Source organism: Lontra canadensis, unplaced genomic scaffold (genome assembly GCF_010015895.1).
Source record: "Lontra canadensis isolate GAN:19392208 unplaced genomic scaffold, GSC_riverotter_1.0 scaffold169, whole genome shotgun sequence".
NCBI classification, from domain to species: domain Eukaryota; kingdom Metazoa; phylum Chordata; class Mammalia; order Carnivora; family Mustelidae; genus Lontra; species Lontra canadensis.
The window spans coordinates 899,264-1,187,621 of record NW_022631163.1 but is presented as its reverse complement, the minus strand read 5'-3'; the positions used below and the strand labels follow the sequence as shown (position 1 = coordinate 1,187,621).

At 46.5% G+C, this 288,358-nt stretch overlaps 2 protein-coding genes and 1 long non-coding RNA gene across 3 annotated transcripts; 2 read left to right on the top strand and 1 right to left on the bottom strand.

The window, feature by feature from the left end:
* Positions 1-39,936: 39,936 nt before the first annotated feature.
* LOC116860030 lies at positions 39,937-43,551 on the bottom strand. The gene is made up of 3 exons (XR_004381253.1): positions 43,492-43,551; positions 42,521-42,664; positions 39,937-40,040 (listed from the first exon to the last, which is right to left on the bottom strand). It is a non-coding gene; the product is annotated as an uncharacterized LOC116860030 (long non-coding RNA).
* A 21,199-nt stretch (positions 43,552-64,750) lies between these two features.
* Positions 64,751-222,953, top strand: CTNNBL1 (catenin beta like 1). The gene is made up of 16 exons (XM_032845811.1): positions 64,751-64,868; positions 97,766-97,954; positions 101,743-101,849; positions 111,403-111,542; positions 121,043-121,140; positions 128,415-128,508; positions 131,155-131,246; positions 139,234-139,306; positions 139,543-139,601; positions 141,062-141,210; positions 162,801-162,982; positions 194,253-194,350; positions 196,436-196,516; positions 212,276-212,413; positions 212,659-212,731; positions 222,762-222,953. Exons 1-16 carry the CDS (start codon positions 64,839-64,841, stop codon positions 222,848-222,850), a joined length of 1,692 nt encoding a protein of 563 aa, XP_032701702.1. The 5' UTR covers positions 64,751-64,838; the 3' UTR covers positions 222,851-222,953.
* Positions 222,954-246,369: 23,416 nt separating this feature from the next.
* On the top strand, positions 246,370-280,435 carry VSTM2L (V-set and transmembrane domain containing 2 like). The gene is made up of 4 exons (XM_032845805.1): positions 246,370-246,703; positions 270,148-270,317; positions 271,908-271,958; positions 279,019-280,435. The coding sequence occupies exons 1-4, from the start codon at positions 246,583-246,585 to the stop codon at positions 279,289-279,291; spliced, it is 615 nt and encodes a 204-aa protein (XP_032701696.1). The 5' UTR covers positions 246,370-246,582; the 3' UTR covers positions 279,292-280,435.
* Positions 280,436-288,358: the final 7,923 nt, after the last annotated feature.

Sequence of the window (288,358 nt, the reverse complement as noted above, 5' to 3'; positions counted from 1 at the left end):
TGCTCTTTCCATCTGGAACATGATAACTCCAGGAGGAAACCAGAGCCAGGCTCTCGACACAGGCCCCGGCCGGGAGATAACTCATCCTGGGACCATCCTGGTTTTATTTATTTATTTATTTATTTTTAAGATTTTATTTATTCATTTGACAGACAAGTAGGCAGAGACAGAGAGAGGAGGAAGCAGGCTCCCCACTGAGCAGAGAGCCCAACGCAGGGCTTGATCCCAGGACCCTGGGATCATGACCTGAGCCGAAGGCAGAGGCTTTAACCCAGGCGCCCCCATCCTGGTTTTAAAACTGAAAGTCTCACCACTCAGGAACCTGTGGGATCCAGGCAAACTGGATAGTCAGTCACCCTATCAGGCAGCACCCACAACTGCAGCAGGGAGAGAAGTATCCTCGGCAGACCCCATAAATCAGGCCCAAACTAACGGGATCTCCCAGGGAGATGGAGCTGTCTCAAGGGGACCCTACTGGGAAGCATTTTCTGGGTCTCCAGGCCCTTTACATACAGTTCAGAGCAATTTGCACAGAAATGGGGCCTGAGATGCTGAAGCAGCCTCTCCAGCCTATTCCTACCACAGTTTCCTAGACTTTCAGGGGCTGTCACAAACTCTGACTTTAAGAACATGTAGCTGGAGGAGACTCTGACTCCCGTTCCATCTCACTGAGCAGGCTCCCATTGGACAGATGGGATCCAAGATCCAGAGAGAGAAAAACAGCTGGCCCAAGTCTCATGGCGGGCTCTCTCCAGCCAGGCTGACTTTGCTGATGGGCTCACGGATACTTTCAGTGAGGACACCCTGTGTACACCTGTGCTGGGGCGGGGAGCTGGGCGCGACCGCTGAGTGACATCAGGGTGGCGGTGGAGAATGAGCCCAGCTCTCCAAGCCAAGCACTTGCTGAGGAACCCCTCTGGGCCTTTAGGATCCACCTGTGAAACGGAGGTAGTAACCTCGGCGGGTATGTTCTGGGGCTGCGGTTAGGAGAGCACTGGGGAGCATGGGGCCACATGAGTCCTCCTGTGGCTGGCAGGACAGAAAAAGCCCCCAAAGTCTGCGCTCATGTTTCCGAAATCTTAAGCAATCCCAGATCACCCTTTAGGTACCATCTGTACTATCAGTTACTTGATAGTTTTCTTTAAAATAACGTGCTTGTAAAAAAGTTAAAATTATTTTAAAGGAATTACGCCACATCCCTTGTCTGATGTACTTGTTATATATTTTTCTGACACTCTTTACATCCAAAACTACACAAAGAGGGGCGCCTGGGTGGCTAGATGGTTTAGTGGCTGCCTTCAGCTCAGGTCATGATCTCCAGGTCCTGGGATCGATCCCCATGTAGGGCTCCTGGCTCAGCGGGGAGTCTGTTTCTCCCTTTCCCTCTGCCCCCTGCCTTTTCCTGCTTGTACTCTCTCTGTTTTTCTCTCTCTCAATGAATAAATGTTAAAAAAAAAATCTTAAAAAAATAAACAAAAACAAAAACTACACAAATAAAAAGGTCTGATCCTCAAACACACAAAACCTGGCATACCCCCCCCAGCAATATGCACGTAGTCCTTTGTTAAACTCTGCTCTCAGCCCATCTCTGCCTCCCACCCCACCCTCAGGTTCCATAGTGAACTGAGGTCCAGAGAGGACCAAGGACAGAGCCAAAGTCACATAGAGAGAGTTGCTGCAGCACCAGTGCTGGATTCCAAAGTCCAAACACTCTCCCCTTTCCCACTACTAGGGTGCAGGAGCCTCTGCCCAAAACAGCCAGGGCCCTCCCTGCTTCTAGCTGTTTGGATAGACGGTGTTCTCACCTGGAAAGCCTCTTCCCTTTGACCTTCCCAGGCCAACTCCTGTTCATCTTTCGAGATTCAAACAAAGAGTCACTTTTCTGGAGGGTCTGAGGCAGCAGAGTGAGATGATGAGACTCCCTGATATGATGCCCCAGCCCGGATTGCAGTGACCTATTTGGGGAGCTCTTTCTCTGCAGACAGTGATGCCCTGGAAGGCAGGGCCCTGTCTGATTCATCTCTGCTGGGAATGGACACCCTGGGGCTGGACACCTGGGAGGCCCTAGCAGTGCTGGTTAATTAGGGCAGGCTGAGGACAGGGGGGCCCTGGTCCCAGGTCCATCTTGTCTGGGCCCCCAGAGGGACAGGGCCGCACCAGGCTGGCAGCTTGTCCCAGGTGATGAAATAGTTCAGCCAGGGCCCCCATCACTCCACCAGATACATTTCAGCAGCTAAGAAAGAAGTTCAAGGGCTCACCTGGGTCCGTTGCTTAGCAACAGGAGGCTGTAAATGACATCGTTCCGACACTTTAACTAACCCCTCCACGGCAGGCAGAGGATAATGAAGGCAAAGGCAGACAGTGAGACGGAATTAAAAACCAGACCCAGGAATGAGAGGCAGGTGCGGGAGAAAGGGGGAGCCTGCGGCAGGTACACATAAGAGAGGTCTTGGAGACACTTGGGGGCTGCTTGGCTCTGGCTCTCGGGAGTCTTGTCCAGGAGTTCTGGGCGGGTTTGCTAGCTTTAAGAGGGGATTTACTGGGCTTGTTTCCAAGAACAGGTTAGAGCTTCCGGGGCGCTGTGCCTGTACTTCTCACAACTGCCACTAAGGCGGCAGCAACTCCAAGGGTAGCGACTCCCCATAGACCAACTCTGGATAGACCTCTTAGAGAATCTGAGTCAGCGGGGAACCTGGATGAGGGGGAGAGGGCACTTATTAAGAATTCCTTTGCTTTTGTTAAGCCATGTGATCCTCATACTAGCTCTATGATTTAGGGAGGCATTTCCATTTGATGGATGAAGAAATTGAAAGCCATCTAGTCCACAGATACTTACTGAGCTCTTCCTGTGGGCCAGGCACTGTTCTAGGCTCTGTGCATACAACAGTGAGTAAGGCAGACAGAAGCCCCTGCCCTTAGGGAGCTGACGTTAATAAACAGGAGAAATATATAAAGTGTATTAGATGATAAGGTCTCTGGAGGAAATGAGCGTGTGTGTGCCTCTGTGTATACATGCATGTGTGTGTCCGTGTGTGTATCTGCTGCTGAGGTTGAATAGACCCAGAAAAGACAGCAACGAAGGTCTGGCCCGCCTCTGAATCTGCAGACTCAAACTGGAGGACGTGTCAGCCTGTTTCTAACCATCCTGCCTCTCTAGTCTCTCTAGTCTCTCTGGCTACACCCCAAAACCGACCTGACTGCTGGGAAGGCAGATCCCTGGAATACTGGCTGACCTCTTGGGGCAGAACCCCACTGTGGGCCTTGGGGGTTGCCCGTTCTCCAACGCAAATGGAGCAGCTGGCTTTTATCTGCCTTTTATGTTTAGCTTCCACAAAACACTTCTTTTGAAGAAAGGCTCACCCTTTGCTTAGAGCCTAGAACAACCTAAGTGTCCATCAGTAATGGAGAATAGATAAATAAACCGTTGACTATTCATACAGGGGAATGATACACAGCAGTGAAAATGGATAGAGCCACTGGGATGAAGCTCACAGCCTAATACTGAATGAAAAAAAAAAATAGGTTGCAGAAAGGTACCCAGAGGATGACACTGTTTATATAAAGTCTATAAATGTAAAACAATACTGTTTGCTGGGTGATGGGCAGGAGGGGCTGTCAGGGGAAACAGAGCAGAGGACTTCCCTGGGTGGGGATGATAGCCTCCCCCAGGCACCCGATGGTGGAGCCCACGGGAAAAGTCAGTGGAGAGCCTGGCTGGGCGTGCTGAAGTCCCAGACACAAGCTGGAGGGAGGGGGCTTTGACAAGGCCAGTGTGGTCCCTGGCCCGTGTCTTGTGCTCATGAAAGCTGGAGACCTCTTTTGGGAATGGCTGAGGGACACACAGGATGCCAAGAGTGACCCGTCCTGGGACTGCCTTGGGTGCTCTGGAGTGTGGAGCTGTACCTCTTTGTCTGGCCATCTGGGGAGTCCCCCCCGAAAAGCCCCATCCTGGGCACTGAGTCTCCAGAGTGTGCAACAAGGGGCATTCCTCCCCCTGCTATCCAAGGAGATATTGCTGATGTCCTCGCCTCCAATGGCCTCCAAAGTCTCGGGGGCACTGTCTCCTCTCACCATTCCAACTTCTTTGGAATTCTCACTCTTTGCACACATCTCTCTCCCCACCACCCCCCGTTTCTATCAACACTTAAAGGCTTTTCCAAGTGGGTTCCTGACCCCTTCCCTTCCCTGCAGCCCCACCTCTGGTCTGTTTTGTGCCATTTGCCTCCCTTTTTTTTTTTTTTTTTTTTTTTGCAGAACCTGTCACTGTTTTTGTCAAGTTTTTAAAATCAGCAAAGTCAGTGGCCTTCAAGAAAACAAAAATAAAAACCCAAAAACACTATTTGAGCGTACACACCAGAGTCAAAATATGAAAACGTGCACACAAATGCTCAACAGCCAATTTTGGATGGTGGTCACCTCTGGGGAGGCAGGGAAGGAGAGTTGGGGTCTAGGAGGAAAACTCAGGGGACCTCAAAGATCTCCATATAATGTTCTATTTTTTAAGCTACGCACTTGACACAAGGGGCATTCGCTACCTAATTGACTACGTAATTTGTATGGGCAAGATCGTTTTTGGTCACCAGTCTAGAGGAAAGATTTGGGGTGTGTTAGGCCTGGGTGTCTGTCAGTCTCTTAGTGGTGTGGTTGTGGGCTGCAGACAAGGGCTTTCACTTACTGGATCATTCTTTAGATCTGTAAAATGGGCACAAAGAACTTTTAACCTCATGGTGTATTTCTTTCCTCTCTCGCTCCCTCCTTTCTTCTTCCTGTCAACTAATAGTCATTGAATATCTGTTCTGTGGAAGGTCCTGTACAGGTGCTAGAGACAGGATCCTTTGTGGAGCTTACAGTCTTAAGAGAGAGCAAGATGTGGATCAAAACCAATAAATTAATACACGATTGCAAACAATGAATAGAACTGTAAAGAAAATAAACAAGCTTCAGTGACAGATTACAATCAGAGACTCAGACAGGGGAGTCTGAGGGAAGGTATTTCAGGGGAGATCCAAAGGCGTCAGCTTTGGAGGGGGCAGCATGGGCAAGGGTCCTACAGTGGGAAGGCACAGAGAGAGCTTGGCACATTGGAGTAGCAGCAAAGCTAGAGGTCATCAAGCAGGGGACGAGAGCCAGGGGAGGGTGGCGTGCATAATGCAACACAGGCTTGGAGAGCACGAACACGGCACTTGGCGTGTGCGTTCAGGAAATGCAGCAGCCTTCCCCACACCTGTTCTTGGGGCTACGGCTGGGTTGACAAAACGGATATCTGAGGCCAGGAAGGGGACCTGGAGCTCCACATGGCCTCCAAAAGCAACTGTGATAGAATAGATTATGGTTCTAACTCTCTATTACCCTCCCGAGTATGAGCCTAGTTAGATGTCCATATCCTTGGCCACTTTGCAGTGCCCTCCCACTGTGACTCTCAGCTGTCTGACTCGCTCTGGCCAGTGGGATGCCAGCCGTGGGGTAGCAAGCAGAGGCTTAACAAGTGCTTCTGTGGGCAGGCTCACCTGCTGTCCACCTGCCATTGCCCCAGGAGCATGCCCAGCTTGGCCTGCCTGTCCCAGGAGGAGGAGGGAGTGGACCAAAGCCACCCCAGCTGACCCATAGATTTGCAAGCTAGTTAAATGTCCCTTTTGTTTACCGCTGAGATTTTTCGAGCTGTTTGCTATGCAACACCCAGTTCCTTGCTCTAAAGTTGTCCCTGGATACTGGGCCTTTCTGGCCTTTACCCAGCCCAGGAGTATGGGAAGAGAAATGATTGAGCTAACGTCCAGGATTCTGACCTTGGATCCACTGAGGCCTCCCTCTAGGAACTGAGCAAACCCTTCCCCATGTGGGGCCTTGGTTTTCCCATCCATATAATGAGACATCTCACCCTGATTGCTAAAGCCCTCATAGCCATATAGGCAATGGCCACAGGGACTAAGAGCTCAGTTTATCCATATAGAACCATGTCCTCTCCCTGCTTAACCCTCAGTGGCTCCCTGTGGCCTTTGGGAAGAAGTCAGAGCTCTCTAGACTGGCATTGAAGGCCCTGCATTTCTACCCTTGTCTACATGGACAGCTCACCTCCTGCCACTCATTCTTTGTTCTAGTCATGCCTTGTTGTTCCAGTCGCTTTACCACACTGTGCCTATTCACGCCCCGGGCCTTTGCACTTATGGTTCCATCTGTTTTCTAAGGCTGTCGCTGCATTTCTTTGTTTTGTGAATGCTAAGCTCTTCATAAGTATGTTTCAATTTCATCTTCCCAGCAATACCACAGAGAAAGCATTATCATCTCCATTTTAATTATAAATAAACAGAGGCTCAAAGAAGTAAACCAATTGGTCTAAGTTATAGAGCCAGTAAGTGGTAAAGCCAGAATGCAAATCCAGGCATTTTGATTCCCAGCCAATAGATGAACAGACAGTAAGTTTGGACACAGGTCTGATTCCAGAACCCACACTCTTAGTCACCTCTCCAAGCTTCCTCTGCTTGCAGAATTCCTTCACAAATGCACGAACCCTATTCAATCGACCGACAAACATTTATTGAGCACCTGCTGAATGCCAGGCACTGTGCCAGGCCCTTCATGGGCAGTCACTTCCTTAATCCTCACACTAGCACTAGGAGGTCAGCATTCTTACTGACCCCATTTTGCAAACAAGGACAACTGAGGCCCAGAGGCCCAGGCAGTCAGAAACCCAGGCCCAAACTTGACCTCTGGGTTACAGTGACTTTCAATTTGCCCAAAACTTCAAGATCCAGTTCAAAAATCCCCTCCAGGATGCTGGATGGCTGAATCCCAGGGCATGCATAGATCTGGCCTGTCCCCTAGTCCCCATGCCCAGGGGCTTCCAAGCTAAAAATGCAGGACGCGGTATAGTTTGGACAGAAGTCAGGTGCCTGACAACACTGTGGGCACTGCCCTCCGGTTTTCAGCCTGAGGCACCTACCCCAACCCCCCGCCCACCCCCCCCCCCGCCACCTCATCCCCACCCCTTGGGCCTCAGGTTCTGAATCCAAACAAACACAAGCCAAATGACTTTCACTCTGTCCCTTCCAACTCAATGATTTTGGAGGAGAATAAATACTGCAGCCACTGGCATGAATAGAAATTAATATAGAACTGTGTTAACTGCACAGGGATGTTTTTTAAAGAGAAGAAATTCTCAATTTAAAATCTCAACACAAATAGACCCTTATAAGGTCAAATGAAAGATAAATGCCTCTGGAAAGCAAAGAAGTCATCACTAGGGCTGAATTCTCTCTTTCTCTCATTTCCTCTGCCTCTGCCTCTAATTCTGTCCCTCCTCACATTTCTCTCTACTCCCTCATCTTCGCCTCTCTTCTGATCTGTCACTTGCTCCCCTTGTCTGGATGTTACCATGTGTCAATCCCTCATTTTCACTTCACTGGGAGAATCTGAACCTCAGGAGAGTAGTATGACCTTGGTCAAGTCATTTTTCAGCATCGTGTTTCGGTTTTCCAATCTTCATAATAGAAGTATAATTGCTCCTTGCAGAGGGACGCTGCAAGCGTAGCAAGACAACCCCTCGTAATGGAAAAATGATGCTTTCCACCAGTGATGGGTAGCCTCACCCGCCCTCTGGGTTCAGACCTGGAGGGTGGGCAAAGATTAAGAGTGGGCACCATCTGGTCACCAAGTGATGCCAGTAAAGCGACCATGGTGAATGGTCTTCTGACCTTGGCCTCTTTTTTTTTTTTTTTTCCCTGACCTTGGCCTTTTTCAGTCTGATTCAGCCTAGAGATATCCTGAGCTGGTTTTAAAAAAAGGAGTAGCTGAGAGATCTGTAGGGCCTGGTGGGGAGTTGGCTCTTTAACAGTGAGATAAGAGCCACACTGGATGGGAAAATAACCATATGATAAGTTGAAGTCGAAGTCAGAGGGATTGTGGTTAGCAGAAGGAAGGGTCCTTAACACCTAAGAGGAAAAAGTCTGTGGGAAAACCCTACTCATGGGAGGCACTAGGCTATGATCTCTTTAGGCCAGGGATCACATCTTTCTTTCTATTTTTTAAAATTTACTTATTTGTTTATTCATTCATTCATTCATTCAAAGTGGGCTCTACCCCCAACATGGGGTTCGAACTCACGACTCGGAGGACAAGAGTCACACGCCCCACTGACTGAGCCAGCCAGGCGCCCCAAGGGATCACATCATTTTTGTTCACCATATCTCCTCAGGGCCCCACAGAGGGCTTGGCTCCTTAAATATTGGTTGAACAGCTAACTTCATGAATGAGTGTATCTATTCCTAGGGCCCCTAAGAACGACTAGGCATCATTTTCCCCAGAGCACAGAGCCTTATGCACAGCATGTGCTCATCCCCCATTGGCTGAACGTAGACTATGTGGGTTTTCTGGCTGTAGATTTTGCTGCAACTGTTCAGGTATCTCTTGAGGCCCAAGCAGATATGAAAGGCGGAAGTGGATATCTCCGGGGTGGAACACAAAAAGGAGGAGCCCCTCCCCCCGCCGGGACACTTTGCCAAGGAGCCCAGGCATCTCTGCCCAGGTCACTTTGAATTATTCTGATGCCCGGAGGCAGAGGGTTGAACTGAAAACATGACAACAGCCCATGTATCATCTTCTTCCAACAGCCACCAAGCTAGTGGACTGAGAGAGAAGAGGACAGGGGCGATGCAAAGACTGGAACTAACAGCTTTTTGGTCCAGTAGAGCACTAAACGGGGAGCTAGGGGTCCCGGCTTCTAAATTCAAATCACAGCAAGAACTTCAGGAAAACACTGAGACCCTTCTAACCAAAGGATCCGATCTAGTCATAGAGTGTAGATAGACACAGACAGACCCAGAGAGATCACAGAACCCTCAGACGGGGTTCCCCGGGGGTGGGTGGAGGGGAGACAGCCTCCGAAATGGAAATCAGCCTGCAGGGGGCTTGCTGGGAAGCTGTGAGGGTCAGCAATTGCCTATGGAACTGGGGCTGGGTGGAAGGAAGATCCAGCTGTCATACGGCCTCCATAGAGGCCCCAGCCAGCTCTCTGCAAGCTTCTGAAGCAGGGGTGAGATTTCAGAGTGGCCCAGAGCTGGGGGCCGCCGTATGAATCAAATATTGGATGCGGGCTGCCCACCTTGAGTGAAGTAGCTCTCTTTAGCTGTGGCTGGGACTGACAGCTCCAGCTTGCTGCCAACGCCCAACACTTGGGATTAACCCCTTCATTTCTGAAGGGGGGTGTGGGTGTGCTGCCTCCATGAACACGGGTCCTTACCGCAGTCCTGCATGCTGGACCTCATTAGTCAGTTTCACAGATGAGAAAACTGAATTTCAGAGTCTCTCACTTACCCCCAGTCACACAACCAGGAACCACCCATTGTGGAGCTGATTCAAACCCACGTCCTTTGCGGTGTTAAGGCCTTATGTTCTCACTACACCTCACCGTCTTCGATTCGTTTGCCCTGCCCCAAATGCTATCTATTCATTCCGAAGACATTGACAAACAGCCTCCCCTCCTCCACTTGTAAAAGGAGGAGGTTCAACTATATGAGATTCTTAAGCAGGGAGTCCGGGAACCCCATGAAATAATAGGCTAATTTGGGTAGGTATTAGCAAGATTTGGGGTTTGTGTATTTTTCTGGGTTGAGGGTCCTAAAAGTTTTTGAGTCCCCAAAGAGGTTGAGACATACCAGCCCAGATGGTCTGTGGCTCTCTTCAGCACTCACGTGCTAGGATTCTGCACCCTTGGGAGCTGAAGGACCCTGGACAGAGCCAAGACCTGAGGCCTTTGGGGACAAAATCCCACAGCTTTTATACTGACCCAAGGAATGGAGGATGGAAGACCTTGGAGCACCTAGAATCAGTGGGATAAGAAGTCAGAGTGTGCGATAGACACAAATGGCTTTCCTCCCCCGCCCCAACTTATTTTGTGAAAGAGTCCCAAATGTTGCAATTGTCCTCACAGTGACATTTCCCCCATCCCAGGGGCCTCCCGGTCCTCTCCCCACCAACAGCGACCAAAAGGGTATCGAGCCGGGCAATGGAGTACCCCAGTGACGGATTAGCACTGCCAACCACCGACACAAAACCATTTGGTGTGGGGAAATGATAGATGCTAACACTCATTTTAAACACAGGCAACTGAATTCCTGCAGACAGGCGCCGCGGCTGGAATTTAGGGCACAGCTGCGAGGTTCAGATAAGGTGCAGAATCAGCCCAGCATACCGCGATGTTACTTAATAATGAAAATGTGGTGATTGATGCTGCTGTCTCCAGGATATAACCTCCCCATTTGGAGGTTTTCAGCTCCCAAATCATCCATTCCCCCGGGTTTTTTTTTTTTTTTTTCCCTTTCTTTTTTTGGAAAGGAGACGTGGGAGAGGGGGGGAGAAAGGATGGGGGCGGGGTGGGCAGAGTGGGGGTGGCACCCGGCAGCAGGAAACTATGATCCTAAGGAATTTGAAGTCCAAAGGGCTGCATTTGGAAGACTTCAACTCCGGCCTGCTCACCTGGAACGGTAAAGTTCAACACCAAAGACTGGGTTAGACCCCTCGCCCTCGCTGTTTTTAGGATCAAGATTTTCTTCTGCTCCCCGCCACGTCCATGTCTCAGACATCACAAAGTGCATCAGAGTTTTTGAAACTAACTTCATCTCCCATCCCTGTCCTGAATGGAGAGAGGAACCACATATCCACTGCCTCCTAAACAGTCCCCCTGGGGGACCCTTTAGTTGGGCAGGTCCCAAACTGAACTCCTCATTCTCCTCCCCAACCCGCCTGAATTTGCTCACTTCAGCGAATGGCCCCACCCAAGACAGACATCTGAGCATCCTTACCTTGGATCCCTCCTTCTTCCTGACCTCCCATGTCCAGCCCCCGCAAAACCTGCTATCTCCTTTATCACTCTCTCGAATGTACCTACTTCTCTTTATATGCCCATAGCCCTAAAATACAATGCTCCTAGACATGAGTGATTTTCTTAAACAGAAAGACACCTGCTTAAAAGCCAACAGGGGCATCCAGCTTCTTATAGGAGCAAGTCCAGATTCCTTACCCGAGCAGTCAAAACCTCTTCCGATCTGATCCCAGCCTACGCCCACAGCACATCCCTGCATGTACCGCGCACTCGGCTGGAACCACAAGGAAGACATGCTTCTTTCTGCGTCCTTGCTTTTGCACACGCTCTTCCCTCTGTCTCATGTGCCCTCCCTCTACTTCACCCACCTGAAGAGCATTCGGACTCAGATGAAGGGGGGAAGCTGTCCAGGGGGCATCAACCCTACAGGAGCAGGGGGAGGGGTGCGCCCGCCTGGGGGAAGAGGTCTGGGTGGGGTGCCAACAGGACCTACCATAGTGTCATAAGAGAATTAATGCTTTCAGGAGGCTGAATGGTGGTTCTTCATGGAATGATGGCAGAGTCCAGACTTTATAGCTGCCTCAGCTTTCGTTTTTGGTAATTCATGCAGTCATTCAAAAGGTATTGATTAAGTATCTCATAGGAGATGTTCTCATGGCTTTACTAAAGCTGTAGAGATGTACTGGAGAGCAAAAGGTGCCCTTAGGGTTCTTGTAGTCTAGTGCAGGTGACAATGTCCATCAAAAAGTCACACCAAAAGACAGAGGTCCCTGAAGAGAAGAACTCAGTTTTGAGGGTGTATGAGAGAGAGACCAGGGTCTACCTGTGGGGTTAAAGAAGACTTTCTGGAGGAAAGACTTTTGAGGTTAAGAGGTTACCAGTGAAAGACAAGTTCATAATTAGGTGGAGTAGGGGAGATGTGTGGCTCTATTCCTACTTCTTTCTTATAGTTCTGCTACAGTGTAAGAGAGAGTCACTGCCTTAGAGCCCTTGTCAGTCATTTACACTTGAGTATGAAGGATTTTAAATTCTTTTCTGAGAAGAGAGTTTGTTGAAGGGGAATGAAAAGAAACTCTTGGACCGACTGAACTTTGGAGAAAAGTTACTTTAAAAAAGCAGAAAAGGGGAGCCTGGTAGAAAAGTAATGTAAGGGTTTTGAGAAAAATATGCTGATTCTGCACCTTGCAGCAGCTGCCTGCCTTCTCTCGTGGCCTCTCTTCCTCTTTCTCACAGGCCTCGGAAGGTGGTGGGAAGAAGCTTGGTTTGGAGCTGCCCGTGCCCAGGGTCTGCCTTTCTGGAAATCAGAAGTGGCAGCAGTCTATGCAACATGATATGGAAGCCTCCTCTCCGCACTGTCCTGCTGCCAACATGCTACTGCCCCAGATTTCTCCCATTAGCATCTCAAAGCCTAGGCTGGGACTCCCAGGAGGTCATTCTGGCTCTCTTCTTCTGACCTTGGGTGCGTCCCTGTCCCTTCCTTTCTTGCACACAGGAGGGGGCTGGACTTGACTCTTCTGAGTTCCCTGCAGTCCTTGATAAGTGTTCCTTCCTCACTCCCTATTGCCCTCCTAGAGTCACAAACTCGAGCTGGTGACCCGGGGACCCCTCAGAAGGCCTGGGGGTCCCTGAACACCTGGAGCCCACTGGAAAAGGCCTCCAGCCCCTGTGACCCTTTCAATGCCGCCAAAAGGACTCCTGCTCCTTATATTGCTGTCTGAGGCTGTCAGACACGCGTCAAGGTCAGGGGTGTGCATCTGCCCTAGACACAGCAATAATGGCTTCTAATGGACTGTAAACAGGTGAAGTTTGCCGCAAAGATGCTGCCACTGCTGCTGGAACAATAAAAACTCCTTTTTTTTTTTTTTTTTAACCCTCTCCTGGATTTCAAGCGTGCCATAACCACCCTGATTCTAGACAGCGCCTGATTCCAGACGTTCCTGCCTGGCATCTCGTCCACCCTTAGCCACAGATCAAGAGGAAGGATCTGATCATGGCCCCTTAGCAGATGGGGGAAGGACCAGCTAAGGAAAGAGATCTGTCTGCGGTGTCAGGGTCATGCTGTGGCAGTCAGGACCGGGACTTCAGGCTCGTGTGGTCTCACGGCCCACACTGCTACGAGACCCCACTGTACCCAGTGGGCAGCCTGCTCGTGATTTGCACTGGCCTTTGCAGGAGCTGCCAGAGAGGGAAAAAGGCACCTTGGAACCCAGAGTTCTAGAGGGAAAAGTGAAGGTCTTTGAATCAGACCAACCTGAGTTCAAATCCTGATCTGCCTTTTACTTGCTGTGTGACTTTGGGCCCATTAACTAACCTCTCTGAGTCTCAGTTTCCTCATCTGTAAAATAAAGCAATAGGATGATTGTGGGGATTGAAGGCAATTATGTGCATGGCAATTATGGGCCTGGCACAGAGGTCTCCCTACAGCTCAGGCCCCTCTGCAGCCCCCCAACTTGAGTAAAACTGAGATGTCTGAGGCTTCCTCTTGGAAATGACCTCAGTTATGAGCACTTGGCCTGACAGATGCTGCCCCTGCTCAGGACAGTGTCCCCAAGGTCACCAGCCACCAGGCAGGTCTGAGCAGCCCTGCTCTCCCTTCCTCAGGGCCTGGGCTTTAGGGCAGGAGCGAAGGCAATGAGGACCATAAATAAGGCCAACGAGGAAGTAGTAATCCGGCAGCCGTTTCCGTCACGCTGCTACTTTTAGTGCTGCCACCAGCGTCACAGCCCAGGCTGCGGGGGGACGTGAGATGGCCCCTTCCGTGGGCTGTTTGTTCTGAGCCTGTTAGATGCCAGGCAGGGAGGTGAAGGGAGCTAGGGCAGGAGTGGGGGTGGGGAGGGGAGTGGGCCCATGCACCCTCCCTCCCAGCTTCTCTCCACGGCCCCCACTCCTTCACGCTGTTACCCCCGAAATGAGATCTGTCTCCTCTCACATCCACTTCTCCCGCAGACCCCAGGAGGGGGGCCTTCATCCTCTGCTGTGGACAAGCCCATGTTCATGCTGTCATCCTCCTCCTTACCCCTTTGGCCAACTGACAGGCTCTAGCCCTTAGTCTCTTATGTTCGGTGGGCCTGTTTCTCTCCAGCACAGTGTCCGCCACCCTCCCCTCCATCTCCAGACACCCAAGCAGGGAGAGCTTTGTGTTTTGCTTACAGCTCTATTCTTAGCACCTGGAACAGTACCTGGCACATAGTAGGTGCTCAGGAAAGTGCAAGATGCATTTACTTGGCCACTCTTTATCTCATATTCCATTCAGAGCACCCTGATGCTAATAAATATACCTACCACTCCTGGGCCCAGGGTTATTAAGTCCTGGTGGAATCTCAATGAACCACATAGTCCTCTTCCCTCACCCCCCGAAGCTGGGGCACTCCGAGCAAATGGGCACGACAGAGGAGTTAGGATTGACTCACTCTGGACTCAGAATGCCTGACCTTCACTTGGCCTGCCTTGGGAGAATTTCCTATATGGCTGAGCCTCGGTTTCTTCATCTGTAAAATGGGGGTGGTCAAAGGTGTATGGCACCAATGAGGGATGTATTCAAACGTGCTTTAACATCGCACCAGCTGCCAGGATGGCTAAGTGAACGATGGAAAGTGACATATGATGACTCCTACATGTGCCCTGACGCTGGAAGAAACCATGTGCCCAGGGGCTTTCAGGAAGCAGCAAGTGATCCTGATGGGGAAGGTCAAGGGTGTCGTCCCTGAGGAAGCAGCGTGTGAGCAGGGTGTCCAGGGGCTCTGTGTTCCTGTGTTCTCTGTGGAGGAAACAGCAGGAGCGGAGGCACAGAGAGGTGTGAGAGGAGCTGTGGGCTACCAGCGTATATGTGTGTTGGTAGGGGCAGATGAGGAGGGGGAGGAGGCAGGGGAGGGGGGCTGACATCAAGGGACTCTTGAATGCTGAGAGAAAGAGTGCGGCCCCTGTCCGGGTGTGTGGGAGCCACTGAAGGGGTTTGAACGGGGCTGGGGCATGGCAGACTCTGGAATCTGAGGTTGGGGGTGTGGGACAAATGGCAGGAAGGGCTGCTAAAAGAAGGCTGATATTCCAGAGGGGAGAACCTAAAGCTTTTTCGAATGCTGGGGGCGGGGTGAGGTGTGGGGGGGTGGGGTGGGCACAGCCGAAGTCTGGCAGCAGCGCTCAGACCCAGATTCCCTGCTGATGAGCACAGACCACCCGGGATGTCACCCGCCCCCGCCCCTATTCTGCAAGAGGAGACCAGGGAAGAGAAGGGGAAAGAAAACCTGGAGCCTTTGTCCCGCCCCCGCCCCGTCAGTCAATAAGGCCTCTCAGGCTTGGGTCCATGTTCCCCTATCCAACCTCAGCTCTGGTCACTTTTGAGTAAGTTCTGGAATCAGACCCAGACCCACATGGTGCACCCAATGAATGCATCTTGCGAGGCTGACTCTGTTGCCCACCCCCACCCCATCCCCTCTCGCTCAGGGCTGAGGCTGGACTCTGCCTTTGCCTCCTCTTCTAACCAGTTGCCTCAGTCTCCTGTGGGGGAAGACCAGCTTTCAGCATGGCTTCCATCAGGCTGAGCGGCAGCAGCCGACCCCGGGCTCCAGCCTAACTGGAGGGAGGCTCTGAGTCTTTCTGTCATTTTCGAGTTTGGACAAAGCACAGGTGCAGGGCTTGGGGTCCATTTCTCCAGGGGCTTCTCGGAGCTGCCAAGTAACGGCAGCCCTGGAGCAAAGTGGGAGTCCTGACGTCAGGAGAGAGGGGGAGCCACGAACTCACGGACCCTTCCAAAGGTTGGAGGCTGCGTGTGGCTTGTGCAAGTGCCACCCACGTGACCCAGCGCCCCACTGTGCTGGAGGGGGCTGCCCAGCCCTCAGCTCTCATGAAAGCTGCTGAGGTGGGTGGGGCTGTTAGGTGTTCCCCCAGCCACCTTGGGCAGGCTCTGAGCCTCATACCCTCATGGGGCCAACAGCCTGCAAGAGGAGAGGTCAGCTTTGGGCTGGTCTATGGGGGATCAACTGGAGGTGGGAAGAAACCAGGAGAGGGTTTCTGGGATGCTCGCTGTCAGCCAGCAGCAGTCAAGTCTGGTCTCCAAGGCACTCGGCTGCACAGGGCTTGGACCTCCGAAGGGAAGCCCAGCTGAGGCTAGGGCCCAGGGGAAAAGGAAAGCACCCGGTTAACAAGGTTTGGCTTGCTTCCGGGAACAGTGTATGAGAACCCTTGCTTGGCAGAAATGATGCTCAGTATCCTCAGATACTAGAATGTACCATCTTACACGGCAAAGAGAGCTGGTACATTTGATCACATCGTTAGAACTGCACGCCTGCCCCAGGCCTCTTACACACACACACACACACACACACACACGCACACACACGAATACAAGCAAAACTGGAGAAATCTGAATAAGGTCAGTGGATTGTATGTCAATATCCTCATCGGGATATTGTGCTATAATTGTGCAAGATGTTCTCATTGGGGAAAACTGGATACAGGGTGCATGTTATCTCTCTGTATTATTTCTTACAATTGCGTTTGAATGTACAAGTATCTCAAAAGAAAAGGTTTAATTAAAAACAGAGAAAGAGAGAATGAGAGAGACTGGACCCTAGAGTCCTGAGCTCAAATCCCAGCTCTGCTGCCCCTTTCTCATGCTGTGGCCTTGGGCAGGTCCCTTCACCCCTGCAACTCCCAGTTTCTTCATTTGTAAAATGGAGATAAAATACGGCCATTTACAACTGAAAGGTAATAAGAGCATGTCCTACTCCAACTGGTGGCAGGCAGACAAGATAATGTTCAGAGGAAAATGTTTAGCCTTTAATGCATTCGTTAGAAAACAAGACTGAAAAAAATTAATTAAAATGTCAATTTAAGATACTAGAGATATAATGAAATAAATCCAAGGAAAGAAGGAATTTAGAAGGGTAAAAGCAGCGATGGACGGATCAACAAATTTTTCGGAGCTGGTAATCCCTACAATGCCGTGTGCCAAGTGCCAACGAGAATTAAAGAAGTCGGGGGCGCCTGGGTGGCTCAGTGGGTTAAGCCTCTGCCTTCAGCTCAGGTCATGATCCCAGCGTCATGGAATCGAGACCCATATCGGGCTCCCTGCTGGGTGGGAAGCCTGCTTCTCCCTCTCCCACTCCCCCTGCTTGTATTCCCTCTCTCGCTGTGTCTCTCTCTGTCAAATAAATAAATAAAATCTTTAAAAAAGAAAAAAAAGAAGTAAATCCATGCATTCAGTCAAGAAACCAAATTGCCCTCGCTACCCCTCCCTATCTGTGTAGCTCAGTGTGCTAAGAATAGTGGATAAAGGGGAGCAGAACCCCATCCCTGCCCTCCGGGGGTTTTCAGTCCGGCGAGAGAGGCGAACACAGTCCATGGTTCAGTGAAATCAGGGAGGAAGCAAAGAAGAAGGGACATCTGGAGGAGGGCCCAGGATGGGGGAACACCACATCTAAGGTCAATGTGAAGGACCAAAGGGGTTGTTCGCAGAGTGCTCCTGCCAGTGTAGACAGCATATGCCAGCATCTGACCCCGGGGAGGGGTCCCCCAGGTGGGGCAATGCAAGGCTCCGGAGGCTGCCACAACCTTCCGTTGATAGTTGAAGAATTGAGGCTCAGAGAGGGTCCTTCACTTGCCCCACGTCCTTCAGCAAGAAGAGAGGAAGTTGCGGTTGAATCAGAAAGCAGAAGCAAGGCTTACCTACTTTCTGGGGGTGCAGTTCTGGGGCCACAAGAATGAAGGGGACAGGGAAGTGAGCTGGGGAGGAGGGTAATACAAGGTGACGTGTTTCTGGGCTGGGCAGATGTGAGCCACGCGGCAGGGCGCTGGGTCACGTGGGTGGCACTTGGCACAAGTCACACGCCGTCTCCATCCTTTGGAAGGGTCCATGAGTTCATGGCTCCCCCTCTCTCCTGATGTCAGGACCCCCTCTTTGCTCCAGGGCTGCCGTTACTTGGCAGCTCCGAGAAGCTCCTGGAGAAATGGACCCCGAGCCCTGCACCTGTGCTTTGTCCGAACTCGGAAATGACAGACCAGAGCCTCCCTCTGATTAGGCTGGAGCCCGGGGTCGGCTGCTGCAGCTCAGCCTGATGGAGGGCATGCTGAAGGCTGGTTTTCCCCCAGGGAAGACCAAGGCAGCTGGGTTAGAAGAGGAGGCAAAGGCAGAGTCCAGGCTCCGCCCTGAGGGAGAGAGGACGGCTGGGGGGGGGACGGAGTCAGTCTGAGAAGACGCATACATTGGGTCTGGTGCACCATGTGGGTCTGATTCCAGAGCTTACTCACAAGTGGATGAGGTTGGATAGGAGGCGTGGACCCAAGCCCAGAGAGGCCTTATTGACTGGCTGGAGAGGGGGCACTTGATCTGCGGGGCAATGGGGAGCCATGGGAGATTCTTAACGCCTGGCAAGATGGCCTGCACCAACAGCAATTGGGACAAGCTGGATTCCACTGGCAGAAGTGGGCCCAGTGACCTCTGATTGGCAGAGTTGGGGGCTGCCCGACCGGCCCCAGCCAGTGCTCCCTCCCCCAAGTCCAGCCATGAGGACGGCAGCGCACATCCTTCAGCATGACATTGGAACATCGCTGGGGGAGTGGAGGGTGACGGAACGCTATCCAGGACGGTAATGGCTCCAGCGCCAGGAGGAAAATGACATAAATAATATCCCATTAGAGGCGCCGCGCTGCTCTGCTGAGTGCCTTGTTTTGCTGGCAACATTATGGGCTTCATAAACAGACTCATCCATTTCCCAGTCCCTGCTCTGCTGAGGTGGGGCGGTGGGGCTGGGTGCTGGGGAAGGTGACGGGGAGCGAGGGCTGACGCGCTGAAGGGCAGTGTCTAGTCCTTGCCCAGCAGCTGATGCCCAGCACGGTCCGTCCCTCCAAGCCTCCACCCACACACCTCCCTCTGGATCACCCGGCCTGCCCAGCCCGTTCCACATCCGGACTTTGCCCATTCTCCCCGTCTCCACCTGGAACTCTTTCCCCAGCTCAGCCTTGAGAACAGCCCAACTCAGGGGCTCCTCCTCCATGCAGCCTTCTTTGATTCCCCATTCACAGGTGACCTCAAGGCTCCCTTAGCTCTTGGTGTGGTAGCCAGGCCCACCAGGAGAAGCCCTGGTGACAGACAGATCTGGTTTCCAGGTTTGGAAACCTGCCCCTGCCCCTGCCTCCTAGAAGCTTGCTGACCCTGGGCAAGTCCTCTGACCTCTCTGAGCCTCAGTGTCCCCTGTGGAAGGTGGTGATAAGAATGTACACTTGTGGGGAGAAATCTTTTAGACTTCTCTGCATACAGTATATTTTTTCATAGGTAATTGTTCTAGTTCCCTTTGTTTTGTACATAGAAAGGTAGGTTTACCTCTCCCCAAAGGGACAGTGTATTTTCCTGTCTCTGACCCTCTTGTCTTGTTCTCTGTGCACAGCAGGCCTTCACGGCAGCTTTGAGAATGTAGCAAGAGGACCTCGAGACTGGGACTGTGGGTGCTGGGTCTTGTTTTGATTTCTTTCCAAGTGTGATAGGGAGCCACAGGCGGTTTTAAACAGGGCAGTCATTTGACCTGCTTTTGTAACAAATCTCCCTCTGGCTACTGGGTGGAGAATGGAAAGCAGGGGCCAGAAAGGAGGCAGGGAGCCCTAGTTAGAGAGGATGGTAGCCTGATCCAGGATGCTTGCAGTGGTTGATGCTGAGAAACGGATAGGACTGGGAGGCAGAGCCAACAGAGCCTAGTTATCGGATGTGCAAATGAGGAAAAGGAGAAGAAAGATGACCTTCAGTTTTCTGATAAAGTCAAATCTTGTTTTACAGCCCAGAGAAGTTAAGTAGCAATACCATAGTCACACAGCACATCCATGGTGCTTCCAGAAATAGAAGCCAGGCCTCGTGCCCAGAATTCAGTGCACCCCTCTGGGTTCACCCTGAGCCTGGGATGCTACTGTCATGGGATTCTTGGTCCTCTCTGTGTCTCTCCAGCCCTACCCATCTCGTCACCTCTCCTCTCTCCTCCTGGGATGCTAGAGGCTCTGGCTGATGCGGGCCCAGCGGGTGTGCCTTGCCAAGCTGTCGACATGATGAACAGCCTCCCTTGGCCAAGCAGATAACGGTACACACACAGGTCAGGGGGGGCCCGTGTAGCCCATCCATCAGGCCCGGGAATGGGCGGTGGGCCGGCACACCCTCATGCCTGTTACCTGCCACAATGTGTTTTTCCCCCAAGGTTAACAGGAAGAGTGACGGCCAGGCACCTGACATCAGCAGGGCTCATGCTCAAAGGAGCCAGCCAGGCCCCCTCTTCCCGCCTCCCTCAGCCCCTGAAGGCTCCTTCCAGCCTTCCCCAGAGGGAAAACCTAGCCTCCTGAGTGTGGAGACACTGAGAACCCCAGAGCTGCAGAGTCTCCAAGCCTTGAGCCTCCATCGTGCAATGGTTAAAAGCATAGACTCCAGGATCTGCCTAGCCCTTTGGGGTTCAAATCCAAGTCCCGCCACTTATTAGCTGTGTGACCTAAGGCCAATTACTTATCATCTCTGTGCGTCAGTATGAGGATAAGAGCATCTACAACACGGGTGGTTGTCATGATTAAAGGAGATACTCTTTGTGAAGTGCTCAGAACGTCGCCTGGCACAAAGTGTACTGGTCACGTGCGTAGAGATTAAAGAATTCTTAAAGACACAGAGTCTTAAATTCTAAGTCTCAGCAACACAGAACCTTAAAATTTTGAATCTTCTCAGGGGCATGAATTTTTCAGAATCTCACTATTTTAGACTATGATAGTCACACCTGTAGGGGGTGTGCTGACGGGTGGCTTAGTGGGACCTGAACTCTCCATAATTTCAATCACCGCCTCTTCCGTTCTTTCATGGGGACACTGGATCGTATCCTGATCTTATGTAAGGTGTTCTCAAATATAGTGTCAAGTCTCCTTTCTAACCAGTTTATCGTACCCATGTGGAAATTCTTGAGCTTCCACTGCACGAGACTCCAATCTCTACATGTCCTTCCATCCATCCACTCATTCATCCATCGATCCATCCATCCATTTGCCCCTCCCTTGTCCCTCCCATCCATCTATTCCATCCTTCCTTTTTCTTCTTTCTTTCCTTCCTTACTTTCATTTTCCTAACCATTCATCCATTAACCCAGCACTATTTGAACATCTGTTACATATAAAGCACTGGGTTGGGTTATAAAGGGGTATGGATTGGTTTCAGTTTTCACATTCTCTGAGCTTCTAGTCCAGCAGGCCAGATAAGATACAAACACGAGCCAGCCAACACAAGATTGGCCGTATTCAGCAGGAGGGATCAAAAGAACCAATACAAAGTGACAGAAAGAGAACTCTCCTTTCTGCGGGGGCATCAGGAGTAACTTCCTCAAGGAGGTGGTATATGACCTGGGTCTTGAAGGTCCCTGTCTTGATGACATCACAGGTAGGCTTCATGTATCAAGGGTCTGGGGAAAGCAGAACACTCAGAGGCCTAAAACACCATTTAGTCCAACTGGATGACTGGTGCTAAGAGCTCCCCTCTTCAAATACTACTCGAAGTGTTGCTGCAAACCCCGCTTGGATACCTCCAGGCCAGAAAGGCTCACTACCAGGCAAGGAAGAAGGCTTCTAGAACTCCACTGTACTCCAGGAGCTAAATGGCACTTCTAGACTTGATTCTAGACTTTTTCTCACAAAGTATCTTGCAAGACAACATCTTGAGGAAACATACTCTGTGAAATGATGTTTTGCACTCTGCATACTTTAAGGATACACCCAATCTTCTTTAATTCGTCCCCCCAGATCTTAGTACATGGAGATGGGCAGGAAAGAGTGAGGGAGAAGCTGTTTTTGTCTGCTCTCAACTTTTCTGAGCAGCTTCAGAAGCCGCAGGGCCTCCGTGGGTCCAAGCCCTGCAAAGAGAGCCCCTCCTTCTGTGTTTTCAGCTCCCTCAGGTGGGCCCAGCCTGAAGAGAGGCTGCCTATCTGGGACCATCTGGGAAGTCTTCCAGGAGGAGGTGGTACTGAATCTGAAGTTGAATAGAATAAAATGTAGAGTGGGATATGAAAAGGTGAATAGAAATTACCAAAAGAGGGGGCCCTTGTAGGCATGGGTATTCCAAAAACCAGCCTGGCCTTGGCCTTGACTCCTTGGGATAAGAGTCCACCTTAAGCTCAGGAAGAGGGCAGAATTAAACTGAAATGCTCTGGTCCCTACTTTTGTTAGGGGGTTGGGATCTACGGGTGGCACTCTGGGCTGGGAGTCAGATAATCCTGGAAGAAAGTCCCCCACCACCAGCAGGTGACCTTGAGTAACTCAGTTCCCCTCTCTGAACCTCAGCTCCCTCAGTGGTAAACTGGGGGTAACACAGCTTGCTTCATTGGACTGATGGGAAGAGCAAGGGAGGCGGATGGATGAAGAAGTGCTTCATAAACTGTTAAGTGCTTATAAACTGTAGAGTGCTGTGCATACTATAAAGCTATAAATATATGCAGCGTGTTAGTTACACACCTTAGCACAGGATGCAGCTCACAATAGAATCGCAGAACCAAATTATTCTGCCACCTTTTGAGCTCTGTTCCCCTGGCTCTTGAAATAGTTTGGGTCTTCCCGGAGCCTCTCATTAATATGCCATCACCCCGAGAGCTGTTAATCCTTATTGGCTAATACCTTAGTTGGTGCTAGCACTTTAATTAGCACTTAACACCTTTAGTTAGTATCTAACTCCTTAATAGGAATCGCATGGCTTTCAGCGGAGAGAAGAACCTTCAGGAAGGGGGCCAGCAGGGACTTCTCATGGTCTTGAGGCATGAAGGGGAAAAAAGGAGGCTCTGAGAGGAGAAAGATTGTCCAGGAGAGAACTCCCTTGCCATCCGTTGCTGTCCGTTGCCAGTTGGCAACTCCATTACCTCTCCCTTGGCCTGAACCCTCCCCCACCCCAAGTTAGCCATCCCTGAATCACCTCTGCCATTTTCCTTAGCAAGAAGCCTTGGGCAAACTCCTTAACCCCTGCAAGCCTCAGTCTCCTCCTCTGCTAAATGGGCTATTCTACTGTCTTTTGGGGGCACTGTGATGAATACCATGTTTTTCAAATGTGCTATGTATTTGTAGATGATACACAGACATTTTCCGTGTTGATATGGGTGCATTTGTATCAGTCAGCTTAAAGTAATGCTGCGCTAACGAATGACCCTCTCCCAAATCTCAGTGACTTTCAACAATAAGGTTTTAGTTTCTGCTCACACTGCATATGTCACAGGTCTGCTTTGATTCTACTCCATCCTCATTCTGAGAACCAAACTCAAAGGCCAGCCCCAGCCTAGGATGCAGAGGGAAAAGAACCAAGGCAAAACTACCAGATGGCATTTCTCTCTCCCTTTCTCCCTCCCTCCCTTCCTTCCTTCCTTCCTTCCTTCCTTCCCTCCTTTCTCTCTTTCTTTTTTTTAAGTTTTTGTTTAAAAAAAAAAATCTTATTTTTAAGTAATTTCTACAGCCCACGTGGGGCTCAAACTCATGACTCCGAAATCAAGAGTCCCACGTGCCACCAACTAAGCCATCATGGTGTCCCATGGCGATGGCTCTTAAAGCTTCCATTCAGAGGTGGCATACCACTGTTCTACCCACATTTCATTGGCCAAAGCAAGTCATGTGGCCTAACCCAAAGTACAGTCCTTTGCCGGGAGGCACCTGGTAAGGAGGGCAATGGGCTTTTTTTTTTCTTAATTTTATTTATTTATTTGACAGAAAGAGAGCACAAGCAGATGGAGTAGCAGGCAAAGGAAGAGGGAGAAGCAGGCTCCCCGCTGAACAAGGAGCCTGACATAAGGCTCAATCCCAGGATCCCGGGACCATGACCCTAGCCAAAGGCATTTGCTTAACCAACTGAGCCATCCAGGTGCCCCGCAATAAGTATTTTTAAGATTTTTTAAAAATTTGACACAAAGAGAGAGCACAAGCCAGGAGACGGGCAGGCAGAGGGAGTAGCAGGCTCCCCGCTGAGCAAGGAACCCAATGCGGACTCCATCCCAGGACCCCAGGATCATGACCCAAGCTGAAGACAGACTTTTAACTGACTGAGACACCCAAGGGAACAGCAACAAATATATTTTTTTAAGATTTTATTTATTTATTTGACAGACAGAGATTACAAGTAGGCAGAGAGGCAGGCAGAGAGAGAGGAGGAAGCAGACTCCCTGCTGAGCAGAGAGCCCGATGTGGGGCTCAATCCCAGGACTCTGAGATCATGACCTGAGCTGAAGGCAGAGGCTTTAACCCACTGAGCCACCCAGGCGCCCCAGCAACAAATATTTTTAAATGTAATACAGTCTACTACAGTATTTACTTGAAGATTAATTGAGAAATACACAGCTGTGCATACCTAAGTTTATATATATATATAGAGAGAGAGAGAGAGAAAGATGGAACAAATGGATCAAATTGTAAATAACTGGTGAATCTGGTAAAGGGGGTGTATGGATGTTCTTTGCAACTTTCCTGAAAACTTTGAGATCATATTAAAATTAATGGTTCCGTATACACAGCATATTGTTATATAGGATTTATAGTCACATAGGTGTGCATATGATAGATCAGACCTGATACATATGTATCAGATCGAACCATGATGTCGGGATGCCTTGGTTGCTTAAGGCCAGACAAACGCAGAGAGAATAAAGACTAAGGGAGTCAATATAAAGAACATCGAATAATAGTTTCTAGTGTGACCTTTGTACACACAGGACGTGAAGGGTAGATGTTTGAGAAACCCTTGGTTAAGGTGTATGATGCTCCTCACACCTTGTCAGGGGGTCCTCTGGCCGGCGGCTCCCCGTCTCCTCCACCCATTGCGGGTACCTTTGAACACCTGCTGTGTGCCAAGCCCTTGCAGGGCACAGAGGACGCAGGGGAGGGTGACATGAGACAGCCACGGACTCTCCTTGGAGCAGCTCACAGCCTCACAGGGGTGTCAGATAGAAAGACACCTGGTGGCGAGTGGCCCTGGGAGCCCAGCTGCTGGCTAGAGCTGTTGTCTGAGGGACTGGCTGTTTAGTGGCTCACTGAAGGCAGTCGCCTTTGGGGGAACCACCTTGCGTCCTCTGGTTCTGGGTGTCCTTGGTTCTACATGACAGTGTGCGTGTCATTGTGGGGATGGGGAGCAGATAGGCAGAGTGACAGTGTAAATACTGCACGCTTTCCTTTACTGCTTCTTTGATGCCAATATCTGTTGTCGTGGGGGTCGGAAAACCTATTATTTTTATATTAAAAACACTAGAAAGACTTGAAAGGGGCACAAAAGAACTTTTTTTTTAAAAAGATTTTGTTTATTTCTTGCCAGAGAAAGAGACAGAGAGAGGGGGAACACAAGCAGGGAGAGTGGGAGAGGGAGAAGCAGGAGCCTGATGTGGGGCTCGATCCCAGGTCCCTGGGGATCATGATCTGATCATGACCGAAGGCAGAGGCTTATTCTACAGAGCCACCCAGGCGCCAAAGAGAACTTTCTAAGATATAAAAAAATGTTCATTTTCTTAATCATGGTAATGGTTACGTGGGTATATACATTTGTCAAAACTCATCGAAATGTACGTAGAAAATGGATACATTTTATCATTCATAAGTTACACCTCAATAAATTTGATTTATAAAACAAAATAAAAGGAAGCACTAGAAGCAGAGCAGTGTGAAAATTATGCATTTATTTTGGAGATGTTCAGAGAAGTTAAGTAACTTACCCAAGATCATACAGCTACCGAGGGAAAGAGTAGGAAAGAGACCCAGGCATACGTGATTCCAGAACTGGCTCTGTGAACTACGATTAATACCTGCCCTTGAGTTACACATAAACCAAAGTATCTTCCATTTTGAAAGGCAGCATTCACAAATAGCACAAGTTATCCCTGAAATAAAGATTTCAGAATTAGGAAGAAATTAAGTGGTCCCAGAGTTCTCCTTACTTCCTCCTCTGCCTTCTGACACACACAGATGCCCTTGTCCTTGACCCAGGATGATCTCTGGGCCCTGGAGGGTATCCTGGAAATCCTCCATCTACTCCTGGGCCAGCCAAACCTCCCTTATCGTGAGCCTCTCTCCTGCTTTCTCTCTTGTCATACCCCAGCTACATGTCCTCATGTTGTCCTTGTTTTTACTCTTCCATAGTCTGGGAGGCTGGGAGGGGGTCTTGTGATTTGGGTGGGAGGCAGGGACCAAATTAGAGGGTTTACCATTGACCCTTTTTATGGATGAACTGAGAAGGCTCTGAGAGGTACGGAAGCTGCCTAAGGTCACACACTTTGCTTGGGTTAGAGTCTGAACCCACCAATTTCTGTCTGATTCCAGATCCTGGACCCCTTCCTGGGAAGGCAGGAGGAGGCTGACTCCCATGGCGGTGGGTGTGGAGAGGAGACGGAGGGGATGGGAAATGCCCTCCTGACCACACCCCTCCCAACTCTAGAACCAGCTCTGCTCTGTCAACGGCTGAGAAACCTCCCAGTCCCTAAAGGGACAGGGATGCTGGGGCCTTTTGCTGCGTGGCTGCAGACCACATTTTTCTTAATCTAAATTGAAAACCGCTCAAGTAGAAAAATCATTTCACTGCTCCATCTCAGAAAGGAAAAGAAGAAGGGAGAAGGGAAGGGCGGGGTGGGGGAAGAAAGGCTGATGGTTGTAGAGGCTGAGTCCCCACCTGCCCTGAGCCCTGCCACTGGCTTAACCCCAGCCCTGCCCTATCTGGCCGCCCACAGCCCTAGGGCTCGATACAGTCCGTCAACAGATACCAAGAGCCCTGCTATGCACAGGACACTTGGGCATTGTCAGGGACATTGTCAGGACACAAGACATTGTCAGGGACAGCTCCTATTCTTATGGGGGCTTCTGGTTCCTCCTCTCCCTGCCTTCCTCCTTTCATTTATTCCTTCCTTCAACACATATGTATTGAAGACCTACCATGTGTCTGGCAAGGTTCCAGATACTCGGGATATAAAAATGGTCCTTGCTTCCTGAAATATCCTGTCTAGGGGAGAAGACGAATGATCAGATAACTAGAGAGCGACAGACTGAATTCAACTTTGCAGGAACGTGAAGAGAGGGATGAGTGGGTACTCCTCAGACAAGGTTGGGAATTGTGATTTAGGCTGGGCAATCGGGGAGGGTCTCCTGGAAGAAGTTGTATTTCAGCAGAGACATGAAGGGTGAGTGGGAGTTATCCAGGCAAAGGCAGGGGACTAGTCAGCAGTGGGAGTGGGGAAACACCTTCAGGATAGAAGGAAGTACTATGTAGAGTAGATTTTTAAGTCAGGCTGTTTGGGTTTGAATCCCAGCTCTGCCACTGACTAGCTGTGTGATCTTGGACAAGCTGACTAACCTATTTGTACCTCAGCTTTTCCTCTTGTAAACATAGAGTTATTGTAAGAATCAAGTAAGTGGACATATGTACTATGCTTAGAATGATGCCTGGCATGTGATTTTTAGCTAAAAATCAATCCAAAAGCCTCAGTATGTGCAAAGGCCCTGAGGCAGGGAACTTCAAAGTGAGAAGTGGGAGAAAGGTCTTGAAACAAACTTTATCCCAGGACAAACACAAACTACATACATGCCATGGAAATCCACAGACTGCCCCAGAAAGGGCATAAGGTCAACTCCTTCATCTTCCAGGTAATCTCAGCAAGTGTGTGCCCGCACTTGATACTCTCTTCCCTCGATATCATTCCCACAACTTGCGGGAGTAGCCACGGTCACTCTACTCAATAGCTGAGCAAACTGAGGCCCAGAGAGGCCAAGTGACTAATCCAAAGTCACAGAGCACTGGGTTTGAGCCCAGTTCGGCTAACTCCAGAGCTGAAGTTTCTCAGCCCTGGGCTCCACTGCCTCTTTTCTGAGACGTGACACAATAGCGTTTGTGTCTAGGTTTGACTGTCGTGTGTGGGATCTTGGACTAGTCGTATCCCCCCAGGGACCACCTGATAAGAAGCAACCAAGGTAGGGAAGCTATACAACACTTTGTCTCAGTGGGGTCTCAGGGGACAGCAGAAGGGGTGCTATTCAGAGTTGTACCAGGATAGCATGTATAAACTGGGACCGAGGGTCACCCCAAGCATGGAGAAGGGTGATCAAAAGCATGGGGCAGATAGATCTGGCCAGCTCAGTGTCCTTGGGCAAGTCATTTAACTTCTCTGAACCTCAAAGTTTCCCCATATGGGGGGTAATGTTGCCTCCCTCGTGGAGCTGTGAGGATTGAGTGAGATGCTAACATGAGTTCCTTTCAGTCTGTCTCTTTGCTCATCTCCCTGTTTCTCAGATTTTCTCCTCCATTCACCTGCTTCTTTTAGGACTCGGGTCTTGTTGGATGCACTGTGTGTCCTAAGGCAAATCCTTTCCAGTCTCTGAGTCCGCTCTCCGTCTCAGACCAGAATGTGTTGACAAGGCTGCTGGGGTCCCACGCCTCTTCCCGTCCTCCCTCAGCTGGCCTTCCTGCCCTGCTATCCATCCCCAGACTCATTTTACAGGTCAGTTCCCTTTAATTAGCCAGGCTCCGAGCCTTTTCCCTGGCAAAATGGAAACTCTGCAGGTTCATCAAAATCTCATTAACCTCCATCCCCCAGCGGCCGTGAGGGGGTCAGGCCCGCCTCAGGCTGGGGGAAGCCACCTCCCAGCTAGTCAGGGGCCCCGGTCTGTCCGTCTGTCCGGGGCAGGGGGTAGTAGCTCTGGTGTGCTGGTCCCCAGAAGTATTCTGGCCCCAGCCCCCAGCCCTGTCAGCCCTCGCTGCCTGGGGGTCAAGGGAGAGAGATGGGTCCTCAGCTCTTTAATCTGAAAACTAGCCAGGGGACCAAGGGACATCAGGAGCAGAAGGAAATGACTGGCTTCAAATGAATTAATACTTGGCTTGTAGCTGACAATTTTCTCCGATTTCATGTCACTTGGCTCTTCTTTCTTATTTTTTCACGTGGAGGGTAATGCAGCCCACCGCTGTCTTCTCTGCCACGGTCCTAATACTTAGTTCAGGATGTGTCTCTGCCTGGCTCTGGGCAAAGAGCGCTCACTCGTGGCCTTGCTCTTGGGAGTGGCCCTTCTGGGGCAGTTTGAGAGGGGAGGTGCACCTGTGGGAGCTCTGGGGACCCACCACTGTCACCTACTCACTGTGGGGTCTCGGGCAAGTTGCTTAGCTTCTCTGAGCCTCCTTTTCCTCACCTACCCTGAAAATAAAATGAGATTATGTTATCTAGTCTCTGGAAACCACTTTGAAAAACACCATGACGGTTTCTTACAATGTTAAACGTGTACCTTTATATCACAGGAATCCTAATACTAAAAATATGTATTTAAGACAAATGAGAACTGATGTCCACCAAAGCTATGTATACAAATGTTTGTACCAGTTCTACTCATAATCACCCGGACCCGGAAACAACCCAAAAGTTCATCAACTGGCAAATGGTTACATAAATTGTGAAATACTACTGGGGGAAAAAAAAGGAAAGAAAGAATTATTGATATCCACAACAGCATAGATGAATCTCGAAAGCTTTCTGTCCCATGAAAGAAGGACTGTCTTCTTAATCTCAAAGATTAAACACTAAATGAGTCCTTTTAATGACAGTCGCGAAAAGATCAAGCTCTAAGCACAAAAATCAGACCAGGCGAGGCCAGAAACCTAGTTTTGGAGAAGGGGATCCACTGCTAAGGGACCCAGCACAAGTGTTTGGGGTGATGGAAATGTTTTCTGTCTAGATCACGGTGGTGGTTGTCCTTGTCTGTCAAAAGTCACCAGCTGCACACAAAGGAGATTTAAAACAATAAAGTTTCCATGCAATTTTGCATGGAAATGATACCTGAATAAACCTTTTAAAAATAATGTTAGCCGATAAAAATGCTAATTTAAAATTTTCTTTTGCTTATTGAGAGGTGGCACACAAATAATTAGCATGCCTTAAAGTGAACCAGTCTTACCTGGGTATCTTGATGACCTTTGACATTTTTTGTACAATTCCATCCAGAGCAAGATACCGAATATCTCCAGCCCTTCAGCTCCAGGACTGCAACCCTCAAAGTTAATCACTATTTTGACTTCCATTATTCCAGGTTACTTTTGTAAGATTTTTGGATTTCATAGAAACAGAATCATCTGGATTGTCATCTTTTGTGTTTGGCTCCTAACTAGTTGGGGAAATCATCCCTTTTTTTTTTTTTTTAAAGGATTTTACATTTTAAAGATTTTGTTTGTTTATTTAACACACAGTGAGAAAGAGAGAGAGAGAGAGAGAGAGAGAGATATCACAAGTAGGCAGAGAGGCAGGCAGAGAGAAAGGGAGAAGCAGGCTCTCCGCTGAGCGGAGAGCCCAAAGCAGGGCTTGATCCCAGGACCCTGAGATCATGACCTGGACAGAAGGCAGAGGCTTAACCCACTGAGGCACCCAGGTGCTCCAGGAAATCATCTCTTGAAAACGCAAATCACATCATGTCATTCCTTGATTCTATGCTCTTATCGGAGTTTATAATCCAGTTGTCTTTCCAATAAGCTTTAGATTAAACCCCAAACCTTGACCCCTGCCCACCAGGCTGTGCAGGCTTTGCCCCCACTGGACACCCCGCTCCCCACTTCCCCCCTCCAGCCATGCAAGCCTCCTTTCAGTTCTGTGAGTCCACATGGCTCTTTCCAGCTGTCTGGTCTCTGCCCTTGGGGACTCCTCTGTCGGGAATGTCTTTCTGCAGGACCGGCTCCTTCCTGTCCTTCAAGTCTCTGCTTCTATGTCATCTCCCCTGAGAGGCCATGCCACAATGCCAGCTCTAAAGACCTCTTGGCGTCTCTATAACCCTCATCGTGCTTTGTAATGGTTTGTTTGGGGGTCGGTCTTTTATCCCTGCTTAGTCTGAGACTTCCTGCCAGGGAAGGGATTGGGTACTAATCTGTGTGCACATCGTAGGGGCTCAGTCCAGTGCTTGGCACCTGTGGGGTTAATACATGTTGGCTGAGTCGGTTCCGGGACATCAGTTTCTAGCTTAGAAGCTGGGTTCTCACACACTCCCTCCTGCACACCTCATCGTAATGTGGCAAGGACAGTTGGCACCAGCTGCACCCCTCCAGCTGAAGAACTTGGAGAAGTGGTTGGGGTTGCCTAGATCACATAGTCATTCTCAACAGAGATGAGACCGGTCACCACCCGTTTGTACCCTTTCCCACCTGCTCCTGGCTCTCATCCGTCGTCTTCTTGTTGTTGCTGTAATGCATAACTTACACACCATAACACCCAAGTGCACAGTTGGATGAACTCTTAGTTTTGTATACATTCGCAGAAACCACCCCTAGACTTAGATCTAGGACACTTGCAGCATTTTAAAAGCCCCCCCCATCAACGCCACCCCCCCTCCCCCCCCACCGCAAAGGTATCCTAATAGTTACCTTCTCATTCCCAGGACCATATTTGACCTGTTTTTGAACTTCACGTACACGGACTCAGCAGAATGTCCTCCCGTGTCTGACTTCTCTCACTGCAGACAATAGCAGGAGATTTCGTCCCTGTTGTTGCCTGTACCAGCAGCCTGTTCTTTTTATTGCCAGATAGCTTTTCATTGTAGGAGTGTATTGCGATTTGTTTCTCCATTCTGTTGATGAGCATTTGTGCTGCTTCTAGCTTTTGGCGCTTGTGAATAACGCTCCTAGGAACATAGCTCTGATAGACGTAAACACTTACTTCGTTGGGTATGTACCTGGACAGGGAATAGCTAGGTTGCTGAGTAGGCATGGGAATGGCTTTCCTAGGTGTTAGCAAATAGTTTCTAGAATGGTGGTTTTTCGCACATTTTAGGAATGCAGCAGTTCCCAGCCTTCCCGAGATTGGATAAATTACAAAGGGACTCCTCTGCTGGGCACTGGGACCCTGAGCCGCCCCACTCCATTAGCAGTCACAGCAGAGAGAGGGGGTCAAGCTGAGTGGCTGTGCAGAGCTGGGAGGCTGGCTGACTCGCTGAGCCCAGCAAAGGTTAGGCCGCCTTGCATTTTCCCCTCCAGTGATCTCAACTCTTAGGGGCAATTAGCCGTCAGTGGAGCAGGGAGCTCAGAATACTAACCAGACTTGGCATATTCTGGGGAGCGGGTTTGGCCACCCACCCAGGCCGAGGCCCCACGTTGCAGATGGGGTGCCTGAGTGGAGGTCCAGGGAAGGGAACCTTCATTCCTACTGACTCTGTGCTTTTTTTTTAGTGTTCTCGGTCACCAGAAACCCATTGCTGGGGAAATGGGAGCCACATCTGATACCATTCTGTTGTTGCATGCTTCCAGGGACAGAAGGCTCATCACCATTCCTGGCTGCTGCTTGCTTCTCCAGGCAGCTCTGCCCACAACACAGTACTTCTTGGTTCATTGCAGTGCTTTTGTAACTAACAGCCTTAAGTGAATATAAGTCAAAAGTTCATTGGAAGGGACCGACTAAGTAAATTATGTTACATCCAATTAATTCTATAATGGATACCCTGAGGCCATTGTGTACAGGGGTAAGACAGACTGGCATCACGTACTACGATAAGATGCCCTGAGAAGGGGCAAAACGCCACCTCTTCATTATTCTTGCCAAAAATTCATACCCTTGATCTAATCATGATGAGGTGTCAGACAAACTCAAATTGATGGACGCTCTACAAATGAACTGACCAGTAATTTTCAAGTGTCAAGGACATGAACGACAAGGTAAGACTAAGAAATTATCACAGATTGAAGGAGACCAAGGAGACCTAACGAATCGATGCAATGTAGGATCCTAGAATAGGAAAAGGACATCACAGAGTGGGAAAACAGGCAAAATTTGAATCTGACCTGAAGATTATCATTGACCCTTGAACAACATGGGTTTGAACTGTGTGGTCCACGTATATGGGCAGATTTTTTTTTTTTTTCAGTAAATGCAGTACAATATTGTAAATGATTTTTTTTAATTTTATTTTTTATAAACATATAACATGTAAATGATTTTTTAAAAAGATTTTATTTATTTATTTGACAGAGATCACAAGTAGGCAGAGAGGCAGGCAGAGAGAGAGAGGGGGAAGCAGGCTCCCTGCTGAGCAGAGAGCCAGATACAGGCCTCGTTCCCAGGACCCTGAGATCATGACCTGAGCCCAAGGCTGAGGCTTAACCCACTGAGCCACCCAGGTGCCATTGTGTAAGGATTTTTGACTGTGCTTGGGGCGGAGTTGGTGTCCTTAACCATCCCCACCGCTTACTCAAGGGTCAGCTGTACTTAATAACATTGTATCAGTGTTCATTTCTGGCCTTCAATAATTATTCTATGATATTGTAACATGGTGACATTAGGGGAAACTGAGGATACATGTATTATTTTTACAACTTTTCTATACCTTTATGGTTATTTCAGAATAAAAACTAGGAGAAAAAGATGATAGTGGAGATCCAAACTTTCTAACCTCTATGGTGCTATGGACTTTTTGGGTGAGATTTACGGACCCTTTCTCTTGATAATGGTTTTATTTTTTAATTTCTTAAAAAGATTTTATTTATTTATTTATTTATTTGATAGAGATCACAAGTAGGCAGAGAGGCAGGCAGAGAAAGAGGGAGAAGCAGGTTCCCTGCTGAGCAGAGAGCCCGATGCAGGACTCAATCATGACCTGAGATCATGACCTGAGCCGAAGGCAGAGGCTTTAACCTACTGAGCCACCCGGGTGCCCTGAATAATGGTTTTAACCATAAAATAAAATGTTTAAGCTTTCCAAGAAGATCATATTAAAATACAGTTATCAAAATATTTAAATAGTAAATGTTTAATTTTTAGTAATTAAAGAATTAAATATTAAATATTTCAGATACAGTCCTATACATACCTCTTGATTAACATATTCAGTAACAAGATCTAGAGGCGGGTATGATAACCATTATCATTGCAGAGTCGTGATGAACGGAAACAGTGTTTTAAACTGTCTGCAACAATATTCATGTGATGTGAAAATATCTATCCGTGCTCACTGCTGGTGATGAAGTCAAAGACTCTGCTGGTACTACCATGACTTGTTGCTTATATTTATGTCAAAGAAAATTCGAAATTTCAGTTAGAGGTTAGGGCAAATAAAGAGAGAATTTTTCCCTATTCAAATCCACAGACCCCCCTGAATTCTATTTGCCGCCTGGCAAAATATCTATTACATCTCTAATGTAAATGTAGATTTATTGAACTGGAAAGAAGCTCATAACATATCGGTAATGAGGGAAAAGAAAGTTATAAAGCAATATGTACAGTACGATCCCATTTTTGTGAATTAAAGATATGTGCGTGCATTATGCATTCACTCAACAAGAATTCCATGGTCATCTACCTGGAGCTAAACTCTGGGAATATAACAATGAAAAAGACGGTTTCACCTTCCCAGAGCAGGGAAACTTAGGAGCACTAGTAATGTGCAATAGTATGTTAAGTGTTTGTTTTTCCTTCTTGCTTATCTGTATTTTCTCATTTTTCTAAGAAAACACATATTATGGGTGAAATAAAATGTTTCTGAAAACAAAGAAGAAGAAATTCACCCCAAGCTGAACACTGTCCATAGGTAATACAATCCATTGTCCCTGGATCTGCCTTACAGAACGAAAACCCACCTCAGCGCCCCACAACAGACTCCAGGGACAGGCAAATGGGAATCTTCAGGCTTTTCTCCTTCCAGCTGACCTTCCCCAAGTCCCCTGATGGGTCCTCATCCAAAATCATCTCAGACCTTTTCACCATCACAGAGAACCTTTCTTTGGACCCACTTTAGTTTTTCTACACTCCCCATATGGTGCGGCATTGAGACCTGAGTCCCAGATTTAGGGTGCAAGGAGACTATCACCTCCCTCCTTCTAGAAACCATACTTCTATTTACACAGCCTAAGACAATAACAATTTTTAAAAATATTTTTATTGAGCTCTAACTTGCACACCACATGTATTAGTTTTTTATGGCTGTTGCAACAAATTACCACAAATTGAGTGACTTAAAAGAACACAAATATATCCTTATCTTACACTTGTGGAGATCAGAAGTCTGACATGGATCTCACTGGGCTAAGGTCAAGATGTCAGGAGGGCTGGGTTCTTTTCTGAAGGCTCCAGGGGAGAATCTGTTTCCTCACCCTTTCCAGCTTCTGGAGCCTTCCTGCATTCCTTGGCTTACGGCTCTGTTCTTGCATTTTCAAAGTGAGCAACACTGGGACCAGTCCTTGCAATATCGTCTCCTCTGTTCTCTCCTCAGATTCCCTCTTCCAATTTTTCAGGTCCTTGGTGGTTATTTGGGCCCAATGGGAAATCCAGGGTGACCTCCCTATTTTAAAGTCAGCTGATCGAGGGTCATAATTTTACCTGCCAACTTAACTCTTTGCAGTGTAACCTAACATATACACAGGTTCTGGAATTAAGAAGCCACATCTTTGGGAGCCATACACACCATACAATTCATTATTTAAAGCCCACAACTCAATGGTTTTGAATTGATTCACAGAGTTTATTCACAGAGTTGTAAAACCGTCACCACAATTTTATTTTTTTTTAAAGATCTTATTTATTTATTTGAGAGAGACCATGAGAAAGACAGACAGAGAGAGAGAGAGAGAGGATGAGCAGAGTGGAAAGGAGAGGGGGAGGGAGAAGCAGACTCCCTGATGAGCAGGGAGCCTGATGCAGAGCGGGATCCCAGGACCCCAGGATTATGACCTGAGCCAAAGGCAGACACTTGCATGACTGAGCCCCCCTGGGTGCACCATCACAATAAATTTTAGAACATTTTCATCACCCCCCAAATAAATACTGTCCCTTTCCTCCCAACACCACACAAGGCCTCTCCCTTCCCTCACCGAGGCAACTACGAGTCTACTTTCTGCAACTCTAGATTTACTGTTCTGAACACTTCATATAAACGGGATCATATACTATGCCGTCCTTTGTGACTGGTTTCTTTCACTTAGCATAATACTGTAGCATATATAAATATTTCTTCCTTTTTATTGCCAATTAATATTCCATTATCTACCTATACCACATTTAACTTAGGCATTTACATGGGTTGTTTACACTTTTTGACTATTATAAATAATTCTTGTATAAAATTCGTGAGCAAGTTTTTGTGCGAACATGTGTTTTCATTCCTCTTAGGTATAACACATAGGACTGGAATTGCTGCGTCCCATGGTAACTGCACGTTTAACATTTTGAAGAACCACCAGATTGTTTTCCAAAACAGCTGCACCATTTTATGTTCCCACCAGCAATGTATGAGGTTTCCAATTTTGCCCAATCCTCACTATCACTTGCTATTAAATTAGAGCTATCTTAGTAAGTACAAAGGGGTATCTCCTGATTTTTATTTGCATGTCCCTAATGGCTGATGATGTAGATCACCTTTTCATGTGCTTTTAAGCCATTTATGTATCTTCTTTTGAGACATGTGTATTCAGATACTTTTCCCATTTTAAAAATTGAGTTATTTTGTTGTTGAATCGTAGAAGTTCTTACAGATTCTAGGTCCAACTGCTTTATCAGATAAGTGATTTGCAAGTATTTCCCCCCAGTCTATGGATTGTCTTTTTGCTTTCTTGGTGGTATCATTTACAGTAAAATGTTTTTAGTTTTGATAAAGTTAAATTTATCTATTTTTTTCTCTTGTTATTTGTGTTTTGGTATTTAGTTAAAGAGACTAAACTCAAGGTGATGAAGATTTGTTCTCATAATTTGTTCTCGTAATCTAGGAGTTTTATAGTTTATGATCTTATTCTTAGGGCTATGATCCGTTTTGAGTCAATTTTTGTATGGTGTGAGGTAAGGGTCCAACGTCATCGCTTTGGGTGTGCACACCCAGTTGTTCTGGCACCATGTGTTGAAAAGACAGTTTTCCCCATTGGCATCTTTGTTGAACACCAATTTACTGTAAATGAAAGGGTTTATTCCTATGTCTATCAGGTACCACACTGTCTTGATAAATGCAACTTTCTAGTAATTTTGCTTGCTTGTTTGTTTAAAGTAGGCTCCATGCCCAGAACTCACAACTCTGAGAGCAAGGCTCAGATGCTTAACTGGTTGAGCCACCCTCGTGCCCCTTTAGTAAGTCTTGAAATCAAGAATTGTGATTCTTCTGAATTTGTTCTTCTTTTTCAAGATTGTTTTGGCTATCTGAGGCACCTTGCCTTTTTTTTTTTTTTTTTTTTTTTTTTTAGAATCAGCTTGTCATTTTCTGGAAGAAAAAAAAAAAGTCCTAGGCAGAATTCTGATAGGAATTGTATTAAATTAGTATTTCAGTTTGGGAGAATTGCTATCTTAACAAGATTAAGTCTACCTTAACAAGACCCATAAACATGGAATGTCTTTCCATTTTTGCAGGTCTTTTTAAATGTCTTTCAACAATATCCTGTAGTTTTTAGACTACCAGCTTTACCTGCTTTTGTTAAAGTGATTCCTAAGGATTTTATTCTTTTTGCTGCTATTGTAAATAGAATTATTTTCTTAGTGTTATTTTTGGATTGTTCATTGCTAGTAGATAGAAATAAAATGAGTTCTTTAAAAGATTTATTTACTTTTATTAAGATTTTATTTACTTATTTTAGAGAGAGATAGAGCACGCAAGCTGGGGCAGAGGGAGAGACAGAGAGAAAATCTCAAGCAGACTCTCATGACCCTGAGACCATGACATGAAATCAAGAGCTGGATGCTTAACTGATTGAGTCACTCAGGCACCCCAAAAATACAATGAATTTTTTTTAACTTGATCTTGGATCCTGTGACTTTGATGGATTTATTAATTCTAATAGTTTTTTTTAATATGAATTCTTTGGAATTTACTATATACAAGATCATGTCATTTTAAGTAGAGATAGTTTGACTTCTTCTTTTCCAGTCTCATTGTCTTTTATTTCTTTTTCTTGCCTAATTTCCATGGCTAGGACCTCCAATATAATCTTAAATAGAAGTGGTGAGAGAAGGCATCCTTGTTTTGTTCCTGATCTCAGGGGGAAAATACATTTGGTTGTGTTAGTGTGTTAGGTATCATTTTTTTCCCCCATAGGTGGCCTTTAGCAGAATTTGAGGAAATTGTTTTCTAGTCTGCGTTTGCTGAATGTTTTTATCATGAAAGGGTGTTGTATTGTATTTAATGTTTTTCTGCATCTACTGAGATGATCATGTGGTTTTGTCTTTTATTCTATTGATATGTATTATATTGTTTTCACGTATTAAATCAACCTTGTATTTCTAGGACAATCCCACTTGATCACAGTGTATAATCCTTTTTGCATGTAGCTTAATTTGTTTTTTTAAAGGTTATTTACTTATTTTTTAAGTAATCTCTATGCCCAATGTGGAGCTTGAACTCACACCTCTGAGATCAAGAGTTCCACATTCTACAAATGAGCCAGCCAGGGTTCTCTCAATTTGCCCTGCTACTATTTTGTTGCGGACTTCTATATCTGTGTTCATAAAAGATATTGGTCTATAATTTTCTTTCCTTGTGATACTTTAACAATCCCTTTTTACAAAGCCACATCACAGTGTTGACTGCAATTCTATCGTCAGAAATTCCCTCTTGTGCCAGCCGAGGTGTTGGAAGAATGGACTGGTCTCCGTGTTGACACAATCACACTACAGTCTTGAACTTAACCCTCTCTGGACCTCAATCTCCTGCTGTGTAGTTACAAGGTCGTAAACTCTTTCAGAGTCATAGTCTCATGACTGGAATGTACTCCCAGTCCAGTGCTCTTCCCCTGGGAGCACATCTGAAAAGGTCTTCACTCTTTCCTCCTCTGATAAATAAGATAGGTCAGTGCCTTAAAAACAAAGCATTTACAAACATGTATATGAATCACCAGGGAATCTCATTAAAACGCAGATGCCGATTCTGTAGGTCTCAGGAGGGTCTTCTTACAAGCTCTCTGAAGACGCTGATCTATGGACTCCACTTTGAGTAGTAAGAAACCAGAATATCGTTTCCCAAACTTCAGTCACATAAGTACCAATTTCATATTTTTTTGCCATATCCTTCTTCCATCTATACAATTAAAATTTTTCTTTTAATTGACTAGCAATTAAATAGCTTCTCTGGACAAAATTTAGACTCATTCTAGGTAATAATACACATCAAATCACAGATTTTATGGACTAGTTATATTTTTTTCTAACACCCATTGAACATACCTATTCAACTAAAAAAAAAGTCCATCTGTATATATCCAGAAATTATCTTATGTACCACTGATCCACACAGCCCCACGAGAGGGACCACATTAGAAATTCCAAGGGACTGAGAATGTGGTTCTTGCCCTTTAAACATCATCACACTTTAATTGGACACTTTTGACTTGCGTTTCATGATTTTGCCCCATTTTTCTCTGCTGCAATTTGGCCAGTGATTCCTGTCTTTCCCTCTATTATCCACTCTGATTAACTCGGCTGCACCTGCCAGCCTTTATTCCTGCAAGTGCGTGGAGCGAGGCGTTCTGAAGATGTTGTTAAAAGGCATGAGTTTGATCATATTCACTCTTTCCTGTCCTGAGCATAGGGGGCTGAGTCCTCGGGCCCCACATCTGGGCGGCGTTTCTCAGGCCTGGGTTTCACGGTCCTGGGTGAAGACACCTATGGGAACCAGCCAGACCAACCTGCAGGCTTCTCCTGGTGGACATTTTTGGGGGCATGGTTTGGCTGGGTCTCTGAGAGCCTGTGAGTTTCCCCTGAAGTGTCTGCAGGAAGTAGGGACCAGGATGTGTGGGACATTTGCCTGGGTTCTCCGGGAGCGGCGTTTATGAGCTAGACCAAAGCTGGCTTAGGGAATTTTGATTCCTCCTACTTCTGCTTCTGTTTTCTTTCCATACTTGTAGGACAAATCACTTAGCCTCATTGAGCCCCCTTGTCTTCATCTGTAGAATGGGGATAATGACTTCCACATGACATTGGGAGGTGCGGTAGTTGAAAATTCCGGTTTTGATGGCTAGTAGGCTGGTTCTCTCATTTGTGATGTGTGTGATGTCTGTTTCCACCTCTGTGAAATGGCGATAACAATGTGCCCTCACAGGGACAACAGGAGGACGAAGTGGTGTTCAGCCAGAGGCTGGCATAGAGTGACACTCTCAACAGACAGCAGCAATGACTACAATCATCACTGTCATCATCATCATTATTGTATAACATTTTTTAGTAAATCTCGAGTATTCTGATACTTAATATTAGGTTCATCTTTCTTCCTCTCTTCTTCCCTTCTTTCCTGTGCTCTTGCCTTCCTTTCTTCTCTGCTTCTCACCGTTATAGATGCATCTGACTGCAGCTGCAAGGGGCAGTGGGAGCTGAAATTGGGAAAAATGGATTGTGGTCAGATACTGGAGGGACTCAAATGTCAGAAGGAGCTTGATCGGCAGTCTAAGGGCAATAGGGAGTCACTGAACGTTGTGGAGCAGAAACAGGGCATAGTGAAAGTGGGGGAGAGGAACCTGGCGGCACAGATTGGGAAAGAAGCTGGAGCCACAGAGATGAGACAGCCAGAGGGTCGGAAAGGAGGGGCTGCCTCACTGCCTAAAGCCTGTGGGAGACGCAGCCCTTTTCCCCACTCTCATCTTGCCTACAGAACCCAGGTGGAGTGCCTTACTTTGCTGTGTGACCTCAGACAGTGCCTAACCTCTCTGAACCAGCAGTAAGGATGATCCTAGGCCTTGATGACACCTCCAGGCCTCCGCCATCTTCCAGGCATTTCCCTGTGCAGAGATTAATTTGTTTACTCCCTTGCCTGGAGATGAACCGAAAGAACTAATCGTCCATCAGCCGCGGCTCCCCCAACCCTGCGCTGCCCCGCCCCAAATGTCCATTTCCTGGCAAAATATGTCCTTGCTGCCGCCAAGGCTGCTTGGAAAATGCTAATTTTATCCTCAAATTAAAATTTGTTCCCTTACCCTCGTTTTCATCAAAATGTAGCATCCAGAAACATTGCCACGGCGCGGAAGAGAAAGATCTGACATAATTTTTTAAATGCCTTCAATCACGCCGCCTTCTGAACACTGCGTCCTCTCACCCTGACCCCCTCCCCATTTCCCCACCCCCTGAGGCAGCATTTACATTTCTTAATAACCCCTCATTAATATTCATGAGAAGGGGCGGGTAATAATGGCTGAGCACACCGCACTAATTCAATTTCCACCGCCTCGGCGTGTTTACTTAATCACCAAGGGACCCGGGTTACTCAGTACAATTATTTATTCGGAATTAGATCTGGAGGCATCTGGACTGGAAACAGGGAACCAGGAGCAAAATGGAAATCGAATTCTCTTTGTCTTTCCCTCCCAGCCACCTCCTCCTGACTGTCTGCCAAGGCTCCAGGCGGCCAGCAGGGCTTGGAGGACAAGCCTGAGCGCAAGCCAGTCTGTTCCTAAAGGCCTTGGCTTGTGCCGGGTTGGGGAGGGGGGTGTTGTTGAATGCATTCCAGGTGCCCATCAGTGGTGGTCTAGGAGGTATTGCCAGGCCCAGTGGTCGGGGTTGGGGGGGCAGCGCGCAGGGCATTGTCCCAGCCTGGAGGGTGTCCATGGGTGGCTAGCCAGAAGTGGGGTCTTCCTGGGGGTGGGGGTGGGTCTTGGGGGTTGGCCCCCAGGACCTGGTAGAGGTGAAGGTCTGTGACACTAAACAATGTCTGCTCTCATCTTTCGCCCTCAGCTTAACCATTACCTCGGCTAGGATGCTTTTCCTAGCCCCCAAGACTAGGTCACATCCTATTACACCCGGGATGTAATTGTTCCAACAATGGTTTCCGGTTAGTTTTTCAGGGTGTTTCTCCTACTAGACTGCCGGCTCCATGGAGGCAGGTCCCCTGACTCTCCTGGTCATCCTTGTGCAAGGCCCAGCACAGAGGACATGCCTGACAAATAATTGACTTGTTGACTGATTCTTGGGCCTCTGTTCCTTATTTACAGAGTGCAGATAAGAATATCCACCTTGTGAGGCTGCTGGGAGGATTCAGTGACTTCGGTGTACAGAGATTCAGAGGGTTTCTGTGTAACGAGTGCAAAGTGTTGAGCCCCGTATGGGACACATGACAAATGCTCAGTTAGCATGCGATGCTGTTATTCATATTATTGTCATTTCCGATTGTGGTGGAGCACAGAAGGGTTAATTGTGCTCCGTGTTGCCGGGGGCTGATTCCTTCAGGCTGTGTTTTCCAGGCTTCTGGGATGACTGGTTTCCAGCTGGGGTTGGCCCATGGGAGGCCTTACTGGGAGACTGGAGGCTGGGAGGAATGGAGAAACCTTGGTATTTCTCCCTCTCGGCCTTGGGTGGCAAATCTGAAAGTGGCTTATCTCATCCATGCCGTAGCTCCTTCCTGGTTCCATATCCCAAGTGACCGTCTTCCTGGGCAGGCGACACCCCCTCTGCCTCTGTCTCTTAGGTCTCAGAGCGGGGGCAGTCTCCTGCTGTTACTAGACTTGGAGCCGCATCACTGTCCTCAGCTTCTCAGTTCTTCCACTGTCTTCCATCTCTTAAAGTTCTTATTTTGTAAATATTCCAGTATTTCCCGGATAGACACTGAGCAATACGCTTCCCTATTCGGCTGTCATCTCCTGGTACAAAGGGCTCCATCATGTACCCCCATGGCCTGGACACCGAGACGCTCCCAAAAGGTGAATGAATGAGTGAGTGAATGAAAACATACTGATGATGCGACCTTTCTAGCCAGGCTTTACTCTGGCTTGGTAAAAGAGAGGGTTTAAAGAGAAATAATTTCTCCCAGAGACCAACAAATGTTTGGACTGAAACAACATCAATAATAATGCTAATGAATTACTTTGTGAATGGAAAGGGCTTTATAAATACTTCGGAGCCAGTATATTTCTTTGCAAACTGTACAGTTCTGTACCCGCATAGGGCTTTCCTTACAGTTTCAGTCCAGCTCAGCATTTCTGCTACCGTGACTTGCGGGCTGGGGAGGCTGGGAGGAGGGAACATAATGGATTGGAGGCAACATTTCAGCCAAAGAACAAAAGGTAGGGAGGCACACAGGCCACACTGGATGATTTCATTGGTATAGATTCATTCAGGGAAGTCTCTTCCCTTCTTTGCTGCCTCCAAAGCACCTGGACCCCTAGGTGCCCAACCAAAGCCCTTCATTAGAATTTCTCAGAACTAGGGGTGGGTTGGAAAAAGGTCAAGATCTACCAGTCTGCCTGCCTGGTGAGGGGAGCGGGGGCATTTCTTTAGAAGTCACCTGGAAATAGCAGGGCGGATGACATTTGGGATTCAGATGGGAGAAGGAGTGAAAGGGGATTTCAGAGATATTAGGGAGTGACCCAGCCTGTCTTAGATTGGGTTCCCCTAAAGCAGAGCCCCAGACAAGGACGTAGGTACAAGTCATTTATTTGGGAGGTAATCCCGGGAAGCAGGAACGAGGGAGGCAGGGAAGTAGCCGGTTGCTGCTATGGACAACTGAGGTTCCATCCAGCGATCCCTTTGCTTACCATGTAAACTCATTCAACCAGAGGATGGACGGCTGGGGCACTTATCCACCAACCCCCATTCCCCCGGGGGTTGAGCTTTGCCCCAGGGGGCATTCATTCCCTCACATCTCTGCGCTATGCCTGTGGGTAGGCTGAGCAAGAGATGGGGGGGCCTCCAAAAAAGCCTTGAGGTAGACAAATTAAGAGGCTGGCCAGGCACTTGAGGGAGGACACTGTCAGTGCGCATGGGCTCTGTGCACCACAGCTACGGCCAAGAAGAGGGAGATGGGATGTGGCACAGGGCACCCACAGCATCTCCCACCCTCCGCTGTCCCTGATGTTCTCCAGCCTAGGTGCCCAAACTCCATGGCCCTTCCTTTTTCTTCCTCCCTTCCTTCCTTAGGGAGAGAAAAGCTCAAATGAAGAGCCTGCCTGGCTCCTTCCAGACGGAAGATGCTGGGAGATCCTTTAAGCCAGATTCCCTTATTCTAAGATTCTAGGAGTTGTCTGCAGTTTTGTGACAGTGGCCCTAGAATGCAGACTCTGCCCTTCCAAGGTTCTAGAACTTTCAAGATTCCACAAAATGGGGAGGAGGTTTCTGCTTTCGGACTTGTGTGGTCTCTGCCACCAGGCCTCGGGACCCCAGATAGGCCGCTGGGAGCAGACACCAGCTTAGAGGAAAGCCCCACGTGCCCCTGTCTTCAGGCCTGCTAGGACAGGTGAGGCCTCATTCATAATGGATCCCGTTGCTTGGCAAGCAGGGGGCTGCAGATGAGCAGGGGTGGAGAGGGCACCCTGGAGAGACACTTCTGTTCCCTCTGAGGAAGGAGCTGCCTCTGCCAGCCTGCAGGCCCCAACACCTGGCAACCCCCACACCCGAACCAGCCTCCCTCACCACACACCCCCCTCCCCTGCCCAGTTTCCTCTTCTCCTTCTCCTGAGCAAGGAGCCAATTTTCGCTCAGTGATCCTTTACCAACTGCCTAGGAAGTGCCAAGTGCTAGGTTAAGCATTTGAAACCTCTAACACGGATCGGGACCTCCATAAGCAAGATTATGGGGCGTGAGATATTTATTAGGGACCCACACGTGTGAAAGGGAAGGGAGGAAGCAGGATGGGACCAGTGAAATCAACCGATCGGAGCTCCACAAAGCCTCCGAGCACTGCCTGGCAGGATCGTTCTGCATCTGCCCAAACGGCCAAACCTTCAAACCCCTCGGCTTAGTCACCATGTGCGAGCTGCCAGGGGAAGGGTGCAACCTCGGGCCACAGGCTCTCTCTGTAGCAGAGGCGGACCTGGAAGAGCCAGGGGAGGCAGGCTGTCTGCCAGCCGCAGTCCCCACGCCGGGCAGCAAGCCCTTCACTGAAGGGGTGTCTGGACAGCGGCTCATTTTGTCCACCACAACAGAGGTGATCCCACGGGGCACAACCCATCCGGGCAGGAATTAACAAACTTGTTTTACAGATGACTTCACAGAGGTTGAATCCAGAGGGAGCAGCTTGCCCACAGTAGCTTTCAAAAAGGAAGTGAGAGTTGGAAGCCAGGTCCGTCCATGGTCCAAATCTTATGGTCTCCTCGCCACAGGATAGCTGTCCTTTGCTCGTGGGATGCATTTTTACCCATTTCCTGTAGGTGCAAGTGGTAGCTCAATGGGGAGCACCAAGGATATCTTCCCCGACCTTCACCCCCACAAAGTGTCCTCAGCCTCCTTTTCCGCTCATCTTTTCCCTTTCCCCTCTTCCACCTCTAGCACCCACCTCCTCTCCTACTCTCAGTCCACCTGGTCTGTGTGGGTCTCCACCTCCTGCTCCAGGACGAAGCCTGAGACCAGGCTTGGCCAATCAGTGCATCACGTTCCCTTAGCTGGGTAATTGGTCCATAATTATCCCATGGCCGGAGGAGGACCCAATCAGAGTGAGCCCCAGGACTGTTGCAGTAACTGCCAAAAAAATCTTGCCCCTTCTAGCTGCACTTGAACCTGCAACAGTGTAGAACTGTTGCTGTTAGTTTTATTCATCCCTGTGTCACAAGCCACCCCCAAACTTAGTGCTTAAAGCAACAAGGACTTATTATTTCTTATGATTCTGTAGGTTGACAGTCGTTCCATACCTGTTGGCTGGGGTCACTCATGTGGCTGCATTCGGCTATGGCTGGACTGGGGGGCGGGGGATAGGGGTTAGGGAGGTAGGAGTGGGTATCCAAATGCGGGTAATAAAAAGGAGCATTTTTTGCTGAATTTAAAATGATGACACTGACTATGAGTCAATCTGCTTTTTATCATCACTGTGTGCTGCTGATCCTAAACTATGTTAGTGCTAAATACCCCACCCCCCCCCTAAAACCACCCCCATTCCCCGCCCCCCTGCCCCCCCCCTACCCCCCCCCCCCCCCCCCGCCAGTACAAAGGCCTCTCTCAGAGCCTGGAATCTTTGCTATGATTGTTAGCTGGGGCACCTCAGTTCTCCTCTGTGTAGCCTTTATTCCCATGTGCCATTGTCATCTTCTCCAAACTCTTCATGAGGTCTTTCTCTTCTGCATGAGGTCTTTCTTTTCTGCAAGTTAGCCTGGACTTCCTCACAGCATGGTAGCAGGAGCCCGAGAAGGAGCATGCCAGCTATATAAGAGCTCATAAAGCCTCTCCTTCATCACGTATGCTCATCTTTCATTGGCCAAAGCAAGTCACATGGTCAAACCCTGCATTACATGTAGAAGGGGACTTCCAAGGGCATGACTTCTGGGAAGCATGGTTCATTATGAGCCACCAATGCAGCAGTCTACCCCATGGGGGTTGTCTACAATCTGGAAAAGGAGGGTCAAACAGAGCCATGAGTTGCAGGGTGGATCAGGCAGGGTCCCTAAGGAGACAGAGGCAGTTACACTGTAATTTCAGGACACTATAGTAAAGGGGCTATTTGCAAAGGTGTCAGGAGTTTTTAGGGAATTCACAAAGGATGGTTCCTTTGGGCTAGTGGTAGAGGAGATCCTTTAACTCCCCTTGATCTGAAGGTCAAGAACAGGATGTGGTTCCTAGAATCCAGAGAGAGGAGCTGTGCTCTAAGGGAGAGCTACCTGATAGGAGCTGGGGCCTTAGGTAGAGGGAGATGGCAGGGAGGAACCTGGGAGGGAGAAATAGCCTACTTTCACCTTCCTCCCTCTAATTGCCTGCCATTGCTTCCCATTGGCCAAACCCTATGGAAGCCAGAGGGCAGGGGAACTTGCTGACACACTCCATGCAGGTCAGCCTCCAAGCCCCAGAGCGGAGAGGACCAGGGTGGAGGGCAGCTCTAAGGAAGATATAGGTCCAGTGCTAAGCACCCCTCTTGGGAAACCGGAAAATGAAGTGGCACAGGTCCGAGATGCTAGGTGGAAAGACAAGATCCTGAATATATCATCTGGGCTCCTGAATCCAGCAGAGGTGGAAGTAGCTCTATTCCTGGGCTTTTTACCTATGTAAGTTACTAAACGCTTTTTTCCCCCCACAGGCCAGTCTACGTTGGTTTCTGTCTCGTGCAACCTCAAGGTCTCTGACTGATATATTCCCACTGAGGAGCCGGCCCTTTAATGGAATTAGAGTGGAATTTACATTACACTCTGACAAGAGTCCTAAGAAGGCCAGAGAGCAATGAACATTGGAGGTGAGCAAACTGAGGCTGGGAGAGGTTGAAGGATTGGGTCCAGGCCATCTGGCTCATTAGCTGTAGAGATGGGATCTAATCCCCACCCCCATGTCAATGTTCCAGCCACATTTAGCCACTCTGTTTCCTGAATATGCCATACTTTCTTGCCTCTGGATCCTTACTGGGTTGAATAGTGTCCTCCTCCCTAAAAAAGCCAAGTCTTAACCCTAAGAACCTGCACATGTGTGCTTATTTGGAAATGGGATTGAAAATGGAATCAATAGAGGATCTTGAGAGCATCCTGGATTTAGGGTGGGCTCTAAATTACAATGACAGGCGCCCTTAGAAAGGAGAAGGATATTTGTGTCAGAGATACAGAGGGGTGAAGACGGAGAGCAGTGGTAGATACTGGGATGCTGCATCTATAAGACAAAGAATGCCAAGGCTTGCCTACCACCACGAAAAGCTAGGGAAGACACATAACACAGATTCTTTCTCAGAGCTCCAGAAATTACCAGCCTTGCTGATGTCTTGAATTTGGACTTCTGGCCTCCAGAACTGTGAGAGAAGAAATTTCTGTGATTTTGGATTACTGAGTTTGTAGTAATTTGTAATGGCAGCCCTAGGAAACTAATACAGGACCTTTGCACATGCCATTCCATTGGCCTGTATTATAATCCTCTTCTCTTTCCCAGGCCTGCACTCCACTCTGCCCTTTGGGGTTTACAGGCAAACAAACCTGCATGGAAGAAAGGGAACCTTTCAAAGAATCACTCACACTGCCCCTTCACATGTCTTTCCTTGCCCTAGAGATCTCAGTTCAAATGCCACCTCCTCCAGGAAGACGTCCCTGATGTTCCTACCCTTCTCTGTGATTCCACAGTCCCCCTGACTGCCTCTGCCACAGTTGTGCTGGCATTATCTGTTGACATGGCATGTTTTTCAGTCCCCCATTGGACTGGACACCTGCTCAAAGGCAGGGACTATACATGATTCCTCTTTGTGGCTGCAGCTGTGCCTAACACAGGTCCAGCCACAGCAGGGATGTTCACTAATGTTTGCTGCATGGATAAATGAGTGCATGCTCAGTTCCCCTCCAGTTCTGCTCTAACTGTGGACCCCTGCCCGTCGGGGAAGTAACCCTTTCTGGGAGCATGTGTGAAATAGCTCATGCTCACCAGTGGTGGGTGGGGGCAGGACACCCACCCTTGGATTCAGCCATAGCTTAGCTCAGCCCTCCTACCCGTGATGCCAAGGCCCTGTCAGAGGCATGACAAACAGCTTGGCTGATGGCTTATAATGTCAGCGATGATGGAAACAGGGAGGCGATGGCTGAAAGAATGGGTTGGGGACGCTTGTCATAACTTTATTTGTGGGAGGTGAGTTCCTGTCGGCCTGGTGATGGATGGTGCCCAGGCAGGCACAGTGCAGACCCTGCCACGGCATCTCCCCTTTCTCTCTAAGCCAAATGACTTTGGGGATGAAAAATGACTTTCTTAGGAGAATCAGGGAGGGGGGACCTTTAGGAGAAGGGGACCATGTGGTCAGACTTGGGAACGACTTTTGCTTTCCTGCCTAGTCCAGCCTGATAGTGTCCTTTCTCCCCCACTTTCTTCTGAGGAGTTATTGTTAATAATCCCAGATACCTTACCTGCCTTAATCTTCAAAACTGCCTAAAAAGGAATGTGTATCTTTGCAGATGAGGAAGCTGAGGCTTGAAAAGAGGAAGGGTCATACCCAAAGTTGCCTGGGAAGGAAGTGGCAGACCTGGGATTTGAACCTGGATCCAATTTCTCCAAACCCTGGCCTAAGTGTGTAATGATGTAACAGAGACCATGTATGTAGTGTGTGCTAAGTTCTTTGGAAGCACAGTGAAGAGAGTAATTAATTGGATGGGAAGAAAGTCAGGGAAGACTGCCTAGAAGAGAAGATATTTGAGTTGATTCTAGCACGGTGAATAAAATGAGAGCTGGTAGAGAAAGAAGGTATTAAGGATTGGGGAGGGAAAGGAAAGGAGTAGCATACACTTTTGTTTGCCTGCCCCAGAGCAGTCACTGCCCTCTTTCTCCCCCCTAACAGAGCCATAAGCATTATTAAACCATTTGTGAAATTTCCATTTGCCTTGTGAGTGACTGGTTTGGAAACAGGAATGGGAACAATTCTGGCCAATGAGATATAAAGAATGTTTCCTCAAGGACTTCTGGGAAGTCTGAGAAAGGTTTTCTTATTCTCAAAGAGCCTCTTTTGCCGGATGTGGTCACGTCTGTGCTAGATGCCTGGAGGTGTGGCAGCCATATTGTGACCAGGTGAGGAAACTGACAAACTAATGAAGGCTCAGTGGGAAGATGGGAGGGGCTTCACTGAGCAGCTGGATCAATGGCTCCTCCAGCCTCCAAGCCTTAGAACTTAATCTTTGAGTTGATACACAGTTTCTCACTGTTAATCAGTTAAGTTGGTGGTTTTGGTTTTGCAGCCTACAGCGCTCTGACAGATTTAGGCCCTAAGAAGGATACCAAGCCTAGGGCGCCTGGGTGGCTCAGTGGGTTAAGCCTTTGCCTTCCGCTCAGGTCATGATTCCAGAGTCTTGGGATCGAACCCTGCATTGGGCTCTCTGCTCAGCCGGGAGCCTGCTTCCCTTCCTCTCTCTGCCTGCCTCTCTGCCTCCGTGTGATCTCTGTCTGTCAAATAAATAAATAAAATCTTAAAAAAAAAAAAAAAGAAGAAGAAGAAGAAGAAGAAGTATACCAAGCCACACTGTTGATTGCAGAGCTCAGGCTTGGATAAGAGACAAAGCCAAGGGTTAAAGGTATAGGCTTTGCAGTTACACAGAGCTGGCTTCAAGTCCCAGCTTGGCCACTTCCTAGTTGGGTGACTTTAGGCAAGTCACTTAATGTCTGTGGAATTCAATTCCTGGGAATGAGAATGATACTCACATCACAGGGCTCTGATCATAAAATAAGGTAATGCAGAAAAAGGGCTGCTTAGGACAGGGCAGGGTGCATAGTAAGTACTCATTATGTCACCTTGGTAATGGCCGTTACTATCATTATTGAATTTTTTGGCTTCCGTGGAAGACTTTATACTCCCTCATATACTCAGCATAACACACACACTCACCCTAACACTAACACTCGCCCTAGCAGTTGGCTGATGCCCAGTAGCTCAAGTCCAGTTCCCACTGTACTGTGATTGTGTAGGTTTTGAGTTCTTGGAGCTGCATTCCGAGCTGGAGGAGGAGAACGGAAGTGCTGGAGTCACGTTTTGGCAGGAGTTCTCATGGGAAGGGTTGAGGTTCTGTGGCCAAAAGTCAGCCCCAGACGGGCTTACATAAGAGACTTTCCCCTTGGTCAAGGCTGTCTGGACCTTTCACATCCTCAAGCAACTAACTTATTCTGCATCCTAAGGTCACCGATATCCGTGAGAAGTAGGCGTCACCAAAGGAGAAGTATATACCAGGCAGAAGGATCAGCAAGCAGGTCTCCCCATCAACCCAGGCCTTACCAACAGATACTCTTGTCGCCAACAGACAGTAAAGTGAAACCCTAGGCCCACCTCACACTCTTTGAGCCTCTTTGGCTTGGGTCAAGCCTCTGCTCTCCCGCAGAGAGGGAGACTCTCTCTTTGGTTCCCCACCATTGCTGGTGGTGGTGGTTTTCATTTCTGTACAGGCATCCCTTGGACTTAATTCTGAAGTCAGTATTTCCAAGTGTTGAGGATGTCCTTGGTAGTCTGGGCCTACTTTCATCCTGCTGTACCTGCCTCTACCCGAATGGCTCCCAAAGAAGCAGACATGTTTTTCCTTGGCTCCACGCCTCTGATCATAATTAATTGAGCCAGAGGTGGGCACCTGACTGGAGCTAAGCCAGTCCAAAAACTTCCATTGGATTTTCATTTTTTAATTTAATTTTATTTTTTGAAGATTTACTTATTTATTTGAGAGAGAGAGAGAAAACATGCAAAGGGAGGGGCGGAAGGAGAGGGAGAGAATCTCAAGCAGACTCCCTGCTGAGCGCCGAGCCCAAGTGGGGGCTCAGTTTCATGAGCCTGAGATCATGACCTGAGCCAAAACCAAGAGTCTCACACTTAACCAACTGTACCACCCAGGCAGGCCTCCATGGGATTTTTAGACCTAGAGAGAGAACCAATAACTTTCTTTGTTTTCTTAAAAAAAAAAAAAAATATTTATTTATTTGTTTTAGAAAGACAGAGAGAGAATGTTTGTGCATGAGCAGGGGGAGTGGCAGAGGGGGAGGTAGAGAGGAAGCAGACTCCTTGCTGAGCATGGAGCCCCATGAGGAGCTCGCTGTCACAACCCTGAGATCCTGACCTGAGCCAAAATCAGGAGTTAGACGCTTAACTAACTGAGCTACCTGGGTGGCCCTAGCCAATCTCTTTCTAAGGTAGAAGACGTGGGATTTCAATCTGGAGGCTACAGGCAGTCATGCTTCCCAGCACGTGGAAGGAGTCAGAATGCAATGTGAGAGCATTAGGAAAGCAGAGACAGATGCTGAACGGATGGGCCTGGCACCCTCTGAGCCCATGGTGCCTGGTTTCCTGAGGCCCAAAGGGGACCACTGCCTGGACGCAGCCAGGAGTAGTCAATCTTTCTTCAGTAGCAGGAGCCAATACGTTCTCGTTGGACTTCTGTCCCAATGACAAGAACTTTGACTGACACCCTCCAACACCCTTATACTGCCCAGGGCCTCCTAGCCCCTTCCAACATTTCAGGGTCTCCTTATGACCACCTCCCTCTTTCTATTTCCAACCCGGGCCAGGGGTCCTAACCAGCTCCTGAGGCCCTGGCATGGTTTCTGCACTTGTTGTCCCAGTCGCTCCCCCTGGGTGACCTCATTCACCTCCAGGGCTCAGCCTCAACAACCTGGGCATACCTGTAGCTTCTCAGCTTCTCAACTTCTTTGCTCCATTCTGGACGCCATCTGAGCTCCAGGCTTTTCAAATGTGGTGGAGCTATATTGATCACCTTAGCAGCGGGCATCAGAATTCTTCCTGAAAACAACTATTTGGGTTGAATGGATACCTTGATGAGCCTCCTTGGGGCCAGGTAAAACCCCTTAGGGCACTTAGGGCAAACACTAAGATGTCAGGTGAGGTGGCCAGAAGGTGATGAGGTGGGAAGCTGCTCCCTAAGGGCCAGGGGGGAGGAATTTGTCATTTGGGATGCTGAAGGGTTAGGGGAAAGAAGTGAAGAGATCAGTGGCAGGGGTGAGAAACCAGGGGGAGGGAGATCAAGGTATGAGGCTGGATGCCGTGTTAAGGAACGGCCAAGAGAGAGAGAAACACCCACTCCCCACTCCAGCAGCCTCGGGATCCCCCAACATATTGAAAATGGGGGATTTCCTATCTGAAGGAATTTCTTATATAGTAGTTGACAGAGCACGTGCAAGGTTTACACTGCTTTATCTGAAATCTGCCTAGATATGGCTGTGTGACCCTGGGCTAGTTACCTAACTCCTCTGAGCCTTGGGTCATCATCTGTACAATGGGAATAGAGTAGTTTTTAGGATTAAGTAAGTGCTTGGCATGTGTTGGACCTTGGAACAACAACATTCACAACAAATAATTGAAATTCAGAGTGTCTAAGGACTCATCCGAGGTCACTGGGTCAACCAGTAGTGGGGGAGGCAGGCTGCAGACCCAAGAATGCCTGATCTCAGAGGATCTCAGAATCCCTCCCCGAAGGTAGCTTCACGGAGACAGGACGAAAGCCAGGGCCTACAAGCTCAGGGTTGGGTTTCTGGCAGCTGAATCCTTGCCCCCAGGTGCTGGCTCAGCCCACTGTGGCTGAGAGTTGACTTTGCCCCCCCCAACCCCCCCACATCCCCCACTTTTGCTCCTCCTTGCTCTCCTGGACAGTATTTCCCTGGGGCTCCTGTTACCAATTTGCAGAGCGAAGCCACGCACAGGCAGTTCAAGGGTGGTGTGAGCTCAGTGGCTCTGGTATTGCTTTTAATTCAATATTTTGTCCCTGTGCGCCAGACTCCTTTATTGGATGAGAACACTGTTATTGAATCCTGCCCTGCAGGAGAAAACGCAGGCTTCCCCGAATGATGGCAGCTAGGTTGTTCTAGAGTCTGATGAGTCAAGGCAGGGCGAGAAGACAGCAGAGAGTTCCAGAAAATCTGGTGGTTACAAGCTGTTCTGTGACATGCACAAAAATATTAACATATGTATTCTTGACCTTTTCCCTTGCCCTCCCTTCCAGGGAGGACAAAGCCCAGGAGGCAGCCTTCGCATTGCCCTCTTCCTTTTTCCTGCACATCCGCTGTATATTTGGATCCTGCGGAGTTTCCCTCTTCTATTCCCTGTGCCCAGTGCCACTAAGTTCAAACCCTGATCATCTCCTGTACTGACAACTGGTCTACACCATCCTCCCCTGCTGCCCTCAAACCCATTGTCCTTATGATAGATGATCTTATTTGGGATCTCCTAAAAGATAAGGATTCAGATGTACAGAGTTTTATTTGGGAAGTGATCCCAGGAAGCACTGGCATGCAAGTGAAAGAAGGACAGGGAAGGGAAGGCAAAGGGTTACACTGTGGGCACTTGGGGTTGGCCTCACTGGGCACTTCCGGGAGCCAGTGAACAATACATAGCTCAGGGGTATCCCACCTGAGGAGTGAGGGAGGTGGGCATTTATCTACTAAGTTCATCAGGTGGAGCACTGTTCTGAAGATGGGGAAGGGTATTCATTCTCTGGCATCTCTAACCTCTTCCACAGGCAGGCAAAGCAGGTTCCAGTGGTCAGGGAAAGTCCTTGGGTAAAAAACACAGGTGCTGGCATTTGGAACTGAAAGTCTGCCCAATGCACACTGAGATGTAAGGAAGGGCAAGGGTGTAAGGATGGGAAGCACTGACAAGACACATCCTTTGACTTAAAGCCCCCTGATGGATTCTCTATGCTCTTTGGGTTAAAGACCCAAATACTTTGCTATGTTCTACAAGGTCTCAGTGGGCTGGGTCCCTGCCCACCTCTGCTGCTTTCCCTCACCCTCCCTCCCTCCCTCCCTCCCTCTCTCTCTCTCTCTCTCTGGGCTTCAGCCTTCCTGGCCTTTTCTCTATTCCTTAAATGTGCTTTGTCCCACCACAGGACATTTGCACACGCTGATCCCACTGCCTGGTCCTTCCACATTGCCTAGATAATCCTCCATATCCTTTAGGTCTCTAGGTCACACAATTCCATCTCCCACGCTGGTTATGTTCCCTCAGTTCTCCATTGAGACAACTGGATTCCTTCTCTTCTGGGTCTATATTTGTGTGATTATGCAGTAGTATCTCTCTTTCTTACCAGACTCTGAATTCCAGAGCCCAGGAGACTGCCTGGTGTATAGCAAGAATTTGATAAATATCTTGTTGACTGAATGAATGGATGAATGAAGGTTCTATGGAGCCCTTTCTTGTGCCAATTGGAATACTGGGTATAGAGATGAATTCAAAAGGAACTAAGAGGAGGTTGTCTGGGTGGCTCAGTTGGTTGAGCATCTGCCTTCGGCTCAGGTCATGATCCCAGAGTCCTGGGATTGAGTCCAGCCTGCGTCTCCCTCTCCCTTTGCTCCTTCCCCCAACTCATGCATTCTCTCTCTCACTCTCAAAACTAAATAAATAAAATCTTAAAAAAAAAGAAACTAAGAGTCTAAGATCATAACAGGAGGGCCATAGTTGGGGGGAGGACGCAGGGGAGAGGCAGACAAGATTCCACAGGGAAGGATAAGAAAAGAGAGATTGGTTGGTGGTATGTAGATTATACAGTGGGGCTAGAAATGGGTGAGGAGAATAGTTAGCACATTTTCATGTTTGCTACTCAATAATGACCCTTTGCAGTTTCACCGGGAACTTTTCAAGGTTTGTTTGGTTTCTGTGTGTATGGTTTCCTTTTGTATGTCACCTTTTATGAAGACTGGCCCAAGGCAGCTCTCTTCCGGTGGTCCATACCTGCGTATTCTATGCGTTCCATCAGTATCACAATTTGGTGAAAAGATCACTTTCGAGTCACACTAACTTGGGTTTGAATCCTGGCTCAACTCTTTCTCGCTGTGTGGCCTTGGGCAGATCGCTTAACCTCTCTGAGTGTTGGTTTTCTCCTCTGTAAGGAAAGGGTAATCTTCTGGCTTTGTGTGGTTGTTGGGAGGCTCAGGGACCCAACAGAGGCCAGTGCCTGATACATGGTTTGGATGTTTGATAAATAATGCTATTATTACCCAAACATAGCTCATGACCTAATACACCAACATTAACTGAGCACCTACTCTATGCCAGGCATATTCATTCTTTTTTTTTTTTTTAAAGATTTTATTTATTTGCTTGACAGACAGAAATCACAAGCAGGCAGAGAGGCAGGCAGAGAGAGAGGGGGAAGCAGGCTCCCCGCTGAGCAGAGAGCCCGATGCGGGACTCGATCCCAGGACTCTGAGATCATGACCTGAGCCGAAGGCAGCGGCTTAACCCACTGAGCCACGCAGGCGCCCCCAGGCATATTCATTCTTATCAAATCCTCAGCAACACTGTGAGGTAAGTGTTTGAGGAAGACAGCTCAGAGTTCACTGAATCTTACCCCTTCTCCTTCTTGAGCCCACAGAGAGACCACATTTCTTAATTTTCTTGTACATCGTGGTATCCATGTGACTACTTTCTGGACAGTGGATGAGGGCAGATGTGAAATGCCCCACTTCCAAGCTAGGCTCCTGTATATTACATCTCTCCTGGGTCTCCATGCTCTCTCATTTCACCCACTAGCTGGGGACGATGTTCCTCAAGACCCCAGGGGATGGAAAGCCACAGAGTGGAAAGAAACTGGATGACTGCATTAATGTATAAGAGGCCATGTGCCAAACATCCTCTTCTGACTACTTTATGAGTGAGAAATAAACATCCATTTTGTTGTTTATTACAGAAATTAGAGAGCTTTGATTATTCCACTATTTTTACCCACATTTGAAAGATGATGGAAAAGAGTCTCTAGAAGGTGAAGTGACTTGCCCAGGGTTGTACAGGCAGGAGCTGCAAAGCCAGGATTTGGACTCCAGAACTTACCAGAATGTAACTGATGTTGCTTTCCTCTTAGTTGGCTTTCAGTAAATATTTGTTGAATGGATACAATTAAGAGTCTTGATTCCCTAGCCTTAATGTTAAGAACCTAGGGGGAAAGTAGCATAAAGATAAATGCACAGTGGCAAAAAAAAAAAAAAAAAGGAAGAAAGGAAAAGAAAAATCAAGATGTGTGGATCTCCTTTACTATATTGTAAGTTTCCGGAAGGCATATACTTTATTGTACTCATTTTTAAAAAGATTTAAATTAATTAAAAGAGAGTAGGAGTGGAGAAGGGACAAAGGGAGAAGGAGAGAGAATCTGAAGGAGACTCCATGCTGAGTATGGAGCCTGATGGGGGTCTTGATCTCAAGACCCTGAGATCACGACAGGAGCTGAAATCAAGAATTGGATGGTTATTCGATGGAGCTACCTAGGCGCCCCTTTATTGTGCTCTTTTTAAAATTTTTCCCAGCACCTGTCACAGTGCTTGATACATTGTGGGTGCTCAAACACGGTCCCTCAGCTGAACTGTCACAAATAGCACAACCTGGGTGTTCCCCCAACATTTTCAGATGGTGGAGAAATACCTTGAAATCATGGTCCTTCTTGCAGAATACCATGAAATAGTGACAAACTAATTTTAAAATGAGTGAATATATAATGTGCAAAAATCACATACCATCTTGCACTCTACCATAAAAAATAGAAGCAGGTACTAAAGCTAGGGGGAAATGCATTGGGGAATAATTTAAAATAAAGGCAATTCTTCCCATTAACCCTGCTCTCCATGAACTGGCCTACAACTACCCCTCTTCCATGGTTGAATTTTAGAACAGGTGGGTCCAGTTCGTAGAAGTGTTCCATGGGAGCATGATTTGAAAACCACTGGATGAGTTGGTTGGAATAAGAGGGGCAAATTTATTAATGGACAAACTTCCTGCTTTCATACTTGCTAGTTAGCTGCTTAATACCCACTGGTGGCCTCCTTAGAGCAAGACAACAGGACTGTGTGACCCACTCAGGAGGTCATGGCACCTTCTGGGTCCTGCAGCTTCTGGAGTGCCAGAGAGCAATGCCCTGGACAGGGCAGCAGGGGCAGCAGTGAGGTGACATTGGGGAGGGGGTGGGGGTGGGCCGATGCCAATGAAGAGGCTGGAGCAGAGGATCCCTTGAGAGGATCATCCAGGAGTACACCTGGGCTTATGTGCACCCAGAAAAACTAAGTCATTTATGAGAGCTCGGCTGATGGGCTTACACCGGTGGACAGAGGAGCTCTGAGTCAGAGATGTTACTTAATGGCAATGGGACATCATTTATATGCTCAGGATGTCAACCTTGGGGAAATTTAGGCCTTTGGAATATATAAATGGATATATACAGATTTTTTTTCGAAGCCAAAATTCGAAACTGAAGAGATGGATCAGTTGTTTTCTTGATGTATGTTTCTCATAGCACCATTTCCATAGGATGCTAATAGGCGTTATGTGAAAAATGGTCTCTGTGTTCAAAGGGGTTGGAAAACCTGTGGAACAAGGTGGAACAGGTTTCCCCCTGCAAGACTGCTCAGAGCTTTCGATATACTAAGGTGCCTTGTGATCCTCTGTGAGAAGGTATAAACTCAGCAGCTTCCCCTCTAGCCGATCTGGGGTACATGGGCATTCTCTGCCTTCACTGATATCTGCTGGCAATGGTTCAGAGTCTAATGGGTACTAATCGAATGCTCAGTTTATCAATAAATCACAGGGGCTGCCAGTGATGGGAATGTCACTCTTTGGTACCTAAGCTGCTTTGATTTTGTTTATCTATTGTTGCATGACAAAATACCTAAAAACTTGGGTTAAAACACCAAAGCATTTATTATCTCACTGTTTCTGTGGATGAGGAAGTTAGGAGCAGCCTAGATAGGTGATTCTGGCTCCCATGTTTCATGGGGTGGCTGTGAAGATATCATCCTGGGTTGAGTCATCCGAAAGCTTAACTGGAATCAGAGGCTCCACTTCCAGGATGGACCCAGTGAATCTCACTTCCTGACATTCATGCCCTGTATAGTCCCTTCCCACGATGAAAGGTCCGGCCTGTGTCACCTATGGAATATTGCAGAAATGATGGGCTGCGAATTCTGAGACTAGGTCACAAAAGACATTGCAGTTTCCACCTGGTGTTGGTCTTTCTCGGATGACTTGTTCTTGGGGAAACCAGTCACCATGTTACAAGAACACTCGGGCAGCCAGAGAGAGAGATCCATGTGGCAAGGTCTCTGGCCAAGAATCAGTGTCAACCTTTGGGTAAGCCATCTTGGAAGTGACTGACATCTTGACTACAATCTCAGGAGTGACCTTTATCCAGAAATAGCCTGCTAAGTGGCTTCCAAATTCCTGATCCACAAAAATTGTGTGATATAATAAATGTCCACTGTTCTTTTAAGCCATTATATTTTGGGATAACTTGTTACACAGCAATTGATAACTAATATACATTCTTAGTGCTAAGGCTCAGTAATAAACAGATGCTTCAGCTCACTGGTTAAGGAGACTGCTTGCTTCCCAAGCTAGAAGTGATCTTGACCAATATTCTTTCACTGACCCCCAAATAGTAATTGAGTAAATAGTTCTCTCCATCTCTTATCATGAAAGTATCTCTGGAAAGTCTGACTCATGAGGACCATTGGTCCGTGGCATTGATGAGGGAAGCCCCTCAGAATTAGGGGTTTATGAAAGTCATTACACTGTTTTTGGGTTTTGTTTTGTTTTGTTTTGTTTGTTTTTAGAGAAAGAGCAAGAGAGAGCAAGCAAGGTGGTGGGGCAGAGGGAGAGAGAGAGAGAGAATCCTAAGCAAGCTCCATGGTGTGTGGAGCCTGCTGAGGGCCTCTATCCCACAACCCCAAGATCATGACCTGAACTGAAATCAATAGTTGGACACCTAACCAACTGAGCCACCCAGGTATCCTGAAAGTCATTACATTCTTATGAGCCATTGTGAGTGCTGGTTTTCATAGCTTTTCCAGTCATACATATCTGACTGCAGAATCCTTTATGCAATGGACATAGTTGGTCCATACCTGCATCCTTGCTTCCTTCATACCTAATTCCTAAGAAAAAGGCTCAGAAAAGGATGATCTCTCTTATTCTTCTTGATGTTGTACCTGGAACTGCTGCTGCCATCCTGTTGGCAGCAGAATAATAAAATGAACTCCAACCTATCCTTCATCCAGCTTCTACATTATCAACTCACCAATCACTCTCTCATCTCTACTTCTGTCCACACCTACACCAGCCCCCACCTTGGATTTTTTTGAAGCAAATTCTAGTTTTCATATTATTTCATATATAGATTTTAGTATGTATCTTTGAAAGATTAGGACTCTTCCAACAACCTAATCCAATTCTATCATCACATGTCAACAAAACTCGAAATAATTCCTTTTCTTTGCATATCCATGACCATTGAGTTCTTACTTGGCTCACAGTATATGTAAGAATATAAATTCTTGTATCTAATTAAGACCAAGGTTTTCTGGGAGAGAGAATTACTCTTTAGCATTCAACAGTCATCTGTGCCTGGATCATAAGTATTGGTACCATTTGAAAGGTTAATTGAACCTAGATTCCTGCTGTGAAATGCATAGTCAGACAGGCTTGGTTTGGGGTATTGCCAGTTACTAACTCTATGACTGTGGGTAAGTAACTAACTCTCTACATTTCAGTTTTTACAACTATTTAAAAATATTGGAGTGGAGAGGATCCAGGGATCTGGATTTGGGTGATGGGAGGCAGAGAGAATAGGGACTCCTCTTGAACCCCAGGAATTGCATTCTGCTCCCCAGAAAACATATCCCCCTTTCCACTGCTTACCCTGTAACTCTTCCCCACTCATTCAGTGCCTAAATAGAGGAGTCAGGCACTGTTACATGTTTCCAATTAACCCACAATTGCAGGGTAGGAACTCAATATTGGTGATAAATATACTTTATGAGTGTTTTTTGAGGATATTTTCTTAAAGGCTGTTCCAATAAATAATTTACTGAGGCAATGAAAGATGGAGGAAGCTACTCTGATTACATCTTGGAGCACCTAAAGCTTGAAGTATAAGGAAGCTAGGCAACCCACAGCTATTTAAAAACTTTCTGGAAGGGATAATTCTTCCAAGTTACATTTTTAAAAAAGATTACATCTCAGCGGTTGGTCTCTTGGGTGGTGCCCTTCTCCTGTCTCTGGATTCCACTCTGAAATCATCATCATCATCATCACCATGTTTTTGGACTGCTTGGTGCATAGTTCATAGCCGCCCCCTTCCCCCACCCTTGTTAGTTTTTTTGAGGTATAATTGACATAACATCATATTAGTTTCAGGTATATTATGTAATGATTTGATATTTACATATATTGCTGAATGATCACCATGATAAGTACAGTTGACATCCATCATTTTACGTAGTTACAAAAAAACTTTTTTTTGTAATGAAAAATTTAAAGATTCACTCTCCTAGTTATTTGCAAATAGGCAGTACCTTTTAACTACAGTCACCAAGCTATTCATTTCATCCCCGTGACATTCATTTTATAACCAAACATTTGTAACTTTGACCCCCTTCACCCATTTCTCTGACCCCCCCAACCCCCACCTCAGGCAGCCACCAATCTGTTCTCTATATCAACAAGCTATTTTGTTTTTTAGATTCCACATATAAGTGAGATCATATGGCACTTATCTCCTTCTGTTTGACTTATTTCACTTAGCATACACTGTAGCTCTTCTGAACTTCCATTTCACATCTTTAAAATTGGAATAACATAGCAGTAGGATTTGGGGTAGGGATTTGAAGGTGTTAGTATTATTGGTGGGAATGAGTCACTCAATCTGTAGATTGATTGGCTCATCCATTAAACCAGCCACTAGTTAATGAGTGCCAATTAAATGCTAGGTATTGTGTTATATTCTGGGGTTATTATGGTGAACAATCCAGCAATCTCTGGCTTTTTGGAGCTGAGAATATGGAAGGGAAAACAGACTTCAAATGAAAAGCAAATAAATATAGAAACACCAATCACAAATGTTCTGAAGATAATAGTTAGGAATGCTGATAGAGAATCTTGAGGGAAGCAGAGGGACTGGCTTAGATCTTGTAAGTCAGAGGAGACCCCTCTGATACAGTGACATTAGCTGAGACCTGAAGGATGGGTCTCTCAAGACTTATCCTCTGGAGATTCCCAAGAAAGTACTAATGAACCCTCTCATCAAGACAAAATTGAAGTGCCCTAGTATGATATTCAAGATCCTCCATGATTAGGACTGTCATAAGATACAGGATGCCCAGTTAAATTTGAATTTCAGATGAGCAAAAAAAAAGTTTTAATATGTTACTAAATATTGCATGGAACATATTCATACTAAAAAATTTCATTGTTTAACTGAAATTCAAATTTAACTGAATATCTTAAATTTTTATGCATTAAATTTGGCAACCTTATTCAAGATCTTCCCCAGACATCCTCTCCTGCCTTACTTACCATTTTTTCCTCTGTATATCCTATGCCTCGTCTACAAGAAGTGTTCCAACTTCTATGTCTTTGCTTACGCTTCTTCCTCTGCCTGGGTCACCAGTTTACCACTATATCTTTTTGGCAAACTCTTCTCATCCTTTAAACCCTGGTCCAAATGGCATCTTCTCTGGGAGACCTTCCTTGGCAGAGTACTTTAGCCACGCTGCAGGGTGCTCACCGAATCTGATTTTCATGGGGTTTGCCTTATGATTCTGTGTTTTAACACCTGGTCTTTAAAGACACACAGACAAGATTGAATGCAAAAGAAAGGGTATAGGAATGATCTAATTTTTCCTGCTTCTCTGCCCGTTCAAGTCCCACTTAACTCCCTGTAACATTAAGACCAAACAGTTTTGGAGTACTTTTCTGCACCTGCTAAGTGCTTTGCATGCAGCATCTTGTGTAAATTCCCTGTAATCTTATGAGGTCAGTGCAATTGAATATCCACTTTGAGGGCAAGGGGATGAGGCATGTAGAGGTGAAGCTGGCTGACAATGTTTCCACAGCTGTAAAATGGGGATCATAACACTATGTTCCTCATTAGGCTTTTTCCAACTAGAATGTGGGTTCCAAGAGGGCAGAAACTCGTTTTCATACAAACTTCTGCATCTTCAGAGCCTACAGTAGTGTTGATCATCGAGGAGGCACTCAGCAAATGCTTGTTGAACGAATGAATGAGTCTCCTTATAGATGATGAGACCACAATTTAGAGAGAGAAAGTAACTTGCCAGAGAGCAGACAAGTAGATGCGCGGAACTTTGAGGAGAATCAGAGTCAGTGGTGTATTGGTAAATGTGTAACAACCAGCTCTCTGAAACACCAGTAACCCTGTAGCATTTGTAACACTCATTTTGATTTCCATGGTGTAAATACTCCCACCGTGGCCAATTTCAAGCAACCAACCTGAGGTCAACCTGAAAATTTCCTGAAAATTTAATCACAGGCTCTTGCTAGCTTATTTATACAAGCTGGCTCCAGAACACCAAGTACTGGGACATAATTCTAAAGGTTACACAGTTCCAAAAGGTTCATTGCCACCTTTATTCATCCTGTCTCCTTGAATTAGGCACAGTCCATATAGCCAAGGGAGGTAGGAGGGGGAGGACACTCAAATAATTCAGTTCAAAGCAGATTGCGTAGGTGATTCTTTAAGAACATAAACCCAATTGCAAAACTTTCTTGCTTAAAAATTTTCAATTTATTTCTGGGGTGCCTGGGAGGCTCAGTGGGTTAAAACCTCTGCCTTTGGCTCAGGTGGATCTCAGGGTCCTGGGATCAAGCCCCAAGTTGGGCTCCCTGCTCAGCAGGGAGCCTGCCTCCCCCCCGCCCCCGCCTGCCTCTCTGCCTACTTGTGATCTCTCTGTAAAATAAAGAAAATCAAAATTTGGGGTGCCTGGGTGGCTCAGTCGGTTAAAGCCTCTACTTTCAGCTCAGGTCATGATCTCAGGGTCCTGGGATCGAGCTCCGCATGGGGCTCTCTGCTCAGCGGGTTGCCTGCTTCCTCCTCTTTCTCTCTGCCTGCCTCTCTGCCTACTTGTGATCTCTGTCAAATAAATAAATAAAATATTAAAAAAAAAGAAAATCAAAACATTTTTTAAATTTATTCCTAATGCTCTTAGCATAAACCCAGTCTCCTTACCATGGCCCATAAAGGCCATCATGAAACCTCCTCCTGTGCCAAGCACAGTACTAGGCTTTTTATACCAGGATATAATGGTGGACATGACAGACACAGCTCCTGCTCTCATGGAGACTGTGTCCAGTAAATAAGGCTGCCAATAAACAAGTGATCAACCATTAAGTAGAAAATTACACATGGAGATCTGTGTGCCACAGAGGAGATACTGGGAAAGAGAATTATGAGGAATGAGAAGGAGTTGCTTACTTGGACTGAAGATGGGTTGAGGAAGGCTACTCTAAGAAAGTGACCTTTGAGACATGAAGGATGAGAAGGAGTTAGATGAAGTATGGGGCTGGTGGCCAGGAAGAAGAGGAGAAGATTTGACTCTTTGAAAAGTTCTATAGGAATAACTTCTGTATAATTGGAGATAAGTAGAGCTGAGATAGGGAGGGTGCTGTGGTTGGAATGTTTGTATCCCACCAAAATCCGTAAATGGAAATCCTAACCTTCAAGGTGATGGTGTTAGGAACTTGTGTTCCTAGGTGTTAGGGGCTTTCAGGAGGTGATTAGGTCATAAGGGTGGAGTCCTCATGAATGGGATCAGTGCTTTTCTAATAGGATGTAGAAATATCCCTTAGCCCTTTATCTGTGAGGACATAGTGAGAAAGTCTGTGAACCACAATGCAACCTCACCAGACAACAAATCTGTTGGTGTCTTGGTCTTGGACTTTCCAGCCTCAGAACTGTATGAAATAAATTTCTGTTGCTTGCAAGCCACCCAGTGTGTGATATTTTTCTCATAACAGTCTGGATGGATTAAGACAAATGTCATGGATGTGAAGGACAGGGGGCTAAATGGCTAAGACGACTAAGGGAGAGGTTTAACACTCATTTAAATCTCAGGAGCTCAGATGCACCCTTTGAATGATTCTCTTCTAATCATGGCCAACTTCCTCCTACAGAAAACCTTTTTATATCTCTGGGGTAGAAACAAGATCACCCAGTTCCCATCGGGACTTGCAAAGATGAGTAAGTAGAAGCCCAGAGAGGGAGATGTGATCGCCAACAGTTTCTCAGTCAGTAATAGTTGTAGGCGTTGGATAATATACTTTCTGAATCAGTATCATTAAAGAAAAAAACAACAAAACAAAACCACGAAGGGAGCCATAAAGAGAGCCACATAGGTAATTTGCACTGTCTACTAGCCACATTTAAAAACTAAAGAGAAACGGGGGAATTAATTTTGTATTTTATTTGACCTGATATGTTCAAAATATAATTTCAACATGTAATCAATAGAACGCGTAGAAATCCGGTGTGCATTTTATTTACATGTATGGCACTTTTCCATTCAGACTAGCTATATTTCAAGCCCTCAGTAGCCGCATGTGGTTAGTGGTTACAGAACCGGACAGTGCAGTTCTATGCCTCAATTTCCTTATTTGTGAAATGAGGATAAAATTGACTAGGTCATGGAAGGATTAGGAGAGCACAAGTGAAACGTTCAGCGCTCCGCCCTGCACATAGGGGGCACCCAATAAATCTTGGCTCCTTTGGGTTTTTTCTCTCACCATACCGCCCTCCTTCAAGTCTCCGCCCCCTTTCTCCACCCCCTTCATGCTCCGGGCGGAAGCAGCACCGTCGTAAATGCAGCGCGCTTTACGGTGGCGGTGCCTTTTACCGCAGTGTGGCCGGATTTCGTGTTACTCATACTTTTACCTCATTGGCTCTGCGACCCGCTCACAGCGCTTTCCGGCAGTGTGGCTGGAGCTGCCGTGGAGAGGGTCGCGGTTTGGGCGTGAGCGGGGGGAACCCGAATAGCAGGTGTTGTCTGGCCCTGGAGCCATGGATGTGGGTGAACTTCTCAGCTACCAGGTATGAGAGACGACGAGGGTCGGGCTACCGTCCCCTCACCCGGGCAAGGGTCTCCGGGCGCGGGACCAGAGTCCCTTCATCTCACCTCCTCTCACCTCTGTCCCCGGCCCGCGTCCCCTCACTTCTCATGTCCGAGCTTCTCATTTCACTTCACTCCCCTGAGACTCTCCTGGGCCCTTTCAGCTCATTCCTTCTCAGAGCCCAGGCCCCTTCCTCTCAACTGCAGTCTGGGCCTCTTCTTAGCCTACCCTGGGACTGGGGCCTGGTTCCCTTCAACTCTTCTGAAGGCCCCCGATCATCTTCACAATCATCTCCCTTCAATTCTTTTGCCCCCCGGTCGCTGAGTTGTTGTTGTTGTCGCTGAGTTGTTGTTGTTGTTGGTGGTGGTGGTGGTGGTGGTGGTGGTGGTGGTGGGAGGGCACTGGTCTTTCCTGCAACTGAGGCCCGGCTTCCCCACTGACTGGCCATGTGGGTTTTGGACAAGTCATTTTGCCCTCTTTGAGCTTCAGTTTTTGAACATAGAAGAGGAGACAATAATAACTACCCAGTAGGGTTGTTTGAGGACTCTATTAACTACTGGATGTGAAAGCCAATCTTAAAGTGCAAAATCTGTTCCCATTTTAACTGCCATTGTTGGGAAATATTTGGAATTCTAGCATGGGATGGGACCTTAGGAAACTTGTCTTCCCTGCTCAGGCAACTTGGTGGGAATTGGTGGTGCAGAGGGCAGAAAGGACTTATCCAAAATAACAAGTAGGAGCTGGATTAGAGACGAGGTGTCCTGGCTCCCACTTCAAAGTTTCCCCATCTTTGACTTCCTGCCGTGGCTCCTTGTGAGAGGCAGTAGAACCCTGATGTCCAGTATGGTAGCTGTCCATGTGTCCAGTTGAAGTGGAGCTAGTATGAGTTGAAAAGTACTTTTAAGTGTAAAATCATGATGAATTTTGAAGATTGAATATGAAAAATAAAGTTTTTATGCTGATTTTATTATATTGATCAGCTACCTTGATTATTGATCATGTTGATTAATCATATTATGGGTAATGGGTGAAATAAAATTTAAAATAAATTTCACCTGTTTCTGTTGACTTTTTAATGTAGCTACTAGCATTTTAGTGTGGCTATTAAAAATTACATATATAAATGGTCTTATATTTCCATTGGACAGCTTTGCAGTAGAGAATAGGTGATTAAGAGCTATGTGTCGGGGCTGCATGTTCCTTGGAATCTCTATTTTGCTATTAACTGGCTGCTGTAATCTTGAACAAAATACTTAACCTCTCTATGCATTGGTGTCATATGTAAATAGGGGCAAAGATGGCACCTACCACAGAAGTCTATTGTGAAGCTGTTGTGAAATGTAAAATGCTTAGACCAATGCTTGTCAAAGAGTTAAAGTTCAGTGCATGTTAGCAACTATACTCATGCTACTCCCTCAGCCAACATACAAAGAACAGACCTTGGAGACTCTATAGACATTGTAGAAAAGAACTTTGAAGCAATGGTTGATATATAGTCAAGAGAGTTCTCTTTTTAAGACAGTTATTGAACATGAAAGAAGACAGGAAATAGGAGAGTTGTTGAATGAGTGGTCTGTGTCTTTTTGGGAGTTGCAGAATGGCTAGCCCATTGACTCAGAATATTAAAGCTAAAAGAGGTTCATTCATTTGCTCAAAAACTTATTGAGCGACTACTGTGCAAGGCACCAAGTCCTCTGAGTATAGGACACTGAACAAAATAGGCAGGGTTCTTGCTTTTGAAGAGCTTGGTGGGAAAGTAACAAGATAATAAGTGTGTAAACAAAGAAGAAATTCAGATTGTGATAGGTACTTCGAAGGATAAGCAGGGTATACTATAGAACTGGGCTGTTTGGTGTGGTAGCCACTGGGTACCTGTGACTCCTGAACACTTGAAATGTGGCTAGTTGGAATTGAGAGTGATAGGTGTAAAATACACATTGGATTTCCAGGACTTAGTATGAAAAAAATTAATGTAACATATATAAATAATCTTTATATTGATTCCATGTTGGAATGACGGTATGTGGGATATATTGGCTTAAAGAAAATATTTTATTAAAATTAATGTTACCTTCTTTAAAACTTTTTAAATATGACTGCTAGAAAATTTAAAATTACATATGTGGCTCATCTATGGCTTTCAGTATGTTTTTATTAGACAGTGCTACAAAAGAAAATAACCCCTGGCAGTAGGAGATAGGACCTATTACTTTCGGTAATACCGTCTGGGAAGGACTCCAAGGAATGGACGTTAAAGGACTGAAGTTTGAGAAGGAGCCAATCATGTAAAAGGGCAGAGGATCAAGGCGAGGGAAGAGCAAGTATGTAGGCTATGAGGTAGAAGCTGGTGTGGCCTGTTAGAGAAGATCAGGAAGAGGATTGATGGAACTGGAACATGGTGAGTGAGTAGGAGAATGGTAGTTGATGAATAGGAAATGTAGGCAGATGACAGACTACGTGGGCCTTCCTGTAGGCCATAATAAGGAGTTTGAATTTTATTTGGAGAGATGTTATAGATAACCTCACGCAGACCACTTATTTGCCAATGAAAAGTGAACCCCATTCTGGTAAAGCAGTTCCCCAAGGTTGTGGGCTAAGGTAGTAGCACAGTTGAAACCAGAATCCCCATCTCCTTATTTTCAGTCCTGTTCATTCCCCACATGCACTATTCATGCAGTTTCCTTTCTGCGGGACTGATGTCTACCCCTTCTGTTCCTAAAAGATGGTACAGTCTGGAATCTAGTCCATAATCAATGAAGTAGCACCCATCCTCTCGTGGAAATGGATGAAGGTCATTTGAATTAATTGATGCAAAAACTCTTCAAAGACAGCAACATTTTATAGATATGAAAGATGCATTATTTATCTGCACCATCTCTTAAAATCTTTATAACAACCCTATGAAGAAGGTACTATCTTTAATCCCTGTTGTACAGATGAGGGGACTAAGGTGCAGAAAAGTACCTGCCTCATAGCTGAAGCTTCTAATAACCATGCTGTATTGCCTGCCTACTCTGGGCCAGATGCTGAACTAAAGTGCTTTCTGATGCGTTCTTACAGTAATTCTCAACATGCCCTTTGAGGTGGGTGGCCTATTTTACAGAGAAGGAAGCTTGAGCTAGAGAAGTGCGTTACCTGCCCAAGGACAAACAGCCAGTAAGGAGCAGAGCCAGAACTGGAACCAAATGAATACTCAAATCTGGGTTTCCATTTTGTTTTCAGTTTTTTAGAAACTTAAAAAACTGAAGTATGGTACATGTATAGAAGAATGCATATATTTTAGTGCTGTTGATTATAGTTGTGATTTACAAAGTGGACTCAGCATGACCACTGAAGTTCATTTCCTCAGGGACTTGTTGTCTGATTTGAACATCTCCACCCCCAGACTTTGATTCATTAAGTCTCCTGTGGGACCTTAGAATTTGTGTTTCTAACAAGATCCCAGGTGTTGCTGAAGCTCTGGTCCAGGGACTACATTTTGAAAGTGTACCTGGTCTAGAATGATCTAAATTCCTTTTAAAATTTTACCCAGCTGAGATTGTCCTCCCTTTTCATAGCTGTTAGTTTTAGTTTTTTTGAGCTTAAGTCATATTTTTTCCCTGCTATCCACGATATTGAGAGCAAATCACTTAATCTTTCTGGGCCTCAGTTTCCTCATATGCCTAATGAGGGGATTAAGTAAGTCTCTCTGAGGTCTCTTCTAACTTTAAATTCAATGATACTAATTATTTAGGCCAAGAGAGCTCTAGAGGTTTCAAGGGATAAAAAAGCTTGATGTAGGAGAGTGAATTGGGGCTGAAAATCTGGGAGATTTGAGTTTTAATCCTCCCTTTATCATTACTTATGTGGGTGACTCAGGACAAGTCACTTCCCCCCTCTGTATATCTTTTTACCACCTATAAAATGAGGGGATAGAGCTCTAAGAGTTGTTAGTTTCCTTTCCTGGAATTCAGAGATTAAGGTATGCAAGAAAAATATGTAATGTCAAGAAGTGTTTATTTAAAGTATTTAATATTTTTGGGGTGCTTCCTAAATTTCATTTTTGGTACAGCGTGGTGGGAAGATTCCAATTTTCTGCTGAGATTGGTTCTTCTAGTAATAGAGTTAGGCAGTAAGTGCCTCAGTATATGCCTTATATCCTTGACATATGTTAACTATTCATTTGAGAAGACAGGAGAATTACAATGTGGACAGGAGGTGGTAGAAAAAGTCTTAAAGAGGAAGCCAGTTATGTTCCCAATATGGAAATGTACTTTTTTGATGCCTTCAGGCTTAGACATCTCATCAAGAAGTGTGCCCAGCAGTTCCCTGGCTGAGAAGTTTCTGCTGCCCAGGCACGCATATGAACTTCAGGGCATTCTCATTAATACTAATTCCACAGATGTCTGGAAAAAGTTCTTACCTTCGAAGTTTTGCAATAAAGAATTCACATTTAGTGCAGCTTGGCTCAGTGGAAATGACTTGCTTTGTGACATGAGAAGTATTCTCTTTGAGGCAGATTGGGGTCATGGACCCTTGGTTTTAGCAAGACTGCAGACACTCACTCCTTTTGTGACCTATCAGTAGTACCATAGCATTTCCTTGGATTGCAGGGGCCTGTAGGAATTTATAATCTTGCTCCTTTCCCCTTATTTCTTTCTTTTGAAATAAAGAATTTTTAATGACAATAAACTGACAGGAATAGTGTTAAAAGAAAGTATTTGAGAAAAGGAAAAGGACCCTAGTCTAACAAGTATTTTTATAGACCCACAGTTACTGTATATTGCATAGCAATAACCATTGTGTTTATACTGTTTTGTGTTCTACACTTTTAATTTAACACTGCTTGTTTTTCCTGTGTTTCTGCATGATCCTCATGTTATTTTTAATGTTTTCATACTTTTTGTTCAGGTGATAGACCAACCATTTTTCCCTAAATTGTTCCTCTATAATTATTTAGAGGAATTATTTATGATTATTTAATGGTCTTCAGGAGTTTGTTTTTGGAGATACTATTGCAGTAAACTTCTTTTTGCTTGGCATTTTCCCCCTCCCACCTCCCCCTTCATTTGTTTGGCATTTTCCCCCTCCACCTGCTGTTACAAATTACCATCTCCTGTGCCATCTCCTGTGCTTAGTATTACATGTACAAAAATTATTAAGACATCGTCCTGGACCTTAAAGAATTCGTAACTTGAGGAATGAGACAGACATTTCCTTCAACAAGGAACTGTGTGAGTAAAGTATTATGGGAGCACAATGGAAGGAACGATTGGATATGCCTGGAGAAGGGATGTATTAATGGATGTGCTCATTGAAGAAAAAGGATAGGATGTTGGAATCTCAGCCATGATGAATGAATAGGAATTCTGTGGGTAATGAAGGAGGCCGAGGAAAAGTCATTCTTGACTAGGCATTAGTGATAGCAGAAGCATGGGAGTGAAATGTCAGAGCATTGAGTAAACGGAGGGGAGTGGCAGATGATGGGGTCATCTCAGCTGCAGCTATGTTAAGGAACACACCGTGCTCATATGGAATTCATCTTTTATCCGTTTATGGTGCTAACAGCAGTGGGTGTTCCAGTTTTACCATAATCTTGATACTACCAGTTGTCACAATTTAATTTTCTCATTAATCTAGTAGGCATGTAAAGTGTTGGTTCAAGTTTGCTGTAATAGGCATTTTACCCCTGTGCGTGTTATCGTTTGTATTTCTTATCATCTGCCTCTTCCTCCGGAAGGTACTGCTGTAGTTTGTAATTGAGCTCTTCTCTTGTGTGTGTTTTGTTGTAGTTGTTGTTGTTGTTGATGGGGTGTATGTAAGAAACGTTTTAGAAGACTGAACACACGTGCTCATTCTGTAGTGGCCCCATTCCACCTATAACCCTGAGAATATTCTCCTCACGATGTTTTATAGCATCGTGATATAGACACTTTTTGCATGACAGTTTAGACTAGTGCTTTTCAAAGTTACTTCTTGTTAATGGTGGGACTATAACAGATGAAGAGCTATTTTCATTGATATTTCCATTTCAGGGTGTTTTCTCTTTCATTTCCTGAGTGATTTCTTTCTTAATTTCATTTCCTCTCTTTGCAGTTTTCTCATCCTCTTTCTTCCTGGCACATTCTCTTCATACTCACAAAACACATATTTATGTGCCTCCTCACACACTACATGGTTAACTCAGAGGCAGGGACCAGCATGTAGCAAAGTGTCTAACCCTAACTGATGGCTCATAAATGGTTGTTTAATGATTGAGTGAACCAGTATATACCTTCAAATATGCTCTGGCTATTTCCCCCTTTGAAAAGTTTTTGTTCTGATATCTTGTTGCTTGCTGACTTGTATGTCTTTGTTTTCATGTTAGACATCAAGAATGTTTGATTCATATATGTTACTTCAGTTTCTGAATTGTCTTCCTCATTCATATCATCTCTTGCTACTCTTGCTGTAAAACCTACATTTTTTTGAACTTTTATTTTGAATTAATGTTGAATTTACAGGACTTTGCAAAAACAGTAGAGTTTCTGAGTTTCCATATACTCCTCATCCAACTTCCCCTAAAGTTAACATCTTCTATAGCCGTAGTACAATGATCAAAACCAGGAATTCATAATTCTGGTAACTGAACCACAGACTTAATTCAGATGTCACTAGTTTTTCCACTTGTATCCTTTTCCTGTTTGAGGATCCTATTCACAGTCCCGTATTGCAGTTACTTTTCATTGTGATTTTCGTTGTTTTTTATGGTCTTGACCTTTTTGAAGAGTACTTATCAGTTGTTTTGTATGATGTCCAAAACCTGCATTCTTAGAGGTTGCCAGTACACTCCGCAAGATTTTCTTGAGCCTCATCACCCTTGACTCTTCTTAGAATTTGATTTTATAATCCTGTCCCTCATCATAGATGAACTCATCCATTCTTATGTCTTTCAGCACCTTGATATAGACAACTGTTAGCTCCACAGCCATGATCTAGGTTTCATCTGTCTATTCTGGCCAGATATTCTGGGATCACATAATTCCCTGTATCTCTCCGTCTGCTCCACCACCTATCCCCAGTTCTGCATTTTAGTCAGGGGTGTCTCTGTTCAGCAGACTTTAAAGAAGCATTGGAGCTATTTCTCAAAGTTGAAGGACAAGGTTCTTTTCCTCATGGATCATAAGATCCTGTGAACAAAGAGGTCTACCTCCTTTCTCAGGGGTCAAGACAGTGTCAGGATATAAAAATGTTTAAGCCACAGTTTTGCTCTCATGGAGCTTGCAGTCTAAGGGTGGCATTCCACAGATTTGAAAACTGATACTCTAGTACACAGTGTCATTGTGGTTACAGAAGAATGAACAAAATTTGGTGGCAGAAGCAGGAGCAGCTCTTCCACCAGGAAAGCTTTGCAGAGAAAGTGTTGCTTCTTCAGTCTTCTCTTTATTCCTTCCATCATAGTATAGACTCTTGGGGCTTTGTCAAATAAGTAGCTTTCTGGTTGGTCTTACTTTTTATTTTTGTGGATCATATATTGGCATGTTGAACATGGGTTTATTTCTTCTATAGGCCAACAGAACAGTTTTCACTGGTCATAGACTTCAGTCCTACCTATTTCAGCTTCCTTGGAGGTAGGTTTTATTGAGATGGCCTAATTTTGGAGGTGAACTTGAGGAAGACAGCCATACCTTTCTGTAGTCCTTCACTAGGTGTTGTTTAACCCAGGGGTTAGAGGGATGCCTGGCTAACTCAGTCAGTGGAGCATGCGACTCTGGATTTCAGGGTCATGAGTTCAAGCCCTACATTGGGTGTAGATCTTACTAAAAAAAATAAATAAATAAATTGGGGGAATGAATTTATAAAATTTACACCAATAGAGAAGTTTTCAGATGTAAAAATAACTACATTTGAGAATGTGGATGGCTCAGAAAAGCCTGTCAGCTCTATTGGAGAGAATAATTCAAGGCATGTGCCCTCTGAGTGTGTCCATTAGGTGTCTTTTCATGTTAGTGTAGTGAATGAACACTACCTTGGGGTCAGACTGCCTGTGTTTGAATCCCACCTCTGCTGTTTGCTAGCTGTTTATCTTTGGGTGGTTAATTAACCTCTTTAAGCCTCAGGTCTTCATCTTTAAAATGGAGATTTTATAACAGTTTATCTCTGCCCACCATTTAAAAAAAATCTCCATTTTGTCATCTTTTTAAAAATACAGGATTAAATAAGACAGGGTGGGTAGTGCTAAGTAGTATAGTGTCTGACACATTATAAGTGCCCAGTAAATGTTAGCTGTTAAGTTTTAATTATTGATATAATTACAATCAACACACATGCTTTAACAAAAGAAAAAAATGTTTTTTTTCAATTCTACAAAGCTGCCTCAGTATTCCCAAGGTCATTGGTCCCTCAGAGATTAAGGTTTAGAATGCTATAAAAGGAAATGAGAACAGTTTGTCACCCACACATGCCACAGTATAGAACTGTTTTCAATAGATTAAAGCACAACCCTATTCTACCACAGTTAGCAGTCATTGATATCAAGAATTATGTCATCAACACAATAATTCTTTTCCCCAGGTCTCTTTAATATTGCTGAGATAACTCAGTGTTCCCCTTTCCTGGAGCCAGAAATCTCATTTACAAATTACTCCTTTCTTTTTGTTTCTTTCTTTTTTTCCCCGCTAAGGTTCCTGAAGGAAGTGGTTGGTTTTGGTTTGAGTCTTGTATGGCTATAAGATACAGCAGAAATTCTCTTACTTTTTCCAGAGTCAGACATTTGATTCTAGTATTTCAGCTGAATAGTTCAAAGCCGTTTTCTTTTCTGCAGTGTTCTAGGAGTGACTGATCTGAGAGTGTGTTGGCCTAAATTTTAAAACCCCATTGCGGGTTGGTAGATAGAAACTAGATTATCTTTGTCCCGAGCTCAGTGAACAATCTAGTGAGACAAACACAGTGCATTTTCATCTGTTAACTCATTTTAGATCATCAGTTGCCTTTGAGCAGATTATCTGCTTGGGCTCCTTAGATTTCCCTTCAACTACCCAGCAGTGTCCAAAGCCATTGACCGAACTGAGAAGGATTTGACCTCAAGCACAGATTATTATGATGCTTCCCTCTGAGTGTGTCTGACTGTATTCCAAAGGCAGGTATACTTTATTGAACAGATTGTTTGGTGTTCTTTTTTTTCCTTTTTTTTTTTTTTTTAAGTTTAAATTCAGTTAATTAGACATACAATGTATTACTGGTTTGGGGGGTACAGGTCTGTGATTCATCAGTCTTATATAATACCCGGTGCTCGTTAAACATATACCCTCCCCTATGTCCAGCACCCATATGTGATATACACACACACACACACACACACACACACACATACACATACATACACGCACACACATACCACATCTTTATCCATTCATCTGTTGATGGACACCTGGGCTCTTTCCATAGTTTGGCTATTTTGGACATTGCTGCTATAAACACTGGGGTGCACATGCCCCTTTGGATCATTACATTTGTATCTTTGGGGTAAATAATCAGTAGCGCATGCAGTTGCTGGGTCATAGGGTAGCTCTGTTTTCAACAATTTGAGGAACCTCTGTACTGTTTTCCAGAGTGGCTGCACCAGCTTGCATTCCCATTCCCATTCCCACCAGTGTAGGAGGGTTCCCCTTTCTCTGTATCATTGCCAACATCAGTTGTTTCCTGACCTGTTAATTTTAGTTTTTGGCATTATTTATGTTTGTTTCGTTAATACATAAAATTGAGGATTAATTTTTTATTTGACCTCCCCCAAGTTAAGAGCAATTGAGTTTAAAATTACTTTTGGAGGGGCACTGGGGTGGCTCAGTCATTAAAGGTCTGCCTTCAGCTCAGATCATGATCCCAGGGTCCCGGCATCAAGCCCTGCATCGGGCTCCCTGCTCAGCAGGAAGCCTGCTTCTCCCTCTCCCACTACCCCTGCTTGTATTCCCTCTCTCGCTGTCTCTCTCTCTCTGTGTCAAATAAATAAATAAAATCTTTTTTAAAAATTACTTTTGGAATTTTTAATAAATTTAAGCATTAACAGTATATCAATCTTCTGCTGGTGTTTCATGTTAGAATGCAATTTTCTTCGCAGCTTTGGATAAAATAAAAGAATTGTGGCTAGAATTTGTCTTATCTTTTATGGGCCTCTTCAAACATTAATACTTCCATGGGAACAACTAATAGCTTCTCATATTAATGATAAGGGAAATTTGAGCATTTCAGGGGTACATAATTACTGACAGAGAAGCTGAAACATGGAGTGGGGGCTCTGGCCAGGAGCAGCTGTTGGGCAGAGGAAGGTAAAGATGCCAAAGAACCATCAGAATGTAAAAATGCACAAAACTAGGAGCTGGTTCTTTGAAAGAGTTAATAAGGTGGATAAACCCCTGGCCAGACTTGCCAAAAAGAAAAGAGAAAGGATCCAAATAAATAAAATCATGAATAAAAGAACAGAGATCACAACCAACACCAAAGAAATACAATTATAAGAACATATTATGGGCAACTATACAACAGCAAATTTGACAATCTGGAAGAAATTGATACATTCCTAAGAATGTATAAACTACTGGAACTGAACCAGGAAGAAATAGAAAACCTGAACAGACCCATAACCAGAAAGGAGATTGAAGCAGTCATCAAAAATCTCCCAACAAACAAGAGCTTCCCAGGCTCTTGAAGGCCAGATGGCTTCCCAGGGGAATTCTACCAAACATTTAAAGAAGAATTAATATCTGTTCTCCTGAAACTGTTCCAAAAAATAGAAATGGAAGGAAAACTTCCAAACTTATTTTATGAGGCCAGCATTACCTTGATCCCAAAACCAGACAAAGACCTCATCAAAAAGAATTACAGACCAATTTCCTTGATGAACACAGATGCAAAAAATTCTCACCAAAACACTAGCCAGTAGGATCCAACAGTACATTAAAAGGATTATTCAGCATGACCAAGTGGGATTTATTCCTGGGCTGCAAGGTTGGTTCAACATCTGCAAATCAATCAATGTGATACAATACATTAATAAAAGAAAGAACAAGAACCATATGATACTCTCAGTAGATGCTGAAAAAGCATTTGACAAAGTACAGAATCCTTTCTTGATCAAAACTCTTCAAAGTGTAGGGATAGAGGGTACATACCTCAATATTATCAAAGCCATCTATGAAAAACCCTCCACAAATATCATTCTCAATGTGGGAAAACTGAGAGCTTTCCCCCTAACATCAGGAACACGGCAAGGATGTCCACTATCACCACTGCTATTCAACATAGTACTAGAAGTCCTAGCCTCAGCAATCAGACAACAAAAAGAAATCAAAGGCATAAGAGGAGGCAAAGGCAAAGAAGAAGTCAAACTCTCACTCTTTGCGGATGATATGATACTTTATGTGGAAAACCCAAAAGACTCCACTTCAAAACTGCTAGAACTCATACAGGAATTCAGTAGTGTCAGGATATAAAATCAATGCACAGAAATCAGTTGCATTTCTATGCACCAACAACAAGACAGAAGAAAGAGAAATTAAGGAGTTGATCCCATTTACCGTTGTACCCCAAACCATAAGATACCTAGGAATAAACCTAACCAAAGAGGCAAAGAATCTGTACTCAGAAAACTATAAAGTACTCATGAAAGAAGTTGAGGAAGACGCAAAGAAATGGAAACGCATTCCATGCTCATGGATTAGATGAACAAATATTGTGAAAATGTCTATGTTACCTAAAGCAATCTACACATTTAATGCAATCCCTATCAAAATACCATCCATTTTTTTAAAGAAGTGGAACAAATCATCCTAAAATTTATATGGAACCAGAAAAGACCCTGAGTAGCCAGAGGAATGTTGAAAAAGAAAGCCAAAGTTGGTGGCATCACAATTCCAGACTTCAAGCTGTATTACAAAGCTGTCATCATCAAGACAGTATCGTACTGGCACAAAAACAGACACATAGATCAATGGAACAGAATAGAGAGCCCAGAAATAGACCCTCAACTCTGTGGTCAACTAATCTTCGACAAAGCAGGAAAGAATGTCAATGGAAAAAAGACAGTCTCTTCAACAAATGGTGTTGGGAGAATTGGACAACCACATGCAGAAGAATGAAACGACCATTTCCTTACACCACACACAAAAACAGACTCAAAATAGATGAAAGACTTCCATGTAAGACAGGAATCCATCAAAATCCTTGAGGAGAACATAGGCAGCAACCTCTTCCAACCTCAGCCGCAGCAACTTCTTCCTAGAAACACAGCCAAAGGCAAGGGAAGCAAGGGCAAAAATGAACTATTGGGACTTCATCAAGATCAAAAGCTTTTGCACAGCAAATGAAACAGTCAGCAAAACCAAAAGACAATTGACAGAATGGGAGAAGATATTCGCAAAAGATCAAAAGCTTTTGCACAGCAAAGGAAACAGTCAACAAAACCAAAAGACAACTGACAGAATGGGAGAAGATATTTGCAAATGACATATCAGATAAAGGGCTAGTATCCAAAATCTGTAAAGAACTTATCAAACTCAAGACCCAAAGAACAAATAGTCCAATCAAGAAATGGGCAGAGGACATGAACAGACATTTCTGCAAAGAAGACATCCAGATGGCCAACAGACACATGAAAAAGTGCTCCACATCACTCGGCATCAGGGAAATACAAATCAAAACCACAATGAGATACCACCTCACACCAGTCAGAATGGCTAAAATTAACAAGTCAGGAAACAACAGATGTTGGAGAGGATGCGGAGAAAGGGGAACCCTCCTACTCCGTTGGTGGGAATGCAAGCTGGTGCAGCCACTCTGGGAAAACAGCATGGAGGTTCCTCAAAAAGTTGAAAATAGAGCTACCCTGCGACCCAGCAATCGCACTCCTGGTTATTTACCCTAAAGGTACAAATGTAGTGATCCTAAGGGGCATGTGCACCTGAATGTTTATAGCAGCAATGTCCACAATAGCCAAACTATGGAAAGAACCTAGATGTCCATCAACAGATGAACGGATAAAGAAGATGTGATAGATATACACAATGGAATACTATGCAGCCATCAAAAGAAATGAAATCTTGCCATATGCAACAATATGGATGGAATTAGAGGGTATTATGCTGAGTGAAATAAGTCAATCAGAGAAAGACAATTATCATATGCTCTCCCTGATATGAGGAATTTGAGGGGCGGGGGGTAGCTTGGGGGGTAGGAAGGAAAAAATGAAACAAGATGGGATCGGGAGGGAGACAGATCATAAGAGACTCTGATCAAAACACACTGAGCGTTGCTGGGGGAAGGGGGGTATGGAGAAGGTGGTCGGGTTATGGAAGTTGGGGAGGGTATGTGAATGGTGAGTGCTGTGAAGTGTGTAAGTCTGACAATTCACAAACCTGTACCCCTGGGGGCAAATAATACATTATATGTTAATAAAAATGATTATTAGAAAAAGAATGTTAAAATGCAGCAATAAAGAAATAAGAAAAAGACATTATCATCGATGAATTGGGGGTTGTCATGAAAAGAAACCCCCAATGAGGTTCCCTATTTATTACTATTATTTTTAAAGATTTTATTTGACAAAGGGAGAGAGAGAGTGTGAGTGCATGTGCAGGGGGAGTGGGAGAGGGAGAAACAGGCTCCCTGCTGAGCAGTGAGCCCCATGTGGGGCTTAATCCCAGGACCCCAGGATCATGACCTGAGATGAAGGCAGATGCTTAACCAGCTGAGCCACCCAAGTGCCCCTGAGGTTCCTTTTTTAAAAAGGTGAGGGTTGTATTGAATTGCACTAACGCCTCTTTTATTTGGTGTCTTTGGCAAATGGGGTACTTTTCCTGAACAGATTTTCCACATAGCAGCAACTGAGAAGAGCAGCAAGAGTGCCAGCACAAGAACTTCCTCCTTTTACTAATGGGGAAGGCCTGGCACAGGGACAGAGAGTGACTTGCCTCAGGTCATAAAATGGGGCTTAGAACAGAACCATGCTTTTTTCCATATTCAAAACTTGAAATTTTCATCATTTTGTTTGGAGTTTCTTTCTAAAACAAACATTTTTGCCTTTCTCAATAGGTCAGACTGTTGTCTTAGGGCCATTATTATGAACACATGTTAATTGTGCCCAGATTTCTCTCTTGATCTTTTGAAGTGTGGAAAGTTTTTACTCCTGCATTAAAACATTGGGAGTATTACAGAGAAATTTTGAGTTCTTATGCCTGTTGTTTACAGTTTTTCTTGCTTTTCTTTGATGTCACCTGTCACTTCTTAGTGGTGGTGTTTGTTTAATAGGATACAATAGGGTAAAATCTAACCTCTGAGGCCCTTTTTGCTTTTTTTTCCACGGTTTCTGAAAAGTTGTGGCTATTGGTTGGATGAAGTATAGTATTTTTGGTCATCTTTGGATGAACTATAAAACTTGAGGGCTCTTCTATTAATTACTGAAGCCTGTAAGATACTAGAGATCAAATTAGTGTCACCTGTCTTCATTTTTCATCCAGCATTTCTTCTAGATCTCTTTGTCCACCACTACCATCTTGGGGACTGAAGAATATCTGAGCAGTTACTAGTGCTCACTAATCATGAGTCTTTCAGGAGAAACTAGCACTCACAAACAGAAGTTTAACCTGCCTTCTGTGGAGTGCCCCTTTCCTTCATGGCTGCTTGTATATCTGGAGGGGAGCCATTTACCTGTCTGATGGCCTTGACACTATATCTTTAAGCTATTCTTATATCCAACTTCACACACCCACCAGCCCATGAAATCTAGATTGTAGCAATCACCTGAGACCCCATGTGCTTGTTCCTGACCTTTTCTTTTTTCTTTTTTTTTTTTTAAGATTTTATTTATTTATTAGACAGATCACAAGTAGTCAGAGAGGCAGGCAGAGAAAGAGGAGGAAGCAGGCCCCCTGCTGAGTAGAGAGCCTGATGCGGGGCTCGATTCCAGGACCCTGGGATCATGACCTGAGCCGAAGGCAGAGGCTTTAACCCACTGAGCCACCCAGGCACCCCTGTTCCTGACCTTTTCATGCCTCTGCCCCATTCCTGTCTTGTGCTTCGCTCTTGGCTCTGTCGCTCATTTTCTCTCTCTTTTCCCTCTCCCAAGTATGTACATCTGTTCTCTGGCTCCCAACTGATGCCTCATCCAGAAGGACTCTGTCTGACTGGGCTGGGGCTGCCTCATATGGTTTACCCTGCCTTTGCTGGATCTTTAAGACCCAAACTTTGGGTCTTGGCCCTAGCCATTGGTAATGACTGTTGCTAGCCCATCTGATCCTCCTGTGAAAGGACAATTTGGGCAAGACTCCACCCAAGAGGCTTGCAGATTTTCCAAACTCTGCAACTTTGAGAGTCTACAGGTTCTCCTTGGTCTTGTCTTTGCCATTGTTTCCTCATCATTCAGTGTCTCATTTCAGTGTGTTCTAGGGCATTGTGAAACATGCTGACAGCCTGTGAGCCAGTCTAGGTGTTTGAGGGTTAGGAAATTGCATTTAGATTAGTGATACATATTGAACCTTCCCTTTAATTATTCAACAGATACTTATTAAATGCCTACTAAATGCAAGTTGTTATACTAGACACTGAGAGTAGATTCGCACAAGACATTTGCAGTGCCTTGTCTTTATGCAACTTATATCCAAGGGGGGCAAGACAGACAATAAACAAGTAAAACAAATACAAATAAATAAGAATGCATACACAAGCAAACAAATACCATATACACAAAACCAAGATAATTTCAAATAGGGATATGAAGGGGAAAGTATGGGCTGATGTAATAGAGTGATGGTGGAGCATCAGAATGTTCTAAAAGGCCTTTCTGAGGGGGTAACATTCGAATTAAGAACTGAATGATGAGAAAGATCGAGCTCTCTCAAGAGCTGTGGGAATAGCAGCATAGGCCTAGGAAAAATCCAGTACAAAAGCCCTAAGGTGGGAACAAGCTTGTCATGTTTGAAGCAAATGGCTAGAGCATGGTGAATGAGAAGGAGACAATTAAGGACAGAGGTCAGCTGTGGGGAGGGGAGGTAACCTTAAAATGTTTAGATTTTGTTGTCAGTACAGTGGGAAGCCATTAGGGGTTTGAAGCTGTGGAGTGCCACAATTTGGTTTATGTTTGAAAAGAGCACTGCATCTGCAGAATGTAGAATAGATTGTAAGGGAGCAGCCTGGCCAGCTTAGGTGTTCAAAGTGGGTAGAATTCACCTTTGTGTTGCAGGGGGCCGCAGCCGAAGCTCTGCTCTCCCTAGGATAATTGCTTTCCCACCTAGGTTGTTTTCAGAATCTCCCAGTTCTAAACATTTAATCTACGTTCTGGCTTAATCAAGAAGCAACACTCTCCTCCTGCCAGGCTTGGCTCAGAAAACATGGGCATAGTGCCTTTTGTTGAACACCCTGGCCTGGAGAGAATGAAGAAAGCAACCCCAGTGGACAAGAGGACAGTGCAGCTGACCTTCACACCTGGTAACTTGTAGGGAGCTTTGGAATCCATAAACTTTATGTGCTTCTGCAAAACAGTTGCAGATGGTCTGGACTGATGATTAAATATCACTGCTGTCTTGCCCAGATCTGCCGTGGCCATCCTCTCTGTGTCTGGTTTTACATTACAGTGGGTAATTACAGGGGCACAGCTCTTTCTGGTTGGCTTAGGGGGAAATTTCAGTTTCTGCCAGTTGTGTAAGTGACTGCAGTGAGCAGTAGCTGTGAATGGCTACTTTTTGTTTTCAAAATTTAAAAAAAAAACACCACCACAAAAACCAAACTTAAAAAGAACTCTCTCTAATGAAAGGGAATAATTGCCTGCCTTTGCTGTCTCGGCTGATTCTCCAGTGGGAGTTCTGCCATCAGACTTGTCAGACTTGGTTGGCAGGGACTTTTTCTCCTGAGTTAGCACGGAGATCTGAATGGGCAGAGATAACACAAATTAGCAGTGGTACAAGCATATCTGCAGAGAAACAGATTTCCTTCTGACCAAAGGTGCTCTTGGTGGGCACCACCCTAATTCTCAATGCATCTCGTACCACTGATGACAGGACTTTTCAGCAAATAAAAAGAATTGCTTAACCACCACCTGAGTTGGGCAGTTTTTACAAGACTTGTGAGTTTCAAAGGCCCTTGGGCTGCTCAATCTGCCAGTGTAAAGTCACTAAAGATGATCTCCCTGGCTTCTTACTGGGGATCCTTATACCTCATTCTGCATAATGAACTTGGGGAGACAAATTATGATTCTTCTACTTTTTTTCCCCCCAAAGATTTCTTTCATTCCCACAGCATTTACAAGGACACAGAAAACTCAGTGGGGGAAGAAGAGATGATACCGGCCTTCTGGCTGACACGACTTTTGCCAGTGGTCACACGCAGGTTCCATAATGAGGATTGCAAATCACTCTCCATCTTCTTGGAGCCTGTCCCATAATTAGAAGATTAAACATTTTGTTTAAATTAGTAATTTTTCCCCTATCTCCTCTGTGTGCTTACCATTAGAGTAAGATGGAGACTGGTTGTCTGATACTGGTCTCCACATCCAGTTGTGATTGTCAGCAAGAGGTTCAGGAAGTCTTATTTTAATTAAAAAAGCAATTTTGGCCATGGTTCACCTCGTGTGAGGCAGAGGCACTTCTGACCATGTGAACTTTTCGATTGCTGTGTACAGTGAATAGAGCTTTTTTCGGGAGCGTGACACTTAGAGCCTAAAAGGATCATATCAGGAGGCGGTGTGCGGCTGGGCTTGAAGTCTTGCCTCTGCATTAATGGCAGATTTGCCTTCAATTGACAGATTGTGTTTGTGGCAAAAAAGGGTTACTTACAGGGAAAGTATGGTCCTGATTTGAAGTGAATGAAAAGCAGCTCATAGAGGAGCTGGGAGAAATTTCAGTGTGGTAAAAAAGAGTGTGTTTTCTGCCCCCTGCGCCACAGTAGAACGGAACAGACGGCTGGGGACTACCAGCTCAGCGAGAGCCACATACTGTGTTGTTCAGTTTATAGGTGGTACTGCGTTTCATCCTAAAAGCAACCCTGGGAAAGTCAGTATTCTTATTCCCATTTTGTAGACGAGGAAAGGAAGTTCACAGAGGTTTAGTAAACTTGCCCAAAGACACAAGAAAGTAGATGGCAAAATATTTTCCTGATAGAGGGCTCTGGTGGATGAAGGGAGCTTAAAAACAGAAGTGTCTTAGGAAATAGAATGCAGCAGAATGCTACCATCGCCCCAGTCTTGTGCCTGCCTCGAGTCTACCATGTGTATTGTTCTTGTCCATCAGAACACCGTGCACTGGTTATCAAACCCAGGGGAGCAGAACACTCCCGTCCGTTACCAGTCCTGGGAGAGGACTCCAAACACTTCTGCCCATTGCATCTTGGTGCTGGAGTTGCCAGTGAAAACCCCACACAGTCAGGTACTGGACGGAATAATGCTTTACTCACACAGAGAAGAGACAAAGCAAGACCAGCTACTGGGATGTACATCAGTCCCTTGTGGCTTGCGGGGCCCTCCTCCTTCCTTTGAAGTTGGTGCAGGGCAGTGGCCTACATGTATCCATCTCTCTTGCAGCAGGACCCCAACCTGAAAGCTGGTGGTGTGCCCAAGGGGCACTGATGTACATGCTGAAGCAGAGCAAGGGAACACTCGTTGAGCAAAAACAGACCAGTATTGTCACACAAGGTGTTAAGCCTGGCACCAGCCGTATGGGCTCCTTACTACCCGTTCCAGGCCTGAGGCCCATTCCTGTACAGCCGAGTGGGGGTTGGAAATACCGCATGCGTGGACTGCCTTTCCCAGCAGTTCTGTATTGAATTTACTTGGTTATGTGTCTGTCTTCCCATTAGACTTTGAGTTCCTCAAGGACAGTGACCAGATCAGTGCATGCTATGTAGTACAAGCTCACTAAATGTCTCTTGACTGAAGAAAGGAAAAGAAGAAGGGAAATAAGGAAGAAGGAATAAAGAAATGAATGAAGCAGTGAATCAATGATGAGCGGCTGAATTTGGTTTTCTTCTAAAGGCATCTTTAGCCTTTAGGTGCCTTTAGCACCTTCACAGTTGCCTTCTCCTTGCCTCTTCTTTCTCAATGGAGAGTAGAGTAAGCCGTTGTGACAGTGACTCAGTCATTGCCATAAAAAAACAATAGATGATCTTCATAAAAGCTCGATTCTAATACTGTCATAACCTGAGAGTGATGACTTTTTTTTTTTTTTTTTGGACTGGAGTTGTCTCTGACTCCAAAGCAACAGATTGATTGATCCATTTATTTGCCCAGGATTTGCTGCAGGTCTGCTGTGGGCCGTAATTGCTGTTTTCTCTTTACCCAACCTTAGAGACAAAAAGTAAGAGATAATACAAACAACAAGATTAGTTTTTACTTCATGTTGTTGTATCCGGCATACTCATTTCCATTTGATTTTTTTTTCCTTATATAACATGTATTAAGTACTTTACTGGGTTAGATGCTTCCTCACTGGACAGCATTTTTTCCGGGGATGCGATGGTGATTTACACAGGGTCACACTCTAGTAACAGACTTGGATGTCTGACTGCTGAAGTCCATTTTCTTCTCAATGCACCAGTCTCCCCTTTTCATAGGACTCGTTTAGCATCAGTTTCTTAGGTGCTTAGGCAGTTCGCTAAGCAAGCCACCTGAGCCTTGGTTTCTTTACTTGCAAAAACAGGGAACGGGTGTCTCCTACCTAGCAGGGCTGTGTGGGGAGGAAGAAGATAATGAACATAATCACACAGTTAATGGTAACTATTACACAGCTTGGATAATCACTTGTGAGGAAGCGGTGGAGGAACTCTTTATGGTTTCTTTAAACCCTAAGATTCTCTGACCTCAGTGCCTCCTAAGAAGCCCTTTGCGAGATTTATATCTGACTTTGCCTGTCAAGGCCCCGCCTGGCTTCCTTATGCAGTTTTGTTTGAAAGAGATGGCCAAATTCCCTTGTGTGCAGGGTTTTTCAGCCAGCATCTCTCTGTTTTTTGGTATGTTTGCCGGGATTCTCAAGTTTCTAAGTAATTGCAGTCTGAGGCGAGTTGGATTGATGGCAGACTGCCTTAACACAGGTGTTATAAATAAGATTAAGAGGTTGTTGAGAGGTATCAGTGGAGCTCTGGGACTGGCTTTCTGGAGTCATTCTAAATTGACAGCTAATGGGTAGTTTGCCTTGATGGCTCTCTCTGAGTTGGTTATAACTGACTAGCGATTCACCCACAGAGGAAGCTTGCTTATGAAAATTCACTTTCCTTTCCTTTCTCAGAAAGTAAAGCTACCATAACGTGTAATAATGTCTCTGCATTGTGCAAAAAAAAACAGTTGCCGTTTGCGCTGTTTTCAGGTACCTTTTTCTAAAGCAGCCAATTCTTTTTTTTTTTTTTAAGTTTATTATTTGACAGACAGAGATCATAAGTAGGCAGTGAGGCAGGCAGAGAGAGAGGAGGAAGCAGGCTCCCCGCCAAGCAGAGAGCCCGATGCAGGGCTCGATCCCAGGACCCTGAGATCACGACCTGAGCCAAAGGCAGAGGCTTGAACCCACTGAACCACCCAGGTGCCCGAGGCAGCCAATTCTTATGGTTTTTTTTTTTGTTTTGTTTTGCTTTTTGTTTTGGTACTGAAGCCTGCCAAACTTCAAAGAAAACTTTAAAAAGGGGAGAGATGGTTCACATTATTTTATTCTTTTATTTATGTTTCTCTATAAGACAGTTATTTAATTATCTTAATCCTTGGTAGAGTCCCTTCGTGCCCAGCAAAATAGGCGTTTTTGCCTTCTCTGGTCTACTAGATGCTACTGCTAGGAAATTGAGTGTCCTAAAATGTTCCTGAAATGAAGAGTTACTAGTTTAAAATCACTTTAAAGTCAGTTTTATAACCTTCTTGCAAGAGAGTTGTAGTGGCGGGGATAGAGCTCGCAGGAGGAGTTTGTAGGTGGCAAGAGGCATTCACCCGGGCTCCCAGACAGTTCCTTTTGATCATCTGCCATGTGGCCACGTGGTCAGTGTTCGTTCTGTGTTCTAGGTGGAGGAAATATTTCTGACTATAAGAAGAACTCATTTCCCATACTTGTCTTTATTGGGAATGGAGGTGTTTTGCAAACTTGAGCAGTTTGTAAAGCTTCTAGAAATAGTAAAGCCTTTGAGTTGAGGAAAATAAAGTGCATCTTAGACAAAAGTAGACATGAAAGCATCTCTTCTCATTGTTTTTGATGGGCTCATCAACAAGCATGTATTGAGGCCGTAACACCATATACTTTGTTCAAGCTGAAAGAGGTAAATGGGCACTAGACAGAAAGTATATTATATAATCACGCTATGTTTTCAGACTTTAAAGTATTACCCATAATGTTGAAAAATACCCTCTTTAACAGGATACTCAGGGTAAAGTTTGATGTGAGTTCTGTCTTCCTTGAAATAAATGTGGCAGCTATCGTGTAACAGGCTTATGTGGGTAAGTTTTAGCTTTGAAAGCAAGTAATGGTGGTAGCTAATGTCCTAGGTTCCTGAGATCAAAACCGGATCAGAACCGTTAAGGAATTAATGAGCAGCTGCGAAAGATCTTGATTATGTAAATGAATGAAATTATTTATTTCTTACTTACGATTTGGTTCTCACTAATTCAGTCCCAGCTTATTCATCCCCCCCTCCTTCCCATTTTTTCAGAACGTCTTCAGTTTTTTCTTTCCTATCTGTCTCCCTGCGAGTGTACATCCTTTCTCCCCAACCACTCTTTCTGTTTGAAAGAGGAATGAAGTTTTAAGTCTTGGCAGTGACCTCAGAGGCAACTTATAGAAAAGGTAATTAAAGATTTCCTTGCCCCACTTTAGCCTTAATGAAATTGTCCATTGCTAGGAGCAATGTTCCTCTGGCTGGAATCTTCTCTGTCAGCGTAATTACATGTAACAGGTGTGCCATATTACGTGCAGAACCACTCTGTGGGGCTGCTGCTTGCTGAACCGGTACTCCACCTCTCCCCGGCCTCTGTGACAAGCACTTATAAAGTATCTAACCTTTGTGTCACCCGAAAGAATAAAGTGAATTCATTGTATCTGAGCTTTGGTTTAACTATAAATAATTTAAAATAACATTGCCATATTAATTTTTTATTTAATATTTAAAGATTCAGAGTGGACTGGGTGTGTTCCCTAAATGGTCTGGGAGAGGGAGTTCTTAGCGCAATTTCCGTACAGAGAAAAAACTATGCTTTTACAAATGAGCAAGGAGCAGTGACAGAGAAGAGCTTTCCTGGTTAAAGCCATAGATAGAAAAGTAGCGGAAGAAATTTTAAAGTTCGTTGAAAGATGATGGCAGCAGGGAGAGATGACGAAGATTAGGCCTTTCAGATGATAGTTTCTAGGGTTGTGACTAAGGAAAGGGATCTGGAGGTTGTGTGTACTGCTCCCGCAAAAGTGAGAGGTTTCAGACCTCGTTCTGTCTATACTTCAGGCTCAAGTCCTGTCACTTCCTTGAGTCTTGGTCTATTCATTGGTAAATTATGAGGTTGAACTGATATTCTTTGTCTGAATCTGAGTTTTACTGTTCTTATTCTTTATATCGCTTGATGCCACCATTAGAGAATTAACAAAGCGATACATAAAAATACAACCCAGGATGGCGTAAAATGATCAGATATGTAGGTGCAAATGAATCCTGCCCAGCTGCAGTCAAGCTAAAGACCCAAGGACCCCTGAGAATATGTGTACCTTATATACATTTGCTAATAGTTAAGTTATGATTCCTGGGTAGTTCATTGGTTTAGCTGCCCTCCCCCGTCTGTCGCTCACTGATTTAGCAACGTGGGTTGAGTTCCTCTTCTGATGTTGGGCACCGTTAGATGCTGAGGTGTTAGCCGAAAGGGTTGGATCCCATGGTTCCTGCTCTTGAGGACCCAGTTTATGAATTGGTAGAGGAGATGGAGATTTATCAATGCATGTGTTATGTGCTGAAAAAGAGATGATCAGATACACGGCTGAGGAAGCTCCAAGGTCTTACTGGAGTTTTGGGAAGACCCTTAGAGAAGGTGACCTTAGAGCTGGAGCTTAAGGCTGAGTAGGATTTCTCTAGAATGAAAGAGGAAAGGAAAGTGATCTGCTATTCATGGTAGCACACAGTACGGATTTACCCCATTCCAGGGCATTGTTTAAATAACCCAAGGTGACTCCTGGGTCCTTCCCTAAATCTTTGCTGATGTCCTTGTTGGTTTTCCCTATAGCAGGGTTTCCAGACCCTGTACTGTCCTGCTCATACATTATCTAGATTTAATGCCTCTTTTTCATGTGTGGTGTTTAATTCAATGCTGCGAGACTGTAGCCAGATTGGGTGTTACACTTCTGATAGTGTGACCTTAATATGCATTAGCTTTAAGGATATTTAAAGTTGGTCATCCTGTTGATTCATTGAATTGGAAATTTACTGAAGCCATCAGCTCTTTTCTGACTGAATTGTTTTTAAGTCACATTTTTCCTGACAGGGACTTTATGTATTTGCTATTTTGAGTTTAAACAAAAGGACTCCACAGTGCTTATACTCTTTTGGTTTGACCAATTATGGTTCTACCTATCTGTGCTGCCATTCATCCACATTTCTCTTTCTGCCTGCTTGAGTAACTTTGTGAAAGATCGTGTTGAGATAAAGTTACCCAATATGTGTTGTAAACCCTTAACCTTAATGAGCCACAACAACATCAAGGAACTGCAACCAGTGGGGCATGACTTGTTCTGCATGACTCCCTGCTAGCTTCTAGTCATCCCCCTTTTCTCCCTGTAGCTGTGTGCGTAACCATACCATTTTGCCAAATTTACTTAAGATCTTTAAGAAATAAAATTTTATAAATACAATTGAAGTCTCCTAATATACTCTTCCCTAATCCCATTTTATTGTGTGCCCCCTCCTTAATCCAATTTATTGTTCTCTTTAGAAGCAATCACTATCTTGAATTTGGTGATTATTATTCCCACACATTTTATTATTATTATGTGTACAGCCAGTTGATGGTTGAAATTTTCTTTTTTCTTATTACAGATATGTTCCAATGAACATTATTTAAGTATTTCCTTGTGCATATGTCTGACAATTTCTGTGTATATACCTGGGAGAAGAATTGCTGGGGTAGTCAGAATATATGCATTTTCAGTGTTATTAGGTATCACCAGTTAGTCCTATACTCATTTATACTCCTATCAGTAAGTTGTTTTTTTTTTTAAGATTTTATTTATTTATTTGACAGACAGAGATCACAAGTAGGTGGAGAGGCAGGCAGAGAGAGAGGAGGAAGCAGGCTCCCTGGGATCATGGCCTGAGCTGAAGGCAGAGGCTTTAACCCACTGAGCCACCCAGGCACCCCCTATCAGCAAGTTTTAACAGTTCCTGTTTCTCCACATCTTTAACACATGGCTAGATTTTAAATTTTTAATTTTTTGCCAATCTGATATCTTATGGTTTTTATGTGCATTTTCCTGATTACTAGTGACATTGGGTTCCTTTCTAGATACCTGTGGGGTGCTCAGTGTTTTTTTTTTTTCTTTTGTGATCATAATTGTGATGATATTCCTTGTCAAAAGCTGATTTTAAGTAAATCTAAAAGTGTTGTATATATAGAACTTTGCATTAGCAATCATTAAGAGAAATTAAATCATAGTTTCTGTTTTCTTTTCAAAGTACTATGTCTTTATCTTATTTAATCTTACACTCCCTTATCTTACTAAGATAGTCCTGTGATGTAGAGCAAGGGCAGAGCGTTTTTTTTAGAAATGCTGCACTGATAAGTCAAATGACTTATCTAAGGTCATGTGACTCTTAAGTGATTCACAAACACCTACATTTTCTTTCTGATTATTGGTTTGTTGCTTTTTGCATTGTACTATGCTGCTGCTTTTAGATCAGTGCAATTCTGTTGTTATTGTTATTGGATTGATGTCTGATATTCCCTCTAGCACCCAACAGAATGATGTTCAGGTTCTGTTAGCTTAGTAAACACTTCCTGAGTGAATGAATGAATAATGATGGTTCAGGTGTAACTGACAAAACATTCATAATAAGTCTGCTAAAATGGGGGTAGTTTACCTTCCAACAATTTTACAAGTATCTGCCTCTGTTAGCCTTGATAAATAAAGAAACTGAATCAACATTCAGCTTTCTGATTCAGCTGCAGAATTAATCAGAGAAGATGTCAAAGTAAATCATGGATGCTAAAGTATAGTTTGTACTTTTAAAAAAGGAAATCTACACACCCTTTGGAGGTGAGATGAAGATATTTCAGGCTTTAAAAAGAAGTAAGAATTTTTTGGTAGGAAAAATGGATTAAGTAGAGTCTTAATGACTAGTGATTTAAATCCTAAATCACATCCATGTTACTTGCCAGCCAATCAGATTATAGATCTTAAGTGAGAGTCTTGGTGCTTTTAATTTTTGTTACATTGATTCCCCCCCACTCCTTGTGGGCAGTTAAAACCCATGTTCTCCAGTAATTATTGTGTTCTCAGTACCTGTTTTTCTTTTTTTTAATTGGGAATCAAATAAATGAGAATTTTGTTTTATATTTGCAATAATTTTGCTTTGAGATTTTGAGTTTCTGGTACTTGGTTTTCTTCCAGGAAAAAAAAAAGGTAGTAAATTGTCATGATTCATTGATTTTTGTTTTCCCTAAGCTTTAAGTCTTATAAAGACGTAACATGTAATTGTATATGAATACCCGGAATATTTCTTGGATATTTCTTAAAAATATCTATGATAATCCTTTGTTGATATAGCATTTGATAGTTTACATAGGGCCCCTCTGTAAGGAGTTTTAGTCATCACAATAACCTTTTGAGTTGAGGTAGGTAGAATTTTCTGTCTCTGATGGCTTTGATCCCTGATTATGAACTTTGGCTGATGGTAGTTGCAGCATTAAAGACTGTGAGCTTTTTCAGTTCTGGTGCCTTAAGCAAATTTGCAAGGGAGCCCTGATGTTAACTTTGGCAGGTTTCATGCCTGCAAATATTGATTGAGCCAGAAGTCCTAGCTGTAAAATGTCACCAGTGAATGTGCAGCCAGCAAAGGCAGGGGAAAACTCATTACTGCAGCTCATCTGTAACTTCTGGGTCAGGCCACTCACTACCATCTGGTAAAAATGAATGTTTGAAAATTCCCTTTTATTCTGACAAAATGTAATCAGGTGAGGTTAACAGCAGATGATTTCTGAGCATTTCAAGTTGGTTATACCAATCCATCCACAGCCTGGGTTCGTGACATTCCATATGTCTAATTACCTTTAGAGGTATCAGAAAGCTTTAAAATTACGAAACCTAATGGCAGGAAGGAATTTAATTATCTGTATACCTACCTTTGTCCCCTGCATTGTGTGCATCCCGCCATATTGGAAGTGTTTATTCTGAAAAAGAAAAGGCAATGATAGAGGAAGAAAGAAATAGGATTACTGTCTTGAAATAATCTGAATATTTTTTTAAAATGAGAGAGTGGGACTAATCTTGTTTATATTGCTTTAAAGAGAAAGATTAAGGACCAAGGAAGAAAGTTGTAAGTTGGAAGGTTTCTCTTCAATTTAACACTCTGTGAGTGATCCAAAGATTGCGGGGGGAGGGGGCACGGTTTAGGGAGGGGTTAAGTTTCTGGTCATTGGAAGTGTTAGGAAAGCCCCAGTCTATACCCAGTGATCGTGTTTTAAAGGGGATTCAAACCTCAAATAGATGATTGGGTTAAATTCAAGACTTCCTAGAGTCTGGGTTTCTCTAGTGGTTCAGAATTACTGTAAGAGGTTGTGAATTGAGACAAATGTATACAGGCATTTTCTGTAGAATGAATCTCAGTCTCTCAAAGTCTCTCTCAAAATTAATCTATCTCTCTGTCTCTGTGTCTCTCTCGTATATACAGGAGTTAAAAACACAAATGCAATTAAAGTATTGCAAAATAGTAATATATTTGTGTTCTTTCTCAGTCATTGGATATTAAAAGGTGCAGTAGCAGGTGGGGCCTGTCATATTTTGACATAAAAATAAAAAAAAGGATTTTCCCTTTAAAACCTATTAATGGTTAACACCCTTTCCAACGTTGGGGTTCTTTGATTTTTGAATCAGGTGTGTCCGAGAGGTGGAGGCTACATGTACTATCTTCTATGAGCCAAACTCTGCTGGGCACTCTAGAAACATTGGCCTTTTTGTGCTTACATACATATATACACATATATACATAAATGTATGAAAGTGTTATTGTTTCTAGCTTAATAGATTGAGAAAACTCAAGCTTAGAGGGGCTAAATTACTTTCCAGGACTGCTAACTAAGTAGAGGGACTAAGATTTGAATTTAGACAAATTTGACTCCTAAACTCATTCTCCATGTAGGGTATCACCAATTGCAAATAGGTTAGCAATGACTAGTTAGTATTGCAAAGTAGGAAAAGCACTATATTGCGAATTAGAAGCTTTGTATTATTGCCCATCACAGACAAATTGCTTAAAGCCACTGGGCTCTGATTTCCTTATTTCTATAAAGAGAGGGATAAACTAGATTATCCACTTGAGCTCAAATTTCTAAGTCTTTCCCATTGTTTGATATTGAGGAAATCATACTTCATGCCCCTAGTCAGAAGGCCCTTTTCTGAAGTTCGGAAGTTTCTTGGTGCTAGGTGAAAAATTCCTGGCTTATTATGAGGTTACAGAAGATTTCCTTTGACTTTTTCCATTTTTTAAAATAGAATTGAACCTATTTTTTTTCCATTAACATGAAAGTACATTTTATGAAAATCACCCCCTCCTAACCCATGTAACTTGGAATATTGAACTTACTTAGATGCTGCCCCCTCCCCCACATCTCCACTGTTATATCCTGGTATAGATGTGCTCTTCACATTAATAATTGTGCTGTGTGTTTTCATAATTTATCATAATGATGCCATTATTGCTTATTATAGAAGGCCCCTTTCTCCCACTCCCACCCCAAGTCTAATTGAGGTCGAGACAAGACCATAAATGCGATAATATAGATTGCATGCTCAGAGGAAATGGAGTTGGTTTCATAGTGGAGTTTTAATTTAGGATTCGTTCTGGTGATGTAGCCTCTTCCTATGGTACATTACTTTGAGCCCAATATAACTGCATTTTCCCACAGCTCCTCATTATAGCTACAGCTTCTCACTGCTTTTTAATTAAAAAAAAAAAAGAGAGAGAGGGAGAGAGGGAAAAATGAAACCTACAGCTTAGGTTGGATATTGTCTGGGTACGCAGGGAGTATCCTAGGCAGATTACTTATTTAATTCTTTAACTCTTTCCAAGCTTTTGTGGAGATGTCTTGATTTCTGTTTCCAGGGGGATGGATATATATATCATCCATCATGCACACACACACACATAATAGGCTTCAAGATTTTTGGAAAGTAATAGCATCTTATGTATATAATCTTGACGCTTACTATAAGCTTTGAACAAGTGGAAGTCCTTTATGTAACCTAGAAAGGCTACCAGCTGTGCGGTTGGATGGTGGCAAATGCTTAGAGAGCATTTATACCACTCACCACCTATTGGGAGTAAGGCAGGGAATGTAGAAGATTTTTTAAATCCTTAAAGGCTGATGTTCTGGTACATCAGAAGTTAAGAGTTAATCATTTTTTCTCTAGTCTTGTGGGCAGCAGAAACAAAGAAATGACTTTATGAGTAACAGTTTCTTTTGTCATTCCTTCATCTTGAGGGATTCCAAACACCTTTCAGATACCAAAACAAATTAATCTCTAAAGGTGACTGGTAAGAATGGCTTAATCCTTTTGGGATTGGTTTTGTAAGACACAAGGAGAGCTCATGCCTGAGCTGTGACCTCTCTGACAGGCTTCGAGTGTTCTATTCCCTTCCTGAATCCAGAGCCCTTTGGCTCTTCTGTAGTGGGATCCATCTGACAGCTCTGAGATTCTTCCCCACTTACGTATTCTTGCTTTGTTTTGTGTAACTGATCACTCTCTCCTTCTCTCCGTAGCAAATATTGGCAAATATAATGTAGACGTTTATTTCCAGGTCAGGGTCTTGTTAGCTTTATAATTTTTTGTGGGGACCTTTCACAAATAGGACTTCAGCTTTCTATGAGTCTGTATTTTATGCAGGGCTGCTGGAAAGACGGTTCCATTTTGTCTTTATCAGGGAACAGGAAGCCCGTGGATGAAAATCTTCTAGACCTGTGGAGACCTGTGGTGGCCAGTATGGTAGCTGCTAGCTGTATATGGCTGTTGGGCATGTAAAATGGGTTGAGATACACTCTGAATGTAATAGTATACCAAATTCCAGAGACTTGTTTAGCATGAAAAAAAAGTTAAAATATCACATTAGTGATTTTTAAAATATTGATTACATGTTAAAATAATATTTAAACATATTGGATTAAAAACATTAAAATTAATTTCATCTCCTTCTTTTTACTTTTTAAAATGTGGCCCCTAAAAAATTTTAAATTACATCTATGGTTTGCATTTCATTTTAATTGGGCAGCTATGTCCTAGGCTGTTAAGACCCATGATAGCAAAGCAATGCTTATCTTACATTTATGTCCCAGTGGCCAGCAGAGGCCTTATACATAGTTGGCATTTAATAAATATTTGTTAAAGAAATGAATCCTAAACTTTATTCTTCAGAGTGGTCAAATTTCAGAAATGAGTAGAAACTTCTCTTTTGGAGGGTTAGTATCTGAAAAAGAGACAACGCTTGTTGAGAAGAACAAAAGTTTGTAAAATTTTGTCCTGGGAGAAAAAAAATGGCTGAAATAAAATATCTCTGGGCCTTTGAACGCCTTACCTGTCCCCTGGAGGTGGGAGCAGATAATGTTGGTCAAGGAATCATGGCAGAGCACCCTGAGGGGTTCTGCTTTGCTCCACTGGAGCGTTGTCATGAGAGGAGCTCAAGCTGGATGTCCCGTGTGACAGAGCAGGGAGTTGCAGAAAGAGTTAGCGAACCTGAAATTTGCCCTCTTAGGGATGTTATGCTTAGACTATTCCTAAAGATTAACAGAGCTATTCTTGTCTCAAGAATCCATCCCGGCCCTGTCTGTCCTCGTTTCCCCATTTAGATGTGACCCAGATGGAAGCCTGGGACTGCCACTGGGCTGCCTTATTACTTGAAGACCTTCAAGTCCTGCTGTTTTTTAATACATCGTTTGTTGAATGCATGGTTTAACAAATATCATTTTAATTTGACCAAGTCATATATTCTTGACTGAAGGTCCCTCGGACCTGTCTCAGTTAGGGTCCTGGAATCATGATAGATTAGCAAACTTCCCAGAGATCAGGTTCAACTTTGAGAAGGGACCAGGTTGTCTTTGCAAGAGTTTATTAAAGGATCTCAGGCATCCTGTCTCCCCTCTTAGAAAATAGAACTGTTAACCTACTTCTCTTGCCCAGAGATGCGGTGAAGATTAAGAGAGGTGCTTTAAGTTCTGTTGGAGGAAAGTGCTATTTCAGGAACAATTATTAGAGGTACAAGTGAAACTCCTCCCCTACCTTTGAAATGTTTGTTTTAAAAAAGTAGATTGGAAGATGTATTCCAAAGAGAGACTGCCAGTATTCTTTAGGTTTGCATTTCTTAACTGTGGCGGTATTTGGCTTTCTCCTTTTAATTGTGGTCCACTGCCTTTTCTCTCTGCCCTCAGAGATAAACAATCCAGAAATCTCCTTTCCGTGGAGAACTATGGAGCTCATGCTTTGATTTGACTGCTGCAGCAGCCTCACGCTAATCAGAATCGCAGCAGGCCTCGTTTTATGAGCCTGAAAGAATTAGTGCTCCCAGGGGGCTGAAGTTCCTTACCTGCTGGGGAGCTACAGATTTCTGGTTTGAAGTCTGCCCTCCTTCAGGATCAAGCTACCTTTCCTTCCTTTCTCACATGAAAACCACCACCTGCTTTTGCTTGTGGTCCATGGTGACTGGCATGTTGATTTCTTTCTTTTTTCTCCTCTTTTTCTGAGTGCCGACCAGTGATGATGACAATAGATTCTTATAATTTTTGTATTTATGGAATAGAGTGTTATCATATGAAATTATAATCTATCTCATGGAGGCTAGGAACAGAGTGAAAAATAGCAGGTGGTAACCTACAAACCAAATTGTCTAACGTGAGTTTTCTAAGCAATGTCATATGCTTAGACTTACTGGCACACCTGGTATGTGGAACCAGCAGGGTATGTGACTATAGAGGGAAATGACTTTGCACCACTGGGATAGTGGAGTTCAGTAGCAGTGTGGGTTATAAGCCACAAGGTGAGATGTGTAATGTGTATAGTAGAAATTTGTCTCTTATCACCACCACACAACTTAGCAGGTTGGCAGGAAATGTGGCATTCTTTTCTGTTGATCCTAATAAATCATGTTGCACCTAGCACACTATTAGTGTGTAGTTATCACACACTATGTGTAGTTATCATAACATATAAAGAAAAGCTCATTGAGCCTAACACAGATGTCTTGTATTGAGGAAGACAGAATCATGTGAATTACCTTATAGTAATAATCTTTTGTATTTGTTTAGTACTATTGTCGTTTGCGTTTTTTTTTTTTTTTTTAAGGACTTTATTTGAGAGAGAGAGAGCATGCATGAGCCCGGGGGGAGGGTGAGGGTAGTAGAAGGAGAGGGAGAAACAGACTCCTCACTGATCAGGGACCCAGTGCAGGGCTCCATCCCAGGACTCTGGGATCATGACCTGAGCTGAAGGCAGACGCTCAACGGACTGAGCCACCCATATGTCCCTTGTTTACCAAGCATTCTTTCACTGAAGTTTGAACCTTATAGTACAAACTACCAGTTTTGAATAAGTTCTAGGAACCCAATGGATAGCAGAGTGACTATAGCTATACTATATAGTATACTTGAAAGTTGCTAAGAGAGTAGATCTTAAATGTTCTCACTACCAAAAAAAAAAAAAAGGGTAATTTTACTAGGTGATGGAGGTGTTAGCTAACTAACAAATGTAATCATTTTGCAATATATACATGAGTCAATATCACATTATATGCAATGGTATATGTCAATTATATCTCAGTGAAGCTGGGGAAAGAATGGTAAAAATACACACACATAGAAGCATCCTTTGAAGTTCACAGAGAAAAGGGCTATAATTTCCATTTGCCATTTGAAGATGAGGAAGCAAAGGTATAGGGAGGTTAATGACGTGCCCAGAGCTGCACCAGTAGTAACCTGAGCTGCTTGGAGACGTTGGGCTCTTTGATTCCTGGTGCAGTGCTGTCTCTCCTCAGCTCTGAAGCCCATTTCAGTAGTGTTTCATTTTATTCCAATTTAATGGAAGGCCGCTGTTAAGAACTCCTCCATGGACTGCAGTGTCAAAGGCAAAACAAGGACCTAACAGTGTGGCAGCCAGAGCCCTGGACCAGAAGTCGGGAAGTGCTCATTGTGTTTTCAGTGCTGCTGCTGGCTTTGTGACTTTGGGTAATACTCCTCTGGCCCTTACTCTACCTGGCTCTTCCGTAAAGTAGGACTTCGGAGTGCAAAAGACCCTTGGATGTTACATACGTAATCTTCTCTGTACGGGGTACTTGTGAGTGACTGTACTCTTTCTTAGACGTGAATTAAAACCTTGCAAAGGGTTTGGTGTTGGGGATTGTATCATAACTAGTAAATTGAGCCTAACCCATCTCAGAGTGTCTGCGTTCCCTGTGATTTCTGTATACACAGCAACTTTTGTGAAGTGATAAAACTTTGCATATTAAAAAAATTCTGTAAAAAAAAAAAAAAAGCCAGCTCCCTTGTGGGAGACTTCAGTCATATATTTATAGAATCACTATGGGTCTGAAGAAATGACCACTTGGAGCTTCATTTTGTGGGAGAAATCATACTGTGGAGCTTTTCATTGGTGAATCCTTGAAAGCTTTTAGAATGTCTGCTCTGTGTGCCCTTCTAGGTCTTTTCTAGCTCTGGAATCCCATGTTTCTTTTTTTCTTTCTCAGCCCAACAGGGGCACAAAACGTCCCCGGGATGATGAAGAGGAAGAGCTGAAAATGCGTCGGAGGCAAGCTGCTCCCCGAGACCGCGGCCGCTATCGGGAAGAGGAAATGACGGTAGTAGAAGAAGCAGACGATGACAAAAAGAGACTGCTGCAGATTATTGACAGAGAGGGCGAGGAGGAAGAGGAGGAGGTAAGGTGGCAGGCTAGGCCGGCCCGGACTCAGTGGCTATAGACTGTCATTTTAGGTCAAATCCTTAATTTCTCTGAGCTTTGCAGCTTCACCTGTAGAATAGGGTTAAGAATACTTACTGCACAGTGTTGACCTGAAGGGGAAGTGTGATAATGGAGTTGGAAAGCATTTTCAAATTGTGAAGATCATTACAGATAGAGTTTTTAAAGTATTCTGGGTTAGGTGTCCTAATCGAGGCCCGAGCACTGAACTGTGGGGCTGTTGCTGTTGACTGGGGAGGGTTAGGGAGGCCTCCCAGACTGGACACATTGAAGGCATTTCCATTTTTTAATGTAGTCAGTAGTCTTTGAAAGAGGAGCAGAATTTTATCAGACTGGTGAAAGAAGGCTTTTCAGTTGAGATGGCATTAGCAAAGCAACAGAGGTGGAGAAGTTCAAGGTGGAGGTAAGAGATTGGGTATTTAGGTATAACTGAAAAAATACAGTTTTGGAAAAGAGGTGCTATTTGCTCGTCCTCAGGATGCCTTAATGCGTACTCATTCCTACCTCTGGACCTTTTTACTTCTGTGCCCTTTGGGGAATGCTCTTCCCCTAAGGCTTTGCATGGTGGGATTCTTTCTTCTCATTCGGGTCTCAGTTCAGATGTTTCCTCCTCAAAGAAACTTTTCCGCTCTCTGAGATAGACATGTAAGTCATTCTCCTACACTTTGGTCGGTATATTGTCTTCATGGCGCTTACCGTGATCTGAAATCCTGGTTTGTTTATTTTCCTCATTTGCTATCCTCTCCTTTACCTTTTAGGCAAGAGGGATTGGCTCTGTTTGTTCACAGCTGTATCTCTAGCACTCAGTGCAGTGCCTAGCTCTTGGTAGGCCCTTAATAAATATTTATTGAGTGAATAAATGAAGCTAAAAAGAGTAGAGGTAAAATACCAGTGATTAAAAATAAAATGACCTTACCTAAGTGTCTTTTTATATCCTTAAGTGTTAACTTGTATGTTATTTCACTCTGGCATTTTGTTCAATATGAATTATGGAAATAGATTCTTAAGAGCCAGCTGTTTTTTGGTTCCCTGAAAGACATGATGCTAAGTTTGGATTTAAAAAATGAAGCTGGAGTGTGAATCTGAGAAAGAAAAAAAAAAATGGATTCATATTCCAAAAAGGTCTTTACTGTGTTGTGACAATAACTCTCTCCTCATTAGGATTTGTACCAGTGCTAATTTGGGGTCTGCCCCTAAAAGATGGTGACACTTTGGAAATCTGTGGTGGGAGACAGTTCTGAATTTCCTCTCTTGAGGGCAGTAACCTTGCTGGCTTAGACAAACAGTGTGTGTAGCTCATCCTCCCTTCTTCCTTTCCTCTCCGCTCTACTTTCCTCCCTTTCTCCCTCCCGCCCTCCTCACTAGCTTCTGCTCAATCTGTTAGCCCTGCAGCAGCAGTTAATTGGCAGGTATAATTCCCATGTAGGGCAAGGCTGGTACTGGAGGATTAGGATAGTAGCTGTCATGGGTAAGTGGTTTCTAGCCTGGGAGACAGAAATGTAGTATGGGACCAGGCCTTCTGTTAAGGGACAAGGGAAAAAGAGATCACTTTGTAAAAATGACACATGGAAGACTGCAAGTCCAGGAGTTATTTTCTCACTGCCACCAAAGTCCCATTTAATGAAAAACAAGTGATGTTTGCCCCTGTAAAGTCACGTGGACTTGTAAAATATTATTGTCCTTTTTGTGCTACATCACCAGCATTCATCTTTCTGAAATCTCCTTCTGGTTTCTGACATTGAGCTATTGGAGATACTGCTGTGGTCGATGACTAAGACGGATAATTCAGTTTTCCCCCAGCGTTGGAGGGAAATTAAAGGAGGGAAGGCCAAACCCTGGAGAGGCTAAGATTTGGGGGATCCTGTGAGAGCTGTACTATTACCATTTTTTTCTACAGAGTGGGCAAGATGTTAGCTAGGGGAAAGAAAAGAAGCGGAGATTGAAGTTGTTTGAAAGTGACTTAATCCTTCCCAAAAATTTAGATTACGTCATGAAATCCATGTGGCACATTGGATACATCATGCCTGTTGCTAGTAGAACAATAAGAGTTTACGTTAATGTAGTGTCCTTTCGTTTGTACAACTGTTTTATGCCCATCTCTATAGGTCATCTCCATGACCTTGAAAGAGACAGGTAGTATTTTCCCCCTCCATCTCTCCCTGCCTGCTTGCCTTCCTTCAGCACATCTTCCCTGGGAGCTTGCTGTGTGCCAGGCACTGTGGTGGGCACTGGGAGTCAGCAGTGAACAAGTAGACATGGGCCACCAAAAGGGGTGTTTACTCTGGTTGGGAGTTGGAGAGATTGTCTGGGCTAGATCCTGCCAGACCTTCTTTACATGGGTCATGTGAAGGATTTAGAATTTTATTCTGAATGCCGAGTGGTTGAATTCAAGAAGGACTTGTGAGGTAGAGTCAATTGGACTTGGTGAGGGTTTGAGGATTATATTTAGCAAAGTAATATTGCCATGTGGCTAGTGAGTAGTGAAGCTCGACTCTGAGTCCTGACTGAGCCGGGGCACTGAGTTCAGTTTCTGAAATTTCTATTTAAGCTACAGATAACTGGGCATGGGGTGGGAGTCCAACAGAGGCCCTCGGGGGCCAGGAGTCATTGATAAAATCTAAGAAATCTGTCATGCCCAAAACGAATTTATAAATAACACCTACATAAAACCCGGTATATGTTGGCTAACTGAACATAAAAGAAAAGAAAACAAAAAAACTCCAACATATGAACACTGAAATTTAATAAAATAATATCTAACACTTTTGAGTACTTACATAATTATGAGATGATTCATTGCTTTCCAAAAGGATCTGTTTCTGGTTCTCTTAATAGCAGTCTTTGTATTGCTTTTAGTTGAAAGCTGTGGTCAGTGGCCACAAAAGCTGTGAAGCCAGGAGTTGGGTGTAAGAGAGGCAAAGTCATCGCAGCATGTGACTGTAACCTTGAAAAGACGTGGAGGAGAAAACATTCCTGAAATTTTAGTGTAGATTTTCTGGGGGGAAATGATTCTGTTTACAAAAATTTATTTTATTTACCTTTGTGGTTATTATTCTAGTGTTGAAATAAGAACACTGTATGGTCTGCTAGTTTTTTATGTCTCCCCTGAGTGAGTTTCCTAAATTCTTGATGCTGTATTGGGCCTCTCTGATTTCCTTCTCAGCAGCTAGTAAGGACCCAAAACAGTGATGTGTAAGAAATGCAAAGCTGTGACTGTTGCTATTTAACAAGCATTCTTATGGTACGGGCTGTCCAGAAATAGGCTGTGAGTTGGATTTGGCCTGTGGACTGGAGTTTGCTGACCCCTGACTGGGGCCAAGATTGACTGAGGAAAGATTGAGGTCCACTGTCACTGACTCAGGGTTTGACCTTGAACACGTTCTTTTAAACCTGAGAGTTATCTTACCTGTACAACAAGGAGAAGGATGGGTAAGTATTAAATAATACTATCTAATATTGTTGCTTATTCCATGCCATACAGTATGCTCAAGAAATATTTGTTGAATGAGCCGTCTTTCAAGCCTTAAACTGAGCTTCCTGAGCTAGTTGTGAGACAGTGATACAAAGTAGCATGTGATCTAGACCCTTAACCTTCTTTCCAATGGGGGAGATAAGTAGGTACTGTATATTTAACCCAGAAAGGTGAGTGGCAGAATACCATTTAAGAGCTGGGGAAGACAAGTAGTGATCAGTGAATAAGAAATCCCTTTGGACTGAAATTGTTGCTGTTTGTTCCTTTTATACCAGGAGGAACCACTGGATGAGAGCTCCGTGAAGAAAATGATCCTTACATTTGAGAAAAGATCATACAAAAACCAAGAGTTACGGATCAAGTTTCCAGACAATCCAGAGAAGTAAATCTCTGTTTTGCTGAAACCTTCTTTCCTCCTATGTGTTGTGCTTATTGTTTTTGTTTTGTTTTTTGTTTGGTTTGCCTGCTTTGGATTTGTGATTTGTGTCAGGAGTTCCAGGACAACCCACCTGTTTGGGAAATCACTGCAAACACTCAAGGCTCTGAGCCAGTGGTATTTGAGGGCACACAGCAGGATCAGCAAGAGGGAAAGACAGATCAGTCAGACTCTGGAGAAGTTCATGCGTAGGCTTCTTGTCTTTTTTCTTCCTGGGATACATGCAGACATGTTCCTTTCTCCAACAGTGAAATACATCAACATATGTTGTGTTTCTGTCCCGGGAAGCTCATTTGAGTGAGACTAAAGAGTCCAGGATATTTATTGAGGACAAGTTATATAGGCCTTCTCTGTCAGCAATGATTATCAAAATTCCACTCTCCCAGAAGGAAAGCAGAAGTTAAATGCTCCAGGTGAGCACTTAGGTAACCTTTCAAAAGCCAAGTTCCCAGATGTCAGCCTAGGACTAGAGTCTTCTAAAGATCTGGTCTACTAAGTTAGCTCTTTTCTGTATTGTTCTTCTCAAGGTGCAAAGAAAATGGACCATGCCTGTCATCAGTGATAGCTTTACTGGTGAGAAAAATGTCCAAGGCTTTACAGTTAGACAGATATGGGTGTGATTCCTATGTGACCTTGAATAAGTCGCTTCTCCTTTCTGAGCCTCAGGTGTCTCATCTGCATAAAGAATACCTCCTTCACAGGGTTGTTGTGAAGACTGAGTGAGAATGATGGCAGGTGTTTAGCTCAGTGCCTGGCACACAGTAGGTGCTCACGAAATGACAGTTCATGTGATTTTACCACACCTGCGCCTCCATGTGCTGTGAGGTGCTGTCATGAGGAATCTGGTATCTTCTAGTCCATCCTGATGAGTACGAACATTGAAAGAGCACCTGTATGTGACCAAAAAAATCAAGGAGTGGAATATATACAGTCTGATTTAGGTAGAGAAAAAAATGAATTCTAACTAAAGGAATTTTCATATTTATACAGATTTTAATGTTCCAATTCTCTCTTCCTTCCCTGTCTTTCTGCCTCTTAGGACGTACACTTTTAATGAATCTTAATAGACCTAAGGCCTCTAGGCAATTAAGAGTTGAATCGTACAGTCTTTGTACTCCAGTTTATGGGGTGCTAGGGAGACTGACTATAAATGCAGGGTAGAAGGAAATATACTTTAAAAGAGATACAAGCAGAGGGCTGTGGGAGCATAGGGAAAGAAACCATGAATACCAAGTTGGGAGCAAGTTGAGGGCTTCACAGAAGAGGTGGTATTTGAGCTGGGCCTTGAAGAATGATTTTTATTTTAATAGGCAGAAAAGAACCTAGAAAGGTCTCCCAGGCAGTGTGATTAGCATGAACAAAGGCACAGAGTCCTCCTGGCAACCTAGTGAGGCTCATGTAATTCAGTAGGTCCTCTCTGTGCTGTAGGTGAGGAGGTGTAGGGAGAGGAGAGCCTTGTTACCAGACCCAGGCCACAACCCTCTTCAACAGGAGGAGTAGCTTGATCAGAGCTCAGCCCTCCCAACATGAGAGGCCTGTCAGTTTTGTGCTGACCTCTACCATGTAGTAGCACTTTTAAGACTGCACTGTGTCTGTGTGTCTGTATATGTGCGTTTGATAACACAAGTAACACACGAGCAGGCTGTCATTATAAAAAACACCAACCGTGCATAGGTTAAGTAAAAAATGAAAATTCTCCTTCATTGTACAGACCCCCTTTCCATTTTGCTCTCCAAAGATCGTCTCTGTGAGTTTTCTTTTAGATTGTTTTCTGTACATACATTTACATATGTAAGCCTTTCCCCTACCTAAATCATACTGTACATATTCTGAACCTTGATGGTTTTACCTGCATAACAGGAGATCTTTCCATGCATGTTTACCTTATGTTTTGTGACTGGTGTGGAGTGTTTCATGGTGTGGAGATACCGCAATTTATTTACAATTTTTTCTTTGGATGGATATTTGGTTATTTTAAATACTGACTTTTGTGAACGATGCTGCAGTGAACCTCCATTTACATGTGTCTTAGTGCACATTATTTCTGTGGGATAGATACCTAAGTGTTCAATTCCCAGTTGAAGAGAATATATTTTAAACTTTGATAACTCCTGCCAGATTTCACACCCTGGCCTTTTATTCTCCCACCAGGAGGTCTCTTTCCCTAAATTCTTGCCCGCGGTGAATGTGATCAGTCTTTAACATCTTTGTCGTTTGGTCTATTATTATTTCTTTACTCAGTGGTTTTCCTGCATTAGACTCCATGTGCCTTTCAGGAGGTAGACTGTGTCTTGTTTGTTTCTGTTTGTAGTACCTAGCACAGTACCTGCCATACTGTAGGTGCTCAGTAAATATGAGTGATCTTACACAGTTGAGGTCATCCTTACTACATTCCCATTGCTTGGAACCTGAAGAGACATTATGAGGAAGCTGCGCTGTAGGCTGATAACACTAGAAATTTAAGAACCACAGTACTTCTTAGAATGCTAATATTGCCGGGGCACCTGAGTGGCTCAGTGGGTTAAGCCTCTGCCTTCGGCTCAGGTCGTGATCCCAGCGTCCTGGGATCGAGCCCCACATTGGGCTCTCTGCTCAGTGGGGACCCTGCTTCCCCCTCCTCTCTCTGCCTGCCTCTCTGCCTACTTGTGATCTCTGTCAAATAAATAAATAAAATCTTTAAAAAAAAAAAAAGAATGCTAATATTGCCTTTGTTGGCTTGTAGGTATACTTCTGTCAGTGTAGAGCACTGGATTTCTGTGGGTTATATTCACCTTCTACATCTTAGGTACCACAGATGTTCCAGTGTTACCATTTATAAAGTGTTTCTAAGAAAACATTTTGTTTAAAAAACAAAAAACAAAAAAACAGCAACAATCGTGTTTTCCATCCAGACAAATTGATACACTATTTTAGTTTTTAAGTCACAACATTTGAAAATTGAAATTATGCATAAAGAACATTTTTTTTTCATATCCAAAAGCAGTTAGGAAACTACATTGTGTTTTAACCTTGAGTTCTTGAATTCTTACTGGTGCAGGGTCTTTTATAATTCTCTAGACCAGCAAGGTGCAATTAAGATGAAAATTGCTGGAGCATATTTGAATGAAGCTTTCCGGTTGAGATCAGAAACGTTCAGATTTATTTTCCCATATATGCAATTGTCATTTTGATTGCATACCCAAAAATGCCTCTCGTCATCTGGCTGCATTTCAGATTCAATTGACAATTCTCCTTACACAGCGTCTGTTTTGCACTGTGCGATCATTCTCCCAAACATCACACCGAGTAGAGTGTGCCCCTTCTCTCGTCCTCTTCATTTTTGTAGGGCTGGAATTCCTTAGGTTAGTGGCTCAGGACCCCTTTGTACTCTTAAATTTTTGAGTACCCCAAAGTGCTTATCTTAGGAAATTTTAGAATATACAAGCACACATTTTATTGCCCTCGGGGCAATGATAGCACCATGTGTTGTGCAGCCCTCTGGAAAATTCCACCGTACACTCCTGAGAGAATGAGAGTGAAAAAGGCAAATAATGTTTTGGATTTACCCTAAAAATAGTTTTAGCCTTATAGACTCCTGAAGGATCTCTGGCTACCTCCTATACCACCATGGGGTCCCAGGACCACACTTTGAGAACTGCTGATTCATTTGGGTTCAAGAAACCTCATACTTCCTATGCATCGATAGCTGGCTTTATGATTGCGGGAGATCTCATTGGTTTCTCTTGCTTTTCTGGTATTTTTTTACTTCACTGGTCATTTGCTAACATTCACTCTTATGGTTGAAGGAGAACATCCTGCTGGTCTGAAGCAAATGTACGTGGGCAGACGGGCGGAATATTCTCTGTCATACCAGACGGAACTGATGACCCCGCCTGAGCCTGGGTTACTGTTTTAATATGTTGCTCTATTGCTTTCCCATTGACCTCTAACTTGATCTTTCTTCCAGCTATGCATCAGCTGTTTCTAAAGGTGTGTCTAATCCCTAGACGGTCAGTCCTCTACAAATAGTGTAGTGTGTGCTTTAAATGAGTAGGCTTATTCTTGGTCAGCCGAAAGAGAAGAACATTTTTTTAGAGCAGAGCAGACTTGAAGTTATCTAGATTTATTGAGCACCTGCTATGTGCCTGCTGTTGTTAGGCACATTACATTTATTATCTCTTTTAATCCTCACTATAATTCAGCTAGGAAGTTTAAGGAAGTTGAAGTTTAGAAATAGATTAGTTAATATTCTCTGTCTGCATTGTTCAGACTGGGGCCCTGTGCTCTGTGTTCCCGTAACAGTTCTCTTGGGCAACACCGGACATCATTACAATTAATTGCATTGAATAAATTGTTTAGATTTGTGCCTTGCTAGAAGCTCCATGAGGACAGTAGCTGGGATTGTTTTGTTATTTGGTATTTCCTCAGTGCCCAGCACAGTGACTGGCGCCTAGTATATGTCCAATGAATGCTTGTTGACACACTACTCTTGGTTACACAGCCTATAAATGTGGCTTGGGGTATGACCCCGGTGAGTCTCATTCCCAAGCCCAGGCGTTTCCTACTGTAACTCATTATTAATGTAACACTGGACCCAGTGGTATTTTTGTGATGTTTCCCTCCTCATAGTTGAATTTTTGCTTATTTTGTTGGTTTTGTTTTAATAATTTTATGACTTTCTAAACTTAAAAACATTGGGTTAAAACTGCATAGTTGGAAGAAGAATTTCCAAGTTGGAAGGGACTGAAAGGTGCAGTCCATTCTTCTTCTCCTTGATCTTTTTTTTTTTTTTCATGTCGCCCAATATTAATTACCCCCAGTGACAAGGATCTAACCTTACAAAGAAACCTGTTTCATCTTTGGCAGCTCTAACTCATAAGATTTCAACTTGGAATGAAAAAGAATTTCAACACATTTTTATGAGAGGATGTCTAGATTCCTTATAATCTTAGTTGCTTCCCCGAATTGTTTCCTTAGGTTTCTACATAAAGTATGGTTCCTATAACAGATGTCCTAGACCTTAAGGGCCATCTGATCTGCATGCTAACTCTTAAGTTATCTTCTAAGCAGGCTAAAACCACAGCAGCTTTTGTGGCAGCTACTTTCCTCTCTGCTCCTTGCTTTGGCAGGTATCTGCCAAATTTCTGTGGTGGACCAGGGAGTGGTGCCCGGTGCTGGGCGTCCAGAGATGAAGGAGAATTAGTCTCTGTCCTGGCAGAACTGTCTCAGGTCTGATTTGCATTGCAGTTAAAATTGACTAAAACCATCAAGTCCTTTCTGCACTAAACTGTATCTTTCTCACTCGTGCATTTGTACCTGACTGTGGTTCAGTGCAATACTCGGTGTGAATCCTAGGTAATTTTCATCCTGTTGGATTTGGCCCATCATTATTGCTTGTCAGGAACTTTTTGAATTGATTCTTTCAGCTGCTGTGTTCACTGTCTTTATAAGCTTTGTGTCATATGACATTTGTTAAGTTTGCCGTTTATATATCTTCATCCAAGTTGTTCATCAAAAACAGGCTTAATAGGCGCTTGGCTGACTCAGATGGAAGAGCATGTGACTCTTGATCTTGGGGTTGTGAGTTTGAGCTCCACATTGGGTGTAGAGATTACTTAAAAATAAAATCTTTAAAAATTTAAAATTTAAAAATTTAAAAGATTTTGCAGGATGCCACCAAGAGGCTTCTCTCCAGGGTGACATTCATTCATTGATTATACCCCAAGGTCCCAAACCTTTTCCTCTCACTCAACATGACTTTGCTTAGACTGTTAATGCCCTTGCCAGTTTTTCCCAGTGAACTGTAAAAGTCTTTTGTCAAGTTACTCCCTAGGACTCACGTAAGGCAAATAAGCCTTAGAGATTTACTGAGCCTTTCAGGTTCAAGGATTATACAGATCTACTGTCCTAGTACCTGAATTGTATACCAGCCCTCCCAAGTCATGATTCTGATTTGGCTTCCATGCCTTAGGTGATAAGGACCCTAGTGATCTGAAAGGATAATCTGTTTGTAAGCATAGATGAAGAAGCCTTAAAAAAAACTGGTGTGGAGGAGAATCTTGAGAAAAATAATTTTGAAATGAGAATAATAAGCAGGTGAGAATAGATAAGGAAGCATTGGAAAAGAAGAACAAAGGAGTGTTTTGTAATAACAGAGGTAAAATATGCCATGATAATGTAGAAATGTGGTTGGTCCTGGCTCAGGAATTTGCAAACAAATCCATGAAATGGAGTGAAAAGCCCATAAAAAGATTAGAGTACACATTAAAATTTAGTGTATGATAGAGGTGATATTTCTTCAGATCTGTGGGAAAAGGATAGATTATGGTTTTGGGACAACTGGCCAAACATTGCAGAAAATAAAGCTAGATCTTTGCCCTATTTCATATGCTAAAATATATCTCAGAATTACTTACTCCTAAACATTTAAATATGTATAAACACAGAAGTAGTATATCGTAAAATATATTTGATCTTAGCGTAGGAAAAAATCTTACTCAAGGCACATGTAGCATAGAGTTCATAAAGGCTAAAATATAACTACTCAGACTTTTAAAAACTTTTATGTTAAAAAGCACAGTGTAAAAATTAAAGGGCAAATATTTTTCACTGGTTTATTTTTTTTTTTTACAACATATGGCAGAGATTAGTTTCCTTAATATATAGAGTGCTTATAAATCAGTAAATAAGTTGAGCACCCTTATATAAAAATGGTCAAAAAGAAACACAAATAATAGTAAACATTAATAGAATTTTAACATATTATCAAAAATGCAAAATAAAAAATGTTATATTTCTTATCTCAAATTAGAGGAGATTTTAAATAGATAATACTAGTTTTGAGGAAGGTCGGGAGGAAATAGGCACTCCTGACACTGCTGGGACCTTTCTGGCAGGCTATAGCAAAATCTCCTAAGTTATGCATTCTTTCTGCCTGGGCACCTTCCTGGTAATTTATCCTAACACGGTACTGATGAATACATACATCTTAGTGTCATTTGTTATAAGGGAAAAGATTGGAAACCAGTTGAATGTCTGACAAAGGGGGGACTGGTGAAATAAATTATGATAGATCCACATAAGGAAATACCATGTAGCTTTTTAAAATGTGTTATTTAGAATAGAAATTTCAGATGGGCTTAATCTCCTACACCCACTGTGGGACTGATGAGTGGTTTCTTCTTGGAACACCGTGTTGAGAAGGATTCTGAAGTCATGTCTGGGCTAACCATGGAAGGGCGCTGGGTTCAATGAGGGATTTTTGCCTTGGGAGAAGGAGTGACAGCTGCATCCGACACTGGCTTTTCCTATTGTAGAAGAATGCTTAATGATAAGAGAAATTGTTCAGCCTATGTTAACAACAATGGCAAAAATTGAATATAGAACTGTATACTGTGTAGGCTACTTTTTTTTTTTTTTTTTTTTGGCAGGTCGGGGAGGTTAGGAGTTTAGAAAAACTACTTAAATCTGCCAGAGTATTACCAGTGGTTATTTCTGGTCACTGAGATAACGGATGATTTCTGTGTTCTTTTTGTTTTGTTTTGTGTTTTTGTTTTTGTTTTGAGAGAGAGCAAGAGAACATAAGCAGGCAGAACAGCAGAGGGAGAAGGAGAAGCAAGATCCCCACTGAGCAGGGAGCCCGGTGTGGGGCTCGATCCCAGGACCTTGGGATCATGACCCGAGCCAAAGGCAGTTGCTCAACCAACTGAGCCACCCAGGCGCCCCTGTTTATTTTTTTGAAGTTTTGTCTTTTCCCAGTTTTCTATAAAAAGTAGTATTTTATGATTATAAAAAATATATAAATGTTACGATTAAAAATAATAAGGGGGAAAAAAACAATGGTAAGGATATTGTCTGCGTGTTTTAAAGAATAGTCTAAATAGTCTAGATTATTTTCCTTGCAGAATCCAGATTTCTGGAGAGGTGGTCTTTGCCCAGGCCCTCAGCATCTGAATGAGGCATATATAACTTCAAGAGTCCCTGCTTATGTTTCTTTTCCTTTTTTAAATTAAAGCACCCTGATATAAAATTAAATTGAGGCCATTTGATTAAGCAGGCAGCTGTGGATATATAGAGACAAAAGATACATTTCTGTCCTTAAGAAGCTTACATTCTAGAAACAAAGAGAGACAAAATAATAACGGTAGCGGCAGGAGAAGAAGAAATGAGAGCAAACACATAGCTTTTTATAGGCCAGGCCTTTTTCTTAATATTTATATATTTTATATATATTCATTTATTGACTCTTTACAGTAGCTCTGGGAGGTAACTTTATGGTGTTATTTACAGATGAGAAACTGAGGCATAGAGAAATGAAGTAAGTGGCTAAGGTCAGGTTCAAACCCAGGCAGTCTGACTCTGAGTCTGTTAAACCACCCACCCCTGGGGTGCCTGGGTGGCTCAGTTGGTTAAGTGTGTGACTCTTGGTCTCAGCGCTGGTCTTTTTTTTTTTTTTTCTTTCTTTTTTTTTAAAGATCTTATTTATTTATGTATTATAGAGCGAGTAAGCATGTGATCAGGGGGAGGGGCAGGGAGAGAGGGAGAGGGAAAGAATATCAGGGAAACCACGCTGAATGCAGAGCCTGACACGGGGCTTGATCTCAGGGTCATGAGTTCAAGCCCTGCTTTGGGCTTCATGCTGGGCATGGAGCCTATTTCAGCAACAACCACCACCACTACCACCACAACAACCACCACAACAACATCACCACTGCTTCCCTTCAGTTACTGTCAGTCGGGTATTGTTCAGTTGCTTTACATGGATTGGCTCACTTCTTCCTCAGAGCAAACCCTCCTGTCTTGTTCATCAAAGGCTTAGTGGGCATTTCTGATATGTCAAACACCAGGGGAGGACTGGGAGAGGTGAATGCACAACAGTTTTGTTCTTAGCGCCTGGGCACAGGTTTTTTGAAGGGTTCGGGTGTGGAACTATGAGTGGAGTATCTGCCTTGCCACATAAGGTGTGGTGGTGATTGCAGGGTGAGGGAGACTAGCGCTGCTTTACTGTGGAATCTGCCCCCGAATCAGCTCACTGAAGAGAGAGGGTTTGGTGGAAGGCAGGGTAGTTTTGGATGGTAGGAGAATCTCAGTATCTTCCTTTGGGTAAGGGGGATAACTGGCCGTTGATCGGAAGTGGCAGGTAAGAGAAACCCTTTTTGGATTAGTGGGAGAACTATGTCAGGGCAACACTGTGGTCATGGTAGCTAATCCACAGGACTGGTGGGCAGATGATTTAATGCTACAAAATGTTTCAGGAGCCTCTAAAAGGCAACTTGTGACTGCAAGAGTAAGGGGAACCCTGTAATGAGATCTGAATCCAAGATTGATTTTTGTAATGAGGAAATCGATTTCTCAAGGAAATTGTGTGACAGTATGATGTTTGGATGAGTGTACTTCCTGGTTGGTCTGTTGCATATACTTTGACAGATTGTTTCCCTGTCTGGATTATGTTGCTGTTTGCTCCTCAGTGCTGATGGTACCCCTTTCCTTTCACTGATGCTGTCTTGTTTTCCCCTCCTAGGTTTATGGAATCTGAGCTGGACCTAAATGACATCATTCAGGAGATGCACGTGGTGGCCACCATGCCAGACCTGTACCACCTTCTGGTGGAGTTGAATGCTGTGCAGTCTCTCCTTGGGTTACTTGGACACGATAATACAGATATCCTTGCAGATCTGTTCTCAGTAGGAAGGCTGACAGGGTGAGGGAATACTGTTTACTCTCTTCTCCTGTCTGTCTCTGCTGATGTCTGCTGTCACGTCTGGTGTTCTATTTTCATTCTAATTATCTCCCATCTTGAAACACACGCTGCTCTTTACTCATTTGAAAATCTGTTTTTATCTATGAATAAATCTGGGGCAATCCTTAATTGTCCTATTTTCTCTTATTAGTGCTGGAATTCATTGTGATGTATCTGTTCATACCTTAATAACGTTAATTTCTCAGGGTCTTGATTTTCCAGGTCCGTTATAGCGGCATGGCCAGATAGGATTTGAATCTGTTGATCTAGACATTCTGCTAACAGATGGCCCAGTGGAGTTGAGACAAGAGGAGGCAGTGAACCGTGGTAGAAAGCACACTGGAATGTCCAGGAAGATGGGGATTTTAATTTCTTTTGTCCAGCGCTACATTCCCTATTCCTTAAAAAAGCCTCAGTGCACAGAAACACGTAATATTTGTCGAATGAGCATTAGACCTAAACAGATGATCTAGCTTACTTACTGATCCCAGCTTACTTTATTGTGTGAAATTTGATGACCCTCCAGCCCTCAGTATTGTCCTCTGCAGAAGTGGAGTCAATAACTTTTGCCTTTCATTGCTATGGAATATTAAAGGAGACCATGTGAGGGCCAAGCGGTTTCTGATACATAGTAGGCACTTAGTAGATGTTACTTTTAGCTGAATCTGAACCATGACTTCCAAAACCATTTTATACTTTGTCTTTGCTCTCAGATGTGCAGCAGCTTCCTACAAACGGGTTTTGATATGCCCGTGGTCGGAGATATGTTCATTAAAACGAATTCTCTTCCAATGGTTCTGTTTGAATCCAGATTTCCGAAGGTAGGAGACAAATGTAGTTAGTCTGCCTGAGTGATATTCACGGGGAATCTGCTGCTGCTTCATGTTATTTTCATCTTCCTGCTAATCTTTCTCCTGAGAGCATGTCTGACTAGGTTCTTTCCTGCCTGATAATTCTCATAGAAATAAATCAGTGAATAATTTTAATGCAGGCTTCTTGAAGGGTGATCTTAAGCCATTTCTGAGACTTGTAAGGTTAGGTAGCATTACGAATCACTCTGTCTGTCCCCAGGTTGCTGTGTTTCTCAGGGTTTACTGCTGGGTTCTGGGTTGTATAAGAACCCTGGTGGATCAGCTTGTTTCTGGATCAGCTTAGTATAGGGTCTCATGAACTCATGCGGTAGACATGCTTTGAGTGCTTATTATGTACCAGGCACTGTACTAGACCCCGAAGAACCATGGACTAGACTGGATGTTCAAGCAGCATCAGTTAGTAAATATATATTTGAATATCTACCATATGATCAGCCCTATTCAAGGTACTGACTAGTCCTCACAGAGTTAGTAAGGTAGAAAGAGTTCTTAGTTGTGACTTCACCTTTTAATTCACCTACAGAACGGTAGATTTTCAGAATCTAAGCAGACCTGACACATGATTTAGCCCATTGCCTTAGTTATTTATTTAGTGACAAAACAGAGGTCCAAATAATGGACAGCTAACTGTTGAGGTTGAGTCTGGCCCTCTGGGCCCCCGATTTCCAGGCTGGCCTTGTTTCGAATGCGTCTTGAACCCTCCCCCTGCAGGACTTATTACATCCCTGACAGAGTTGCACAGTGTCATCTGCTACCTGTGTATTCACACAGGAATCACCAAGTTTGTTTCTGGAAACACAGCTCTCGTTCTTTTTTTGTTCCTGCTAACTCAAAGTAATAGTGGCAGCTTCCCGACGATCCTGACATTTTGCTGATTCACCAGCCTGGTTCCTGCTGGGGAGGAGACTGACACGAGAAGTGCTGCTCGACATCGGCATACTTGGGAAAGGCAAGGGCACAGATGTTCCAAGTTGTTAAGTTCTGGTCTTTAAAAAGGAAAAAAACAAGTCCCCCTATAATAACTTTGACAGACTGCCATTTCCCTCCTGTTTTCTGAGAGCTAAACTACGTTTTGTTTTTATTCCCCCCCTCTAGTATGCCAACCTTCACCTTACTGCCCTAATGGTATTTTTTAAAATCTGATTTTTAATTATGCCCTACATCAAATTTAAAGTGCATTTGAAATTTTTTTAATTACCTAATTTTAATTAGCTGCAGCAATTAGGGTAAATGTCATCCTCCTCAAAGTACAGTTTTTCTTGAAAGTGGTTTCAGGATAGGGTAGGCCCTCTTGACTTGCATCTGACACATCCTCTCCCATTCCGGGATGTTGATCTCCCAGTAGCAATGTACTCTGTGTCTTGTCTTATCTGTGATCTATAATGGAGATTTTTCTTCGGGAGATGCTTGTTAACAATTTACTGTTGTACAGCTGTAACTGCCCAAAACACCTTACCATGAGTAAATAATTTCATGGCAGTCATGACTTAAATTTTTCATCTTTTTTAACTCTTCATTTATCAACCAACACCTTATGTGGCTGGTTGTGCTCCCGACAAGCCCAGGTCATCTTTGCTTTGTCCTTCTCTGAGAAAACATCAACTGTAGGGATTTTAATTGGATCAGAGTCTGGTTCGTTGTAACCTTAAGAGGCAGAGGATGCGAGAAAACAGCTTGTGCCTTGTCCTTTCAACCGTGAGAAGCAGCTTCAGAGTTTATTCCGGCGCTCTGCATCACTGCTGCTCGTGAGGGCCTGTCAGCGCTTCTGTGCCTTGTCTCCCCCCTTGAGAGGCTGGAGCCCAGCCATCGGCTGGCTGCAGAGTGGAATTCTGGTCTGTGAAGAGCACCTCTGGGGGTGAGGGACAGAGAGGGAGGGGCATACCCCTCACACAGTATTGAAGAGTCACTCCGAATGTGCTAGAAGAGAACACACGGTAGGATCCAACAGCTGCTGCCTTTTAGAAATACTGCTTTTTAAAACTATTTTTCCTTTGAAGTAGTCATTTAAATGTGTTTAGAGCCCTTTTTTGTGAACCTTTTGGAGTGTTTTTACAGAAACATAAAATCAAAGGTACATTTAAAGATATTTTCTTAAGGTACTGCTAAACAAACAGTTTTTGTGGCCCATTTTAAGCCATATTTACTCATTTTGCCTAAAGGAACAAGGAGGAATAAAACAAGGGGAGGATAAAACCCCAGATGGTGGCTCATCACCCCTTTTACCACCAACCAAAAAATAAATCACCACAGCATCAAATCCAAAAACATCCTATCTTTGTATGTCTTTAGCTACACTCTCAATTTGAGTGAATGGAATCCTTTCTAAAGTCTTTGTGGTAGATCATGACATTTATGGGCTTCCTCCTTTTTGTGATAAGCCCTGTTGGGCCCTATTGGGGAAACAAGAAATGATAACTCAGTTAGAGTAAAAACACTCACTCACTTACAAGTTACTTACTGTGTGTGGTAAGTGCCCTTAGAGTATTACACTCAAGAAATGCCATTGGAGTTCTGAGGTGTGAGTCATTTCTGGCTTGGGGGTGATAAGGGAATTGGGCATTGGAGATGGGTAAGCTTTTGACAGATGTGGAGATTAGAGTGTGTTTCTAGTTTATTTTCATGGTCTGTACCTTGGGAGTGGAATTGCCATTCCTTACATGCGAGAAGCTGATGTGCTCATGTAGTCACTACAAACTAACCAGGATATCAGGATATTTAAAACAAAACAAAACAAAACACCAAGACTACTGCTTTCCAGCTAAGTGCTCTATTTAAAAAAAAAAAAAGAAGAAGAAGAAAGAAAGAAAGAAATTGGGGTTTATTGAGTATCCCAGTTTGTTCAAAGACTGCTTTGTCTCTACCTGTTTGTGACCCAGAAAAATGAGGTCTCATCGTAATGTTGACCTAAGGCATTATTACAGTGGGTTGCTTACTAATATGTGGGAAGGGAGAAATTTGTTAGTTATATAGGAGATCATTGGTGCTGATGGGACAGCTCTTTTTTTTTTTTTTTTTTGGTCTGGGATAATTTCAGGGAATGGTTGTTAGCTCTGTTCTTTTCTATACTACTGCCTAGTTTTCTTTGACTCTGGAAAGCCAGGAGGACCTGCAAAGTTGTGCTTTTGGATTTTGTGAAGAATTACTGTGGGGGTTGGAAAATAAAGAGCAGGCAGACTTTTTCTTAGACCAGCAGGGATCAGTTGAATTTGAGCAGTTTGGGTCTGAGAAAGCTGAAGGGAAACAAACTGACTGCAACACACCATATTGTCCCAGAGGGTGTGTACAATAGTCAGGGGTGCCGTGTATTATAGCCCCAGTGTTAATGAGCAGAAATAGGGCTGGGAAGGGTTTGAGCCTCTTAAGGGCTTTCTTCTAATTGGACTGGGAGGGAGTTGGCTATTGCTCCAGTGCTTTCCTGCAAACACTGTCTAACAAGACTTGTGAATCTTGAGCTATTGCTTTGCTGGGAGCTGTTCTCATCTTGACATTTCCTCAAAACTACATTGAGGAGAAGGTACTTCTTTTTCTCATCAGTAGTCTGACATGTCTGATAATCTGTGCAGATAAGTCACCCATTTTTCTGGAGCCTTTTAGATACGCTCTGGAGAAAGTCAGATCACGTAAAAAGAGCCAAATGGCAATCTAGGAAAAGCACCTCTTAATGTAGCTTTTGTTCTTGTTTATGAATTTTAGGTGAATGCCATGCCCCTAGAAGGTTAGGGTGGTTATAGTGTGCTTTGGACATCTCCCCTGTGGCATAATAGTGCCCATTAGCATTTAGTAGGTACTTAAGGAATCTTGAATGAGTGCATTTTCTCCCTCATCTTAGTTTGATCTAGGAGTGGGAGAAAATTAAGAGTCCAGGTTTATTCTAGGGAGCTCTGTGCCAACTGTTTTAAAAGGAGGAAAAGACCATTGTGTCTGTGTTTTGAAATTGATCTATATTAACCGAGCCTTTTCTAATCATTGTCCTAATCTAGGAGTAAAAGAAAAAAGTTGGTTTGTTTGTTTGTTTTTAAACCGACATTTGTTCCATTAAATCAGTTGTAGTCCCTGAATCTAGACTGGTTTATTTTTCTTAAGGAATCCTTTTTGAGATGACTTATTTATTTATTTATTTATTTATATTTTTTATTTTTTTAAAGATTTTATTTATTTACTTAACAGACAGAGATCACAAGTAGGCAGAGAGGCAGGCAGAGAGAGAGGGGGAAGCAGGCTCCCTGCTGAGCAGAGAGCCTGATGCGGGCCTGATCCCAGAACCCTGGGATCATGACCTGAGGAGAAGGCAGAGGCTTAACCCACTGAGCCACCCAGGCGCCCCCAAAATGACTTTTTCAAAAAAGCCATCTGCTTACTACATCTTATTTTTTTTTTTTTTTAAGTAACTTTGTTCCTTACGGACACATCTAATTGGAGATTAATGAGATCAACATTCAGTTTCTGTACCAAAACTACATGGATCATACCCAAAAGCAAATATATAAACCAAAAAGTGGAAGTAAATACTCCCTCTTTTTCCAAAAGCCTTTGTATTATGGACTATTTTGTGCCCAGCTGGTCTTTTCTACTTCACCTCTTATTACACTAGCTTATTGCCCCAGTAGTGGACAGGTACAGAGGGAGTGTGCGGGGTGGCCTTTCTACTCGACATGACAAAATAGGCTATCAAAAACTGTGTTTTAGTAATTCACAGAGAGACAGGCTCTCTGTTTTCCTATTATACTTGGATGGGAGAGCCTTTTACCTTGTGAAATGAAATTGTAACTACAGTGGAAAAACCTATCACCCATGCCCAGAGTCTGCTTGTGAAGAAATGTTGGATGGGCGGCAGTCCATGCTGAATTTTCTCATCAAGATAGAGAGTCCCTCTGTCTATGAGTTTGGGTTCTCATTCCTCTTTCCGGTCTTCAAATGACCTCTGTCTTCTAAGTAATATTATATTACCCAGGAGTTGCTGATTACAATGTGGACTCATTACTGCCTTGCTGAAATGTTATTTGGTGAAAGTTGGGAATTTATGTAAACTCAGCTAGCAGTAGAATTGATGAGATGTTTACCAGACCCAATAGCTGATATCTCCTTTCATGTTTGACTTCTCAACTGAGGCAGGAGGGTAGGCAAGGAGATAACCACTGGAACATTTCTAAAAATGACTTTCCTTGGTAAAAGTTAGACATTTATCCTGTCCTACATAAAACCACCACCATTGTCAATTATTTTCCTTTTTAAAAAAAGTTCCTAGGTTTAATGTGACACATCTGTGAGCATGGTATAAGACTAATGAAAGAAATATAGGATACCCGGCCCATAGACCTTAGAGGCTGGAAAGGGACTTGATCAATCTGAATGTCTGTAGCATAGCTGAAAAATAAAATTAGATCTTCTAACCCATTGTGACCCAGAAAAGGAGACCATGCTGTTGTTAGCTTACATTTTAGATTTTAGAGGCTTCAGGAAAAAGTGAAGGCAACAGTGAGGGTCTTGGCCATTCTGTGGGAAGACTTGACTAACAATCTTTATTATAAAATGTTTTCATATTTTCTTAGTACTTTGATTTGCTTGGCATATGTGACCTTATTTATTCCTTTTAGCTACTCAGCGAGATGGGCTGGGCAGAGACTATTGCCACCATTTTACAGGCGAGGAAACTAAGCTATAAGGAGATAAAGGGGCTTGGACAGGATTACATGGCTAGTGATAATTTGGGGATAGGTCAGTTCACTAAAGATAGGAAGCAGAGATGAATACGACATGACTCCTGTCCTCAGGTTTGCTCTGACTCTTCATCTGTTGTTCTTTCAAATATACCCCATCTGTGTTTTGAGGCTGTGTGTGTGTGTGTGTGTGTGTGTGTGTGTGTTTAAATTTTATTTATTTATTTGACACACAGAGCGAGCGAGCAAGACCGAGAACAAGCACAGCAGGGGGAATGGCAGGCAAGGGAGAGGCAGGCTCCCCGCTGAGCAAGGAGCCTGTTGTGGGGCTTGATCCCAGGACACTGGGATCATGACCTGAGCCGAAGGCAGATGCTTAACCAACTGTGCCACCCAGGCACCCTTTGAGGCTGTTGTTTAATGAACATATGAGTTAATAAATACTTTGTTCTGTGTGGCATTGTACAAGGGAGATAATGATAGTGCTTATTATATGCCTGATTCATATTCTTGTCCTGTAGACATCTGACTGCACAGTGGGTCAATGGATGGATGGATGGATGGATACATAGATGAAATGTTATATAAACGTTAAATAAGCATGTGAATCGGTAAGATTTTTACGATATACATGTAAGAACTTTTCAAGAGAATATATTTGAGAGTGTCTTAGATGAGGAGGATGTTTGTTCCTGAAACTTAATAAGTTTTGGTGGAAATATGTGACAGATCTTTGTAGTTACAGTGGGCTCATTAGCTAGAACTTATCAGAACCTAACCCTGTTTAAAGCTGGTTTGTATTTCCCTGTGCATTAATATGGAGTGTAGTGGCAAAATTATCATTTTTGGAATCAGATGGACCAAACATTCCCCCTTACTATTGCAGTGCCTTTAGGTGAGTTACTTAACTTCTTTGAGCTTTTAGCTTTCTGACCTGTAAAATCTTATAATGCCCTTGTGAGAATTTGGTAGCTCAGCACTTGGTGTAATGATTATTACAATGGTGACCACTGCAGTCTTTAATTCCTACTAGTCAGGGGTAGCTCTGGAGTTTCTAGGGGTTAATTTGGTAGCCGGTTTTTTAAAACTAATTCAAACAACTGTGTTTTGGTTTACTGTATGTCAAGTATGTTACGTGGTCTTTTGTGTCAACCACTTTCTGGTTAATGAAGACAAGACACGGCACATAAAGGAGTTTTGTCCAAAGACCTTTCAGCTCTTTTACATATTAAGTTTTATAGCACTCCAGTGTTTTGGGTACATAACACTTTAAAGAGTGAAAGAAGATGACACTGATAGCTTAGTTACTTGTGCATGATGGTCAGCTGGTCAGTTACAAATGAATAAAACCAACCCTCCAATAGTTTTTCTTTCGGCAAAAGATGTTCATAAAATACCTGGAACATTAGCTGGTTGTTAGCAAGCCCTGTCATTCCTGTTATTATGTCCTTTATCTTTCCTTTTACTTTTTTTCTTCCAGTTCTAGGGAAACTGCCCTGATTCTGCCCTTGTCTCACTCTGGACTCTTGTATGTGGTATCTTTTCCTCCAGACCTGGCTTCCCACCCAGCCCACCCCGTTCAACTAGCTGCTCATTCTGCCTCCCATGTGTCCAGGCCTGCCCCGGTACTCTGTGCTTGAGTGCAAGTCTGTACACAGCTGTTAGGTTATTCTTTCAAAATATTATTTTCCTCATGGAGCTCTAATTGTCATTTTCTCCCTGTTCTCCCCTTTCTTCTGTCCTTCCCTCCCTTCCCTGATCCTCTGTGTCCTCTTCATGTGCCTTTGTGCCTTCCAGTCTCCTTCCTCTTCTTCCCATGGCTTGGCTTTCTCACCATTCTGCCCTCATCCTTTTTAGTTGCCTGTTTTCTGACCAGTTTTTCTCTGGCAGATCATTGCTGATTTCTGAGTTCAGTTTGATTGCCCCCTTTACAGGACATCTGTATTCCTCATTTGTTACATGTTGGCAGTTGCCTATGGTGCATAATTTTTAAAATGTCTCTGATTATTGAATGTCCTCGTTTTGTAGATGAGGAAACGGAGGCCCAGAATGAATAGTGGATTTGCTTTTGTCACCATCACAGTGCTTTCTTCATCGTAGACATTCAGAAATGCAGGTTGGCAGAGCATGGTGTGTGTGTGTGTGTGTATGTATGTGTGAAACAGTGAGTGAGAGAAAAAAGAGAATGTGTTTCCAAGGTGAGGAGGGAAAGCAGTTTAGTTCTGCCTTCTAGTTTCCAAACATAACTCCTTTTTTCTCTCTTGTTTTCTTTCTTTCATATATATCTTCCTCTTTCTATTTTTGTCTAGTGTTTATCTCGTTGTTCTTCCTTTTATGTCCATAGTAGCTCAGTGTTTGAGGGGAGGGAGCTGTGGGTAGGGGGAGGTCTAGCACAGTCCAGTATAAAGCCTTCCCTCTACATCTGAAACTGATTTCGTCCTGCCCTGCTCTCTGCCGACCTCTAGGTGAACACCAGCCATCTCATCTCAGAAATCATTACTGCCTTCGAAGGTGAACTGTACAGGGTAGTTCAGATTATACTGAGTTCCAAGAATTTAAATCGTGAGATAGGGTTAAGGGTGTTGGCCTACTTCTCACTGGAAAAGCAACCTCCTGAGCAATTTATTTGAAATTTTGAAATTTATGAAAATGTAGTGAACCTATGGAGTAAGTGACCAGGAAGGCAGCATATGGAAAAAGACTGAGTCGGTTAACAACATTTACTGAACACCCACTGTGAGTAGAACCTTGTTGAAGAGATGTTAATAAAACCACAGTGTATTAAAGGTGAATGGTAATAAAATGTTTGATAGAGAAACAGAAGGGAACCAAAGATTTAATAAAATGTCAGTAAGGTTTCAGTATGTATGTGATGCCCTTAACACTTTTCACATGTGTCCATAGCTGTGGTTGATTTGCTTCAGGAATTAACAGATATAGACACCCTCCACGAGAGTGAAGAGGGAGCGGAAGTACTCATCGATGCTCTGGTAAGTTGCACATCCAGCCGGGGTTTTGTGGATGTGTGTAGGTGTTAACATCATCACCGTTTTCTCTGAGTGTACCAGGTGGGTGTGAGCTCCGTGGCAAGGCTACATTGAGTGAGGAGAGTAGAAGGTAGAAATGCAACTTGTGGGGTTGTGGGGTCCATGATACTCTGGAACTGTGTTAAGGAGGGGTTCTAGAGGCCTAGCATTTATTAAATATCTGCTGTAAACAGACCTTTTCTCATTTTTTTTCCACTTTATGTGATCTTCACCATATCCTCTTAGATGGGTATTACTGCTACTATTCCCATTTCCAGCTGTGACACTGAGGTTTAGAGAGGCAAAATAGCTTGCCTGTGGTCACGCAGCTGGGATTTGAACCTGTGTTCTTTTTGACTCCATGTTCCTGTTCTTCTGCCTCCAACTGTGGTGCTGCTGGTCTTTTCACAAATGTTTCTTCTCTCCTCTGCGAACACCAGTGAGGACAGATACCATTATTATTTTACAGATAGGGAATCAGAGAATGTTAAAAGCAAGAACAAACCTTCTAACTCATCCAGCCAGAGTTGCAGCCCCTCCTTGTAGAGACAGGACCAGTGGATTTCTGTGTGTCTCTTTTGTGGATCCTGGGTAAGGCTTTACAGTCTTCTAGGCAGCAGCCAGTCGAAAGTCTATACGTGGGTTAAACCAGTCTGTTCTCCTCGCCTCCCTTTACATGTGAGGAAACCCAGATACAGAAGGGCAGCCATCCAGTGCGTCACTCAGCCAGGCCCTATAGAGCAGAAATGAGAGCCCACGTGTTCAGATCCCTGCCACACCAGCTTCCCTCTTTCACCAGTGATCATAGAGGCCTCTAAGACTGGAAAGGCACCACAGCCGGCAAGTGGAGGAGGGAGTCTAGTCCAGCCTCTTACCCTGACACCTCCTGTGGGGCTCTGTCCACCCATCAAGCTGTCTCCCTCCTCTAGGACGGAGTTAATTTTCCTTCCTCTCTGTTTTCTGTTGTCTGGTCTTTTCTTTCTGCTAAGAATGTTAGTAAATACTGGTTTTGATGCAGTTTACAGTTTATCAGAAAAGGCCGTAGTCCCTTGTATTAGAAGCACCGGGGTGTTTGTTAGGCTATATTCTGGCCCCATCCCAAACCCACTGAATCAGAAATGGTTGGGACTGGAGCCGCAAATGGTTCTGACACCCCATCGGTGCTCCACATACCCTCTCCTCACTCTGTCTCTCTCAAGGTCCTTGACACTGGAAATTTCCCATGTGCCATGCTTGCTGCTGGCATTCGGTGTGAATGGAAAGGCTGTGAACCCACTGGATATGAAGGACCGTCTGCTACAGAGCGTGAGGCTGGAGTCCAGCAGGGCTATTTGTGACTGAGTTTGATGAAAATTTCTATTGCCATTTTTCTTCCAGGCTCCGTCCTAGAGCGAACTGCCACTTTTGTAGAATTCAGGACCTTTATTTTTCCTTGGAACCACTGTGTGGAAGGAAAAGGGTGATGTTGGGTTGTCTTTTTGTTTTGAGGAGCATCTGAAGGAAGGCTGTGGCACTTGCTCCTGCTCGGTGTCCCCACAGTGTCATTTGTGCAGTCTTACCTTCCAGAGGTTAATTACAGTGGCCCTGAGTGAGCCTTCCTGCCTGGTCCCTGGGCTGATTTTAATTACCATCCTTTGCCCGTGTGAATAGGGGAGACGAGAGAGGAGCAGCTAGCCTGGCTGCTGCTGTAAAATGCACCCAGAAACAGCAGTTCACACAAAAGCCCCCTTTGTGTTTTCTGTGTCGCTAAGCCCACCAACCAAAGCTGGATTGTGCAGATTTTATTGTTTCTTTGGAATGGAACAGTTCATCCTCAGTCTGGGGAGCCATTAGGTAGCTGCTATACAGGGTTTTCTGTTTGTTTAGGTTTTTTTAATTATCATTTTAAGATTTTGACTCTTACAGCTTTATACTGGTGGGGCTGGTGTGAATCACAGTTGAACATTCGTAGACTCCTATATATGATTTGCTTGTCTGCAGCCAGGAAGAAGCCATCAGTAAATAACAGAGCAGAGCTGGTGGGTGGTCTTTCATTTATTTTTTTACCCTTGTGCTGCACTCAGGAAGAAGTTTGATAAGTATTCTCATATTACAAGGGTTGAGTTGTCTTTGTAGTTTTAATTTGGGGCCAATATCAGAGGCCCGGAATAGCATGAGCAGAGGCTAGAGGGCACGGAGCAGAATTTATTGTGGTGTGCAGTTTGCAGTTATTGCCTCGGTCTTTTTCCCAATTGGAAGTTCTAAGCAATGGACTAGCACATTTCTGGGGAGAGAGTGCTGTCCTGGCATTCTTGGGGGATCTTTGGGGCTTAAAATTTGGTTCACTTCCACTGCTATTACTTATGCAGAAGGTGAATATTTGTGTTTTGTAACAAATTGATTTGGTAGCCTGAAAAATAGTGTCTTTTCTAAGAGTAGTAGATGCAAGGGTATGTTGCTTTAATGGCACTTCTCTGAAGTCTTAGGACTTTTTGAGAGTTGTGATTAGATGACAGCCATTTCCTATTTTCTAGTCCCCAAATCTGCCAGGTGCTTGGCAGCCCCATGCCTTTGCTCCCATCTGCCTTCAGCTTGGCAAGCCTTGCTTTTCCTGGGCTACCTGGAATACTCCCGCTCATCCTTTAAAGCCTGACTTAAAGCTCTTCTGAGGTTTTTGTTTTATTTTTGTTTTTTATTGTTTTTTTTAGGCTCATCCTCCTAGCCCCCAACAGAATTTGTGTATTTGTGTTCTTTTAGCACTTTGTATATCCTGGCACTTGTCACATTGGCTTATAAACATCTGTTTATAAGTTTGTCTTTCCTGAGATGTGATTTGCATCAAGAGAGTGGCTCGAGTGGTAGCCGTATCATTTACCAACTGTGTGTCCTTGGGAAAGTTACCTAATCTCCATGTACTCAAGTTTCTCCTTCTGTAGAATGGGGATAACAGTAGTGCCTGTTGCATAACATTGAAGTGAAGAATAAATGAGTTATTTAATCTTCAGGACAGTGTCCAACACAGAGTAAACACCCAGTAAATGTTGGCCGTTATCTTCATAAAGGTACTATGCCTGGAACATACTAAGTTCTTAGTAAATGTCAAGTTAAAATGATATGTATCGTCGGCCATGCGAGAGCAAACATTTTTCTCATTTTGACAGATGTTCAAAAAACATTTTGAATGACTACTCAAAAAAATTTTATGAAGGGAATGGACCAAAGTAAGGCATGAGAGAATAGCTGTGTAGCTTAAAAAAAACAAGGATGAAATAAGTAGTGATGATAATGCAAGGCAGAATATTAAGAACAGTTACGAGAGATGTAAGCTTCTGTGGAAGTGGGGAGGAGGGAGCAACCAGTTGTGAGGGGAAGACTCAGGAGGGACTGCAGAGCTGCAGGTACTTTCTGTGGCCTCAAAGGGAAGCTTAATGGGAGGATGTGTGCAGGTGTCCCAGCAGAAGAGGTAGGAATGTGGCTGGGCCACGACATTGGCCATAGTGGCTAGGAGCCACCAATTGTCATAAAGAGTTTCACAAAAGTCCCATTGATGTGGAGACTCAGGGGACTGCCCTCCATACCCATTCTCTTGCACTCACTTAACCCTACGGTAAACATTCAGCTTTGAAGTTCTGTAGTGCTGTGGCTTGGGCTGCTTGGCAGTGCGTTTGTGCTGCTCAAGTGAGGCTGAGGTTGGCAGGTTTTCAGTTGCTCTAAAGGTATTTATGTAAATTTCTGGATCCTATCGTTTGTATCCCTTCTCATTTCTGTTAATGTCCACCTTCATTTGTATTTGTTCCCAAGCAAAATTCATTTGTTCATTCATTCACTGAATGTTTATTGAGTGCTTTGTGAGTTCTAGATTGTAGGAATGGGGTATATAGCAGTGAGCCAGAATGACAGAGTCTGCTTTTGTGGAGCTCAAATTCTAGTGTGGGGAGAAGCAGTAATCAAACGAGAAAGCAGATAGTGATCCTCTGTTACATAAAGAATTAAAATAGGGAGATGTGACGTACGGTGACTGGGAAGTCACGTTAGATTAGCTAGTCAGGGAAGGCCTGAATTTGGCATGACACGAAGAAACCAGCCATTCAGAATGACCGAGGGCAAGATGGGACAAGTGCAAAGGATGACCTAAGGCTGGAATGAGCTTGACGGATTCGAGGGACAGAAAAACTGTTTGAGCACAGCTGGAGGAAGGGGAGAGAACGTGGTCGGGGCAGATTGCTCAGGGTTTTACAGGCCATGGTAGGAAGCTGAGGTGGAATTGCCGGTGTGAAGGGGAGTAACTGGAGTATCTTAGGCAAGGGAGTGTAGCATAGTCTGACCTAACAGTTTAGGAAGACCGCCCTTGGCGGCTGGATAATGAACTGCAGGAGCAAGAGGAGAAACTAAAGTACTACTAGGTAGGTGGCAACAGGCATAAGTTTTGCATTCTGACCATACTACCATTTGTACTTTCATAACTTTCTGCTTGATCAAGATTCAGTGGATGTAGGAGGTTTTTTCTTCGTTTTTTAATTATGAAATTTCCAGAACTCGTAGCAGGTAGAAAATTTAACTCCACACTCTTAAGAAAGTTTATTGGCAGATTGTACAAGATAGAAAAAGAATCCTTCAAACCGTCTCATCTGTCCTTTTTAAAAATGTTGTCTTTCTGTCTTGTATCTGTCTTCCCTGGGCAAGTGGGAAAGGATATCTTAACATGCCCTTGACCTTTGTCTTAGTAGGACCTGCCGGAGTATTGTTTAGGAGACCCGCTAACGGGGAGAAGTACCTGGTGGACTTACCAGAAAACATCAGGCTTAAGACAGTCATGATTTCCAAGGCCAGGGTTGCTCTGGCTGACACTTTGGTCCCTGACCAGGATTCATTTTTGGTTTCAGGTTTAGTCACAGGTCCAAGAAATTGGCATGAAGGTGGTAGACCCAAGTGGCTAGAGGGAGTGAGACAGAATGCTAATTTGTGCTTCGTACTAGGTGATATTCAGAGCTATGCATAATACAGATATTTTTCCAAGGGTTTTCTGAGCTAAATGTATTTTGACTGCTTTGACCCTCCTACAATCAGATAAAATTGCATTTAACCCAGCTAAACATAAACTTTCATACTTTGCAAGCTTGAAAAGGCTGTCTCTTAGAAGTTAGATTTCTGTGGCAAGAAAAAATTTCTTCCAGCCAGATATCCATTCAGTTCTGAGATTTGAATGCATTGCATACTGCCACTGTCCCCCGTACCATTTTCCAGATAGCAGAGATGGGAAACATAACTAAGAATCAAGGAAAGGGGGAAAAGTAGTGCAGATAAAGCAGCAATAAGCAATTGAAACGGGTGAAGCAGTTTGCAGAACCGACAAGCAGTGTGATACCCAGTGGATTTGCAGTGTCTGCTGCTTTAGGATTCAGGGAGATTATAAGTCAATCAGGGTGATTTAGGGAAAAACAAACTGTGACATGGTTCATATTTTCCCCCCAGATGTTTTTCTGTTTCCTCTCACATACTCAGATTGTCCAATTAATTAAGGAAAACATGATGGTGAAGCTTTTGCTGGCTGTGAGATTTGAGAGTGAGATTGTATATCTCCTTGGGATAAGAGGGGAAAACAGCTCATTCTTGTATTTATGGGCACCCTCCCTTCTGGCATCAGTATCCCCTCAGATCTGCAGCTAGTGTCTTGCATTGTTCTTCACAGTAGAAAGGGCAGAGCCTAGAAAATTCTACCTTATTTATGATTCAGGTTCACAAATCAGTCAATAATTTCAGCTTTTCCCCCATGCCAGCTGCTTCCTTTAAGTGTCACCAGGAGTGGAGGCCTTATTTCAAGATCTGTCTCTCTTGCCATTGTTCCATCCTCCGGCTCAGTTTGAACTGTGTCGTAGGGTATCTTATACACAGGTGCTCAGGCAGTATCAGCTGAGTGAGCTGATACCTTTCCGTATCTCTCCTTTCTTTCCCCTCCCCAAAGTGACAGGGTATGATTGGAAAAAATAGATGCTTAGAGTCGGTCACTTCTGCCCCAACCTTTGTGGCATTGGCCAGGCTAGTTAGCCTCTCTGGACCTTTGTTTGCTCGCCTATAAGAGCTGTGAGGATGCGTGATAGTAAATGGAACAGTTTCTATGAAAGACCTGATTGCAGCGCACAAAGTAAGTGTTTTCTCAGTTTATTTGAATTTAGCAAAATGACTGAGTATCTGTCATGTACCATAGCATTGCACTACCCTTGGAAGAGTATGTTGGGGTGGGAAATCCTCCCATTTGCTAAGGGAGGCAGTCAGAGAGGATATACCACAGACACACGGCAGGTTTTATTTTCCTGTGCAGGTTACTGACTGGCTACTGATGAGAAAGTTATTACCAGGTGGGTAATCACTTCTTGATTCTGTGTTTCCTTAGTTACGTTCCTGGGTTTGCATAAGGGTTACCCCAAGGGCAGTCTCCCTAAGAATACAGATTGTGTGCAGAGGGAAGCATGAGGTAGTAGAAGTGTTATTTCACCAAAGAAGGAAGGTTGGTTTTTGCTTTTTTTCTACTGCCCAGTAGCCATTTGGTCTTGGCTAAGCTGTTAATCTCTGAATATCAGCTCTGTGACATGGCTACTGAAAGTTTTCTATAAGGTTGTATGAATTAAATTAGAGAAATTTAATTGCTATTCTATGTGTTAAGTGTAATACAAATGTCAGGCATTTTATTACGTTAATACTCTTCTCAAAAAGGAATTAGAAGTTCATCAGAAGTAATAGTTTCATGAAAGCTTAGCACAGAACATTAGTTTAACCCTAAATTTTGAGGTCAGTGTAAAGTATGGCAACTAAACTTCCCAACTAAACTTCTCTTGGTGCTGTGGTCTAGAAACATACTTTTGACTTGAACAAACTATTGACCTGATTTAAGATGGCCCTTTTGCAAGGTGTTTGTTTCAATTGCACAGGGAAGTAGAAAGAGCAGTGAACTTGATTTCAGAAGGCCTGGGTTCAAGTGTTAGCGCTGATACTCACCAGCTTTGTAACCTTGAACTTTACTTTGTCTCCTTAAGCTTAGATTTACTCATCTTAAGTTAGGGGTAAGGAAGCCTGCCCTTTCTTTGCCTTGGGGTCACTTTAAGACCCAAAGAGGTAATGGGATGGAAGAGCACACTGTAAACCATGGATGGTTAATTTGTTCTTTTGTTGGTGCAGGTGAGAAGAAAGTATGGGAATGGGAACATTTGGGGACTGTTCTGTGACATGTATCCCTCTCTCCTCTTGCTCCCCTGTTGCTGAAGGTGGATGGGCAGGTGGTGGCCCTGCTAGTGCAGAATCTGGAGCGCCTGGATGAGTCCGTGAAAGAAGAGGCGGATGGGGTCCACAACACTCTAGGTGAGGGGCAGGGCAACCAGTGATCTGAGACCTTCGTGTTTGTTTGGGGGTTCGGTGCTCATTTCCTTCTTCCTTCGTAATAGAGTCAACAGCAGTGGTGTTTTCTTTCCTTCTAGTCCCAGACTGCTTTTCCAGAAATGAAGACCCTTGTGTAAATTTCATATAACGGCAGCTTTGCTTTGGCTTGCAAGTAATAAAAGCAGAAATCCACTAAGTCGGGTAACTTCCTGGACAAAAACTGGCCCTTTTAGGCAGACTTCTGCCTCCAAATGTTAGGGTCATGTCTGTGCAGGGTGAATTTTTTTAATTTTTAAAATTTTTTTAGCTTTAGAAAGTGTATATTTTACTCTTTTTAATCTCTCTATATTGGTTTTTCTTCCTACTCCCTTCAGTGGGACTACAGACTTTGGAACAGTGGAATACCTTTATAAGACAGTTTATTTGGAAAACAGTTAAGTGTGTCTTTGTCTTCTTATGTGTAGTTTGCCATGTGAGCCGAATTGAAATATTGCTGTTAACTTGGATGAACTTTCATCATATGTTAACTTAAGTGGGTGTCTTTGCTGTATTTCCCTTCCTCCTCCTCAAATCTCCCAGATCTTTCTCCCTGCAAAGTTGCTGAACCATTATCCTATTTAAAATTGTGCTTTTGAGTAGTCCTCTTAATCACTGGTCATTGTCTTATTTAAAAAAAAATAAAGGTGACATATCTTAAGCAGAGCTTGAAAAACGAATGAAGTCCAGCTGAAGCAGAAGTTTTGATGAGATTAGATTTTTCTCTCAGCTCTTTTTGTCTACCACAGATTTCTCTTGTAATTTTATACTCTCTTCTGTGAGCATTATCATAAAGAGGGAAGACATAGCACCGAGGGAGTAAGAGAAGAGAGAACACAACAATCTAACTTTGGGGTTGGCTTTAGTCTAGAGCTAGAATTTGGCATTACCATCTGTTAGCCTAATACTGGATTTTGCTGAATAGAAAGCTTATCAAAAGTCTTAACTGAATGTTAATAAAAAGGGCCCGGTGTAATGAAAAAAGCCCCAGGCTTGCTCTCTGTAGAGATCTGTCTGGTTTCAGCACGGTCACCTACCAGCAGCTCAGGAGGTCCATCCTGCTCTCATTTATTGAGCACCTGCTGTTTGTGAGGCACTGGGCTAGGCACTGGAGTAGACTAAAGATGAATTGGGCAAGGTCTTAACTCTGGGAGAGTCTTGATCGGAAAGGAAAGATAATACAGGGTGACAAATGGGATAATAGTCAGTGGAGAACCGTGTGGAAGTGAGGAAGGGCCTCCAAAGGCAGCTGAATGGGGCTGAGTATGAAGACAGGTGTGTTTTGACAGAGAAATGTGAGAAGGACCCTTGGGTGGGAGAGAGTCACAGTTGCAAAGCCAGGAGTGGGCGTGGACTGGGAAAAGAGTAGAGATGTACTGTGGCAGTGGGAGGTAGCAGTAGTGGAAGATGGGACCGGAGGCGTGAGTTTGCCCAGACGGTGGAAGACCTTGTAAACCGAGGCAGAATGATTGGATTTGACTCTAGTGAGCAACAGGAAGCCATCTAAAGTGTAAGCAGAGGGCATTGGAGATTAAAATGAATGAGTTGATTTTCCCAGGAAATGTGAAATAGTAACTTGGGGTATTGTGGTGATCCTTGCCTCTCTGGGGTCTCTTACTACTCTGCTAACCTGGCTTTGCATTCCGTGCCCTGAGGTGGCTGCCCACTGGGTCTTTTAACTTGCCACTGGCTGACAAGGGCAGAGGAGTGAGGATGAACGGAAGAGGCATGGTGATTTCTTTATCCCTTTCTCCTTCAAAACTCAGATCTGATGTCTGGGCATTGGGCTTAGAGAACGTGGAACTAACTCTGTCTCCTTTATAATGTAACATATCCTAGGATACGGAGCAGAAGGGGCCCTGAAAGCAATGAAAACATTGGATGTGTTAGAATGGAACTGTAGGGGACTTTTTAAAATATCCCCCTTTTTAGTATCATGGTCACGTAATAATTTTTTTCTTTTGGCATCCTAAGTTTTAATTTTCTATTAAGCAGCAATTTGACCATTGTAGGAGATAGCAAGACCAATTATATTTGCTTCGAGTACCTGACAGTTACCTCTGCCGGCATGGCCTTTCCCCTCTGTGCACTTTATTTTGTGCAATTAAGAGGATCATGCTTTCCTCCCTTGCTGTATCCAGAGAAGGAGAACTGAAAGTGAATGAATCAGAAAGGGAAGAGAATGAATTCACCATCCTGGTTTTTTCCTAGGCTTCCTGCCTAGTCCTGTCTCTTCAGTTTTGGGTCTCTGGGACCCCAGTGCACTGAGGACTAAGAAGGCCTTCCTGGGCAGACACCCACATTTCCCTGTGTTCTTCTCTGGGGTTGTTCCCTATGAGCGTGGAACATCTATCACATTCCTTTTGTGAATTTCATCATTTTCATTATGAGTTTTACTTGCAACACTACTTGAATTGAAAACAAACCATAGCATCTCCCCGGTTCATCTAATAATGACAACATAGCATCTGGCTGGGAGGAATACAGGAAGTGGGAAGAGGAATATGGTGTCTGTCATGGGCAGGGAAGCAGGCTTGTTGCAGATGGAAACAAAATTGCCCTCCCAAATGACTGGTGTCTGTCTCCCTTTAGCTATTGTGGAAAACATGGCAGAGTTCCGGCCTGAGATGTGTACCGAGGCTGCCCAGCAGGGTCTTCTGCAGTGGCTGTTGAAGAGGCTGAAGGTCAGTTTGGTGTTATGGGCGGCAGCTCACACCACGCTTTGCTCTGGGTCTGGCTGAGGCTGGCTCACCGACACCGATGTTTGTCCCTTTTGCCGTGGGATCGAGTTTGGGAATCTTCACCAGAAGATCCCTTTTGTCTTTCTTTGCTTTTCCTTTGTTTGTTTTAAGAGGCTTTAAAAGTAGCCTTTAATACCTCCGAAAATATTTAAAACATTTTGTAAATACAGATAAGTTCGTGTGGTACAGAAGGCATAAAAGTAAAAGCTCCCCTCAGTAGAGTCCTTCTAGTTCCACTTGCCAGAGGCAGCCACTGTTAACAATATTTTACCTATCCCTCCAGAAGTTTTCTGTGTATCTAAGAGTGTGTGTGTTTCACAAACAGAATTATACAATATTTTATTTTGCAAGTTGGCTTTTTCAGTGAACTAATAGCTGCGTAGTAGTCTGTTTATGCATATTCCAGAATGAATTCAGCCATTCCCCCTTTTATAACACTTACTCACTGCTGTTTAACAATTTTCCACTGTTACAAGCAGTGCTGCAGTGACTATTCTCATATATACATACACCTTTTTTTCTTGCAGACTTCTGTTAGTTTATCTGTAGGATAAATTCCTGGAATTAGAATTGATAGAGCTCAAAGGAGACTATCACACATTAACATTTTTGGTGGGTATTGCAAAGTTCTGTGTAAGGGTGCCCCACTGATTTGAGAGTATCTGTTTCCCCTAGCAACGTTGGGTACTATCAAACTTAAAATTTTGTTAATCTGCTAAATGAAAACGGGTTTTTTTTTTTTAATTTTCAAATTTTAAAATCGGAAAGAATATTGGCTTCTACATGTTTGTTAGATATTTGTATTCAACTCTTTTAATTTACTATTATCCTTTGTGCATATTTATATTTCTGTTAGATTATTTATTCTCTTTTCTTCTTAGGATAGCCCCTTTGACTATCTTTTTTAACAATTAGTGCTGTCCCATAGAGTAAATGAGGAACAAGAGGCAAGAGCTTCTCATAAAAGAGTAGTTTTAACCAAAGGCGTGATGGGAGGCAGCTTGGGATTGCTTTTATGCTACTGAAATGATTAGCAAGCAAGGATTCCCAGCTTTTCTGTGAGAAGGAGGGATTTGTTCATAGATAGAATGATTCTCTAAGTGTTCATGGCCTTGCTATGCTTCAGAGCGTCACAGAGATCCGGAAAGTCTGAGGTACGTCAGGATGTCAGGTCAGATTTACCCCGCCCCCCATTGTCTTGGCAGGACTCAGAAAGAATGTTCTGCCTAAGAGGGCATATGCCCAGTGCTTACCCTTCTTTCTGACCATCTAGGTCTTCCCCAATCCTACTTTAAATAAGTTGAATACCATTTGTTCCCACGAAATCGTAACACAGATTCTATAGCATGACTTGAATATATTCATATTCAGCTAGTCTAGATACTTCCATCAGTGGGAATGGGCACATTTGCCTGGCAGAGTATAAACTCAGTGCCTAGTTCAGTAGATTGCAACTCCCTTTACACACACAAACACACACCCCTACCTTTTAGGGAAAAAAAATCAGGTCTGATTAATTCATGCATTGTCATCTTCGCAACTTCCTTGACCTCTTCTCATGAGTCTTGATGTCTTTTGGTTTTTAGAACTAGACCTGTTTCCCCATGTAATTCTTAGATTTTTCTTTCCTCAACATTCAACACATTTTTATTCTCCAAAGCCTTAAAACATTTTGGGAGTGAGGAGTGGAGGGGAGGAAAGTAGGACACAAAGTTGAGGGGATGGGTTAGATTACAGGGACCTGAGCTGTTCATGGGGTGGCCATAGGTGAGAGCTCCAACTGTAAAATATACAAAACAATCCAATGACTTTTGTCTCTGAAGTCAAGACCAATTCCTTTCAGTTCCTTGAGACTTCAGGGATCCTTCATTAAACCAGGATGTCAGGCCTCCTCTGCCCTTCGAAAGGTGTTGACACTTGCCAGTCTTTTTTTGAATTGGTAACAGGAAGGAAAAATGAGACCTTTGGGGGTTTAGCTTGGATTACATTGCCCTAATGAGAGTAAAGAGTTCCACTTGATAGTCTAGCAAGCTGGTGACTCTTGCCTTTTAGGCACAATGTTTATGTAATCCTCAGGGCATAAATAGCCATGTTGCTGTCTCTAAAACCGTTTTTTCAAGGTTTCAGGGTATCTAAACATTAAAATGCTATTCAGTTATTTTACTAGTAAGCAAGTGCCCTTAGAAAAATCCTGTGCTGCCCAGATCATTAAGAAGAATCCTGCTTAAGTATGAGGCCAGCAAGAAGGCATGTTTTTAAAAAACAATGCCTTGCTCTTTTTTCTCATCATCTGGGACAGTGCTTGCTATAACTTTCACCGTCATAAACATATTGAATGTGAGTGCTGGGCATAGATCCTGACTTTTACCAGCGGAACTCTAAAAAATGCAGATTTCCAGGGGGCGCCTGGGTGGCTTAGTTAGTTAAGCGTCTGCTGTCAGCTGAGGTCATGATCCTGGAGTCCCAGGATCCAGGCACGCTTAGCAGGGAGTCTGCTTCTCCCACTGACCCTCCCCATCTTGTGCACACTCTCTCACACACTCTGTCTCTCTCAAATAAATACACTCTTAAAAAAAAAAAAAAAACAACAAAACCAGTTTTTTCCAGACCCACTGTCTAGTCTCTGTCTTTGGCATATTTTAGAGAAGTTCCGCTTATGATGCTAATGGACAGCCCTCACTGATACCCTCTGTTCTCTGGAGATGTGAACATTACTGTTAGCCATTTTTATTCTGTTCTACTCCTGCACTAGATTTAAAACTCCCATTTTCAGTGTGCCATTCCCTATTCCAGAACCTTCCTCTACAAGATGCTGATGACCTCTCCACCAGAGCCCACCTTCTCTGCCTACTTTTAAAGTCCCCTTATACCTGGCCTGGTCTGACTTTTTCATTTCTCCCTTTTTAAACATTGGCCTTATTACCTTTCAGGCATCTTTTTAACCTACCGTCTGCTCTGCAAAGGTCAGAATGATTTTGACCTCTGTATCTGTTTTGTTGTTCATGCTCCTCTTTCCACCAGGAATGACTCCTGTCTTTCTTATGTACTTCTCAGTTATACACAGCCTTCATTAACCAGTTTAAATGCCTAATCTTCCACGTAGCCACCATCATTTTTAGAACTGAAAGGAAATTTATAACTTCCATTGCAGATTAAAAAAAAAAAAATCAAGACTTAGAGAGATCGAGTCCCGAATCAGGCTTCTTGCTCGGCGGGGAGCCTGCTTCTCTCTCTGCCTCTGCCTGCCACTCTGCCTGCTTGTGCGCTCTATCTCTGACAAATAAATAAATAAAAATCTTATAAAAATAATAATAAAAAAATAAAAGCAAGGACTGGGTCTCCATTATTTTTGCTTCTCTCAGTTGTTCTTAAGGTGTGGTTCCCCTGGCAACTTGTTAAAAATGCAAATTATTGAACCCACCCCTTCACCGGCTGACTCCACCCCTCTTGGGTGAGACTGGTAATCAGTTTTAAGAAGCCCTCAGGTGAGTTGGAGGTAGGTTAACATCTGAGAACACCATAGTTTATGTTGCTTGTTAAGCCCTGTTCTTTAACTGATCATCCTGTATTTATTCAGTAGTCTTTGAGTAATTCTTTAGTGAATGGCACCTTGATGAGTCCTCTTTTTGTGCTGGTAGCCTAGCAGTATATAGAGATACGGATTTCTTCATCCATTAAATGAAATGTCACTAATTTGTGCTAATGAGGATGAAACCCACTGCAGACCAATTGCATTAAGTGGGTTAGCAGGTGAGCAGATAACAGGACTGTGAGTGAGACTATCACAGTTCATTTTTATGGAGAATACAAGCCTTTAGGACGTTGTGTACTATTGAAAATAATGGCCAAACCCAAAGTTTTATTTTTCCTTTTCTAAAGAAACAAAATTAGGATTCCCTTTGTTTCCCAGTTGAGGTCAGTGTTTCAGAAACAGTTGCAACATTCAGCATATGAGCTAACGGATTGAGAATTGGCTACACGATACTACATGCACAACTGGTTGATGAGAAGTTCTTAGCCTCCTATGACCAGGAGCTGGGATTTTACAGGGCACAATCTGCTTCAGCAGTTGTACAGAGCTGTGGATGTGTCTGAACCTGCCCCATGTGTTCCAGGTACCAGAGGTGAGCTGCAGAAATAACCTGCAGCTTCTGGCTGCGGGTGGTAGCATAATTGTTTTGTACTTTCCAAAAAAGCAGCAGTTCCCAGAAAGGTGAAGTTTAATTTTATTCAAGGCTGGTACATGCTGAGTACAAACCTATGCTTGACTCTCTAATTACTCTGACAGCTGAAAGATTTAGGATCACCAGGCTCCTGGATAGAAGAGAGCCCCCAGAAGCTTCAAGTCCCGTTGGTTAACTTTGCAAACTCCAAGAGACCATACCTCTGAACCGAATTCTCCTTTCTCCTGATGTCCACTAACTATCCTTGTATTTTGTCAGTTTGATATTTTGTAAGCTTGGAGGCCATCATCTCTGGCTGATATTTAAGTAGAAATAAAACTTCCTTGGTGACTTTTTGTCTTTGGTTAGATGTGAAAGATTAGACTCCTTCCTTCCCACCAGTCCCACCATTTCCTTTATTTCTTTTCCACAAGAGTAAAATACTTGATTGTCATTATCATCACCATTAAGTTTTTCCCATCTGATACAAGTGTCATGTGTTGGCTATTGATTATGCGGGAAGCATTATTCTGGATACCTCACATATATTATTTCTGATCCTTACACCCTTCCAAGTGGGTGCTCCTGTCCTCAGTTTACAGTTATGGGAAGAATTCCACAGAGGGGAAGTGATTGTCCTAACCCCACAGGAATTACATGGCAGAGCCTGTGACAGTTGGGCATGGGTATCTCCAAAGCCTTCCCTTCCTGTCAAGGTACTTTCCAGCTGGTACCCATTTCAGGCTCTGAAGCATTTTAGGGCTCAGTGTTGTGGAGTTATGGGGTCTAATCATTTGACTTTCTAATTAGATTCCTCCTTCATGCCAGGTTTTCAAAAAAACTTTAACAGAAAAAGTGATGAAATTATTATTTTGATTTTTAAAAATTTACTTTGGGCACATTGGAAACTCCTTGAAGTGTCGCAGCAAAAGCTGGAGATTTCCTGGGGGACTCAGGAATTCTCAGTAGAGGGGAACTAGCTGTTGGGTGCCTGTGATATATAAACTGCTTAATTTAATCCACCTACCCCATGAGGAAATTATTACTTATTTTTACTTAACATAAGAGAAATTGGGCAAAAGAGGCAAAATAATTTGGCCAAGATCACGTAGCTGGAAACCATTAAGGCTGAGATTCTAGCCTGGATATTTCTGATTCCAGTCATTAGAAAAACTTCTAGTACTTAATTTATGTTAGGTACTTCCATATTATAACCTTATTTATTTCTCATAGTAACTCTCCTGATGCTATGTTATCTGTTTTATTATTTTATTTTTATTAGGATGTTATTTTATTATTTGCTTTTTACAGATAAGGAAACTTAAGACCGAGATACATTCCTTGGGTCATAGATGTCCACTCTCAGTTCCTGGTACCTTGGATGTCTTAGGAATTTCGTTTTTACGTGTTTACATGAAACTGTGCCCCTATGCCAGAGAGGACCTAACAATCATGTTTATTAAGTAGTTAGATCCAAATGATTTAATACGTATTTATGTCCTAACAATTTAATAGCCATTTGAAAAAGTAATACACATGAATTAAAAGAAAAAATATTTTGATTTTATACTTAAAGACCGCAGTTACTTATTAATAGATGTGTGTGCCTTTTGAGTGCTGCACAACTTCTAAAGCCTTGGAAGACAGTTAAACACCACTACCCTCATTCCTGCTCCATACTGATTTTCACACAGTTCTTTTATTACAGCAACCACCAAAAACCAGCTTCACAAAGACAGGATGTCATCAAAAGAGTATACCTGGAGCTAGTAGTTAATGCAGTGTTCAACACATGTCATATGTCACTGTGCTTTCTTTGGAAATTTTAAAGTACCCTGCAGTGCCCCTGTGAATTGAGTTTGACACCCTAGGTACCTTGGCACACAGTTTGGGAACTGCAGATTTTGTCTCATGTAGGTAGTACATGCTCATGAGTCAAACCTAGGTGCATCAATCCTAGATTGATATTCTTCTCTTTTTTTTCTTTAACAGGACCATATTACTTACTAAAATTAATTTTAATTCAGTGTAATATTTTTTAAATGCCATTAACAATGGACAAGGTTCACGTCTAATTCACCTGTGTGCTTTCGTGTTTATTTCTTTGTCTTGCATACAGCAGATGCCTCGTAAATACTCGTTGTAAAACAAAAAGAAAATCTCCCCCTTATCTTGGAGATAAGATTTATAAAATCAAATAAAGGACAAGAGGCATCGAAAACACAGAAAGGCTGTGAGATCTTTTGGCTTCTTTTAGTTAAGTGCATCTTGTTTCAAACAAGAACCCTCGTCCTTGAAAAGCTGCATATAAGTGAGGTGGTGTGGCTTAAGTCATTTAAAATACCGATACTTATAATTTAAATAATTTTGGATAAGTAATTTTATTAGCAAATCCTTGATTCTGATAGAGATGCTTACGTCTTGGCTTATCACCGTGTTTTCATTTTTATACAACTGCTTTCCTTAAAGTGAAGCACGCTACAGATTGCATTTAAACCCTGGCTGTTATACTGAATTTCTTGAAACAAGGCCTCAAGCTTGCCCAGGGAGCATATCCTGCAGTCAGTACACGTTAAGACTTTGCATTAACAGATCTTTTAACCTAAGATGGTCAGCTTCCTGAAACCCTGTGGGGTGCACTTAGGCTTGACGAGAAAGACGTGCATAGAAAACTGAAAAGTTGTTGGGTGTTGCTTCATTAGGGGCCACTCTTCCTTCTTAAGTACAAAATCAATGTCCAGACAGAATTGGGAATAGCTCTGAGGTGATGGAGGTGTTAGCTCTAAGATGAACACTTCCCTGTCCTTTCCAGGTACAGAAATGATTTGTCATTTCAAAAACCTGGGTGGGTAGCAAGGCTGCTGCTGATTAACAATTGTTGTGTATGTGTCTGCATTTTAAGGATCAAGGGACAGTAAATAAAAACATGTCGATGAGGTTTGCTCCTCTCTGTGCACCTTTATCCAAAGGGGCCTTATTAGTGGTGAGATACTCGTGTCTCACTACGGAAGCAACAATGTGGACAGCCATAAAAGATAGTCTCTGCAGTAGATATGTCCCCTCTGAAACACCAAGTAGCAGAGCGTGCAGCAGGGAAAGAATTGTGGGTAGTAATTTGGGTGTTAAAATATTAACACATTTCTGCATTTTTAATGTGGTTTCCTTTTTAAATAGTAGGCAGATTATGGCACACGAGCAGATAGGTTTATGATTTCAAATTAAATTTTAAGCATTAGAAAAAATCCAAAAGGAACTACTTTGTTATAAATACATTCAACTATTCTAAACAAGAACTTGCTTTCTTTTCACCTTCTCTAGATCATCTGTCAGCTAATTTATAGCCTAATTTTATGATTGTAATATGTGAGCAAAGCTTCATATGGATTTTAGTTTAAAATTTCAAAACTTTCAATCATTCCTCTAGTTCACATTTCAGTATATACTGTGTGCTAGACAGCAGTCCCTGGACTCAAAATGGGGAATCTGGGAAGGCTTCACTGAGGAGGTGACTTTCATACCTGGGCATGAGCAATGTGAGAGCCATTGTGTCCATCTGCCATTTATGGTTTTACTATGTAGTATTTGAGTCTGATCTCTTGAGAGCAGAGGCAGGCTTTTTTTTTTTTTCTTTTTTAACCTTTAACCTGCCTTTTTGCTTTCTAACTTCTACTTTCTAACTCAGATCCTAGTTTTTGTGAAAAATTCATCTTGGGGAAGGAAGCAAGGCCCCTTAATGTTTTTCTCTCATCTTTCCTATTTCCCCACAGGCAAAGATGCCTTTCGATGCCAACAAACTGTATTGTAGCGAAGTGCTGGCCATATTGCTCCAGGACAATGATGGTGAGGCTCCCTCTCGGTATTGATATTCTGTTAGGATAGGAGCCAGCCTTGTTTCAGATCATGACAGCAAGCTCTCTTGCCTTTGGCATCCCCTTGCTCTCCCTCTCGCTCTCTGTGCAGCTTTTGTACTCTGTCAAGCTGTATTGATTTTGTTTGCTGATGTATCCATGTTAGACGGCTGTAAAATCTGACAGTTCGCTTCATTTTTTTCTTCCTCTATTTTTTTCCTCTTTTAGAAAACAGGGAATTGCTTGGGGAGCTGGATGGAATCGATGTGCTTCTTCAGCAGTTATCCGTGAGTAATTCTTATGCTTCCTGTCTGCCATGAAGATACATGGCCTGCTTTAAAGGGGAGGTGGAGCTGGAAATTGTGGGAAGAAATAGGCCATGTGATGCAAGCCATATGGAGTATGTTGGCAGGTTTGAGGTTACAGTGGAGCTACGTAGTTTGCCTCCCTTTCTTAGTCATTTGCTCTTTATGCCCAGATACCACTGTGTATCTGCTGTGGATTTTCTCCGTCTTCTGAGATTTGTCAATTCAGAAGAGGTGTGCTTCCTGCTTAAGTGTATATTCTTGGGCTGAGAATACCAAGTTATTTCCAGTTGACCCACTCCCGAGATTTTTCACCTCCTTTCCTTTCAATCTGCCAGTAAAATGGATTCTCTTCATTTAGAATCCACATAAGCTCGAGGAGTCCAAGTTCCAGTGCAGTGGGATGGAGGTCACAGAGGAGGATAAGGAAAGATGTGGTTCTAGAGGCTGGAATAAGAAATTGGAAAATGCCATTTTCTCATTGTAAGACATGTAAATCTAGTTGAAATGTTCTGCTGGCATCCTGAAAATACTGTTAAGATTTCTTCTAACAAATCTCATCTGTGCTATTCCAAAACCCAGACTGAAAATAGACCATTTGGATAAACTCTTGAGTGTTGGGAGTGTCTGAGATGTCAGTTTGCATACAGCTGCCATCTTGGTGCCAGCAGCCAGAGTGGCTTGGCCTCCACCCCAAAAAATAGAGCTTTAAAATGTGAATCTGTTTCCAGTTTTCTGGGAAGGTGCTTAGTCCTGTTCTGCAAGATTATTGATCATTTCATAGTAGAGTCTATGGGTATGTATATACTGTTAAAAGGCTTTCCTCTTAACATGCCATATATGTCTGGCAAAGACAAAACGTCTGCTTTCAGCTATTTCCCTGACTTCGAGCCACAGCTGCTGTGTGAGGCAGTTCAGTAGCCCCAGTGGTTAGAAAATTCTTCCTCGGGTTGTGGCCCTTCTGGATTGTGGTTTCTTTTAGAAGGAGTAAAACAAGTTGTGGTTCGGCTGGGCAAATAGAGGGCTTTTGAGGTAGCTGGCAAAGTTGTTTTTTGTCCTGGAGTTGGTGGTTTCAGCTGTATATGCCTTTTATGGAATTGTCTGTATCTGTGTTCTATTTCACAGTAAAAGGGCTGTTGTTGTTGTTATTTTAATCTTTTTTTTTTTTTTTAATCTGCCTCCTTGAAGCCATCAGTCACTCATGGGCCCAGTGGTCAGTTGAGTGTTTTGGTTTTTCGTTTCAACTGATAGCTGTCTAATACCTGTGACTCAGAAAGTCCAGGTTCTCTAATGTGGAAGCTGCTGAGAATCTTGTTGGATGAGCTTCTGCTTCCTCAATTGTTGGGGTTATCAGGACAAGCAGACTTTGGAAACCGTTGAGTGCTAGCTGATGAAAGATATTCTCTTATGGCTCTGTGCTTTCTGGTGTCTTCACTTGACAGGTGTTTAAAAGACACAATCCAAGCACCGCTGAGGAGCAGGAGATGATGGAGAATCTGTTTGATTCCCTCTGTTCCTGCCTAATGCTCAGTTCTAACCGTGAACGCTTCCTGAAGGGTGAGGGTCTGCAGCTGATGAATCTCATGCTCAGGTAGGTTTCTTATCTCCTAGTCCTCCGTTTTTTCTGTCCAGCTCCTCACTGTTAGCCCAAATTCCAGAACACATGTCTATGGTCTTTGAGTCCATTGAGTTTCTTAGATATGAAAAACAGTAAGGCCTTCAGGGGTGGGTGTGTGCATGCGGCATGTGCCTCTGTGTGTGCGGGGGGAGCGGGGGGGTTCAGCTTAGAGTTGGTAAGTAGAAGGTACATTTTGGTCTGTTTGTGCCCTGTTGTGTCAGTTGGTGATACGACCGCTCCATTGAAGGGAAATGTATTTTTGCTCCTTCTGTTACTGTGTTGGTTTTGGGAAATCCAGTCATGATGTTCTAAACATAATCTATGTTAATTTTTAAACTTTGTATCACACATAGACCTATCAATGCCATATGTTTGTCTGTATTTTTCTTATTAACAGAATATCATTTTTTATTTATACATATTTTTCATTATATATTATTTTCTGTAAATTGCACATGAGCTATGCGGCTAGCATAGGAGATATGAAAATGTGAAGGTTCTAGAACTTTTCTTTAGAGTACTTTCTTTATAGATCTTATTATTGTTCTAATTCCTTAAGGTATTTAAAATGGATATCATATTTAGTATATTTCATAGAATCCTACTGTTGGAAGTAAATGGGAGGTAGCTTATGTCAATAACTCTTGAGAAATCTGGCGTGGAAGAGGGGTAGAGAAATGGGGGCAGGAGGTATGGTGATCAGAGTGTGGTGTGGGGTCAAGGGACCATTTTTTAAACTGAGAGCCACTAGAGCATGTTTGTATGGCTGGAAGACACTAGTCATTATTATTCTTCATGAAATTGAGCTGGAGTCTGCACTCTTAAAACTTCTGTTCGTGAACATGCAAAATGCTGTTAAACTAGTTCTTTGAAAAAAATTTTTATAAATTCAATAAATATAGCTATTAAATATAATTTAGAATATAGACATGCAAAACTGCTGTTAAAATGCTGATAAGGTACTATGTTAAGTACTGTGCTTACAAAGAAAGGAAGAAGACAGGATTCTTGCCTCTAAGAAGCTAAAAAAACAGCTCTTGTCACGTAAACACAGCCCAACTTTGGGTGTAGATTTCTTTCACTCTTTTTTTTTTTCTGTAATAATTTCCTTGTTTTTACCAGCTTTTTAGTCCTGTCACACATGTAATTTTCAATACTGTTTCTTTTTGAACTTAACATGGCATTTCCCATGCGGTGACATAATCTTCGTGAGAGTTTTCAATAAATGCATAATGGGCTCCAAGGAAATATAGCTTACTTAGTATTCTGTTGGTGATATTGAGACTGTTTCCATTGTTTTGATATTGTAGCAAATTCTACAATGATCATGTTTTTGTTTAAAACTATTTTCGTATTTAAGCTTATCAAGGCATATGTTTCTAAAATATCTTCTCTTTAGGCCTGTGGAGGGCTGGGGGCACAGTAGACCTCTTCGTTTGTCAGCGTACACCAGACCTGGGATTGATTGAAAATTCCCTTTGTGGAATTGCTCTAAAAAATCTTTTAAAGTGCAGAGTGGGGCATTGGAATTATTCGGAGGCCTTTAGTGTTCAGCTGATTTTTTGCTAGCTTTATTCTCTAGAGTCTTTTGTTTGTTTATCTCCTTTACCCTTCTAATTGCCTGTCCTTTTGTTGAAATGACCCCACCGTCTCTCCAATAAATAGCATATAAAGAAGATGCATTTGGCTTCCTGGGCCTTTTAACCTTAAAACTGTACTCTACGGGGACTTTTCCCTAAGATTCTTAAAGGTCTGAACTGCCAGTGTCTGTGGATGGTTGAGCACAAATATGAAGTGATGTATTCCTGTTGCATATGGCTTGGTAATGTGCAGCAGTGGGGAGCTGTATAAATAACTAGAAATATGGATTATTCAAACAGGAATGCTGAGATTCTGGGAGCCTAATTAAAAAGGTGCTTCAAAAGCCTTAGAAACTGGACCTCTCTAGGTCTCCTAACTTTTCATTTTTGAACACTGAAGTTACTTTTAGATTCTTTTGCATTAACTAGCTATTATAGAAGATTCAGCATTCCCTTTTTTCTCTTTCCCATGCTTCTTTGTTCTGTGTTATTTTTCTTCTTCAGACTCCCAAGTGGAAAGTTTAATTAGGAGAGAATTTTTTCTCTCTTACTAGATTCATCCTGATCTAGCAGGAACTGCCAAGTTGCTCTGTGTCTAGAGAGAAGCCCGTTTAGGACTTGGAGGCTGTAGTACTAGAAGTTCAGGAAAGTTCCTGTGGTTGCACTGTCCATAAGTGTTAGTCTTTAATATGATTCAGGCATTGAGCAGTCATGAAATGCCCTCCTGGAAAGGTGGCAGTGTGGTACAACATGGAAGAGTGGGCTTTGGGAGTTGAGGTCAATGTGGGTTTGGAACATAGCTCTTTCACTTATTAGTGGATATTTGGTGACTTACTCTAACCTTTCTGACCTCTGGCCCTCAGTTTTTCATCTGAAAAATGGGAGTAACAATGCCAAATTTGCAGGGATTTTATGGACATTAAACTGCATGTAATGTGCCTGGGATAATTCTGCAGCTATTAAAATACTGATAAAGTACCATGTTAACTCACTATGTTAAGAGCTAGGCTTAATACAGAGAGGAACAAGACAGGATTTTGCCTTCAAGAAACTCAGTCACTAGTGAAGGAGGCTGATGTTAAGTAATGGCAGTATAATTTAATGTGTTAAATGAACTGTTCCTCTTAAGGGTTTGCATGTCTGTGAATTTTTTTTTTTTACATTTCTGATTATTGATAAGCAAAGGTCATTAGCAAGATAGTCATCTACCCATATACATTATCACACATATATATACACTACCCAATTTAATATTTATCAACTTTATTGAAGCATAATTTATTTATAATAAAACATGCCCATTTAAGTGTACAGTTTTAATTTTGACAGAAGCATCCATCTTTGTTTTCAACACAATGAAGATATGAAACGGCAATGTCCAATAGAAATGTAATGCAAGCAAGGTATATAGTTTTATATTTTACAGTAGCATGGTAAAAAGGTGAAAAGAAACAAAATTAATTTTAATAATACATTTTATTTAACACAGTTTAATAAAAATCATGTCCACAAGTAATCAATAAAAAATACTGCTGAGCCATTTTACTTTTTTTCCTACTAAGTCTTTGAAATCTAGTGCATGTTTACATCTCAATTCAGTGCTAAATTTTCATAAAGTACTTGCTTTGTATCTAGATTTCATAAGATTTCTAGTTGAAAAGTAGATTCCCATACCTAAGTTTCTCCAAACCTACTTAAATATTTCCCAATAACTAAATCAAGTGTTTAAATTTAAATTTATTTAGTCCGTGTTTTGTTTAGCTCGTGTCACTCAACACATTTCTTTCTGAGATTCATTCATTTTGCATGTATCAGTAATTTGGTTCTTATTCACTTTTAGCAGTATTCATTATATTTTTGCATTCCAGAGTATATCCGTTTTTTAATTTAGTCACCTATTGATGAACATTTGGGTTGTTTACAGTGTCTTGCTGTTATTAATAAAGCTGCTTTAAAGTCTTTAGATGAACATATATTTTCATTTCTGTACGGTAAATACCTAGGAGTGGAATGACTAGGTCATATTGGAAATGTAAGTTCACTATTAGAAACTACCAAGCTGTTTTCCAAAGTGGTTGTATCATTTTCTATTCCCTACCTACCCCCACACGCCAGCAAAGCATGAGAATTCCAGCATATCCTCCTTAACACTTGATAATTAGGCTAAAGAATCTTCTCCCCCCATATCAATTCTTCAGCTCTGTCCTTACAAGAATCTTCTCCCCCTATGTCACTTCCTCAGCCCTGTCCTTATACCCACCCACCCACTCCCAAATGTTGAGAATTAGGTTCTAGCATCCTGTACTTTGCACTGTGGGAGCATTTACCATTCTGTGTGGAAGGCATCTGTTTGTCTCTGACTGTACTGTAAGACTCCTGAGAACAGAAACCAAGTCTTCCTCTTTTATCCCTAGCACCTAGTAATAGATAAATATTAAGTTGTAAATATTTTCTAAATGAATGAGAGAAGGATCTGAGAAACATTTTTGATGTTTTAAATCATTGCGTTATAGAATTTCTAGCAAATCCCATTCAAAGACCCAAAGAATGAGGAATGATTTATTAAAAGCTGTATAGTTGAGAGTTCATTCTTCTGCCTAGATATATTTAGTCCTAGTTTTCCCTGTCAGATTTTTTTTAAAAAGATTGATTGATTTGAGAGGGAGAGCAGGGGGAGGGGCAAGTGGGAGAGAGAGAAAATCCGCAAGCAGATTCCATGCTGAGCGCAGAGCCAGGTGCAGGGCTCCATCCCAGGCCCTGAGATCATGACCTGAGCCAAAATCAGGAGTCAGCTGCTCAACCGACTGAGCCACCCAGGTGCTCTTCCCTGTCAGATCAGGTTTTGAACCTGATCTTCAAGACTCTGGGGAAGCCAGGCACTAGCTGCAGTCCTGGGCTTGCTGCCCTGTTCCGCCCGTGCTCATGCTGTGCTGCAGAGGAGAAGCCAACACAAGTGTCCACACTTCACTTTATCCTCCTTTGGGACACTTGAACCTCTCAACACTCTTCCTCCATCATCCTCCAAGGTATTTCAGAGTTATGGTTAGGCATTCATTTTTTGTAACCTTTCTACTCAAGGTCCAGAGAATTCCTTCATGCAGATTCGTAGTTTCTCAGCATTTGTTTATAGGGGCTATAAGGAGGTCTACTACGCCTTTGCCTTTACTGGACAGGCCCTTCTCCTCTGCTTTACCCTCCCACCCAGGTGGTAGTTTAGTTGTCCGGTGACTTTTTTTCACTCCTATGTTAAGAATGTTTGGATTTTACAGTACTTGAAAGAATCAATAAGAAAAAAAAAAAGCTTTTCATTTTTTGTTTTTCCTCTGTCAAAGGACAGATGAAGCATTTTGGAAAGGAAGAAAAGATTGTTGAGATGATATTTAAAAATGGAACTCATGCTTTGGAAAAAGCCGCAGATAGCCATTCTAGCATCTAGGGACCCCCCCCCCAAAAGGAATTTCTTATTTAGTCATAGTGTTTTGATAAGGAAAGAGAAAAGATGGAGTGAGGGTAGATGGCGCAGAACCTCTTGGACAGAATATTCTGTATGTGTGTACACATACTGTGCTTTGAGTGTCGAGAGTTATGGCACAGGGAAGAGGTGTGCATGGTCTTTGGCTAGTAGCAGAAGAGTTAAGATATGATTATGAACCAAGTGGTATTTTTGTAGTCAGGGATAGTGGAGAGAAAAAGACAATTTAGGGAAGTCACAATTTATTGTGAATTTAACAGAATGATCAGATTCAGAGAGTCCAGTTCACAGAAATAAAACTAACTTATACTTATGGGGGAATGGCCATTATAGAATTTATCCAGACATGAGGGTAGAGCTATACAAAGTCCTCTTTACCCCTGGATGGAGACTGATTTTCCATTTCTGCATTCTTGGTTATAGATGTCTCTCTGGTAAAATGGTTGCTGCAAATAGAAGATTTCAATATATCAGGTTTAATTATAGACTGTACTCCCAAATCATTTGATTCCTGCCACCACGAAGCGCTTTTTTTAACAGTATGTCCTTGTTTCAAATGGTTCAATGTTCTTTAAGAAACAACAAAGCCATTGGGAGACAGAAGAATTACATTGTCAGTTTCCTTGAAAATGTTGACATGAAGCTTATTACTTCTGTTGTAAAACCCTGTTCCAGTTAGAAAAAGAAGAGACCACTGAGATCCCAAGGGACGTGTACAAATGCAGCTTGGGGTTGTGTAGCAGAAACACAGTGAACCCGTCTTGGTTATTAACTGTATAGATGGGGGAAGAAAAAGAAAGAAAGAAAGAGAAGGGTACATAGACACATCCCTTTAGGAACCACCATTTTTTCCCCCTGAGGTTTCTCAGTAAGATTGTCCTTAATCTAAAGAAAAGTGTCTCCAACAAAGAAAACAAAAAAATGACGATGGTATACCATCTGCAAAGTCAGCTTTTGCAGGCCCAGTTCTGGACTGTGGGCTTGAACCAAAGTGTAAAGGTAGGCAGGCCAGCCTGGGGAACTTCTAAATCTTGGAATTTTATTCCCTTTGTTTTTACCTTGTTGTGTGTTGGTTTTATTCCTCATAAGCATGGGAAGGTCCAAACTCGATTGCATTTTTATTCTTGTGGTCCTTTTCAGGTTTTTGTTGTTTTTTTTTTAAGAACTAGGGCCTTTTCTTCTGACTTTCAGTCTCTCTGAAATTTAACTGAAAAAGCAAAATAATAATGCTGACATTTTAGAAATCAGTTGAGCTTCCTGGTGGGTTTGTATACAGTGTGTGCTCCAAGCTGCGTACTCACATCTTGCTTGCTGTTTGTCCAGTGAGCAAGTGTTCCCTTTCCCCATTCACTGAGTATTATCATTCTTTCTTAGATGGATAATAGTAGTTTGCACCTGTTCTCTGGGAACCAGAAAAACGCTTCAAAGCACAAAGTAATCCTTCCAACAGCCCTCCAGGCTGGCGTTACCTCTTCATAAATGGAAAGTGCTGTGGCGGGGAAGGCAGATTAAACTGAAGCAAGATTACTTGGCAGGAAATGGTGAAGGACCTGTCGAAACCCTTCCATCAGACTTCATAGCTGTTCATCATTCCAGGGCTGCTAAATTGTACATATTTAAAGTACACATGTTGATGTGTTTTGCAGTGTGTGCCGACCTATCATACCATCACTGCAAACATAACAACAAACATATTTATTGTACCCAAATGTTTCCTTGGGCCCATGGTAATCCATAACTCTTCTCCCTCCACTTCAAGTCTCCAGGCAACCATTGATTTGCTTTCTGTCCATTATAGGTTAGTTTGCATTTTCTAGAACTTTATGTAAATGGATTCATACAGTATGTACTCTTTTTTTTTGGCCTGGTGTATTTAACTATTTTGAGATTCATTACATGTATATCAGTAGTTTATTCCTTTTTCTTTGCTGGGTAGCATTCCATTTTATGAATATATCACAGTTTATTCACTTGTTGATAGACATTTGGGTTTCTAGTTTTTTGCTCTAATGAACAAAGTTACGAATATTTAGGTACATATCTTTGGGTGTACATATTTTTCATTTCTCTTGGATAAATGCCTATGAGTTGAATGTCTGGGTCATATGATGGGAAGATAGTTAACTTTTTAAGACACTATCTATCTGTTCTTACAAAGTTGTTACACCATACCATTTTTATATTCTCACCAGCAGTGCATGAAACTTCATTTGCTCCATATCCCCACTAATTCTTGGTGTGATCAGTGTTTTCTGTTTTAGTCATTTTAATGGGTATGTATACGTATCTTGTGCTTTTAATTTTCATTTCCCCTGTGGCTAATTTGGCACTCATACATCCAATTTGGTGGTGTCTATTCAATCTCTTGCCCATTTTGGTGGGAGGAGGGGAAGTTGTTTGTCTTATTGTTGAATTATAACAGTTCTTTATCTATCATAGATACAGTCTTTTGTCAGATACATGTTTTACATATAGTATCTCTGAGCCCATAACTTGCTGTTTCATTTTCATAGTTTTTTGAAAAGTTTAAAATTTTGATGAAATAATTTTTAAATTTATTCCAATTTTTTTTTCCCCCATTTGAGTAAACTTAGGTAGTCAATGTCTTTCAAGGAATTCATTTTATCTTAGTGGTCAAACCAATTGGCATAAAGTTGTTCATGAGTATTTCCTTATTTTTTAGTATCTGTAGAATCTGTAGTGAGTGCTCTCCCTTATTCCCAATGTTAGCCACTGATGTCTTCTTTTTTTTCCTCATAAGGCTGGTTACGCATTTTGTTGATCTTGTCAGAGAATCAGGTTTTTCTTATTGATTTATCTCCTGGGTTTTTTTTTTTTTATTTCTATGATCATTATTTTTTTTCTTCTGATTACGTGGGAGTTCAGTTTGCTATTCTTCTGATTTCTCAAGGTAGGAATTGAAGATCATTTAATTGAGATCTTATTTTTTTTTAAAGATTTATTTATTTATTTATTTGAGAGAGAGAGAGAGAGAGAGAGAGGACACAACTGGGGCAAGGACACAGGGAAAGGGAGAGAGTCTCAAGCACCCTGAGATCATGACCGGAGCCCAAATCAAGAGTTGACCACTTAACCAACTGAACCACTCAAGAGTCCCAAGATCTTGTTTTTTAATATGTTTGATGCTATAAATTTCCCTCTAATTGCTGCCTTAAGCCTTGTCACACACATACTGGTATGTTGTATTTTCAGTTCAAAATACTTTTATTTAGGGGTGCCTGGGTGGTTCATATGGTTAAGCATCTGCCTTCTGCTCAGGGTCCTGGGATCAAGGCCCGAGTCAGGTTCCCTGCTCAACAGAGAGCCTGCTTTTCCCTCTCCCCCTGCTTGTGCCCTCTTGCTCTCTCTGTCAAATGAATAAATAAAATCTTAAAAAAAAAAAATACTTTTATTCATTTCAAAATACTTTCTGATTTATCTTTTCATTTCATACTTGACCCATGAGTTATTTAGAAATGTATTATTTAGTTTCTAAATGTTTGGGGATTTCCCAAATGATCTTTCTGTTTTTTATTTCTACTTTAGTACCATTGTAATCAGAGAACATACTTTATATCCTTTTAAATTTATTAAAACTTGGTTTTAGCCCAGGACATAGTCTATGTTGCTGAATATTCCGCGTGCATCTGAAAAGAATGTTCTGTAAATATCAACTAGGTTAAGTTAATGGTGATGTTTAAGTCTTCTATATCCTTACAGATTTTCTGTCTACTTATTCTATCAGTTATAAAAGGGGTGTTGAAACCTCTGACTATAACTGAATATGTCTGTTTCTCCTTTGAGTTCTGTCAGTTTTTACTTTATGTATTTGGAAATTCTTTTAGGTGCTTAAACATTTAGGAGTATATGCTGTCTCATTTAATTGACTCTTTCATCATTATGAAATAACTCTCTTTATCCCTGTTAATGTCCCTTGATCTGAAATCTGCTTTGTTTGATATTAGTGTAGCCACCACAATTTTCTCTTGATTACTGTAGGCATACTACGTCTTTTACCATCTATCACAGAATAAATTTTGTCCCTCCTCTATTCATATTCGAAGCCCTAATTCCCAGGGTGGCTGCATCTGGAAATAGGGCCTTTAAGATGGTAATTAAAGTTATATAGGGTCATAAGGGTAGGTCCATAATCCAGTAGAATTGGTGGTCTTATGAGAAAAGGAGGAGGCATCATCAGGAATACGGGTACACAGAAAAAAGGCTGTGGGAGGACATGTTGAGAAGACCGCCATCTACAAGTCTATGTGTCTTTATATTTAAAATGCGGAAGTTTTTTTGTGGGCAGTATTACATTGGAGTCTTCCGTAACAATTTCTGCCTTTTAATTGAGATGTTTATGCCATTTACATTTTTGCTTTGTTTGCCTTTTTTTTTCTTTTTAATTTTATTTTTTTAAGATTTTGTTTCCTAAGTAATCTCTACTTCCAACGTGGACCCAAACTCATAACCCTGGGATCAAGAGTCAGTTGCTGTACCAACTGAGCCAGCCAGGTGCCCCACGTCTGCCTTCCTTTAGCTTAACATTTTTTATTAATCTGTTATTTTCTTGGGTGGCTTCTTAGCTCTTTGTCTTTGCTTTTTTAGTGGTTATTTTCAAATTTATAGTATACATCTTTAATGTATACAGTCTGTCTTCAGGTAGTAGTATACCATTTCATCTATAGTGTAAGGACTTTGCAACAACAAACTTTCATTTCTTCTGGTTTTTGTGCTATTGTTGTCATATATTTTACTTCTATGTATGTTATAAATATCAATACATATTGTTTTATCTTTTTGTTTAATCAATATCTTTTAGAGTTTTTTTAAAGTTAGAAAAAAATCTTTTATTTTTACCAACACACTTGCCATCACCAGTGCTCTTTGAGAATTCTTTGTATAGATTCAGATTTTCATCTGGTATCAGTTTCTTTCTTCCCAAACGATTTCCTTCAACATCTCTTGAAGTGCTGGTCTGTTGGTGATGACTTTCATCAGCTTGGGTATGTCTAAAAAAATATTTGCTTTCATCTTTGAATGATATTTTCACCAGGTATAGAATTCTGTTTTAATAGGGTTTTTGTTTTGTTTTTTTGTTTTTTGTTTTTTTTCATTCAGTTCTCTTAACAACATTGCTTCCCTGTCTCCTGAATTGCTTGGTTAGCTGTGAGAAGTCTGCTGTCATTCTTATGTTAGTTCTTCTGTGTGTAATGGTGTCCCCTTTTGTCTGGATGTTTTTAGGATTCTCTCTTTTGTTGATTTTGAGCAATCTGGTTATGAGGTACCTTGATGTAATTTCCTTCATGTCTCTTGTGTGTGGGCTTCATTGAGTGTCTTGAATCTGTGAGATTATAGATCTCATCAATAGTGGAAATTTTTGAAATCACTGGGATTTTCAAATTTTTTTTTCCTGTCCCCATCCTCCTGTCAAGAACTCCAATTACATGTGTATTAAACTATTTGAAGTTGTCCAACCACCATTCACTGGTAATCTATTAATTAATTTCAGTCTTTTCTTTCTTTCTGTGTTTTAGTTTCTATTATGAATTCAAGCTCACTCTTTTCTTCTGCACTTAATCTCATCTAGTGTGTTGTTCATTAAACATTGTATTTTTCTTCTGTAGATATCTTCCCTGTTTCTAGTTAGCAATACTGAAGCTTTTTTTAACCTTCTTGAATATATCAAATATAGTTATAATAAAACTAACGTCTTCTGATTCTGTCATCTATATTATTTTTATTATTTTTCTCCTGTTTATAGTTCATATCTTCCTGCCTCTTTAAATGCCGGTTAATTTTTTTCTGAAATTTAAATATTGTGAATTTTACCTTGTTGGATGCTGGATGTGTGTGCGTGTCTGTATGTGTGTGTGTGTCTGTTTCTCCTTATAAATATTCTTGAACCTTTTTCTAGGATATAGTTAAATTACTAGAAGTAGTTTGTTCCTGCGGAGGCCTACTTTTAAGCTCTGTTAGGTGGGACCAGACTAGCCTTTAGTCTCTGGTTAATTTTGCCTCAGGACTAAAGTAGTACCCTCCTGAGGACTCCACCTGATGAACTGTGAATTCACAGTTTTTCCACTCCAGCTGGTGGGAACACAAACTATTTCTGGCCCTGGATGAGTTCTAGGCATTGCTTCCCCTTCTTTCAGGTGGCTCCTTTCTGCAGCCTTGGTTAGTTTCCTCACAGGCACGTCCTAATTAGCACTCAGCTGCAGACTCAGAGACCCTGTGCACATCTCTGCACAGCTCGTGGTCTGGCAGTCTGCCCTGTGGGCTCCAGCTGCACTGGTCTGCCCTATTGCTTTGCCCTGTGTCTCCACCCTGTTCTGAGGCCTGGAGACTCTCCAGGCAGCCAGCTGTGCTCATGGCATGTGTTTCCCTCAGGGAATCACTGTCTTGTGCTACCTGATGTCAAGTGTCTGAAAACCATTGTTTTATAGGTTTTGTCCTTTACTGTGTTTGTTTTGGGGGGAGGATATAAATTTAGTCCCTATTACTCCATCTTGGCCCAAAGTGGAAGTCCAAGAGTGTATTATCTGTTTTTAAAAGTACTTTCTAGTTGCGGTGCCTGGGTGGATCAGTCGGTTGGGTGTCTGCTTTCAGCTCAGGTCATGATCTCAGGGTCCTGGGATCGAGCACTGCATCGGGCTCCCTACCCATTGGGAAGTCTGCTTCTCCATCTGCCTCTCTTCCTGCTTGCATGCTCTCTCTCTGTCAAATAAATAAATAAAATCTTTATAAAAAAATACTTTCTAGTATACATTTTCTTACTATTCAATGCTAGTGGACAGTAATACAGGTAACTTTTATATATTGATCTTATATTAAGCAACTTTGCTCTGTCTGGTTTTGTTGCAGTATCAACTCTGCAACCTCAAGGACTTTCAGTGACCTGTTTATTTTTCACTCCTGATACATCCATCACTGGCCATCTGAAGTTCTGCTTCACATCTTTGTTTTGGGATCCACACTAAAGGAACAGTGTTCAATGGGATGTGACTTTCTCATAGTAGAGAGAAAGGCTGAATAATGCAATAAATCTTTAAACTTCTCCTCTGAAGACACATATATTACTTATGCTCACATTTTATTGGCCATAAAAAGTCACGTGGCCAAACTTGATGTCCATGGTGCGGGGAGGGAAGTATAAACAGTAATATGTTTGAACTAGCTCATACAGGCTCATGAAAGCTCACTGTATACCTCTCTTTCCAACGCCATGTTTAGTGGGATCACATTGGTATCTTGAAATCCAGTATAGTGGGAGTATTTACACCATGTAAATTGGAAAATCAGACAAATCAGCACTTTTTTCCTGGAGAGCTAGTTGTTGAACTTTTACTAGGAAACCCCTGGGTATATGCCCCTATTAGGGAGTAGTAGTTAATAGGTGGGAACAGGATTATTCTCGGTAACATTTCATTACAGTAATTTATTAGTTGTGTGTATGTGTGTATTTACATTTTACTAGCTATGACTTCTAATGTGGGGTTAAATAGGAAGGAGTAGTGATCAAGGGCAAATTTTTCTTATTCCTGGTGTTACAGGGAATGCCTTTTATTGGGCAAATTTTTCTTATTCCTGGTGTTACAGGGAATGCCTTTTATTGAATATAATGTTTTTTTCGAGTTTTTTGGAGCTAGCACTTATCAGATTAGGAAATTTCTTCTCTTACTGATGTCACAGATTTTACATAATTGATCAACCAATTTTATCAAATGCTTTTTCTGCATTTATCGAAATGGTTTTTTAAAGTTATTATGGTGAAAATTGCATTAATGGATTTTCTAGTGTTGAACTAGCCTGGCTTTCCTGGAAGAAGCCCATCTTTTTTATGTTTTCTAAGATTCTGTATTTTATGTAGGAATTTGATACCTATACCTGAGTGAGTTTGGCCTGTAAGTTTACTCTCAGAAAGGTTTTTTTTTTTTTAGCTTTATTAAATGAATCGAAGAATGTAGGAGTTTAAGTAATACTGGAATTATTTCCTTCTTAAATATTTGATAGAACTTGGTAGTGATTGCTTTGAGAGAACTCTGGTTTTAACTACTGATTGAGTTTTCTGGATGGCTATAGACCCATTCAGGTTTTCTTTTTTCTTTTTGTTGAGTTAGTTGGGGAAATTTATATTTTCCTAGGTATTTGTTCATCTCACCTGTTTTCCAAGTTTTTGACATAAAACTATGCCTTACGCTCTGTTGTCTTAATATCTGCTCTATCTGTAGTTCTCGCCCTTTCTTACCATACCCGTTATTGGTTTTTTTCTGGGTGCTTTTTTTCTCTTTCTTGATTACCTTGCCAAAGGTTTGTCCATTTTATTGGTGGTTTTGAAGAACCAGATTTGAGCTTTGTTGATCCTCTTTATTGGGGATTGGCAGCTAAGGCCTATTTTTCTGTGACCAACAAACTAAGAATGGTTTTTGTACCTTAGAAGTGCCACATGTATTTTAAAACACACACAAAGAAAAAGATGCTACAGAAACCATACACCGCCCATGAAACCTACGGTATTTTCTGTCTGGCCCTTTGCATAACATTTGCCAACCTGTGCTCTTCAGAGCCCTGGATTTTGGTCACTGATTGTTCATCTTACTTTACTGTCAGCTCAGCCATTCTGTGAGTGGTTTCTCTGCATATCTGGCCCACCATAGTGCTATACACTGAAATCTTAACCTCTGTTTTCTACATATTTGTTTTGTTCTCTGGCAGTTAGTCAAGAAGTGGTTGGTACCAGGAGTTTATGAAAAATGGATGGGAATTGAAATGGAAAATTGAAAAGCTATGTCTAGTAACATAGAAGATCGCCATTATTGTGTTTTAGCGGTGGAGTATCTCTTAGCATCTCCCAGAGCACCAGTGTTCTTTGGCACAATAGTTTGAGAGCAGTTATGAGTTTAGTTACATTGATCTCACTGTCTCATTCATAGAAATCCTAGATCCTGGAAAGTGATCTTCTGTCCTGGGAGCTAAAAGGAAATTAACTTTATTGTGTACATTGTCAAGCAAACAAAAATGATTTCATATGGCATTATCTAAGTTTCTTGCCAGGAGTAGTTTGTGGTTCTCAGTATCTTTTAAAGACTGCCTATCACTTTTTTTTTTCCCCATTCACCAGTCCCTTTTGCTTAGGGAGGGAGTAGACTTTACCTCTTTCACTTGTTCTTCAAGTCACTTTCCTCCAAGGTTCTTCCCTTTTTTCTGTACCCTTTCCTGGTAGTCGTATTTACACCATGGATTCAGACACTACCCATAGATTGAATAATTCTTCCAAATTTGCCCCTATTTTTAATCTCATTCCCAGACTTCAGACCCATAAGTTGAAGCTGGACATCGATGCTATGTCTCATAGGCACCTCAGGTTCAATCTGAATTCAGTCCTTTTCACTCCTAGTCTGCTATTACTTTGCTTTTTTTTTTTCCCCCATCTCTCTGCCTCTAGTATATTTTCCCTCTGTCTTCTGCTCCCCTCACCACCACCACATACTGTTCAATCCACTGTGGCAGGTGTAATCTTTCTAATACACAGAATCAGCAGGCTTCATGTTTTGCTGCTGCCCCTCTTGCTCTTTGTATTCTAACTGTACCATGCACCGCTTTCCTGAATGTTCCCAGCTCACTTGTGTCTTCTCATGTGCTGTTGTTTCCATCTGCTTGAAACACCCTCTCCCTTTTCACCTGTCTGGGAAAGACATCCAGTGAATGGATGATGGTTCAGGCATCATCTCTTGTGAGGCCTCTGTGCCGCAGATACCATCAGCCCTCCTTCCTGCAGTCATGTTCTACTTTGTAGAACAAAACCTTTACTGTGGTGCTTTGCTTTTTTCATTATACTCATCATCTGCATATCTATCTTGCCTGTGAGCTGGGTTCCTGACACACACAAGCTGTGCCTGCCTCTATGTCATCAACTTATATCTGGCACCTGTTAGGTACCTCATATATTTGATGAAAAGAACAAATGAACAAAACAAAATTATAGTCAAAATGTGTGTTTATTGCAAAAGTGGTTTTGCATAGTAAAGAAGAACAAGCTAATTAAGAAACTTACCTCTCCCCATCCCTTCCTCCTCATAAGGTTCATTTTGGCAGAATAAGGAGCAGTAGATGACTCTGTGTCATTTCCCACAACCACCCACTTTTACAGAGGCTAGCATTCACTTTGGTCCTGGCGTGATCGACAACCCGATGAACCCAGACAAGACTAAGATAAACTACTTGTCCTCCAGTAGAATAAATATTTCAAATAAAGTCAACCCAAGAAAGTCAGGCCAAACAGCTATTGATTGCTAAAAGCCCGAACTTAAGCCAATGAATATTCCAAAGTTCACCTCCATGCAGCTTGCCTAAATGGTGATCAATATGCAATTACTGCCCCCTTTAAACGTGTCTTACACTGCCTACGTGAAGAAAAGTTTTACTTTTAAAATCTTTTGTTTGTTGAATTTGCTTAGGCAGGAAAAAAGAGAGAGGGAGACTTGGCCAAATCAGAGTTTTTACCTTTAGTATTTCCAAGATTGCTGTGTTATTTGTGAAATGGTTTGAATGTATGCTGCATGGTAACTGAAGGTGCCCTGGTACACGACCATCCTTCATGTCAGGAGGCCTTTTCCTAGTGACTAAACAATGAGGATATTATAGCTCGGTTTCCTAATTTCTGCTCACATCGTTATGTGCCCTAGTCATAACCTTTGCAAATTCAGCTTTGTGAAGTAGGATGCTCGAGTCCAGCTGCAGTGAAAACAAATGTATTATTTGCCTTGTTTCCTGTTAGAATTCCAGCTTGGTGCAAAAAACCCTTTTCTGCTGAATTTGGAACCTTGTTTACCCTACTCCTGATATTTAAGATTTCATGTCTCACTAGTCTTTTTTATACTAGTATGGTAGGCACACTCTTTGTCATTTTACACTGATAGCAGTGTCATGGTCTCCTAACTGTCCTCCCTGCTCCCCAGCCCTGTCTTTGCTCTAGTGCCTTCATCACACAGCCACCAGAGTAAGCTTTTTAGATGTATCCATCCAGTCCAGTGCCCTCCTTTTCTTCAACATCTCATGGCTTCTTAGTGTCTGTGGCATGGAGCCCAGAGGCCCCAAGAACACATCTAGGGCCTGTTGTGACCTCTGCCCACCTCTCCTCAGTCATCTGCCGGCCCCAGTCATTCACAGCTACCTCTGCTTCCCCTCGGTGGCATAATCTTATGGTCTCCCATACCTTTGCATGGGCTGTGTACCCACACTGTCACCAGTGGCCTCACTCTCCTCTCTGCCTGGCCAATACTCATTCTTCAGACCGTTTTCAGATGTTACCTACATGTGACACCTTCACTGACTTGTCCTAGATAAAATTAATTTTCTCTACCTCTCACCTCCTTGGACTTAATTTCCATCATTTTGGGCTTTTGAAATTATTTTTGTTTAACTGTCCTTAAATTGCTCAAAGACAGGGAGCTTAGAATTCCCAGCAGCTAGTGCAGTGCCTGCTGCATGAAGGCACGAGCTCAATAGGAACCTTTTTTTTTTTTTCTTTTAAACTCAGTAGTTATGTTGAGTGTTATTTGTGAGTATCTGTGAGCTGTTTTGATTAATTCTTTGGTGAGGAGAGTTAAGGTAGGAATATTTACAATACATCCTTGGTCTTTTGAGGTTGACACCAAGTAAGATGTCTGTCTTGGTTTGTCTGGGACTGAGAGGTTTCCCAGGATGTGGCACTTTCAGTGCCAAAAATGGAACAGTCTCAGGCAAACCCAGATGGGCTAACACCAAGGGGCACTGTCAACGAGATTTTTATGTACTTAGGGGTGCCTGCGTGGCTCAGTGGGTAAAGCCTCTGCCTTCAGCTCAGGTCATGGTCTCAGGGTCCTGGGATTGAGCCCCACATCAGGCTCTCTGCTCAGCAGGGAGCCTGCTTCCCCCCCCACCCCCCGCCCTCTCTCTGTCTGCCTCTCTGCCTACTTGTGATCTCTCGCTCTCTGTCAAATAAATAAATAAAATCTTTATTTAAAAAAAAAAAAAAGATTTTTACATACTCGCCTTTTTTTCCCCTTACTGGGACTCAGTTTTGGCTGGCTACTCTCACCTAGAATAAGCATGCCTTGTCATCCTTAGCACTTTAATAATGCAGTGTTTTAGTATTATTTCCTCTACAGAGGCCTAGCCAAAGGGATGTTCTTTCTGATTCCTTTTCTTTGGTTTTCAGGTGAGAAATGGGGTGAAGGGCTTTGGGTTATGTTATTTCCACCTTTTTGGTTAGGCTTGCCACCCCTTTCCTGATAATCACCTTAACTCCATCTGTCCATTTTCCCCTTTTATATCTTTAATATCCTTATCATCATTGGCTTCTTGATGCTCAAAAGATATGATTGGATTGTCCATATTCTTAAAAGTAATAATTTTTTAAAAAAATCTTACCCTGGTTTCCTTCTCAAACTAATAGACTTTCTTCTCCAGGCTTTACTAGGAGTAGCTCATACTCATCCCTCTTACTCTCTCACCTGCTTTCAAATATTTATATATGTGAAAATATATACTATATATATAGTATATATTTCTATATAAAATATATATAGAAATATATACTATAGGAATAGTAAATATTTATTGTATATATATTATATATATTATGTATATTATATATATGTGTGTGTGTATATATATATCTGTCTTTTCCTATAGTACTCCTCCAAATACATACAATCTCTCCCTCTAAAGTAACTGAAACACACATAATGGTCTCAGAACAAGTATGTTGAACTATATCTCCAACTCCTAGAAGCAGTTCTTTACTTGAAGGTCTTATTGTATCATACAAGACAAGGTAACATGGCCTTTGGTATAGTTCATTTTTCCCTTCAGAGCTAAGCTAGCAATACCATTCCTTTTTGCTTCAGAAAGCCAGCCTTCTGTCTGTTCTTAGACCATGCCAGCACATTTCCACCTTAGGGTCTTTGCACATACTATTTCTTCTGCCTTTTATGTTTGCCCCTAAAATGTACAAGACTGAATCCTCTCAACACTCAGATCTCAACACAGATGTTAACCCTAAAGAGGCTTTCCTTAATAACCTAACCTAAAATATCCTCTCCTTTCATTCTTTTCCATTGCATTATTTCCATGACACTTAACACTATCAAGTATCTTGACTTTCCATTTGTCTTCTCAGTTAGAGTATGAGCTCCGTGAGGACGGGAACTTGATCTGTCTTATTCACAGGAGATGTAGCCAGTAAATATTTCTAGATTGAATAATACATGGGGGAGAAAGTTATTTGCTGACTTCTACTTTTGCCTTATTATTTCATATTAATTTAGTCTCCCTGAATAGATTTTCATGTTTTTGAAAGCAGAAGCCATGTCTTAATTTTTTATTTTCTCTTGTGTCTACTACAATACTGAGTAAGTCCTCAGTAAATACTGAATATTGGCTTGGTTGGTTGATTTACCAGGTATACTAAGATATGAAACAATTGACTTGTTCTTCTCTACCTCATAGAGTGTTAAAGAAAACACTGTAAGGTTATAGAAAATCATACCCCTTAAAGAACTGTTTGCAAGAACAGTAGCCATTGGCAGGGGAAAAATCACCTTTGTTTTTTCTTGAAAACAATTTAACTTTCCTCAGTCTAGAAAGTAATGCATGTTCATTATGGAAAAATGAAAGATACTGAAAAATAGAGAAAGGAATAATAAGATGCAGAAAGCATTTGACAAAACCCAACACCTTTCATGATTAAAACAAACAAACAAACAAACCCTAAATTAAGAATAGAAGAGAACTTCTCCAACCTTTAGCATTAGAGCATCCACAAAAGATCCACAGCTAATATCATGCTGTGATATTAATGGTGAAAGACTGCATGCTTTCCCCCTAAGATCCCCAACAAGACAAGGATATCCTCCTTCCCCACTTATATTCAGCATTGTACTGAAGGTTCTAGCCAGGGCAGTTAGACAAGGAAATGAAGTAAAAGGCATCCAGATTGGAAAGGAAGAAGGAAAACTATTTCTTTTTGCAAATGACATTATCTTGTCTGTAGACAATCCTAAAGAATCCACCAAAAAATTATTAGAACTAATAAGTGAGTTCAGCAAGTTTGCAGAATAATGTAGAGATCGGTGTATAAAAATCAGTTGTATTTCTGTACACTTGGAATGAACAGTCCAAAAATGAAACTACGAAGACAGTTCCATTTACAATAGCATCAAGAATACAATACCTAGGAATAAATTTAACAAAAGAAGTGCAAATTTATACTCTGGAAACTATAAAACGTTGTTGAAAGAAATTAAAGGAGAGCTGATAAATGGAAAAATATTTCATATTCATGGATTGAAGGCTTAATAGTGTGAAGATAGCAGTACTCCCCAGAATGATATACAGATCCACCACAATCCCTATCAAAAAGCCAGCTGACTTCATTGTAAAAATTGACAAACTGATCCTGAAATTCATCTGGAATTTCAGGGGACCTAGAATAGCCAGACAGTCTTGAAAAAAGAATAATAATGTAGGATTCCCAATTTTAAAACTTACTACAAAGCAGTGGTTGGTAATCAAGACAGTGTGGTACTGGCATAAATTAGAATATATTTGAGAATCCAAAGATAAAAACTGTGTCTGTGGTCAGCTGATTTGCAACAAGAATACCAAGACTATGGAAAGGGGGAAGATTAGTCTTCAACAAATAGTGCTAGGACCGTTGGGTATCCCCATGCAAATGAATGAAGTTGTATCATGATTTCACACTACATACAAAGATTAACTGAAAATGAATCAAAGAATTAAATACTGGAACTTAAACAATTAAACACTTAAAAGCTAACATAGGGGTACATCTTTATGACATTGGATTTGGCAGTGGTTTCTTAGCTCTGACACGAAAAATGCAGGTAACAAAAGACAAAACAAGGGAGTTGGATTTCAACAAAATTAAAAACTGGTGTTCTTCAAAGGATACCATCAGGAAAGTGAGAAGATGGCTCCTAGAATAGAATAAAATATTTACAAATCATATATCAGGGACTTGTATCCAGAATAAAGAGCTTTTACAACTAAGTAATAAAAAGAATTAAGCTAATTAAAAAACAGGCAAAGGATCTGAATAGGCATTTCTCTGGAGAAGATAAACAAATGCGTAATAAGCACAGGAAAAGTGCTTGACAGCATTAGTTATCAGGGAAATGTAAATTAAAACTACAGTGAGATAGGGGCACCTGGGTGGCTCAGTGGGTTAAGCCTCTACCTTCGGCTCAGGTCATGATCCCTGTGTCCTGGGATCGAGCCCCACATCGGGCTCTGCTCAGCAGGGAGCCTGCTTCCTCCTCTCTTTCCCTGCCTGACTCTTTGCCTACTTGTGCTCTCTGTCAAATAAGTAAATAAAATCTTTAAAAAACAAACAAACAAACAAAAACTACAGTGAGATAACATTTCATACCCACTAGGATGGCCAGAACCAACAAGTCAGCTGACAGGTATTGGTAAAGATGTGGAGAAGTCAGGACACCTACATACTGTTTGTGGGCGTGTCAATTTGGACACTGATGGTTCCTCAGAAAGTTAAAGAAAGAGTTACCATATGCCCCAGCAATTCCACTTCTATGTATACATACATCCAAGAGAAATGAAAACATAAGTCCACTCAGAACCTTGTACGTGAATGTTTTTGGCAGCATTATTCATAAAAGCCAAAAGGTAGAAACACCCCCAGTGTTCATTAATGGATGAACAGATAGACAAATTGTAGCATATGCATACAACGAGGTGTTAATTCGGCCACAGAAAAGAAATACGACACATGCTACAGCTTGGATGAATCTTGAAAACATTATGCTAAGGGAAGGAAGCCAGTCACAAAAGACCACATATTGTAGGATACCCTTTACCTGACATGTCCGGAATAGGCAAAGCCATAGAAACAGGAAGTAGTCCGTGGTTGCTAGGGTGAGATGGGGAGGGGAGGGGGGTGACCGCTGAAGAGTAGGGGATTTCTTGTCAGGATAGTGAAAATGTTCTGTAATTGACTGTGGTGATAGTTGCACATATCTGTGAATATACTAAAATTCATTGAATTCTGTATTTTAAATGGGTGAATTGTGTGGTATGGGAATTCTATTTTGATAAAGCTATTAAAAGAAAGAAAAAGGAATAATAAGGTAATTCATAATCCCACCACCCTGAAATAACCTGTTAACATTTTGATCCATTTCTTTCCAGTCTTTTAATGCATATTTTTCACATAATTGAGGTAATGCTTCATATAGAATTTTGAATATTACCTTTTGTGCTTATCATTCTGACCATAGGAACTTAGTCATTCTATTATGGACTTTCCTAATTATTAAGAAGTATATAATATTCTGTGTAAATCTATCATTATGTGATAATTTTGTCATTGGTGGATGGTTGTTTTGTTTTTTCTTTCTTTTCCCCCCATTATAATGAGACCCCCCCCACACTTTTTTGGAGACTAGAACTTTCCTATGAAGTGCCTTATATGAAACCTCTTTTGTTCCCAGAGAAAAGAAGATCTCCCGGAGCAGTGCCCTGAAAGTGCTGGACCATGCCATGATTGGACCCGAGGGCACAGACAATTGCCATAAGTTTGTTGATATTCTTGGCTTACGAACCATCTTTCCCCTCTTTATGAAATCTCCCAGGAAGATCAAGAAAGTGGGAACCACTGAGAAGGAACATGAAGGTAGGGTTCACTGGAGAAATTCGCCTACTTTAGGTGCGTTAGAAGGAATGGGGTGGGGGATGAGAGCTACTTTGAAAAACTGATGTGCGGTTGAGGAGCGGACTCTGAGGGCCACTTTTTTTTTTCTTCCCATTTTTTGTGCATGGAAATGCAGCCCGGAGACCCCAGATCACTGATGGTCTTTGTTGCTTTGGTTCTCTGCTCCCTTAAGTCCTGTGGTTCCATTTCCTTCTGGTCTATTAATAAGTCTGTGCATGAGGGTTTTGTTTTCTTTGCTGTAATTTGTGGTGAGGTGTCTCTCTGATGGAAGACCCTTTTGAAAAGAGTAATGAGGTGGCAACACATGTCACCTCCAGAGTGGTGCTTTCCTGTATTTCTGTATTAAAGTATGATTCAGTCAACATCAGGAATTGCCGAAATAAACTATTTACAGCCCAGGTTCCCCTTTTTATGTTTCTCCTCCCTGGTGGTACACACTCCCAGCAAAATGCTGCCATGAATTGCGATGCCGTAACCAGAGTAGTTACTGCTCGGCCAATCTCCTCCTGCTATTGTCTGGTGGCTTGCTGCATCCCTCCCCCGAGGAAGAAGCTACAGTGTAATCTGTAGGAGCATTTACAGTTCTGCTGGAGACTAACAGACACTTGCACCGGGCAATTTACATGGTTGGATGGTTATTTTAAAGGAGGGAGGGGAAAGGGGTAGCGGGGGCGCTGAGGAGCTGGTGTGTGGAGCTGATTGGCCCATTTGGTTGTCTTGTCAGAAGTTCATGCTTGTTCCATGGTTTGGGTGATTTTTTTGTTGGCTATTGGTAGAATTGGTGTGGGTATCTACAGGATCTTTTCCACTCCTCACCCTTGTAGGTAAAAGTTGGAGAGTTCCGGTCTACGCCTTCTCAAATGGATTTTGCTTATTAGCCTCTTCCAACTCAGTAGCTAAAGGGAAGGAGACATGGCTGTCTTCAGGGATGTCTTCTCTGATCACACCAGCCCTCCAGAGACAACAGAGAGTCTGGCAGGGGTGGAACTGGCAGGGCAAAGAACTGGACTTGAGATCTGAGATCAAGGAGAGAGTTCGGTTGACCCCTGATCAGTTATTGGCCGCACACCAGCGGTGAACACGTTAACCCCATTGCCAGTCTGTTTTCTCTCCTCAGTGGGAATTCAGCAAAATGAGGCCCCAGGAAAGGGAACGGGTTGTTTCGGAGATCTAAGAGACAAAGTTTTGCAGACAGTCACTAGTCATTGGACACTTGCCACCTTTCTGGCACTGCTGGATTACAGGCTCTCTTATTTAGGCCTCACAACCACAAAATAAATCTGTTTTTTAGGTAAGGAAATCAGCTGAGAAAGGAACCAACTTGTAGTTCTACAGCTCACTGGCTGTGTGATGACAGACCTTTTACTTTACTTCTCTGGACTGCATTTTCAGGTCTATAAATGACGAGACTAGACTAGTGAACTAGAAGCTCTGATATCTGTACCTTAAGATTCTGAGACACAGGCCCTAGTTGTCAAGGCTTTGTCATGCCATCCGGGAAACTCCTCAGGAGCTGTGCCATGGCTGACCCGCTAGGTTCTGTGGAAAGACCTGATGCTGCCTCTTGAGCATGCTTGAAGGAAGGTACGGTAGAAAAACAGCCCTCAGCCTGCTCTTGTTCTGTGCGCATGGTACTGAGTAAAGGAAAAGTGACAGATTCAGTGAGCAGCTGTTTCCTTCTGAAAAATGTGCCCAGTGGCGTGCTGGTAACAGTACATTTGCTTTAGAGTACCCGCATTAGAAATTTGATAACATTATATTAGTGAGGGCAATGTCTTGGTAAGATAGCTCCTGGAAGGCATGTTTGGCCTGTAATGGCTGGTGAGGATGAGCGCTACATTCTGAATACACCAGCACCCAGCAGAAGAAGTGAACCCCAAGGAGAAAATGCAGCCCTGGGCCTCCTCCCGCCCCTGCTGGCTGCTGCTGCTCCTGGCACACTGGCCCTCAGGCCTTGATGGGAGTGTGAGAAGGGAGGCAGAGCAGAGCAGGGCAGGAGCACATGGTGTAAGGTTTCTTTGTCTTGTCCTGTCCTCTGGGTTATTCTCCCTGTGCTGGCCCTTCTGATGCAAGTGGACCCGGTTTGTGTAGTAGTAAGCTGGAGCTCAGCAGCCTCAGACCACTAGGAGTATCTGCAGACATGCCCAGCTCATTCTGGCCCCCAGGCTTCTACCCTGCTCTCCCCTCCATCCACAACAATTTTCTCTGACCTTTCTGTCTGGATACCTTTCAGTCATTTTCAGGTGCTTAGTTTTTTGGGTTTTGTGTCTTTTTAAGATTTACTTACTCATCTTAGAGAAAGAGCATAAGAGGGAGAGAGAATCCCAAGAGCAGACTCTGGGTTGAGTACAGAGCCCAACACAGATCTCCATCTCATGACCATGTGATCACAACCTGAGCTGAAACCAAGAGTCAGAATGCTCAGCCGACTGTGCCACCCAGGAACCACTTCAGGTCCTTAGTTTTGGTGTCCCTTTCTCAGGGAAGCCTATGATGAGCCCCTAGATTAGAATAGAGCCTCCTGTTACATGGAGTCTTGGTCCTAGGATTTTGCCTTCCTAGCCCTGTCTAAGATTATGGAACCGATGGCCTGGTCACCTCTCAGATCCAGGGCTCAGCATGGTGCTCCGCTTGTGGGGGATGCACAGTAAACATTCACTGACTGCAGGAATGAGTAGCCACTTCTCTAAAGGACTGATAGTTAAGCACAAACAAGAATTTGGGACTCTCCCTAGAACCCTGCATAGTTGAAGTCAACGCAGTTGACTTTAGTAGATTGTTTGAAAGCAAAAACAAATGGGTTGCTAGTCATAAGTTTTACTTTGTCTCACTGACTTTGAAATTATGGCAGAAGCCCCCCTTTAGAGCCATGCCCTTAAGAACCACCTCTGAAATTGAATAAAGAAAACCTCATTTAATATGGAGCGAGGAGGCCAGAAGGGGGAGCTCTCACCCCCTAACACTTGCTGTCCGTTGCAGACCCCAACAGGAAGACAGATCTTGCACTCCCCACAGGAGGAAGCTTATAATTTACTAACCCAGCAGGAGGAAGAAAGATTTTCCCCTTGCCCAATAGTAGCCTAGCCAATGACAAGCCACTACACTTCAAACTCCTGGTTTATTCAGATGTACTTTTGTTTATAGCATCTCCTCAGAACCCTCCCCCTCCTCCTCCCCCCATAAAAGAGCAATCTTCTCCTCTGTTCTCTGGACTTGCTTATAATTTTGTCATAGCTTGAATGGCCTGAATTGTAATTCTCTACTAATCCTGAGAAAACCCATTTTTTTTGGTAAAATAACTAACAGTTTTATTTTTAAGATTAACATACATTATGGATAGAACTTCCTTATGTAAGTGAGGCCCTCCTATGACAAGCTTCTTCTGGTAATCCAACAACTCCTAATTAAGCACCATAGGCTGGGAATTAGTTTGCCAGCCCAGAACCTCTAGAGGGCTGCCCTGCGCTGCTCCCTTTCTTATCAAACCTCAGGGACTTGTCACATGTGAGAGTGGATTGCCTTAAAGTTCATCCTGGTCTAGGCTCAGCACTTGTCATCTCTCAGCACCATCCACTAAACTCCTCAGGTAGCCATATCGCCTGGTGTGCTACCAGTAGCTCTGCTGCTTAGGAACTGTGGCAGTCTTCCTAAACTTCTCCAAGCCTTAGTTGCCCTGTCTGTGAAATGCTAGATCTACCACATGGGGTGGTTGTGAGCGTCAGGGGAAATGACCTATATAATCTCAGTGTGGACACCAGAATAGAGTAGGTTCTTTAAGAAGTATAAGTTCTCATGTCTGCCAGCCCTGTCTCCTCTGCCTCTCTGGGCCCTTGTCCTGTGCACCCATCCTGAGAGGTCATCGGGAAGCCAGTGGGAGAGTGTGAGTGGGTTTTACTAGCCTGCGGTGTAATTGCTCCATGAGAGCTGCGTAGACTGGGCAGACTGCTTGTTGATGGACATGTACGGCGTCATGATATGCTAACTAGTGGGGTGGCATAAGCACAGCTGTGTTCCCTACTCGGACAGAAGGGGTTGGGAGAGAAGACTCTCTAGATTAAGGTGACTCTGGAGGGAAGGTAAGAAGCAAAAACCACCCTTATGGCCTAGAATTGCTGGTAATTCAGTTCCACTTTTGTGAGTTGGGCTGGAGAAGGACAAGAATTATTGTAATTGAAATCCTTTAGGTTTGCATAATAAAACTTTCAGAAATAGATCAGGGGAGGCACTTAGCTTGGGGGTTGGGTTGGAAAGAAAAAAATTTACCCTTGGGTATAATAGCGTGATTGGCTGCCTCCTTGGTTTTATAAGGATTAGTACAGTGTGCGTTGTCTCCTTGGTATTAACTGCTTCAGAATGGGAGGGAAGAAGAAAAGAGCTGGGATCCAGAAATGGCATTTGACCTTTACGTCTTGTCTCTTTTAAAATTCTTATTAAAAGAGGTCCAATTTTCCTTGTATTGCCTCATTAGGTAGGTGAGTTATTGAGTTTGTAGCAGTTCTAGTTAATTGCGCTGTTTTAACATGGTTCCCCTGGAGGCTGTTACAGGCTTTGAGGGCGGGGAGCTAGGAAGCGTGTGTAGGTGTGTGGTGTGCATGCTAGGCATATGCACACATTCTACCTCATCAACAGTGACAGCAGTTGATAACAGGTCAGTGTTTTAAAGACTACTTTTCTGTCATCAGCAAAGAATTGTGATTCCAGTGGACTCCACGCATGAGAAGTGTGTAGTTGCCTGGTGCTTCTCAGACTCCCAGCAGCCAGGAGGTGCAGACCAGAGCTCCTGCCCCCCCCTGCCTGAGTCGGAAGAGGGAAATGGCAAAACCTTTCCTACCGTCAGAAGAGAACCGAGTTTGGTCAGCATCAGTGAAAAAGAAACATTTTTGATGCCTCCACAGTAGGTTGTGGCAGTGACATGGCATCATTTGGTGCTGCCTTTTATCAGGGCTCCTGCTATGTTCAAAATTTAACAAAGACAGGAACAAAATCCTGGGGCATGCTGCTCTTTCCCGGTATTCCATCTCCGGATCCTTTTCCTTGGCCTGTCCCTGTTCCTCAGGCGTTCATTTTTGCATGGGTTGGCAGTGTCTTCCCCTCAGTTGTTTTTGTGTTTTACTGTGTGCACTCTCCTTGATTTCATCTACTTCCTGCAGCTTTAACCCACATCTCTCTGCTGTTGATCCCCACATCTTCAACCTTGTGTCTCTTCCAGGCTCTAGTCAGTTCAGCTAATTAATGAACAGAAAACTCCCATCAGACAGGCCAACTCAGCTCATTCAAAACCATTCCTATTCTTTCATTGCCCAAGACTCATCTGCTTTTCCCCTCTGGAAATGGTCACAGCACCACCCTCCACTCCACTACCCAAGGCAGAGATCCACCCGCCGTGCTTAAGTCTCATGGTCCCCACACGTAATTGATTACATTGTGAGTCAGTCCTCTCCAGTACAGGTGACTCTGCCCTTACCATCTTTCCTAAGTCACTACAGCCCTACAAAGTCTCTGCCCTAGCCTCCCAGCTCTCTTGTCCCCTCAAAATCTGTCCTGCATGCCCCCACCCAAATGAGAGAGAACTCCCAGCCCACAACTGTAAAATTACAGTTCACAGAAGGGAAGGAATAAACATAGGGAATATAGCAGTTTTACCTGTATTTACCAGAAAACCATGTTAGCAAATACAAAAACATACCAAACAAGAATGACTTCATTATTAAAGGGAGCAGGAGAATAGGAATGCTCAGTGAGGAAGGCGCTTCCGGTGGAAGGGAGAGGAGGGGTATAGGCTAATAACAGACAGTACCAGGATTTCAACCTGCCGGTTTGCCATTACTGTATTCAGCGCTTGTAGCAGTATCTTTACATATCTGATCGTGTTTGAGTCTTACAGCTACCCCACAAGAGTGGTGGCTTTTTTCTTCCTGAAAATGAGGAAATTGTAATGACTTCAAGTCATATAGTAGGTAAGTGCCTAAACTAAGACCTACACCCTCAGCTTCTGACCACAAATCGCACACTCGTTTCATGAAACCAAGCCATCAGTATGTGTTCTGCTGGATCCAAGCCAGCTTACTCTTCTCTGGGTTGCTGGTGAAATCAAAAGATCTTAACCAGAAGACCTTGGTTCTAATCTTGATGCTTTGACCCAGGGCAGGTCATTAAGATGGTGGAGACTTTAATTACTTACCCTTTCAAATTGCTGAAGTTATTAGGAGCAAATGGCAAAATGACTCAGTGAGATTGTGTCTAGGCAATTCTAGTGCCCTTCACGGGGCTCACTTAACGGTAGGTGCTCAGTAAATATTGGTGGAATGTACAGATGAATTTATTTAACACCAGTATGGCATTAACCATCAACAGTTAGGATCAAGGCACATGTTAGTAGTTAAAAGCATTGCACAATTCAAGGGATTCTTGCCATGGTAACCAGTGTATGGTTCTCCCACAAGGCCACTCAGCTTTTGTTCACCGCAGTGTTTAAAATATATTTGTTTATTCATCTGTAAGAATAGGATTAATACCGACCTCCTTGGGTTAGTGTGAGATTTATTACTGTGAGGTGACTGGCTTAATGCAGGTCTAACATCATGTGGGGGTCTGATAAATGTTAGCGTATTATAGATTATTATTTTAATACTGACCCTAGACATCATACTATACTAAGACTTGTTATACTAGAGGTTGCAAAGGCCTAGAGGAAAGAGTATTCTAGGGATTCTGAGAATGCTTACGAAAAGAGATGGCACTGGAGTGTTCCTTGAAAGATACATAGTATTCCTTCTTATACAGTGAGGGAAATTGCAAGGGGTGACAGTGAGCGCTAAAGCATATCTAGCTAGTTATTGTGATATAGATGATTAAGAATACGGGCTTTTGATTAAAACAAGACTAATGTTGGTGTCTTGGTCTTGTTGTTTATAAGCTGTGTGACTTTGGGAAAGTTGCTTAACCTCTCTGAGCCTGTATTTCCTCAATTGTAAAATTGGGATGATATTGGAATCTTATCTCAGGGTGCTATGCAAGGATTAAGTGAAATAAGACAGATCAAGTGCTTATTAGCACAGAGTCTGCTTCCTTAATATTAGTGGCTGGGATGAAGATGGGTTTCCCATTTGTGTTTCTCTTCTTTCTACTCTGTTGGTGATTTTTAAAGGATCTACCTAAAGAAATGCTTTCCCTCCCTGAGTCTGCCGTTCATAGCTGTGTACTGTAAACATGGCGGTCCCCTGTGGAAGGTAACAAAAACCTTCCTCAGAGAGGACTTACCAGGGAGCCCCATGTCCCTACTTCACATGGTCTGTAAACAGAAACGTCAAAGGTTTTTCCCCCTTTTTATATTCCTCAAGCTTAAAAATTCGAAAGGGTTGGTTATAGTGGTCAGAACAGTAAGCAAGTGAAGAGTGAACGGTATTTAATTTTAAGAATAGCATTAAGTCATGTACTAACAGGCACTTTATGTTAAACAAGGATGGAAATGTCTTGCTGTTGTTTCATTGCTATTTGAAAACCTCATAATTGAACAGTTTCTGGATCAATTCCTTTTCTCTCCCTCCAGCTGCTTGTCTCATTCCTGACCTCAGATGACAAAATGTAGGGATGCTGAAATAAGCAATGTGTTTGTGTTCCTTTCATCAGGCTTGAGGGGATGATTTTGAGTGTTGCACATCTGGCTTGCTAACTGGTTCCAGTCATATTAAGGATTTACCCACAGGCCTTTCCCAACTAGAGCACAACATAGTTGTTTGCCAGTGAGGAAGACCGTGAAACAGGATTTATTTGCCATCCTGGAAGAAACTGCTCTTTTTTGCAGGGCAAGAGGGAAAGTAGGCTCATGGCCAGCTCACATTTATTGGGCATCTACTAAGAGACTCAGGGCTTTACAGGGTACATACTTTATGAATTAGGCAGTTTAATCTTCTTTTTAGAGATGAGTCTTAGAGAGTTTGTTAATTACTAAATACCTTTTAGCAAGTAAGTCACAAAAGCAGAATTTGAGCCTAGGTCTCCTTCCAAAGCTCCTTCCCACACCAAGGTGGCTCCTGAGGTCTTCTGGCTGGCATCCAGAGGCAACACAGAGCAGTGGAGGGAGGGATTGTCTTTGAGGCGGATGGACCTGGCTTCAAATCCCAACTCTACCCCCAAACTACCAGGTAGCCTTGGGCAGGTTATGCTGTCTGGATTTTGAATTCCTCTTCGATCAACAAGCTGGATAAAACCTTTCTGAAAAAGCTGTGTGAAGAATAACAATCATGAGCATCCTACATAGCCTAGCATATGACAGTTTAATAAATGATAATATAGATATTGCATATTAGTCTCCTTTCATCAGCCTCTTCCAGTTTTCATGTTTATGTGTAGGATGCCCGTTCATTAACTTTCGTGGGTGTGAAACCCAGTTATGGACCAGGACTTCATGTATGGACAAGCTGGGTCATAGCAAGGCTTCCAAAGAAATAGAACAGCCACTCTTCATCTCGATGGCCTGTTAACATGAGGCCTCAGTTATAATCCTGATCATGCTAGTCCCATCAAAACATATCATGTCTCAAATGAGGTACCAGACCCTTCTGTTTGAGTTTGACTCACATGTAGAGGGTCTGTTTCTATAGATAAGAGCCCTGAAGGTAGGTTAGTGAGGCTTCATTCATTCTTTCATTAACAGATCACTAGCCCCTGTTTTGTGCCAGGCTTGGTGCTATAGATGGACAGTGAACAAGCTCACAGCTCAATTAGGGAGACATAGAAACCTGTATTTATATTGCAAGGTAAAAGGCAGAAGCAAGCGTGAAGCACTGTGGGAGCAGGGACCAGGGCTTCTCTCATCTGTCCTGGGTGGTGAGAGAGCAAGTGGATATTAGAAATCATTCCACGTCACGTACATGGCTCTTGAGCCAGTGTTCAGTATGAGTAAGCCAGGTGAAAGAATAAAGTAGCATGTATAAATAAAAGTTGGAAGGGATAGACTGTACTGAGCCTTAAACCTAGCTGCCTGTAAGAATCATCTGGAATTTTGTTTCAAATGTATTCTTCTGGGACACCTTCTCATACTTCCCGGTTTCACCAGTCTGCCTGATGTCGGCAGATCTATAGTTTTATTAAGCTTCCCAGGAGTACCCTCTGAGACCAGTCTGGCACCAGCCCGTGGTGACAAGAGCATGGAGGCAGAGTTAAGCAGATGAGGTAGTTAAGCAGAAGCCAGACCTTGAAGGATCCTGTAGAGCTGTTATGAGGACTGACTTGGTTAATTCGTGTAAGATGCTTAGGACAGTACCTGGCATATAATTAGCATTCATTGATGTTGGTAGTTGTTGCTGTTCTTATATTATTTCATTATGTTATATTAAGAAACGGACTCCCCCAAATTTTTACAGATCATGGTATAGTAATAATTTTAGTTGTTTGACTATCTCAGCTAATTTGGCACAAATCTGAGTGGAGAGGATGAAGGAGAAACAGTCCCTCCTGTTTTTCTTTTGTGTTTTTCATTTTGCCAGGTAGAAACTTAGTTCTCTAGTGACAGCATTAGCTGAATTTGTATTTTGGATATAGAATTTTCCACCGGTACATTTATTATTTTGTCAATATAACTCTGTTAGTTTTCATTTATAATCTTGATTAAATTTTATAGAACTAGTTTTTGTATGCAATGCATCTCCTTCATAGAAGTAAGACAAATACCAGGAATGTAGAAGCAACAGTAGGGAAGTAGCCAAACCTTTTTATGGTATTTCCCCAGCATTTTTAAGTGGTGCCAAAATGAGGAAGTAACCTAGGGGCCAGGCACTGAGGGCTCTGGTTTCTTAGAATTCAAAACATTATCTTTAGTCAAATGCGCTTCCTAATGTTACCATTTGGGAGCATTTGGTGTTCTGAATATTCTGGAAGATTTTTACATTCATTATCTTGTTTCACCTAATAACCCACAATAACCCCATGAAACGTGTAATTACCCACATTTTACGGATGAAAACACTGAGGCACAGAGAAGTTGTTGTCTTGGAAAATCACAGAGCATAGTACATGGCCTTTGCTAGGATTTTTCTGTGGCTTCCAAAAATTGAATCAGTGTTCTTCTTTCAATCATAAATCAGGGCTGCTCACCTATAGCGGACCTAATTTAAACTGCCCACTGCCTTTTCCTATTCAGTTTCTTTAAGTCCTCAGTAGTCCTGCCCCCCACTATTGCATAAATGTCCTCTGTCTCTTAATCCTGAACATTTGCCCTGTCACACTTCATTCACCTTTTCTTGGCTTCCAGCTTTAAGTGTACCTACCTGCTGATAGCTTCCTCTCTCCTCATGGCCTCCCAGACCTGAAGCTCCATACCTCTTCAGCCTCTGGCTTCTGTTCCTAAACAGTCCTGTCTGCTTCCCTTGCAGTTGCGCGCCTTTAAACACTTCACTCAGCACTGGTCTGTTTTCTCCCTCCGTGGGGCCCCTTTTGAGAATGAGACATAAATCTGTAGTTTTTGACCCCCCACTGATCAGTATCACTCGAAGAGCTTTGACAAAATACACATGCCTGGGCCCCACTTCCAGAATTTCTGAGGACTGGGACTCCGAGCCTCTATATTTTTAAACAGCTTCAGAGCCCATTGCTTAGCTAGTTCTGAGAACCACTGGCTAGAGGTAGAAGCATAGATAAGCATCCTTTTTGCTTTCCCTCTATGCCAAGTGAAGATTCTTGACATGGTGGGTCTTAGGGGGAGGCTTGCTAAAAATGGCTTTGTTGCTTTTTCTGAGTATGAATAGAATAACCTAGGGTAGGAAACTCAAGCATTGTGGAAAGGATGGAGGGAAAATAAAAATCACCGCAGTCTCACCACCCAGAGTTAATTACTGGAAGCATCATGGACACCATCCATTCAGACATCTATGTTAGGAGTAGGAGTTGTGTGTTTGTGCATATAATTTTGCATAAATGGAATCATGGTGCATGTGCTGTTTTGTAACCTGCTGTTTCTACTCAGTGCGTCTTGGGCATATTTGTGGGGGGTGAGTTTTTTAATACAGTTAGGAAGCTAGACGGTATTTGTAGAAGGCAGGCTAGATTTTAGGTTTCATGATCAGCTTGTGGAGGGGATAGTTTGGAAAGGTAAGCTGTGCTTAGATGGTGATGTTGGCTTTTCCAAGGATTGTGAATGTGCTGGGACTTTGGGATGGTAAGGAAATGAGGCGTTGACTGAAGGCTAACACGTCTGCGGTCCCTTGGTTACAGTGTAAGGGGAGGTGAAGAGGCCTTTCAAATGGTATTTTTTTTTTTAATTGTGTGACTATTTGAATGTGTTAGACATGTTGGCATCTAGCAGTAGATATAATGTGGAAGGGGATAAACTGAAAATAAACTTGTATACACTTCACTGGTCATAAAGAATACAGTTACACGTGTTCCATGTTTGTCAGTGTCCACCTTCCCAGACTCTTGGGGTATTGGATGTGATTTTTTTACATGCAGCCGCCTGCAGGTTGCTGGGGAAATGCTCTGTGTATTTAATCATGTTGCAGTCTTACTTATTTGTATTTTTTTGTTGTGTTTTTTATGGTAAGAAATGTTTTTGGCTTGCCTTTATAGTCAGATTGATTTTGCTTGTGGCTGTCCAGATGCTGATGAGCTGTAATTAGCATAAGAAGGAGGTTAGAAAGATGTTGAACATTCTTCTCTGGTAGCCAAACAAAGATCCCCAAACAGAAATTATTCTCAGGTATCAGGTCCAAGGGAAGCAGCTCTTTTCTCTTTTAGGTGTGGGTCTATTAAAGTGTAGGAGTGTTGGCTGAGGAGAGCACCACTGGGAATGGGGCTTGAGAGTCACGGGGCATGGGGGTGATTTTCTGTCTGCAGCCGAGTGCCTCTGTGAGCATAGTAACTTTAAATCCCTTAAGTAGCCTGTTAGAAAAGCTCCTGAGCTGGGTTAGGGGATCTGTGTTTATGTTTCTGGCAAACTGAGGCTCAGGCTCTGTGACTTGGGTTAAGTAGTTTGCCCTCTTCCAACCTATTTCCCCATCTTTAAATTTTTTTTTATTTAATTTATTTGATAGAGATTACAAGTAGGCAGAGAGGCAGGCAGAGAAAGGCGGGGGGGGGGGGGGGGGAAGCAGGCTCCCTGCTGAGCAGAGAGCCCGATGCAGGACTCTATCTCAGGACTCGATCGCAGTATGCCGGGATCATGACCTGGGCTGAAGGCAGAGGCTTTAACCCACTGAGCCACCCAGGCGCCCCTGTTTCCCCATCTTTAAGAAGGAAACAGTAACATTTCAGTGTGAGAATTGCTTAAGATAATGTATGGGGGGAGTGCTTTGTATACCATAAAATGATGCAGTGTCTAGTGTGGTGGTATGTGTTACATGGTCTTTCCCTGGTCTCTTCTACATTCCTTATATATTTTTTTTCTTTTAATAGTTTTCTTCCTTGTTCCTGGCTCCAAAATAGAAAGAAAATGATTGTTAATGTGTTCCCTATTTGCTGCAGGGTTACCATAAAATAAATTAAGCGTATCATTTTGATAATCACTAAAAAATATGCCTACAACTTTCTTAAATGTATTGATTACTAATAAATCATGTCTCTGTTAAGTACGCCTGCTGGCTGGCAAGCCTGCAGAATAACAATGTTTGCCAGCCTCCGTAACAGGCTGATTTTCCTGCTGACCAAGGCAGCAGTGGTGTCATGTTTATGGAGTATTGGCTGTGTTCCTTGCATATGTGCTATCAGTGTCCCTACCATCAGCCCCATGTGGGTTGTCATTAGCCTGTTTCATGACTGAGGAAACAGCCCCAAAGAAGCTAAGTACTTTTTCAAATCATGCACGTGGTTTAAATTAACATCTGCTGGGGGGGTGCCTGGGTGGCTCAGTGGGTTAAAGCCTCTGACTTCCCAGGGTCCTGGGATCAAGCCCCACATTTGGGCTCTCTGCTCAGCGGGGAGCCTGCTTCCCCCTCTCTCTGCCTGCTGCTCCGCCTACTTGTGATCTCTGTCTGAAATCTTTTTAAAGTTAATTAATTAATTAATTAACTTCTTCTGGAACACAAAGCCCATATTCTTGACCCTGTGCTTCAGTTTACCAAGGAGACATCTGAAAACCAAGAAGTTAAATGACTTTTAATCACCAAAGCAACAATCCAGTAACTTTAGTTATTTCTAGAAATATAATGGGAAAATTTATAATACTGGCATGGCTGTAAAGTTCTGTTAACAAATGCTTTGGTATCTGGTAATGGGAGTTGTGAATTTTTTTCTTTCTTCCTTTTTTTTTTTTTTTTTTTAGGGACGAGTGTATTTTGTAATGTGAAATTTTTTTTTACGTCAATCTAAATTTTTGAAATAATGATGCTTGTTATAATAAAGTTTTTTTCTGTACATTTTATATTAAGTTGGATATGTTTTTCTGAGCCACAAGTTTGGCATGGTTCTTAATAGCAGAATAGCCTTATAGAAAGAACATAATGCAGACTTGAGTTCAAATGCCACACCAGTTGTGTTTTGAGACTCAGTTTTCAGTGTGATGGAGGGGGGTTCCTCACAGCAACAAGCAATTCATGGATACCAGCATGGTTTCCAACAAGAATTCAGCTCAGTTCTGACACTATCTACCCAGAGATAGCTTCACATTCCACAGATTCGGGGCTTAGTCCTACAAGATCACCCTCCTCCATCAGATGCCATTCGCAAGCCCAGGTTGTTACCTGTTCTTCTGACCAAGTGGCTCTAAAATCAGAGGTTCTCAGGACCCCCTCCTCTGGTTCAATTAATTTGTTAGAGCAGTTCACAAAACTCAGAGAAACAATTTAAGTACTAGGTTACCAGTTAAATATGAAAGGATGAGTCAGGGACAGCAGAGGAAGAGCTGCACAGCAGGTTATGGGGAAGGGCCTTGGAGCTTTCATGCCCTCTCCAGCTGCCACTCTCCCAACACCTCCATATGTTGACCTGCCTAGAACCTCTCCAGACCTGTCCTTTTAGGTATTAGGGAGGCTTCCCTATATAGGCATGGTAGATTGAACCTGCAACCATTCTCCCCTCCTGGGAGATCTGGGGGTGGGACTAAAAGTTATAACCCTCTAATCACATGATGGGTTTTCCTGGCAATCAGCCCCTCACCCTTAGGGCATTCGGGAAGTCACCTAATTAAAAAAACAAAAGACACCTTTATGGCTCTCTTCACTTAAGAAATTGCAAGGGTTTTAGAAATTTTATGCCTGAAAGGGGGACAAAGACCAAATATATGTATCTTACTATAAATCACATATCACAGTAACCTTAGGCACATTAATTACCTTCATTGATCCCAATGAAGGTTGAAAGTGAGTGGGAATGTCCCAAGTGGACAAGATGGGGAAGCGTTTGAGGTGGGGGAATAGCATATGCCAGGGTACCAGAGGATGTGGTGTGGGGCTCTGGAAGAAGCAGGCATTCGATGTTGTGGTCTTAGGGTTAGAGTCTAATAAACACAGTGAACCAGACTGCTGACTGTATTTGTCAAGGCTAGTTGAGGTGACCAAGAGGGCAGAAGACCTGGGCCAGGACAGCCTTCTCCTAACCCAACCGGAGCAGACACTCCTAGACACAGGGTCCTAGCTCTTAAATGTGCCTAAAACCTTCAAAAACTGAGAAAGGAAAGAGCCACAGCCCGTGTGTTGTTGTCCTCCTTGGCTATCATTGATAAATTTACTAAATTTATTTTATTTTTCTAGCCCTTTTGTAGATTCTTCTCTGTTAATCCCAATTTTGGTATCCTTAAGGCATACCTCTCTTTCAGTGTCTTTGCAGTTAATTGATGGCATTAGTTATAATCATAAATACCTCCTTAAGTTAATCTCATTATAATTCCAGTAAGTCCACACTAACCCCCATTCCCTTTTAGTTCCTTTCTCAGATGAGGATAACATTTTTCTCCTCTTACGGACTCCCTGTTGGAATCCTTGCTTCTCTCCAGTCCATTTTGCTTCTTCCAAAGCACAGGTGAACTGCCTCAGGCACCTCTAAAACACGTATCTGATCACAGGACTGTGCTGCTGCTTTCTTGAGGGCTTCTTCGTGCAGGTCCAGGAGAAAGTCTAGATTGTTTAGCATGACCTAGAAAACCTGCCCGTTTGGTCTTCTCTTGCCATTCCCCGTTCTCATCCCTGCCCTGTCTCCAGCCTGAACTATAGTAGTTCCTCGAGTCTTGACTGCCATGTGTTGACACTTGATGCTTTCCCTTGACCGAGACGCTCCTTAACTTCCTTTTCTGTGGGACTGATTACTTACTTCTTGGAATTTCCCCCAAACCTGCTCCCTCCTTGAAGCATTCCCTGGCTTTCCACATTTGTATTTAGACTGGTCCCTTTCTTGGGCTCCTAATAGCATCCTCATGTGTGGTGGTCTTGGCTGGCTTGTTTCCATTCATTTGTGAGTTCTGCCCAGCCATAGGATATGTCTCAAGCTGAAGCGGGGGAAGGGGTAGAATCCCTTTGATCTTTTATATCCTTCTGAATAAAAACTCACTTGGAAGAAAAAACACTTTTATTATGAAAGATTTCAGGGACACCTGGCTGGCACCGTCAGTAGAGCAAGCAACCCTTGATCTCAGGGTTGAGTTCAAACCCCATGTTGGCCATAGAGTGTATTAAAAAAAAGAAGAAGAAAAAGAAATGATATTATGAAAGATTTCAAAAACACAAGGTAGAGAAAATTATACCTTGAGCTTTATATACCCATCACCCATCTTCTGTGATTAACATTTGCCAACCCTATTTCATTCCCCTTTTTTCCTCCCTGGAATATTTTAAGGTAACACTAGATGTTATATAATTTCACTGTGTGTGTGGAATTTGTAATTTACAAAATTAATAACTTAAATGAATGAGAACCTTGGATGTAGGCATTTTTCTAGCTAGAATATATATTCTAACATAAGGATCTGTTGATAGTCTAGTGTCTTATTATTAGATGTTAGAGGTAGCTTAGATTGTGGCGATTCTCAGCCTGGGCACTGCTGACACTCTGAGCTAGGTAACTCTTCGTGGTGGGAGCCTGTCGTGTGCATTATTATAAGGTGTGCAGCAGCATACCTCCCCTCCACCCAGGAGATGCTGGTAGCACCCCCTCATTTGTCACAAGCACACACATAAAAATTATAGACTGCCTCCGACAGTGGAATCTTTCTCTCAACATCTTCTTTTTCTATGTCAAAAGAGAAAATCTTTCATTTTCAGTTTCAGGCTAATGAACTAAACTGTTCTCCAAACTTGCACACACAAAACCACTGCGAAACACAAAACCACTGCGAAAACATGTGGTGATCTCTGTGAAGATGCTTCCTGATCATATTCTGACAGGGATGTGGAAGATCCCTCAAAAGAGAAAGATTCTCTCTTTTGACATAGAGAAAGAAGAATTTTGTAGATTTTAGGGCTATGAGCACTGTTCAAAAGACAACTGGGGAAACTGAGGTGCCAGAGGAAGAGTGCCATTCTGATTATTACTGTGCTTGTGAGTATCATGCCAGAGAAGAAAATGTTTCCTTGTCACTGTGCCAGTGTGTGTCCCTCTCTACCACACAGACTTTGTAGGAGCTACCAGAGTGATGTCAGAGGCCTGTTGGGGGTGTCTCACTGAGGAGGGAAGATCCCATGGCTCGGCTGAGGGGAGTTCTGGAATCCCAGGACCAGCAAGGACACGCTGCTGCTGATTTGCTGTCACGTCAAGCACCCGCCGAGGCCGCTCATCATTCCCCCTTACCAAATATTTATGATGAAGCAGGCAAGGGAATTTTTTCTTTGGGAATGCATCTTGGGTTTCACAGTGGTAAACAAGTAGGATTTGTTTCACAGAAATTACTTTGAAGTCAGTTTTTGCCAGAAACCATCTGCTTTATATAAAGCAAAGGGACATTGACGGTTCAGTTTGTAGGTTTGTTCAAAACGGCCTCTTTTTATTTCTCACAACTCAGTTTGCTAAGCAGTACCCTGGAAATTTGGGTGCTAGTAATTTTAGTTCACCACTAGAAAGGCAGATTTAGAACGCTGGCCTTGTTGGGGGTTGCCTGCATGGCTTAGTGGGTTAAGCATCTGCCTTCAGCTGAAGTCGTGATCCCGGGACCGAGCCCTACATCGGGCTCCTTGCTTGTCAGGGAGCCTGCTTCTCCTTCTGCCGGCCACTCCCCCCTGCTTGTGCTTGCTCTTTGTCTCTCTCTCTCCCCCTCTCTCTTTGACAAATAAAATCTTTAAAAAAAAAAAAAAAAAGAAAGAAAGCTAGCCTTGGAGGTCAGATCAGTCTCAGACTCTCACTAGCTCTGAGAACTTGGGTAAGGCACTTAACCCCAGTGCACCTTATTTTTTCTCCTCTGTAAAATGGGGAGAATATTCTACTCTAAGAGTGTCATGATTATTAAGTGAGAAGAGTGTGTAAAGCACCTAGCACAGGAAACTGGCACATAACACTAATAAATGCTTTTTTCCTCCTGAGAGAGACCCCTTGGGAAAGTCACGTTGACCTCTCTGGCCCATCTTTCTTTCTTGGACAACTGGTTGTACTGGGTGTGTGTGTGAGGCAGTGAGGGTGGCAGACCACTTCATCTATTTGCCAGTTGTTGATGACAGCCTCTTATTAACCAAAACATGGAGTTGCTGTTCACAAATGCAGTGTTTCTTAAGATTGAGCAGCTTCCCTTCTCTCCTCCTTATTAAGGGCCTCGTCCCTGTTAGAATCTGATCAGGAACCATCTTCACAGAGATCACAACTTGTTTTTGCAGTGGTTTTATATGTGCAAGACTGGAGGACAGTTTAGTTCGTTAGCCTGAAACTGGAAATGAAAGTACTGCGTTAGTGCGACACCGAGATGCTCCTGTCCTCTCGCTCTGTGGTGTTACTGGCTGATGGAGGAAGGTTAAGAAGTCAGACTTCAAGAAAATGAACATAGGGCCGCCTTGGGTCTGCAAGCAGGGTTTTCTGGTTTCTGTGGAAATCAGCTGAAGCCCCAGAGTCTGGAGGAAGTGTGCGGAGCTCAGCAGTTGGTGAGGCCGTGGCAGCTGGAAAGAGGGCCAGGCTGCTAACTGCGGAAGAATGGGAGGAGGGGCCGATGGCTGTTTGAAGAGCGCTAAGGCCGGCCTGGTGAAGCGGATGAAAGGAGCCAAGAGCTAGGTTTAGATCATTCCCTGAAGGCCCTGAAAACAGGCTCCTCTTTTTCTTTTTTTTCTCCTCTAAACTGAATTTCTAATCTAAAGCAGGCATCCGGGGATGGCTTTCAGAGTGCGAGAACACCGCCCTTGCTTTGGGGCTGTGATGATAAGTCTGCTGCGCCTTGGCAGGCGGGTACTTGGAAAGTGGGACTTGGAATGGTGGACAGATCATGGAGAGGAGAGAATGTGGGGGAATTCCGGTACCCAGGCTTAGCCCCAGATATGTCCAAACCCAGGTATCCAAAAAACTGCCTGGGTGATGCTGAACCTTCCCAGACTTTCAGGGCTGTCTGAGAATATAGTAAGCTAACCATTGAAAAGGACTCTTAAAAAAAAAAAAAAAAATCACACTACACACATTCAGGGGGATTATCTCATTTTAGGATCTAAAGGTTTCTATGTTTTTGTTTGGATGTGGGTAGGAAGATGATGATAACTGGTAATAATGCCCTTTTCAGACCCCAAGACAGCTTCTAGGCCACAGAATCAGTTTAAATTCACTTAGGTGGAATACCCCTGAAAGTGATACGCTACGGAAAAGGAAGCTGTAACCAGCCACACCTGACATTCAGCTGTCTTCATCACTGGAGGTATCAGTCTTGGGAGTCAGAAACCCTACATCTGGGCCATCTCAGGCCATCTCAGACCAGTTCTTCCCAATACTGCCGGGTGTGGGTGCTACCAACCTAAGTATTGGCAGGAGTGCAGAGAGAAAACAGAGGTCCTGAAACACTAGGCGTTTATTTCTGTCATTACGAGGATGAGGGCTAATAACCTAAAAAGCAAAAACATGTTAGTGCTTCCAGCCAAGTTCTCCAGAATATAATGGAAAAGCGTATAGAACCTTTGAGACATTGAGGCAGAGGAAAAAAGGGAATGCACCTTCTTACTAGCTGTTACCTCTGGTTCTAGGACTTTCCCCACTGGGATGTGTGGCTAGCTCCCCCAAAATAAGTGGGACTGTATACTCAGCTTTCTTGGAGTGAATACCTGACTTCTGGGCACACAGTGTCTCTTTGGACTTCCTAGAAAAGAACTTACCAGATTAGTGTTATCAGTTAGGAACTACAGTTCATTGCTAGTAACAGAGACTGGAAATAACAGTGGCTTAAATAAAATAGATCACTAGAGATTTATTTTTGTCTCAAATAAAGAAGTCCAGAGATCAGGACTGGACTGGTGGCTTTAAGATGTCATCAGGAACCCACGTTCCTTTTATTATTCTGTTCTGTCCTTCTCACAGGGCCAGGGATATTTGTTTCCTTATTAGTGCATCCCAATCGCATATAAATGTGCCTGGCTTCTGTTTTCAAGATTGCCTCATGGTCTTGATCATGGAGTTCCAGTAACTGTGTCTGTATTCCAGGCTGCAGAAAAGCAAAAGGGGGAGGGGGCGGGGCAGAAGGTGACATATCTCCTCCCAGAAGTTCCATTTCCCCATTTGTCTTAAATCTTGACCCAAAGTGAGTCACTTGGGTCACTTGGGTCAAGCTAGGTCATACCTAGCTATAAAGGAAGCTGTCGTTTGTTTTTCTGCCTTTGTTTTTTTAAGGTGGGTAAATTAGCAGACATATATGGGTTCTATTGGTAAGGAATCAGAGAAAATGGGTAGGTAACTGGCAGTCCTAACTAGTCAGGATGCTGCCAGTTGGCATAGAGCATCTCTCTTGGGTAGAGATAGTCCAGGCCTTCTCAAGAGTTCCTGAAGTCACTGGTGGCCAGTTCATTCCTCATGGTGTCCACCAGAACCAGCATCATTTCCCAGTGCCCACTGCCACCACTAGAGTGATGGGGTGATTGCACTGACACAGCACATTGTAGGAGTCATCAAAAACTACAGGTTGGAGTCATTTTCCACTGGAGATGGTTGGGTATGCACATAGCAGGCCCTTAAAGCTTCATGGACTTCCCTTTCAACCCATCTGAGGTACGGGCTTTCCCTGATACACAAACATTTGACCTAGGGAGCTTCATGCTTTCCCCTCAAACCCTGAGATGGAATGTTAGCTACCACATCATTCTGTTCTTTTCACTCGGAGCCCTTGGAGAATAGTTGTGTAGCAGAAGGAAGTATTTTTTGAGCATATGTATCCCTTTCTTGCTGCAAGGCCTATTTTCCCACAGATTCAAGGCTGTAAATTAGTTAAGCTAGCACTTAAACACTTTTTTAAACCCATACTGGTGCTCAAGCTCTGAAAGGAGGGGGATATCCCATGGGAAAGAGAAAATAAATCAACCAAAAGCAACACCTATCATATTGCTTTGCAGTCAGTAGGTGATTAGGCAATGTTTGTGGAATCTCATCGCAACTGAAAAATGAGAATACTGAATTAATTTTGGCTATATTTCAGGTTAAATGGGTTTCAGTGGGCCTATTTCAATGGAAAATGCATTCAAAATTTCAAACAACAGACATATTAAAAACTACTTTTTGGAAAAATAACCTTTAGGAATCTCATCCCATTTATATTCCAAGTGCTCATCTCTCACTTTTTTCCCTTGCCTTCTTCCTCCTAATATTTTCTTACAGAAATTTTCAAACGTACAGGAAAGTTGAAAGAATTGTACAGTAAATGCTCACATACTCACCACCTACATTCTGTAGTTAACATTTTACTGTATTTGCTTTGTCACTTCCGTCCATCTCTCTCATCCATTCATTTTATTTTTTGATGCAGGAAATAAGTTACAGACATCAGTACGCTTCACCCTAAACACTTAAGCAGGAGTATTAGCCTAGGAGTAGGCTAATAGCCTAGAGTTCAATTAACAACAAAAAGCACATAGAGTGAAATGTACACATCTCGAGTGCACTGTTTGGCAGATTTGGACAGGTACATATTCTGCCAAGGTCCAGGATGTTATCACTACCCAGAAAGTTCCCTTGTGCCCTTCCCTAGTCAAGCCCTCCCCCACCTCACAAAGGCATCCACTGTTCTGAGGTTTTCACCGTGTCTTAGGTAAACCTCATCTAGAGCTCCATGTCTGCAGGCTTAGGCAACGGATATCCTTTAGGGATAAAGCTTTCACTGAGCAGACTGTTTTTGACATTCACCCATGCTGTCCAGTGCATTGATAGTTTGTTCTTTTCTGTCCCTGAGTAGTATTCCATAGTGTGGGTGCATTTTTCCATTTTTCCTGTTGCCAAACTATTTCAGGTTTTTGATCATTATGAGTGGAGCTGACCTGAACATTGTTTTTGTAGAATGTTCTGTGTCCGAGTCTTTTTGTGGTCATGTGTTTTCATTGTCTCTTGAGTACTATCTAGGAGTGGAATTGCTGGGCCACTTGGTAGTTCACATCTCATTTTGATAAGTAGAATCTTTTAATTCAATTAAGGGAAGACCTTACTTATGTGTCATCTAGGCTACTTCTCTCCTTTATAGACAAGGATATTGAGGCCCAGAGAGTAGATGGACAAGAGACCTATACAGAGCCAAGGAGAAGACTTTTTTTAAAATTTGTACTAGAAATCCCTGTCTCTTAAGTCTTTTCTGGTGTTCTTTATGTCATACTTTACTTCTTCCCTCCAGAAGGGGGCAAGGAAACTGGGCTTGTTTCTGAAAGACCATTAACTATTTCAGTTTTTGCTTAGGGAGAAGTAACTCTTAGATATACCCAAATGCAGTTTATTGCATTTGTTTCCTATGTTTCTGTGATGATCTGGATCTGTTCCTGCTTCCCCTCCAGTGTACATTCTAGTAAATCTTCCAGAATGATCTTTCTGGAACATAAGTCTGACCATACTACTTATTCTCCATCCTGCGTTCTATAGGTCTTATGGGATAAAGTCCTGCCTCTAGTTGAGTGTGCAGGGTTCCTGCTTCTCTTGCTTCATCTTACACCCCACCACCCACTCCTGCAGCCTGTCCTCTGTTGGGCTCCTTCACACCTCCGTGCCTTTCAGCCTCTTATGTTTTGTCTAGAATGGTGTTCCTCCTTTGTGTCTCTGATAAATTCCTCCTCAGTCTTCAGAGGAGACTCTGAAAATTCCCTGATTGACCCAGACCCTCACAGGGAATCAGTTACTCCTTTTTTATGCATAGATATCTCTGACGGCTAACTCTTAAAACCATGGTGTTCTCTTAGGATGTCACATCCAGTATTAGTTGAATTTTTGTGGTGCAAGACTAGGTGCTGAAGGTGTAGAGACGAGTATGATGTGGCCCCCACTTGGGATCTTTTGAGGAGACTCATACGGCAGAGCGGTGGTTTCGGGGCAGCGGCCCGAGTACTCCCGTGGCCAGCAGCGTAGGGAGCTCACTGCCCTGCAGCCTTCCAGGCATCAACTGTTGTGAAATTTTTATCGCATGAAACTACCTCATGGCTTTGTCTGCAATATTAGTGAGGTTGAATGGTTTTTAAATCTGCTTATGAGGTATTTTTAACTCATGAGGAAGATAATCAAGTTTTAGTATACTGGAACTAATTCATTAGGTCACTTCCTAGCTGTGAAACCCTGGGAAGCAAACTTTTTTCCATGGCTGAGTCTCTGGTTTCTTATCTATAAAATGGGGAGAATAATAAACATGTTTCCTAGGATTATTACGAGAATTCAATGAAGTAACACATGCAGAGTACACACAGGCACATAGTAGGTTTATAATAAATATTGATTGCCTCTTTAAGTCCCTAGTCTCTAGCCCAGGGCCTGCCTCATATTCAGGAGTCAGTAAATGTTTATGAAGAATAGGAATGTATGCATTTTGTATGTCTGTGTCTAAAGGGCTATATATAGATGCTAACACAGATCCATCTGTTTTGAGAAGTGCGTTTGACTTGACTTGCATCAATATTCGACTGGAGTGGCTGAGCACGCGTGCGTGACTCTTCTTGGGTTACCACATCCCCTGCTAAGCAGATGTCCATTATAATGGAATGTAAAAAAGGGAAAAATAATAATAAAGGCAGAGGAGTGTAATGTTGTGGCTTGATTTGACAGGGCCTCCTGCTACTTCAGCTGCTAGTGCCGGGCATGAAGCAGATTAATCTGTATGCCAGCACACTACTGCTGAAGTTGGGATCGGTTTAATTAGGGTATTTTAAACATCCTGTTTGCATCTAGAGTCTTACCAGGAAGCAGGATGTCTGTCTGTCTGAGGGAGTTCAGGGACAGGTGGGCAGCAAGGATGGGCAATAAAACAGAGATGGTTTTAATTTTAGAAACAAGAGAAGTACACTTCTGTATGATCTCCTTAAGACAAAAGAGCTAATGGCCTTAGATGTTCCATGGAAACAAAGGCAGCCCTGCTGCATGGCCTTGAATTTAAAAAGTGGCCCTGCAAGATCTTGCCAAGACATGGGCCTGATGGTTGAAGTACAGGGACCATTTCCATCCTAAGAGTAGAGGTATAGCTGACCCATATCTTTCTTAACCATTTGGGCTTCTGGAAGGCAGGTGCAGGCTCTGAAGCTGGATGCACCTCAGAGGGGCCCTGAATTCATTGTCCAACCACACAGGCTGGGCCAGTATTTAGATGCTAGGCTAGCAGGGCATTGATCAGGGTCCATAGTCCAGCATTTGTACTTATATATGATCTGCACTCCGCCCCCACCTTTCCAACCTCATCACCTTTCATCCTCCCTTCCCTCTGCCACACAAATCCTTTCCCAGTTCTTTGCCATAACCCGCGCATTCCAGCTTAACACCTTTGATGCACGCTTTCCGTCTGGTTGGAATACCTTTGTTCCCATTCCCTCCCCGCCCCCTTCAAAGCTCTTTTCTTGCTTTCTTCTCTTCTCCCAGGCTCAGCTCACATGGAATCTTGCCCACCAGTCTTCCCAGACACCCTGGCTAGCAAGAGTATTTGCCTCCTCAGTTTCTGCCTCTTTCTCATCACTACCACTTCCTGTCAAGTAATTTTAGACTTGATAGACTGCAAGCACCTGGAGGGCAGAGTCACTGTCTGGATGTCTTTGTCCCCAAACACTGTATCTACAGAACCCTACATTGTAGGGTTCTATTTTATGAATAAATGAATGAAGCTGTGTCCGTTCCTGTGTCTAAGACCCCTGGAAGCTGCCTCCTGTGGCCCAGCTCAGGTTGTTAGTGCCTCTTCTTCCCTTTTGGTGGCCTCCTGGAACCAAAACTTCAAGAGATGCAAGCAGGACACCTCTGACATCTGGAGGCCTTTCTCTTGGCACAGAATGGTAAGGAAGTCATTTAGGGATTGACACTGTGCTCCTTGTCACCTCCATCCCCCTGTTCCCCACCTCCCACTCCAATCCCTACTTTGGGAGACCTGTAGGAACTAAATGTGTCCATAGAACCCAAAATCCTGGCCTCTGTTTCTCTATCCGCTTTCCCACAGATAGCTTGGAGCTATGAGCTCACAGCTGTTCACTTGCCGATGTAACGCACCCAGCTCTGTGTCACTTCCAGGAGTCTGAGAATGCGAAATGACAAAAATAGCCAGCCCTGCCCATTCCTTCCTCTTTCCTCCCCTACCCCAACTGAGTTAGGGACCCTTCACATGTGTGCTCTGCGTACTCCACGTGTACCACACACTCGTGTACTCGATGGTAGGTCTTTGTTTCTTAGCCTCGCTCCTAGGATGATGAGCTCCTTTAGGGTGGTCTGTCTGCTTTTTTCTCTGTGTCCCAGGACTTGCTACATTGCCTGGCACATAGTAGGTGCCCAGAAGTTTGAGCTGGTGTATGCACCACTTCATGCCCTGTAATTAATTATCCTATGCTCACAAAACTCATAAAAGAGAAGGTATTTTTCATTTCCTCTACAGATCATGGGCTGTGTTTTCAATTCTATAGCAAGATCAAAAGGCAAATGATTACCATGGCCGAGTACATTTATTTTTATTAAAAGGTAGGACCATCTCTGCTTCGCTGTGCTGTGTCCTTCAGCTTACTAGTAAATAGCCACCGCCCACTGCAGGGCTGTCTGCAGGTCTCCCAGAACTTGTATTATCTGGCTTTATAGGCAGTCATGCACAAGCACTTTATTTTAATTTATTCTAGGATTAAAGAGTCTGAGTGAAGTTGTCCTTGCGCCATCTTAGGGTTAGAACAAATCTTGAGTTACAGAAGATACCCCACCAGCTGAGAAAGTCAGGCCACCCAAGTTCCCGTTTCCCTCGGCACAGGCAAGTGAGGGTGGCACAGGCAGACTAAAACACAGTCAGTGGCAGGCACGTGACCAGGAGGCAATGTGGTAGGCGCTAGGTGGTGATCTGCGACAGGTACGTGGGCTGGAGACTGTCTTGCCATGTTCCTCATCAGCACAGAAAATCTCAAATGAATGTCTGTTGGGTGCCTGTTGTGCACCTGTCTCATTTGATACAGTGGATTTAATAGCTGGAAGGGACAGCCCCATTTTAGAAACAGGAAAACAGACTTACTGATTAAACAATATGCCCAGGTTTTAGTGAGCACCAGAGGCAAGACTCAAATCCAAGTCTGTCTGATCCTAAAGCTCCACATAAGGTTAGTTAATTGTTGGCCTTTCTGGAGCAGGTCCTGGAAGTTAGACTTCCTGCTGTACCTGTGCGTCTTTCTCAGCAGTGGGCCACCAGTAGGCCTGGTTGTTAACAGACCTATCTATGGATAAGTAGCTCTCCTCACAGAGAGAGGTGTTAACCTCCTGGGGTTTGGACCACCCTTTTTTAAGACTGAGGATGAGAAATGTTAGTCCATCTCCTCCTTTACAAAAACAGTGCATCCTGTACAAGGCTAGTTGGAGTCACTGCCACAGTCTGGTTTGTTCCATTCTGGAAAGACCTCTGATCTGGGTATACTAGATCATAGGTTCTTAACCAAGGAGCCATCCCCAAGAGATGGAAACACTCTGAAATTCAATGGAGTGTTACATTTGTATATAATACGTTTTGCAAAGGATAGCATGCATAAGAGTTCATCAGATTCTCCAAAGTTTCTGTTGTGATTTTTAAAAAAGATAAATTCCAGATCTAGATCCCAGCGGTCCTTTTGACCTGAAGCAAATCACATCCCTTATCAGGCCTATGGTTTCTGTACTCAAAATTCCAGAGGAGTTGAAGCAAAGATTTCTAATTCTCCTTCCAGCTCTGAAAATGACAGAACTCAAACTGACCCCAGAGAATCAAACTGCAGATACCCAGGGGTCTAACCCATTGCTAATCACCCTTGAGAGGCCCCTAAAGCTAGGGAAGAGGGGCCAGAACCACCCCTCTACAGTGGTGTCACTGATTAGTGCCTGAGGCTGGCAGTTGTCTGTTGAGCGGGGCACCAGCAGGCAGGGGCTCACACTGACACAGTGTCAGTACTGGCTCTGGAATATTCCACCAAGACCCCGGCCTCCCTACCTAGTGACTTGAAATTGTAGGTTGGCTTGATCTTCCCCTCTAGGGAGCCTGTGGCTTCCTTTACCGTGCGTGTGTGTGTGTGTATTCATTATTCATTCTGCTCTCCCCGGGCCCTTTGTGTGTGTATGTGTGTTTGTGTTCTGCTCTCCCTGGACCCTGCCTTAGAGGTTGTTTTCTGCAGTGGGAATCACCACATCCACGCCATCTGCGTTGACAGCTCCATAGCCATCCTTCGACTCCATTTTATCCTGTCGAAATGACAGAGCAGCTGAGTGGTGCTGGCCAGCAGATAAACCTGTTATCTCCCCTGCTCTCTGTGCCAGCAGCTCTCCCCATCTTCTTGGTGCATAAAAAATTGACACCACCTTGGGCTGAAATCTGTTCCTAGGGAGGCTACATTTATTAGTGGCTAATGAAACTGTGAGTGTGTGTATGTGTGTGTGTGTGTGTGTGTGTGTGTAAAACTTGGGGTAGCTGAAGTGTTTTCCTGTCAGGCACCAGTGACCTACAGCCAACCACAGGACCCAGAGAGAAAGAGACAGAAGGTACCTAAGCTACCTAAGCAGCTTCAGGTCTCCTGAAATTAACAACCTGTTCTTTGCTTAAAATCCCAAATAGGTAAATGCCATTTGTTCTTAGTATATACTCTGTAATAGATCAAGGTATCTCCTGCTCCAGGCTGGGATGAGCTGTAGAAATGCATGCTAATATGATCTAGTGCCAAAAAAGATGATTATTCTGTATATTACATTTTCCTCTTTGAAAATTACAGCTCCTGATAGCAGCACTGTTCCACTGGCACCCCACCCTCCCATCTTGTTCGGGTATATAGAGAACATTCTCTTGCAACTCTTTACCCTCTATCATAATCAGCATGATTAAAAGGGAAATTTGAGAAGTTCTGGTTCAGTATTTGCAGAACTGCCTAAAACCCAAAGTCTCTTCTTTATTTGGACTCGGGTAGAAATCACCTCTGGAAAGAGTAACTCAGTAGGAGAGAAGAGGGGTCATTATTCACGTCTTATTCCATATGGCCTGTTGCTTCATTTTCTCTCATTAAAATTGTTGAATTTTTTTTAAATCCACATTTACATAGTGCCAATCTTTTGGACACAATGAGCCCCACATGAAGCATATCATCAGGCTTTGCGTGGTTTAGTTTCTGGTTTCTTTTATCTTCTTTAAAAGCTCTGATGGTTACTTTTTATATCCAGAAAACATGTAACAACATAGTAGGAAAGCTTATTGTTTAGAGTCAGGCATCTTGGGTTCCGACCTAGTTCCCACCACTGACCGAAGGCCATGATGTTAAGTAAGTTGATGAACCTCTCTGAGCCTTGGATTCTCCATTTATAAAAGAGGGATGAGAATGGTACCTTTCTCATGGCTTAGTAGTGAGGATTCGGTGAGAAAATTGTGTACAGACTCAAGCCTACTGTCACAGATACACAATTGGTGACAGTTACTTTCAGCTAGGTACTTGAAGCTACTTGTAGCAAAACAATATGGTGATACTAAACCTTAGCTTTGAATAAGAATTTGTCAAAACACAAATGTCCAGCTGGAGAAAATATTTGCAGTGTATATGACAAAAGGATAATAGTCTTAATTTACATAGAGCTCATAGAAATCAAATTGGCAATAAGGCCAGGCAGCTCACCCAGAAAGCAATACAAGCGGTTAGTTAACATCAGAAAAGCTGCTTAACCTTGTTCATAACAAGAACAAAAACATGCTAATCAGAAGAAGATCCCACTTTTCACCCAGTAAGTTGTCATAATTTTTAAGTTGGATAGTATCCAATCTGAGTGAGGATATGGGAAAACGGATACTCTTTATATGTAAGAGTATAAATACATATATATATGTATTGTATATACATATATAAAATTTTGCTTCCATTCTGTGTGTGTGTGTGTGTGTGTGTGTGTGTGACACTGAGAGTGGACATGAAATTGGTACAACTTTTTTGGCAAATAACTTGTCAGCGTCTTTCAGTATATTCTGTATGAGTACTTTTTGACTCACCCAGTTCCACTGCTAGGAATTTGCCATAAGTATACACATGCAGTGGGGCACCTGGGTGGGTCAGTGTTGGTTAAAGCCTCTGCCTTCAGCTCAGGTCATGATCCCAGGGTCCTGGGATCGAGCCCCGCATCGGGCTGTCTGCTCAGCAGGGAGCCTGCTTCCCCGCCTCTCTGCCTACTTGTGATCTCTCTCTCTCTCTCTCTCTCTCTGTCAGATAAATAAATAAAATCTTTAAAAAAAAGTACACATGCCAGAATATGTGTACGTGGATGTTTGGTGCAGCATTGTTTCTAACAGCAAAAACAAAACAAACAACCGAAAACTGGAAACCACCTAAAATACTCATGATTGAACAGGACACTAGTTAAATTATGATAAATAAGGTCAGTGGAATCCTAGATAGCCATTAGAAAAAAACGAAGTGTGTACTGATATGGAAAGATATATATATATATATCTCTATATCTATATATATAGATATATATATATATATATATACACATATATATGTGTTTTTACATCTTATGTGTATGTATATTACTATTATGTATGTATATTGTTTTTTTTTTCTTCTCCTCTAAGAATATACACAAGATACCTTATAGGTATTTTCCCCTTGGGAGAGAAGAAAAGGACGATGACAGGAGTACGGGAAAAGACAAATATTAGGTGTTCAATCAATACTTGTTGAATGTGTTTTATACCTTTGTGAATGGTCTCATTTTTACCATGTGTATCCATTACTTCTATTTTATTTAATTTTTTAAAGATGTTATTTATTTCTTTGAGAGAATGGGAAAGGATACAAGCAGGGGGTAGGTACAGAGGGAGAAGCCAAGCAGGGAACCAAACATGGGGCTAGATCCAGCATGATGGGGTTATGACATAAGCCAAAGGGAGGTGCTTAATCAGCTGAGTGACCCAGGTACCCCCTTACTTTTATTTTAAAATCAATTGGTGGATCATGATGGGAATCCCTAATAAGGCAGTAAAAGAAATTGCTTCCTGTGGGTGAGCTGAAACTCATCTTTGAGCTTCCCAGTAGCCAAGGCAAAGAGGGAACCCTGATAAGCATAAAAAATTCATCAGGAAAGAGAAACATTTTCCTGGTCTTCATCTCTAAAAGGACTCTAGTGCTAAGGGTTGGTCTAAACTCACATTTTGTCTTGTCTCTCCCCATCTTGAAATTCATGGGTAGATTCTTGCAACTTTTTTTCATGATCTACCCTCTGCCACCTAACTGGTGTCCCCTCCTCTCTCTCTGCCTGCCTCTCTGCCTACTTGTGACCTCTGTCTGTCAAATAAATAAAATCTTAAAAAAAAAAAAATATATTCCAAGCAAGAGAGGACAGTGGTATGGACCTGAGTAGCCACCGCGGGGGCAGCAGGAAGAAGAGGTGGGATTCTGGGTATAATTTGAAGGTAAAGCTGACAGGGTTTCCTGTGAGACCTGTGAAGAAGGAGAGGATAAGGGACATCTCCACTGTTTTCAGCCTGAGGAACTGGAGAACTTGGTTGCCATTAACCAGGTGGGGAAGACTGTGGGGAACAGGTTTGAGGAGGCAGAGCAGGAGCTGGATTTGGGATGTGTTCAATTTAAAGGACCTGTTGTCAACCACATGGAGAGAGCAGGGAGAAAGGTGAGCACATGAGTCTGCTTTCAGAGAACAGGACTGGCCGGTACACCCAATTTTGGCTGCTGTCAGCGTGTAGGTGGTTTTTAGAGCAGTGGGACTAGTGTGGGGCTTCCCAGAGAGGTGACCGTGGATAGAAGACAGGATGCTGGACGACATCCAGCAGTACGAGACTGGGAATGTGGAGAGGCAGGGAATGCTTCCTACATAAATGAGGGGCAAACAGTCGTATCTGTTCTGTGGTGAATGCCTACCGGGGGCTTTAATTAATAGGTGACTTTTTGAGAACTCAAGGGGAGTTTGACATGTGAAGATGTTCTTCAGTCACTTTTCAGATAGAGTACTAGTTGCCTATGCTCTGGGCATTATCTCAAAATAAACTTCCCTCTCATTTCTCCATGACTAGACTTCTGCCTCCTCCTTTTCAAGGTCATTATTCTTGATTTTTAAAAATTCTTTTTAAAGAAAAGAATCTCTTCACAGCTAAAGCCTATAATATACCCTTCAATTACCCTCTTCTTCCCACGGTAGAAAAATAGTAGCTCATAATAGAAGCCTGTGGGTTATATGAACTCAAAAAGCATCGTTACCATTTTGAAGTACTTACTGGCCAACTGCTTTCAAACTTGGAGGAGTTTTAGCTGCACCAGAATGGCAGTGATAACCCTGGTGCCCTGTCATGTCTCTTACTGAATTCCAGGATATTTACCTGGGGAAGGTATGAGGGAATTTGAGGATTTGATAGAACACGTCTTGTTTGTTCATTATATACTCATCTCATAGCAGACATTCATACTGTGTTCACAGGTTATTTCTGTAAATGGGAGATTAGTTTAAGGTTCTGTTGTGGACAATAAAAATCAATTAATTCCAGGTGGACTAGACGTTCTGACTTAGTTTTGATTCACTCGTTCGGGTTGTCCTTGAATGTGTTTCTTGTGCAGCGTGTCAAGATCAGTTCAGGTTTCCAATGACACAATTTAAGTTCTTGTCTTATTAATCAATAGCAGCAGTCAGGGAAGGCCTATTTATTCCTCCTCCAATAGAACCATATCAGGCTTGAAGAGAGGTAATAATTACCGCTCTGATCACAGCATGTTCCCTTTTCTCCTTCCCAACCCAGAGCATGTCTGTTCGATCCTGGCTTCCCTCCTGCGGAACCTGAGAGGGCAGCAGCGAACCCGGCTTCTGAATAAATTCACTGAAAATGACAGTGAGAAGGTGGGTGTGCCTGTTGCACGGTAAGGCCGGGCCCAGGGCCGGGGGGGCTGGAAGAGCTCATTACCTGATGCCATCTGGGGGGTGCTGGGCTGAGCGCTCCTGCCCTAAAGTATTTTCTCCAGAATGGCTTTGGGTCTCGGGTTTTTCTGTGACTCTGCCTCTCCTCTCCAGATCCATCCTTCTGGGAGTAGTAGCACCTTGGGGTGGCAGCAGCTAGTAAGTACCTCAGGGTGATTTTTAGACCCAGTGAGAGTGGGGTTGTAATAGGATTTGGATTGGGGGCTGCACAGCATGGCAAAGTCATCAAGAACCATAGGCTTTAGATTCAGATGTCTGGATTTGAACCTGGTTTTGCTATTTTCAACATGTGTACCACTCTGAGCCTTGTTTTTCCTGTCTTTGAAATGGACATGTTAATTCCCGTCTTGAACAGTCAAGGAAAGGAAGACTAAATGTGGCCTTCCTAGGTGGCAGTAATGGAAGGTTCTGTTATAGACATAGAGAAGGGAGAGCCTGTCCTCCACATCCTGTGGGATAAGAGAATGATCACATAAATGAGATTAGGTGCATCTTTTACATTGTGATTTAGCATGCCAAACTGTAAGAGTTTCAACAGTAGCAAGAGTCAGCATATATATATATATATATATATTTTTTTTTTTTTTTTTTTTTTAAGAGTCAGCATATATTTAATGATTGTCGGGGCTTAGCAGGCCCCTTTCATTGTTTCATGTATTCTCCCGGTACCGTGGGGTTTACCCTCTGTGTGGCTTTCGTCCACATTTGCAGGTTAGGAAATAGGCTTAAAGGCATTACATTGCTTGCCCACGATCACCGTCTACTACGGGCATGCCGCTAGTTACGAGTTAGATCATTCTAGATGAATAAAAGCAAAGACCCAAACCCCTTTTATAACTTACCATAATTCCTTTCTGTGTCCAAGGAAAGGCTGAAAGTTTGTCCTCCTTCCGAGCCAGCTTTATGGCTGTCTCTCTGAGCTTGCGCCTGACCATTTCCTCCAGCCTCGCTAGCTGCGTAGCATGGGGAAGAGGCCACCATGAAGTTAGGCACAGAACACCTTAGCAAACATGTCACCCTGGTTGACATTTAACGTCTGTGCTTCAGTTTCTTTGTCTCTAAAATTAGGGTCACTATCTTTCCTGCCTACGTTCTCAGGGTTTTTTTTAAGGTGTAAGGAAATAATGGACACAAAGATGCTCCATCAACTGAAATATGTAAGATCTTGGGGTCGTCATTGTTATCCAGAGAAGATTTGGGTACAGTCCTCCTGCACTCTGAGGGCGTGTTTAAGCACCATCTGGTGTTAAGCACTATAAGCTCTTGAGTAAATACCAGGGTTGCCAAGAGCCGTGGTGGTGCCAGCCTAGTAAAGAGGTAGTTTAGAACCCTAAGCTGGTTTCACGGTGTTTGTTCAGTCTTTGGAAGTCTTAGGGAAAAATGAAACTTTCTCAAACCCACCAAGTGTTCCTCGGGCCATGTTTGAAGCATGACTTTTGCTAAGTTGAAAACTGATTTTTAAGTTATTGCTGAGCAGAAGTCAGGGCCTTTTTTTAAGTTGCTGAAAGAGTTTTTTTCGTGTACTCTCTTCTAACTCGAAAGCAACTAAAGAGATTTTACTCAGACCTTTTTAAAAAAAGATCAGCTCTGGGGTAGAATCTGAACATGAAAGGTTTCAGTTGGAAGAAAGAAATTTCTGTAAAGTTCCAAGTGAATACCAAGTATGTAACTTCAGGCTCCTTCTCTTCGCAAGAAGGGACTTGAATTTTTATTTGTTTGTTTTTAACAACTCGAATTCTCAGGAGCCCTTGAAGGGCCGGAATGCAGTGCCTTTTGAGGAATGGGCCTGTGTTCGGACTGCACCCAACCCGGGTGTTGGCTTGTTTTGCCCCGGCTCTTCAATCCATTCCTGCTGTGTTCCTAAGCAGAGCTCATCCTCGATGTCAGAAGTGGGAGAGTGGGTCTCCTATTGTACAGAGTGACAGTGAGATGAATGGGAGCCCCACTGTTCTCTTGCCTTGGTATTCTTTTTCCTTCTCACTCATGTCTGAAATATCTCTCTTTCAGGTTGACAGACTGATGGAGTTGCATTTTAAGTATCTGGATGCAATGCAGGTGGCGGACAAGAAGATTGAAGGGGAGAAACACGTACGTATCCTTGCCTGTCTTTTGCCAACCGTCGACTTGCATTTCATTTGGGTCCCTTTGTACCTTCTCTGTCCCCATAGGACAGGCAAGGGCAGAGGTACCACCTACCCTCATGTGCCGCCTAACCTGTTAGAGCAGAGCAGGTGACAGTCTGCCAGTGGTTAGATCTTCTAATAGGAGGGAGGATGTGTCAGAATGATCCCTGTCCAGCCGGGGGCCTGGGTGATAGCACAAGTACCCTTGACATGAGCTGCTCTTAAAACATCTGGCCAAAGTGCAGTGCAGTGACTTGGTTCCACGCTGGCAGAGCTGGCAGAGTCCGTCTTGGTTCACACCCTGCTGGCTTCTGTAGTCATAGGGGAAGCATCCGAGGGAAGGGTGATCATGGGAGAAGAACTGGAAGGAAAGGTCGAGGTCACTCATTGACAGAAGAAAATCTGGAGACCCGGAGAAAGGGGCTTCAGAGGTATTGCAGCAAAGCCTGTGTACCAGGTTCCAGAGGACTGACCCTAATTTCTTCCCCTCATGGCTGCTGAGGGAAATGAAGCCTGTCAGGTTTGTTTCTTGAGGGGATGTGCTCGCTATGCTGCTACCCTGCCTTCTATACTTTCCACCTGCTTCCATTTTGTTCTCTGCCATCTCTGGCCTCTACCTTTCTCATCTGTCACCTTCATCTGGGGCAGGCATTTGTGCTGTTTAATGTCCAGTCTGTGTTCTCCTCCCCGCAAGACATTCCTCAGTCTTCGGTCACATTGCCAAAGGATCCTTGCCTTGCTTTTTTTCAAAGTCTCTAATAGACTTCATTTTCTTTGTGATCTTGATTTGCTCTATCGCTCCATTCTCTTTCGTTCTTCTTGCCTTAAAGATACACTGGAAGGGGCGCCTGGGTGGCTCAGTGGGTTAAGCCGCTGCCTTCGGCTCAGGTCATGATCTCAGGGTCCTGGGATCGAGTCCCGCATCGGGCTCTCTGCTCGGCAGGGAGCCTGCTTCCCAATCTCTCTCTCTGCCTGCCTCTCTGTCTACTTGTGATCTCTGTCTGTCAAATAAACAAATAAAATCTTAAAAAAAAAAAAAAAAAGATACACTGGAGGCTTTTGAGCCGCACTGGTGGGAGAGCCAGTTGGGCCCCAGCTCCCATCTGTGGTGGAGCAGTGCAGCTGCGGGGCAGAGCCCAGCGCACAGCGGACTGTGCTGGCATTTGCTCCCAAGCTAGGCCTCAGGCCAGGGTGAGAGCCCCGAGCTTATGGGGAGACAGCGACCCTCTTGTCTGTGCAGTTTCTCTTCACCCCTTCGTAACCACCACCCCCGCTTCATGAGCTATACCTTCCTTTATGAATGCCAGGGGACAGGTCTCTGTGGGCGTCATGACGGGATCTCCCTCCCCCTAGTAAGTCCTCAGATGTTTGTCGATTGATTGAATTGACTGAGTGGGACATTCCTCATTTATGCAGTGATACTCCTACAAGATAAAGGCAGAGGCTCCGAATCCTGAGGCTGGACTGCAGACGCCAGCATGTTGCACGCGCAGTTCTTGTTCTGCCCTCCCACCTCCTTTATTTTGTCCTTTGACTGGGGTTTTCTTCTCCATCCTTTCTTCCCTTTACAGTAACTTGTGCATGGTGGACACTTAGTGACTGTTTAAGTGGCAGAGTAATGTCTTCTTTCTCTTCGTCTGAATGATAATTAGAAGAAATTTCCCTAGACTTTTGTGGGGAAACAGCCACAAGACAATTAGAACTCCAGCTCTGACTGAAGACCTGTGTTATCTGCAAGAGGAGATTTTCAGGGGTAGAAGGAGGACCTGGGAGTTGAGGGACCTAGAATTTTAGGCAGGCACCCCCTCTCCATCACTGTGTGGCCCTGGCTTGTCACCATTCTTCGTGTAGCCAGCTTCTTAGCTATAATGTGGTATCAGCAAACACCTCTCCGATCCTTTCCAACTCAGTGTTGCCCCTCAGGTTCAAGCGCACATCCTTGGGTCACTGTGCCGGCTTCTAGCAGTGGGGTGGAGTAAGAGCACAGGGAGGGGGTGATCGGTGACCATGCAGCCCTTCATACAGAGGAGCGGCAGCCTCTGAGAAAGTGTTGGGTGAGTGGGGAGTCACAGAGCCCTGGGTTTGGATTCCAACTCTGCCACGTCCTAGCTCTGAGACCTTGGACAAATGAGTTGACCGCTCTAAATTTTGGTTGTGTCATTTGTAAAATGGAAATAACACTCACCTTTGGGGGTTATTATAAAGAGGAAGCATAAAGTACGGAAAGCACGTCGCTACATTTCTGAGAGCCGCTGCTGCTTGGTGCTCGTAGCATCCTTCGGTCGTTCTTGCGCAGCTTTTAAAGTGAGCCAGGTGGCCCTTCTCCTGAGGGCATCCTCCTTGCCATCTGTCCCGGAAGGAGTCCCCCTAACAGACCGGAGTGTTGGCCCCATCATATACTTTGTTTGAGGGGAAGCTGGAGTAGATGGCTTTTCTGAAGGCGGCCGAGTAAGCTGTGGGGCGTGAGGGAGCAGCTTGCATGTAGCCGTTAGGAAACTTGGCCCACTTCCCACAAGATTATCTATTATCAGCGCTGAAGAGGGTGTGAAATTGATTAGCACTGACGGAGAGTAATCGCCACAGCCGCTCTCCCCTGGCCTTCACAGAGCGCCTGTGTACCACAGGCACCGGGGCCCCTGCCGTTCCCTGACAAACATCTGTCCCCTTGGTGCCAAGGCCGTTTTGCTGGGCACTGGCAAACATTCCAAGGCCATTAGTGCTCAGCAGCCCCAGTGTTGCTCAGAGAGACAGGGCGGGGTGGCAGGGCGAGGGATGCATTAGCGAGCAGCGTTCTCTGCCAGCACTCGGGCTCCATCCTGGCAGGTGCAGCCGCCTGGCAGGTGTAGAGTGACTGGGAACAGAACGACCTCTTTTTCACCTCTCCTTCATGCAGTCTTCTCTCTTAAGTCATAAGCAATTTGTTGCCTCACCCCACCCATCTCTGTTAAACTCAGGTGTCCTACACCCCTTGGGAGCTCAGCAAATATTTGTTGACGCGAATTGAATGCTTATTTCTCATGCATTTGATGACATTGACGGTCAGGTCAGTAATGAATAAGTATCTCCCAGACTTCCACACTCCACCAAGTCTGCACCAACAACAAAAAACTTAGATAGCAGAGTCGGGGACTGCCCCCAGATAAGGCAGGTCGGGTATTGACAGCTTTAGTGTCTCAGAAACCCCATCTTCCCTGTACACTTCAGACGTCCACGGGCACGGTGCGAATGGCCATGGTTTGCAATTGACCAGGAGTCACTGGACAGAATCCAGTCATTTGGCAAATATTTCTCAGGCGCCTGCTCTCTGCGAGGCACCGGGCCAGCCACTGGCAGGGGGTGAGAGTGGGAAGTGCCCGTGGAAGAAGGGGCCCCAGGAGCAGTGCTGCTGATGAGGCCTAGAGATGCCCAGGGAGCCGGGAGCTGTGGACTGTGCCCGGCGGGACCCTTAGCTGTTTCGCGTATGATGCAGGGTACAAGCTACATGTTAGAAGACAGAGATGCATCAGGCATTTCCAACTGAAGAGGAGCAGGAGCAAAGGAGGGGTCGGGGGAGCCTAGTTTGGGGGGGTGAGTGGGAAGTTAAACCCCAGGAGAAGAGGGTGAGAGGGGAGAATGTAGGCTCTAGAGCCCAGCTTCTTTCTGCTTTCTGACTTCGGACAAGTAGCTTAACTTCTCAGCCTTATTTTCTTGCTCAGTAGTGTTTTCTTTCTAAGGTGTATGTCCCAACCTGTGTACTTTGGGGCATTCAGAAGGTGGGATTTGGTGAACTAACACCTGAAAGCTCTTTCACAGGGCTTGGCACATAGCCGGTGGCCAGAGAACCTTTCGTTGTCTCTTTAAGGACTGTCTGCACCCCATCACCCCTCTGTATACACACCCACTTCCTAACTCCCCTAGGACTGCAATATTTCTCATGATCTGGGTGCCCCCCGTTTCTTTAGTGTCCTCTCCCGCACCTGGGCACTCCTTCCTGCCTTAGCACCTTTGCATTTGCTTCTCCCCATTGTCCTGGCTCTTCCTTTGCTGGAGCTTCCCTCCACCTTCAGGTCTCAGCCTAAATGTCACCCCGTCAGAGAGTTTTCAGTCATCACTGTGCGTAAAGTAGCATCACCCCAATCTCCAGGGCCCTTTATCACCTCTCAGTATTTGTTTCTTCTCTGTCTCTGGGGCTGTAATCTCTCTTGTTCATCATTTTCTCAGGACTTACGTAGTGATTGACATGCACTAAATGAAGGACCATCACTTAGAGATGAAATTAGTATTTGTCCCTGAGTATTAAGGAAAATTGAAGGTCTGAGGGTTTTTTCCTACACTGTTCCTTAACTCTCATTTTTAACCCTCTTTTTTGGTTTGCTCTATGATTAGCCTCATCATCAAAAGTATCTCAGGACCTCTGTGTAGGTTCTGTGGCCTACCTGTGGCGGCGTTCAGTAAGGTGAAACACGCCTGTTTAGAAGAGTCTACAGGACAAGCTGGTAACTGTACACACATTCACTTGAAATCACATTATTGCAATAATCTGTGACTGGCAGAGACTTCCACGTCTGGGGCCGTGGCCCACTGCATTCGTATGTCTTCCGTGACTGCCCGATCCAGGGCTACAGTGTATCTGGACATGCCCTCGGGGCTCCTGGTTAACAAGGTTTGACCTGAACTTTTAAAGGGCATGTAATTCTTAGACTCTTCTAGTGAGCCTCAGTTCTCCATGATCTGTAAATATTCAGGATGCTTGTCTCAGCAGATTTCACCTGACTCCCAAACCAACACCAAGCCCAGAAACAGCAAGGTCCCTGTTATTGGGAAGATGGCCTAACTTCTCGTTGGTTCCTTCTGGCTTCTCTTGGTTAAATGTACAGAGATGCCTGGCTTCTGACTGTCAGAGTGAGACATAATTATATAGGTACTGGCAGGGATTTTAAGAGGGAGGAGAGCCTTGGAGAGAGGTTTCCCTTTTTTAGTTCCTGGGAAAATTATACTCAGCAGGTTTATTCAATAAAGTGTTCTCACCACATACTTTGCACTATAATGACTTACAAATTGCATGCTAATTTTGCCACAGTTAAATCATTCTAGGCTTTATCCTGGAAAGAGAAAGATGGACTCCTTGTAATGAAACAGTATCCACAGGACTTGATGTCTGGAACAGACTTGGACTATTTCCTTAGCATTTGAAACTCATTTAAAGATCTGTACAGAGCGAGGGGAGCTCAGGAGTGGATGCGTGGGGAACGTGATCCTAGAGCACTGGGGAAGGATGTAGACAGGAGAAGTAGGAGACTGCCATTGATTCTTCTGCTAACTGGGCGGCAGGCTTCTGGGATGCGCTTTAAAAAGAGAATCCTGCTGAGAGTTCCTCTCGTCTGTTCTTTAAGCCTGTCGTTCCCAGACTTTCTCTGTTCAAGAATTTGCCAGGACACAGCTGATAGCCAGTAGAAGCCAGTGATGGTGGGGGAGGGTGTGTCCTGGTGCTTTTTCCTCTCCTTTAGATGCCGGCTGACGTAGCCATATTCTCGTTCACCCTCCGTAACCCCCCTGCCTGCCCCCTTCCCAGTCTGTCATCCTTTCTGCCAGTACAGGGGAAGTCAGAGGAGCTCAGTTCTGATCCTGTGCCTCTGCCACTTACCTTGCAGTGTGGCCCTGCATGCTCTGTTTGGCTTTTGTCATCCTCCCTGCCCTCCTGTTCCAGTGGGGTTCGTAGGCTCTCGGGCTGTGCGCTGGGGACTCCCGAGTGTCTACTGACTCTCATAGCCCCTCCCACGGGCCATCACGCAGAGGCCTTTGTAGCTCAGCCAGTCCAAATCCTGGTCTGTGGCCCTATCCGTGTATCATCCCCTCCCCTCCTTCACCGCGCCGGGGCCAGTCACCAGTTTCACCAGGTCAGAAACCTGCGCTGCATCTGTTTCCTCCTTCTGCCTGCTGGGTCCGTCTGGTAAGTTTTACCTCTGATCTCTGTGCATCCTCTTCGTGTTCCCTGTCCTCACTACCACCGTGGACACTTGGGCATACAGCATCTTTTCTTCTTGTAGGAGTGCAGCAGCCTCCTCACTAACCTGTTTCCTCTCAGATCCATTTCTTACACAGTAACCAGAGATTTTTCGAAACTGAAAATGCAGCTGTGCCACTCACCTACCCAAACCCAGTACACACTGGCTCTGTGTTACCTGTGGGATATGCTCTAAATTCTTTCCAGGCCTTGCTAGGCCTCTCGCACCGGGGCCCATGCCTGCCCTGCCTCCCCACCCCAGGGCTGCATCCCTCACCACTCCTCCCCTTGTGACATGCAAAAACAGCTCTGTACCACCTGTGCCTTCCTAACCTTTCTCTCCTCTGCCCAGAATACCTCTCCGTACCATGTTTCCCACAGCCCTCTCCTGCAGCTGGCTAATTCCTCTGTATCCTCAAGAGCTTTGGCAGAAAAGTCTGTCAATAGATGCATGTTGAGTGTGTACCATGTGCCAAGCATGCTGCTTAGTGTTGCTGGGCCAGCGCCTGCAGAAAGCGTCCCGGCCCCCATGCTGCTTCCCCCACCCCTGTGCTCTGGGCTCCCTATGTGCAGCAGCCTGCAAGCCGCAGACCCAAATCTTGCCTCTGCTTCAGTTTCCTCATCAGGAAGAGGGGGAGAACGGTAATACCTATCTTGAAGGGTTGCAGGGAAGATGAAATAGATCAATATACAGAAATCACTTAGAACAGTTTCTGGCACAAACAAGTATGCCATAAGTGGTAGCTATTATTGTAAGTGTTTTTGGCCTGTATACTTGTCTCTCTCTCCCTCTAAAGCGGAGGCTCCACAAGCCTGTCCTGATCTTCCTTCCTCGGCACCACCAACAGGATTGTTATTTTCTGGCCTTGTGTTCTTGTATCTGCTGTCGCAGAAGCTCTGGTTCTCTCAAGCCTGGCTTATATGTTGTCAAGATTCAGATGAGCAGTCGTGGGTATTTTTTGTTTTGTTTTGTGTTTTCAGTAAATTTAGAAATACAGAAATGGAAGACACACACATCATGGAGACATGGTAGCTGGAAGGAAGCGTGAATCCTGAGGTCATACGGCCCAAGGTTGAATCTCAGCTCAGCCACACACGACCTCTGTTTTGGAGGAGATGACTTGCCCTTTGCGTGTTTTAGTTTTCACAGTGACTTTACCATTTTAAAGATTAATGAGATTGTTTATAGCAACGAGTCATATGCATGTGTGCTAGGGTTGGCCTAACACATAGTCAGTTCTCCTCCGTGGGCAAGGGTCTGGTGTGAGGTTCTTGGACCCTTATCAGAGTTTCTGCCAGTTAGTTACGCATTCTCCCCTCCCCCCAAAATCCCTTTTATTATTTCTTCAGCCTCGGTTTCCCCAGCTAAAAATGACTGGCCGTCTCTAGGATCTTTCTCTAATAGTCTGCCCTATTTTAGAAGCTCTTAGAAGAAGGTTTTATTTGCTGGTGTTTGTGCACACCCCACCCCCACACCCCAACACACTTACCTGTCTCTCCCATGGCTTAAACTCTTCCCTTGCTTTTGAAGAAAAAAGAGATGGGCCTTTTGTAAATGGTGGGGCGTTCTTACCCATGACTACAGACCGTAACTGTGACCCATCGGGGCTCTGAGTCACGTCCCCTCTTATTAAGGCAAGAGGAATTCTTATTGGCTACATAGCAGCTTCTTTTATGACTGTCTCCTTCCATCAGCGAGGGGCAGCTCGCTGCCTGTCAGGGGCAGATTAGAAATGGCATCCACATGCTCATTTGGAGGCTTGTGACTTGCCTGCTGAGAGAGATAGAGGCTCGTGGAAAGGTGGTGATTCGGTAGTGCTCCTGACAACAGATTAACATTTAAAGTGAGGATATGGCTGGGGGCGGGGAAAACAACACACAACCCTACAGAAATGGCACCTTGACACCACACGTACCACCTCCTTGTGTATCTTTGGAGATGAATCTGTTGATTTTAGCAGTCCCCAAACAGGCTTATGCTGCTGTGAATTGCAATCTGTTCTATTTAATGCGCCATTCACTGAATTACCATCTAAGTTTTTATTCTAGCCTTCTCTCGTGGAATGAGCAACACAAAACCTTTCTGAGTGTCTTCCGTTTTTTTCAACTCTTCCAAATTGCATGTGGAATTTGCTAGCCTACTTGTAGATTCACACACACACACACACACACACACACACACACACAAACACACACACACATGCACCTTTTTTTTTTTTTTTTAAGATTTATTTATTTATCTGAGAGAGAGCATGCTTGCAAAGAGAGAACACAAGCAGGGGGAGCGGCAGAGGGAGAGGAAGAAGCAGACTCCCCTCTGAGGAGGGAGCCCGATATGGGGCTCAATCCCAGGACCCTGTGATCATGACCTGAGCCGAAGGCAGACACTTAACCAGCCACCCAGGCCCCCTTTGCCTTTTTTTTTTAAATTTCTATGTATTTGTTTTTTAATTTGTCTAATTTACAAGGAAAAAACAGACCCAGGAAGACACAAGAGGACCACACATTTAATATAGCTGGTTTGCATGAGACCCTAGATAGGGCATCAAGAAAAAAAAATGCTCTTTGTTCATATGCTAATACTGGAAAAGGTCTATAAAACAAAGTTTTTCCTTCTTTGGACTGTGAAAGGTATCACAGGCTTGGAGCCAAACTGTACGTGTTTTATCCTGTCTCCAGCTCCTACTCAACCATGAGCTTTGTGGCCTTATGAGACATTCCACCTCTGTAAGCCTTCCTTTCCCCTCTGAAAGGCGGACGCAAAGTTCCCAACTCCTCGTGAGGAAAAATCCATGGAAGTGCTGAGCTCGGGAAAGGTTGCTGTTGTCATTATCCATGTGCTACATCCCATCTCTTGCCAGAGTGAAAGGACAAATAGAAAAAGGTCTTGGACAAGGAAATCATGTTCCACCAGAGTCTTTAACCGAAACTCAGTGACAATCATTTGACATCTGTCTCGGTTTTTCCATCTGTGAAATCTGGAAATGATACTTGAAATGTGCATACCCAACACAGGGCATATACAGCAAGTGAGGTTAATGAAGATACTCTGCTCTCAAAAGTAGAAAGCGCTTCTGTGGATGTCGAGTTGTCATTGCTTCACAAAGAGGACCGTCACCTTCACTCGCCACAGCGGTGAGAGTTGAATGAATTTGTGGAAGACTTCCTTTACATCTTAACTCACCTGTCTCATTTTAGATATAGTTTAGTGTACACACACATTTTCACTCTGAAATTTTTTAAAGTAAGGTATGTTTATGATACTTGAGGAAGTTACTGGATTTTTGGAATTTCTCTTTAATCTCTGTTAATCGTATTGCCATTTGAAGAACACTCGATTTTCATGTCTAGATTGTTTAAAAATGGCCTGTCCAATGTAGCAGCAGATCCAGGGCTCATCTCTTTGGGACGAGGAAGTCTAATTTACTGTGAGAGAATGAGCTCGTTGTCAGTGCTGACCACTATGTCATGTCAGGGTGACGCTCCCTGTCTCCTACCTGAGGCCTTTGTCACAGTGGCTCTTCTGACTGGGAGCACCACCAGTCAACAGCTTCAGTCCGTCCATACAGACACCCAGATACAGGCAGAAATCCATCCTGTCCGGTGATGGAGGTGGCTCAGTCCTAGATTTGCCCTGGTTTATCAAAGCTGAAAGGAACTCTCTAGAGCACGAGATCAGGGAAGACAGTTGGCGCTTCCTGCCACTCCCCACCCTGCAGTCAGCGCAGATACAGCTTAACTGGTCTCAGGGCTCCTCCTGCACAAGCTCCCGTTAGTCCCCCAGCCCTTTTCCACGTTGAGCACTTGACAGTCACTGAGGTGCGTGAGAGTGGGCGCTCCAAGTGAAACCTGTTTTCCTTCCCTGATCCAGGACAGGCTTCTCGTTTCCAAGCAAAGAAGCCAAGGCCATGAAAAGTTAGATGACCTCTCTAAGGACACTAGTAAGTTAGCGAGCGTTAGTTTGTTTAGTATTCTGTCCAATCTTGGCAGAGGAACCTGTTTGTAGAATTAATACATCATCATTCAGAAAACCCAGTGTCTAAATGCTACTTGTAATGTCAGAGGGTCTCTTAAGAGGGAAAGAAGGCAAGGGAGGTTAGGTATTTTTTTAGAATGGGCCTATTATACTCATGTTTGGATCTGTTGATACTCATGTTACTAGGTTTGGTGCCTGCGTGCTGAGGCTGGGGAGCTGCAGGTTTAATCTCTGCGTGGGCCAGACAGCCTCACTCTTTTCCTTGTCAGTCACTTTGAAGGATGTCTCACTGGTCAGTGGGGCAGAAGTCATTTGCTCCCTACTGCTAGTGAGGCAAGTCTACTTATGTGCTACTAGTATGTAACCATCAAGAGTTTTTTAAATCGGACTCCTTCAGTTCTTCCAGAGCCTTCTGTGAGGAAAATAAGACAGTAGGGAGAAGCTTGTGGTGATGCTAGAATGTTGATGTTACTTTTATATTACTTCAGAGACTGAATCCTAGCCAGATGATCATGAGTTGGGTTGTACCAGCAGCTATCTTGGAGTCTCAGACACCCCGAGAAGTCTTTCCAGGGTTAGGTCCACTTCCTTATCTCCACATCAGTTTTTTTAATCTGGTATCTTAGAATCCAGAAAGGAGCCAGAAATTCATTAATCCATTTATAACAAAGGTTATATATGATCCTCTTTCTTTTTTTTTTTTTTTTTAAGATTTTTTATTTATTTATTTGACAGACAGAGATCACAAGTAGGCGGGGGCTGGGGGTTGGGGGAAGCACTCTCCCTGCTGAGCAGAGAGCCCAAGCCAGGGCTCCATCCCAGGACCTTGGGATCATGACCTGAGCGAACACAGAGGCTTTAACTTACTGAGCCACCCAGGCGCCCCTCCCCAAACTTTCTTATTTGCTATCGGAATGATACATAACCATCCTGCTTCTTTTATTTCCCTTTAAACACTGAGTACACGTTTCCACTCAACTTTTCTGAATCCAGTCAGCAGTAAATATTCCCTGCCACAGAGTTGTACCAGGCTAGATAAGGTGCTATCCTGACAGCAGTCACCTTCTCTGCTTGCTGGTTTCTATGATGCTTCAGAAACTGTCAGGGCAGAGACTTCGTCTTAGAAGCCAATCTCTGTTTCATCTTTGTGCATGTTCAGCCCAGCGATGGTGATGCCTTTCTTGGAGATGAGCTAAAGCCGCATCTCAGATCTACATTTGAAATTTTCCCTTTCAAATCATCTGGCCGTATATCTAAAAGTAGAATGTTGACTTGAACATTGTCAGAGTCCTGAAGTTCTAAGGAGAGAGACAAAAATGGAGTTTGGCATTGGTCTCTTGGGTCCGTCCTCTCTGGATGACAATATTTAGAGAAACGGGAAGGTACAGTATGTGCCTGTCTGGTTAAAAGAAGATCAGATCGTAGGGGAGAGTATGGAAAAGGAAAAAGCATCAGGAAGGAAGAAACTTAATTTTGCTGTGCTCCATTCTTGAGCCTCTACCACTCTTACTGGGCATCTTTGGTCTCACAAACAGCTCCGCAACCTGCACCCACGCAAACATGGCAGCGTGAAACTCGGGTTTGAGCCTTGGTTTTGAGTCCCAGTTCTGCCACCCATTGGCCTTGGGGAGACGGCTCTGCCGAGTCCCTTTTCCTCCAATATTTGTGAGAAGCAAAGGAATTTAAACGTACTTAGACTCAGCCTGACATGCAACGAGCCCTCCGTAAACACTGGCTGGCTCTCTGAGGTGGATGGGTGGTGGCGGCAGAGGTCTGTATTCAGACGGCCTCCCACAGTGCCTCATCTGTAGCAATCAATCAAAAATAATATCATCTGCCCACAGCCAGGGTCTTGATAAGCAAAAAACCACACTCCCTTCCTCCTTTCTAACCTTTCTTTCAGTGATACTGATGTTCCACTGTTGATCTCTCTCACCCTAGCCAAGCTGACTTTTCCATGCCTTGATCCATGCTGTTTCTCCTTCTGCTTAGAATGTCCTTTCCAGCCTATCAGACTCCTACAGAGTCTACCTCAAATGTACATTTCCTGTGAAGTCTTTTGGCCCCTCCAGGCAGACAAAGTGTGTCCTGGGTGCCCACAGCATGTGGTACCGTTTGAGAGGCCCTTGATCATAGGCATTATTACATTTTTAAAAATTAATAATTTGGCTATGTTATTAGGCTATAATCTCCTTGACGATGTGGACTCTTAATTCATCTTTGCCGCCCCCCAGCACATCATCCAGTACCCGGCCCACCTTTTGGTGTTCAGGAAATCTTTATCAGGTGGACGAACGAAATGTGTTCCTCTCTCGGTTTCCATGTTTCCAAACCTCTAAGGGCTTCATCACCTTCTCTCCTCCATCTGATCAGCTCCCCACAGAGGCTGATACTGCGGCCTCCCAGCCATGCACTCTGCTTGCCTCTCAGGGTTGTGAACCGGCGTGTCTGTCACACAGGAGTTGCGTGTTCCCCTGTGTGACGTTTTCCTGCACAGGCAGCCTGTAGCCCATTTTTTTTTTAATTTTTTTTTAACATTTTATTTATTTATTTGACAGACAGAGATCACAAGTGGTCAGAGAGGCAGGCAGAGAGAGAGGAAGAAGCAGGCTCCCCACCGAGCAGAGAGCCTGACGAGGGGCTCGATCTTAGGACCCCAAGACCACGACCTGAGCTGAAGGCAGAGGCTTAACCCACTGAGCCACCCAGGCGCCCCAGCCTGCAGCCCATTGTGTCTCAGTTCTCTCGCCAGGGTTCAGGCCCCCATCAGCTGGCCCATCATGGTCCTGTCCCTCACCACGTCTGATGCTTCCCCCTCTCCCCGTCCACGGGAGTCTTAGCACACACAGCTCCTTAAGCAGCACTGAACTTCTGGCTGCGTTTCCCAGTCCTGTTTGACAAATGCTTTCCAAGAGCCTGCTGTGCTCAAAGTGGTATGCCAGGTGCTTTCTAGGGCACAAAGAAGAGTGACACACAGCTCTTGCCTCCAAGGAGCCGACATGTGAGAGGCACACATCGGAATAACTGCTGGAAGGCGGGTCATGGGAGGTGCCGTAAATGGATAAATGAAAGTCTTGGGGGTTTTCCGGACTGAAAAATCCTAGTATCTAGTTGGAAAAGTTTACAAGTTGGAAAACTGAAAAGTTTTCAAAACTCTCAGGAAAATTTTTGAAAGCAATATCCCATTATAGGCTTTAACTATATTATGATAGAGAGTGGGGGGTGGGGCTAGTACCAACATCGCCAGCAATGGTGAAGAGACAGACAGAGCAGAAGGCAGGCCTGTCTGTTCTGTGTGCAAGGCAGGGCGGCGGGGGAGGCGGGGGGTGCGGTTGCTGGTGGGCAGAGAGCAATGAGCTGCACGAGGTCTCAGACCCCTGGAAGGCCTCATCCTTAAGGCCTTCATTCTGCTGTCTCTCAGGAGCTGGAAAGGCTGCCCGGGAGTCACTTCTTCCCGGGTGCCCTCCTGTCTTAGCCAACCCTGATCAGCACCCACCACCTGTCATTATCTTTAATATCCTCTTACTCTCTGGTCATTTCCTGGGTCCCTGTGGCCTCCCCAGACAGTCGGCCCCTCCATGACAAAGACCAGAGCATCCCCTTACCTCCGTTTTCATTCTTTTTCTGCCTTAAGTCAATGCTTAGAATGGCGCCCTTGCTGCTGGGTGCTTACCTGGGCTGGGATCTGAGCACTTGGTGTTACGTTTATCATCTCCACCTCAGAGGTAAATCAGACAGGATTCCCATCCCCAGGGGGTCCATATTCTAGTAACTGGTAATCATGTAATTACAGGCAACTTACTTAACCTCTGTGTGCCTTTGATTCTGATTTGTACAATGGGATTAATAATCCCCTCCCTGCTCTCTTTAAATGTGGTAGTCAGAACCGTATATATAATGACACTTTAAACTCTACAGCATTATAGAAATGTAAAGTATTAGCAGCAAATGCTTTTTGCATGAGTGGAAGTCTGGAGTGATTTTGCTTCCTGTGCCCCCAGCTGATGAACACTTAGGAGTTCTGGAGCAGGAAGTTACGATTATGAGTAAATGTGAAAGTAAAGAGACCCTTCTATTTTTAAACTCCTCGGACATCAGTCCAGTGCTCCATGACTACCTCGTGAACATTAACACCATTACCAGATTACCAAGGAATTTGCTACTAAATGAAGCTAGGAATTAGCGGTGCTGATTTGCCAGACAGTGTAGCCCTCCTTTGCCTCAGACAGAGGCCTTTAGGAGCGAGATGAAAAGTAGCCTTGTGTTGCTACAGGCCGGCCCCTTGGGCAAATAAAGAAGAGCATTATCTGCGTCTAAATAGTCTCTAAGGGTTCTCTTTGGAGATTGATGACCAATCTGTAAGTCCTCCACATTTGGGAGAGTGGAAAGCAGGGTCTCAGGGGCTTCCATCAGTGACAGGAGCCTGAGCTGTCAGAGGGAACCACGGCCATAAAACTACTGACAGAATTAAGAAATGGATTGTTGTCATCAAAAGCATGTGTCAAGCACCTGTCTTCTCAAGCCAGTCTGCCAGTCACATGGAACGAGTCCGTCTCCCAGTTCTTACTCCTGAGAGCCAACAGCCCAAAACAGAGATGTCTTTTCCCTTTCGTTCAGTGTGTGGATGTTTACTGAGTGGAGACATGAAGACAGAATTCAGTCCCTGCCTTACCAGAGTTCATAGTCCACCCTTATGAAATGAAGGGAGTTGGAGACGGGTGTTAACAACGGAGGAGGGTTACGGTGGGGATCTGTGCGAGCATGGCATCTGGTAGCAGGTCGGGTGCAGGAGAGGCGTGTGGAGAGGAGCAGTGTTAGCCTTGTCATGAGGGAAGGCGAGCGGTGGAGGTAGCATAAAGGCAGCACTGGCCTAAGAGATAACCCTAGGATCCCGAGGAGGGAAGGCAGTGAAGGCCCAGAGGTGGGAAGAGGAGCTCTGGTGGCAGAGGTGGTGATAATCTGCTAGTTGGGGGGCTCAGGGGTGGTGGTGGACGTGTCCTACCATTGTGCCGGTCACACGGCTCTGAGCACACCAGAAGCCGGTACACGGTGCACTTTAGACGGGCAAATTGTGTGGTATGTGAATTGTATCTCAGTAAAGCTGTTTAAGAAAAGAATCTGCTGAAGAGGAATACATCTGGGGACAGCAAGATGGATAGGTCTGGAGTTGCAGCAGTTGAGGAAGGAGACTCCTGTCGCTTGTCAGGGTGTCGGCCTAGGGGAGTGCCTGCTGGTGAAGCGCCACGGAAGGGGTGGTGGCGTTTTGCTGCTGATGCGGTGTGAGCCCGGAGGGGCGCTCGTACGGCCTGTGCCATCGCCCTCAGCCTCACCAGGGCAGCAAGACAGACTTGTGGACATGGGACCGCTCCTCCCGAGTTCCATCTGACTGGGAAGGGAAAGAGATCCATAGGTCTTCTAGAGAGGTGATATACGGGGGCCAGAAACAAAGAGTGAAGAATGGCTGGAAGCAGATACAGCTGAGATTTGTGTCCCTGTCAGCTTATTTTTCAGATTGAAATGTGGATGAGATCATTTTGGCCTTGACTGCATAGGGGGAAAAAAGGGCTTTAATCTGACTCCCTGGGCCTCTAGTCCATTAAAAATGAAAATGTAAGGAGGGGACTTTAGAAGATAATGGGCGGAGCAGGAGACCACAATGGAATGGCCTCCTGGTGCTGTTGTCATTGTTGTTGTAGTTGCCGTTCTTTTGTGTACTGTGGGCTCACTGGCCGGCTCGTTTGTCCCCAATGCTCATTTGCTTGCAGGACATGGTCCGGCGCGGGGAGATCATAGACAACGACACGGAGGACGAGTTCTACCTCCGGCGCTTGGACGCGGGGCTCTTTGTCCTTCAGCACATCTGCTACATCATGGCGGAGATCTGCAATGCCAACGTGCCCCAGGTAGGAGGGGCTGCCCCCGACGGGCCTGTCCATGCCTGTCCATGCCTGCCTCCTTCCTGAGCCCCTGCCTGGGCAGAGACTCCGAAAAAGAAGGGGATCCACTCTCTTTGCCTCCCTGCGCTCTGTGTGGGCCCGCTCCATCAGGGGTGGGTGTGCGGTGCGCGCTTTCTACAGGATGGATGCTGGTGTCTGCCAGGACAAACAGTGCTTTCCCTTTCTCTCCCCGCCCTTCCCCTTCCTCGTAGATTCGCCAGAGGGTTCACCAGATCCTGAACATGCGGGGGAGCTCCATCAAGATCGTCAGACACATCATCAAGGGTGAGTTGGTGCTGCTTGTGTGTGAGGCTCCCGGCATTTGGTGCTCAGCGTTCTCTGTGCTGCAGGCTCAGTGTGTTGTCACATGCACTGTGGGTCCGGATCGTCTCCGTTAGGGTGCCCAGGACTAGCCTAGGTATTCATTCTACGCCTCTGACCCTTCCGTTCCAGCGTTTAAAGAACATGTAACACACGAGAGGCAGCAAGGCTTAGAAGTATTTGTTAAGAATTTAAAAGAAAGAAGAAGACAAAACAAACAAATCCAGTTGCAAACTACATGGAGTGGAAGGAAATGGCTTTCTTTGGGAGAAAAAAAACAAGGAAGTAACAGGAAATCCCCAGAATCATGCAAGACCGCAGGAAGTGAATCTGAGGCAGTGTAGTGTGGCCGAAAGAGCAGGTCTGCCATCCAGCCTTGACCCTGCCTTCCCCCAGCTGTGTGAGTGTGATCTAGAACTTCTGCAAAGGTTCAGGAGACACTGCATGACAGCGTCCAGTCTAGTGCCCAGCGGTAGGTAGTGCCTGGCACCCAGACAGTGCTTGGTCACTTGAGCCTCCCCCCTGCCCTCAGTTACCCCAGGGATTCCCTCAGATGCCGTGACATCTTCGGGACCTTCCTCAGCTGGAGTCGCTCCTGAGGCCTGCAGTGGTGAGCAGGCTCGCACTCACAAGGGTACCAGAGCTGGACTCTGATGCGGCCATGCCCATGGGCCCCTTAGCACAGACTCACACACATGGCATTAGAGGCCCGTATTGGACTTCGTGGTACAGCTCCTGCCAGAGGTCAGAGAGAGCCAGGGCAGACTGGTCGCTATGAGCAGATTTTCATTTTCCCGCCCTGGCCCATATTCTGCCCGTTCCCAAGGTGAAGGAGTAGGCTAGGTTTACTCTAAGGGTTTGCCTGTAAGTGGCTTATAACTCCCATTTCAGGCGGGGGCATGAAATGTGAAGATAAATGGTACATATAATAAGGTAGAGAGAAGTTAAGAGCCATGGTTTCTGGGATCCGCCTCCTGGAACTGAATCCTGGCTCTGTTACTTACTGTGTTACCTGGAGCGAGATACCCATTTGCTATGTGATCTCATAGTATGGGTAAGAAAATTAAAGAAGATGATAGATTGAAATACCGGCCCTTAATAAGTTCTCCATAAATGTTAGCTGTTACGAATATTATGAAATATGATGATGATAATTGTCATCATCGTTACTGTAAGTGAGGCATGGCTAACAGTCTTATGGCAATTCTTGTGAAAGTGGCATCGAAGTGGGTCTTAGCAGCTGGGGCCAGGACATCCCAGAACGACGGAATGGTGTGTGTGAAAGCATGGGAGCAGGAAGCCCCGTGTTCAGCACAGCCGCACCGGGCAGGTGCCAGCGGGACCACCATCGTGTCCATTTTGCAGATGGAGAATTTGAGGTATTAGAATCTTGTTTTCTTCCTAAGAGAAAGCAGAAAGGGAAACCATTCACAAAGCGAGCCCAGCACCCTGCCTTCCACGGCGGCATCCCGGGTGCTCCTTCCCCTCTCCGTGTCTCGTTCACCTGAATTACTGCGTGGCGTGTCATGCCGCCTCCTCCCCAGGGTGTAGCTGCGGTGATTTGCATCTCCGGTTCTTAAATGGCATTTCCGTCTAACGCCCACTTGTTCAATTAGAACTTTTTATCACTCTCAGCTCTTCTCTTTCGCATTTCGGCTTCTCCCTGCACCTCCGTCCCTGCAATCAAAACAGTGATCTCCTGAGGAAGAAAAGGTGTTTTAACGGGTACTGACACGGAGTAGGTGGATGTTTTCCTTTGTGAAATCCTCACACGTATATCTTAAGTTATTCGGAGTTTCCGGTGGTTGTGAGCCGGGCTCTGTCCCCCTCAGAGCGCCCCCCAGTGCCTCGTGGGGTGTCGGGCACACACTAGACGCTGAGCAGAGGTTTGTTTGCTGATGCACAGATGCCACGTGCGTTCCCGCCACTCTTGGTCCTGTCCGCTGTTGCTTTCTTTCCCCCCAGCTGTGCCGGAGCCTCGGGCCAGCCCTTGTTTCTCCCTCCGTCGCCCTGTGCAGCCACAGAGTAGTAAATCCGCCAGATCCGCCTCTAGACTCCATCTTGAATCCGTGCGGCTTTCTCCATCTGTTACTTCCCATCATAGCACCCAGTTTATTTCCTTCCTAGCCTTTATTACAATCTGTAATTGTTTTTATTTATGTCTTTGTTTACTCGTTTTGTGTGTCTCATACATGAAAATGTAAGCTCTGTAACGTAGGGACGTTGTCTGGCTTGTTCACCGTGTCTCCTCAGCCCCCAGAGCCACGCTGGGCACGGAAGGAGAACCCACTGAGTATCTTACATACTGTTAACTTCAGCCCCACCTTTGTGCAAGTTGAATTTAGCAGATGTTTGCTGAGACTTTCTTCAGGGCTAAGCACCGTGCTGGATACTGTCCTCGGGTGCTGCACGGCGCCTGCCCTTATGGGGTTTATAATCCGCAGGACACAGGTGTGTAAGTGACCAGCCATACTTCAAGCGAAATACATGCTCCAGCAGCTTCTCAGCTGGCATTTGCCGAGTGCCCGGCTCTGGGTTCAGGACTAAAGAGGCAAAGAAGAGTGAGCATGAGCCGTATTTTTGAGACGTTCATAGTCTGGTGGGGAGAGATACTCGGAACTAATTACAGCATGCTAAGTGCTGGTTGAAGTTGTGAACGGAGTGCTGACGGAGTGGTAAGAGCAGTTCTGGAGGGACAGGCCATTCCGTGGGCTCCCAGGGAGGGAGAGGCTCCTCCTAGGACTGGAAAGAGTGTTCCAGGGGTAAAGACACCTTCTAGGCAGAGAGACAGGAGACCCAGGGGTAGGACAGGACATCAAAGGGTTATCGACCCTCTGTGCACTGCAGGCACCCGCCCTGGCTCGCTCCCACCTTGGGGAAGCCCTTCTGGATGTGGTGGTGTGCCGGGGGAGCCGAGCCCCGTGGCCTGCCTGTCTGCAGCCAGCGAGCCCCTTAGAGCCCTGTTGGTGTTGAAAAGGGGTCAGGCCGGCTGGCGGCGGGGTGGATGGCTGGGCTCTGCTCAGGCCCTCCCCTTTAAAAGCCTTCACTCCCTCCCCCTTCTTCCTCCACCCTTCCTTCCATCAAAAAGCATGAGAAAACAAAGGCTCATAAAGAAAACCAACTCATCAGTCTGTCCTCTTTGATTTTAATTTTGTTTTTCAGTTTGGGTTGCTTCCTTTTTTTTTTTTTTTAACATACTAATTAGATGCAAGCTTTTTCTTTGATTTTATGGCCTACATATTTCCTAAGTTTTGCTGGCAGGATGACAGCTGATGTATCCCTTGAGGTCCCAGGAAAACGCTGATGAGGCAAGCCCAGCAGGGGACTTTTCTCGTTGTATCTCAGTCCCCTTTCTCACCATTTTCCTCCCTCCTCTTCTATTGGGGGGTGCCAAGAGAGCTGGGAATAATTGATGGCTCATTAAAGTCCCTCTTTCTGCAGACTGCTTACTCGGCGCTCCCAAAGTCCAGCCTTCCCTGGAGCTGGCAGCTGCTCCAGGCCTGAGCACTGGGGCACGCACATAGGAGAGGGTGGTCTCTTCCCTGGGGAAGGGCGGGCCACACCGTGTGCTCCAGGAGGACCTGATGGTCTTCCTGCCTGTATTCTTGTGCCTTGTACTTGAGTCACTAACAGTGTTGAAAACCAGATCAAAACTCAGAACTATACACAGTCTGTCTTTCATCTGGCAGAAAGGAAACCTCTAACTTTGTCGATTGGCTTATACAGTCCTCTCATCTTTTTTTTTTTTTTTTAAGATTTTATTTAGTTATTTGACAGAGAGAAACAGTGAGAGGGAATTCAAGCATTGGGGATGAGAGAGGGAGATGCAGGCTTCCTGCTGAGCAGGGAGCCCGACGGGGGGCTCGATCCCAGGACCCCAGATCATGACCTGAGCCAAAGGCAGGTGCTTAACGACTGAGCCACCCAGGCGCCCCCAGTCCTCCCGTCTTTTAAGAAAGAAAATTGAGGGCATCTGCTTTTATGGAGCACCGAGTTGGCATCACAGGGCACTAGGCAGGCTCCTAAGATGAACGAGACACTTAGGAGTCCCTGTCCCCTGGGAGCACACGGTCCCATCACAGGTGAAATGACTAATCACTACACAAGGCAGCATGAAGTCAGTGCGAAGACATAGAGCAGGAATCATGAAGACATGCTTCACTCTGCTGCAGATTAAAAGGAACAAGGGTCCAGGGGGCTGCACAGAGGAAGTACTTTCTTTTTGTGGTAGTAAAATAGATGTCAGATTTACCATTGTAACCATTGCGACTGTCACCACCACTTATCCACACCTTTAATTTTCATCTTGCAAAACTGAAACTCTGCACCCATTAAACACTCACCCCCTGTCCCTCCTCCCCCCATTTCATTGGTTCTTGGCAGCCACCCTTGTCCTTTCTGTCTCCGTGAAGCTGGTAAGTGACTAAGAAGGTTCTGGAAGCACGTGATGGACCTCTTAAGGGCAGGCACAGATGCCCATCATCAAGGGGCCACCTCCTTGGATGTGGTGTGGGAGCTGTGACCTGGAAATACTATTTAGTATAAATACTTGTGCCAGGGGTTACCGTGGAAGCTCCTGGCAAGTCTCTTCGATGTTTTGGTCACTGGCAAAAGTTACGGGAAGACCACATGGCTGCTGGGCTGTTGTGCAGGGGAAAGCTTAGAGGATTACTGACCCAGACTCTTTTATTGGTGGCAAGAAGACTGAACCAAAGACTTCAAAATGCCTTCAGAAATTGGCTCCTGGCCCTTTGATTTGTTTTTTCATTATGGCTTAAAGTCTCCTCTAGAAGCTCATAAACATGTATTTCCATGTTGATTTGGGGCTCTTGGTAGCCTGAGCACTGCCTCTGCCATTTTGAAACTTCAGAAGCTGACAGGATTTCTCTTTCTATGACATGTTGATGTGTGCGTCACTTGCCCCGGGTCATGGCTGCCGTGACCACTAGGGTGTTCGGCAGCAGGAAAGAATCCTGGAGAGAGGCATGCATTTCACCCTGGGCAGCTCGTTACCTTCCGTAAGCCACAGCCGTTCATCTGTGAGGTGGAGATAACCTGCCTCACCAGGTTCTGTGAGAGTCCGGGGAGGCGCCGTCCGCACGCACAGCCCTGACACGCGGCCAGCACATAGCACGTGCTCGCTACATGTCAGCGCCTCTGCTGCTGGGACCCGTGTGTGATCTCCTCCGGCAGGAAACAGATCGGAGACACACAGACCCGCGTGATTCTGGCTCTCTGTGCAACTTTGGCTAAGTTGGTAGATAATGCATTCGAGCCTTGGTTTCCTCTCGGTAAAACACAGACCTGGGGTGAATATTGCCCCTTGGGAAGGCTCAAGTCGAGCTACAGTCAGGGGGCTGGGACAGTATGTGCTCAGCAAAGGGAGCCTCCTTCCCTGGCTTCCTCGGCCTAATCCTTTGACCTGGAGGTGACAGCAGCCTGGACTCAGGTGCTGGCAGGAAAGCCGGTGGACCAGCACCCAGACAGATTCCTCCTCGGGGCCTGGGAGGGGAGGGGAGGGTGTTTTCCCAGCAACTCAGGCATCCTCAGGAAAATGGGAACATGACCCCTGTTAGCATGAGAAACAGATAGTATCTTTTTCCTTTAAATGGGTGTCACTTTAATGGAATTTCTGATGGACTTGTGTCCTGTAGCTACAGGGGAGTGTCCTTCTAGGGAAGTATGACACTAGACCTTCCAGGCTTGTCACTGTCATTAAGGAATCTGTTAGACATGCATTTTCCTTTCCCAGTTTCTTGCGTCTTCCAAGTTTTCAGTGTGAAAAATAGGGGCATTCTTCTCCTCCCCTCACCCCACTTCCTCCTGCATTTCTTGAAGGGTGAGCATTTGAGGCTTCAGGTTCAGGGGTCCGAACCAGGCTTGTGAGTGCGGCCCAAGTCTCTGCCCTGAAGATAATTCTCGCCATCCGCCAGCCCCGAGGCCCCTCCCTCTCCCGTTTAACATAAACAGAACAGCTTGTATTCCATGTCTGAATAGTAAACCTGCTGTCTAAAGTTTGCTTTAATATTTATGCGTTCAGCACTGCTGCCTGTTTCTAAGCTCCATCAAAGCCTTTATTATAAGAGCATTTGAAAATGCTGGGGCAGTAGAGAAGGGAGTTGATGTGAGGACCACCTTTCTCACTCTCTCCAGCCCGACTCACCCTCTTCTTCCTCTCTCCCGCTCTCCCCCAGTTCCCCCACTCCTAGTTCCCCCTTCATCTAGCATCTCGCTTTCTCCTGCATTCTCTCTTCCTTACACACACACGCACACACGCACAGAGCAAAGAGAACTCTTCCCCAAGACCTCTGGGAGGGACCTGTTCAATATTTATAGACTGCTGCAGCAGCTGTAATAACCAGAGGTAGCTGGCACCACCAAGATTTTCTCTAAATAGGATTCTGCTGTGGAAACAAAGAATGAGTAGGGGTAGGGGGTAGAGGGCGAGGGCGCATGGCACAGCTGTGCCGGCTGCCAGGGGTCGTGGAAGAGCACTGGGGCCTCGTCAGACCTGGTTCTGGGCCCGGCTCCGGCTGGCTTGCTGTGGGACGCTGGCCTGTCACCCAGCCTTCAGAGTTGTACTACATTTCTGAGAGCCCTGCCGGTTCTGACATTCTGACCCACTCCACACCTGTGGCCACTGGGGCCCCTTTACCACAGGACATGGCATGTGGAGTCTTAGCCTTCTGGAGCACTTTGTAGCCAGAAGCCCCGGGGGGCTGGGCTGCTCTGGAGCGCTCACCGAGCACTTTTCTCCCCAAAGGATGGAGAGCAGGCCGGGCGGCATATTGTTTAGGGAAGACGATGCCAATTCGGGGACTCGCTCCCCCGCCCACTAGCTCTTCAAGTGCCTTTTTCCCAACTCATATACCCTTTGGTTTGAATCCCAGCCTCTCTACCGTCCCAGAGTTGGGCACGTTGCTCCAGTTCTCTAATAAGCTTCAGTTTCCTCGTCTGCAAACCAGAATGGCTTCTCTGCCTTGTGTGATGCTGCAAAGATCAGATGAGCCACCAGACACACATGCCCAGCACATGCTGCGGAGGAGACAGCCCCTCTTCCACATTGCACCTGTTCCATTCAGCACCCATTTGCAGAGAACAGCGAATCTGATGCTTCCTCCTTCCCCACAGAGAGCCACGGGAGACAGGCCATGGGATGGGTGCTCTGTGTGCTTGGATTTTCTAAGGCCTTGGCGTTTTCTAATCCCCTTGATATGGATTCTGCTTTCCTCTACCTTGTAGGTCTCTAGGAAGAGATTAAGTCCCTACAGGGAAGCTGGCTTGAGTTGGAAAATCACTGCCCCAAAGGATCAGACCGTTTCTCCCCTCCCTCCTGGGTCTGAGAATACATTAGGAGAGCAAAGTGTTAGTTCAATCCATTAAGACTCTTGCTTCCAGACCATGCCTCTGGGGGTATTAAATGCTATAATGGTCATTTCTCTGTCTCCTGGGGCATCAACTACTAGATCATTCACACGTGAGTAAGAGATAACACTTACATATGGCCCTGTAGCTGTCTCCGCAGCCCGGATCCTATTCTCCCATCGCCCCAGCCCTTTCTTTAAGGGGCCTTTAATAGAAGGCCTCACAGCCGTTTGCTGCTGGAGGTGATAGATGTAGCTAACGGAAGAGGATGATTTCCAGGGGGAGACACACAGCTGGCACATGTCTGAATCCCAAATCCCGTTTTCCGGCACATGTCCAAAGTAATAAAGAGAAAGGAGGAAAAATGAAGAAGTGGCAGGAGCAGTTATTCCCCAGCACAGTGGGGGTGGGAGGGAGCAGGGGAGGGGTTGCACACTTGCTTTTCTCTCCCCAATCTTTGTCTGATTCGGCTCAGCAGATGTTTTATTATATAAAAGCCTCTTGTCCAGGGTTCTCTGTTCTACCTGAAGCTGCCCAGTGTGAGGAGTGGGGCGGGGACGCAAGCCATCGCCCTAATCCACTGCTTGGAGAGCTTGTGCACCTCGCCGCACTGATAGTTGGCTCTCAGCCAGACTCTGCTGGGTGTTCAGCCAAAAGTAAGGCACACGCCTCTGCCTTCCTGAAACTCCCCATCTGGAGGGAGAGGAGAACAAATTCAGGGTGGTCTAGAATTCAGGCCTGTGATGGGGACCCTGGCCTGACGACAGGAGCCAGAGGAAGAGAGGACCAGGTAGGCTTCATCAAGAAGATGGCCTTTAAGAGGGACCTACAGGATATGTGGGCTCTCCACACGTGACTCTGCTGGCTTGAGCAAAGGAGCCTCGGGGAAGGAGCTAGTGTGTCTCGAACATCTGTTATTTGCCAAATACTTTCCATACATTTTCAGAGGAGACCCTCCCAAGGTCACTTAGGATTGTGAGTTGGAGACAGGGTTCGAACCCAGCCCACGATGTCACACCATCTTCCCTCTGGGATTGTGGGCAGTGAGAATGCTGGCCTCCCTTCCCTTCTGGCACATTCTGTATCCCTCCTCCTGGGACTCACTATAGGAAGCCCACTCCCCACCCCCATTTCCTGCCCTCCAGTCCCTAAGTTTCACAGCATTTCTGCACCATACGCCCCCACCTCCTAAAACCAGCGTGAGTATATAATTGGAGGGGGGATACTTCTGAAAATGAAATGGAGAGCTACAGGTATTGTGCTGGGGTATGTGGGTTAAGTGGAGCACGTGGTGACCTACGTTGCCACTGTGACGGTGTTCTTTGGAGATCTGTCTTCAGTGTCGTCCTCTGTATCCTCCTCCCTCTTGGAGCATTCTCCTTGCCTTTGTGCTCTGGAACCCCCCTCTCCCGTGGTGGTTCTTTTCTCCCACATCTTCCTGCCACTGAAGACAGGGGAGGGGCATCTCGACACAATTGTTTCTCCCACCTCCCCATTTACCTAAAAACTTCCAGCTCTTTGAATCTCACATCAGGGGACTATACTCTGACCCCTCCTTAGTGGTGCAGCATCTGGTCACCTCATGGGGGGAGTTCGAGGCTTGCTGTCACCTTCTCCACTACTCAGTCATACTTCTTGGTGGTGTCCATATCCACATGTCTCTCTGCCGCCCCACTTCCAGCCTAGCTTCAGAATGCATGTAAGATCTGAAGACTTCCCGTCCCCACTGTGACCTTCTTGGTCCCAGTCACCATCAAATCACATCTCCCTCCTTCTGCCCTTGCCCTCTTCAGGGCATCTCCTGCACAGCCGCTGGAGTAGAGCCCTCCCACAGCTCTGGTCACAGGGGAAAGGCCAGAGTCTTTGCAGCAGCTCATAGGCCCTGTGGTCTGTGCCTGCCCCTTCCCGTCCCCCGTGCGGAGCTCGAGCCACACAGACCTCCACACTCACCCTCCACCGAGCCAAGCGAGCTCCCCGCTCAGTCTTCACTGGCCAGCCCTCTGCCGCTCGCTCGCAGACCTCCCCACAGGAGTTTGCTACACGTCTTCATCACATGTCTGTGAGGCCTTCTGACAGCCCCCGTCTCTGTTATTTACCTGGTTGTTTTCCCATTAGAAAGTAGGCTTCACAAGAGCAGAGATTTTCATCTCTTTTGATCATTACTTTATCCCCATGGCCTCAAATGGTGGTTCTCAGACTTCTGTGCATCATTCCCTGAAGGGCTGGTTCACACGGACTGCGTGGTCTGTAAGTGGGTCTGAGTTGGGCCCCGCAGTCTGCCTTTCTAACAAGTTGCTGCCCGCTGCTGCTGCTGCTGGTCGGGTCACACTCTGACAAACACTGGCCGGTACGAACGTGCCCGTCGCAGGCATCCACTTCTTGTGCGCGGGTGAGGGGTGCGGCTGGGGAGGGCTCTGAGTGAGGACGGGAGAGCTGGGCCCTGATCACTGAGCTTCTCGAATGCAGGACCCAGGAGTTTGGCCCCAGCTGCCCCGGGTTGGGGGGGGTGGTTGGCGTCGAGGTCTTTAGCACAGCCCGTGCCGCAGCAGGAGCAGGATTTAGGGAAGGGCATGTAGGGACCCAGCCGTCCACCTTGGACCCACGCCTCACGCTGCCTTTGTCTCCCCAGAGTATGCAGAGAACATCGGTGATGGCCGGAGCCCGGAGTTCCGGGAGAACGAGCAGAAGCGCATCCTCGGCTTGCTGGAGAACTTCTAGAAACCCCTTGGCCTCAGGCAGCATGGACTCTCTGGGCCTCCATCCCAGAAAGTTTTTACACGGCTCAATGTGACTTTTGGACAAATTAAAGCTAGTTTTGGTATTCCTGGCTGGCATTCTTTGTAGCAGGGCAATACCCTCTGCTCTTTCCCTGGCTCTTTCCCAGTGGCTGTCCGGGGACACCTCTGAGGAAGCTCAGTGGTGGGCCTCACTCTCCCTGGGAGGGATCCGAGGCCCAGTGAGCATCTCAGTGAGCCAGCGGCGCAGCACACCATGGCCGCGCAGCTGCTCCGTGGTCTTGCAGGGAAGGGGAGCACACGGACTAGTGACCTCTCTGGTCCAGCCCTGACCCCAACGGTGACACAAGGCATGTGGCTCGGGCGGAAGCAGCCCTGGAAGCTTCCATGGCCCAGCGAGGCCCCTGCCACCCAGAGCACAGACCTTGGAACAGCATCCCGGACCCTGGCATCCATCGGAGCCACTGGTCGGGAGGGGAGCATGAACAAACACATCCTCATTGGGCCCCACCCCGGGATGATGAGATTGGGATCTGGGCTATGGCCGGGTGCCGAGCTGGGCAGCTCCATGCGTCAGGGTTAGTGCCACTGCTGGAAGGAAACAGGCCTTGGGCCCAAATACGCACCTGCCAGTTTACCTTCCTTCCTCTGCAGTGGAGGGGTGGTTCTTGGAGGGGGGTGAGCGGTGTCATCTGAGCATGCCACACGTAGTGGGAACCTTAGAAGTAGGATTTCCTTTGTTCTTCCCCCCACATGCTGGGGCTTCAGCATTGGAGTCCCATTCATTTTACACAGGGTGTGAGAAAATGTCTCTCCTCCTTTACGGAAGTCAGCGGGCCGTTAGCATGATTTTAGCGTGTCCCAAAGAAAAGCGTCCTCATGAGCGAGGTAGAGGATGAGCCAGTTCAGAAAAGCGGCATTTCATTAAAATGGCCCAGGGTCAGCACATAGGCTACGGGGCTGCCGCACACCCTGCCTGTGCCTGTGGCCAACACTGCCAGGAGGCCCAGCTCTTCTCATCGAGCCCCGAGTATAGGGCTGCGGGCGGCCCCCACCATCTGGCCACAGTCAGCGAGCCGGGGGAGACCCGGTTGCCATTCCAGGCAGCCGCCCAAGGGGACGCCGAATAAGATGGCACCTGCGTCATGCCCAGTGTCGGGCAGCTGGGAAGGCATCGAGTAAGACCACCCTGCCCTCCTGGTGCTCTTGTCAGCCCAGCGGGAAACGGGACAGCGTGCCCATGCTTGTTGTGGGGTGGGTGTTGCCCCAGGACCTAGCCAGAATCAGAATGGCCTTATAGTGTTGCTTTGGATTTAGGTGTTTGGTGTTTTTATTTCACTTTCCTGTAACTACGGTAGTGCCCGTGTATCAAACACCTGCTGTGTGTTTCTTGCTGTGCATCCGTTCTTTTAACATGCGCGACAGCCCTGCTGGCATCGTTACCCCCCACTCACAGGAGCGGACGCTGGGGTCCCAGGGAGGGTGAGGGACTTGTGCGAGATCCTGGGCCCGAGAAGCAGCGGCACCTGCGTTCACAGCCGTGTCTGCCTGCCTGTGCAGGCTGCGCGCTCCCCTCCACCCGCTGCTTTGTCTGGGAGACCACCACGGATCACTGACGGACATGACACTTCGATTGGTTCCACTGTCGATATGTGGTGTAATGAATTCACAAAGAATAAAGCATGTCCAGATGTAACCTGCAGAATCAGAGACTTCTTGAATTAAGGATGATACTTCGGAGAGCATTATTCCTTCAGCATTATCCTCTTCCTTAAATTCTCTTTGTTTTTAGCCCAGTGAGGCTTGTACACGGTACGGGAGTTCAAAATTCGACAGAAAGGTAGGCAGCCAGCCGTCTCCTCTCCCACACCCAGACCCCTAGACCCCCCTTCCGCTGGAGGCAGCCACTGTCGCCTGGTCGTCCATCCAGAGTTCTGTCCAGCCGCCTTCTCCCGAGACTCTAGGTTTCCCAGAAGCGCGTCAGAAGCCAGCACGGAAGAGAGGGTGGGCCGGGCTCGGGGCCGCTCATCCCGCTTCAACCACAGTCCCTCCACTCCGCCTTGCTTCCCACGTGGGGGTGCCTCCTGGGGTTTGACAAGTCCCTCTGCCGAAAGGAGGTTTCAACTCCTGTCTTCACTTTACAAATGAGGAAGTGGGCCCCCTTTTCTATCAGTTTTGTGACAGGAGGCTTTGGGTGGGGGGGGACATGAGGTATAATCCCTTAGGATTCAGAAGGGGGTTGTAGTTCAGAGGTGCTGCAGGGACTGGGAAGACGGAATGAGGAGAAATCTTGACCCTCTGCTTTCTGATTTTAACAACCACTGCACAGGGCTAAGAAAAGGTGTTAGAAACAAGGTAAAGATACTCATTACTAACCTTGCTAACCCATCGGCTCCTGGGGTGTGTCTGCTCATTGCTGAGACCCTCTCTGCCTCGTCAAGCAGCCCCAACCCCTCCAGAAGGACTTCTTGGGCATCCAGTAAAGGCCACCTATGCCATATGAAGTTCTGAACTTGACTTCCACGTCTGTCCACTGTTGGGGCTCCCAAACTCTTCCCTTCAAGCAAAGCCTCCCCATGGCCATCCTTGTGCCCACAGCTGCGTGGTACCGGCACCCACCATCCCAGCAGGGCGGTATGCCTTTTCCTATCCAAACACGGCAGTAAAGTAGCCTTTAAGTAGGATTAGAATTTCTTCACGAGGAAAGCGAGGATGTCACGTACCTCTTCCCTCACAGCCTGCTGCTCTGCGCTGGTCCGCACGCCTGAGTTCAGTGGCAGCGAGATGGGTCATGTCTAATTTAAAGAGATTGTTAGGCTACACTCCTCCTTTATCTGGGGGGGAGCGCTTTGTCGGGGGAGCTAGAAGCCACCCTTCTCGGGTCACCCCCAACCAGAGCACCCATGCCCGGGGGGCATCCTCTGCCATTACCAAGAGCATCTAATTTAGTGTTGACAGAGAGGCAAGACTCACTTTCCTAAAGGCAAAAACTTCCTGATTAGATTTTCTTACCCAACAGCAAAGGTAAGAGCAGAACCACAGTCTTCAACCTGTCTTCCTCCTTGGTCCACATGGAAAGTGGCTGGTGTCCCAGCGCTGGGCCTCCCTTCTCGGGGCTGCGGAAAAGACAGGTGCTCCCCTAGCCACCTTTTTCTTGATCAGGTGACGCATGCCCTTGGTGTAAACTTGAGAAGGTCCGCGAGGGCATTCCGTGTGTGATACCCCCACCCCCACCCCACCCCCGCAGCGCCCTTCCCCAGAAGAAGCCACTGCTGAATAGCCAGACTGTCCTTTCAGGGATGTGTTTTTAAGTGAATAAAAACGTATTTAACACAAACGGGAGCATATCATGCCCTCCGTCCTGCGCCTTTTTGTTCGCTCTCCACCCGCCGTACGCACCCAGTGGCCCCACTCCCGTCACTGAGCTCGACCGTGGCAGGGGCACACGTGATTCCACTAATCACATTCAGGGACTTTGGGGTGTCTCCAGTCTTTGGCCGTTAAAATGCTGCAGTGAACATCCTTGGCCATTTCACACACGTGTGAGTTTAAACTCCCAAGCAGAATTGCTGAGTCAGAATGTGCGTTTTCCCCTGTGATACCTGCTGCCACGTGGCCCGCCCTCCATCGACGGCCCATGGGCCCCCCGCACTCCCCCCACCGAGCACGGCGCCCGCCCTGGCGTCTCTGCCTGTCTGATGGCGACGGTGGTTGCGTCTTGGATTTCTCCTAGGAGTGAAGTCATCTAGTGTTTTAGAAGGATGGATTGATTGCACATGGACGTATTAGCTAGTACTCATCGAGCCCATTCTGTGAGCTCGTGCTTCTGTCCAATCAGTTCATGGCACCCTCATTACTAAGGGTAAATACTTTGTCATCAGCCCCCTTTCACAGATGACACGAGACGCCAGGGCCTATGGCTTACAAAGTGACAAATCTGGGCCCAGAACAGAAGCAGACTAGCTCTGAATTCCATACTCCGGACCTCAGAGCCGCCCTGTCTCCCAACCAACTGGCAGAGAAGGGGCTCGAGGGAGGTTGGAGAGTGGCAGCAGGCCGCTGGGGAGCCCCCTGCCCCGTTCTCTCCATACAGAATGCATCAGAGGCAGAAGCCTTTGGTGCACTTGTGCAGGAAGCCCCAGAGAAGCAGCCCGTTTGATGGCCTTGTGACGGGAGCCCACGGTGGCTGTGCAGGCAGGCCCCTGCTCCCTGAGCCCCTCGCTCCCACATCTGGGCAGCTGGCTGCGACACTTGCCTGGGTGGGGGGCCCAAGGCCAGGTTTCCTGGCTGGAGATGGGCAATCACATGAGGGTGGCCCTGGCTGCTCCACCATGCGAAGGGGGAAGTCCAAGGAACATCTGGAAGGTTAGGCTTTCTCTCTGCAGTAATGGGGAGGAGGAGCCGCCTTCTAGCAGCTTGTAGTGAGGATCCTTGCGTACCTTCCCCCATCTACTTGCCCCTCACCTGTCCACTGAGCTCTGACTCCTCTTCTGCACCCCCCAACCCATGTTACGTGTCACTGTAACCTCCCAGCGCACGTCTTCCTGCTCCCCACCACCCCCAACCCTGTCCGCTGCACACCTGCTCTGGACGGAGCCTCATGCTGGGCACAGGGGCTGTGCACCCCAGCCTGAAGTTAACTCCCCACAGTTGCCCAACAGGGTGTCCCAAGGAAGCGATAATGAGCTTTAAGAGATGCAAGGGACAGAGAGGGTCCCCAAATCTGACAGGAGGGATCAGGAAAGCCAGGACAGTGCGCCATATCTGTTATCTCGAGTGATGTTCACAGGGGTCTTAAGAGGGCCATGAGTCTCAAAAAATAAGAGGTAGAAAGTCCTTCGAGACAGAGGGAATCGCACAGGCAAAGGGGCAGAGGCCGGGTAAAACGGGCCTTTAGGGATGCTGAGACTGCTCTGAGGTCCCTAGGGCAAGGGCTGAATGAGCTCCTGTCCATGGCAGAACCCGGCAGAATCACACACATGTGGATTCCTTTGCTTTCTGGGAGCTTGGCGTCACGTCTAGTCACAGAGCTTGTTCTAGGACGCATGGCCTCCCCTTCCTGCAGGCTCCCCTAGTCCTCGAATGATGCAGAAACAGATTCTGACCCCTGAAGCAAGATCTGACCTCCCAAGTTTGTCTGGGAAGTAACCAGGCCCCAGATAATGCTGGTGACAGCTGAGCGACAAGCAAGGCCTCGGCCCCTAAGGCAGCAGGAAGGCTGCAGGAGGCCCCCAGGGAATGGATGGGAAAAGGCACCAGAGGTAGGGGCTGCAGAAGCTGGGACCTAGGTCTGGCCACTGCCGAGGAAGCTCCAGCTCGTGGGTGGGGCCCCAGTGAGTGGCCCAGACTGGAAATGCCACGGAGCAGAAGAGCAGGACACTGGGGCCTCAAGCCCAGCCTCCTTCAGACAAGACCACAGCCCTCACCTCTTAGAGTCTCGGCTCTCCTTCATTCCAGGACTGAACGAGAGGGTCTCTGAGGGGTCAGCCTGTGGAAATCCACCTGCAACCAGCTCGGGGCACCCCCCACATCAGCTACTCAACACCCACCGTAAGCTGTGTGGGGAACAATACAGGTGTTGTTGCTGGCCTCAAGGAGCTCCTGGGACAGACGGAGAGACAATAAACAGGTAAACAAAGAATGTGTAATGGGGAGTTCTGAAAGGGATAGCGCCATCATTCTCCAGAAAAGAGCCAGGAGCCATGTGCCTGGACCCCTACGTGAGGCAGGGTCTGCTGGGGCAGCAGACCAGGGAGGGAGACAGGGGCCAGATCTGAGGGCCCTGAGGCCCATGGAGCAGTTTGGGCCAGGAAGGAACGCCATCTGAGTTTTGAAAAGATTCCTTTGCTTGATGGAGGACTCGTCGTGGACAACAGCGTGGGAGCAGGAGCCCCAAGAAGAGGCTGGGGCACACTCCCAAGGAGGAGAAGCTGGTGCTGGGGGCCAGGAGGAGGTGGCCTGTGGGGACAGGCTGAGGCAGAACCACGGGTCACCATGCAGGGAGGGGCCCCTGCCCCCAGAGCCTTTCCCCAGCACCGAGGGCTGGGATCCACTTAATGGCCCAGCCAGAGGCAGGTGGGGCCGCCCGAGAGCGCTGCTCAGTATATAAATATCTTTAATGAATAAATAGAAGTGCTTTTAGGGCTGGCGGAGTCCTATCATTTCCACCTGCCATAAAATTTCATTAGAAGCAGGCGCTGCAGGGGGAGAGGAATGGCTGCAATGAATCTGCCCACCCACCCCCCCGCCCCGCCTCCACGCTGCGCCCACTCAGCCCCGCTCCATGGAGAATCCAGACCCAGGCCCTCCTCCCCGAGCATTCCTGGGACCCCCACCCCACCACGGAAGTCTGGTCTTTTCCTGCCCCAGCACAGTGCCCCCAACCCCACTAGAACAGGCAAGAAGCAGCAGTGGGCAGGGACCTCACTCCCCTCGGGAATCAGACACAGCAATTCCTGCCCCCCCCACTTCCAGCCCCTCCCAGGATGGCAGAGACTTCACCCCCTCCCCACTAGTGCAGTTGAGGTGGGTTTCAGAGAAGACAGTAACCAATGCTGCTGAATTCCAGGAACAACAGAGCTGAAGGAAAGCATGCCTGGGGTCAGACCGTTTTACAAATGAGAAAACAAGAGGCCCAAGAAAGTAGGGGACTGTCCCGCGATCACTCACGATCAGCAGATCCAGCCCTCCCAAATGTGGCAGGGGCTCCTTTATTGAGCACCATCTAAATGCCATGACAGACCACCATGCTCGTCTCTCCATCACCAGAGTGTAGGGAGGAGGCAAAGAAATGGCGCCGTACCATTTTACAGATGAGAACACTTGAGGCCCAGAGAGAAGTAGGATCCAGGTCACCGCCCGTGTCAGCGACAGCCAGATGAAAGTCTGTCTCGGCCCGACCACAGCTGCCTTTCTCTCCTTTATGCAAATGTTCTGTTCTTTTTTGAGGCCTTCCAAAGACTGGAGTAGAAAACGTACCGATTGCCTACTACGTGCCAGGTAGTCTCCAAACTGAAGGCCACCATCCCCAGCCCCTGGCTGCATCCCGGGGGCATCTTCCAAGAATGTTGCCATGCTCACCTCCATTTTATAAATGAGCAAAGGAAGTACAGAGAGGTCAAAGAATGTGTCCAAGGTCACACAGCTGTGTCACGGAGACCGGCTATTTGCTCAAACAGCTGGGGATCCTCAGGCCCCGCCCCCTGGCCCCATGGCCACCCTCCACCCCGCCAGTGGTGTACAGCCGGCAACCCGCCTAGTCCTAGCCCGCGGTTATCAGTTAAGCTCATTAAGTGGCCAGGACAGGACATGGCCCTGGCCAGTTGCCTTCCCTCCTCACCTCACTGCAGCCCTCCTGAGAGCAAGGCCTGAGGACAGGTTTCTGCTTTTACCAGCTGTAAGCCAGTGTCTCTCTGTAATTAAGATGAAAAGATACGCAAGCAAGCTTCACCAGGCTGGCCCCCGGACCGGTGGGCACCGGGCATGGGTGCTGGAGACAGGCTCCCTGGGTTCAAACCCAGCCCTGCTCCTCCCCAGTTGTGCAATCCCCGCTCTGGGCCTCAGCCTCCTCATCTGTAAAATGGGGATAGTGCTCAGTGATACTACTCGCCGTCTCGACCTGAGACAAGCTCATACGTAGAAAGTCCTTGACCAATGGTTAAGTGCTGATCAAGGGTCATACCATCATTAATCGTCATCCTTATGTTAGCGGATTTTCTTGTTCCCTTTCCCCACTAGACGGGGAGCTGATTCATCTTTATTTATAACTTCCAGAATGAACGAGCGAACTTGTGAGGGCATCAGTCCTTCCATCAGCAAACACCCATGCTAAGGTCCTTTAGGAGCAAAGAGTGAGTGTGCCATACCCCACAGCTGTTCTCTAAGGGGCTGGGTGTTGAACCAGAGTGGCGGGGTGGGCCTCACCTGACCACCTGCCCACTGCTTACAGCCTCTCTGGTGCTCCCTCCCCCCAGGCCTTCGTCCGTCCCTGTGTTCCTGCTCTGTGATGATTCTGCTGTCACTCAAGACTCGCCCAGGGCCAGACACTGCCCTCCCTGGGGGCAGGAGCATGGGTCCCGTTCTCATAGGCAGATGCACCCCTCATCAACCAGAACACGACGAGCAGAGGTCCTGAGAACCCCATGCACTTTGCCCTCCGCCCCGAGGCCCCCAGTTCCTTTTTCACCCCCTCTCTGCTCTCCCCAGATCCCCAGGGAGCCTTCCCCAAGCCTGCTTCTCCTGACCTGCCCCGTGAGCTGCCTGAAGGTAGGAGCCGCCTTCCTCCATTTCTCTGCTGAGTGCCCAGCACGAGCCCCTGCAGCATTTCCTCAGCAAATCTTTTCTGAGCACCTACCATGTGCCAGGCCCCATGTGTGGCTGTGGGGTTGGAGAACAAACGAGGCTCCTTGTCCCGCAAACCAGCAAGACAGCTCAAGATGGCCCTGGGAGCTATACACAAAATAAAAGAGAGTGACAGGAAGGAAGAGTAGCTCTTTTAGTCTGGATGGTCAGAGAAGGGCTTTCTGAGGAGGTGATGCTGAGTTGAGACAGAATTGACAAGCAGAGCAGGTGCCAAGGAAAGTTGGGAATAGGATTCTAGGCAGAAGGAAGAACAAGTGCAAAGGTCCTGGGGCAGGAGCATGGTTTGCATATTAAGGAACAGCTAGGTGCCACGTGAATGATGACAGCTAGGTGAATTTGCAGAGATGGGCAGGGAGCGGGCTGTACAGGCCCTTGTTGGTCACAGTGAGGAATTTGGATTTTCTTCCACACACAGTGGGAAACCATGCAAGGGTTTGAAGCAGTGGAGGGAAAAATGATCCCAGGAGTGTGTGGAATATAACAACCCAGTGAAGGAGGGCGAATGGGAGGGGACGGGTGAAGGAAGAGAGGATGAAGGAATGAACAGAAAAGCAAAGGGAAAAGGACCCAGCTGGCTACCTGCATGAAGGAGATGCCACCATAGATGCAGCAGGACCTGGGTCCCTCCTGTCCTTAATCTCTACATCCCTTCTGGCCCACTGTCTGGAGTGGCCGCACCTAGCCCAGGCTCCTGGTGGTCAGAGCGACAGACACAAAGGCACCCTGAGTCAGGGTGGGAAGCGGTGATTCTGGGAACATCTGACCCGAGTCTTGGGAGTTCCTGATGCTTCAGTTCCAGAAGGAGGCAACTGGCCTGGGGATGAAAGGGCAAGGGGAATTTTACCAGGAAAGGAGACAGGAGGGTCTCCCGGGAAAGGCTCTGAGAGGGGCAGAGGCAGAGAGGCGGGAAAGAGCCCAGCTCTGAGCTGGGGGCCTTACAGACCCAAATCCAATTAATTGTCACCACAACTCTGTGAAGGGCAAGCTGCTGTCCCCATTTTACAGATGAGAGAACCGAGGCTTGGGAAAGGGAAGAGGCTGGATAGCCACACAAGTATTCTGGGCGAGAGCTGAATCTTGACCTCAAAGCCCAAGAATCATCAATAAAACGTATCCCAACACTCTTGTGAGGGTTGGGAGTCCTCTTGGCAGGCAGGAGGGACGATACTGTCAAAGACACACACACACACACACACACACACACACACACACACACTGTAGGCATGGCTGAGCAGCTCATTCTTTCTGAGGTATCATGGAGCGCATCGTGATGGAGGTGGCATTTGAATTCAACCGTGTAGGGTGGTGAGATTTTGATGGGTGGGGAGGAGAGGAGATAGAAAACGGGACTGGGAGGTGAACAGGAGTCAAGTTGGGAATGCTCAAAGGCCAAGACCAAGTGGTGGTACTCTATTCAGAAGACACAGTGGGGCCCTGAAGGGCTCTGAACGAATCTGAATGACCCTCCCGTTTCATGCTGAAGGAGAGGGCTGGTGCTGTGGTCTAGGCAGGCCTTGGTGGTAACCTTGAGGATGGGGAGGAGAGAGCATATTTGAAAGCTGTTATGGAGTTAGAGTGGGCCCGACTTGTTTGGGTGGAAGCAGGGGAGCACGGTTACATTCCCGAGGGGGTCAATTAGCTTGGGCACCTCCCCTGGCCAGAGACTAAAGCCATTCATTCACCCACCTCTCTGACCACCTGTCCACCAACCCACGACTCCTCCTTCCTTCCGTCCAGCATGTGTTAGTCTCTTCCTTGGGCCAGTCCCTCTCTTTGTTGGGGGGGAGGGTATGGAAGTGCCTGTGCTGGTCCCTGGCCCTCTGGAGCCCTTCTCCGTCTAATGGGAAGACCACCGTGACTAGAGGCAATCCCAACCCAGCGTGCGGAGAACAGGTGATCAGAGGGCGTGGGGAGAGAAGAGGGGATCACGGGAACTCAGCACAGCCCAGTTCCACCTCCAGAAGGTGGGTTTGCAATGTCATCATCCCAAAGGAGAGTACATTATTAATGTTATTAATTACCATTAATCTAATTAAATGGCAATTACATTTAAGAACACAGTGACAAAAATGCCACCTTGGATTTAAATGGATCCACAAATGACTTTCCATGAGCTCAGCCCACCCCCCACTGCAGCACCGCTGGCTCAGTGGGTGCACGGCCCGCCCGCCTATTTCAGAGTCACCTCGGAGGGATCGCAAGGTCCCACTCCCTTCGTTCCACCAGTGAGCACACTGAGGTCCAGGAAGGGGACAGTACGGGGCCCTGGGCTCACGCCCAAGTCGGTGACAAAGGGAAATTCAAGCCAAGGAGCCGGATTCCACCCCACCTGCCTCCCAACCTGCCCCATCCCTAACAGCCTTTTTTTTTCCTAGGAAAAACAGCTGTCAGAGGCAGCCATCCTGTTACCGATTAAACAAGGCAAATTCTATCGGAACAGAATCAGAGACACCCCTGGACACCTAATTACACAGTCTGGAACGAGAAACATGGGCAGGGGAACAGGAATATGAACAAACAGTGCAGCCGGCGGCAGAGGCTTTCCCCATCGCCAGAAGCTGTCATCTCCCCGAGGCCTCCAGACAGGAGGACGGGGCGCATCTCCTGGTCCTTGAATAAGATCCCCACTCCCAGGAAGGGGCTCCCCAGCTGGAGGAAGGCTGGCAGAGCCCCCCACGCTCCACCTGCTGCCGCCAGTCAGGGCTCCGCGACAAAGGAGCGTGTCGGTGGGAGCCCATCTCAGCGCCCCCTTGGACCCGTGGGGGAACAGGTGTCGTTCTAGGCCTCCAGCAGGCAGGACAGCGAGCTGGGGCAGAGCTGGGCTGGAGCCGCACTGGCTTGGCCTGGGAACTAGGGCTCCATCTCCCAGCTGGAGGGCTGTCCCAGCAGGTTCTGTCCCAGTGGCTGTGCTGGGTGCAGGCGCTGGGCTCGGCTGTCCCCCCATCGTGAGAACCTGTGATTTTATACTGAGCAGGATTGTAAGCTGGGGAGGGCAGGGGCCTTGTGTGATCCTGTTTCCATGTCCCCCACATCAAGAGGCACTGGAGCAGACAGGAACGACTGGGTAATTTCAGGATTCATTTTGCCCTATCCCCCCTGTGTTTATGCTGGTCTTGGGGAGACAGGAATGAACAAAACAGAGGTCCCTGCTCGGGAGGAACCCATGAGCTCGGGGGACACAGACACTGAGCAAGGCCAGACCAATTAGAAGAAGAGAATTAAAAGATGTAACTTTGGATAGAAATAAGTGAGATGCAGGAAACAAGGTGATGGGATGAAGAGTGAATCAAATCAGCCCGGGGGTGGGGGTGGGGACCCCTGGAGATAAGATGCTTCTGGAAGCCCTCTCTTGGGAGATATTTGAGCTGAGACCTGAACAATGAGAAGGGGCAGCCAAGGGCAGAGTTGGGGGGACATTCTAGGTGACTGCAAGACAAATGAACCAGTGCGTGGGTATGTGGGCAAGTGAAGGGAGGCAGAAGGGGGTGCACTGTGGGAAGACAGGCCCAGAGCCCACGGGGTCCCCTCGCTGTCCGCTGCAGGGGGTCACAGTCTCCCCTGAGAGTCCCCCGCAGGCAGAGCACGGCGCCCTCAGTGTGGGCGTCCTTCCTTCCCTCCTCGGGGCGCCGGGCCCTCCCTACTGCAGCGAGCCCAGATGCCACCCCCACGAGGGACCTCCTCTAAGGTGACTCTGCTCATTATTTATTGTTAGTATTATTGGTGTGCCATTAATAATCGTTACCTCTCACCTCCCTCCCTGCTTCTGTCTTTGCATGGCTGCGGTTTGCGTCCTCTGCGTAGGTCACGGAGCCTGAAGACAAGCCTTGGGGCTTTCTGAGCCCCTGGTGATCCATCCCTGTGGGGAGAATGTAAGAGCCACCCATGACTCGTGGCTCTGTCTCTTCAAGGCCATGGGATCTGACTGTGGCCGTCATGCTGCGTGACCTAGAACAAGGCCTGGCCTCCCTGGGCCTCCCTCTCGCCTCCAGCATGGACAGGACCTCGCACCCCTGCCCCAGGTTGCTTCCCATGCACCGACTGTGGATGTCACACAGCAGCCCTGCATGGTAGACTTTGGGTTCTTACCTCTTCCACCCCCTTCACAGAGGCCAGAACTGGGCCTCAGCAGGGTCATGTGGCTCGGCCCACAGACAGTAAGAGGGGCAGAGGGTCCGGCGGAGATGAAAGGGTAGTGATGCTTCAACACAAATTCCCTGATTCCGGTGCCTGTACTGTGGTTTTATAGGTCTTCGTTCTAGAAAATGCGCACTAGAATATTTGGAGACGGTGGTGTACCACATGCTGTGCTTGCAAGTTCCCCCTGAGTTGAAGACAAATTCAAATTTTTTAAAGATTTTAAACGTTCAAAATGTGGAAACAAAACCCAACCAAACCAGGCCCATGATCCTTCCACGCTGGGCTCAGTGTTCAGGCCTAGCCGGGCCAGCCTAGAGATGGGGACCCCTTTTGGACTCATTGCCTACATGCAAAGAGGGAGATGGTATTTGATCCCTGACTTTGCAAACAAGGAAACAGAAGTTCAGAGTCGCCAAGGCATTTTCTGAGGACGTACAACCAGGATGTGGCCGTGCGCCCGCCCACGAGGAGCTCCTCATCTGGTGGGGCAGATAGCCCAGAGGGAAGGGAGCCTGAGGGAGGCTGAGGGGTGCAGGGTGGCCCCTGGGAAGAGGGGTGCTGGATGCCAGGGCACTGGGCCATTGTACCCCCCACCCCTGTCCTTTAGAGCCCTTGGGCCTCCCTGGAGGAAAGAGGAAGCGAGGCTCCCACCCCCCCCCAGTCAAGGGCTGATTGATCTGCCACGGTCCCTGGAGCAGGGACCCACGTCCGCACCTCGAGCTGCTGCGTGTTTTCTTGTCTCTGATTGTAAACAGATTTGACTAAAGAGGTAAATTAGAAGTTAATTAGAGAGAACATGATTGATGAGGCAGTTCGCCGTGATTGGGAGGCGTGGAAAGGAGGGGGCTCCCTGCACGGATGGGAGGGGGAAGGGGTGCAGGAGGAGACAGTCACAGGCCCATGGATGGCGGGCCACCCGGTGGGGTGAGGGGGGCTGCTCAAGCCTGCCCTTTCCCTTGGGTACATGGGTCCATCCAGGGAGCACACCACACCACCTGTGACTGGGGGCCGGGCGCTTGCTGGACTCTGGGGGTGAAGCAGCCTAACTGTTCTGTGTGCACCCCGAACTTTCATCATCCTGGATGTGCAGGCCGGGCGGGGCGGGTGCTACTGCTTATCACGCACGTACACCACTCCAGGCCCCATGCATCTTCTCAAGACATCGCGAGTTCGAAGCTCTTCCTCTGTGTCCTGGATTACGCCCCCTGAGAGATTCAGAGAGCTGAAGCAACTTGCCCGAGGTCACACAGCTAATATGAACAGAGCGGAGACTGACCTCCTGAGCCTGTGCCTTTCTGAGTTCTAGGCCGGGTGCCCAGTCATGAGTCCGAATGCTCAGGCAATACGAGGGTTTTCCCTATGGCCCCCTGATTACACACCTCCAGCAGTGGTGAGCTCACTTTCTCCCAAGGCAGCCTGTCCCGCGGCCAGGCAGCTCTGGCTAGGGAAGCGTTTGTCTTTGCGTGGACCTAGTCTAACCCTCCCCAGACCCACCTCCAGGGCTCTGCCACCTGCCCGCCTCCTTCACATCCCAAAATAAAGACCCCCAAGGGGCGGGGAAGCCTTCCAAGTCTCGCCCAAGCCCCTCATCCTCCTGGGAACACTGAGGCCCAGAGGAGGACCAAAACGCCAGAGTGGCACAGGGAGCTGATGTCACAGTGGGGCCTGACCCCCTCATGGCTGAAATACAGCGATTAGGCCCCCGGGGGCCCACAGCCTCCACTCCCCGAACTGTTACAGCTCTTCATTTCTCCATGACTTCCCTCCCCTACTCGTTCAGTGGGATTTACTGGGTCCTGACCCTGTGCCAGTCTCAGAGAATGTGAGAGTGAGGGAGATCCGACCTTCCTGTGGAGGTGCTCACGGCCCTGTCAGGGTGGCAGCGCTGCGCAGGTAAGGACGAGGGGCAAGGAGAGTCCCGAGCGGGAGAGTTGGCCCCTCCAGGAACTGGCACAGGAGCCAAGTTCTGGAAGAAGTGTGAGCATGTTCCAGGCAGAGGGAACTGGGGTGAGAGGGAGCGTGGTACATTCCAGAAACCGCCAGAAGGCCAAATGGCTGGAAGCAAGAGTGAGGGGGAGCTAGTGGGAGGTGAGGTCACCTAAGGAAGCCATTTGGATTTTATTCTAAGCAGCAGGAACCATCCAGAGCTCTAAGTGGGGGAGGAGGATGGGATTTGCATTGGTCGAAGCGCTCCCTCTGACTTCTGGTGGGATGAGGGGTGGGCACCGGGGACACGGGAAGTTCCTGCACCTAGGAGGTGCCCACCCACCTGTCAGCTCAGAGAACGTGCATGCCGAGAGGGGTTCCACGAGGGGCTTAAGGACAGATTCCATCTCTGGGGGCAGGCTAGCTGGGGGGACTGGGAAGGGGGCATTGCCTGAGACAGGGAAGCCTAAAGCAGGGCAGGACTGAGGGGAAAAGCAGAGCCTTGGAGGGAGGTGTGTTGGATGTGAGGGGCCATTCAGGAATGGGTATGCTGTAGACAGGTAATGCCTGGGTCAGGGCCGATGACAGCCCGAGCCAGACCGGTCAGTCCTTCCAGATACTGAAAGCATGTGGTCTGCAGGCCCACCCCATCCCTATACCCCCTTCCCTGAAAGGGGCAGAAGAGTCTGGGGCAGGGATAGGGGAGACCAGAGCTGGACAGAGAAGAATAGGACAAACCATCTCCTCCCTTGTTCTAGGCTGTATGCTCCTGTTAATGCTACCAGGGGCTACATGGCCTGGCCGACAGCCTCATCCCTATTGTTGCCAGTGGGGCTAGAAGCCCCCCTGAGAACCTTGAGGAGAGGACAAGGGACGAGGAGAGCCCTGGGGGGGAGGGTTGGCCCCTCCAGGAATTGACACAGGAGCCAGTTCTGGAAGAGATGCGAGTGATTTCCAGGCAGCACCATGGTCATCCATCCAAGCCTGACTCAGCTTCCCTCACTCCACAGACTTCTCCAGACCCAAACAGGAGCCCACCTGGGGAATATCCACTGAATCAAACCAGTGACCCAGGAAATTGGGCCATGGCAAGGGTTTGGGGCAGGTGGTATTTGGGGAAGGGCATGGATGGGAGCATGGGGAGAAAATTGCAGTGGGTGTGGGTAGAAGTGAGCGAGAACAAGCAAATGTGGCTCTCGGGCCAAGTTCTCCGACCTCTCCAGTCTCCACTAGGGAGAATCACGGGTCCCCAACCTAGGGCTGTTTCAATTAGCTGGTATGCCGAGAGCTGGCCTGGTGCCTACTTGCTAAATTGGGTGCCCAGATTCTATGTCCTCTGCTCTTGCAACAGCTCTAGGGTGAGGGGAGGGCAAGCACGTGTCTCAGACAGGGACACGGAGGCTCAGAGAGGTGAAGACACTTGCCCGGGGTCCCAGTGGGTTCAGATTTGGACCCTATGGGCAAGCTCTCATCATGTCACCAGCAAAGATCAGATACTGGTCGGATGGCCACTGTTGGATGTGACGGGGCCTGCAGTACAAGGGGATGAGCAGAACCAGCCTGGTCCCTCCCTTGAGGGTCTCCCAAGCTGCGGGGGAGACGGGCACAAACAAGTTTCAAAAATCACACTTGTGTGTTCACTCAGTAATCATTTGTTGAGCCTGCACTGTGCCCCAGGGCCTGGCTGGAGCACAGGACAGATACAGCCTTTATACCCATGGGGTTCACACTGCAGGGAGGGAGACAGAAAGTCAAGATATCAGCAGAGACAGTGGCAGATAATGATAAGCGCTGAGACAGAGAAAGGTGAGGGGCATTTTGGGTAAGATGGTCGGGGCGACATTTGATCAGAGACAAGATCTGAAAGAACCGTGTTTCAGGGAACACGAGGAGCAAATGCAAAGGCCCTGAGGCAGGAGCGTCCCTGGGTCATTTGGAGAGCCACCAGGAGGCCAGGGTAACCAGAGCAGGGGAGTAGGGGGACAGCAGGGGAACCAAGGGCAGACTAACGTGGGGTGTCCAGCCCAGGTCACGGTGGCTCTTACGAGGTGCGGCGAGTGCCCTGGTCATGGTGCTGTGACGAGTCACCTGGATGGTGCCAGTCCCAGGTCCCCAGGGTCTCATTCCAGCGCCGAGCACACCCTGCACAGGATCCGTGGACATACTCGTCCCAGGCCTCCCCTTGGAGTGGTCCAGCTTGGTCTCCTGGGGAGGCCCTGCCCCCCATGGGGCTGTTGAGCCCTGAAAGTGGGGCCCCCCAAACTGAGAGGCGTTGCGTATAAAATACACCCCAGATTCTGGTGATGAGGTACATACAAGAAATGTAAAATATCTCACTAATGTTTTATATTGGTCACATGTTGAAATGACGATATTTGGGGTATGTATGTATTATTAAACTAATTTCACCTGTTTCTGTTAACTTTGTTTTTTTATTGTGGCTACTAGAAAATTTAAAATTACATCAGCAGACTGCGTTTGCTTTCCATTGGGCGGTGTCGGTCTAGCTAATTAGTCATAGCCGTGGAATATTTAGACTGGCGTGAAGTGTGCCATTAAAGTCATTTCAGCATTTAAAAAAAACACTCCTACAAAGCAGAGCCTCGAATTGGCAGAGCCTCTGCTGTCCCGTTGTGTTTAATAAGCACCCAGCTTGTGGGGCAAAGGGCCCAGGAACCCCGTCTCTCTGATGCAGTTAATTGTCTTTGATGGAGATTATCACTAGGCCTCTCGCTGGGACAACACAGACACACACCACGTGCACACCTTACTGGCCTTGGTAGAGCCCAACTTCTGGGTTTGGGTTACAATGTGAGGGCCAGAGCTTACAAGCGCTCTCTGGACCTCGGAGAGGTGCCCTCCTATGGGAAGCCATGGGGTGGGAGGTCTTTGGACCCTCTCTGCCCTCCTCAGGCAATGACATGTGGAGGAAAGACCCCTCTGGAGTCAGGGGGTTTTGGTCCTTGGCCTGACTCTGCCGTTTCTTCCCTGTGAAATCACAGGCTTGTCATCACCCCTCTCTGGGCCTCAGTTCCCCTGTCTCTACAATGGGAGAAATGGGAGCCGATCCTTGATGACCTTTCTCTATTAAAAAATAGTGACATTTAAAATTCTAGGTTCTAGATGATGCTTTCACTCTGTGTGGTGCACTCGGGTACCTCCAAGGGGCCCCACAGGTCTTCATGAGGTTACGCAGTCTGTTGTGGGCAGGGACGGGCGGGACAGGCAGGACGACGTCCTCCTGCCCCAGGCCTCTGGCCCAGGCCTGGCCCTCACTCAGCCTGTCCTAGTTGGAACATGGGTTCTGAGAGAGGCAGAGCGCAGAGGGAGGCTCTGAACCCGCACAGGCGGCAACCTGGGTCGGCACCAAGGGTGGGGAATGTGGACAGAGGCATCAGAACCTGAAGGCTGGCTCCTACGACAGGCGCATGGCCCAGCTGCAGAGGCCACTCCTGGATCCTGCCACCCTTGTGGGGAATGGATAAATCCATCAGCAGAAGAGAAGAGCCCCCCTAGACCTGGGTGGGGGTCACCGTTCGGCACAACCCGTGCCGCCCTCCAGATGAGCAGTGGCTTCCTGGCCCCAGAGGCTGGCAGGACCCAATTCTAGAACAGGAGAGGAAGAGCCCCTATCCTTTCACCCTATCGCAGTCCTCTCTGTGGCCCCCTGGATCCCTGCAAGAGACACACCCGGGGGCCCAGACACCTGTTCCAGCCAGACTGAGAGAGAAGCCCCTGGGCAGGGCTTGGGTCTCTGCAGGCTCAGCTAGACTCCTCAGAGGCGCTCGTCCGCTAACATCTCATACCAGTGTCGGTCGAGGCCAGTGGTGCTCAACCCCAGCCGGCCACTGGCATCAGTCACCTGGGGATGTTTTAGGAGCCTGATACCCAGACCTCAACCCAGACCAATTGTGTCAGAATCTCTGGGGTGTGGCCTTAGAAATCATATTGTTAAAGCCCCCCCAAGTCATCCCAGTGTGCCTTCAAGGGCTGCCCCAGCCCCAGATCAGTTCTAAGTGCCTCAGGATGGATGTTTAGGGAAAGGCTGGGGGGGAGGGGGGATGGCCTTGTGAGGCCCAGAGAGGGGAAGTAACTTGCCCAAGGTCACACAGCGAGGTGATAGAAAAGCCCATCCTGGAACCCAGGCCTCTTTCCTGAGCCTGGGCCAATTTCTCTCCCGAGGCTCCATCTCCTTTTACAAACCACAGCCCAGGCAGGCAGTGCTCACAGTATTTCACTTTAATAATATTGGAACCTGGTACAGTCAGGGCCACCACAGTGAGGGGCGGGAGCTCGCGTTGGCGATTAGCGGAGCCGTAAGTCTTTCGCTTTATCCAAATCTTGGGCAGTAATTTAGGAAATTTAATTAAAGGGGGAGAAACGGGGACACCTGAAGCTCCTTGCCTCCTGTTATAATGAGTGAAATACACCGGGCTGTAAAAGGAAATGCTGTCTGAGACGCAGCTCTGATGTTTTATTGCCAAGTTTTATTCGCTGATGTAAACGTAATCGCTGGAAACCCGAGCTCTATTAACGCACATATTTTCACACATCCGGGACCTTGCCTGCCGCCCTCCCTTCCTCCAGGTTTGTTCACCCACCTCCACGGGTCAGGCCCCGCACTTTCTGGGCATGTCCATGCCAAGTCTGGATTTCCCTGCCGGTTTCACACCCTCCCATGGCAGATAAGAGTCTAATAGAATTCCAGTGCTCCTCGGAGCTCAGTAATGCATTCTGGAAATTAGGCAGCTACATACTGAAGCCATTGTTCCCCCTTATAAATGGGCTCCCTCGAAGCCAGTGACCGTGGGGTCTCTGATAAGCTCTCATGAAGCCGCGCCGCACATGTTATTGGTGTGTTAAAAGGCGCAACTCTGGGCTCACATTGCTCATTGTTAGGGGCTGATACATTTAAGTAGTTTCTCCATGAATCAGGCAGCTTAGGTATTTCCCCCCTCTTGGCATTGATAGATGAGCGAAAGGAAGCCATTTAGACAGCGCTATATAGGGCCCTGGCCCACACGGTGAATGATTTCCAATGCCTGGTTTAATTTATTTTTAAATGAAATTTGTTATTGATTCTGGATTAAAAGGACAAATCTTACCGCTGTTACCACTGACAGAGCCATGGTGCTCAAGTGACACCTCTCAAGGAGGCGCGGGAGAGGGTGGCCTCCCAGAGTCAAGGGGAGGGTGGAGGCTCTCCAGGGAGCTTGGGTCAGAGGCAGGGGACAGTGTAAGATGCCCTAACTGGGGTGAATTTTAAAAAGATTGTCTTGGGGCATCTGGCTGACTCGGTCGGTTAAGCGTCTGCCTTAGTCTCAGGTGATGATCTCAGGGTCCTGGGATCGAGCCCCACGTTGGGCTCCCAGTTCAGCAGGAGAGTCTGCTTCTCCCTCTCCTCCTAAATCTAAACATACACACACACACACCTTTATAATATATATATATTTGTATTATATGTTATATCTACTTAATATATGTCTTAAAATCAAAGGATTGTCCTTCCCACCTGCAATAACCGACATGGTGTCTGCCTTCGGAGTCTCATCTGGGAAACGGGATATTTGTCTCATGGCATCCACGTGACCATGGGATGCTTGCCTCCAGGGATGGGACATTTACTCTCTCCTGGAGCATTCCCAGAATGATGAGAATCACCCACCCTAGTGAATTCCTGGACACTATTTTCTGGGATAGTCTTTGGTTTCCTCCTTCCTCTACCAAGCATCTAGCTTCCGCAGTGCCTGTACTTGAATCCATGAGCAGAACAGACAGAATTACACAGGGATGGATTAGGGGCTGGGGGGGGTTCTTCTTTCACCCTCAGCTTCTGCCCTGCCTCACTGTGCCAGCTTGTGCGTGTTACCACATCTCTCTGAGCTTCAGTGTCCTTATCTGTAAAAGAAGGAAGGTAATAATTTTGGCCTCAGGCTTTGTTGCATGAATTATATGAGATCATGGATGTGAATGTGATTTATAAACTGCAATTCAGGTGCTGTAGGAAATACAGATGGGATAGTCTGGTATAGAGGGAGAGCCCTGAGCTGGGAGACAGGGCACCTGGATCTAGTTCTGTCATGGCTGGCTGTGTGACTCTGAGGGAGTCACTTACCCTCTCTGGGTCTTAGTTTCCTAAGTTTCCTCAAAGAGGGCAGTTGCATTAGATGTTCTTCAGTATTATGCCTAAGAGCATGGGCTCTAGAATCAAACATATTTTGGCTGTACAACTGCCTTGCTGTGTGACATTGGATAAGATACCTAACCTCTCTGAGCATCTGCTTTTATCTGCAAATAATAATAGTAGTAGTGATAATAATAATAGCCAACACGTATCATGTATTTACTCTGTACCACTAAGGGCTTTCTATGTAGTGCTTTTCATTTAGTCCCCACAATAATCTTGTGATGGAAGTATTACTGTCTTTATTTTACAGATGAGGAAGTTCAGGCACAGAAAGGCTAAGAACTTGTCTAAGGTCACACAACTAGGAGGTAGCATGATTCAAAACTAGTATCCACACTTAGAACCACACTATTCTACTCTATATGGCCTGGTTGTTCTGAAGATTAAGTGGGATAAGTCAAGTTCTTAGCACAGTGTTGTGTACAAGTGATGAACCAACAGAGGCTTGGGGGCTGGGAAAATTCATTTCTTCCTGTGGGGGACTTAGACTGGGCCTTGGTCAATGGGACACTTAGCTGGACAGAGGGGAAGGCATGCAAGAGAAGGGGGAAGCACTGAGAAGGGTAAGGACATAATGAAGATCAGGCTTGTTGAGGGAGGAAACGTGGCAGAAATGGTATTTGGACCGAGGGCATGTGCAGGAGGTGAGGCTGGGACCTGGTATACAAGCTAGAGAAGCTGGGATTTCTGTAATAAACAAGGCCATTGGAAGGTTTTGGGCAGAGTCTTCACAGTGTAAGCCTTTTCAAAGTCAGACAATCCCTGGATATCTGTCCTTGAAGGAGATTTAGAGGTCACTGTGTTTAACCTCATTCCAGACTATGAGGAGAAATGATTCTTGAAGGTCAAACAATGGGTTATTGTCAGAGCAGCAGTGGGCTGTGGTCCCACTCTGACCTTCTTCCTTGGCAGCCCCCAAATGGAGTCTCTTGTTTTCACTCTTCTAATCCCCTCCCTCCCTGTCCCCTTGTCTGTGCCCCTCTACCTACAATCTGTAGGTTAAGAGGAGAAAGCCCTAGGTTTGAGCCTGACTTCTACCACCACATTGTCCTGGAGAGGTCTCAGGCTGCAACTTAGAGTCTGGGTTTCAGTCTCGGTGCTGCTATGTGATTTCAAAGATTCTGTTCCTTCATCTTTATAATGGGGGCATTGGAGTCCATTTCTATTGGGGGTGAGGTTCAAGTTAATGAATGAGAAAACACTTTTGTAGAGTCCAAGACACCTGGCCATCCCAGGATAACCTAGGTGCTATCTCTGTGTAGGAAGGAAGTGAAAAGAAGGGGACCAATCCGGCAAAACCAACCCCTTCCTCTAGTGAATGCGGGAGGGAAGATGGGTCAACGGCGGGGATCTGTCCACAGTGCTGAAAGTAGCTTCCTGTTGGGGCTCAGTTGTGCTGAAACATAGCATTTGTAATTTGGGACTTCAAGGGGCTGTCCATAGACGTGAACGAGCCGGATTGCTGCTGGCGACCACAGGCCCCATCCAGTGTGCTGCCCGCCATAATACTGGAAAGGGGGGGGTGCAAGGACAGAGTAAAGATGGGGTGGGGAGCTGTCCCTCGGGTTCTAACCTCATTCTCAAACTTGGGGCTCTGTCCACAATGCTGGATCCACCTGTAGTCTGTGAAGAGGGGAGTGGTCTGTTTGCAGCGTTCACTCCCATTCCGCGGAGCAGGAGAGGAAACTGGAAGGTCTGTCCATGGTGCTGAATCCTCGAATCTAAGAGCCCTCCTAGGCGAGGTACTTGAGGCCAAAAAGTTGGGGGTCAGAGTTGACGCTGTCCTCCTTCGTGGTGCTGAAACCGCGGCGGACATGGCCGTGTGGGGAAAGAGGCCTGAGGGAGAATAAGGGATGAGGGAAGGAAAGGACCTCGCTGTGGGACCTCGGAGAAGCTACGTCTCCGATTTAAATGAAATTTAAATTTAAATTAAATTTAAAGGAGGCCACCGGTCGGCCTTCTTGTCTCTACTGAAGGTCTGTCCCAACAGCTCCAGGAAAACCGTCAGGGAAGGAATCGGAATTGGAGGCTTTCGTTGGATTCCTGGTCTTGGGAATGAGAGTGTCTTTGTTACCTGCCCGCCCCTCCAACATTTCATCTAGCCCCATCGGTCCGAGGAAAGGAGATTTACAGTCCAGAAGGGGGCGATCCAATCCACCGCGTAGGGCCCAGCATCTCTAAGCTAGAAGGAGCCCAAGCAACTGGCCAGCCTCACTCCCATTATGCAGACAGGAAAACTGAGACACAGAGAGGATAACAATAGTAATATCTATCCAGCTCCTACCATGAAGACGGCATTATGCTAAGCGCTTTAACATACACGATTTCATAAGTCCTCACCAGGACCCCTGCAGGTAGCTGCTTTTCCCATTTCTCAGATGAAAACTTTGAGGCTCAGACGGGGATAGACATAAGGACACGTCCGCACAGGGAACTAAAGACTATCACAGGTCCCCTGTGCCTCAGCCCAGGTTCCTGCCCTACCTCACCCCCACCTCCTCCGACCCCCTGACCCCAACACCGCGCTGCTAGCAAAGTTGGGAGTCCCTCTGAGCGCGCTGGGTCTGGCGGCAGGTGGAGTGGTTTTTCTCCTTATCTCGCTGGATAGTATATCTGTTTCTGAAGCCAGTTGTCTTATGCTTTGCGGATACTAGGTCCCTAGGCGGGCTTCCTCCACCTCATCTTGCTCTCCCATTTGCACTCTCGGGCAGGGGAAGTTGCGGGTACCGCTTTAAAAATCCCAGCCTGGGCAAAACTTTGATGATAAATCAAGCGGCAGATCCCTCCGCCGCCGCCTCCTCTGGGCGGGCGGGAGGGAGTGAGAGGGAGGGGGTGCGGCGGCAGCGCGGAGCGGAGTGGCCTTCCGCGGAAGGGAAGAGTCCCGCAGTCGGAGGCGGCCGGCTGGGCGTGCGCTCGCTACCCGCAGCCGGGGCTGGGCCGGAGCCGGACGAGGGCTGGGGCTGGGACCGGGCCGGGTTCGGCGGGCGAGGGGCAGCGGCCGGAGCTGGGCATCCAGGCCGCATCGGGCGGGAGCGACGGGCGCGGGGTCTGCGGTCTCCTGAGCCCCGATGTGAGGCGGCGGCGCCCCGGCCCGAGCGCGCACCATGGGGGCCCCGCTCGCCGTGGCGCTGGGCGCCCTCCACTACCTGGCACTTTTCCTGCAACTCGGAGGCGCCACGCGGCCCGCGGGCCACGCGCCCTGGGACAACCACGTCTCCGGCCACGGTGAGTTCGGTCGCCGCCTCCGCGGACTTCCCCACCCAACCCCACCCCGGGCTGCGCCGCTCCAACTTGACCGTCCCCGGGGCTGGAACCCGCGCCGGCCCTGGCGAGAATCCAGTGGCGCCCCCTGCCGGGTCCATGGACCCGCCCTGGCACCCCGACTACCCCTGCAGAGGAGGGGGCACCCCGTGTGCAACCCGATCCCGCCCTCTCGGAGAGCCTCCTACTCCCCAACACACTCGCGCCGATGCACCCACCTCCAGGACTACACAGATATTCGCAGCCAGGAGCACACTCACTGTTCTCACACTCACAACTCCTGCCCTCACACATCTCCCCAGACACCTTCCAGATCCCCTTCCTCACTCATAAACACTCACACTTATGCCCGCTGCACACACACACAGGCACTACGGTTGGGGGCTCACACCCTACCAGCTGGTGCCCAGGCGCACACACTCTGCACAACTCTTGCCTGCCCTTCTGCCTGCAGACACACACACACACACACACACACACTTGTGAACACACTTTGCTCGCCCACTCCTCTCTCCCCATCTGCCTTTCCCTTTTGTGGGCTTAACCCTGGAGCTGCCCTCATCCCCTCCCACTCCTCCCCTGCCCCTTATGCCACTGGGAACCACTGGGAAAGGTCCTAGGGGACAGCAGACCCTGCCTATTGAGAACCCGTAGTCTAGGGCTGCAAGTGTCCCTGCAGGGTGGGTGACGAAAGCTTGGTGGGAGCCCCTCAAAGACATTGGAATAGTTGGGATTGCTGCTTCCAGCCACAGGCGTGAAAGGGGAAAAAGGATGCCAGGGGCTTTTGTCTGTCTCTGGGGGTGGACAGAAAGACCCTGCCATCCTTCTACCGGGTACCCATCCATCCTCATCCTTGGCCCCGAAGACTGGAAAGGTGGGAAAATCAGTTCAGCCACCATGGGAGCCAGGGAGCAAGCAAGCAATCCCACATTGGTTGCCTGAGTGTCAGAGGCTCCGTTCAGCCCCCAAGGAGCCCAAGTTGGCAGCAGAGTTGTAGCTTCTGAGGCGGGAGCTGTGGGGGCTTCTCCTACCCCTGTGAGCCAGGCTCCAGAATGGGGACCAGAGCATAGATGAAAATGGAGACCTTTCTTCCATCAGTCCCTTTCCAGTCTGGTGGGAGAGGCTGCAGGACCAAGGTTGGGCACTGTGAGCCCAGAGCTGGGTGCAGGGGGAGGTTTGCACAAAGAGCAGAGAACTGTGTGATTTATTTTGATGGGAAAGTGGGGGGGGGGATGTAGGTAATTAGAGGAGGCTTTGATGGGGCCTGACGCACAAGTAGGATTGTTGCAGGGGGTGTGGGTGCTTCCAAAGCCCTTCTCAGGGTCTCTGCTTTTTGGGAAGCCTAACTCCCTGCACCCTTTTGCCTCACCATGTTTGGTGTAAGTGTTCTGTGTTTCATCTCTGAACCCTTCATACCCCTCATCAAATTTCTACTGACCTGGCTGGAGCACTGGTGAATAGGGGAAGGGTTATTTTGACCCTCAACTCACAGATGGAGAAACCAAGGCTCCGAGAGGTGAAGGGACTTGTCCAAGGTCACACAGTGAGTGAGTGGTTGAGCTGGGACTGGCCACAGGGTCTGTTGGGTAAAGGCAGATCATCTTCCAGGATATTCATCTCCCTGTCAGATTCCCTCCCATTTAAAGGAAACTGGGAATTCCTCCTTCCCTCCCCTCCTCGCTCTGCTCAGTTCCTTGGCACGGTTAAAACTTAGACTAGGAGGGTTTTCCAAGGAAGGGTTTTCCTGAGTTTGCAGTCCCAAGAGATACGAGGACTGGGGCTCTGAGTTTTATGGTCATCCTGTCCCTGGAGCAGCAGGGCCCAAGGATTTGGGTGCTATTCTGTCATTCCTGAGGCCCCGAGGGCCCCCTCCAATAGGAAATCAGGTTTTGCCCTTTGTGTGGTAGTCTTTGGCTGCCCCCTGGTGTTAGGTGTGCTTAGTAGGGGCACAGCTCTGCCCTGCCGGCTGTATGTCGCTTCTGAACCCTGGCCAGGTCCCACTAAGGCCCAGAAGAGGGGCTGGACAGAGAAGTCGCAGCACCGACTGCAGGGGAACCTGACTTCTCTCACTGACCCCCTGTGCAGTTCTGGGCAAGTGGGTCAGCCCCCTGGGGCTCTTTCTGTTCCTCCTGAAACGAGGAGACCAGGCTGCTCTGCAGGGGCCAGACTGCCTTCTCCCACCATTGCCAGGTTCAAAGTCACCAAGTAGTGGATGCCGAGGAGCCCCCATGGCTGCCCCTCTGCTGGGCCAAGCGCCGGACCACAGGAAGGTTTTGGAGCCACTCACTTAATCACAAAAAGAAACTGTTATTAATGATAGTGAGACGCGGCGAATAAGTGGGTCATGTCTAATAAGCCATTTGTGTTCAGGAGGAGAATACCAATTTGATAAAAGCTGTGTGTGCTGAAAAAGCCCAGAAATTGCTGTTTAGCAGATTGGAGCCTGATCGTTTCATTATTCCTGGGCTCCGCGTGTCCTCAGCTGATTCAGGAGATGTGACCGTGTTAGGGAGGTGTCTGTGTCTGGGGTGAGGATGGGAGGCTGGAAGTGGGGCCTCCTCCAGAGGAGCCCATGAACCCCAACCACTTGGTGGCGCCTCATCTCTCCAGCTCAATCTGAGCCCAGCCCAGCTGCCAGGCTGATGCCTTGTGCCCGCCCGGGACTTGTCACAGGGAGATCCCGTGGTCAGATGGGTCGGCAAGGACATCTGGCTCGCCTCCCTTCTCCCTGCTATCTCCACTCAGCCCACTTCTCAGAGTGCCTTTAAAGGCATGAGGAATGAATGGGGGGTGAGTGGTACGTGCTCCTTGGAGAGGCATAAGGGATTGGAGGCTGGGTTTGCACTGGTCCGTGTTCGTACCTACTAGGTACTCAATGAATGGGAGCTGTTCTGATTACTCCTTAGGAGAAAGGGTCAGCTCAGCAGAGGTGGGGGGGCAGGCGGCAGGGCTAGCATTTATGAACTGCCTACTGTATGCTCTGTGCTGCCAAACCCCTTGCCAGTGTTAATTCCCTAAGGCTGATGTTATTCACGCAAGGCTGGTGTTGGGCATATGAGAATACTGAGGTTCAGAGAGGGCCAGTGACTTGCCCAAGGTCTGAGTCTGTACAGAGAGCCAGAGAGCTGTGCCTGCCTCCTCTAGGATGACCTCGAGGCAAGCTTGGACAGTCACGTGACAGGACTTGTTCTTTCTGCCCAGCCCTATCTCAGTGCTTCCTTCCAGCTCCCCAGAGAACTGGTAAAGCCGTGGGGGCGGGGGGCAAGAGGAACCGGCAGCTAGACGGGATCTTGCTGCGGCCACATGCAAGTTAGAAAAAGACAGCTGGACTGGACTCCTTCTCAGGTCCGTTTTCCAGATCTTGGCCAGGGCAGGGGACCGGAAGGCAGGATCTTTGCGAGGATCTTTGCAGACCTCCTGCCTTGGACTCACCAGGGGGTTTGTTAAAATGCAAACCCCAGGGTGCAAACTCCCACCCAGACCCAGTGGCCAAAATGATTGTTGATGAGACCCTGGAATCTGCATTTTATAAGCTCCCCCAGATGACTCCCACGCAGCCTGGAGTTTGGGAGCCTTGGCCTTACACACTCAGCCAGGCCAGAGGACACATGTAGGGATGGGACATCGTCTGGTGCCAGGGATGCTGGGTTGGTTTGGTTTGCGAGATAGGGAGAGGGCCAAGCTGGAGCAGGCATGTGGACTCTGAGAGGATCCCCAGAAAGCCTTACACTGCAGCAAACATCTGTCCTCCCACCCCTGCCCGGCCACACACACACACACACACACACACACCCCTCGGCCAGCACCTTCAATTATTAATACACCCCAATGCAGACACAGATCCTGGCTTGGCCCAGCGCTTTGTCCATTGAGTGATTTGCTGTCCTGAGGTTCTCTCCGTTGCCAGGAGGGAGCAGCGGGGTGCGGAGGCAGGGGCGGGGGCCACAGGCCGTTTAGCCAACAGCCCGTGCGCTGAACACCCTCCCCGGCATTCTCTCATTCTTTACCCAGCTGTGGGTACCTCGCCATCAATAAGCCAGCCAGTTTGGTGGCTGGAAGATGGAGAAAATTGAGTGCTGTCTTCCGAAGGTTATGATGTTAAAAATGTGTTCGCGTTGTCTCGGGTGTTGGTGATTACTCTATCAATTACGCCCGTAAACACTCAGCCTTGGGCTGAGGGTTCCCAGCCTCCTGTGGGGAATTGGCCCTCACAAGCGGTTTTCCCCGAGTCCTTCACACCAATTGGTTTTGACACCTTGCCTATCAGCGGCTCCGGCGGCCTTTTCCCGAAGCAATGGGAGCCGTGGGCGGCCAGCAGGACAGGAATTCAGCTCATCTCCACAGTGACACGGTGACAGCAGAGGTGCTGGGGGAAGTCTCCTGGTGACAAACAAGTGGGCAGGGTCGGGGTGAGGGAGAGTGGTCAGCCACCGGGACAGGAGATGGAGGTCCTGGGCAAGGGTGCATTTTACCCAAATTGGTGGGGAGGCCAGTGCTTGGCTTGTGGTGTCCCCTTATTCAACTCTGTGCAAATAAGGTGAGAGATATACAGAAGCAAATGCTGACTGAGTGTCATGCCAGAGCCTTAAATGGCTTTTGACCCCCACAAGAACCCTCAGAAGACAGGACTTCCCATGGCCTGCGGCGTTCATGCGGGAACTGAGTCTCTGTTTGGTTACAAGGCTTGCCCAAGGTCACTTACCTAGCAAGGGTTGGAGCCTGCATTTGATCCCAGGAACGTGACCCCAGAGCCCAGGCTCACAATGCTGCTGAGTCCTGGAGAGGGGAGCGATGGAGTCTGAGGTCCGAATGCTAAAACTTCTGTGTATTCCAAGTTAATGTAGTTTTAAACATTCCCATAATTTTAATTTCGTAAGGAATCCATGTTTTTAGTAGAATGATTCCAAGATCACAGCCCCTCCCTCATCCTTAGGGACCAGTACAAGGACATCCTGGGGTGGGCAAGGCTGACTTCACTTTGCAGTGGGCAGACCTGGACCTGGCTCCTTGGGGCGCATATGATATGCTAAGACCCTAAGGTGATGGGGTCCTAGGGTCTGTCCTCCTCTCCCCAGCCCTGGTGAGGCAAGAATCTTCTAAGAGAAAAATGGGCCGTGATCTCACAGAGGGTAGAAATTTACCCCTCTACCTGCTGGCGACCCTGAGTTCCCTCTGGTGCACCTTCAGTTGTGGGGAGGGGGGGCGGTTGGGGAGGCAGAGAGGTTCCTGCTCCTCCAGGACCCCCTCCCCATGGCTGGGCCCCCTCCCCATCCCGGAAGTGGGCAGAGGAGTCTCTGGGACTCTGCCCCATCACACCCAGTGGAAACCCCTCTTTAAGAACCCCCAGGACCCTCGGTAGGATTTGGTCCTACCTGAGAGATGGTTTTAGGCAGAACCCAGACAAACCTCTTACATTTTAATAGTTATGCATTTATTTTAATGTGGATTGGAAAAATAAACCCAGCACATCAAAACTGTGGTTTCACAGATATGATTGCTTAGGATGATACTAACAGGGATATTCAAAAATAGTAGGTTGGTTTACAGGAAAACATTAAGGACAGAACAGTGAGGGTGGTACACAGGCAGGTCTGTGGGCAGGAATGACTGGACGTGGGGGCTCTTGGCCCACGGGCTGCCGCTCCTGCCTCGTACTCTGTGCTGTCGTCGCGAGCTGCTGGCCTAACAGAGGCTGCTGTCAGCTATTGGAAGTGAGCATTCATTTATTCCTTCATTCATTCAACAAATAGTGTTTGAGCACCTGCCATGTACCAGGCTCTTTTAGCCACTGGGGACATATCAGCGAAGAAGACAGATAAGGTTCTTGCTCAGACAACTAAACCTATAAAAAATATATAAGTATAAATTGTGATAAGAGTGAAGAAGCAGAGATGACGCTCAGCCCGGAAAAGGCACTCCCGAGGCAGCGAGGGTGAGTGGTAGTGAGCTCCCTGTCACACAAGAGATGCAAGCTGGAGCCCACCATGTATTAGCTGGGGGCATTATGGGAGAATCCCTGTTTTATTTCCCCAAGGAGCACAGACTGCTGAAGTGGACAGAGAAGTCAGAACACTGTGGGTGCTCATAGCAATCTGTCACACAGTAATTTAGTGACGGGCCCTGGGGGGGTGGAGCTCCCAACTCAGAGGATGCCTGGCCACCCCTCCTCCAACCAGGGAGGCCATGGCAGGGGTGAGGGCCTCTGCTGTCTCCTGTGTGAAGAAGTGCGGGCAGTGGCTCCTTTGTGACTCAATTCAGCTCCGGGTTAAAGTGCCCAAGTTCGGGTGAGAGAAGTAGACCCTGAGCCTTGATCCTCCCTCCCTCAGCCTCTGCCTTCCTGGGTAGGCTTGGTGGGTCTCTGCCCTCCTCTGGGCCTCAGTGACCCTTGAAAATGGTGAGTTCACCCAGGCTCTAAGCCTCCAGAATCCTTCCATCTGTGGCCCTTTCCTTTGTCCTCTTAGCGACAGGTGCAGAGGGAGCCTGTGGCGGAGAGGGATTCTGTCCTGCACGTGGTGCTTAGTCTCAGTGGCCTTCAGGGGTCTGAGAACCAAGACGCCAGACAGCATCCCCGGAGTGTTTTCTCTGGCCCTGGCATCTCCCTCACCTCCTCCGTTCAGCGTCATGCAGGCCCATGTGGAGGATGTTCCCATTTTAGAGACCAGGACATGGAGGCTCGGGGGGCTCTGGGATCGGCCTGAGGCCACACGGCTGTTGAACGACAGAGCCGGGCTCGAGCCCAGCTTGTGGGGCTGCAGGGCTGGAGTTCTTCCCCGCTCGTCTGTCCTGCTCCTGGCTGCCGAGCCTGGTGGGCGTGGGGACAGTTGCTTTGTTCTGGAGTGGCACTCTGGCTTTACTGGATTCTCTCGGGGTCCAGGATGCCGAAATGCTGGGAAGGCCTGGGTCTGGCTGCACGAGCGTGGTCTGAGAGCCTAGGCTCCTGGATCCAAGCCCATCCGTGTCGGTGGGGGTGCTGGGACCTTGTGAGTACGTGTGGGGCCCTGGGCGCACCTGCGGGGGTACTCTGCCAGGGGCTGGTGGTTTTGCCTGACCGTGTGTCTGGAGTATATGTGTTCGGCTATTTGGTCATGTGCGGTGGAGGAACTGTGGGCGGGAAGGAACCTGGGGGGCCGTGTAGCATCCCAGCCGAGGGGGCCGGACTGGGCCCTCTGTGCTGTGCGGCATGCGGACTTGCCTCCCCAGCCCCTGCAAGCAGGTGCCCTTGGGACACGAGGCATGGAGGCTCTGAGAGCATCTGGAAGGTTAGAGCTGGAGCTGGAGAGGGGGGGTTCACTCAGAGCTATCAATTAGGGGGCTGGCAGTGCCCATCTGTGGCAAGTGTTCTGCCTGCCCCTCTCTCCGGCTCACTCTCTCCCAGGGTCGGACGCACGCTCTCGCTCGCTCTCTCTCTTTCAAACTCTCCATCTTTCTTTGTCCCTCTCCCTGTGTCTGCTGCATCCACCTCCCTCCCTCTTCTCGTCGCCCCACCGCCCCCTCTCTGTCTTCACACTCACACACGCACGCACACACACACTCCTCTCTCCAGGTGACACCTCGGGATTACACATGCGTCTGTTCTGTGTGTCATCATGACACCCACACAGAGCAGACACTCGACAGATGCCAGGTGAATGAATGAAGTGGAGGAATGAATGACCAAGCGGGAGGGGCTCCAGGGGGCCCTGGAGCTTGCCTAGACTCGTGGTTCCTAATTTTCTTGGAGGTAGCCGTCTTCTGGAGCATCTGATGAAAACTGGATCATTGCCTCAGAAAAATGCCCCATGGGTTTGGGTTTGTTCCAGCAGGTTCGGGGAGGCCCCCAGGGCTCACCTGTGGCTCCAGGGGAAGCGGTCTTCATTTCATCTGCGACGAAACTGAGGCCCAGGGAGGAGCCAGGCCAGGCCCCAGGGATGTAGGGTCAGTGCGCCGCAGAGCCAGGAGCGGGTGTGGAGTCCCCCCCCACAACTCCACACTGCAGCCCTTCCATAACAAGCTTTCCTGTCCTTTCCCAGTGAGCTCTGGGTGAGTGTCTTCAGCGGGTGGGCGCGGGGGAGAGGTCAGGGAGGACAGCAAACCAGAGATGGGAGCCCTGGAAGTGGCTCAGGCAGGTGAACTCTCCCGCAGGGGTCTCTCCCACCAGAGTGGTGGCTGTGTCCCAGTGCAGTCAGGAAGACTTTCTGGGGGAAGTGGGCTCCTGGTCTCCAGGGCCTGCTGGGGCTGAGTGGGGACTCCAGAGGCTGCAGGAGCTTCCCCTGACTGCCTGGGTCTCTCAGGGGCTTCATCCAGAGAGCGTGCGTGTGTATCGGGCGAAGCAGAGGCCAAGCTTGGTGTGGCCCCCACACCCCGGGGGGTTCTGAAGGGGAAGGCGCAGGGTGTGGCTGGTGTGCGGGTGGGACTGAAGTGGGGGTCAAACAGGAATTGGAGGCTGGGGGGGTGTTCTTGGAAGGGGGAGAGGCTGCTTCCTGGTCTAGGTCCAAGTTTGCAGGCTCACAGGATGCCAGGGCTGGCCGCAGAGGGGTTGAAGGAAACATGGGTTGGGCAGGAGTTAGGAGCTGAGCACACACGGGTATGTGCGTGTGTGTGTGCGTGTGCATGTGCGTACCTACCCTGCTTCCTTTCTAATGCTCACCACCTCCAGGATCCCTCCTCAGGACTTTAGCCCATCTATTTCACCTGACTGGCAGGCTCTCCCCCACCTCTCCCACCCTCTGGCTCTCTTCTTCATGCTCTGCAGACCTCCTCATGGAGCCCCACCACCTGTCAGAGCCTGACCGTGGTGACCCCAGCAGGCACCCTGCGGCCCCCCATCAACACGCCTATCTTGCACAGGAGGAGACAGGCTTCAGAGGTGCGGTCGTTTGAGGGCCCATACCTCGGTCAAAGCCAGGGGGCAGAACCCAAACTTCTCTTCCCTTAACCTGGTGTGCTAAGGTGGTAGGGGATGGTGCCTGGCTGGGCTTCGGGGTCAAACACTCTTGGGTTCGGATCCCGGCCCCCACTCAGACTCTCTGAGCCTCACTAGCCAACTTGAGGTTGGGGATCTTGACCGAGGCCCCCTTTCTCACAGCCCTCGGGCTTGATTCCTAGCCCAGGGCAGGGAAGGTGAGAACAGACTGCAGGGTGTCTGTTTTGCTTTGTGAGGTTCTAAAAAAATGATTTCCGGCCTCAGAGGCAGCAGCAATTAGGGCTGGCTCATTGGGGAGCTGTTTGCCGCCTGTCATTGGCCCCAGAAAAGGGTCCCTAATGGAGGCCCGGCGGCCAGAGTACATGGTAGTGGAAATTGCGTTCAAAACAACCCTACACGAATGGTCTCCTGGCAAGCAGAGGAGAGGGAGGGGGAAGGCAGGCTGGCTGACAGCTGATGGAAGGCCTCTGGGGCAGGGGCCCTGAGATTCACCAGCTGGTCTCCTTGTGTCCCCAGAGGCCCCAGCAGTGGTCCCTAACCCAGTTAGGCACTGGGAGTCCTGAGCCCCATCCTGGCCCTGCTGCTTTCCATTAAATCTCCTCCCGGGAAGAGGGGACAGTAAGTGCAAAGGACCTGGGGTGGGTCAGAACCCCTTCAGCTAGAGATTCTCTGGTTCCAGAATAGCCCTTGTGTTTCAAGAGGCCAGGCCAGTTTAGTCTTCTAGGTGAGGAAAGGGTAGGTGGGAGCCTTGGAGAAAGAGGAGCTGGAAAAGTCCGGCCTGTGAGAGTCTAATAATGCTTCATGGAGCCCACTAGGCGCCGGATATTTACAGGCGTGGGTGATCCTCTTGAGTCCCCACAATACCCATTTTCCAGGTGAGGACACTGATGCTTAGTGATTTGCCCACCATAAGGAGGTACAGTTCGGGTTTACTTTGGGGTCAGCCTGAGTCCAGAGTTCATATGTTAATGGCTGGGCTGCTGGATTTCCCACACACAGCCAGGCAGGCATGGGAGGGCTAGGGCAGGGTAGGCCCTGGGTCCCAAGTGGGGCTGCTTTTGCCCCACACTAGGTCCCAGGTAGATGACACGGCTGCCAGAGTCTGCTTCAGTTTCTCCCTTCCTGTTGGTCTCTGCGCTTGGCTTTCTTGTGCCCTCTCCCCTTCTGCTCTGGTCTTCATGGCCCTGCAGCTTTTTGGCCCCTGCCTTGGTGCCCCCCACCCCTCTCCCTTGCCTTCTGCTTCCCAGTGAACCTGGGGATGCTCCCTTCTGGGATCCAAGGCAGCTGCTCCACTGTGGTTGTTGCAACCTCCCTCTGCTTCCCACACTTACCCCCTCTCTGCCTCTGGCAGGCAGTAAGGACAGTGCCTGCCTGGGCTTTGGGGTCAGACTCTAGGGCTCAGATCCTGAGCTCCCTTGAGCTCTCCAAGCCTGACTAGCCGTCTGTGCAGTGGCCTCACCCCGCAGGCTTCGCAGGCTGTACTGGTGAGGAGGAAAAGATCTGCCGTGGGCACGACCATCAAGATGCCTGTTTGCCTTCTCACGTCCCCAGCTCCCCCATTCTGGTTCTGGCCCTGTCCCTGCCTTCCCGTGAGTTCCCACTCTTGCATCCCTCCCTCCCAACCCTTTCCCTCCCTGTGGTCCAGATGTGTGGGAAGAGGAGGCGGGAATTCCACTGGGGAAACCTGCTCCACTCCCACCTCCTGAAAGTGCCAGAATATTTCCTCTCTCCTTAAATCTCCCTAGATTTGTAATTCCACTGCTGTCTCCCTCAATATGTGCCCGTGGCCTTGGGAGGCACCCTGCACCCAGCTGCAGGCAACGGCACTGCCCCCCAGCAGTGTCAGGAGTGCTGGGCAGGGGACCCGGCCAGTCCCCACTCCTATCTCTGTGTCTCAGTTTCTTCGTCCCCAAGAAGAGGAGAGTGAGAGTGGCTACTTCCCATGTTGTGTGGGGAACCAGTGTGAGATTTTATCTGATGAAAGGAGCGTCTCTATAAAAAGGAACGCAATCTGATATATGGGACATTGTGGGCGAATCTCGAAAACATGATGCTAAGTGAAAAAAGCCGGTCCCCAAAGACCATGTATTATATTCTTCCATTTGTGGGAACTTTCCAGAACCGCAGATCCAGTCAGAGACTTGACATTGATTGGTGGTTGCCGGGGGATGGCAGAAGGGAGCATACCTGCTTCATGGGCACAGGGTTTCCCTTTGGGGGGATGAGAATGTGGGGGGACTAGATGGAGGTGGGTGACCAACACTGTGAATGCCCTCAGGGCCACCGGCTCTGTCACGTGAGAACAGTTGGTTTTGTGGTGTAAATTTTACCTCAGGGACAAACTAAGTAGAAAGGACCCATCTCTATCGCAGTCCTCTGTGCCAGATCGGCCACTTTATAATTGTCAGCATACCTAATCCTTACAGCGGCCTCGTGAGGTTGCTGTTACCATCATCCCCATTTTACAGATGAGCAAACCGAGGCACAGCACCGCCAGGCACTTAGCACACAGCAGGTGTTCAAAATGTTAGCTATTTGGATTTCTTAAAGGTTTTATTTATTTATTTGAGAGAGAGAGCACGAGAGCGAGGGGGTCAGAGGGAGAAGCAGACTCCCCACCGAGCAGGGAGCCCCATGCAGGGCTTGATCCTGGGGCTCCAAGATCATGACCTGAGCTGAAGGCCGGCGTTCAACTAACTGAGCCACCCAGGTGCCCAGCTGTTTGACTTTTATTGGTTGAGGCCGCCCTCCTTCCCAGTTAGTGGGGCGGGGCAAGGGCCCCCCATCCTGGGCATATGTCCTTCTGCATGTGTGTGTACATGCATGTGTGTGTGTGTGCGCGCACGTAACTCAGCGGTGAGCAGCCGCCACCAGAGAACGGCAGGCAAGGAGGCTCTCCTGGTTCCCACACATGCAAACACTCTTCACCTGCATTCATTTCATCCTCACAATGAGCCACGTGGAAACTGACGCTCAGAGAAGGCAGGCAACTTACACGAAGCCACACAGCAAGTCAGGGCAGAACTGCAGCTTGCATGCCCACGCATAAGTCCTAGGCTTCATTGCCCACCTCCCCCATCCCTCTGCCTCCTCCTGGCTCCCCTCCCCCACCTGCCCCCTTAGGGACACATCAATACTCCTGCGGTGGAGACAAAGGAGGCCTCTGACTGGACCAGGCAGAGGGCCGTGGATTGGGGGGGGTCAGCCCACGAGGCAGAGCGAACAGTGCCCCACCAGGGGCAACGTTTCTTTGATGTTCTCCTGTGTCATTCAAAATTCATGAATTCCGTATTCTATTCCATAATATATTTATGTTTGTTTTAATACAAAAATAATGTTCTTTCCCCATTTGGGGTGGTTGGGGGGATCCACGCCTCAGGAGGTCGCTTCCCTGGTTTGAGCAGTGGAGACCATGAGGGCATCCACCCTTCCTTTCTTTGTTCCCTCCTTCTGCAAGCAGGCCTCCTTCGGGCTTCGTTGAGCCTGAAATGGGCATCAGTCCTCCCCACGTGCAAGACGCGGTGAATCAGACAGAAAGCTGCCCCGTCGGGCAGGACTGGTGGGATCGGTAGGGTTGTGACAGGTGAGTAGCAGGGAGGGTCCAGTTCCTGGGCCTCTCTGTAAGCCAGGGCTGGGAGGTGGGGACAGGGGATGAAAGTGACAGAGGGTCAGTAGCAGAGGAAGCCAAAGCCAGGCCACCTCTAAGCAGCCCTGCATCCCAAGCCTTTCTGACTGAGAAGCATCTCTACCTGGTCCTCCCCTGAATTTAATGCACAACTCTCGCCAGCCTCCCCTGTTCCTGCGAGAAAATGGACGCCAAGACCCGTAGCCTTCAGCAAGCCGCCTTCCCTGGCTGGAATTTACAGACACTGTATGGTTCTCATGGTGTTTATTTTTACAGTTACCCTCTATTTATGGCAAGTGATGCTGATTTTCCGTTTATGGCAGCAATAAAAGTCTCCTTTTAAGCTGAATTTATTTAAGTAAAAAGGGAAAGGTGCTTTGAAAATAAATATTAAGTAAATAATAGTGCAGGTGCTTCAGGGATCCTGCAGAAATAGTGCGGGGGGGGGTCCCCAAAAGGTTGGACTTGTGAGACTCTCTCCCTCGGGCATGCCCTTTCCTGTTCAGAGCTCCTTATAACCATGCCAACCCCAACCAGCCTTCGAGTCCAAACGTGGCCCACCTTCCAGAAGTTATCCCTGAGTCCAGGCAGATGTGGGCATGCCTTCATCTTCCCTAACACTTGCACCTCCATTCGGAGCTTCTGCATATCTCTGGTGAGGAGGAGGGGGGTCCACGATTCATGGCTCTGTGAATGGTGCACACCCTGAACAACTGTACATGGCGATACAAGTTCAGTCCCAGTCATTGTCCATACAGTGGTCACTGGTCCGTGTATCTGCCCTTCCTGTGGACTCTGGGCCCCTTGAGGGCCAGAGCCCAGCCAGTGCATCCTGGGAAGTCCAGCACAGGGATGGGTCCATGAAGGTTGATCTCCTTCATTGCTTTTGCAGGGAGGACTTGAGGTCCTTCCGCACGCCCACGCTGCCATCTTCCCACTAAGGCACACTGCAATTCCCCAAGCTTTTGTACAAACGGCCTCCTTGCACTTCTTGAGAAGAGGAAAACTTGTCCACTCCAAGATCAGACAACCTTCATCTACTCACACCTCCATCCTTCTCGCTCCAGGCAGCTGGCCAGAATGCTCCCCGGGGCCCTGCCCCTCCCAGAGCAGACGCTGTACCCATCCCCAGGGAGGAGACGGCTCCTTCTACAAGCCTGGCTTCTCAGTCCGTAGGGGCTTTGTCATTCAGTTTATCTGGTTTTTCCTCTCAGGGACATTTTACATCTCCTGATTTCAGGAGCAAGGTGAGGTTCACGGGTGAGCTGAGGCTTCCTCAAACACTCCCTCTGCAGCCTTTCCCTGTCCTGCCTCCCTGCCGAGAGTTAAGGTGGCCATGGGCCTTCTGCAGCTCTGGCCCCCAGCTGGACACGGAGCAGGCTTTCTGGAAATAACCCCAAAGGAGTCACACTGCGTAAAGCTGAAGGAGAAGAAGGCCGAGGGAGGACTGGGCTTCTGCTTGGGAGATCCCTTCAGCCAGCCTCGGGGCTGACATCTGGCTCTGTCCCTTCATACTGTGTGGCCTCAGGCCCTGACACGCCCTCTCTGAACCAGGCTACCTCCCTCTGTGAGATTGGGCAGGTGATAAAGAACGCCACCTCCTCAAGTCCTTGGGTCCTGTGCACGGTGCCTGGAGGGGCTTGCTTCCTGCAGTCCCCGGGGCGGGCCCCCAGGTTCTCTGAGCGATGTTGCTCAAGTCATTGGAAAAAGCTCAGGTGGCTGGAAGGGGTGGGTGGGGGGGCGCTGCGGGAGCCCTCACGTGGACGTGACTTACTTCCTGCTTCACCACTTGCAGCCCTGCCACCGGCAGAGAAGGGGGTGGTGGTAGGGGGTAGTTTGCATTCTGGGGTTCCCAAGGCCTGAGTCTGAATCCCGGCTCCTCAAAGGCCCAGGTCCCAGTCCCAGCTCTAGTCCCTAACCTACCGTAACCTTCTGTGAGCCTCAGTTTCCCCACCTGTAGTAAAGAGTCAAAGACCCCTGACCTGCAGGGTCGCTCTGAGGCTTATGTGGGATCAGACACTTCAGCTGTCTGGTGCCTTGCAGGTCCCCGATGAGAAAAGTGAGCCCACAGGGTGGCTGGTGCCAGACCTGGGCCTCAAGGGTTCAGAAAGTTCCCCGTGAGGCCGCCACAGCACTTCCTGGCCCTGCTGACCTTTGTTTACTGCCCCATTTCATTTCTGGGCACATTTCATATGACAACTTTAGGGGCCCTCTCAGGGTGCCCAGGCTGGGCTTGGATGGCCAGTGGTCGGGAGGGCCAGAAGGAGGGAGGGTGGGGAGGGGTCCGGCCTGCTGGGGCCCCATTCAGGGCCCCCCAGGATGCCTGTGTCCACATTGTCCATTTGTCTGTGTCTATCCCTGCTCTTATGGGCACAGTTCCCCCCTGAAATTCTCTTCTGGCACATAGTAGGTGCCCAGTAAATGAACGATGTCTGTCTCTCTCGGTTTGTTTCTTATAGTTTCAAGAACTGAAGTCCTCTGGGTTTTTGTGTGACCTTCCTCCCTTCGTGCATTCGTTCACTCCTTCAGCACATGCCGGACAGCTGGGCAGTGCTGGAGCTGGGGGAGCTCCCAGGCAAGGGGAGACACAGACACCTTAGTGTCCGTCACAGGACACGCTCCAGGGGGGCCATCCGGGGCCCCAAGGATGGCTTCCACACCTGCCTGGGCAGGGAAGTCACCTCCAGGCCCAGGGCCCCCTGTGAGCCGGGACTCTGGAAACTGTGCCCAGCGGGTCGGGGGGTCGGGGGTCGGTTATGGACACTTAGAAGTGTCAGAAGAGACAGGAGGGGCCACACAGCTGGGGTCCAGCAGAACCAGAGCTGCAGACTTTGGATGCCCAGCCCGAGAGCCTGACTCTAGCTCTGAGAGCTGGCAGTTTCCCATGGGGCATCCTGAGTATGAGGGTTTCCTGGAGTTCCCAGGTGGCCCAGAGCCGAGAGGAGAGAAAGGGATCCTTTCTCTGCCTTCTGCCAGAGCCACTGTGTGTGTCTGGTGTCACAGCAGCCAGTGTCCCGCGAACACCTACTACATGCCTGGTGTGCCTGGTGTCCTAGCTGCCGCGACACAGCGGTCAACAAAGCCGACTCCCATCTCCCGCCTTTGGGGGGGCTTATACTCAGGGTGGGAGAGGGACAGCGAGTGAGAGAAGTCAGAACTAAGTGGTAAGGGAAAAGCGTGAAGTAGAGAAGAGGCAGACAGACGGGGTAGGGAAGAACAGACGGGGTAGGGAAGACTCAGGCAGTGACACTGGAGCTAAGACTTGAGGGCGGTGTTATTCCCCGCCCCCTGGCCCCCGCCGCCCCCGCCATCCGCCATGCACTGGGGAGCACTCCCGGCACAAAGTCCAGGGAGAGGCTTGTGGTGTGAAAGCCACTGCTATGGGCCGGGGAAGCCCAAGAGGCTTTTAAAAAAAATTGTGGCAAAACAACATCAAATTTACCATTTTCACCGTTTTTAGGCGTACAGTTCTGTGGCGTCAAATACGTTCAGGGTGCTGTGCACCCGTCCCCACCATCTGTCTCTAGAACTTTGGCATCTTCCCCAGCTGAGGCTGTGCTCTCATACATTCAGTGCTCCCCCTGCCCCAGGCAGCCACCCTTCCACCTCTATCTCTGAGTTTGGCTGCTCCGGGGCCTCGTGGAATCAGACGGTATTTGTCCTTTTGCTCCTGGCTTATTTCATTCAGCGTCACGTCTTCCAGGTTCGTCCGTGTTGGAATGTCCCTCCTTTTAAGGCTGGATAATATTCCATTGTGCGGAGGAACCACATTTTGTGTATCCATTCATCGCTGGAGCAGGCCACGACTCAGTAGGAGTTGGCAAGAGATGGGCTGAGCGGGGACCAAGGAGAGCCTGCTCTCACTCTGGCAGAGACTGATGGGTGGCCTAGGGTCTAGTCCCTGCAGGCTTCATGGAGGAGGCAGCCTCAAACCAGAGATTTGAAGATGAGAAGGGCAAGGAAGGCTGTGTGAAGGGAAAGAGGAGATATGGGGCTGGATCAGAAGGTCAGGGTTCGTGGTCTCTGGCCTCAGAGGTGGAGGGAGCCGGGGGGCTGGGCTGAGGCTGCCTCTGGTGGACAAATCCCCTGTGGCCTGCCGGCTGTGTGTCACCGGCTGCCAGGGGGCAGGGGGCTGTCGGGAGCCAGTGAGGAAGGAGCAGAGGTACAGGACTGGTGGACAAGAGGTTTCACATGGCCCAGGCATGAGGGAGGTAGAGACACTGTACCCCTGCTTGATCTGATGAAGCTAAGAGGAAGCATCTTTACAATCTTTCTCGCGATGACAGAACTTTGAGCTAGAATGTGAGCGAAAGAATGATACTTGTCAAGCACTGACTCTGTGCCAGGCAGAGGCACGGGTTGTCTTGTATCATCCTCCCCTCTCATTCTCTCCTTTTTTCATATGAAGAACTGGGGTTCAGAGAGGCAAAGGGGCTTGTCCAGGTCACACAGCTAGGGAGTAGAAGAAACAGGATTCGAACCCAGGCCTGAAGACAGAGCCCTCAATGTGGTATCGAATCAGGGCCTGGAAGGTTAGGAAGGAGGTCAGGCCCTGGTCCTGGGCAGACAAGATCTTTCCAGGTCCTCCTTTGCCTTTACCAGAAGCCAAACCCACTGACTCGGGCCAGGGCCCCGGAGCTGTTTCCTGCAGACCATGCCCCGATTACCAGGCTTGGGGTTAATGACTACATTGCTCCCCCAATTAAAAGCAGAAAGGAAGAAGAAGTTGCATTCAATCAAGCCCCTTTCTCCTCCTGCAGAATCCTAATTTGTGGACATCGGTTTTAATTGTCTTCCCAGCAAGCCCAGCCCTGCTCAGGCCCTGGGGCAGGAGAACGCAATTGCTTCCTTCTCAAAAATCTATAATTATACCAGCCTCCCCGGAGACTGCTGTGAGGAGTTACCTGAGCAGAGTGGGGAGTGCTCAGGGCAGAAGGATGTCAAAGAGAAGAGATGGATTTTATGTCCCAAACTCAGCAGGGATGCTAACTGGAGATGGGCGGGGGGTGGGGGGGGGTCTGGGTGGCTGGAGGGAAGGACATGGGGCAGGGGACAGGAAGAGGGGCCGCTGAAGCAAGGTCTAGAAGTTATGGGCTCCACTCTCAAGTGCTCTGGAACTGGGTTCAGATGCAACTGCTTTCTCTGTGGCCTTGGGCAAATCCTTAACCTCTCTGAGCCTCAGCTTCCCCACCTGAACAATGGGGATAATAATGATCCCCCTGCCCCCACAGCATCGTGGTGGGGGCAAATGTCCGTGCACAGCTTCGCGCAGTGCCTGACACAAGTACTCTGTATTTCTTCGACGTTATTACTGTGCCATCATCATCCTCAAACTTAGTGCGGACCGCCTTCCAGTTTCTGGTGTTGATGGGGTATCCTTTCTCACAGAACTGGGACAGGGAGTAAGAACCTCTTGCTGGTTAGAGCTGCCTGCTTCTAGTGGAGGTGTGAGGAGCTGAGCTCCCCATCTCTGGAGGTGTGCAAGTGGGATGTAGAGGTGTGGAGCCTGGTGACTGACCTTTTCCTGATAATTCAGACTAAATCCTGATGGGGGCTGACGGAGCCCCAGGGCTTGGTCCCAACTGCTGGTCAGACCCAGGTTCAAAACCCAGCTCTGTGTGAACTCGGACAAGTCCTATCTCCTTTTTGAGCCTCATTTTCCTCATCTGTCAAATGGGGGTGAGCAGATTAGAGAGTCCTAGAGACAGTGCCTGCATAGTGCTAGGCGTGTAGTAGATGCTTCATAAATGGCATGGATTCTTTTTAAAAACAATGAGAAAGCTTCCTGGAGTTCCCTCCTCCTTGCCTTGGCTCACACCACTCCTTTGCTCCTTGCCTCTGCCTATCAGGATTCACCCATCTCAGGGCCCGGCTGACATGCTCCTCCTCCCCCAATTAGCAGTGACCCCTCCCCTTCCCAGTGCCCAGGACACTGCTCTTAGTACATCACTTTCTTCCTTAGATTGTCTGAGCTGGTGGGGTTCTTAGACCATCAGCACCAACCCCCATTGAACAGAGGAGCAAACCGAGGCTGAGAAGGGGAGAGATGCTCCCTAGACCACACGGCCCGTCCGTTGGCAGAAATAGGCTCAGTCCTCTATCCCTGCTTCCAACCCTGTGCCCCGAGTGCTCATTGGCATACGCTGCTTCTCCATCAGGGGCTCCTTGGGACAGGCCCGGGGACAGGGAGACTCGGGTTATGCCCTCAAATGCCTGGAACCTCATTCCCCACTTGCCTTGCAGACACGTCGCCCCTATTATCGCTGATTTTGGAGACAACAGGATCCTGGGGGCCCTCCCCCATCCTAACTAAGCAGTTCCTGGCAGGATCTGAGGGGACCAGAGAGACCCTGGGACAAGAGTCCACTTTGGTGGGGGGAGGGAGCTGGTTTCTGCACACACAGATGACTCACCTGGCTTCATGAGTCCTTGCAGCCAGATTTCTATCCCGCCTCCTCCACAAAGCCCTTTCCCACTCTTGGCCCCAGACCATCTCCCCACCTGGGGCTGGGGTGGGTGGGCAGGGAGCACAGCACCTCCTTTGAGAAGTCTTCCCTGATTGCCTTAGGGGTGAAATGCCTCCTCTATGCTTTTTCAAGTCTTTGCGCACCCCAGCCTGCCCCACAGGACCCTATAAGGCTGACCATCTTAGACTTACTTTTTAAGAAAGACCTCTGCAACCAGACAGAGTTTAAATACCCTGGAAAGAACATGGCCGTGGGTGTCAGACAGGCCTAGGTTCAAATCCAAACTCTGCTGTGTGGCCTTGGAAGGGTCATTGCCCTGCACTGGGCCTTGGCTGCCTCTCTTGAGCAATGCGGACGTGTGATGGGGAGGAAAGATTCACCTGCCAACACGCGCCCTGCCCCTGTGACGGCTGAGCACTGGGAATGTGGCTTGTCGAAATTGAGATGTACTATAATCGTGTCCAATTCATGCTGGATTTCTAGGACTTAGAGCAAAAGCGAATGTAAAATATCTCATTAATCATTTCTATTACATGTCGAAATAATTTTTTTGATATCTTGGGTTAAATAAAATACATGATTAAAATTAATTTCATCTGTTTAAAAAAATTTCTTTTTAACTTTTTAAACGTGGCAACTAGAAAATGGCAATTTCTGCTTGTGTCTACAACCCTGGCTTGCGTTCTGGTCTGTTGGACAGCGCCCTCTAGAGGACCATTACTGGGACGAGGGAGAGGACAGGTGCTCCTGGGGTGAAGGGGTCGTCCCCCAAGTGTGTTTGAGAGTTAAAGGGCCTGGTCAAGGACTCAGGGCCTGGCACCTCACCTTGCTGTCCCCTGGCTGCTGTGTGATGCCAGACCAGACCCCACCCCCTCTGAGCCTTTCTTGATACATCAGTAAAAAGAACCAGTGGGCCAGGATTGGGTTTTCAGTTTGGGGGTGCCTGTGGGCGGGGGAAGCTGAGCTAGGGTGGATGAAAGCCTGGCCCTTCTCCAGGTCCCCCGTTGGAGTTCCCACCCAAGGAAAGCCCATTTCTGCCCTTCCTGCCACCCAGGAGACCCTCCACATACCTGTTGGCCAGACATGCTTCCTCCACTCACACATCTCTAGGGGAGGAGAAGCGGGGGGTGGAGTCATACAGGCCCAGGTTCCAGGGCCGGCTCTGGCCTTCCTAATCTGTCATCCTAGCAGCTCTGGACCCCTTTTCCCCAGGTGCAGGAGAAAAAATGGTGAGCACATTCTGATTCCTGTGGCTCAGTAGTTGCACCTGGAGAAGGTCACAGCTGTGTCCCTCTCACTGTCCCTTAGCCAGCCAGGTCTCACAGTTGGCTGCTTTGGATCCAACTCTCCTCCTCCCCTCTTCACAAAGGCCACTGGGTCTGGATCAAGGCAAAATTCAGCTGTTCCAGGAGAAGGGGCCAAGCGTTCACTGTGATCCCCTCTTAGTCCCTCCTGATGGCTCAGAGCCTCCATGGCCCCCTGCAGTCCTGCCTGAGCTGGCAGGTTGGCATCAGGGAAGGTGAGGGGGCTGGGCCTGGCCTAGGATGCTCAGGGTGGGGACCTGTTGGCTCTAGACCCTGCTCCACCACTGCCCAGTCTTATCTGTCCTTTCGTTCACTCAGCAAGTATTTTCTGAGCACCTACTAGGTGCTAGGCAGTATTCTAGGAGCTGGGGATATATCAGTGGGTACGACAGGCTCAGGGACAGTCCCTTCTCCCAGGAGAGCAGACAATAAACACAAAACAAGCGTTTTCGCCGTGCTGTCTGGTACAGTAGCCATTACCTACAAGTGGCTATTTGTTTAACTTTAAGTGAGTTAAAATGAAATTAAATTTAAAATTCAGTTCCTCATCCACACTAGCCACACTTCAGGTGCTCAGTAGACTTGTGTGGCTGGTGGCTTCTGGATTAGCTCAGATATAGAGCATTTTCCTCATTGCAGAAAGTTTGTCGGACGGCACCAATAATGTCTTAGAAGGGAACAGTGATTTGAAGCATGGGTTTGGGCGAGAGATGTAATGTACATGAGGTGGTTAGGGTACGCCTCCTGGAGGATGTGACGTCTAAGCAGAGTCCTGAAGCAGGGGAGGGTGGGAGCGATGTGGGAATCTGGGGTCTAGGGGAGAGTGTTCCAGCCAGAGGGAATACCAAGCAAAAGCAAAGGTCCTGAGGTAGGATCTCAACTCGAATGTTCAGAGAACAGCCAGGAGGCCATGGTGGCGGGAACAGAATAAGCAGAGGAAAAGCAGAAGCTGGCACCAGAGGGGACGGGCCCAAACATGGAAAGCCTTCCCTTTCATGGTAGATGCTGTAGGAGAGTTTTGGAGAAAGAAGGAGTCGGGATCGGTTTATGTTTTGCGGAAATAACTCTCACTGACCAGTTGCAAATATATTGTCTGGAGGACAGGTGGCCATGGGGAGGCCAGCGAGGAGGCCACTGCGCTGCTCCAGACGGGAGGTGGGGGCGCTGGCCCAGTACGGGGGGGTGGGGGCGGGATTCTGCAGTTCAGGAGGTGGCTCCCTGCAGACTGAATGTGGGCTAGAAGGGAGGGTGAGGGGGGGTCAAGGATGACTCTGTAGGTTGGGGCCTGGGCACCCAGCAGGCAAAAGCGGGCATGGGCCGGTTTTGTCTCTTGCCTAGTGGGAATAAGGACAGTCCCAACTTTCAGATCGACTGCACGTGAAGGCGCCTTGCACCTCACTGGGCTTGTGTTCAGTAATTCAGCCATTCTCATTAAACTGGCTGTGTTTATGGGACAGCGGCCCGTCCTTCCCAGCCTCACTGAATGTGGGAAGCCTCCAGAAAGCGCCTCATAAACCTTTAACCTCAGGGATTAGGGACCTCACAAACTTTCTCTTAGCCCAGTTCTTGGAGTCAAGTTCCTGGAGTCAAGCTCCACATGGAAACCCCACGTGTAGAGCAGAAAAAGCAGAAGCTTCCCGATGGAGGTCCTTGTCCATCCTGATGCTTCCAAAGCCCTCAGAATCCTGGGGAGGGGTGGGAGGCAAGTGGCCCCAGAGCAGGACCCCTACCTCCCAGCCCAGGGCTCCCCGTTCCTCCCGCCCCAAGCTGCTCCGGGAAGGGGACATACAGGAGGGACCCTTGGGACTGGCTGGTGGCACATCTGCCCCTGGGGAGGATGGGCCCCCTGCAGGCTGCAGCATCCAGGAGGGGCAGGGGGTGGGAGCACTGATGGACACACATTCCCCGGGTGACCTGCACGTTGCCAGGCATCTTTCCAGGGCAAGATTATCTCTCCTGAGAAGAGGAAAGAATTCTAATTACATCTCAGGACAATATTTGTTTGGAGAGAGGAGAGACAGAACATATGGCAGGGAGGGGTACGGGCCACATTAAATGGGGATTTGTTTTCTCATTTACCTGGCGGTGTTGGGGGGGAGGGGGCGGGGCTTCTGCTATGTCACTGGGTGGGGGGTAGGGGGGAACTGCCTGCCCTGGAATTTTCCTGGGGAGCTGGGCCTTGTGGGGCACAGGAGGCAGATGTGACTCCCAGCACACCCTGGGGGCCCTCAGAGAATGGAGAATGTTCAATCTAGTCACAGAGTGCCTGCTAGGTGCAAGCGCTCCAGGTCTCTGTTCTCAAGGAGCTCGGTAGGCAGTGCATGCAGTGAACGGATATATGGTCTGATGGGAGGGGGGTGGCAGGACGTCAGGATGAGGGGGGTCCTGCTCTGGGTGGTCAAGGACAAAAGAGGTCAAGTTAGAGCCCTGAGGGACTTGAAGGAGCCAGCTGGGCAAAGAGAGACCAAGGATAGAGCATTCCAGCATTGGGCGCAGTCAGGGCAAAAGTGAGGGGAAAGCGAGGCATGCCCACAGGACAGAGAGGAGAACACGGGGCAGTGGGCAGGCCTCGAACCCCAACCTGGTGGGCTTTATCCCAGGGGCAGTGGGGAGTTAGAGCAGGTTCTGAGCAGGGGGTTCACCTGGTCTGACTTGGTTTTACAAAAATTGCATCACTGGCTCCTGTGCCCTGGGGTTGAGAAGAATCTGGAAGGGAGACCAGTGGGGGTGACTAGAAAAATCTGGAAGAATTGGTGAAAACCACAACCTCCTCCTAGGCCTCCTTGCTCCTGCCTTCCAACCCAGCCCTCCCCTGATCCCTCACTGCCCTGCGTGGGTCTCCCATGGTGCCCAGAGACTCCGGGATAGAGACCCAGCTCGTGTGGGACCCTCAGGGCCCTGGACCTGCCCTGTCGTACCCATGTCTTGCCAGCTGCTGTCGCACAACCCTTGTCTGGCCTCGCTGAGCTCCTCCAGGGACCCCACATGAAGCCAGACCATTCTCACTCCCACCAGGCTGCTCCCACCCTCTCCCCAACCCACCAGCCCAGCGCCCATAGGCCCTGCTGTTTCCTGAGCCCCAGCCACTCCTCACCCCCTTCTCTACACAGCCCTGTTCACAGAGACGCCCCACGACATGACGGCGCGGACGGGCGAGGACGTGGAGATGGCCTGCTCCTTCCGCGGCAGCGGCTCGCCCTCCTACTCGCTGGAGATCCAGTGGTGGTACGTGCGGAGCCACAGGGACTGGACGGACAAGCAGGCGTGGGCCTCGAACCAGGTACAGCCCCTGGGGAGACCCCTGAGCGGGGCTGGGACCACCCTGGCCTCCAGGATGCGGACGTTTTGCTGCGCTCTGAGCAGGAGGCAGAGCTAGGCTGAACACTCAGGGTGGCGGCAGCAAGGAGGGCCCTGCAGAGAGCACAGAGGCCCTCCCATCAGTGTACAGGTGGGGAAACTGAGGCCAAGGGTTCCGGGCAAGGCGGGCACCCCCATCACTGCACACGCCCTCCCTGGAGCGGACGCTATTGGTACCGGGTGCACACGCCTGCCACCAACCCCACGACCGACCCCTAGCCCTGCTAGGCCACTCTGCCTCGGAGTCTTCTCTGGGTGACAGAGCCCGCCGGCCTGCAAGGCAGCCCAGCAATGACTGACGGAGCTGGAGGCCACATCCCCCAGCGGCCTCGCCCGAAGCCGGGATGACGAGAGAGTTCCACATGCCCTCCCTCGGTGGGGGAGGGTGAAGGAGGCCGTGGGAATCTGTTCTGGCTGCCCACGGTGGTCCCGGCTGGATGACACGCACACTACTGACTTCCTCCCGCCCACTCCCTTCCTGATGTTCCCTGGGGCCCCCTCCTGGGGAGACTAGTTGCACTTGAATCTTTGTCACAAGGTCTGCTTCTGGGGGAACCCAAACAAAGTCCCTTCCATTCTTACACAGGGGTAAATGCAAATAATGTACGAGCACGTGCCTATCTGCCCGCCCGTTCTCCTACGAGCACGTACATTCACACACCTGTAGGCGCACACACGGGCGTGCTCACAGATGCTTGCGTGTTCATGAAAGAGCCTCTAACATGTTCACAAATACGTATTAAAGATTTTATGCATGCCTGTATTAGAAAGAGAGGGAGAGAGCACACAAGCAGGGGGAGCAGCAGGCAGAGGGAGAGGCAGGCTTCCCACCCAGCAGGAAGCCCGATGCGGGGCTCGATCCCAGGACCCTGAGACCATGACCTGAGCCGAAGGCAGAGGCTTAACCCACTGAGCCACCCAGGCGCCCCTCACAAATGCCTATTAAACTCTGTCTTGCACCTGGGGGGTGTTGACTCTCCAACACTCTCAGTCTGACTCACGGGGCTCAGAGGACTGAGCAGATTGGGGGGTGGGGGTCAGAGGAAAGCCCGGAGGCAGAGAGCCTGTGGGTTTTCTGCAGTTGGCGGCATGGGTGGTCGGACTGCAGGGAATAGGGAGTGTGTGGGCAGGACGCTGATGGGATTTGCCACAAACACACAATCACAGGTATGATACACCTAAGAACAAACACATTCACAGACAGAGACCCAAGTGTAGAGACAGACATTCCAACAGACTCAGAAGGCAGATTCACTCAACCCCACAGATCCGCACATATCTAAATGCACAGCACACGCAGCTTTACAGGGACCCTCTGCATTGTCCTTGGCTCAGACTCACCCCCCATGCCCACCCCGAGGTAACACAGAGCCAAGGCACGCCCAACTCCGGACCCCCGAACATCGCTCGTCCTCCTCGCAGCTACAATCTTAGCTATTGTCCGTGTGCTCCCACCCCATGATGCTAACGCCTTGTCTCTGCTCTCTCTGCCCCTCCTGCTCCCTCCCGACAGCTAAAAGCTTCTCAGCAGGAAGACACAGGGAAGGACGCCACCAAAATAAGTGTGAGTTTTGGTAATGACTTCTTGCAAGGGCTCTAATGGAGGACACAGCTGTAATTTAAAAAAAAGGGGGGGGGGTCCAGTTCAGCTGGGAGCTTGGGTGTGAGGATGGAGGTGAAGAAAAAGAAAGGGGGGAAAAACAGCTTTGTTCTGTTTTTTAAAAGATGCAGATTTTTCGGGTTCATTGAATGACACGCACAAAAACTGACAGGGGGAGAGAAGACACATTCTCTCCTGTCAGGACCAAGGCTGTGGGTGGCCCAGATGCTTTGTGGCTCTGTCAGCAGCATTTTTAATTTGGGGAACCAACAGGGTCTAATGGGACCAAGCTGGCTTTTTTCCGCCCATCATGACTGACTGGTGTGATGCCACGGTCACTTGGGTCATGTGGCTCCCAGGGCTGAGGTGGGACATGAGGCTCTCCTGGGGCTGAGAACTACAGCTGAAGGATTTTGGGATTGGCCAGGTCTTCTACATGGACTTTTTTTTATCTTTGCTACAACTCTGTAGGGAACAGCTAAGCATTCACCCATTTTACAGGTAGGGCAACTGAGGCTTAGAGGGCTCAAAGATTTGCTGGAGGCCATGATGTGTCTGAGCTACCTGTCTTCAGGGCTTGAGCTCCTTGTCCCTAGACTCTGCTGAGGCCTCATGTGGGCATCCAGGGGGCTCAGGGAGTGCCAGTTTTTGTGCAGGAGGACTGGATCGGTGCGTGGGGTATCAGGTCCGCCAGGTCACTAGTCCACTAACGACATCAGAAATGCAGGTGTCCACAGGGGTATGAGTGAGTATGGGGCAGGGAGTGACCTCCAAATTCACTCTTCTCTGCTGATTCTTCCACAATTTTTCAAGGGTTTGTGGGGGAGCTCCGGACCCCAAGGCCAGTGAGACACAGATGTTCAGAAGAGCCTTGCCCTAGAGCAAAAGTCACAGCGCAGACTGAGCCCCAGCAGGCAAAAGGGGTTCCATGCTGGGCAGTGAAGATGGGAGAACTGAGGCAGGGAGGCTCCTACAACCACCCGAACAGGAGGTGGGCAGATTAGAGAATGAGGGCCTTTACAGCAACTTTCGTTCGTGCAGTCTGCCCAAGGCCCTTCCCAGCTGGGGTCTGGAAATTCCAGCCACTTCCAGATTAGGGCAGCCGCAGCTCCCCCTACACCCCTGCCCCTTACCCTCTGCCAAGGGCACAGCCATAGGCAATACCCCCTTCCTTGCCCAGACACCCCAGGTTAAGCCTGGGTGGGTAGAGGTCTGTGTATCCATTAACACACCTGCAGCTCCCTCCCCTGGGATTTTGTTTGGGGTTTAAGGAGTGTCTCAGGCAAAGGGAAGAATAATCTAATTGACTTAGAGGATTAGAATTTGAGGCTGCTAGGCCCCACGTGAGGGGAATGCGAAGATGCTAATTAGTTAAATAAAATAAATGTGCTCGCGTGATTGTGCAATCACTCCCGACCCGCAGCCCCCACGATTCCTGCTCCAGCTGGGGCTCCGGGGGCCTGGGGAGGAAACTCACACACAGGCATCGGCTACCTCCTTGTCCAGACAGCGTCACACACACGGCAGTTCTTAAATACACAGACGTGGAGTCCGCCGACACCTGGGAACAGAGGCACAGCCCGGTTTCCTGCAGGCTAGAAGGTTCAGATTTTCTCCAAGGCCTTCAAGGCTCAACTTGTTCTGCTCACCCACTGGGCTGTCTCATCTTGCTTGACCTAGCTCCCTCTCCCCTGCCAGCTCTGGCTGCTTTGCCACCATCCCATTCCTGCCCACCTCCTGGCCTTTGCACGGGCAGTTCCTCTGCCCAGAAAACTGTCCCTCTCTCTTCCTTCAGAGCTCAGCTCAGGATGCCTCCCTTGACCCTGTGGCTCGGCCAGCATCCCATTTCCGTGCTGGCTGCATTTCTATCTGCAATCAACCATGTGTGAATTTGTTTTATATCCGCCCCCTGTCACCCCCCCGGACTCAGTGGGGCCAGGACTGGACCTGCCTGAGTAATTGTTAACATTTCCAGAGCCTAGTACAGCATCTGGCACATAGTAGGTACCCCATAAATTACTGAATGACTGTCAGGCACCAAGGCTAACAGTGGTATAAACCCAGACACAGATTTTGATATGCAGACTTGCCAACACGCCATGCATCCGTGCCTGTACGCGTATGTATAAGGTGACTTGAAGGCACAAGGTGGCTCATGGGAAGAGCCTAGAACCCAGGCCCTGTATCTGTAGGATCCAGCTGAGCCAGGCAGGAATTTGGCCCATAACTCCTTGTCTTCTAAAAGCCCTGATGGTGATGGACAGCTCCTGATTTTGAACTGTTGGGACCTACTTTGAAAATCACCATGGGAGCTGAGCACATGTCACGTACTAGCGAGGTGTCGTGGGTGCTGTGGGACCTCAGGCTCTGGGGGAGGAAATACCTTCCGCTTCCCAGAGCCTGGTGTAGGAGGGCTCTGTGGCCTGTTGGGGCTGCAACGGTGACCCTGGGAAGGATCCTAGTCAGCAGTGCTGAGGACACAGTGGGGCCGGCACCTCGCATCCCTGGGCCAAGATCACCTTGTACCCTGGGAAGTCCTAGAGATCGGCTTTGTAAAGGACACTGGTTACTAGAGTGAAAACTTCTTATGAAACTTCTATGTGTAAAGAGTATGTAGAGCCATGTCTGGCTGTCATGGAGAGCAGATCAGAAGGGACCACGGTGGCTTTAGGGAGACTGGGAGGAGGCTGGGTCGACGACCAGATGGGAGAAGCTGGGACCCTAGTCGGTGCAAGGGGGCTGAACTCTTGAGGGAAAGAGAGGGGCCTAGTGATGGTGAGAAGGAAGATCGCAGAATTCTGGATCAGACTGTGTCAGCGTGCACAAGGAGCAAGGGCAGAGATGACTTGGAAGGGTCTGGCTGGAGTGGGTGAGGCCTCCTGAGGTCCAGATTCAGAAGGACCCTGAGCTGGATTGTGATCACACGGTGTGGGGCAGGGAGGGCAGGTGGAAGTGTCTGGAAGCTGCTGATGGAGGCCTGGGAGTGGCAGAGCTCAGAGCAGGTCCTGGCCTGGGGCAGGGACCATCCTTCCCTGTCTCTCGCAGTCTCAGCCATAAGGCCACATGTCAGAGAGGTCTGACCCCACGGACATACATCAGCATGACTCATTCCTCCCGGCCTGGCTCTGGAGAAAGACCCCAACCTTGAGGGCCCCGGGGTGCCCCTGCCATGCCCAGAAAGGCCCGGGTCCTGTAAGCTGGGAGGAGGCTGGGCTTGGTCATGGCATGGACTCGCCGTGTCTCTTTCAGCATAATTAGGTGCTTAATTACACGCTAAGGCCTGTCGATGCCTGTGCCCAGGTGATTATGATTTATAGCCAGACCTCGGTGCGAGGATCTCCTCTCCTCCTGGCCTCTCCGGTCTCGCTGGACAGCTGGGCCATAGAGTTTTCCATGCAGTGTGTGAATGAGGAAATCCAAGAGGCTGCTCCTTCCCCATCCAAGAAGCTGGGGTAGGATGCCGGGGCCGCCCTCCCATAGGATAGGCCTCTGAGGATGGGCTGGGCTCCCCCAGGACAAGGAAGGCTGGGGAGCAGGGGAAGGAGGTAGGAGGGGGTGAAAGGTAGCCCTGTCGTTTACTGGTCATGGGAGGTGCCCCAGGTATCTTTGTCCCCAGCTGGGTGGCCTTGGGCCCAGTACTATACCTCTCTTGAGCCTCAGTTTCCTGACCCATACAAAGGGTATCCTGGCAGGGCCTGTAACACAGGGTGATGGCAGGACTTAAAAAAGATGTATGAAGCTTTTAGCCCATTACCTCGCCGCGATCGAGGGCTCAGTAGACACTGGTTACCTGTGTTGCTGTTACTGCTGCTGTGGGTTTTTTCTTTGCCTTCTCAATGGTGCTTCAGGGGATAGACACCAGGGCCGGAGAAAGCTGTGTCTCATGCGTGACTCTTCCCGAATTGCCGGTTCGGCGTGGGGTCTGGCTGTCTGTGAGTCCATGCAGCGTTGCTGGGGTCTGGCTGGTTCCCAGCAGTGACCCAGCAGCCGGCACCCAGCTCAGAGCAAGTGTCTGCTGAATGTCCACCACATGCAGGAAGAACCCATCCGGGGAGCCTGGGTGCTGGTGTCTGGCCCCAGCCTCCCAGCTCCCTCCCCGACTCCCTCCTCCCCTCTCCTGAAGGCCACCTTATCTGCTGGTGAGGGGGTGGGGGTGGGGCGCAGACTGTCGGGGGAGGGCCTCTCCTGGGGTCTGGGGCGGGAGGGGTGGGCTGCGTCTGGTGCTCCCTCCCTAGCAGCGGCTTCTCCCAGTGCTTCGCATTATTACTCCATTAGCGCCTTGTAGGGTTGACAAATGAAGGATAATTAATATCCGTGAGGGAAACAGATGTTGAGGTAATTCGCTCCCCGCTGTGCATTTGCAACAGCATCTCCTAACTCGCCTGAGAGCATGGCAGGGCCACGGGGCCTCCCTGTGCCCTTGGTCAGAGGTGATGGAATCAGCAGGGCCTGTGGCCTCCAGCTGGGCCAATCCCATGGCTGGGCAAGGGAGGCTGGTCCTCAGCCCCACACCAAGAGGGGCGGCTGGGGGAGCCTCCCGCTGCTTCCTACCGGGAGCTCTGCCTGTGTCCCACCTCATGCCTCCTGCTCCCCCAGAAGCCCACATTTTTTCTGCTTCGTGGAAGTGATGGCCAACTGGAGGGCTCAGACGGGCAGGCTTCTTGCTGCTGCCCATCTACTTTTCCTCTTCCCTTCTGGAGCCTGGGACATGCCCCCTCTGACCCTGCCAGCCTGGGTGACCATGGATGAACCGGTCGTACTATTTGGAGGCGTAATGTGCATGGAGTCAGGCCTGGGTTTAGTTCCCAGCTCTGCCCTTCGCTGACTCACTGCCTGCAGGAAGCCCCTCCTCTTTTCCGAGACTTCATTTCCTCATCTGTAAAGTGGGTATAGTTGTGTGTACGTGACCTCAAGTTAGAAAGCACGGTATCTGGGTACCACTTCACATGGAGCAAGAAGGACCTAGAGGGAATCCACTCCTTCAGCAAATGTTGTCGCTGTCATTTACAAGGCGCAAGGCCCTGGAGGGTCACCGAGATGAACAAAATTGGTATCTTCCCTGCCTTCATGGTGTTTATAGTTTGGCCAGGGAGAGAAACAAAAAGCAAGTCGACAGACAGCAAATGATTCTCAAACTGTAATGACTGCTACAAAGAAGATAAACAGGGGGTTGTGATGGAGGGTTTCTTGGAGGAGGTGATGTTGAAAATGAACAGGAGTCAAGCAGGTGAAGAGAGGTAGGGAAGAGCACCGGGACAGAGAGACCAGCATGCGCAAAGGCCATGAGGTCAGAAAGAGCTTGGCGTTTGGAGGAGTTGAAAGGAGGCCAGACGTCCGAGCAGGTCGGTGAGATTGTAAGTCAAGTGTGCATGTGCCCAGCACTGCAGATGTGAAGGCTGTCCTCTTTCGCATCCCGGCCTCTTCATGGCAAGGGTGACCTGCAGGGACCAACCCTCTGAGACCTGGGGCTTGCGGCAAGAATCCGACAGCTAGTTTTCTATGCCCGCCCCCCACTCAGGGGAGTAAGGGGCCAATAGGGCTCAGGGCTGGGGCTGTAGGGCTGACACCCACTCAGCTCCAGCCTGGGCCTGGAGAGCCTACAGTAATGCCAGGTGGGGAGGCAGGTGGTGAGGTCAGGGACATGGGATTGGGGACCGATCTCCCCATTCTGTGTGGGCAGGGCATGGGCTGCAGGAGGCGGAGGAGGGGGGTCTCCTTTCAGTGGCAAATAAGAAGGGGCCAGGGAAGGATGGAAGCCTCTTCCCACCTTTCCTCTCCAGGCCCACTACCTCCCTCCCCACTTTCTAACTTCCTACGTTGAATTGTGGACTCACAGAAAGTTACAATGATAGATCACAGAGTCCCCTGTGCCCTTCCCTGGGCTTCCCCAGCCATGTATCTTATAAAACCAGCCAATTGCCTCTTCTCTTCTCATTGAAGAAAAAATTTAGCATTATAATCACTGCAGGTTTGTTCATAAGAGCTCTGATCTGGAAACCACCCACAAGTGCCCACCCAGGTGGCTGGATGAACAAATTGTGGGCTATTTCTCAGATGGAATATTACTCAGCAGTGAAAAAGCACAGAGCTTTGGGCAAACAACACGGAGCAGCCTCACTAATATTCCCTTTTGGGAAAGTGGCCACAAACAAAAGAGTTCAAGAACAGACCCAACTAGTCTGGAGTGACAAAAGTCAGGGTGGGTGGGGTGTTGATGAGGAAGAGCCACAGGGTGGGCTCTAGAAGGTTCTGAGTGTCCCATGCTTTGCTCTGGGCAGCAGTCACACAGGTGTGCATGGATACAATTCCATCAGACTCTATGTTCTTTACTGCCTCCAAGGTATATTTCAATTTTAAAATAAAAATGTAAAAACCTAATCAAATAAATAAAGAAGCAAAGAGCCAAAGTACAAAGACAACTAGCACAGACACTCTTGCTCCCTGAGAACGGTGTGAAGTTATTAGCATGCTGATACGTTTGTGGTCAGCCTTCTTTTTTGTGTGTTTGAGGCAGTAGGACCTTTCGCACAAAGCTGAGACTTGACCCTGCTGTGTCCCGTGGCTCCCCGGCCCTCCCCTGGGCTCCAGCCCAGACTCAGCCCCTGTTCTGGGACCCCCGCATTCCCTCCAGTCTGTTTCCACACTTGCACACACGTGTCTCCAAAGCCAGGACCGAGTGTTTTTATGCGTTTGTTTACAGAAACGGCCTGGCCCCGCAGGGGCTGTGCAGTGAGATCTTCTCCCTCCCCGCGTGTCTGGGAGCCCAGCTCTAGCTTAGGCTTTTTAACTGTTGGGCAGTAGTTCATCCAATCAACCACGGCCTACTTATTCGTGCTGTTGATGGACACTGAAGTGGTTTCTGCTTTTTTTGCTATTTGACTCACTTTCCCGCAAGCCTCCCAGTGCCCTTGTGGGAGTGTCTCTGGGGCCCCCGAGCTACAAGTGGGCTTCCAGAACCAATGCTCTCCATCTTCCCAGCTGCTGCCTGATGGCCAGGTCATGGTCTCTCTCTCCCCCTCCCCAGGTGGTCAAGGTGGTGGGCAGCAACATCTCCCACAAATTGCGTCTGTCAAGGGTGAAGCCTACGGACGAAGGCACCTACGAGTGCCGTGTCATCGACTTCAGTGATGGCAAGGCCCGGCACCACAAGGTCAAGGCCTACCTTCGGGTGCAGCCCGGAGAGAACTCGGTTCTTCACCTGCCAGAAGCCCCACCCGCCGCGCCCGCCCCGCCCCCCCCAAAGCCGGGCAAGGAGCTGCGGAAGCGTTCTGTGGAGGAGGAGGCCTGCAGCCTCTAGACTGATGCCTACCCGGCCACCCACCTGCCCTGCGCCCCTACCTACAGCTGTACAGAGTGCATGAGGAGCCGCTGGACCGCTGGGGACGGGACTGCCTGGGTCCAGCTGCCTCCCCATCCCCAAGACTGCCTGTGGCCACCACGTCGGCCCTCTGCCCACCACTCCCTCGCTCAGCATGTAAACCCTGCCCAACCCTTCCTTTTCAGAACCCTGCGGTGACCTGGCTCGGAGAAGGTGGCTCTGTGCGCCAAGGGGACGACCACCCCAAATGCTGGGGCGGGCACCATGCCGGGGCCAGGCTGCCTCTCTGTCACCAGCTTCCGTGGAGTCCAGTGTTTTGCTTTGCTTGCTTGTCCCCCATCCTGTCCCGAGCCGGGGTCTCCCAGCTTTCTTATCCCTCCTTCCCCATCATCCTCCGCTTAAACCTGGGGGTGCGGATTATGGCCCCTCCCCGAATTTGGACTGGAATCTTCTGAGCAGAACTAGGGCCTCTACCCTGGCGAAGAACGGAGGCACAGAGCCCCCAGGAGAGCCTGGATCTCCTTGCCCATGGCCTGTGAACAGGGTCACTCACAGGCATCCTGGGAGGAGAGGGAGATACCCCACTGCCTCCTGGGTTGGGGGGTTCTTCATGTTCAACTTCCTTATACCTAAGCTCACTGTCCCACCATCCGCAGAGGTGGGGGAACCAGGATTCTGCCCCTTCACATGGCAAGTCCGAAGGAGGGCCTTTCCCCTCTGACCCAGTGGCCCTATGCAGAGATTTGCACCAGCAGGACCCCTTCGAGGGTCTTCGAGGCTCTCCCAGGAGCCCCCCTCTGCCAGCTCCCAATGTCCCAGCCCCCTCCTGGGGCCCATGCCACGCCCACCCAAGGGCTTGGGGCTGCTGGGAGCCCAAGGGCCCCCAATACCAATCCCCTTACAATTCTGATTAGGGGGACACCCACCCCCTGGTAATTTGTAAATATTTCTCTTGGGCCCACCACCCCCTGGGAACTGGCTCAAACCTCTGGCCGCCCCTCAGTGATGGAGTTGGGATGTGGGAGAGGCCGAGGGCTCTGCCCAGGGGTGTGTGGGTAACCTGTACACATGATCCAATCCGTGACTACCAGCCAACCTGAATAAAGCGGTTTCAAGAAACCTCTGGGCCGTGTCTTTCTGGGACATTTGTGTCTGGAGCAGTGTGGCGGGGGAGGGGCCAGCCTCTCTCAGCAGCTTCTCACTCCTGCTCTCGGCGCGCCCCTCCCCCCTTCCCCAGGCACAGAACAAGAGTTGGCTGGGCACAGAGAGAGGGCGAAGGGAAACCGGCCTTTGTCCAGCTACCGGGTGCTTGAATTATTCTTAGATTTTGAGATACACACACAGAGGAGTGCATAAGACATGTTTACACTGTTTGTTCAATAAATACATTAGAGAGCAGATCAAGGTGAGCCTGCCACCTACGCTGCTCAGCACTCCAAAACAGAAGCCCCCAGCCCAGCCCGTGTCTCCCTGCTCACACCCACTCTCCTCCCTCTCAGAGAGGAATCACCACCCTAACTTCTACGGGAAGCACATTTTTCATGTCCTTTTTACAGCTTTACTACCTAAATGTACGTCATCTTTAGCAATAGAGTTGAGTTTTGTCTATCATTTAGACCTTTCTATGCATGGAGTCACAGCCCATCCATCCCTGCACTCACCACTCTGCTGGGGAGATCCATCCATGTTGCTGCGTGTCTGTAATTTGTCCATTTGTATGAGTGCATGTATATCCCACAACTTAACGTACTGATTCTTCCTACTGTTGACAAGAATGTGTGTTCCCATCTGCTCGGCAACACCGCTGAGGGCCTTCTCTCCCATGTCTCCCAGTGCGTGCGACCATGAGATTCCGGGGTGTGTTTGTGGGGCAGGAAAGTGAGTTACGACCCATTAGGGATCCCATTTGCCCTCAACAGGTATCGCCAGCACCTTCTTATATTCGAGGAAACAGCATTGGAGAGCTTAAGTAGCTTGCTCAAGGTCACCCAGTTGTCGTACTCTGCTCTGCCAGATCTGGACCGCCCCCCCATCCCTCCCCCACCCACCGAACCTCACTGCCTCTCCCATCATGCCCTGGGCTCGGATCCCCCTTGGCTCATCCCTGACGAGAGTCCCACCCACCATGGTCCTGCTGAGGATCTGCCTGAGGGCGTGTACTTCTGGGGCTCTCAGGTGAGCCCCTCACACCCAGCTGATCCCTCCTTGACACCTACAGGAACCACGAGCACCACCCACACTGTCCCTACACCCATAGGGACATCCTCAGGACCTCCAGCAAGGGTCCTCATATCTCTGAGCCTCAGTTTCCTCTTCTGTAAAACGGGGAGGCTCCCAGGGAGATAGAAATCAAAATCCCGAGTTACCTCTTTGCACACACTAGGAGGTCGAGAATCAAAGAGACAGATAACAAGCGTTGTCAAAGATGGGGCCAAACTGGGATCCTCATGCTTTCCTGGTGGGATTATAACATAATGCAGCCACTTGGGAAAATAGTCTGGGTTTCTCAGAATGGTAAACAGAGAGTTACTGTATGACCCAGCAATTCCGCTCCTGTGTACACACTCAAGACAGCTGAAAATCTATGTCCACACAAAAGCATGGGCATGAATGCTCACAGCAGCCTTATGCATAATAGCCGAAAAGTGGAAACAACCCAGGTACCCATCAACTGAAGAGCAGGTGGATAGAATGTGATGTCTCCAGACGCTAGAGTATTACTCGGCCATAAAGAGGATCGCAGTCCTGACACATGCTACTCCATAGACAAACCGTGGAAACATTATTCAAAGAGCAAGCAGCTAGACACAAAAGGTCCCACAGTGTACGATGCCATTTATATGAACTGTCCAGAGTAGGAATAGGCAGACTGCTGGTTGCCAGGGCCAGGGGAGAGGAGAGTGGACGGTGATGGCTAATGGGTGGGTATGGGGTTCTTTTTGGGGTGACTGAAATACTCTAAAATTGATTGTGGTGATGGACGCACCACTCCGTGGAAATCCTAAAAACCACTGAATTGTACACTTTCCCTGGGTGAACTGGATAGGTGTGTGAATTATATCTCAGTAAATCTGTTGAGGGAAAGGAGGATACTCCTAACTATAGCCCCGTGCCTGAGGGCCCCCACCAGGCACATGGGAGGCCCCCAGGGGATTCTGGCTCCCATTAATATTGCTGTAATTTTTATATGGAAGCCAGAACCAAGTTGTGCCCTCCGCCTTCAGGACAGGAGAGAAACATGAGTCATGGGGCAGGGAAGTTCGTATTAATCATAACTCATCCTGTTCTAGAATCCCAGGTAAACCTCTGCACACCTCCAGGTTAGTTGTGGGCCATGGTCCCTTTTGTGCTGCGTTGTAAGAATGGAGTGGTGGTGTGCTTGTTATAAATTCAGATGTCCTCAGCCCCCTCTTGGCCTTTAGACCTCTGCCCATGTCGGTAGCTAATGCCCCCAGGTGGTTCTCATGATCCTGAGAGGCACCAGACCCCTGGCCAGGGACATCGTCCCCTACACTCGCTCTGCTCCTATACTCTTGCATCTCTAGCCCCCAGCTCCCTTGGTCTCCAAGGCCCTGAATTCTGGCCCCAACCCCTCCCACACCCTGGATGCCTGCCCCCCTCCAAGTGTGTGCCCCTCTCAGGGCTCCCCTGCTGACTCTGTCCCAGAGCTTCTCTTTCTGCCCTGTGCAGGGTGGGGATGGCTAACTGACAGTAAGGACAGGCTTCTGTTCCCCCTTCTTGGTCCATTACCCCAGGATTCAGAGTATGAGGCAGGAATGCCCCATCTTAGGAGGTAAGAGTGTGGCCACTAGGTTTCAACCCAGGGGCTGGCCTTCTTGGTTCAGGGCAGGACTGACTATGCTCCTAGTCCTGACAAGGCCTGGCTATGTGATTAGCTAACTAAGAGGGCCGGGGTCAGTTCTGAAATCATCCTGGCACCTGAATAAGGAATGAGGTCGGGGGCAGGGGATGACGGGGGCCTCGTCCAAGGGGAGGTGGGAGGGACTCAAGAGCCCCACCAGGGACCCTGGAAGTGAGTGGGGTCTCCTACCCATCCAGGTCCACACTTTGCCCAAACCTGGGCTTCTGAGTCTGGGGAGCTTGTGAGCAACCCAGGTTTTGGGGCTCTGTCCCTGAGAGTCTGACTCAGGAGTTCCAGAGTGGAACCCAGGAATCTGTATGTCCCACAGGATTCCGAGGAAGGTGGCCAATGGATGGTAGTTTGAGAAAGATTTTACCATATGATCCCTTAAAGAGATAGACACACATAACTAAAAAAAAAAAAAAAAAAAAAAAAAAAAAAAAAAAAAAAAAATTTAAAAATAATACTTTTCATGTAAGAGTGGTTATTTGTTTCACTCACCCACATGCAACAGGCCTTGCTTCTCATCAGCGTGGTCTGGGGCTGCTAACCAAAGAGCCTTCCAGCACATGGCACATTCTAGCACAGGTAGCCTAAGGGCTCCCCTATGGATGGACAGCTAAGTTATTTCTAGTGATTTGCCGTTACAGGTGATGAGTCTCCAGCTATGGTTCTAGGACCTGCTTGGCACACCTGAGGTTTTTCAGGTGTGTGGGAGATCATTGGCACCAGGTAGAGAAATCTACACTTTCAATCTGAGGCAGTTTAACAAATTGCTCTCCCCAAACAACACTGACAAACTTAAAAAATGGAGAGGGAGGGGTGCAGAATTTAAGGGAACATCGTGAAATCAGCATTTGGCACACTGAAGCTGCTTTCATTCAGCCACACGGGAGGGCAGGGCCCAGGAATCTGCATTGCTCACAAGCTTCCCCACAGGCTCCCTTGTGAGCTGTTGGGATGCCCTGCGTGGCTAGCAAGTTGTCTGAAAGGACACCTGCCACGCTGAGAGCTGCGGTCACTTCTAAGGAGTGGAATGGGAGGGACACACCCCAGTAGGCTGAATATTTGCAAAGGGCAAGTGTTCCACCTGTAACTTGATATGCATAGAGATATTTTTCAAAAACCAGTGAGGAAACAAAGGTAAATAAAAAGGGGGGCACCTGGGTGGCTCAGTGGGTTAGACCTCTGACTTCGGCTCAGATCATGATCCCAGGGTCCTGGGATCGAGTCCCACATCGGGCTCTCTGCTCAGCAGGGAGCCTGCTTCCCCTCTCTCTCTGCCTGCTGCTCTGCCTACTTGTGATCTCTCTCTGTCAAATAAATAAATAAAATCTTTAAAAAAAATTTTTTTTTAAGTAAATAAAATGAAGGGAATCCTGGTATGTGCCACGTGTGGGGTCCGAGTGGTCTTGCCTCTCGCTGCGGTGGTGAGGAGGGTTCTCCTTCTGAAGGAGTCCCCGATGCTACGTGGAGGGAATGCTGGAGCCATGGCCATCCCACTCTTCCACCACAATGCTCTGCCATCCCCTCCCCAGTCCCACTTCCTGTTTTGCTTGACTTGGCCCTGATTTAGCTTAGGAATCCATGCTTGTCTGAGGCCGCTTGTCTCAGTGAAGACTTGCCCACTCCCAGCCCTACCGTGTGAATCTTGATTAATCTAAGTGAGGGGCACTTCACGGGGAGTCCACAGCTCACCCCAGTGAGGGGTCTGTGGACGGTATGCATGGGATTCACAGACTTTTGTGGGGAAAAAAATAATCCATCTCTATCTTCACTACCCTCCAACAGAAATTTAGCATTTCCTCCTGCTATGAACGTAAGCAACAAACCACAGTTAGCCGTAACTTTGTGACTTTGTCCCCAATAGGAATCACAAATGTTTTCATACACAGAAGTTATTACAGTATCTCGGAACATTGTTCACACTCATCACTACTTTGAAATTATGGTTGTTATTAGATCGGCTGCTAGAATTTGTTATTTAATGCACTAATAAAGAAGCGAGTTTATTCCTCTACCACACGTTTTCAAAAATATATTTCGGAAACTGTATTTCAATATAATTGGTTTCCTTTGTAATCCCATCATTTTATTTTATGCAGTCAAAAACAGTCTTCTGAGAAAGGGTCCATAGGTTTCTCCAGACTGCCCAAGGGGTCCACGGCACAGAAGAGGTGGATGAACCCTGGTCTAAGCCAATGCTGGCAATTCTGTTATCCTAGCTGGGGACTAGCTTAGGAAGTGTCATGTGACCTGGTGTGTTACCTTCACAATGAAATTTGAGGGGCATCTGCTGGAGGGACAGTGGAGCCCCTATTGGGAAAGGTATCTTCAAAGGAGGTACAAGAAGTCATACTTGCTTCCTCTGCTTCTTAATGTCTAAACGTGTGTGCTTGGGAATTTCTTCTACTGTTGGGCAACCATGTGGAGAGTGGCTGATCCACTTGAGATGTAGAAGAAACTGCGGGAAAAGCCTGGGTCTTTGAGGATGTGGTTGATCTGGTCTATTAGTTAGATAAGAACTTCCCTATCCCTGGATTCCTGTCATAGGTGAATAAGTCTCTTATGATTTAGGCCAGTTGTGTCACTTGTCAATGACTTGCAGACAGAAACACTTTCTTTAACCTACCATTATTTTTGTTCCCTCATATTTTCCATGCTTGAAAGATATGTCTCTCCATCATTGGAGAGACAGGGAGAAACAAGTCAGCTCCTTCGTCCTTTCTGACCCTTATTTAGATTGGCCACATCACCTTTCCTTAAGGCTGAACATCTTCAGGTCCTTCAACTGGTCTCAAGAGACATGGTTTTGAGATCTGTATCTACCCCTAACATGTATGTTGATCTAGGTCAGTGGTTCTCAAACTTCAGCATGCATCAGAATCATGCTGTTTGTTAACACTAGCTTGTTAAAACATACCTTTCAAAGTCCCACTCTGAGAGTTTCAGATTCAATAAGGCTGGAGTGGGTCCCCATAATTTGCTTTTCTGACAAATTCCCTTATCACGCTGATGCTGCTTGTCTTGGGGACCACAGTTTGAGAACCACTGGTCTAGGTCCCTATAAAAACATGGCTTCCCCAGAAGAAACCACTACTCAAGCTGGGGTCTGACTCATTTGTTTTTTTGTTTTTGTTTTTGTTTTTTAAAGATTTCATTTATTTATTTGACAGAGATCACAAGTAGGCAGAGAGGCAGGCAGAGAGAGAGGAGGAAGCAGGCTCCCTGACGAGCAGAGAGCCCGACTCGGGGCTTAATTCCAGGACCCGGGGATCATGACCTGAGCCGAAGGCAGAGGCTTTAACCCACTGAGCCACCCAGGTGCCCCGGGTCTGACTGGTATTACGCAAAACTATCACCTCTCTCAATATCGACAGTATGCTCCTGCTACTGTAGCCCAATATCCCAATATACAAACTGCTGTTTTATACCGTTGAACTCCAAGCCACCAGAACTGTGAAATTTGTATCATACAGAGGGCTCCTAAACTGTCTCCATATTCTAGAGAATGGGAAGTATCACTTGAGTGCTTATTATGTGTCAAGTGCTTTAATGAGTTATCCCATTTCATTCTTTTTTATTTTTAAAGATTTTATTTATTTGACAGAGAGAGAGATCACAAGTAGGCAGAGAGGTGGGGGGGGGAGCAGGTTCCCTGCTGAGCAGAGAGCCCAATGTGGGGCTCAATCCCAGGACCTTGAGATCATAACCTGAGCCGAAGGCAGAGGCTCAACCCACTGAGCCACCCAGGCACCCCATCCCCTTTCATTCTTACAATAATCCTTGAAAACAAAACAAAACAACAATAATCCTTGAAATGGGCAGTATCTCTCTCTGGGGAGATTAATACTCAGAGAAATAAAAAAATTCCCAAGGTCACCTAGCTGGTCAATAAATGAGGGAACCAGGATTTGAGCCTGGCTTACAGAACTCTACAATGAAGAACTCTCCTCCTGCTTTACAGCATCCATTAATCAGCTGTCCTTTGGGGCCCAAGACAAATTTACCTAATTGTGCCTCGTCCAGCTCATTCATCTTTCTTGTCTACAAGGTTGTCAAATGTGATTTTTGTCAAATGCTCCAGCTTTCTTGAGCCTGCAATATCTCCTTCACCCACAACTCAGCCCTTTCACTGTGTCCACTCCTGCCCGCAAAGAGTACCTTAGGCTTGCTGGGTTGCATTTGGAGCCACATGAGTTTCTTTTCTGAAAGTGTTAACTGTGGGCACATTTTAATAAAGACCATTTTCTAGGCTACAGTTACATAAACGTTCTCATTTAATATGCAAATACACCACAAGTGATTGAGGGTGTGCGAGGCCTTTATTGTTCTAGTTGCAGTTATGTTGATTTAGCCCATAGCTTTATGGTTAATAATTTAGTAAGCAACCTCATTTTTTAATCTCCCTTTGTCCTCATGCCTCATCTCTTTCCACATTAAGGGACCTAAGCCTGCGCAAAGATTGCATTTAATGAACCATCAATCCTTGAATAAGTGTAGCTGCAAAAGGATTCCATTCAAATTCTAGGGAAGGTGTTATGTTCATGAGTTTTCACTTTCTTGATGGGATTCTTGGTTTCATCATGAATATAATGACTCACTTTATCCTTAGCAGTGCTTTTGGCATTATATTCTAATTGGCTTGATATTAACCATTGTTAGACCAGTTTTCTTTGGTTAGTATTTGCCTGGGAGATCTTTTTCTGTCTGCTTGGAACATTTGTGTGTCCTTGTCTTAGGTATAGTATCTCTTATACAGAGCTTACTTATAGCCAGATTTTGATTTTTTTTTTTAAATTCATCTGGTAGTCTCTGTCTTTAATAGCTAAGTTTAGTCCACTTACATTTATTGTGATTACTGATTTACTTGGATTTCATTTCTGCCACCTTATTTTGTGTGTGTGTTATTTGTTTTTTTCCTATTACCATGAGATTTGGTGGGGGGGAGGCAGGGTGAAGAGCATGTGTGGTTAGTTTAATTTTTTTTCTTCTTTCTTGACTTTTGATGACTTTAGAACCCCATCCCTTTTCCTCCCCACTTATTTGAAGGCTGTAAGTAATTTTTCTTTTAGTGATTTTATTTTAGTTTTAACATACTTATTTAACTATGTGTTTTGTTTTGTTTTGTTTTGTTTTAAGATTTTATTTATTTATTTGACAGACAGAGATCACAAGTAGGCA

Excerpts from the sequence above, each read along its gene's own strand:
- CTNNBL1 (XM_032845811.1), top strand. The coding sequence starts at position 64,839 with ATGGATGTGGGTGAACTTCTCAGCTACCAG. Across the intron at positions 111,543-121,042 it reads ACTTGGACACGATAATACAG|ATGTGTCCATAGCTGTGGTT; the intron begins ATATCCTTGCAG and ends AACACTTTTCAC. Across the intron at positions 212,732-222,761 it reads CGTCAGACACATCATCAAGG|AGTATGCAGAGAACATCGGT; the intron begins GTGAGTTGGTGC and ends TTGTCTCCCCAG.
- VSTM2L (XM_032845805.1), top strand. The coding sequence starts at position 246,583 with ATGGGGGCCCCGCTCGCCGTGGCGCTGGGCGCCCTCCACTACCTGGCA. Across the intron at positions 246,704-270,147 it reads CAACCACGTCTCCGGCCACG|CCCTGTTCACAGAGACGCCC; the intron begins GTGAGTTCGGTC and ends TTCTCTACACAG. Across the intron at positions 271,959-279,018 it reads AGGACGCCACCAAAATAAGT|GTGGTCAAGGTGGTGGGCAG; the intron begins GTGAGTTTTGGT and ends CCCCCTCCCCAG.